General features: G+C 40.9%; 3 protein-coding genes across 4 annotated transcripts; 2 read left to right on the forward strand and 1 right to left on the reverse strand.

The window, feature by feature from the left end:
• Positions 1-6,779: 6,779 nt before the first annotated feature.
• LOC136886420 (uncharacterized protein CG3556) lies at positions 6,780-73,708 on the reverse strand. The gene is made up of 8 exons (XM_067159193.2): positions 73,606-73,708; positions 56,579-56,682; positions 45,104-45,247; positions 24,675-24,835; positions 22,656-22,851; positions 13,406-13,640; positions 11,749-11,903; positions 6,780-6,985 (listed from the first exon to the last, which is right to left on the reverse strand). The coding sequence occupies exons 1-8, from the start codon at positions 73,701-73,703 to the stop codon at positions 6,924-6,926; spliced, it is 1,155 nt and encodes a 384-aa protein (XP_067015294.1). The 5' UTR covers positions 73,704-73,708; the 3' UTR covers positions 6,780-6,923.
• LOC136886422 (uncharacterized) lies at positions 69,191-141,261 on the forward strand. Its single transcript, XM_067159195.2, has 4 exons — positions 69,191-69,289; positions 112,692-112,798; positions 122,288-122,458; positions 140,212-141,261. Exons 2-4 carry the CDS (start codon positions 112,739-112,741, stop codon positions 140,410-140,412), a joined length of 432 nt encoding a protein of 143 aa, XP_067015296.2. The 5' UTR covers positions 69,191-69,289; positions 112,692-112,738; the 3' UTR covers positions 140,413-141,261.
• A 2,900-nt stretch (positions 141,262-144,161) lies between these two features.
• Positions 144,162-222,060, forward strand: LOC136886423 (uncharacterized). 2 transcript variants are annotated; one of them, XM_067159197.2, is made up of 4 exons: positions 144,162-144,282; positions 202,456-202,552; positions 211,483-211,638; positions 220,460-222,060. In XM_067159197.2, the coding sequence occupies exons 2-4, from the start codon at positions 202,493-202,495 to the stop codon at positions 220,646-220,648; spliced, it is 405 nt and encodes a 134-aa protein (XP_067015298.1). In that variant the 5' UTR covers positions 144,162-144,282; positions 202,456-202,492; the 3' UTR covers positions 220,649-222,060. The 2 variants fall into 2 exon arrangements, with proteins under 2 accessions (XP_067015298.1, XP_067015297.1); XM_067159196.2 differs by lacking the exon at positions 144,162-144,282 and adding an exon at positions 194,677-194,734.
• The last annotated feature ends 32,281 nt before the right edge of the window (positions 222,061-254,341 follow it).

A 254,341-nucleotide genomic window follows, 5' to 3' on the forward strand; every position in this document is an offset into this window, starting at 1 on the left:
AGTACAAGATTTATTCCTAGGAGCAAAGGTGGCTAGGTAGAGAGCTAAACCTCTCTATTCCCACTTAGTGTTGAGGTTACGAAAAGTATTTCCGTCCTCCAAGAGTCTTCGTGCCTTCACTTTGCTTACTGATAGTGATAAATAATAAAGAAAAGGCAAAAAAATCATTAAACTTATCTGTGAATGTAACTTCCCCTGTAGTGGTGGACGAGCTCATTCCACCTACTGAAGGGTGGACTGATATTCCAAAAACATGGTTCTGTTGATTTTATTACAGACTGCAAAATAAAATTGACCTGCACTATTTATTTCTCTGCTGCATTAAACCAGAGTTCACTGTCTCTTGAGCAGACATATATATTATCAATAAAAATAAGATCATATTAATGTATTCTCTTGTAAATAACTTCAGAGGCCAAAAGATAAAGCATTGCAGCCTACAGGCCACCAGTTGTTGACCTCCATTGTATGTGAACTGAAGCATCACTTATCAATAGATAATAATAATTTCGTGTGGCTATTTCTAGCCGAGTGCAGCCCTTGTAAGGCAGACCCTCCGATGAGGGTGGGCGACATCTGCCATGTGTAGGTAACTGCGTGTTATGTGTGGTGTGTGAGTTGCAGGGATGTTGGGGACAGCACAAACACCCAGCCCCCGGGCCATTGGAATTAACCAATGAAGGTTAAAATCCCCGACCCGGCCGGGAATCGAACCCGGGACCCTCTGAACCGAAGGCCAGTACGCTGACCATTCAGCCAACGAGTCGGACACTTATCAACAGATAATGAACTCAGACAGATGCCTTTAAGTCACTTATATTTTTCGTAAAATAAATTTGATGCTAAAAGCCTCTGTGGCTCAGGCAGGAGCGCATCGGCCTGTCACTGCTAGGGGTTCCGTAGTTCAAATCCTGATCACTCCCTGCGAGATTTTTGTTGGACAAAGTGGAGGTGGGACAGATTTTTTTCCAGTAGTCTGGTTTTGCCTGTCATCTCTCATTCCAGCAACACTCTCTAATATAATCATTTCATCTGGCAGCCGGCACAATTCCTATCCTCGCCACTAGATGGGAGCCTCATTCATTCCATTCCTGACCCAGTCGAATGACTGGAAACAGGCTGTGGATTATCAAATCTGATGCTAATTTTGAAAATGAGCTTCCTGGTAGTCTTGACTACTGTAACATAGTCATTGGGTACTAACAAGCAGACCCTCAGCTGTTCAGATCACTGATATTTCTTTGAACTTCATGAGTCAGAAGAAGACTATACGTACATCACTGTTTTAAAGTAAAAAAAGGTGCACCTCTAAACCATTCACAAGAAAATAGTGATTCATATTCAAATAATACATGTTACTCTACCTAACATACAATTTATTCCTAGAGCTCACAGCTAGTGCATATTGGTGACATGGTTTGCAGTTCTGCCTGTGGGTCCTGGGGTGGCTGGTATTAATCACGTCTGTGGAGGTTTTTCAATTTCTACTTTATTAACACTTCATTTCTGTAAATGAATGTTTATTGTGTTAGTGTAAAAATAAAAATTCAGGTTACAATATACATTAAAAACATTTTTATTTACAAAAGTGTATTTTACGACTGGGAAGCAATTCCAGTGCAGCGACACTCCAGGTCAGTAGGCAAGAATGATACCAATAGGCTACTGCTGACGAGCTAGTTGTAGGAGTATAGTACGAATACAATTACCTCATGTAACATGACAAGTTGAAGTAAAACCCTAAAGTCAAGGGATATAAGCGCTACTTGTGTCAGCTGGTTTGAGAATGAAAGAGTAGATAGTGAATGTGCTGTTGCTATCTCTTCCTTTGGCTATGAACAACTTCACTTTTCAGCACCTGCAATTGCTTAACACATGGAGACAATATACAGTACTTCCAATAGGATAAAATATTCCAATAAAAAAGTCAGCAAAAATAATACGGTGTTATACTCAGTGTATGAGAGCCAGCAGCCCTGGCTATTTAGGTCTGGTTCCTGCCAGCTTACACCTCAGTGTTGCCAAACTGTGACCACTTCAGTGCTGGATTAATGGAAATACCTTGCATGAGGGCAAGGGGAGCACTGACTCACAGTCACTATTTGGCAGCTCTTCACTTTGATTGGGTCATGATGGGACACTCCCCTGTAGAGATCAGAAAGTTACTGGTCTTACACAACTAGGAACAGAAGGGAAGGAGGGAGTTGTCAAAGTTTGCATTTCTTGCAGGGTTTCACTTGGAGTTGCCAAGCCCTACCAATTACTTTGCCAGTTTTAATTTTTTCTTTTTCTTGTGACCAAGTTGCGCGGTTGAGGTCGTGTAGCTGTGAGTTAGCATTTGGGAGACTGAGGTTTCGAACCTCACTGTCAGTACTGCTGAAGATTGTTTTCTGTGGTTTCCCATTTTTATTCCAGACAAATGCTGGGGCTGAACCTTAATTAAATCATCATTGCAGAAAGGGCACAAGGCAACATTTTGTGCAAAAACATGTTCGAAATTTATCCTATTAGCCATTCATTGCAGAAAGGTCTCGAGTCATTGACCCTGGCTGCTTGCTCATAAATTTCAATGTTCCGTTTTGCTGTAGGCTGCAGAGGGCACAGTAAATCGAATCTCTGCTGGGCATCTAAGGCTGAGTTTTAATGAATTTTGTCAGATAAACACCGGATGTGTTACCAGAGATCTTTCACATGCTGACATAGTACAACATGGAGTGTTGAATGAACTCTTTTTTTTTTTTAAATACCTGTTCAAGTCAGTGCGATGTAACTAATAACAGAAAGTACAGTACCAGTATATATATTCTTGCAGATTGTACAAAGGTATGCTTTATTACTTCAACATTTAGTTGTACCTAATTAATTCATGAAGTATCAATAAGATCAGTGACCTGAACATCCAAGAATCTCCTTGTAAGTTAAACATTTGAATAATATGTAAAGAAGAAAGATAAAGATTAAACGGTATGTTTGACAACCCCAATTTTCACTGCTCTTTGAATTATTTTACAATACTTCACAAATGTTTTCTTATGATCTTAAATTACAAACTCAAAACATATTCCTTCCCATTCTAAGAAGTAAAATATATATCACTTTATGACCACCACTGAATGGATTACCTAGCTATCAAAAGTATATAAAAACTCAGCTTAATCTATCTAAATTATTGTTTCCATTGTTCAAAATATGTTTCTTATCTTCACACTTCAATGAAAGTTAAAACAAATGATGCACTAAGTCTGAACATTTTTAAAAACGAAGAGAACTGTCAACAGTACAGTTCCTTTCCACCGAACGAGCTTGATGGAACGTAAACATCATGGAATAAGCATCACATTATACATCATATTGTATTTCTTTACTTTGTCTTAAATCATAATTTTTGGTATGATAATACGTTGCTATATAATATGTTATATACCATGTAAAACATCGAGAGATTTATTTTTGTTTATTTTGAGGGAGGATATGACGGGGAACAGGACAAGGAAGTTAGGCTCATAGGTATGCCTTATTTATTAATGGCTGAATAATTGTTTGTCATTCTCAAGCACAAATATTGGGTAATTAAAATTTTTGGAGCTACTGTCAGGTTATGTTCTTTAATATCCAAATATTAGCACAACAATAGCTTAATGCCTTGAATATTCACACAAAAGCTGTTCTTTTATGAGTTGGATTCTAAGAATTCAAAATGGTTTCCAAAATTACATATTACAGTTACCAGTCTTCAAAATTATGAGTAATTTATATAAATATAGATAGATATCTGTACGTAGGGTATATTATGTCAACTTAGAAGTTATAACTTACTTACAGTCAGGGTTGCCAGACATCCAGATTTTACGGGACAGTACCATATTCGTGTTAAATGTCCGGTAAGGAACTGTCCGTACGTAGGGTATATTACGTCAACTTAGAAGTTATAACTTACTTACAGTCAGGGTTGCCAGACATCCAGATTTTACGGGACAGTACCATATTCGTGTTAAATGTCCGGTAAGGAACTGTCCGTGTTTCCACCTCTAAGTACCAAGAGGTTTTTCTTTCTTTCTTTCTTTCTTTCTGTCTTTCTTTCTTTCTTTCTTTCTTTCTTTCTTTCTTTCTTTCTTTCTTTCTTTCAAAGAGGATATATTTCTTCACTCCTTGATTTCTTTATTTGGTGCAAGTTCACAGATTTTAAAAACTGTTTTTTATTTTTATTTTTTGTGATTCTCGGGTTGTCCATCCTGGTGAATAAGACGTGTAATAGTGAACAGCTACCTGAGGTAGTCCGAGTCCATGGCATGTTCGTGTGAAATTGTCAGCTGTGAGAAATACTACGTTTTTTTTGACTTGATTAGGTCTGAGCTGATCATTTCTGTAAATTTTTCTTCAGTGTCATGCAGAGATTTTTATGAAATTGGTAAGAATGACAAAAATAACTGTTAACAGCACTTCAGAGAAATGAAAAAATATTGAAAATGGTAATAAGTGTACCATTTTGAAACAAAGTTTATAACTTGTAGAAAACGAGCCCATTGATTTTCTCGATCGCACATCTGTCCCATATTTTGATTTCATGTATCTCGCAATCCTGTTTACGGTATCCATTTATAATCATAGGCCTACTTCAATATTTTTTCAATAATCTCTATGTATGAATTTTGACCTTTTTCTGAGATATCAACACCAGCATTATTTTGTCTGATATGTTGCCATTACCTATCTCAGTAAAAGGTACCGTAATCCAAATCATATTGTTTGTGTACATTCAGGAGGAAAAGGATTTAATACGGTATAAGCTTTCTTGAAGACAAAATCAAAAAAGGAAAAAATCCACAGAGCATGAACTAGAAATGCATTCTAATTCAATCCTTGTTTAAAGAATATACAGTAGACATATGACATTTTATAACAAAATGAGTTTTTTTTCAATCATGAAAAAGCTTTTGTGTCAGCATTCAAGATTTGCACAGCATTCAGTCAATGTATTGTCAACATACTTTAGGCCTTTTCTTGCATTTCTGCTTTCTACTCAAATAAAACAAACATGCTTACAGACTTGTGGATAATGTGAAATCCATTCAACATAGTTTACAGACACTGTACCGGTACCATTACTTTGATTCTTATACATTCCAGTTTTCTTTAATAGTGTATGTAAAAGTTTCACTCTCATGTTTGATATACTGTTAGGAATTGTATATTAAACAGTTTTAATATCATATAGTACTGTTAAGAAAAGTAACTTTAGTTCATGGAACTAAACAATATTTTTGTCGCATTAATTTTTCTTTTAGGTTAAGGTTAAGCCTACCTGGTGAAATTCCCAAAGAATTTGTAAAGTGAGGGAAACATATTAATTGGAAAAACAACTTCATGATCAGATCATAACATCATTGTATTCCAAAGGCTAAGCCTTGTCGACGCAGCCATACATGTCTATCTTGAGCCTGTCTTTTCAACTCCGTGTACCGGTAAGTCTTGCAGTTCATCCTCAGGAGCAGGTTCTTGAAATAAGACACTCTGGGTCTTCCCAGCAATTATTCCTTCTGTGGTGGTACGAAGGAACTCTTCATGCCGCAGAATGTGACCAGTAAATTTTATTTTCCATTTTCCAATTTCAGTTACCAGACTCAGTTTTTCTCCTATCTCTCTATGGACTTTGGTATTGCTCTTGTTCCTTATCCTCTTGATAGTCTTCATTCTTTTTTCCTACTGGGCGCTTTTCGCGATTTTACCTCAGTGGATAGGTATTTCTGTAAATTTGGAAAAATTTGAGGCACCACTCCTGGTTTTAATTTCCACCTTACACAAGGAAGTTCAATGTTTTTATCATTCACAACAAAACAGTCCACCTTTATAAGTTAAATAAATCTGCCAAAAAATGCAGGTCACATATTCTGCTTTTGGCTGACAATTGCTTATCTTTCCGCAGAATAACTCTTGCCCACTTCGCAAACGTATTATTTTCTTTTGATGATGTAAAAGATAGTTTACCATCAGGCTTCCTTCTGTAACCTGATTTACAACCAGGAATGGAACAGTATGACTTCTCGAAATAATGGAAAACTAGTTGATTGCACACACAAAGCACTGCACAGATACTAACGCGGACTTTCGGAAAATATCAAAATAAATTCCCTCGATACGCGTTACAATTATTAGCATCACTTCATGCACGCACGCTATTACCTTAGTCAACAATTTGGCGCACGTGTTGTTGCAGCTGGTTCATTTCAACTGCAGCGCCACGATCCGGCAGGACCACTGAAGAGAGCGGAGTGATCACACTAGATATTCTATTCGTCATGGCACTACAGTAAAGTTGAACCTTACCACACATGAGTTTATAAATTTAAAACAAAACTAAATGAATGAATATCCACTCAGTTTGACGTATGGTAATTCACAAGAATAGTCTCTGCAAATTATTCAAGCAATGAAATTCTTGTGTTTTGATTTCTAAATTCCCCATGTTGGAATGTGTTATATCACTTATGAGCCCTGAAAATACGGGTTTGCTCTGCAATGGCACGACCTGGTGTAACAAAAATGAAGCATCACAACTGACTCACAAGTCATTCAAATGGATTTTATTTGAAAAAACTTGTATTTGGTAGCCAAGGCCATCAATTATTTAGATTATCATTATTAGGTTACATACAAAACATCTTCATAGCACACCCTGAAAACGTGAACATAACCTGACAATATGACACTCCTCACATTAATAGAGAGGATAATATCATTATCCTGAAGATTATGTATGATATTATTAATTGTTATTATGCATGATGTATGTTAATTAAAAAAGGAACACAAAACCAAATTTGTTGTTTGTTTTTCTCTTCTTTTTTCTTTCTTTAAAACTCATACTGCCTCCTCGTGGAGTAATGCTGATGTGGCGAGTAAAACGTGCTGCTGTTCTGGTTCTATTACAGCTTCTTGTACCAGAAGAGGTAGTGGTTACCCTCGTCAACGAGCAGACCATCGACTCCTGGAAGCACAAGATTAAAAAAATGGTTTCAGAATTCTTTTTTCCTTTAACCTAGATTTCTTTAACTTATTACTGACAAAAATGTGGGCTCAGTTTTAATCTATGTTAATGGAGTGGTAGTATCTTAATATTATAAGGAATGATCTTCACTGGGTCACGTTAATGAGGTTGTAAAAAAAAGAGGGGGGGGGGGGGAGTACAGATTTCTGCACATGGTTATGAGGGTATTTAACGTTGTTGTAGTGATGATGTAAAGGAAAGGGCATATAAGTCTCTGGTAAGACCCTAATTAGAGTATGATTCTGGTGTATGGGATCCACACCAGGAATATGATAAAATCTCAATTTATTGCCCCCAGGGTATTAACAATATTATCAGACAAGTAAACATTAACTGCAAAATTGTACTATTTTAGTGTTACTATCACGAACAAGACGTAACAGAGTAAGTTTGAACTTCTATTGTTCTACTGTTCATTCATAATCAAGTAACTCTGAGGCTTATCACTCTGTTGCTGTGGAAATGCCATACGAGTTTGTAACGTCATGCGAAATCGAGTGCTCGTATGAGATTCCGCCCTAATCCATATACCGCTCACACATGACACTATGAGATAGTTCTCATATTTTGGTCCGTATTGAATTGTACATTAAAGTCAAAGAAATATTAATATTTATTTTATTCCACCTATTCAATACATAAAGAGTGATTTTAATTAAGAATTAAATCTTATGAAGAAAATTATAGGGACATGTTTTGGCCTTTATTTAAGGACACCTTCAGCCTAAATCTCAAACCTGAAAGATAATAATTCAGGATCCTGATTGTTCTTAATTGTTGTTTTGTTAAGATAAATTACAAGTGATAAAAGTGAGGATGATGTAGGTATATGCTTCAAACGATGAGCAAGAGGGATGACAGTAGTCGAGATATTCTTATAATAAAGCTTTACAAACAGTCGTAATTTATATACTTTTCTGAATGTCCTTGTCTAAAAATGTGGTAACAACTTGCATATTACTAGTTCTACAAGGACACAAATTGCTGCATCGAATCTTGTAAAACAGCGCCCTATATTGGTTGTAGGCGTTAGAAATAATGACAAAGAAAAGTATTTCTGATCACTCCAAGTGGGGTTTATAATAAAATTTAAAGTTGTTAGTTTGTTGTTAATCTCATGTGAAGAGATAAGTCTGTAGTCTTCTTAAAGCACGTAGGAGTGAGGAAGAGTGTTCGATGGTAAGCGTTAATATTAGCTGGAAGGTGCGACTGTACAGTAGCTTCTTATATAGAGTCGAAAGGGAAATTTGATTTAAAGTCTCTTCATTAATTATGATGTTGAACGGGTTAATGTAAAGTTACGTTTTTTCTTTAACTTTTTCTTTGACTTTACTTTACTATGTTATAGGCCGATTGAATTGATGTGATTTTGCTAACAATAATGAAGGTTATTAAATAAACAGTTTTACTATATTTATGCTTTAATTTGGAGCACCCAAAGACTCAAATATGTATATATTTGTGTATTGAATAGGTGGAATAAAATAAACATTAATATTTCTTTGACTTTACTACGTGATAGGCCGATTGAATTGATGCGATTTTGCTAACAATAATGAAGGTTATTAAATAAACAGTTTTACAATATTTATGCTTTAATTTGGAGCACCCAATGACTCAAATATGTAGAAACTCTTGCTCACGTCCTCGGTTACTGCTTGCATGGAGAAGCTCTACGAAATACTAGGCACCATAAAATACGATCTGCCATTGTTCAATCGTTAAGGGATTCGGGCTTTGCAGTCTCGAGGAGGTGCACGATCTCTCTATTACAGTCAGCACCCGTCGAATTTACAAGATAGCCTTCAAAGACCACCGAAAGTGCTTTGTAATAGAATCGACGATCAGATTCGAGACATCCGAAACACAACCCAGTGAGGTGCATGAGGAAAAGAAAACAACATATGAACCAACCATCTCATTCTATCAATAAGAATACCAGCTGGGTGATATCGAAGTCATAGGATTAATGGTTGGCGCTAGAGGATCCATTCCTCTCTTTTTCGTCCAGTTCTGCAAATCATTTAACCTCAATCAGGCATTCATAAAAGAAGTTGCAGTGACAGTCTTGAAATACTCTGTCCAATCGTCACAAAAGGAAAGAAAAATTCCACCTAATCGATACATTTATTATCGATTAGGTGGAATTTGTAATATTGTAATATTGTAATATTTGTAATATTTTACATGTAAATGAATGTATCGATTAGGTGGAATTTGTAATATTGTAATATTTGTAATATTTTACATGTAAATAAATGTATCGATTAGGTGGAATTTGTAATATTGTAATATTTGTAATATTTGTAATATTTTACATGTAAATAAATGTATCGATTAGGTGGAATTTGTAATATTGTAATATTTGTAATATTTTACATGTAAATAAATGTATCGATTAGGTGGAATTTGTAATATTGTAATATTTGTAATATTTTACATGTACATAAATGTATCGATTAGGTGGAATTTGTAATATTGTAATATTGTAATATTTGTAATATTTTACATGTAAATAAATGTATCAATTAGGTGGAATTTGTAATATTGTAATATTTGTAATATTTTACATGTAAATAAATGTATCGATTAGGTGGAATTTGTAATATTGTAATATTGTACATGTAAATAAATGTATCGATTAGGTGGAATTTGTAATATTGTAATATTTGTAATATTTTACAGGTAAATAAATGTATCGATTAGGTGGAATTTGTAATATTGTAATATTTGTAATATTTTACATGTAAATAAATGTATTGATTAGGTGGAATTTGTAATATTGTAATATTTTACATGTAAATAAATGTATCGATTAGGTGGAATTTGTAATATTGTAATATTTGTAATATTTTACATGTAAATAAATGTATCGATTAGGTGGAATTTTTCTTTCCTTTTGTGACGATTGGTAAATACCAATACGGAAAAATGAAGTTCATAAATCAAGATGTTCGTAAATCAAGATACTCTGTCCAAATCCGGAAGAACCATATCTCCCAAACTTTTTAATGCAACAACATACAGCATGTCAAATGTGCCAACCAACTCATAATTACTTTTAATAATGTCCTCAGGGGCAATCTCCAGTTGGGGAAATTAAATTTAAAAAATAAGTAACTAGCATATATCTAGGTTATGCTAACCGGGCGGTCTCTAAAAACGACAGGGTAGTGCGCCCATTAAAAAGGGTCCTAGGGAGAACACTGTACTTGATATCAGAACTGGAAAAGATCCAAAGGAAAGCAACACCATTTGTTCTGGGTGATTTCCGACAAAGGAGTAGTGTATGTAGGATGCTAAAGGGCTTATTGTGTCACCTATTCAATACAGTTCGATAACATTATTAACAATATTTGCATAGTTCCCTAAATAAGGAGAAAAATAATGTAAACAAATTGTGTATACTGTTATTTGGATCAAGGACAATAAAATGCATGATACTAATGATACTAATGTATTGAACAGGTGACACAATAAACCCTTTAGCATCCTACATTCAGTATCTTCAATAGGGATTAACAATGATATTTATCACTTGCAAAGGAGTAGTGTTACAAAAATGCTGCAAACTTTTGGATGGGAAGAGTTTGGAGTAAAAATCAGATCAAAAATTAGATGTATGGAGTTTGGAGTAAGAAGATGAGCTGCTCAGCTAAGTGGTATGTTGTAATATGGATATAAACTTCCTTAGGGAACCTGAATTATTTGTCGTAAATGAGTAAATTTAGAATACCAATATAACGGGTCCATTATTGGACATTACAGGTGTTCACTGTGTCACTTCCTTAAGGATAAATTAACCTTTGTGATTTCCTTTCCAATGTCGAATGGGACAAAAGTTCAAACCTCTGTGACATGGAAACTAAGCAAACTTTAGAATTCTACAATAATTAGGAGAATGTAACAAATTACAAAGCATATCAAGAGAACTTCTTTAAAAGATGCCAAGTCTGGATAAATTAAAATGGAAATCATTTTTAAGTAGCTGTTATGACCTGAAGGTAAGAAAAGGAAAATCAAAGCCTGCTTTTCATCATGCATGTTATTGTCCTTGACCCAAATAACAGTATAAACAATTTGTTTACATTATTTTTCTCCTTATTTAGGGAACTATGCAAATATTGTTAATAATGTTATTGAATTGTTAGCTTGGCCTAGGAAGCATTTTAATTAAATGGGGTTCAATAATAATAATAATAATGTTATTTGCTTTACGTCCCACTAACTACTCTTTTACGGTTTTCGGAGACGCCGAGGTGCCGGAATTTAGTCCTACAGGAGTTCTTTTACTTGCCAGTAAATCTACCGACACGAGGCTGATGTATTTGAGCACCTTCAAATACCACCGGACTGAGCCAGGATCGAACCTGCCTTTAAATGGGGTTCATCCTTTTCCATTAGAGATTTTAATTTTTATCAAAATTATGTAAACAAATGATACTAATATGTTTAAATACAATATAAAATAATTGCTGTTCATTTTTATGCTGGGTCACTTCGTTATTGATAAATGACTTTTGTGATTTCCTATCCAATGTTATATGGTACAAAAGTTCAAACCTCTGAGACAAGGAAACTAAGCAACCTTTAAAATTCTCATATATACAGTTATGCTCTAATTATCTGCTGCAGAATCTTATGAAGGTATCCTAATTCTAGATTTGAATGTAAGCAAATGGTTTCATTTTAAATGAACTTACCAACAGGTGTAATAAGTTGGTTGCCAGGTGGATTGGATGGTTCAGGAAGCTCTGGTGTCTGATACAGGAGCCAGAAATAGTAGGCAGTTGGTTCTTCCTTGTAGCCTGCAAGAGTGTGGACATAGTGACCATTGGGCCACTCAGTAGCCTCAAACCTGTAAGATATAATGCATTTTTTTAAGTACAGTACCATATATTTGTTTATCCTGGCAAAGTGAGACAAAAAATATTCCCTTGTTACACCAAACTAGTCCCAATCTAATACTGTACACTATTACTTCTAACAATTATATTTACTAATTACTGAGCTAAAAACCTATCTGAGTCAACACCAGAAAGGATTTAAACTGATGCTTTCATGACCCATAATTGTAGACAAGAAAATAAGTTTATAATGTCTTCCATCTTAAAAAAAAAAAAAAAAAAGAAAAAAAAAAAAAAAAAAAAAAAAGATGAGGTTAACAAGGGAACGGTACGAAGTTGGACGATGAATTTCGATTTGATTTTTAAATATTTGTGAAAGTTCTTTTAAGCTGAAACAGGTAGTGGACGTCTAATTTTTCACTGGTTCTTTTTAGGGGGCATTTAGGAGCTCCAAGTTGGTGGTGTGCGCCCTGAATTGTACAGTACATACGGGCGGTGGCTGTCTTGCCTCGCCTTCCCTCTCCACTCGTTCGGTTCTCCACTATCCCCCACCACATACGGCTGCCAACAGTTGTGTTCACGGGATGTTAGTTGCAATATTTTATTTACGAAGATGAATTCATTATGGAATAAATAAACAATAAAACTAGTCTATAAATCACTACTTAACGTACAAATAATACATAATCAAATATCATCTCCATCATCATGACATTCAAGAAATGACTTTATTCTAACACAGTCTGACATTAGTTCATTGTTAATGGCATGATAGTGAAAATCTAACACAAAATATGGCTGTGAGCGCTGACGTGTGCCCGTATGTACAATTCAGGGCACACACCACCAAACTGGACCTCCTTGAAAACGACCAACAAAAAATTAGACCTCCGGTACCTATTTCAGCTTAAAAAGACTTTCAGAAATATGTAAAAATCAAATCGAAATTCGCCGTTTGACTTCGTACTGTTCCCTCGTAAGAATTTTTAGTTATTATGTAATGAAGTCAGAATAAAGTGACATGCGAATGGTGTAAGGTCTAATTAAACAACTCTAACAGCTCAGCTAGCCTAGCCTAGCCTTGCCTAAATGAACTATAAAAAAATGCTATTTGCTTTACGTCGCACCGACACAGATATGTCTTACGGCAACGATGGGATAGGAAAGGCCTAGGAATTGGAAGGAAGCGGCCGTGGCCTTAAGTAAGGTACAGCCCCGGCATTTGCCTGGTGTGAAAATGGGAAACCACGGAAAACCATCTTCAGGGCTGCCGACAGTGGGGCTCGAACCCACAATCTCCCGATTAGTGGATACTGGCCGCACTTAAGCGACTGCAGCTATCGAGCTCGGTGATAAAAAAAAAAAGTTAATGATTTAAATTAAGTATCCATGCTACTATGGTCATTCACGTTGTATAAGTCCGTATTATTAACAAATGTTTAGATAAAAACGTTTCGTTTCAGCCACTAGTTCATATTAAATTTTTTTATTTTGGTCTAGTTGAGGTACTCACTGGTAGTGCGGGTCTTGTTGGGCAGCAAGCAGCATCACATTGTAGAATGTAGTGTTTCTTTCGGCTCGGACACCCAGCGTGTACTGTTCCGATATGTTAGTATGAACCCAGATGGTGTATGTTACCGATACCAGGTCCTGTTTGACAGTACCGGCAAGGCTTTCCAAGGTCAAGTTGGTCCCCTCCAAGTTCGTCTGGGGCGCCTCCGTGGCGGCCACCGGAATGAAGTTCACCGCTGTGGACAAACCGATAAACTGTAGATGAGTTACAGGTAATATAACTAGCTGTCTACCAGTTGTTGAAGGGGTAACTCTTTTATAATTACAGTGGGGTGACTTGATTTTTTTTTAAAAAAAAAGAAACATTTCAAGGTTTTCTTGACTAAAAGAAGGGACAAAACAGGAAACGTGTCATTAAAATTCAGTAGTATTAGAATATAGCACATCTGAATAAGTTATTTCCCACTTGGAAGAATGAACTGAAGTGTATTATCGTCTTTTGAGATATTTTAAGGGTTTTAAGAATGTTTAAAATATTATTTGTACCAAAATATCTCACTCAGAGTATTACGAACTATAAAAAAGCAAAGCAAAGTCATCTCCGTACAGACCATGAAGGCCCTTGGAGGGGTGGAAGGTAAAGGCACTTAATGCGGTAGAGTCATTAGCTCTATGCCCGGCCGCTTTTACCCCAAGGAATTAACTTGGTACTCATTTTTGGTGTAGGCTGAGTGAACCTCAGAACCACATGCACCTCCGGAAGTGGAAATCTTTCTTCTTAAATTTTTCGACTTCCTGACAGGGAATTGAACCCATGTCCTTCCAGGTGAACTCAGCACGCCCTTACCGCTTCGTCCAGGCAGCCTTTGCAGTCATTCATATAATTTTCTGAAGAAACTATTTCCTACTGGGTGAGTTGGCCGTGCGGTTAGGGGCATGAAGCTGTGAGCTTGCATCCTAGAGATAGTGGGTTCGAGCCCCACTGTCGGCAGCCCTGAAGATGGTTTTCTGTGATTTCCCATTTTCACACCAGGCAAATGCTGGGGCTGTACCTTAATTAAGGCCACGACAAATTCCTTCCCACTCCTAGGCCTTTCCTATCCCATTGTCGCCATAAGACCTATCTGTGTCTGTGCAATGTAAAGCACGTTGTAAAAAAATCCACTATTTCCTCCAAAGGTTGTTGTTCTTCCAACGTGACATTTTTACTGTTTGTTGTTAGGACAGTTGCTGATACAGCTGTGCTTCCTCATATTGCAGCATCAAGTTTCGACTTATCGGAGGAAGAGAGAGAGAGAGCTTTTTTATTTTATCTTTTGGCTACATTGATAAATTTCATAAGCTCTGAGGCTTCGTGACTGTTCACAAATGTTTCATATACTGTACTGTACCTACTGTGTGTTTATTTATAAAAATTCAGAATTAGATTATTAGGATATTTGCTAATTTGGAAGCCCCCCAAATCCAGTTCCTACTGTAGTTGTCAATTGTGCAAGCTACAGATTTTGGTATATGATGATTACTTAATGTAACATTAGCAGAACCTTTCATATATTTTACATTCAAAGCTTCTACAACTACTGCGGTCATGCCATTATTAAAAAAAAGGGGGTCAAAATGGGACCGGAATTAATACAAAGGGACAATTAAGCATCACGTTTGAGTTTCATGGAGACAATGTGATGATAGTCAGGCAAAAGTGACAGGCCCCTTTCGTCTGGACACCCTAAATTACAACAGTAATGCCAGCTAGTGGAGATGTGTGACAACAGAAGAGACAAAGAACACTGCAACTAACAACAGTAGCCAGTCAGTGTAATATTGTTTTTTTTTTCTTTTTTTTGTCAATAGTTTAACGCCACATTAACACACAGAAAATGTTTGGCTATGCAAGGATGGGAAATGGCTAAGACTGGGAAGGTAGCAGCCAAATCCTTAAGTAAGGTACATTGCAGCATTTTCCTGGTGTCAAAATGGGAATCAACGGAAAGCCATTTTCAGGGCTGCTGGTGGTGGGATTTGAATCCATCTCCTCCCTGAATACAAGCTCACAATGTTATTGTTGATGAATTTTAGGTAGCCGACTACCAATTGCACGAGTCTCTGCCGGTTGGATTTGAGCAAACTAACAGTTGTGTGCAGTGTAGTAGGTTGAATCAGAGTGCACGGTACAATCTAGGCACATGTATCTTTGCGCCACAAACACTAAGCTGGTTGCAGTGTTGCTACTCCGTATTAGAGAGCTCGTACAAATTCGAGGAAATTATACAGCATCTGACTTGTCAGTGCATTATATTTAGAATGTAGAATAAAGGGACATTTCAAGATCTTCTTGACTAAAGGAAGGGACAAAACCGGAAACAACATGTCATTAAAATTGAACAGTATTAGAATATAGCACATCTGAATAAGTTATTTCCCACTTATATATTAATACTGATATAAGTAGGCATCCACTTTCTCTAGAGGTTGTCCCTGCACTTTATTATTGGTAAGAGTTGACTTGATACCTTCCTGTCTGTGTGTATGTCTATGTTTTCTATTAGCAATATCTCAGTTATTAGAAAAGTTTTGCCATCTGTTGAGTAAATTTAGAAGCTGGAGAAGGTCAGAGAATCAAAGAATATACAGCACAGAATAATATTCTTTCATGATCAGAGGAAGTGTATACTCTCTGGCTTAATGTAAGAGATACAATATACAAAGACAACTCGTAATTGTCTTCATCAGCTATAGATGTCCCTAACTAGGGGACAAAACCTGTACTGAAATGTTAAAGATTTTTTAATTCAGTATATTATTTTTGAATATTTAATATATTGAAAATGTGGACTCCTTCCCCTTTTAACAATATGTCAAGACAAGAGCATAAGTACTGCTAGTCTGCCTAACACTTTCTTGAAGCAGTTATTCCAAGGCTAGCAACATCAACAGAGAGAGAACAGATGGTTTTACTCCTGCATTATAGTGCCTGAATCTGAGGTTCTTGGAGAAGTACTTTGATGCATAGATGCTTCTTATAAGCCCTCTCAGACTTGGTGTACCTGGTGTATATGGCTAGGTTCTCATTCTACTTTGCAGAGATCCACTCTCCTAGGTACCGGTACTTGACCACTGGCACCTTTCTGATGGTGGAGTCTTCTAGTGGAATTGTGGAAGGAGCTCCTTTGATATTGGTCATGAATTCAGTCTTCCTGATATTGATCTTCAAGCCAGCCCTAACTGCTACAGTATGAAGGCTCTGTAGTTGGTGAGTAGCCTCTTCTATACTGTTAGTATTATGAGGTCATTGGCAAAGGCTAGGCATGAGACATTAAGGCCGTCTTTCATTATTAATTTATCTTTGGCATTTGTTTTTGATCAGGAATCCCCAGATCACTTTTATTACCATGGTTAGATTATTTTTTGTGTAGAAAATTCTCAATGAATATATAATTAAAATGTTGTATTTCTTCTTCTTCTTCTTGTTTTATGACCGTATAGGATCATTTTAGTCAGTCCATCGTTCAGGTCTCTTTGAAGGGATTGTTCAGGCTTTGCAGTCCTCCCAGTACTTCTGCAGACGCTCTTATCTTCGTGCCTTTTCCTCGGTTGAAAATATGCGCGTTGTTGGTTTGTTTCACATAAGGGTAAAGTGGAGGTTTGTATTCTTGAGTTTTATATTAAATTTTATCTTGTATTTAATGTGTTGTATTTAATATAAATGCATACTTTAAATTAATTGTTTAATTGTTAAAAATAAATAGGTAATGAAAACAGGAGTTATACTTAAATGGCAATAATACTGTATATATTATATAAACATTTATTGTTATATAAATTCATGTAAATGATTTAGCTCTCTTAACCCTTGATATGAAAGAAGCAGAATTACAAATATCCTATGAGAAAGCTGAGATCATGCCCTGCTCCAAATAATGTACATAGTTCTACAGTTTAAATATCTGGGAGAAATCATCACACACAACTTAAACAACAAAAGAACAAGGATAAATAGAACCAACCGGTTTAAAAAAGCCCAAGTTTTAACCTGGTCAATGTATAATAAGAAATGAATGTCAATAGATACTAAGATCGAATACTATAAAACATTAACTCTCCTGGAAGGCACTTAAGCTTGTGAAACCTGCTCGAAATGAGAAACGAAAGAAGAACTGATCATCTCCTCAAAACTGAAGGAAGAATTATCAGAACTTGCATAAATAAAAAATACCAGGTTGAAGCTGTGTGGAAAATTCTTCCCAATCTATTGAGAAATTGGCACGAAGGAGAAAAGAATCTCGTATCTCTTTCACATATTGCGACTGCCTGGAAACAGGATTTTACTAAATCTTATTATGAGAAATCTTGGAAAGAAGACAGGAGGACAAAGGATCCATGAAATTCAGCAAGATCTGAAAGCATTTAGACTAGAGATAGCAGATGCATAGAACAAAAGTAAAATTACCACCCTTCTTAAGACTGGCAAATTTTTGGCAGAAATGAAACATAGGAAGGCTATAGAGATTTCAGACAAATTGAGAAAATCACGAGCAGAACAATTGAAAAAGTACTGGGCAGACGGCAAGAACCCAAAAGTACAACCTTTAAAGAGAAAGTGAATGTGGAATGATAAGTAGTTCAGTGTGGCCAATGAAAGTAATAATACTATAATATACATGTAGTTAAATGCACTCTACAATGGTAGAAATATTTTTAAGATTCTCCAAATTCTACGTGTCCTGAGTTTGCATGTCATACTTCCATGTACACCTAACAGTTGATGTTGCACCACATTCTGATTTATCTTCTTAATGAGATTAATGTCTCAGTGCACGTCCTTCAGGAGCACCCAAAATACATCTGCCGCAAAACCTTTTTGAGGTGAGTATTTACTAACCAAGTTGGTGTGGAATTACCTCTTAAGTTTTACAATTAATTTACTCTGGTAAGTGAAGCTGCATCCCGGTATTTGCAATGAGATACTGTTTGTATTGGTGATGTTTGCTGATTTTCTATATTGGCTGTAAGGATTGGTACAGTATTTCTTAGGTTTGTCACAGTGGCATATGCTGTGATCAAGACATGGGCTATCCTTTTTTGGGTAGTTGGTTTAGTGAATGTCAAGCCTTAAGCATTTTGAGTCACTGGATTAGCCTGATGTGTTGTAAGAGCTGCTTCACAAGCTACTGCCCTGGCCTCTGCCACTGCTTATACTCAACACCTGATCAGTGGAAATGGTAGCCTCAGGTTTAGCAAATTAAAGTCCGGCTTTGTGGCTAAATGGGTAAAATGCTTACCTTTAGCCTGATGGCCCCGGTTCAATTCTTGGAATCAACCTCCTCTTACTCTTAATTCCCCTGACTTGGAAACTAGGTGTTTATGACGTCCTCACCATTCGTTTAATCCTCATTAGTTCATCATCAAGCCTTTCCAGAGGGTACACATCATTATTATTACTCATCATCATCATCATCATCATTTCCCTTTATCCAGCTGTAGCCGGGTAGGGGCAAATATGGTTCCCCTCCACTTTCTTCGGTCTCTCCACCACTCCTCCTCCAACACTGTGTCCCAGTCCAGGTTTCTTTCTATAATGCTGCGTTGGATTGTATCTTTCCATCTCAATTGTGGTCGTCCATGGCCTCTCCTTCCTTGGATTTGCATTTCCATCACCTTTTTTGGCATTCTTTTGTCGCTCATTCGCTTTATATGCCCAAACCATCTTAGTCAGCTCTTCTCTATTCTATCATTCATTTTTTCCACTCCAATTTCTTCCCAGATTTTCTCATTCCTTATTTTGTCTCCTCTACTCTTCTGTATCATACTCCTCAAGAACTTCATTTCGGCTGCCTGTATTTGACTCTCATCTTTCTTTGTCATTGTCCAAGTTTCTGCTTCGTAAGTTGTTAAGGGTACGTAATACATTTTGTACATAGTATCCTTTGCTTCCGCTGGCACATCTTTGTCCCATAACATGTTTCTTACACTATGATAGAAACAGCTTCCAGCTTGAATCCTTTTACTAATCTCAGCATCCAGTCGAGCATTCTCCACTAATTCACTCCCCAGGTATTTAAACGTTTCCACTACTTCCAGGGGCTTGTCTGCAAGTCTAATCTGACCTTTCCCTTCTTTCTCCCCTCTAGTCATAACAAGAGTTTTACTCTTTTCTACACTTATTTTCAATCCAAATTCTTCGATCTTCCCATTCGCCACATTCAACTGTTCTTGAACCTTCCTGTCGTCTTCTCCCCAAATCACAATATCATCTGCAAATAACATCATGTTCATTTCTCTTCCTCCATATGCTGCTTTTGCTGTTCTCATGATGTCATCCATTACTATTGTAAACAGGATTGGTGATAGAACACTTCCCTGTCTCAGCCCACTGGTTATTTTGAACCAACTTGTCCTGCCAACTTGTGTTTGCACGCAACTACAACATTCCTTATACAATGCCATGTTCATTTTTATTAATCCCAGTCCAATTCCTTTTTGCACCAGACTGTCCCAACTTTCGTCCTGGGGACACTGTCATATGCCTTTTCAATATCAATGAATGTCATCACCATATCATTCCCGTACTCCCAATGCTTTTCCATTAGTTGTCTCATAATGAAAATGGGCTCTATTGTTGACCTTCCACTTCTGAAACCAAACTGATTTTCCTGTATCTGATTCTCAACCCTCAACCTTATTCTACTTTCCAGTATCCTTTCCATTATCTATCCATTATTATTACTATTATTATCAAATTAACGTGTAGAATTTTACAGCGTTACAAACAATCGTACCTGCCATTCATTGGTTTATTAACGTCCTAGCTAGATAAGTGTTGGTGTCTGACCTATGATCACGGGTTTGATTCCGAACAACAAAAGAAAATACTAAACTTGAAAGATAGCATTTCATGTTAGCAGATCTACCTAAAAAAAAAAAAAAAAAAAAAAATTATCCTAGTGGACCCCTGCTGCTAAGCAGCATTTGTTATAAACAGGTCAGACAACTCGTCTTGATGTGCCTGTCGTAGTCATATTGTGTTGCCTGTCCTTTCCAATAGTTTTGTGAACATTTAATACTGATACATATCAAAGATTGAGGATCTCATAGGGAAAAAAAATCCCATATTGCAACTAGTAAAAAACATCCTGGCAAAGAATGAGGTGCAAATAGACGATTCGATCACAATATCCGATCCAATAGACCAGACTACAGGTGTACTACAGGGTGATCCTTTAAGCCCTCTCCTTTTTAATGTCGCAACACATTATGTCATTCACGCAATGAAGACAGAAGACACAAACATTTATATGAACGCAGATGACATGGTTTTAGTGTCCAGATCAATACCTGCTCTGCAGTTGGCATTTGATCGACTTGTAGAGTGGGCTAAAACAAATGACCTTCATGTTAACAGAAGTATGACCTTTAGGAAAGGAGTCAGACATGCAGCAAGTGATGTGATATATTTGGATGGAGAACCATTAACCAGTGTGAATAAATGTAAATACCTCGGAATAACACTGCATATACAGGAACCAATTTCACAGCGCATATCAATCAAAGATTAACAGCAGCAGTGATAGCTATTAATGACATAAATATTTGTATAAAATATCCCTTCAGACAGCGTTGAAGTTATTCAGAGTGAAAATAGCGCTTGTAATAACCTACGGCATCTCCAGTATCTGGCAGCATCTGTCGGTAAGTAACTTAAAGGATGAGGAGAAGATAAAAGCAACATTTTTAAAGAGAGCCCTATGTTTATCGAAATTCTCCTCTTCGAGACTGGTGTACGAGCTCACTAGGGAAATGACGTTTTTGGAGGAAATACGGGACAAATTCTCTCTCCCATCAACTCCAGCATACCAAAGTTTATTTCGCGAACATCAGAGAAAGAAATCGGATATCGGATTGGACCTCTACAGTACGGAAGTGATGATGAATGACAAATGGAAGGAAGCCAACTACGAGTTACGGCACGTATCAACAAGGCTTGCTGTGCATGGTTTTCACTTCAAACTATGCTCCACGACGAAGTATCACTCGCCAAATGAGGGATGCATGTGTGCTTTGTGCGGGAAGCAATGTGATCGCTATCATGTACTAAGTTGCGAAGGAAGGAAAATTCCTTTAATTAAGTTCTGCATTGAATGATTTTGTTTATTCTTTGTATATGGCAATTACCTGCAATAAATATATTATTAATCCTGATACATAATAGCTGATCCATTCGTAATGTAGTTTACAACACCTCTTTCGATACAGTATTCACTGTCTTCGACCATTCGGGCGTATCTGAACCTTGAAATTTTCAAACGAATTTGCCCGAGATAGTGCGACATACAATCGGCCTTGACTGAACACTGGTTCAGGTAAGTAGACACTCACTTTCTCAAGATGTTGTCACTGCGCTTCCTTACTGGTAATGGTACAGAAGGCTAGTCGACTAGTTCTGCCATCTGTTGAGTATATTTAGAAGCTGGGAAAGGACAGAGAATCAAAGAGTATTTAGCACAGAATAATATTCTTCCATGATGAGAGGAAGTGTATACTCTCTGACTTGACAGGTAATAATCAAACATGGCTGCATGCAATTATTGGAGTGATCATTTAATTATTATTATTATTATTATTATTATTATTATTATTATTATTATTATTATTATTATTATTATATTATTTAATTATTTGATTTTATGATTACTCAAATTTGGCTGAACTTAGAGACCTATCAATGTCCCATGATTTACTGGCAGGTAATTGCGGAGAGAATAAAACAAAAATTAAGCAATTTGGACCAGCAGAAAGAACGGATGGTTTGCCAAAGCTGTTTTAACTAAACTCTTTTAATATGTAGATTACTCCTACAACAGCAGACATTGCAGTGTCTTCCTACAAAGATGTAGAAAGAGAGGGGAGTGAAATACCACCACACTGTTATGTATATAATTCAGTCACAAGTACAAAGTGAAGAAGTATATACGATAAGGAACGCATGCTTGCTCTCTCTCTCCCTGGTTAGCAGCAGCGAACTGATGGAGCTCCTATCAGACATTCAGCAACTAGCCACTTGAGGTGATTCAGGTGAGAGGGATGCAATGCCTGGGCTGCAATGTCAGTCTCCGATGCCTTGCACTCAGAAATACGACCGACGTTTTTTCTCATTCCTTTCAAGTTTTGTAAATGGAACGATGTGTCAGATGCTTACAATATAATGTAAACATTCTCATTTGGATCTTCTTGTGTGATGTTGATGATAGCATTACCTGAGATAGGGGTAGTCATAGGACAACCCATGTCACGGACTCCACTCAGAGAACGAGGACCCAGAGCCAGAATCACTTCTGCGGTTGTAGATAGATCGGAAAAGGATCCATCGCTAGACTGGCGGTTCAGTAAGAAGTTGACAGCACTACTGCGGTTCCAGTGGGCTGATGCTTCCTCATCACCTGCCTCCAGAGCCTAAAGAGACATATAGGAAAACACCATAATTATTGCTGAACAAATAAAAACTTTGTAACTGGATATGTTAGGTTAGTGACCCTTCCCAACTTTGCATGGGAGCAGTTTTGAATTCAGGCGATTGACCTTCTAAGATTTCCTTGAAACAGCATTAATTGTTTTTGCTACTGCTGTATGTGTGAAGCTGAATGCAACGTTTTTCCAAGGTTCTTCCAACTGCCTGCATGTTAGTTGGTTCGTTTCTTCCCATGTGATATTTAAACCATTCTTGCACCTTAAGTCAACAATAACTCCTAAACCATATAAGCAGATTACATACTGCAAAGGGTATTTTTACCTTAAGTTTTGAATAAACAATTTATTTTAATAAGGATTAATAGATTAATCTCAAAATACAGTTTCCAATTTTAAGGTTAGTTTTTTTCACTGTAAAATATAACATGAAATTGCTTATTGAGAACTACATTTTATAATTATGTAAATACAGTCCTGTACATTTTTGTAGAGATTGCTAAACTCAACATTTCTTCCCCACATATTTCAAGTTTACCGTTGACAGTGAAAAAACAATTTATTTTTAATAAGGAAAGCCAGTTCTTGGATTGATATTTTTTCTTTGCCTTGAGCAGTTGTGGATCTAAGCTATTTCAGAACGTAGGGCCAAATAATAAAAAAATGAAGGCAATAGGACATCAGAAAATTCATGGTCCTACTATCACTGTTTCACACAAACTAAAACAACCATCGCATTGTTACCGACAAACATGCGACGGAAGTTCTAGAAGGTATCGCACCTTGTACCAAAATCTAGCATTACCGGTAGACTGCTACATTTCTTTTTCAACGATAGATGAGGAATTTTGTTGTTTCATAAACGAGATGAGTTCTTTAGTCTTCCAGTCGCTACTGATCTGCATTTAGGGCTGTCGCCCATGTGGCAGATTCCCTATCTGTTGTTTTCCTGGCCTTTTCTTAAATGATTGCAAAGAAATTGGAAATTTATGAAACATCTCCCTTGGCAAGTTATTTCAATCCCTAACTCCCCTTTCTATAAAGGAATATTTGCCTCAATTTGTCCTCTTGAATTCCAACTTTATCTTCATATTGTGATATTTTGTTTACATCCTTACTACAACCTCTAAATACCCTCATAACCATGTGTTGAGATCTGTACCCTTTATTTACAATCCTATTTATGTGATTACCGCAATGAAGATCTTTCATTATATTAACACCTAGGTACTACCAATGATCCCCAAAAGGAACTTTCACCCCATCAACGCAGTAATTAAAACTGATAGGACTTTTCCTATTTGTGAAACTCACAACCTGACTTTTACCCTGTTTACCAAAGTCTTTAACATTTGTCGCATAGAGTAGGAATTACTAGCATCGCTTATACCTCAGTCACTTTCGTATTGTCAAAGCCAAGGATAAGACAGAGACAGATCAATGAAAGTAACAAAATTGCTCTAGCCCATTTATGCCTAATTAAAAATATAAATTTAAGAAATATGATATTCACATTTACTTCATTGATGTTTCGAATATATCATATCCAAATAAATAAATTTACTATAAATTTGTATCTCAAAATAAGTATTAAAGAACCGAACATTACCATTTGCACGTCAAAAAGTCCCGTTTTACGCGAATTCCTTAAACATTATATCTTTCACGGAATGTCTCTCCCGCGTACAACGACATCGTCCTGTATCTATGGCCAAGGAATTGAAAACTTGCATCCCCACTGGGTTCTTTAATCCTGCGACCTGCACTCACTGTTGTCACCAAAGTTCATACACAGCAAACAGAATACTCACCTGGATGGCTAGTGCTGTACTGTGGATATTCCCAAAGCTACCATCTTCTAATTGCTGCTGTGCAAGGCCAACACTTGGTTTTCTCACGTACTGGTCCAGGTTCCGATTTCTGTGGTCGCGCACGATGCAACTCAACGCTAATAGCACCATAGAGAGAGTGTCTGAGAACAGAAATAGCACATACTAATTAGTAACATAACACCACATCGTAATTAGTGAAATCTATTTAAATATCCCATAAAATAGTGAAAGTTTCCTGAAGAATACACCGTAGCATGACTGACTAATTTCTACAGACATATCGTAGGAGGAGAACATAGCACCATATATCTGGAAGATCAGTATCACGTTTCCAATTTGGGAAGGAACACGGGAAATTATAGACCAATCCACTTCTTGTGAAATTCTTTGAACACATTCTCGATTACGAAACAAATCAGTGTAGCTGCATTCAAAACTGTAGAGCAACAGATGCGCTCCATGAATCCTGTTTACTGATGAAAATATTCCTTGAGAAAGGCAAGACAATCCACATCGCAATTTATGATTTAAAAAATGCACTCGACAGGGTATCAGTGGTTGGTTCCGAGGCAACAATATCCCGAAGGCTATGTCAAACGAATGAGTGAACCCTCTGTACCTTATGTCCACTAGTTCAGTACTTTGTGTAACAGAAACACTGGGTAGCTCTCGTATCAACGTTGGTATCCTTCAAGGATCAGCCTTGTCCCCATTCATCTTCATATTCTACATTGATGGCATCCTAACGTTTTCCGGCTCCTTGACTGAACGGTCAGCCTCGAGGTCTTCGGTTCGGAGGACCTGGGTTGGATTCCCTGCTGGATCACAGATTTAACCACGTCTGGTCAATTCCTCCGACTCTGGGACAAGGTATTTGTGTTTAACCCCAAACCCTTGTTCATATACAAACACACAGCATAGCACACAACGGGATCATGCAGTAGTAGGGTTGGTGTCAGGAAGGGCATCCAGCTGTGAAACAGGGTCAAGCGTAACAGTTCGCGTACGCGACCCCACGAGGGGAAAGTGATGGAAGAAGGAGCTGGGACCCTTAGCCCAGTCTTGGCATTGCTTCCAGTTCCTTGTGTCAGGCTCCTCACTTTGATCTATCCTATCCGACCTCTCTTGGTCACTTTGTTCTTTTCTGATCCCGACGCCCTTCGCGACCCTTCGTGCATCTGTTCGGTTGAGTCCATGTGTCAGTTAGGTGACAGCCGAATACTGAGTCATCGTAATGCAGACTAACTGTTATCATTGAATTACTTGTAAATTTGATTGTGAAGTGTGAATATAATTTTAAGCCATGATACAACTCGTCTGTGAAACTAAAAGGATACATCACCAAAGTAGGCTTGAGATACCTACAGCTGATACCAACTCAAAGGAATACATCGTAATAACACTCAAAGTGTTCGAAGTACAGTCAAGTGAACAGTGAGGGATAAATTTCTTGTACCGGTACAACTTTTAAATATCCGGCCAAGATGATTTCAAATTTTATGCCTACAGTTTCCTTCGTTTATAATATCAGATTTTTATATTATCTTTTGAATTATCGCAGTAAGTCTCACTCGTTAAAGTCAATTTTTAAAGAATAACTTATATTTTGTTCATTACCAAATATAATTGATTGTTTCATTTCTATAGTAGATCAGATAACCTCACATTTTAATGGGGAAACCGAACGTCAATCTCCTTTTCCCAGAACCTATATGTTATGTTGTCAAAGTTAGCTTATTACCGCACACCCTAGCGATATTCAAGACTCTCATTCTATTATCGTTACATCTATTTGTAGCTGGCGCCCATCAACAATTGTATGTGTAAGTAATCATGTAAGTACTAAGTGTGAGTATATAACTTAGTCCGACGATGGAGCATTTTATTTCACGAATATTTTAATATCGTTTCTATAAATTCAGTTTATTTTTTTAAATAGTACGTGGAGTCACAACAGGAAGAGTGAAATCTGGAATCAGCACACAATTAATGATCGGATTATATGAATTTTGTCTTGTAATGTACAAGGACAGGGAACTTATGAGACGTTGTTAATGTCTGCTTTAATAATCGTTTACACCGCTGTCATTCTCAAGGTGTCAATTACGTTTGAATTTTACTTCTGGTATTATTTAGCGATATTTTTTTTCATTAGGTTTACTGCCAATATCCATTCTTGTCTTATTTCTTTTTCGTATTCAACGCGAAAAAGTTTACAATTTACACTAGGATCGCTATAACGTTCTAAATTATAGCATTGTCGTTTAGCACGACGAGGACGTTCAAAATTGCTTCCACATGTAACATAACAAATCTTTCCGTGAATCAACGCCACAGTCGACTGCAGCATTGCCTACGAAATAAGTGAAGGCCTCTGCATGCACGGTATTTTCAAGTAGGCTACTAAATTGACAGAGTAGCAGCAGTTGAAATAGCGCCGCTAGATGTCAGGCTATCCCTCCATTCCTCAGCACGATTCCAATTGGCATTACGAGAATAACTTGCACAAAAAAGCACATTACAAAGATAAAACATTGCGTTTCGAGTAGAAGAAGTGATATTTCTATTACATTTAATGAAGAAAAAGTAAATGTATCACCCAATAATTGAAGAAGAGCTCTTAATAATAATGTTATTTGTTTTACGTCCCACTAACTACTCTTTTACGGTTTTCGGAGACGCCGAGGTGCCGGAATTTAGTCCCGCAGGAGTTCTTTTACGTGCCAGTAAATCTACCGACACGAGGCTGACGTATTTGAGCACCTTCAAATACCACCGGACTGAGCCAGGATCGAACCTGCCAAGTTGGGGTCAGAAGGCCAGCGCCTTAACCGTCTGAGCCACTCAGCCCGGCAGAAGAGCTCTTACAAGTCAGGTAGTATAAATGCAACCGGATAGTTAACGTCCTGGTAAAAGAAATTAAAATACTCCATAGTATATTTTAAAACAGTTTAGTATCCACATAGCGTACGGTCGGTGGATGCAGAGTGGGTTTCGGCCCTTGGGTTTTGTCCCTTAAGAGGCCACGGCTTGCCCGTGGTCCAACAGCTCTGTACTCTGACCGGCCAACCGAGCAGAGGAAAGTTGGCCACGGCTCCACCGTGGCTCTACGCCTCTGCATTCGGGAGAAGGGCCTGGGGCACAGTGCCGGACTTCACGCCTGACCCCACCCGTCGGCTGTCCTGAGAATGGTTTTCCGTGGTTTTCCATTCTCCTGCACTAAGGCGAATGCCGGGACAGTTCATAGTATAGGCCACGGTCGCCCACCCCCTCACCTTCTCCGCACATCTCCTTCAACGTAACAAATCTCCCGGCCTGAGAGACGGCGTTACCGTCTAAGAGGTCTGCCTCCCCCTTCAGGGGAGGAATGAAAACGTTTAGTAGTAGTAGTACATAGAGTACTCTTGCCATGCAAATACCATGGATACCCTGTAAAAAGTTCGTTTTCAGTAGTTTTCGTAGAAATGTTCACTACGTGCTACGTACGGTACTACAGACTTCGAGGAAGGCTGCCACATGCTATTTTTCTGTTCACCCCTACGTTATATAGTTTTGACCCATTTTATTCTCGCAATTCTGCATTTGCTCGTGGAAAGAAATTCCACCACCTTTCTGAAATTTACTTTTGCAGAATGGTTCGTTCGTTCCAGGGTCGGTTTTTCCCTCGGACTCAGCGAGGGATCCCACCTCTACCGCCTCAAGGGCAGTGTCCTGGAGATTCAGACTTTGGGTCGGGGATACAACTGGGGAGAATGACCAGTACCTCGCCCAGGCGGCCTCACCTGCTATGCTGAACAGGGGCCTTGTGGAGGGATGGGAAGATTGGATGGGACAGGCAAGGAAGAGGGAAGGAAGCGGCCGTGGCCTTAAGTTAGGTACCATCCCGGCATTTGCCTGGAGGAGAAGTGGGAAACCACGGAAAACCACTTCCAGGATGGCTGAGGTGGGAATCGAACCCACCTCTACTCAGTTGACCTCCCGAGGCTGAGTGGACCCCGTTCCAGCCCTCGTACCACTTTTCAAATTTCGTGGCAAAGCCGGGAATCGAACCCGGACTTCCGGGGGTGGCAGCTAATCACGCTAACCACTACACCACAGAGGCGGACTTGCAGATTGGTACGCAGCAATAAACATCCTGTGAATACAATGTTTACGATAAATACTCCCTTGGCGCTAAATCCAAAACCTTGTATATTTATCAATATGCACCAAAATTTGTCTTAATCTATCGTTTAATTAGAAACTATATACTCACTACAAACTGAATAAACAAATCGACGCCTTGTATAATTAATTTTAAGGCCTATGTCACCTAAATACCCACGAAGTTAACTTCTTGCTTCACAGTTTCCATATACGTGTGTGTTAAACAGAGGAGAGCATCCGGCTCCATGGCTAAATGGTTAGAGTACTGGTCATTGGTCACAGGAGCCCCGGGTTCAATTGCCGGCAGGGTCTGGAATTTTAACTTCGCTGGTACGGGGACTGGGTGTATGTGTCGTCCATTTTATCCTCATCACGACGCGCACCAAAAGCCATACACCATTTCATTTCTTTTTTCAGTGGAGGACTAACACGAATTCTAGCGGCGACTCTGGAACTAGAACGTATTTCGCACTGCCATGCGGAGGCCTTATTACTTATCACTGCATCCATTATATCAATTCTCAGCCATGGCTCAACTCCTATTACAATATCTGGTATGTATATATCTATTACCGAGCTCGATAGCTGCAGTCGCTTAAGTGCGGCCTGTATTCAGTATTCGGGAGATAGTAGGTTCGAACCCCACTGTCGGCAGCCATGAGAATGGTTTTCCGTGGTTTCCCATTTTCACACCAGGCAAATGCTGGGGCTGTACCTTAATTAAGGCCACGGCCGCTTTCTTCCCACTCCTAGCCCTTCCCTGTTCGATCGTCGCCATAAGACCTATCTGTGTCGGCGCGACGTAAAGCAACTAGCAAATAAATTACTTAATTCGTACGTTACAGTTGGGCCCACGAGAGTTGAAGTCTGATATTTCAGCGGCGAAAGCAGTAACTACGAAGTACGCTGCGTTGTCATAGTTACCTCAATCTGCGGTATATCATGGTGTGGGAAGCCACAGGATATACGTTCTGGGTTCCGTTCACAAAATACGACTCCGAGTAGAGTTGGAGTAGAGTAGAGTATCGCGGAGTAACTGGTAAAGTTAACTCTGAGTAACGCTATTTCGTGAACGCTTCGAGTGAATACAGAGTAACAGAATATGGCTAATCAATTAAGGAAGGTTATTTGTTTTACCATAACCTCATTTGCGAGGAATTTAATGTATAATTTCTAGGCGAGTTTCTTCATAACAGCGTGCTATATGAGTTATTACTACTTTCCTCACCAAGTTGTGCCTTAAAACAGTATCCGTTATTCTTTACCTCGTAGGAACAATCTGATTACATTGATGTTGAATACCAATACATCGGCTCCGCACTGATGCACGATAAGCCATTTAGGACAACTAACTGTAAAGATTATGTTGTTAACAACTACGACGAAACTGAATTTAAACAACATTTCCGATTGCCGGATCAGCATTCGAACATCTACTCAGAGTCATTGGCTCTAAACTTTTTAAATCCAAAATCGGGGAACGAGGAAGACGATTGCAAGACCCACGAAAAAAAATAATTCTGGTTGTAATTTGGCTCTTAGCACCTGATTCGTACATATCGGTTTCGTGAGAATTATAAATGCACTGTGTGGTATTTCTGATCGTATAATTAAATGGTCTCATTCAGAAGGTCATCTAAAATATTTAAAAGTTACGTTGCATTTTCCCAAGGAAATCTCATAAAGTTGAGGTTAAAAAATCAGCTGCTCATTCATAACATGGGTTTTCTTATAAAAATTCAATCATGTTATTTCCGCCGATTATTAAAATTGGCACGGTGCCTATTTTTCCTGTTTTAAACGAAAATATCCCCTTCTTTATTCAATACATAACGCCCTTCTTTGTCAACAACTGAAAATAATTTGAATTCATTGCCATGTCAATATAGCCGCAGTTAATATTTCTCACCGCCACCAATGAATGCATTACTACGCATGTCGAGTTAAATCTACCCACCTATTTACGCAGAGTAAAAGGAGTATACTCTAAGTTAACTCGAAAGCATTTTCTGAACGTCTTGTAGAGTTGACTCTTTACTTTTATGAACGGATAGAGTTAACTCCGAGTTTACTCGGAGTTGGAGAGTAGTATTTTGTGAACGCAACCCTGGTCACCTCCAATAGTGCTTCGGCAGACTGTGACGGCACAACGATACGCCACAGACATTCTGCGTCCGCACGTCTTATCTCTTACGGCACAACACACTGGGACAGTGTTCCAACAAGATAATGCACGGCCACACACAACACGTGTGTTTATGGACTGACTGGAGCATGTTGAGGTCTTCCCGTGGTCAGCAAGTTCGCCGGACCTCTCCATCATTGAACACGCGTAGGATGGATGACCTCCGTCCCAGTACCAACCTGCGGGATTTGGAGGGACACCTGCAACAACTGTGGACGAACTTGCCTCAGCAGAGGATCCAAAGGCTGTTCGACACCATTCCGAATCGCACTGCGGCCAGAAGGTGGGGCGGGGTGGCGTGCGACACGCTACTGACCTGGCGCCAACATTCCACCTGTAACTATCAACAGCCTTGTCTCTTTCATCCCAAATTGTAATCAGTTCAATCATGGTCTTACATTTAGCGTATGTCGTTTCATTTACTTTCAACCAATCCTGGGTGCTTAACTTTGTCATGCAGTGTAGAAAGACTATTTTCATTACCTGTCTGGCTCCAGCATGCTGGCCTTTGGTCACAGGGGTCCCGGGTTCGATTCCTGGCAGGGTCGAGAATTTTAACCTTAATTGGTTAATTTCGCTGGCACGGGGGCTGGGTATATGTGTCTTCATCATCATTTCATCCTCATAACGACGCGCAGGTCGCCTACGGATGTCAAATCAAAAGACCTGCGTTTGGCGAGCCGAACTTGTCCTCGGACACTCCCGGCACTAAAAGCCATACGCCATTTCATGTAATCATCATTAACTGATACTAGGAATCGTTTCAAAGTAGAATCTGTTGTAATCCTCTTAATGGTCCAATATAATCTACAGCAATTTACGTCTGTATTGTTTTATAAGTACAGTGCGGGACATAAGTATTCATACGGATGGGTCTATATAGAAACAACATTTTATCAGATTCAATTGAAAATGAAAACCTACAACCTGTTTTCCAGTCATTGACCGGGTCAGGGATGAATGAATGAAACATATATAGGCTATTATTACAATGGGGTCGCCACTCCCAAGGTGATTTATTAATGAGTGATAAATGCTATGAAATGATAATGGAGTGTGTTGCTGGAATGAAAGATGACAGGGAAAACCGGAGTACCCGGAGAAAAACCTGTCCCACCTCCGCTTTGTCCAGCACAAATCTCACATGGAGTCACCGGGATTTGTACCACGGTATCCAGCGGTGAGAGGCCGACGCGCTACCGTCTGAGCCACGGAGGCTCCCTTCAGATTCAATTATACAAGAGAAAGTATTTAAGTAATAAATATCTGTTTATTAACATCTCGACGTAAACATATACATACAGAAAATCAACACAAAGTGAATCCATTCCTTTCTTATGGATGACTTGTGTAAGCCGTTTTGGCGTGGAATATACACATTTCCTTGTTATTTCAGAACCAACTGCGTTCCGTTCCTGCAGTAATAGTTCCTTTAACCTTTGTTTGCTGTGAATGTCATGATTCCTTACTCTTTTCCCCAGCTCGTTCCGCAAATGCTCGATTGGCCTGAGGTCTGGGGACTGAGCTGGGGTTTTCAGTGTGTGTGTTGTGTATGATAGAGCAGCCAGAAACGGACAATTTCCGCAGTATGTTTGTGGTCATTTGTCTTGCTGGAAATAGGAATTGTTCCCCAATGCCCAGTTTGTTGACACTAGTCTACAAATTTTCTTTCAGTACATTCAGGTAACGAAATCTGTCCCTGAAGCTGCCATGCAGCCACATACCATTACTACACCTCCCCCATGCTTCATAGTAGACTGGATAGTTTTGATGTCCATTTCAGTATTAGGTTTTCTCCAGACCAACACTCGTCCATCGTTGTGAAATATATTAAATCTACATTCGTCAGTAAACAAAACTCGGTCCCAAAGCCCATTATCTTTTCCTACATACTCACCGGCAAACTGCAAGCTGAATACTTGATTTTTCTTACTAAAGTAGGGTTTCTTCCTGGGGACCCTAGCTTTATACTCCGCGCGCGAAGAAGGATTCTTCTGATGGTTCTACTTGTGACTTATTCACCATAATATTCTTCTACATGGGCTTTTATTTCTGTCGCACTTATCTTCGGATTCTTCGTGACTGTTTTCATTACCATCCTCCTTTCTCGAGTCGTCAGTTTGTATGGTTGTGCTGATCTTTTGATGTTTACAAGGGATCTGTTTGTTTTAACTTGGTCTCTGACATTTTGGAGAGCAGCACGGCTTCTACTTACTACATTTTCGATTTAAGAATACGATTTATTTTCATTATGACGCCGTACCATGATTTCTCTCTTTTAGCAACGGTAGTTTTCTTGCTCTTGCGCTCATTCGGATAACAATACCAGCTTGTACTCTGTACCGGTGCTGTGCACTGCTCATTGACGCCTAGTCAACTACTGCTGGGCATTGAATGGGGGAGTGGGGGGGACGGACGTATCAACTGCCTGAAAGACAAACCAGGTGTATGAATACTTATGTCGCTCAGTTAATCCGGACTAATGACGTACTTCGTTATTATTTATAAACTTTTTCCGTCTATTCACGTTGTTTCGTTTACGATGTTTAGTGATGAAGCATCTCCGTTTATGTTTTAGTGATCTGAACTGTGTACATAAGACTAGTAATTTTGTGTCGATATCAAGGCTGTCTGAATACATGTCCACCACTGTATATTTAAACACCCCAGAACTCCTGAAGGCAGCTAAATCTTCAGAAAAGTACCAGCAAGGCGCGTAAATTAGTTTGGTTACGTGAACGCTACTGATCCACGAAATATCATTGTAATATTTGTCACATATGAAAGGTAATCATTGATTTACTCAAATAAAGTCTAAAATCCCAGGTAGATTAAGAAATAATGGAAATATTTAATTTTACAGAATACATACTTTACTGCCTTACAGCTATATACAATTTTTTCTGCGTCGCAGGGCTTCCGTGTTTTGTTTGTTTGTTTGTTTGTTTGTGTGTAACACAACACTTTCGTGTGTCATGTCTTTGCTCACGGTAATGCTTTGGTCTCGTGTCACTTCAACTGTCAATTGTCTAATAATGCTGTTCCTTTAATAAAGTAATATATCTATTGGTCCAGGGATCATGCTATTTTCCGGTTGCTTCGGCACGAGATTTAGGTCTTGTAATTTCCTTATTACATGGTGATTTTCGTCGTCAAAAAAAAGCGATAACATCCTTAATGTTGTTCACCTCCATTTTGCTTTTTGAACTGTCCGCGCTAGACAAATGCACAAAGATAATAAGAATTCACAGACATGGCACTCCCATTCATCGGTGCCAGCCCTGGACCTCAAGAAACAAAAGACGGCGCGAGCAGCGGAATGCAACATGATGGACTCTGTTTACAGCTCATAAGTACGTATTCATATTTCTTGCTAGTAACGACGGTATTTCTAAATATACCTGGGATTCGAGACTTTATTTGAGTAAATCAATGATTACCTTTCACATGTGACAAATATTACAGTGATATTTCGTGGATCAGTAGCGTTCATATAACCAATTAGTTTCATTGTTTACATTTTGTAAGAATTTGCTGTGCAGTGGCGTATGCTGGGATCAAGACGTGGGCTACCACTAGACTTAGGTTACCCCATTTCGATGGTTGATTTAGTGAACGTCAAGCCTTAAGCGTTTTGAGCTGCTACTAATAGCCAACGGAGAAGCCTGTTAAGTTGTCAAGGCTGCTTCACAAGTTACTGCCTTGGCCTCTGCTACTACAAATACTCAACCCCTGATCAGTGGAGATGGTAACCTGAGGTTTAGCAAATTAAAGCCCGGCTTTGTGGCTAAATAGATATAATGCGTGCCTTTTGTCCGATGGCCCCGGTTCACTTTTCCGATCCAACCCCCTCATACTGTTAATTCTCCTGGCTTGGGGACGGGGAGTTTATGACGTCTTCGCTATTTATCCTCATTAGGACACCACCAAGCCTATACAGATGCCATGAACTATTATTATTGTTATTACCATTATTATTATTATTATTATTATTATTATTATTATTATTATTATTATTATTATTATTATTATTATTATTATTGTACCGGGCGGTACACCTCTACACCGTTTATTTAAAAGTTGCGCCAGTTGAAACTCCTCTTCTGGAGGAAGGTTGAACTTTATCTATTCTATTAATTCTCTACTTTCTCAGAAGATGTCACCACGTGGAAAATTTTGAGTTTTTGAACTGTGTCACTTTTGATGTGTTTTTGTTTCGCTTGAAGTAAGAAGTGTGAACTTTCTCTTCTAGAGGACACTACTGAAGATCAACAATAGCGCACCCTAGTGCGGAGTCAAAGAACTATTTTGTTGGAGAAATTTTTTTTTCAAAAATTTGTTTCTTGTTAAATTTCTTTCTGTTATTGTTTAAGGTGGCTGTATACCCCTCTTTTTCCCCTTGTTTTAGATTTATCCAATCCCGAATTTCTTTTAGTAATTTCTGACCAATCTGGTGTATCTTCCCCCAACTTGTATCTGTTGCGGGGTCCTATCCAATAAAAACATTGTGGGCGGGTGTTTTCATTCCCCTAACGCCTAGAAACTTCCGCGAGAGTATATAAACTGCTGATTTTGGGGTCTCCGGGCCACTTCTGTTCCATCTTTCAGTGTATTAAGTACATAGCAGGAGGCGGGAAGCGCCTCTTTCTTCTTCAGCCGTTCAACACCAGGTAATGGCCTATTAATAACTTCTTTTCTTGCTAGGTCGGCAGTTTAACACTCGCGGCGGGTTCGAAGCATTTCCATCATGTAACCTTTTCCTAAAATGTAATTACTCTTTTCATCTTTTTCTTGTAAAGCTACATATTGGGATAGAGAGTGCTAACCCTCTCGAGCTCCCACTCACATTTGTTTTGAGGTGAACTTATTTTCTCAAACTATTCTTCTTTTATGTAATGTAAAGTGTTCTTCTCTAAGTCACCTCTGTAGTATGGGATTAGCCCTTGCGTTAGCGGCCCAGAGCCAGATTAGGTTTTAAAAAAACAAAGTGTATTAGGAGTGCAAGTTCGCCTCCTCTCAAATTGTTATTTTAGAGGTCATGTAATCAACCTTCTTTTCATGTAATAGACCTCCGTAGGTTGGGTATTTTACCCCTGTGAATACGTCCTTAGAGGACAGCTTGAAGGTAGAGTTTGGTGTGGCCTTGTGATAGGCTTACAATTTTGAGAGCGGATCGCTCTTTGAAATTTGTTTCTGTATGCCTCGTGCAGGCTTTATGTGTAATGTTTGGAGCCAGTGCTCCTGGGCATGAATGGGGTTTTCTGCCCCTTGGCTAAAATTTTTTTTTGGAGTAAGGCGGGGCTGATTGCCCAAGAGTTATGAAGTAAGGGCACTGAGCCCGAATCCAGTAATATTGTACTTACATTTTTGCTACTCTGTACCTGTTATGATTGTTATCTCTTGTTTTTGAAAAGAAAATATAACCTTGTTAACTTTTAAATTAATTTTACATTGCACTATAATTTCGTAGCTTGAAACCCATTCACACCCGCACCTTCTTTCACCTCTACCTACCACGGAAAAGTCCGTAACAAGTGGTTGCAGAGCGTGGTTGAATGGGTCTCAATTTAGCCCCTTTTGACGGCTAAACATTGCTTTAATTCGAACTCTAACAATTTTCTCAGTTGCTGGAATTTTTTGAGTTTTTTTTAATTGTTCTGTCATCATGTCCGGCCCTCGCGATGTTCTCCTCCTTAACTATTTGCGCAAAGAGGAGTTGATATACGAGTTAACTATCAGAAACGTTCAATCTGGAGGCACGGTTGCAATAGACACTAACAAGCTTAGAGAGTCCCTTGATTTGCCCATTTCCATCCCCAATTTGGGAGAGAAAGAAATTGACGACTCTCTTTCCACGATCACGGAGAATATTACTGGGCTAGCTTCCGTAGTTAGTTTTTTTGATGAAAATGATCCTTCTCCTAACCAAATTAAGCGTGTGCAAGGCAGATTATATCACTTTTCAAATAGAGTTAATGATCTGTTGTCTCTGAAGGTGAATGACGTTCAGAGGAAGCAAGCTAATACGCTCCTTGAAACTATCTCTGAATTGTCTAGTAAAGTCACTCAATTGTTAACTGGGGAAGTTCCTCCCAAATCTGATCAGCCCACCATAGTGAATGTAAGTAGTGAGGAAGAACCTGCTAAGGGAGAAGGCAATAGGATAACCGTTGCTGCTCAAACTATCTCTGCCCCATTGGACAACGAGTCTGAACGCCGCACATCGTTGAACCATGTACGTGCTGAATTAACTTCCTTGCCATTGAAACCTTTACCTACTATGTCGCCCGGGTTTAGCAGCTTGCCTCATCCATTGGCAATGTTGCTCAGAGGTATATCCAAGTTTTCCGTTAATACCACCAGTGACGTAATTTCATTTTTAAGATTTCTAGTGGAATTTCAGGATCATGCCCTTGTGTTTTCTCTTTCCCCATGTCAAATTTTGCAAATTATCTATCCTTATGCTATTGGGGTTCTCTCAGATAAAATAGTAAGAGCCATAGCTGAACAGTCATCTATCGAAGATTTCCATGCACATCTGCTTGCAAATTTTATTCCTGCCCGCGCGAGGTCATCTCTTATTCAGAAATACTATTATCGGGTACAGCGCTTGGATGAAAACCTGGCAGACTTCATCCAAGATATTAAGTTTTATACTAGGGTGTTTGCTCTCCACTTCCCTGAGGATCAGATCGTGCAAGCTATTGTCGAAGGGATTTCACCACCCTACAGGTCATATTTGTGTTTCGCGGCGTGCCCGCAAACCTTCTCTGAACTGGAAGCATTAGCCGTCTCTGCGGAAGGAGTTAGGTATGCCGATTCCTTGCGTGTGGCAAAAGAACCCCCGCCTTCTTTTAGTAATACTCGGCTTCCACCTCGCCGATCAGTCACCCCTCGTAAATGTTATGCTTGCGGGTCGCCTGACCATCTGCGCAATAAGTGTCCTCTGATCAAAACTAGTAGGGCAAATAATGGAGCTGGTTCATCACAAGGCTGTTTTAAATGTGGGGCTTTCTCACATATCGCAAAGAATTGTCCCAATTCGAATAGCACCCCCTCCTGCTCAACTTCTGGTGTAACTTCCAACAACAATCAAAAGTGACTGGTGGCTGCGGCTGAGTCAACTAATTCTGCTTCCCAAGGCTCAGCCCCTGGCAAAAAGGTCGAGAATTCAGGGAACGATAAGTCTTCGAATACATCTTTTGAATGCCCCAAAGAGTGCCTTAGGATTGCGGCGGATACCCCCGCACCTGTTCCTTTTCTTAAGATTGAGTTAAATAACGAGCCTATAACAGCTCTCTTAGATTCAGGCAGTGTTTGTTCGATTATTTCGGCTGAATGGTATTCTAAATTGAAATCTGTTTGTAAACTACCTGACCATGTCTCAGCTCTTATTCAATATGTTTCGGCTAATTCATCGCCATTAGAAATTCTAGGTTCCGTACTGGTCAAAATTCGTATTTTTAAATTTACATGGAAAATCAAACTGTTTGTGGCTAAGCACTTGTCTTGCCCCATCATATTGGGAGCGGACTTCATTTCTCACACTGGTCTTGTGCTCGATCTCCAGAGTAGGTCGTGCACATTCAAATTTGCGTCCAATTGTAGAATTCCCTTGTTAAAGTGTAATTCTGTATCATGTTCATCTATTTCGCCTACCCAGGATGAGATGTTGTTAGACCTTAGACATCTACCTGAGGAGCAGGCTGATAGTATTCGGAAACTGTGTCAGTCGTTTCCCGAGGTGTTCTCTGATACTCTTGGTGTTACTGACCTTATTGAATACAAAATTGAGGTCACGGATTCGATTCCTGTCCGTTTTCCACCGTATAGGCTATCTCCACCCAAAATGAAGGCTCTGAGAGAAATCATCGATCAGATGTTGAAGGATGGTATTATTAGGCCCTCTAAGTCGGCGTATTCATCGCCTATTTTTCTAGTCCCGAAACCCCAAGGAGGCTTCAGGCCTGTCATTGATTACAGGGCTCTCAATCGGAAGGTGGTGTTGCAATCTGTGCCCCTTCCTGACCTTCATTCTTGCTTTTCATGGTTTCGTAAGGCCAAGTTCTTCACTATCTTGGACTTGAATCAGGCCTATAATCAAATTCCCCTTGCCGAAGAGTCTAAACATCTTACAGCGTTTGCCACGGACTGGAACTTATACGAATACAACCGCGTGCCTTTCGGGCTCCCCACGGGGGCAGCTGTGCTCACTAGGCTACTAGATAGGGTCTTCTCCGACATCAAATTCGAGTACTTATATCACTACTTAGATGATGTCGTCGTATTTTCAGAGACTTTTGAAGAACATCTAGATCATTTGCGAGAAGTTCTCGATCGCCTTCGTAAGGCTGGGTTAACTGTTAAGTTGTCCAAGGTTGCCTTTGCTAAGCCCTCTATGTCATTCCTAGGGCATATTGTGTCGCCCGATGGTGTAGCAGTCGATCATTCTAGAACACAGGCCATCCGTGATTTTAAACCTCCCAAGGACATTAAAGGTATCGCCAGGTTCATTGGTATGGTGAATTTCTTCAGGAAGTTCATTCCTAACTTTGCTAATAGAGCGGCGCCCTTAAACCTTCTTCGTAGGAAAGGCATCAAATTCGAGTGGGGACCTTCTCAACAAGCCGCTTTTGAAGACCTTAAATTAGCACTTTGTAATGCCCCTGTGCTTGCTATGCCTGATTTCTCGAAGAAATTCATCGTCCAAACCGACGCGTCGTCGTCAGCAGTAGCTGCAGTCCTTCTTCAAGAGACTGAACTAGGGAGGCGACCTATCGCCTATGCCTCTAGGACCTTGTCGGCTCAAGAAGCCAAGTATTCCATCTATGAGCTCGAAGGTTTGGCAGTCTTATTCGCCTTAGAAAAGTTCCGTCTCTATCTGGAACACGTCAAATTCGACCTGGAGACAGATAATCAAGCATTAAGCTGGGTCTTAGGTAGGCCGCGTCGTACTGGTCGTATAGCCCGCTGGGCTATTCGTATTTCCGCCTTCCAGTTTGATGTTAGACATATCAGAGGTACCGAAAATGTTATTGCTGATGGACTCAGCCGTATGTTTCATAACGACGTCGAGACCCACGAACCGGTCGACAGTTCATCACCTCCCGAGTCCATACTATCTGGTGTTAATGCCATCTTAACAGATGCTCCCATGCTTTTTAGGGATATTGAGAAATACCAACGTGAAGATCCGACGCTGGCTCCGATAATGGAAACCCTTTCTTCTGGGGTACATGTTGTCCCTTATGTTCTGAGGAATGGTGTTCTATGTTGCCCTTCGAGGCATGATAAGTTGATGAAAGTTGTTGTTCCAGCGGTTCTTGTACCTATGATCTTCAAATACTATCATGAGACCCCATTGGGGGGGCATCTTGGAATCTTTAAAACTCGTGAAAAGATTCGTGAAATGTTCATATGGAAAGGTATGGACGGTGAAATTCGGGAACTCGTAAAAGCTTGCAAATCTTGTTTGATAAGTAAACCCACCATGTCCACTAAAGTAGGCCTTTTGTCTTCTCATCAAGCGTCGCGCCCCATGGAACGCCTGTATATTGATTATGTGGGACCCTTCCCCCAGTCAAAGGGCAATGCCAACAAGTTCATCTTTGTGTGTGTAGATGGTTTTACAAGATTTTCCTGGTTATTTCCGACTAAGCTGGCTACCGCTCAGTCAACCATTACTTGCTTAAATTCTATTTTTGCTTCTTTTGGTCCGTGTCAATATATTGTATCTGATAATGCTAAGGCGTTCACATCAAATTTATTTCGTAAATTCTGTTTTGACTTGTCCATCTCTCATGTAACTACTTCTGCTTATTACCCTCAACCATCTCTGGCTGAACGGGTTAACCGTAATCTCAGGTCCGCACTCATTGCCTATCATCATGAAGATCCTTCCAGGTGGGACACGTCCCTGCATTGGATAGCTTTTGCTTTGAATTCGGCGGTTCATGAATCTCACAAGTTTACTCCAGCTTCTTTGATGTTCAAGTTTGTTCCCAACTCGCCGCTCTCTAACCTCTGGTCTTTGAATGACATTCTACCCGAGACAATAGATCCGGATAACATTAAAGATCTTTGGAAGAAGGCTAAAGCCAATCTTAAAGTGTCTCATGAAAAGGTTAGGGAAAGGTATGATCGTGGACGGAGACCCACCACTTTGAAGGTAGGTGACCAGGTTATGGTCAAAAATTTTGTTCCCGCGGGCAAGCTTGCCCCCAGATTTCATGGGCCTTGTATCATTCTCGATTTTCTTACGCCGGTTACCTTATTGCTAAGTAATCCAGCCACCGAGAGGATATTTAGAGTTCACCTGTCCCAGGTGAAACCGGTGTAATTTCTGTGTTAACTTGCTTCATATTATTTTGAAAGGATATGAAGGTTATATTTTTTTTGAGTTTCACCTTTAAGGCATTCTTCCCCTTCTGTAATATTTTGGTTTTAGATGTAAGCCTTGTGTAAAACCTGCCCCGACCCGTTAAACTGCCATCCTGTTCTTGCCACGGCCATTACCACGCTCCCGTCTCCTGCTCCACCTTACACTGTGGCTTCATAATAGTAAATGCCATGGATATCTACACGCCGCTGGCCCCTCAACCTCTCCACAAGCCTGTACCCTCAAAGAAGATGATAGTCCAACACAATTCTGCCGCCTAGCTTTAATGTTTCAGCGCCCCCGCAGCCGCGCAGCGCCGTGCAGCGACTGGGGAGGGGGATGGGCCCCCTCCTCTCCAGCGAGGACGACATGTGCACGGCGAGCCGGAGCTCTCCTCCCGGCCAAGGCTGATGTGCGGCGCACGACCTGCTACATGCCCGCAGCCTGTATCTGTTCACCGCGGGCGCGGCGTACTTCAACACCTCTGCTCCCCTCATAGTGCGGGCGAGCGGTATCTCAGGGTACTTGAGGGGTCCGAGCGGCCTCCGTTGGACGCAAGCTGCAACGGCCGGTCTGGCCATCCGACTCAATCTACATCAACTACATGGACAGTCACCATAAGCAATAACTACACTTGGGAATTCAACAACAATATTTGGTGGACAATGCAAAATTTTTCTTCACCTTTAAGTATTAAAAGTTTATCTTCAGAAATTCAAATTCTACAAACATAAAGACTTTCATTCACCTGCAACAACAACATTTTGAAACTGAATTAAGAAATCTTGTAAATGCTTCTGCTATCTATCTTCGTATCAACATCATTACTTGGACTTTGTTTCAAACTGATTTCATGTGTCACCCCTGGAGGAACTTTTGGGGGGGGGGGGGAGGTCTGTACCGGGCGGTACACCTCTACACCGTTTATTTAAAAGTTGCGCCAGTTGAAACTCCTCTTCTGGAGGAAGGTTGAACTTTATCTATTCTATTAATTCTCTACTTTCTCAGAAGATGTCACCACGTGGAAAATTTTGAGTTTTTGAACTGTGTCACTTTTGATGTGTTTTTGTTTCGCTTGAAGTAAGAAGTGTGAACTTTCTCTTCTAGAGGACACTACTGAAGATCAACAATAGCGCACCCTAGTGCGGAGTCAAAGAACTATTTTGTTGGAGAAATTTTTTTTTCAAAAATTTGTTTCTTGTTAAATTTCTTTCTGTTATTGTTTAAGGTGGCTGTATACCCCTCTTTTTCCCCTTGTTTTAGATTTATCCAATCCCGAATTTCTTTTAGTAATTTCTGACCAATCTGGTGTATCTTCCCCCAACTTGTATCTGTTGCGGGGTCCTATCCAATAAAAACATTGTGGGCGGGTGTTTTCATTCCCCTAACGCCTAGAAACTTCCGCGAGAGTATATAAACTGCTGATTTTGGGGTCTCCGGGCCACTTCTGTTCCATCTTTCAGTGTATTAAGTACATAGCAGGAGGCGGGAAGCGCCTCTTTCTTCTTCAGCCGTTCAACACCAGGTAATGGCCTATTAATAACTTCTTTTCTTGCTAGGTCGGCAGTTTAACACTCGCGGCGGGTTCGAAGCATTTCCATCATGTAACCTTTTCCTAAAATGTAATTACTCTTTTCATCTTTTTCTTGTAAAGCTACATATTGGGATAGAGAGTGCTAACCCTCTCGAGCTCCCACTCACATTTGTTTTGAGGTGAACTTATTTTCTCAAACTATTCTTCTTTTATGTAATGTAAAGTGTTCTTCTCTAAGTCACCTCTGTAGTATGGGATTAGCCCTTGCGTTAGCGGCCCAGAGCCAGATTAGGTTTTAAAAAAACAAAGTGTATTAGGAGTGCAAGTTCGCCTCCTCTCAAATTGTTATTTTAGAGGTCATGTAATCAACCTTCTTTTCATGTAATAGACCTCCGTAGGTTGGGTATTTTACCCCTGTGAATACGTCCTTAGAGGACAGCTTGAAGGTAGAGTTTGGTGTGGCCTTGTGATAGGCTTACAATTTTGAGAGCGGATCGCTCTTTGAAATTTGTTTCTGTATGCCTCGTGCAGGCTTTATGTGTAATGTTTGGAGCCAGTGCTCCTGGGCATGAATGGGGTTTTCTGCCCCTTGGCTAAAATTTTTTTTTGGAGTAAGGCGGGGCTGATTGCCCAAGAGTTATGAAGTAAGGGCACTGAGCCCGAATCCAGTAATATTGTACTTACATTTTTGCTACTCTGTACCTGTTATGATTGTTATCTCTTGTTTTTGAAAAGAAAATATAACCTTGTTAACTTTTAAATTAATTTTACATTGCACTATAATTTCGTAGCTTGAAACCCATTCACACCCGCACCTTCTTTCACCTCTACCTACCACGGAAAAGTCCGTAACAATTATTATTATTATTATTATTATTATTTTACAGCGGTCGTACCTATCGTTCACTGGTTAATTAGCTTCCACGGAAGATCAGTGGTGGTGTCCGATCCATGATCACGGGTTCGATTCCAACCAACAAAAGAGAACACTAAACCTGAAAGGTTGTATTTCATTTTAGCAGATCTACTAATAAAAAAGAAAACTATATTGCTCCTATAACAGCCCTGCAGTGTCTTCATACAAGGATGTACAAGTAAACGGGAGTTAAATACCAGCACGATGTTATCTATATAATTAAGTGAGACGAATGAAGTGAGGGGAGCCTCCGTGGCTCAGACGGCAGCGCGTCGGCCTCTCACCGCTGGATACCGTCGTTCAAATCCCGGTCATTCCATGTGAGATTTGTGCTGGACAAAGCGGAGGAGGGACATGTTTTTCTCCGGGTACTCCGGTTTTCCCTGTCATCTTTCCTTCCAGCAACACTCTCCATTCTCATTTCGTAGCGTCTATCATTCATTAATATATCATTTTGGGAGTGGCGACCCCATCGTAATAACAGCCTATATATGATTCATTCATTACATCTCTGACCCGGTCACTGACTGGAAAACAGGTTGTAGGTTTTCATTTTTATTAAGTGAGGAAGTATATACGATGAGTAACGCATGGTTGATACGTTAGCAGGGGGCGATCTGACGGACCGAAGCCTAGCACACCTAAATAATCCCCGGTCCCCGCTCCTGACCGATATACAGCAGCAAGCCGCGCGGGGCGAGTCGAGGGGAGAAGGACGAGAGTCTGAACTGCAATATCAGTCTCCGATGCCTTCCTGTCAGAAATACCTATGTGCGACGTTTCTTGTCACCGCTTTCAAGTTTTGTAATTGAACAATGTGTCAGATGCTTAACTATAATGTGCTGTAGACTTGCATCATTCTCAATTTAGGTTTGAGCTTCACTGATAGCCTTGGTAGCCCTGAGTGTACGCCACTGTTACTGTATAATATGGAAATGGATAATTTTTGTTTATGTGTGTGAACATTAAAATATATGTCTAAATTCCGACTCTGATTGGAGGAATTTTGTGTCCTCTTTTTTTCCGGCACTATCCTCTTTTTTAAATAGTTTTGTCCTCCTTGTTATCTATTTACATCTGGTCATCCTACCTGTGACGCACTACTGTAAGACTGTTTGTTACGTGATAAGAAAATTCCATTACGATAATTACCGCCATGTAATATCTCGCCTCCAACTTACGGATCAGTTAATCACTACATGATCCAATAATGGTTTAGCTTTTCTAGCATTAAGGTTGATAAACTTACCGACATTATGGTCATTAATCTTCTCAGTGATATCCAACAGTCGCCTTATCTGCCTCTTCCTCACGTGCGCGCCAGAACTGCACACAGCGAGAGTGGAGAAGGCGAACTCGTAGTCAAGTTCGGCCTCGTGATGCTGCAGCATGTCTGTGGAGAGAAGAAAGAGACAACACTCCAGAGATCACTAGGTCATACATTCATGGAATTATTAATTTAGTAAAACATTCTTTAGGTCAAGGTTTGCTGAGTATCGCTGAATAGAGGGGAAAAACAATAGATGCCAATTTTTCTACTTTGTGTAAATTGAATTCTAAACTTTGAAACCACGCTGTATTAAATTTTACTGGCTCATGTATACTTCCATTTCGAAGTAGTAAATGGTACCTACATATTTCAAGCAGACAATGTAACTGGCAGGCTATATCTCATTGAAAATGAAAAATGAAAACCTACAACCTGTTTTCCAGTCTTTGACCGGGTCAGGGATGAAATGAATGAACCATATATAGGCTATTATTACAATGGGCTATTATTACCGGGATTTGAACCACGGTATCCAGCGGTGAGAGGCCGACGCGCTGCCGTCTGAGCCACAGAGGCTCTCTACATCTCATTATAAGGTATTAATTAATTTTTTTCTAGCCCGCTTGGTGGCCATATCGTTAAGGCGCTCATATGGAGTGAGGGCATATGACGCTGTTGACGGTGATTCGTCCGTCGGATGGGGACGTTAAGCCTTGAGCAGACCCCTTGGTGCTATTCGACAGGAGTAGGCTATGTGCCGGCACCGGGTTTCACCCTCTCCCTACTATCATATATCACGTAATTCATTTCATCTCATTAACTCCTCTAATGAGGTTGACGTCAGGAAGGACCTCCGGTCATAAAAACCCGCCAAGACAGATTCATCTTACCACATACCTGACCCCATAGGAAAGCGGGACAAGGGTTGGACAAACAATTTTTCCATTATAACAGCGGATCGTAAAGATGACGAACGATTTATGTCACATTAAACTAAACAACACTAGCACAATGATAAATGACACTGCTAATGCATTTAAACTTCGGAACGTTGGAACTGGATCTTCGTAAGTTATTTCACATGTCCACAATGAGGTAATTATAAAAAAAAAGCTTTAGCATCATTGTCACATAAGTTTTTCAACTGCATAAGGTGTTTGTACCGGTTCTCCACAATTTAAGTTATGGTATTCAGCACGGGCTGTAATGATCGTACGAGTCTGAAATTTCGTAGATATGCTCATTTAGCAATGCGCTCGCGAACTATGCTACAAAAATAATTATTTCCAAGTTTTGCCACCAGGCGAAAATATGGCGCCGTAAGCAATGGTAGGAGTCACCAGAAAAAGGAAGGGGATGTCAATCACATGATAACGGTTGTTCTGGGAGATTTATTAGTATTTATGGTTACAAACACTGTTCAGTATGGCCTCCGAACTCAGCAACATGCTGCATCCGTAATTAACACAGCATGGTCGACAGTTGCCCGCAGCATATCGGGTGAAATCAGAGCAAGCCTTTAGATAGAGCCCTGCGCGGATACACAAAATAATATGCGCACCGCATCCGCAAATGGTTATACGCTGATAGTTTAAATATTTAACTGCAGTACATTACACCCAAGATATTGAAACGGATAGATCTGTTAACATTTTTCTTTTCATTACGGGGGGCCCTCGTAGCCCGCTCCCCCGCCGTGACCATCGACTCAATCTACATGGCCTCCGACATGCTATTAATTTCTAGGTAGAAAGAGATAGCTGAGTAGAGTGGAAAGTGATACAAGGAGTATCTGCCTGTTTCCATGTCAGACATGTTACCAGGCTAGATTGTGTTAGGTATATGGTGTTGAAGTATGGTATTAAAGGGTGAGGGAAAAACCACATAGGCAGAAAGAAGAAAGAGCCTACATGTAAAACCTAACACCACAGTCTAATATACAGTCGCGAAGCTCTGATGATATTTTTCATCCGATGCGACTACAGCGCTCCAAGCGGCGAGGTAGAGGGAACTTGCTAGCAGACAACAGGGAACGAATTACCACCACAGTCTAAAATGGTCATAACTTCTGAACCATCCATGCAAATAATATCCTGACAAGGTTATTGTAATCCTTATGAAATAGTGGAGGAGGTCAAACAATTTATTTCGATGAGGAGTTCGAGGATAATATCGAAATATTTATTTAATCTTAAGGAGTCATGTTTTTTTTACCGCGGACTAGAACATAAAATCGCTTCTAGAGGGCAGCCGGTTCGAAATAGGTATATACCATCGCGGACTTTTTCGTAGAGGTTTTTATGCTCTACAATTCGAACGCTTACACTTGGGATCTGTCGTTGACGGTTCAGGTAGCGTAAGCCAAGAAAGCAAGCGACCGACCGACATCGAACCTGCCAAGTTCGTCTAAGAAGGCCAGCGCAGCGCTCTACCATGGTCGGTCGCTTCCTTTCTTGGCTTACGCTACCTGAACCGTCAACGACAGATCCCAAGTGTAAGCGTTCGAATTGTAGAGCATAAAAACCTCTACGAAAAAGTCCGCGATGGTATATACCTATTTCGAACCGGCTGCCCTCTAGAAGCGATTTTATGTTCTAGTCCGCGGTAAAAAAAACATGACTCCTTAAGATTAAATAAATATTTCGATATTATCCTCGAACTCCTCATCGAAATAAATTGTTCGACCCCCTCCACTATTTCATAAGGATTACAATAACCTTATTTTCATGAATGGTTCAGAAGTTATGACCATTTTAGACTGTAGTGGTGATTCGTTCCCTGTTGTCTGTTAGCAAGTTGCCTCTACCTCGCCGCTAGAGGTGCTAGTGTCGTTCCAGCTATCAAGTGGATGAACCGGATGAGAGTTTCCCGACTTGGACTGTGATAATACGATTGGCTTGACACCTAGCACCACAACCCCTACAGTCACAGGTTTATGAGGGATTTTCTCTTGCGACAACTACCGACGTAATGATCTTTGTTTCTTCCTTCCACTAATTGCGGGCAGGAGCCAGTTAGACTTGGGTCAGATTCAGTGGCGGTTTCTGGTATAGCGCAATGGAGCAATGAACCTCCAGTTGTACTCAATTGTACTCAACTACGTAATTTTCATAACTCCCTTGTCAATCTCGAAGCTCTTGCTAAGTCCCTCTATCCGTAATATACTCGTACTGGCTTTCAATTCATGTGAGCTGCGCAAGGTCTGTGGCTGGATACTTGTCTGGAATGAACCCCCTTGCAAAGGCGATCTCTCCGTTCGTACATAGGCGAAGGGAGTGGCGAGGTGCGGGGGGACGAAAGCCAGCATTAAGGTAAGACCAGGATATCGCAGAAACGGATCTCTGTTCTTTACGCATGCGCAATAGGCCACTGTCTCAAGACTAGCTAGTCGTGTTGTTGGGGTTGGGGTATGTGCCTGTCATCTATTGGCCTTACGGGAATTTGACTAGGCAACAGAGAATAGAACACGTAACTAGCGCTAGTGTTGAAAAGCATCGTTACTACCAAAAGTCACATTAAACTGTCAAATTCCAATTAATATCTTGTCCCAAATATATCATTACTTACTAAACACCTATTAATTTGCCTTCTTTGGAATAATTACCTTTTGGAGAGAAACTTAATTCAAAAATCATTGAGGCAAAGAATAGCGGCAAGGTAATACCAATGAAAACTTTTAAATATAGTTGTTACTATTCCCATGACATCGGAAGCAGAAAGGTGCTTCTCTACCCTGAAGAGAATAAAGACTTTCTAGCGCAGCACAATGACCGAGGATAGACTTATTGCTCTTGCTATGTTGTCAATTGAAAGGAACTTTGTTCGAGACTCTGCGGACTTCATTGAAGCAGTTATTTCTTATTTTGCATGTAGTAAAACTCGGCATGTAGGCCTACCGTATTTTCTGCTCCTCTCGTATTTGATCACATTTCTGGAACTTAGGTTTAGGAGGTTACGGCCCACGATGGAAGAGAAGCTGGCGGAGATGGGGAGAGGAGAGGTTGGGGGGGGGGGGGGAGGCAATTTTTTCTTCTTTTGAACCCCCAGTGATGAAAGTCACGCGCCGCCACTGGTCAGATTTACGGCTTTATGTTCTCAAGGCTCTTTATATCACCATTCTCCCATTCCAATATCAAGGGTCACCTAACCACAAGCAAAAGTAGGAGTTTATCTGAGTGAAAATCAATAAACATTATTATTTAGAAATGATCAGCAAGGTTTCTTGAAGCAATTCTTTCACCTGGCGAGCTAATTGCTGTACGTCGCACCGACACAGATAGGTCTTATGGCGACGATGGGACAGGGAAGGGCTAGGAGTGGGAAGGAAGCGGCCGTGGCCTTAATTAAGGTACAGCACCAGCATTTGTCTGGTGTGAAACCATCTTTAGGGCTGCCGACAGTGGAGTTCGAACCCACTATCTCCCGGATGCAAGCTCGCAGCTGCGCGTCCCTAACCGCACGGCCAACTTGCCCGGTAAACACGACCTGGCGAGCGATATGTGCTGTTGCCCCATCTTGCATGAAAATAACGGTGTGGCTGCAGTTGCGTTCCTGCAAATATGGAATCACGTGTTGCATAAGGAGGTCTCCATAACGTGCAGATGTCACTGTACACCTAAAAGGCCCACGAGAGGACATCTCCTGAAAGACACACGGACCGAGAATGAAGGAGCTTGTAGAACCACACCAAACAGTCACGTAAGCTGAATGCAATGGTTGTTCCTACACAACTTTTGGACGAGTCGAACCCCATAGCCTATGCGGCAGTTCTGTGCATTCTTTCTAGCCTCCAGAGTAAAATGCGTCTCATCAGTCCACAGGCCACACATTCCACACTTCCACGCGCGCAAGAAACGCAAGCGCAAAGCCACGGCGTTGTGCAACATCTTGGGGTTTCAATTTGGGAACAGTATGAAGTTTGTAGGGATACCATTGAAAAAGGCACCGCAAAATCTAGTGAACTGTTGACCGGGGTAGCGACAATTCACGTGACACAGCTCGAGTACTGGTTACAGAATTGGGAGAATGTGCTGCAAGGTCTCCTACAGCTACAGCAACTTCATTAACAGCATCCATGGGGATGGGCCGCTGTCCTCTCCCTGGTGATTCTTCTTAATAATTTCCTTCAGGCCAATACCTGTCATTGGACCTCTTCTCTGCTGTTTCCGTCGGCGATATTACCGCAATGCAGCGTTACTATTGCTGCCATTCTGATAAAACAACTTCACTAGTAGTGCACTTTCTCTCTTCCCAATAGGCATTACGTTTCACACTGAAAAGTTCAACTTTCTTACGTTACAATGAAGATTCACTTCACAAAAGGAATCAACATGCGTCATCAAGGAACTGACACAATGCAATTCTACTGGAAGAACAGTTTGATGTCAGAGTTACGGAATATTTCACATTTCGACCGCTTACGGCGTAATATTTTCCTGTGCTGGCAAAGCTTGGAACTAATAATTTTTGTGGCATAATTCACTAGCGCATTGCTTGGTTTAGCATACCTACGAAATTTCAGACTCCTTTAATTGTGGACACTCGGTACTTAGCATTTCTAATGGGTAAGAGTTCATCATGCAGAGGATCCGGCAGTCTGAATTCATGACGAAGACACAGAGCTTCCTTTGGAGCAATTGCTGCAGCCAGACGTGCACCATTATGACTCAGTTGGTAATGCACAAGGCGTGGACGTTCCTATTCTATGACCAAACGTCTTATTGGTCTTGTTCGGAAAGGACATTTTTTTACCTACAACGATGTCAGCAATAATATTGAGCTCGAAATATTATTATTATTATTATTATTATTAATATTATTTTTATTATTATTATTATTATTATTATTATTATTAACGTCGAATGATCGTATTGTGTGTGAGGTTATGTCATGAAACTTGTGTTGTACATAGACATTTATACCAGTGCCGTTAATGTAAATACCTGTACATTAATATTATAATTTATTCTTACCTGTATAGGCCTATGTAATTTGTAATTCATGATTGTGAAACACACTGTAACTTCCAGAATATTAATAGGCACTAGAACGATTGAGAATATTCTACACATTATATTCTATGTATTGGGCACTCTAGAATTTTCGCTATGATTTTTTTTTGTAACGTATCTTTCTGGAAGCCTCGCCAGGATACCTATGTAAAGGGACGATATGGACGGCGAAGTTAGTTGTGATTTGGAAGTCAGTTATTGAAAGTTAGTTACTGTTAAGAGAGTTATTGTTTAAAAGAACACGTGTTGTTGTTAGGCTGACATGCCGATGTACGCAGTCGGTAGTCATCTGTTCCAACTGTGGTTCAAGGTTGTAACCTCTATGTGCTGCGTTGTTCAGGTTTTTTAAACGGCGGATTGTGATGTGAGTTTTGTTTTGACGACAGTGATTAAGGTTATGTGTGTGTTTAATTTGTAGATACATTATTATTATTATTATTATTATTATTATTATTATTATTATTATTATTATTATTATTGATTTAAGCCCACTAAGGAGCGCTGATGACTAGTTCTTCCTCGATGCTCTTCTTTGTTCCCAATATCTCTTGAGCCCTGCTGATAATTTCTCCTTTCTCTCCTGTGAAAGGGGCTTCCGACTTCTAGGAACTCTAGGTGGTGGGGTCCAAGACTGTACCATAGCACAAAATTTGGAACGATCTTCTATATCAATATCTGAAATCCCAGCCGAATCCAAGTCCTTCTGTACTTCATTAAGCCACAAGCTTCCAGTCTTGTAGCTTTTAACCAAAGAAAAGATCTTCTTGGTAAGCCTGTTGCTGTCCATTCGTTGTAGGTGTCCGTAGAACTTAAGCCTCCTACGTCGCATGCTGGTATTGGCTGATTCTAACTGTCGATACAGCTCAGAGTTCGATTTAAGTATGCAGGTTCCATCTGGGAGCAATCTCGGTCCATGAATTTTCCTGAGGATACGTTTTTCGGCTTTCTCTAGATCATCCATGGTGCCTTTTTCTGTTCATCAGGAGGGTCTCTGAGGCGTACAAAAACTGTGGTCTGACAACAGTTTTGTAATGACAGATCTTAGCATTTTTCGAAATGCACCTCTTATTATAATGGTTGTGGGATAGTTGGTACGCTGCATTGAGTTTGTTACACCTTTCTAGGTTGGATGTACCGTCTCTACCATTGGGGTGGACCCATTCACCAAGATAGCGGAAGCGATTGACTTTCCCAATCGTTCCATGTATGGTCGTCAAAGGGGGGTTTCCGGGATGCCGAGTCTCAAAGTACTTAGTTTTGTCATACGATATGTGTAATCCAGCCTTCACCGCTATCTCGTGCAATGCTTCAATAGCAATGACAGCTTCCTTAGAGTTGTTGGTTAGGATTGCAATGTCATCTGCGAATGCTAGGCACCTGATCTCAATCTTTCGGGTCCCGGCTCCAATGGCAACTGGTTTGATTTCTAGATTCCTCAGTGTACATTCCCAGTTCTTGATGACTTTATCAAGCACTAGATTAAACAGAATGGGTGAGAGGCCATCACCCTGTCGTACTCCAGTTTTTATCTTGAAACTCCGAGATAGTTCTCCCCTGAACTTCACCTTAGATGTTGTATCCGTAAGAGTCTGTTGGATGAGGGTGCGTGTGTTGTAATCAACATCTCGTTCTTGCAGTACGGAGAAGAATGTCTGGCGGTCGATGGAATCATAAGCTTTTTTAAAGTCGACGAAAACCACAGCGATGTTCATACTCCTTACTTGTTTTAGTTGGAGAATGGTTTTTAGGTTGAAGATCTGCTCGGTACAAGACCGTCCCCGCCGAAATCCTCCTTGATATTCACCAATTGTTCGATCACATTGGCTTTCTACATTGTCCAGTAAAATCCTTGACAGCACTTTGTATGCTACTGACAGCAGAGATATCCCTCGGTAGTTGTTGACATCACTGCGGTCACCTTTTTTATGTAAAGGGTGCATGATAGCTGATTTCCAGTCATCAGGGATCCTGCCAGTCTCCCAGCAGTCGATCAAGATCTGGTGTATGGCCTCTGTGATCGTATTTCCACCTGCTTTTAGAGCTTCCGCAATGATGCCATCTTCCCCGGGTGCCTTGCAGTTCTTAAGATGTTCGATGGCATTAGCAACTTGCTGCATTGTTGGTGGGTTAGATGGGAGGTGTATCTCTGGAGGATCTTCAACAGGTAATCTTTCCGTGGGCTCTTCGCAATTGAGCAGCTGCTCAAAGTAGTTTGCCAAAAGTTCCACGTTCTGGCTGTTACAGGTGACCAACTCCCCGTCTGTATTCTTAAAGTGAAGAGATTGTGGTTTATAACCCGAAAGTTCCTCTTTGAAGGCCCGATAAAAGTTTCTGGTGTTGTACATTTTGAATTCTTCATCTAACTTCTCCAGTCTTGACCGATCGTAAGATCTTTTCACACGTCTGATGGTCTTACTCGACAGTTTCCGCATCATTCTGAAATTCTCCCAGTCTTCCTTTCGTTTAGTCGAGTACCACTTCGTCCACGCTGCGGCGCACTCATCAACTGCAAGATCGCATTCAGTATTCCACCATCTATGTCGTCTCTTCCTTCGAGGTTGTCCGAGGTTATTGGTCGTTTCGCATATGGTGGACTTCAGTTGGTTCCAGTCTTTCATATCTTTTTGCAAGATGTCGGTTGCAAAACGTTCTTTATTCTCCGACAGGAATTGGGGATCAATCCTTGGTGGAACTGTGGTAGAAGGTATATTTCGTTAGGAAGTAATCTGGTCTTTATTTGTGTGAAGAAATGGTCAGAATCAACATTCCGTCCTTTACGAACTCTGACATTCATGATCTCTTTCCTGCATTTTACACTGATTGCAACATGATCGATTTGAAATGATCCTATAGCTGCGTTCGGTGATTGCCAGGTGGTCTGGTATTTTGGCTTTCTGGGGAAAACTGTGGACATGATCTTCAACTGATGTAATCTACACAGTTCAATTAAGCGCTTGCCGTTGGTGTTTGTTCGTCTATGTGCTGTGTAAGGCCCCAGTATATCTTGGTACTGTCGTTCTTTTCCCAGTTGAGCGTTGAAGTCACCTACGAGTATTTTGACATGGTGACCGGGGATCTTACCGATCACGTCTTCTAGCATCTGCCAGAAACTTTCGACCTTTTCTTCTTATTGTCATCATTAACTGGAGCATGTGCATTTACAATAGAGTATCCCTTGTTGCCACATCTTAGAGATAACACAGAGATGCGTTCGCTAGCTGATGTAAATCCGATGACAGAATCCATTATATCACATCGTACTAAAAAAGCTGTACCAAAAATGCTGGAGCCATGTGTGTTCTTAGATGCTGGTTTCCCCTTGATTACTCTATAACCTTCTGACTCAAAAGCCACATCATCAGTAAATCGGGTTTCTTGGACTGCTGTTATTGCAATTTTTGCGCTTATGCAGGATGTCCGTCAATTGCTTGAGTTTTCCGGTCTTACAGAGGGTTTGAATATTGATGGTTCCAAAGTGTGTGACAGTTTTGGGTCTCAATAGGTTGGTGATATTGGGGAACTCCGACTTTCCCCGCACGATGAGGTCAGGCTCCCCAGAATCCGAAGGCCTGAATGCGCCACCATTGGTGACGGGAGATTGGATACTCCCTGGGGTAGTGACATTTGCGTCGTTGTTTATCATCGTATGCGAACTAGTAAAGAAATTTACTAGGGGTGAAGACTAAACGCCTTCAGGGTTGGCCACTCCGAATCTTATTCAGGAGCGTTGATTACAATGTGGTCGCCACTCCCAAAGGCATTTTAGAGCTACTGCCAGCAATTATTTAGGCCGCCCCTTACATGGGGAACAGACGCCCTTGCAGCCGCCCCTGACATGGGAAACAGACGCTGCTGATGCCAAGTGTACTTATATTATTCCCTAAGCACTGGGCTGCCTCTTCCGCAATCTCCACCATTCAGAAGTCCATCTTCTCTGCTGTAGATTCCGTACTGTAAATAAAATAATTGTACCAACTGACAGCACCTCGTGCGCGTCTTTGTGGATACATTAAAATATATTTTGGCTTTCACAAGAAACTATCCTAAAAGGGTGCGGTTTCGTGGGTACTTTGAAAAATTCGTCATTCCACCCTGATGGAGTCTCAATAATAGCCTTCTGAGGAACTAATTAATCTAAGAAGCAAAGAATTGTTTAACCACGTAATCGATACCTTTATTTGCCGCTAACAATTTTATAAAATCATTCGTAGTACCATGTTTCGTGTGCCTCTAGTTCTAGTCTGCTTTTAGTTAAGGATAACTTTTTAATTACACATTTTAAGCATTCGTCCCCTCGTTAGACAAAGTCATAATTTTCCCATGAGAAGAGACAAGGCTGTTATGAGAACAATATATTGTGTACACTTTCATCTTGTTATAGCTAAGCATAAATGAATGTAGCTGATGATGTCTGTGAAGCAGACGAAACATGTACTGCGAATGATTTTATAACATTACCAAAGGCAAATAAAGGTGTCGATTAGGTGGTTAAACAGTTCTCTGATTCTTACATTGTCATACCGATACGGACATGAAGTGGATAGTTTGTAATAGAACTAATTAATGACATAACAAACCATTACAGAAAATGCTGCTAACTGTTGCATTATTTTACAATGAAGAAAGAAAATGTCTCTGGAACGTGAGGGCATTCAATGTTATTCCCCACCGGGACAGTGACATTCATGGTTCATCCTCCAGCATACTGATTCTTTCGTCCTCATTTTCGAGACTGCCACCATCGATTTACCTCTGTTCATCATGCCAACATAAAATTTCGCTCCTTTATTCATCGACTGCTTACTCACCTCATTTTCTCCCATTTCTTAGCACGCGAAACGTAATATTAAGCAATGTCCTCAAATATGCCAAACGTTGAAGGGCTAAAAGGCCCAGAAAGGTTTCAAACTGTAAATCTTGGATAGCTCTATCTTAAAAAAAGAAGAAATTTCGAAAATCACTTCCGGCCTAAATACAGTTTTGGAAAACAGCCTAAAATCGCTTGTTTTTTTACTCGGTTTTCTTTTCGTTTCAAATGTCAGCCAAATTAAATTATTTACATAATTCTTTCTGTAATGTGTTCCTTGGTTCAATACTTTTATGTTTTTTTTTTAAAATGACTACACCGAACGTAGTTATAAAGTTTTAAATGAAACTCACATTAGCGCTCGTAGTGGTAGAAAAAGGCAAACTGCTAACCTAATCGACCGGATAACGATGGTTGAGATAATGATTGTCATTTTTTGGAATAAATACAGAATATATTCTCATACTTTATTTTATTTTATTTACCTAAAATTCGTAGCTCATATCCCTAGGATATTTTCAACACTGAGTTGCTTGCCTGAAGGGCGTTTTATTTTGGATTTTTATTTGTATATTTTTATGCTTTAACATGCAGCTTTTAAGTTAAGGAAGCATTTCAAATATTAAGAATACTTACTAATGAGGTCATGACCATAAAACTTCTTCGGATCTCGACAGATGGCGTTGAGTGCAAGTGTATATTGCGCCAGACGACCAGCACTTAGAGGTGACTCGTGATGTCTGTGGACAGAATAATAATGGCTGCATTTAATTATCAACAATTTTGTCAAATTAAAAATAAAACATAAATGAGAAATATTTTGTTGATTATTGACGCACTATCATAAATATATAGAGTATTGTTAGGGCTAGGATTTGGTAAGTGTGTGGAGTGATGTTACCTAGCAACAGTACCTTGAGAGCTGCATAGGCCATGGATCTGTATGTCATGGCCATCCATCAATTTCTCACATCACAGCCTGCACGATTGCTATGTAACGTCGCGTCAAACATATTATTGAGAAACATGTTTATGATCATTTCATTTTTCCCGAAGAAATTTAAGGGATTTTTTTACAATCACAATAATACTCATAATAATCATAATACATCTTCATTACTGAATATTATAATTTTCAGTGCAGTAGCGGTGATGGGGAATTAGAAGTAGGGTGGGGGGGGGCAAAAGTGCAGAAGGAGGGGAGGGAGGCTATGTATCTACATCAAAACTGAAAAAAAAAAAAGCTACAAAACTGTAAGGGTAAAAGTTGACAGTTTACCAAGTTAAGTGCGGTAATAATAGTTTTCTTTAGATTTTGATTCAATAAAACGTTCACCAAAGGAACAATATTACATGCGTATTACAATTAAATAGAAGTGTGGCGTGATTATACAATCACAAATCATTTAGTATTTGACTAAACACTAAGAAACTGGCAGACTTCCAGAAGAATGTCCATGACCTTGGCAAAACAAACAAACAAAAAACGAACAATCAAACCTTGCTACCCTTCCTCACAGCACATGCAAAATCTCCACTACTTGCTGCGGTGCTATACACATTGGTTAACCGCGACGAACGACATTTTGTGAGAATTTCCGGTAATAATTATGTTGATAATAAAATAAATAAAGGAAAGAAGTAGCTGATAAGACAACAGGTCGTGCACAAATGGCTTTTTTTAAAATAATTCCTGTAATTCCCAGTTTCACTCTGCTAAAATAATAAAAATGTCATGTTTTCTCCATAAAGTGGGGTAAGTCGTCACCCCCCCCGATCACCGCTACTGTTTCAGTGTTCAGTCTGCAAGCCTCTGTGGATTTTTACTAATCACCGAAACAATCCTATATTTGTAACTAGTTCTGTGGCCTCATTTAGTTCTATACCTCTTATGTTTAAATCTTTAGAAACCGAGTCTAACCATCTTCGTCTTGGTCTCCTATTTCTTTCACCCTCAATAAGAATTCATTCTTCTCCTACGAAACCTATACTCCTCCATTCGCCTCACATAACCCCACCAACGAAGCCGGTTTATGCGTAGAGCTTCATCCATCGAGTTCATTCCTAACTTAGCCTTTATCTCATTCCGAGTACCCTCTTGTCATTGTTCCCACCTGCTTGTTACAACAATCATTCTCGCTGCTTTCATGTCTGTTACTTCTAACTTATGAATAAGATATCCTGACTCCACCCAGCTTTCACTCCCGTAAAGCAAAGTTGGTTTGAAAACAGACCGATGTAAAGATAGTTTCGTCCGGAAGATGACTTCCTTCTTACAGCAGGGGCGGCTTTTCAGGTGAAGTAAGTGAAGTGCCACTTCACCACTTATTTTTACTAATATGATTATTTTAAAATTTACTTTTCTTATGACATTTGTTGGTTTTACGGAAAGAAAATGTTTTTTGTACGGCGTTTGGAGCAGCAAGATTTCGCATTACTTGATGAGAACCAGGGGAACTCACGAAAGCGCCGGCTGTTGGCCACCCACAGTACGGCGCGTGAGCTTGAGTGAAGACGAGAGATTCAGCAGCTGGCTCTACCTCCCAAGTGCCGCTTGGCCTTGGCCGTTGCCATGACAACCGTGACGTCACCCGCGTACTTAACTCAGTGCGAAATGTACAAGTGAAGTTGCGGGAAGATCGGAATGTTTTGTCTTCCCTACGTCATCCTGTGTGAAGTACGAGTTCATTCGTAGTGTTGTGCTGTTTTATTTAAACATGTATCCTGTTTATGACATAGTGTGTATTTTATTAGAAACACCATTTTCACGTTGGAAAAACGAAGATCAGAATGAAGTTCTACGTTTTGGTCGCCCTACTGAATCACTGCGAATTTGTGCTACAAAAGAAGTGAAACATTCTGGTAAATCTTAAAATCTTAGTTTCAAACAATCGTGGTTTAAGCAATTTCCATGGTTGTGCTCCTCTCCAGCTCTACAGAAGTTGTTTTGTTGGCCCTGCTTGCTTTTTAGCAATAAAAATAACGTTTGGAATAAAGAAGGATTTTCAGCCCTTTTGAACATAACGTGTTCTTTACATAAGCACTCAGACTCTGCTGAACATATAAAATGCCAGCTAGATTTGAGGACTTTGGAAAGAAACCAAAATACGATCTCTGATGCTCTGAAGGAAAATGCTAGACTGTATATTGTACACTTCAATGAAAATGTGCGTTTAAATAGGCTTTTCCTTCAGTTGGTAATTGATGCAGTGCTCTATTTAAGTAAGCTAGAACTAGCTTTTCGTGGTCATGACGAAACATTAAATTCAATAAATTGTGGTAATTTTAAGGAATTGTTAACATTGCTGGTATCAAGGAGCCCTGCAGAAATACAAAACCAGTATTCTAAGATAAAAAGTGTGTTTAGTGGCGAATCAAAGAGTATTCAAAATGAGTTAATCGAGTGCATTTCAGAATACATCGATGACTTCGTAAAAACAGAATTGATGAGTGCTGATTTTTTCTGTTCAGGTGGACGATACGACAAATATCACACAGGTGTCTCTGTGAGGTTTGTTAATGCTGACGGGGCTATAGTGGAACGTTTCTTAGGTTTCCATGATGTAAGTGCTGACAGATCCTCAGATGCTTTGTTTGCTTTATTGTACAAAATTTTGGGACCATTCGATTACGAGCACAAATTAGTAGGACAGTGTTACGATGGTGCTAGCGTGATGTCTGGCCATTTAAATGGACTCCAGAGAAAGATGAAAGAGAAAGCTCTTATTGCAGTATTTCTACACTGTTTGGCGCACCGATTAAATTTTGTCTTACAACAGAGTTGTAAAACAGTACGGAAGTGTCGTATATTTTTTTCATCAATTTCTGGAATACCATCCTTTGTACATCACTCGGCGAAGAGAACTTACGTCATTTCTGCTGTATCGGGGCCACTCCTGTCCGCTGGAGCTCGAACTCAGAATTATTGAGTGTATTTGTGGATGACAGGGAAAAGCTGAAAGAAGTTTTCGAAAATATAGTTACCAGTGAAGAGTCCGGTGACAAATGTATTCTACTTGCCAGAGGCTTTCTTCACGACATGAACAGTTTTGAATTCACTTTTCTGGCAGAAGGGTTTCATGATATTTTTTGTTTAACTGATATTCTTTATGATATTTTTCAAAAGAAGTCATTGGATGTGAACTATTGTATATCAAAAATAAGAACAACATGTGATCTTCTAAGAAACAAGAGAACTGATGAACATTTTCTAATTATATTTGAAAAGGCCAGCAAAATGACGGATATGCGCCAAACCCGAGAGTATAGCACCCTTACTCAGGACGAATGTGTTCAGATGTATCGAGTTTTATATTTTGAAATTTTGGATAACATTTTGATGGAAATTGATGAGAGATTTCGCGATTGTGATTAAGTTTGTTTGCTTAGCCGATAACACAAAATTTGAAGAATACAACACGTGCTTTCCTTCTGGCGCTCTTGAAAACGTGCAAAATTTCTTTGGATCTGTGTTTCCCAAGATGCATTGCTTAAGAAGAAACGAACTCTCTATTTTGTATGCCGATGAAGCGTACAGACATGTTTCTACTGAAAACATGTTCCAAATGCTTCACGAAGATAAATAAATTTTTACGGACGCTTAAAAATTGTTCTCCCTTATTCTGTCCATCTCATTTACTACTGCGTCAGTGGAAAGAAGCTTTTCTTGCCTAAAACGTATAAAAACATACCTTAGAAATGCAATTTCAGAAGAGAGACTTTCTTATTTGGGAAATATTGCTATTCACATAGAACTACTTCTGCAGTTAATGAACAAACAACCATTCTATGAAGACATTACCAACAAGTCTGCAGCTTTAAAGGACCGGAGGATCGACTTGATGTACAAAAAATAGGTGAGTTCAATTATTAAGAAAACAATTAATGTAAATATATATATTTTCTTTACTACTATAATTTTTTCTGTTTCTAGCGTCAGTAAACAGCTATGCGTCGTAAATGAAAACACGACAAAATGTCCAACTCTTCCTGAGGATGCCGCGCTTCTATAATTGTTAGCCTCCCGGTCAGATCTTATCTCTACTTTGCATTGTAGAGCAAAGGCAGCTACATGGTTGCCGCGCTGTGACGTTACACAGCGCTCCGGTCTGTATACGTTTTTGGTCACGTGCTGATCCCTCCGCCAGTCACAGGTACGAGGTACGAGTGCAAAACAACCAAAAACAACACGTAGTTCCTAAATCTGTCGCTCGAAACCGCCACTGTCTTACAGAACTCTGTCGATCGCAACTGCGAGCCCACTGCATTAGCTTTACTGCACCTTGATTCGACCCCACTATACTACCATCTCGGGAGAACACACATTCTAAATACTTGAAATTATCTACCTGTTCCAGCTTTGTATCCCCAATCTGAAATTCATTACCTACTGACATCAATTTACTCTTGGAAAGGGTAATTTTCTTACGATACTCATTGCAGCTATTTTCAAGTTCCAAGATATTAGACTGTAGGTTTTCGGCACAGTCTGCCATTAAGACCAAGTCGTCAGCATAGGCCAAACTGCTTACTACATTTCCACCTAAGTGAATCCCTCCCTTCCACTTTATACTTTTCATCAGATGATCCATGTAAACTCTGAACAACAAAGGTGAAAAATTACAGCCTTTTCTAACCCCTGTAAGTACCTTGAAGCAAGAACTCATTCTACTATTAATTCTCACTTCAGCCCAATTGTCAACATAATTGCGTTTTATTGATTTCAGTATTCTGCCTTAACTTCCATAATCCCCCAGTACGACGACGTATTTTACTTATTGTAGAAAAGGTTCCGTCCGCATTTTGATCTGAAACATTTAAATGTAGCTGTAATTTTCCAAATAAGTATTATGCAGAAATCAGAACCCTTTCCTCTCCATGTCACTCATCCCCAATTGTTTTTAGAAAAAATATTTCAGACCCTGTCTCGCTGAACACATGTACTCTCTCGGTTGTGGAAGATGTGTCCGTTTCTTTAGAATTAAATGACCGAATAAAACGTGAACAATAAATTTTCAAACTCAGTACGTACAGGAATTTTACGACAATATTTGCAGAAGTGGCCTTGACATAGTCCCATTCGATTTTCTTTTAAGTTTTTGAATTCAACAGTATTGAAAGAAAGTGTGCTGATATGAAAAGAGGCATATTGAGGCCTATAAAAATTGCGTATCCACCTTACAAACCGAACGAATTGCCGCGCGGTTAGGGGCGCGCATCTGTGAGCTTTCATTCGGAAGAAAATGAGTTCGAACCCCACTGTCGCTAGCCATGACAATGGTTTTCCGTGTTTTCCCATTTTCACACCAGAAAAAATGCTGGGGCTGTACCTTAACACACCGCTTTCTTCGCATTCTTAGCCTTTTCAGATCCCATCGTCGCCGTAAGACCTACCCGTGTCGGTGCGACGTAAAGCAAATTGTAATATATATATATATATACCTTAAAAGATAGAATGGGGTTAGATGCATGCCCGTTTTCCGATAATCCGCAGCAATAAATCTCATAAAATTATAGCGTGGTATTATACATTTTCTGTTCTTTCTGATGATGTAAAATGTAAAGTCATGAATAATTAATAGAGACCGGACGTCTAGGCATTTCTAGATTAGAAATATATTTTCTAAAGCGAGTAACAGGAATATACTAAGCCGGACAACAGTGCTGCTATGAGATTTGTATGAACATTAAGGGCTCGGCCTTTCAGAACCCTAAAAGTTATGTTACTCTCGTTACAATACGGAAGAGCGGGCTAGCCGATATTTCTGCTAGCCAAATGGCTATGACAACAGTGCTGCTGTGAGATTTTCGGCCTTTCAGAACCCCTAAAAGTTATGTTACTCTCGTTACAATACGGAAGAGCGGGCTAGCCGATATTTCTACTAGCCAAATGGCTATGACAACAGTCCGGCTGTGAGATTTTCGGCCTTTCAGAACCCCTAACAGTTATGTTACTCTCGTTACAATACGGAAGAGCGGGCTAGCCGATATTTCTACTAGCCAAATGGCTATGACAACAGTCCTGCTGTGAGATTTTCGGCCTTTCAGAACCCCTAAAAGTTATGTTACTCCCGTTACAATACGGAAGAGCGGGCTAGCCGATACTTTTACTTGACAAATCAGTTTGCTTTCTAACCTATTACTGTCGAACTCTAATAATTAATACCGGGCCTGTTTTTCACATTTCCGTTATTTTGGTGCCAATCTAAATTTTAACGTAGACTTATGTCCCTCGACAACGGGTACATGGAAATAACATCTTTAAGACGCTTTTAGTGTTCGGATAGAATTCGTATAAGTTTAAGGTCTCAATTGGCAGATAAAAGGGTAGTAGTTTTCATGATATAGCGCTCCAAAATAAGGAAACGTTTGTGCTAAATATGTGACGTCACACGCATACTCTGTTATTAGATGGCGCTGTGTTAACTCGCGCTCAGGTGGAGGTTATTATTATTAATTTTTTTGCTAGTGGCTTTACGTCTCACCGACACAGATAGGTCCTATGGCGACGATGGGATAGGAAAAGCCTAGGATTTGGAAGGAAGCGGCCGTGGCCTTAATTAAAGTACAGCCCCAGCATTTACCTGGTGTAAAAATGGGAAACCACGGAAAACCATATTCGTGGCTGCCGACTGTGGGATTCGAACCCACTAACTCCCGGATGCAAGCTCACAGCCGCGCGCCCCTAACCGCACGGCAAACTCGCCTGGTCAGGTGGAGGTTAGCTGTCGTTGTGAATACATCGTGGACAGTTGTATAGAAAGGTAATTCATTTATTGATCCTACTTTAACTCGTAGTTATTAACCACATTTCAAGTGTACCACAATCTACTGAATAAAAAATAATGAAATGCTGCGTATGTCTTTTAGTGCCGGAAGTGTCCGAGTACAAGTTCGGCTCGCCAGCTGCAGATCTTTGGATTTGATTCCCGAAGGCGACCTGCGCGATGAGGATGAAATGCTGATGAAGACGACACATACACTCAGCCCCCGTGGCAGCGAAATTAACCAATGATGGTTAAAATTCCTGAACTTGCCGAGAATGGAACCAAAGGCCAGCAAGCTAACCATTTAGCCATGGAACCGGATTCTATAGAATAAAATTTATTATCCATATAACATTTGTAGTCTGGATGGTACCCAACTTAAGGCCACGGCCGCGCCCTTCCGTCTTTCTTGTTTATCCCTTCCAATCTTACCATCTCCCACATCGTCTCTTTTGAGCATAGCAGGTGAGGTCACTTGGGTGAGCTACTGGTCCTCCTTCCCAGTTTGATCCCCAAAGTCTTACGCTCCAGGACACTGCTCTTGAGGCGGTAGAGGTGGAATCGCTTGCTGTGTCCGAGGAAGAAACCAACCCTGAGCGGTAAACGGATTAAGAAGAAGAAGAAGAAACATATTTGTCTTTTATTTCTATTAAATAAGTTTATGAAACCCTCAAAACAGTGCAGCCGTTACAATTCTTTTAGGTAAATAACTTATCACGTGATAGATCATTTTTGTTTGTATTGCCTGATATTGATAGAAAATACTTCTTTTCTATGGGCAATGCATTTTACATAAGAAAGTTATATTTTAAAAAAATTAAATACTAGGCCTACTTGGACATTCTCGGATTGTAACACAAAAGTTAGGTAGCGTGTAACATATTTTGTTACATACTGTACGTTGGCTACTAAGCGGAAAGAAATGTTTATAAATGCCTGAAATAGTTTTTAAAACTTAACAGAACTTTGTATCAGATAGCATTCATAAGTTATCGCACTAACGCCGAACGCTGCTTATCTCAGCATTACCAGCTGATTCCGATTCGGTTCAACCTGGACCGTCCAGAAACACGGAGGAATTTATAGAAGGAATACCACCAATTGAGGACAGTAGACATAAAGGCATGTAATGTATTCTGACTTTTGCCCACATAACCGTCTAGATCATTTCCGTGCAGGGACATTCAGCTAGGTAGGCATATACTGTATTGTCTATTTATTTTTTTCGCGAGGAGACCGCGGGGCCCTTTGAAGTTCTGGGCCCCCCTGCATTGCAGGCCCTAGCGTTACGCCCCTGATTACGCTATAAAGCATTCGCTGCCTGACTGTAGTTTGACGAGTTCGCTATGCATTATTATTATTATTATTATTATTATTATTATTATTATTATTATTATTATTATTCCGTAATTGGTACTCCTAAGTCCTAGGGAAATTAATTTTTTGTCGGTGCCAGAATGTGTGTGATAGCGCACCTTACGGTAAACTCTTACCTTTCACTTGTCTTCCAGCCTAAACCATTGTTGATCGCGCGTCTCTCTTACGTTTTCTTTTATAATGGTGTTTGAGCGCCGAGGACCCACGTGTACCTTTAGTGATATTTTGTATTCACACCACTTTTATTACTTTCGTTTTTTCCACTAGTTTGCCGAAAAGTCAATAAGGAAGACATTGCAGACGCTCTAAAGGAACCACTAGACAGTAAAGCCCCATTCACAATGCAAACGTAATGTAACGTACACTTAAATGCGGCCATGTTATTTGATGGAACCATTCACAACGGACCTATGTAAACTTAACTGCGAATCTGTGAAATTAAGGGCTTGCAGACTCCAAGCTCTTGTGATTAATTTTACGTTAAGTCTAAGAACCAGCCAATCAGAGCAGACTAAACATTGTATTTTGTGCGCGATATAATGACAAATCTAACGGTAAATGGCGGGAGAGAAGATCGCAGCGCTGGTGACAGGGCGAATGACAATCCCCATCATAAATTAAAAAAAAGGTCTCTATATATTTGTTTACATTATGCCCAGGATTTTGATGACATGTCATCTTTTAACTGGTTTACAACAGACATTGCTAAATTGTACAGAAACCCTGATCATACTTCTTACATAGTAGAAATGCGAATGTATTAGATCTTTTTTGCCATTTTGTATTTTAGGTAATTTTCTAAAATTATACGACATTATTTGGTAATTTTATGGAATTTATTAGGCTATTTTATACTTTTTAACTCACTTTCTTACATGCTTGAGAATTTTGAAGCATTTACACATATTATCGCAACTTTAAGTGAGGATCAATACGAGGACTTGAGAATCTTCGCGAAGCTTTGACAATCTGGGGAGTAAAGAAATTTTGTTCACCCCTTACTTCTTGGAAATGTCCACATTTTCCTTGAAATGGGAAAAGGGCAAAAGCTTATTGTAATATCTATAACATAAATATAGGCTGTACCAACTCGATTAGTAAATTGATTGTAACATTTTAGTTTTAAATTTGTCATTTTTTAAAGTTTTTGGATCATTTTATTGGATTTTTGCTGTCATTTTATTGATCTTTTTTAAACATTTTTAGATCATCAAAATCCTGGCGCTGATTACGACAGACTAAACGATATCATACAAAAACATCTCATCGGAGTTTGATAGCTAGGCACATAGATGTTGGCGAAGGAGACCTAATGCCCGTTGCTCACGGTAAAATTTTCTGTCAAATTTATTGTACAATAATTTAATTTTATAAAATTTCTGTTGCTCACGGTCAAATTCAAGTTTTATAAAACCTTTGATAAAACTTTTCATAAAATAGAACATGTTCTATTCCGTAAAATTAATTTTACGAAACGAACCAATCAGCGAAGCTGACATAACGACGATGCTGGCGCTACGTCGTGAGAAGATTGTAAAGCTCGATTGTAAACAAACACTTCTTTCTAAAACGGCAGGATCCGGGTGGACTAAGGAAGCTGTTAGTGTTTTACTGGACGAACACCAGAAATACCCTTGTTTGTACAAAGTTAAAACGCCACTTTACCACAGCAGAAATGCAAGAAGAGAGGCAGAAAATACAAGCGCCGAATTCCTATATGAATGCTGGTCTTCTAACCTCAACTAATTTTCGACCAAGGACAGCAATCCTCTACCTTCCTCTCTTCTTTTGATCCAATCCTGAGTCCAGCATTTCCTGGCATTTCTTTTCTTCCTTTTTACCACTGTACAACATAAAAAGCAGCAAGTTTTGCTTTGTTTGTTGGAGCCATACTCTCAACACACTGTAAGTTGTGCCTTGATTTAAAAGTTTATCGAAATTTATCGATAGATGGCAGCACATACACATCTTAGTTCACAAGTGACTTCATAGATGGCCATCGTGATGCTTCCACAGATTTTATAAAATAATTTTACCGTGAGCAACACAACTTGTTTTCACCAAATTTTTATAAAATTAATTGTACAACAAATTTTACGAAACATTTTACCGTGAGCTATAGACATTACACTTTAGAAATGGGGACACAAATGGTAAGATAATGTCAAAACAGTTCAGGTTTCATCCGCATGTACAAAACGAAATGATGAGCGTCATTTCTTGCAGTAGATTACCGAAATCGTCCTCAGATAGTCTTCTTTGATTCAAGGGATGAACCCATCTTCTGCGCCGTGGTTTAACTTCGCCTTTCCAGTACACAGCTCTCAGAAACAAAGCAAGAGATGTTTGAAGTAACACGAATTCCTAGTTAGCACGTTGTTTGATTCCATCGTGGCATTAACATATTAAAATGCGAGATAGCCTCAAACCCGACTTCCGTGCTAAATAGCATGACAGTGTTTTTTGATTGGCTGCTGTGTTCAAGTTACGTCCCTCTATTGTGGATACCACGTATTTTAACGGTAATTTTACGGTTGCGTTACGTCGTTAATTTTACGGTTACGTCTGCATTGTGAATGGAGTTTGATATGGATGACGTAACTGGCAGTGGCTGAGACTGTTTTTGGTTAACTGCCTTGGCTCCCTAGCCTTTCATACTACTATCATCATCAGCACTCATTATTTTGAGTATAAACTTCGCTAAAGACAATCTTTCGTAAGAAATGCTCGTAGAAATGTTCATACTGAAGTTTAACAGTAGCCTACATTTGATGTATATCTTTGAAGAACTACCTATTTTGTGTTTAAATGAACATTTTCAATTGTATGACTAAATATGTACAGTTGGTAGTCTAAATATTATGTTGTGTATGTATGCATATCACATTTTAAGTTTTCCGTTCTCCATTATCTTTCCCTATAACTTCTGCAGAAGATAACCGGAAGTAATGGCATATATTCTGCAAACTTATAATAAACCCTCATTAAATGTAAAATTTTAAAATCTCACCAAGTGGTTTCCTTTTATACTAAATAAAATAAAAAGTTATTTGGAACCAGTTGACCCAAGTGTACCTTGCGTGTTACATAATTTAGGTGTACCAGCTGGATATTATTATTATTATTATTATTATTATTATTATTATTATTATTATTATTATTATTATTATTATTAAGAGCCTCCATGGCTTAGGCGGTAGCGGGCCGACCTGTCACCGCTGGATTCCGTGGTTCAAATCCCGGTCAATCCATGTGAGATTTGTGCTGGACAAAGCGAAGACGGTACAGGTTTTTCTCCGGCTACTCCAAGTTTCCCTGTCATCTTCCATTCCAGCAATACTCTCCAATATAATCTCATTTCAGCTGTCATTTATTAATCATTGTCCCAGAGGAGTGCAACAGACTTCGGCAGCCGGCACAATTCCTATCCTCACCGCTAGATGGAGGACTTCATTCATTCCATTTTAAAAAATTTGCTTGACGTCGCACCGACACAGATAGGTCTTATGGCGACGATGCGAGAGGAAAGGTATAGGAGTGGGAAGGAAGAGGCCGTGGCCTTAAAGGTACAGCCATTTGCCTGGTGTGAAAATGGAAAACTACGGAAAACCATCTTCAGGCTGCCGTCAGTGGGGTTCGAACCCACTCTCTCTCGAATGCAAACTCACAGCTGCGCGCCCCTAACCGCACGGCCATTTTATTATTATTATTAACCTACGTGTAGATGTAAATTACCTGGCGGCTCTTATATGTTGAAATAAAGGCGAAAACATTTTTCTCCGTCTAAGGGCCCCAAGTAGCTACTGTAAATTCACCCCTGGATGAGAGTACCGGTAATGGGAATCGAACCTGCAATCTAGACTACCAGAAACAAAGTTTGCTTCTCAGCTAGTTCTGATCGAAATACACACACCTGGCTCCTTCCCTTGAACCAGGAGAGTACTGTAACATCGTTCACGTAATCCTTCCTTTTTTCCCTGACTGACTCAACAGCATGATGCAGTGGTGTAGTCTATTCACAATGTGAAGAGAATGAATGAGCCTGACAGTTGTGCAATCGGAAGCGGCGACGTGTCTTCAGCTGCCATCTACAGTGTTCCTCGGTAAACATAAACAACGTAGCATCGTGTGTAGGCGCGCGCAGGGGGGCAGTGTGTGAACGTTGAGAAGAAAGTGTTTCCTTGTTACCTCCTGTCATAGCAAGGTGAGTGGAATTTTCTGATGTTAACTTCATTCTCTATAACTAGAGTTGTTATTTTTCAAGCAGCTGTTTAAGGAAGACAAGTTAGATTTCTATTCTGTTAAGAGACGATTGCTGTATCACGCCCAACAAGCAGTAGCACCAACGTGTGTTATCGAAAATTACTAGGTTATGTTGATGATATAAAAAGCTTTAAAGCTACCCAGTTCTTTCTTTTAAACCATTCTTGAATTTATCGGTGTTTTGGGAGAGAAGTATACTGCTGCGGGATGTTACATACAGTGAGATTTTGTATCCTACAGTGAATGTAACGTACTTCCTTTAGTAGCGGCAGATGTAACGGAATGCTGCTAAAAACACAGCGGGAGGCAGCAAAGGTGATGGGAGGCTTAGTTCATTTAAACAAATAAGTAAATGTTCTCCAGATTAGCTCAGTCAGTTGAACTGTTCACAAAAAATTCAGTACGTTTTAAATACTTTTAGTCGTTAATTTAATTTGGTGGCGCATCCCTTGTAAGGCAGACCTTCTGCCTAGAGTGGGTGGTATCTGCCGTGTGTGGGAAAACGGCATGCCAGTTAACAGTGGCGTGGATAAGGGGAATATACATTAATAATTTTATTATTTTCCGCCTCTGTGGTGTAGTGGTTAGTGTGATTAGTTGCCACTCTCGGAGGCCCAAGTTTGATTCCCATCTCTGCCATCATCTGTGTGTGCCACCTATCTCCCGCAGTAGCGCCGTCTTTGGAAGGGGGTAAGGAGTTCTTTGTCCCCCCAAAAATGATCTTAGGGGGCAGAGAGTAATTTTGCCCCCCCCCCTCCGCCCCCCAAAAAACATTAAAACGTAGAGTTAGGTAATCTTCGAAGGCCGCTAAGCCCCTTAGCTGAGTCTTGAGAAGGTGGTAGATGGTTTTATATCAAGGAAATAGATTAGAAAGCAGGCATTCCTTCAGAGAACTACACTTCCCAATGGAGACTGTTCAGGCGGTACAACTGCTTTTCACATTTCGTATCATGAAATGGAAAATGTACAATAACAGGACATTTATTTTAAAAATGCATTTATGAAGCAAGTTCTAAGTTTTTTAGTCGTGATTATTTTTGATAGCTTCGTACATAAAACATTCCTTCAAAATATTTACTTACGAATCAGATTCTGTTTTTCTGTTTAATTGCGAATATTATTGAAAACTCCGTTCATCAGGTCCGTTCAAAACTACATTTGAGAAACAAGCTTTATTACTGTTCTGTTTTTCCTGTTTGTGAATGCTGTTATTACATAGGAGGGGCTGGCTGGCCGAGGCGGTAAAGGCGTGCTCGGTTCGCCCGGAAGGACGTGGGTTCGAATCCCCAAAACGAGATTTCCACTTCCGGAGGTGCATATGACCTTGAGGTTCACTCAGCCTACACCAAAAATGAGTACCAGGTTAATTCCTGGGGGGCAAAGGCGGCCGTGCGTAGAGCTAACCACTCTACCCCGTCACGTGCCGCGGTTAACAATGGTGGAAGCCTTTACCTTCCACTCCTCCGAGGGCCTTCATGGCCTGTACGGAGGTGACTTTGTCTTTGTTTGTTATTACTAGAGCCCGGATTTTTATGCATTAATAGGTTAGAATGCAAATTTACTGAAGCGAGTAGCAAGTATAATCTACCTTCACAACAATTATGCTATGGGGTTTTCATAAACAGGAGGGGTACGGCCCATCAGAACCCCTATAATTTATGTTACTCTTGCTACATTATGGAAGAGCGGGTGGCCGACACTTTCTACCAACTGAATTAGTTTGCAATCTAACCTGTTACTGCATAAAAATCCGGGCTTTAGTTATTACATAGGAATGTTTACATTAATAGTTGCTCCTCATGTGTTCATGTTAATCGTGCCCCCCTTCCCAATAATTACCCTAAGTCCTTGCGCTTGATCTCCGAAGAGATAGTTGGTTTGTGAATTACCGATACCGGTGCGCCTTTGCGCTCCTCACTTGGTCTGTGTGTGTGAAATGTTTTTTTTTTAGTAATAGTTGACGAGACTGGCACAGCAAACAATGCGGTTCAGTATGTGGCACAGTGGCGCAAGGCTTTCAGTTTCGGGAGTGTCCGAGGACAAGTACGGCTCGCCAGATGAAGGTCTTTAGATTTGACGCCAATAGGCGACCTGCGCGTCGTGATGAGGGTGAAATGGTGATTAAGACGACCCATACACCCAGCCCTTGTGCCAGTGAAATTAACCAATTTAGGTTAAAATTCCCGACCCTGCCGGGAATCGAACCCGGGGCCCCTGTGACCAAAGGCCAGCACGCTAACCATTTAGCCATGGAACCGGACACCGTAAACATTTATCCTTCTTTTCCGCATAGTATCTGAGAGTTTTTCAATTTCCTTGTAGTGTGTTTCATTCTTGATGCACCGAGCTCGATAGCTCCAGTCGCTTAAGTGCGGCCAGCACCCGGTATTCTGAAGTTAGTGGGTTCGAATCCCACTGTTGGCAGCCCTGAAGATTGTTTTCCGTGGTTTCCCATTTTACACCAGGCAAATGCTGGGGCTGTACATTAATTAAGGCCACGGCCGTTTCCTTTCCACTCATAGCTTTTTCCTGTCCCATCGTCGCCGTAAGATCTATCTGTGTCGGTGCGACGTAAAGCAACTTGTAAAATAAACAATTAAAAAGCCATTCTTGATGTATATTATATTATCCTGAAATTTTGGTCCTTTGGTCTTTCTTAAAAGGGGCTGCCTGGCCGAGGCGGTAAAGGCGTGCTCGGTTCGCCCGGAAGGACGTGGGTTCGAATCCCCGTCAGAAAGTCGTAAAATTTAAGAAATGAGATTTCCACTTCCGGAGGTGCATATGGCCCTGAGGTTCACTCAGCCTACACCAAAAATGAGTACCAGGTTAATTCCTGGGGGCAAAGGCGGCCGGGCGTAAAGCTAACCACTCTACCCCATCACGTGCCGAGGTTAACAATGGTGGAAGCCTTTACCTTCCACTCCTCCAAGGGCTTCATGGCCTGTACGGAGATGACTTTGCTTTGCTTTGGTCTTTCATAAAACGTTCCTTTGTTTTAGGTCCAGTTTCTCCATCTGGCCTTTGAAATTCGTGTTTAGTGTTTCTGCTGCGCATAGTGCTTCTGGTTTAATCACTGTTTTGTAATGTTGAATTTTGGGCCCCCATGAAAGGGATTTCTTGTTGTATCTATCTTTAGTTAGTTGGAAGTCCAGTTCAAGTTTATTTTTCCTGGATTCCATTGCTTTACAATTCACAGCATTCCAACTAATCCATTCTCCGAGATATTTGAATTCTTTTACTATTTCGATCTTTTGTTCTTGGACTTCGAGGTATTTATATGGGTGTTTGTTATTTTACCAATATAGTTGGTCCGTTATTGGACATTATAAATTTTCCAGCTCACTCATTCCTGGTTGCCAGCGTTTCGCCCCAGTGTCCTAAGCTGGGCTCATCAGTTGGTAAATAGCACACCCACCAAGACGCATGGCTAGTGCATACCGTGGAGGCCACTGCGTAGGCTACTTGGAGCCACCGGCGGTGCCAATGCACTATGAGAGACTTTGTCTCATTTTCAAAATTTGATGTTTGCCTGGCCATCAGGAATGAGTTAGGTGGAAAATTTATAATGTCCAATAACGGACCAACTATATTGGTATTATAAATTTAGTCATTCGGAACAAATATTGCAGGTTCCCTATGGGAATCAACATCCTTATCATTGTTTGTTGTCATGATTTATTTGTTTCGAAAGAGATGTGGAGATCTTGTTTCTCTTGTTCAAGGATTTGTTTGTTGCTTTGTACCTTCATTGTTTAAGGAAACAAGGCCGTATCATCTGCAAAAGCAATAAAATTGATTTTAAGGTTCTTCTTTTTGCAAACCAGTCTAATTCCACTGTTTATATTTTTGTTCCATTCTCTTGCTACTTTCTCAAGCGTACAGTTGAACAACAACGGTGCGAGCCCATCCCCCTGTGGTACTCCCGATCTTATTTCGAACGAATCTGATAGTTCACCCATGAATTTAACTTTCGAAAACCTACTTGTGATCGTCGCTTTTATGATATTAGTTGTTTTTAATCCGGCTGCTTAGTTGAATGGAGAGCGTACTGGTCTTCGGTTCAGATGGCCCCGGCTTCGAATCCCGGCCGGGCTGCGGATTTTAACTGCATGTGGTTAATTTCTCTAGGATAAACACTGGATGCCTTAGCGATTCGTCAATGGCAATTATTATTGTGAAAATGTACTGATGAAACTTAATACCGTACTAAAAATAAACAAATCTTTATGAAAGAATAAAGAAAAAGCCTAATCATACCTCCAGAGATGGATGACAACCTCGAGTTCCACCTGTTTGGCCACCAAGAGGCTCTCCTTATTGGCCGGCGAGTACCACGTTCCATTCGCTAAAGTCATGGCGAGCAGGGATGTCGCTGTGTGGTTCCCCCAGCCCCAGTCGGATTCGCGTCTGTGCCACAACCAGTCCAAGGCGCGGTGTGTGCCGACATCGGTAGCCACAAGGTGCGCAGGGGGCCGTGAATCTGGAAACAAAATACATCCGTCCATTACGCTATTATCGGTCAAGGCCAAACAATACATCAGGAGATATTAAAAAAAATGTCGTATTGCTGGGAATCATCTGAAAGTTTGCGTAATTTCGTTTAGGGCCATTAGAGACCACGTCAAGTAACTATAAGGCATTTCTGGAAGCCTTTTTTGCAGCCCAAAAACGTTGCATTCTTTCTCTGACCACTTGTCTTCTCTTTTCTGTCCAGCCGTGTTCTGCTAATAATAATAATAATAATAATAATAATAATAATAATAATAATAATAATAATAATAATAATAATAATAATAATAATAATAATAGAAATAAATGATATAAGAGAAGAAACTATGTGGAGAGAAATTTTTAGAACGAGGATAGTAAGTATGGAAGGATTCCAAGGAAGATTGAACAAGAAGTCTGGTGCGAAGTGGTCCGAGGACAGAAGGAAACAGCATAGTGAAAGGATGAAAGAATACTGGAAGGAGCGGAAGAGGAAACAACAAAGTATGAAGAACTTGATTGAAATTGGCACGAAAGAATGGAGGCCAGCTTTCTCTGCCTGTTCTTTCAGCATCTTTATTTTTTCCACAGATGTATCTAAGTCTTTTTTATTTATTTATTTATTTATTTATTTATTTATTTATTTATTTATTTATTTATTTATTTATTTATTTATTTGTTTGTTTGTTTGTTTGTTTGTTTGTTTGTTCATTTAGTTATACCTTCAACAGAGTTTAAGCTCTAATCACAGAAGGCGTATATTTCATTGTATTAAATTATTACAGATTTAACAAAAGAAAGAAACGAAAAACATACACACTATAACACAAACAACAAAACAATCAGATTGTTCCATATACACTGAATGCCTTTATTGAACATACTGTACTTAAGTCACACTATAGCTCAGATATAACTATACATATTCACACATACGGACAAGATAACGTTCTGTAGTTGATAACATATCTTGTAATCAGATGTGAACTTTATTTAGAGTTTTACAATGGTAACTCTTGAAACCTTAATATAATTATGTCGATAAAGCAGAGTTGAAGTCTAAACTGGTTTTTTTTTTTTTTTTGCTAGTTGCTTTACGTCGCACCGACACAGATAGGTCTTGTGGCGACGATGGGACAGGAGTGGGAAGGAAGCGGCCGTGGCCTTAATTAAGGTACAGCCTCAGCATTTGCCTGGTGTGAAAATGGGAAACCACGGAAAACCATCTTCAGGGCTGCCGACAGTGGGGTTCGAACCTCTAAACCTCTAAACTGTTGTTGGCTTTGTCGAGTTTATTATACATAGACACATTCTTGCTAATGGTAAATGTATATAATATACTGTTTTTGACAGTTTGCAGACTAACAGATCTCGATTTCGTAAGTTTCCTGCTCAGGCGTTAAAATTAATCTGTTGCAAGAAGCCCCTGTTGTCCAGCATTCCATTAAACTATTTTATACAAAAACATCTGGTGTACGGTTCGAACCCCACTGTCGGCAGCCCTGAAAATGGTTTTCCGTGGTTTCCCATTTTCACACCAGGCAAATGATGGGGCTGTATTTTAATTAAGGCCACGGCAGCTTCCTTCCCACTCCTAGTCTTTCCCTGTCCCATCGTCGCCGTAAGACCTATCTGTGTCGGTGCGACGTAAAGCAACTAGAAAACAAAAAACGGTTTCGCGCTTCGCTGCCAAGCTAACGTAATTGAATTCATCCAGTAGTTGACTGCGTCCGCCTCTGTGGTGTAGTGGTTAGCGTGATTAGCTGCCACCCCCGGAGGTCCGGGTTCGATTCCCGGCTCTGCCACGAAATTTGAAAAGTGGTACGAGGGTTGGAACGGGGTCCGCTCAGCCTCGTGAGGTCAACTGAGTAGAGGTGGGTTCGATTCCCACCTCAGCCATCCTGGAAGTGGTTTTCCGTGGTTTCCCACTTCTCCTCCAGGTAAATGCCGGGATGGTACCTAACTTAAGGCCACGGCCGCTTCCTTCCCTCTCCCTTGCCTGTCCCATCCAATCGCCCCATCCCTCCACAAGGCCCCTGTTCAGCATAGCAGGTGAGGCCGCCTGGGCGAGGTACTGGTCATTCTCCCCAGTTGTATCCCCCGACCCAAAGTCTGAAACTCCAGGACACTGCCCTTGAGGCGGTAGAGGTGGGATCCCTCGCTTAGTCCGAGGGAAAAACCAATCCTGGAGGATAAACAGATTAAGAAGAAGAAGAAGAAGAAGAAGAAGAAGAAGAAGAAGAAGAAGAAGAAGAAGAAGAAGAAGTTGACTGCAAAGCTCAACCTACTGTAAATTGTAGTATTAAGCATCTCAATTATTTAAAGTACAGTACGTGTGACTTTTTATATGACAGCGTTGTATTGTTAAGCTAGTAGTAAGCTCAATCCATAGTATTGTACCCTCCCACCTGGGCGACTGCCTTAAATGTACATCACTGGTGGATTGATTGATTGATTGATTAGTAAGGAATGATTTACGAGAAAATTCAGTTGTGGTCGCCTTCATTAACATATTAATGGGCTACACCTTTCACGCGTAAGTTGGCGTCTAGGGAAGTTATGTTCGTCAGGAATTTGAATTGAATTTCGTATGGCCTCAGCTACCGTGTGCAGACATTTCGATTTGACGCCATCTGGCTGTCTGCTCGTCAATTTCGACGTTCCGTTTTACTCTAGGCCCACTAGATGGCAGACAGAGTAAACCGGATCTCTTTTGGGCGTCTATGGCTGAGATTTAATTAATTTTGTCGGGTAAATACCAAATGTATCACCAGAGATCTTTTACATGCCGACATCGTACGACATGGAGTGTCGAGTGGCCTTTTTTTCGCCCTTCAAAAATCCGACTACCTCTGCCGGGTTTGAACCCGCTGTCTTGGGATGCGGAGGCCGACACTCTACCACGGATCCACAGAGACAGCTATGTTCGTCATCATTTGTGCCAAGTCGTTGCTCGTTTGTTAACAGTCCAGCTGAAGAATAAGCGCGCGCGCCATTCTACGAGAAAGCGTTTGGAGACTACAGTTGTATTGTTGAGGGTGCTAAGCGTGCCCAGCCATATTTGAGAACAGCTGTGAGCTGTAGTTTATTTATTCGGCCATTTCCTTTATCATCGTCATCGTATTTTATTTATGTTCCGTGCTTCTATCTTTTTAATTTGCCGGGCTGAGTGGCTCAGACGGTTGAGGCGTTGGCCTTCTGGCCCCATCTTAGCAGGTTCGCTCCAGGCTCAGTCCGGTGGTAATGTCGGTAAATTTACGGGCACGTAAAAGAACTCCTGCGGGACAAAATTCCGGCACCTCAGCGTATCCGATAACCGGCAAAAGTAGTTAGTGGGAAGTAAACTGCTTGCTGCTCGATGGTGCTTGTTGTCTAAAGGGTCCTAACATCTACTGTAGGTCATCAGCCCAATTTATATATTAGGAGAGTTTTCTAAAAACAGATTTGGCAAATCCGACCGTCCAGTCTATTGGACCCATTTGCTTCTTTTTTTTCTTTTATTCCCTCCGGAATTACCTGCCGGTGAATCATGAGACATTGGTAGGTTTCTCCTAAGTTCAGCCAACTTTGAGTAATCATAAAATCAGATCATAATGATCACTCCAATAATTGCGGGCAATACATTCCTTGCAGGTTGCTAAGCAACCAGCACTTCTATGTATTAATATTCGATATACTGTATGTCAGGGCCTCTCAGGGTGAATGCGCTTGGTGCATGCACTGTGCACGGTGGGAAAACACGACTTCCCTTGGTTGACCAGAGTACAGACCCCCCACTCCTCGATTTGGAGCAATAGCGCTTAAGGCCACCACACACAGAAAGCTAGGCTTAGCTAAGCTAAGCTACGCGGTGTTGTAAAAAATATCGCTCCCAATGCATTTAAGTACGATGACACACACAGGCCGCTATGCTAAGCTATACTAAGCGAAGCTAAGCTAGGCTAAGCTAGACAGATCGCTAGGCAGGCGATTTTCTTGGCTGTAGCTGGCCTGGCGCATGCGCTTTTCATTTCTGAGCAGTTGGTCTGGCGGGCTGACGTGTGAGTCTCTTCCGGTAGTACTTCGATGTTTTAACCCTCAAGCACACGCGCCAAATCTTAGGACATAGACACACGCGCGGGGGTGTTTTCCACCCCACATATCATTGTATTGTAAAATATGAATTACTGTATTAATTGGAGATTTTAAGATAGATTATGTAAGAATGAATCTTTCTGCGGGGATCCAGCCAGAAAGATATAAGAGCGGGGAGAGCACAGGAAAGTTATTTGTACATTTCACTAGTAAATAAAATGACCTGGGGTGGATTCCACCCCATACGCGTGTGTTTGAGGGTTAATACAATGGATAACAGACCAAAAGAAGAACGACTGAATGAGGAGGTGAAAAGATATCCCTGCCTTTATGATACGTCATCAAATTACTACAGACTTGATAAGAAAGGAAAACTGTTGGCAGGAAATAAGTTCAGTACTTCAAATTGATTGTAAGTAGGCTACCATTTATAAATTAGCTATATAATCACAATTTTGACAGTTCTAGTTCTTTGAAAAAAATACATTTTTCACATGGCTTGACGCACATTATTTACAATTTAGCAGATACAGTTGAAGCGCTGGTCTGCAACTGTATGCCATATTCTTAAATATATCAACAGTTACTAAGAACGTGAAGGGTAAAATAATAGCATATATTGTTTTAGGCAGAGAACTTTAAAAGTTATGAAAAACTGAGAGGCTGTTTTAGGGAGGCACTAAAGAGACAAAACGAGAGTAAAAGTGGACAAGAAGGGAAACAATGAAGAGATTCCACAAACAAATGGAATTCCTTCTGCCTTATATTTCTACAAGAAGGTGGCTGTCATTTTAACGCAGTATGACTAATATTTAAACTATTTTTAAATATTAAAAATCGATAAAGTTATAAGTGAATTTATATGTTGAGTATATTATATTTTAAAACGCATGTAATTCAGTCTAGGTTATAAGTTATAAGAAAATAGAAACGTCTAGATTTATGTTTTGCAACTAAGACAACATTTCACTTATAAAATGAACAACAAGCACCAGGACAGTTCAATATGCTCATAAACAGATCTCCATGTGTCATTTGTTAATATACGTTTGGATGTGTATTAATAGCTTAATTTTCCTAACAGCACACATTCAGACATTGACAGACAGGAAACATATCGACGTCAAGAGATAATTGAAGTAGCCACCCAGATTACTGAGAGTGCGGAATGTGACGACCTACACTCCTTATCACTAGGGCCCGGATGTTTATGCAGTAATAGGTTCGAATGAAAACTTACTGAAGCGAGTGACAAGTAGAGTCTACCTGCACGACGGTAATGCTATGAGGCTTGCATAACCACCATTAGGGGTTGTAATGGGCCGAATCCCTAATGTTTATGCAAACCTCATAGGATTACCGTCGTGCAGGTAGACTCTACTTGTCACTCGCTTCAGGAAGTTTGCATTCTAAGGGTACGAACATGCCAAGTGGATTACTCCTCACTCAGTGCTCATAGCAGTGCTCTTCACTCATCACTCATCATTCAAAGGCGTACATACCGGGTAGGAGACCCTCGCTCTTTCTTCATTAATGAGGAAAAGTTTTCCATCCAGTTATGATTGTGCAGCATTCACGAGAAGATAGGGTTGTGTTCTTTAAATGTAATTTTGTTTCGTGAAAATGTTCATACTCCTCTGTATACATAATAGTACAGGGCGAGTTGACCGTGCGTTTAGGAGTGCGCAGCTGTGAGCTTGCATCCGGGAGATAGTGGGTTCGAATCCCACTGTCGGCAGCCCTGAAGATGGTTTTTCGCGGTTTCCCATTTTCACACCAGGCAAATGCTGGGGCTGTACCTTAATTAAGGCCACGGACGCTTCCTTCCCATTCCTAGGCCTCTCCTATCCCATCGTCGCCATAAAACCTATCTGTGTCGGTGCGACGTAAAGCAAAATAGCATACATAATAGTTAAGTATAGTAGCAGAAGTGATGATGAACATATGATAGCAAGCAAACTGTACTTGATTTCAAGTTCTGACAGAAGATACAGCGCACATCCAATTAATAAGAGAAGGCAGAGATTGGGTGAAATCCATCATTTATGCCAAGAAGTGAAGAAAGACGCACAGAAATGTCACGACTAATGAATAATGTCAATGCAGACATTTCAGTATACGACTCCTTGGCTGAAGGGCCAACGTTGATCCCTTCGGTTCAGTGAATCCCGGGTTCGATGTCCGGCCCGGTCGGAGAATTTATTGGCGACATTAATTCTTCTGGCTCCGGGACTGGTTATTTGCGTTTGTTCCAACACTCTCCTCTTCATACTCAGACAACACACCATACTACAAACTACCACTGAAACACGCAATAGTATTTACATCCCTCCACATAAGGTTGACGTCAGGAAAGGCATCCATCCGTAAAACAGCGTCAGTCAACATGTGTGATATGGTTCGCATCCGCGGCGCCACAACGTGTGGCAAAAGGCGTTAGAAAAAGAAGAAGAAGAATAATGCAGACATTTCAATATTTGCTGAAAGGAATTGAAGGCAATATGAAATCACGGAAGTACAGCAGCTATCATGTCAGTCATATTTGCATTGAAGAAAAACTGGTCATTACAATAACGTAAGCAGTAGTAATATAATATTATTCTCCATTTCAATAAAGCAATCTGTACTTCATCGAAAGATTAAATTTACCGAGTATAAAGATAATATTCAACATGGATATTTTACCTTCAGTGAACGCAGGCCGATAATATTATGAGTAGGCGGCCGTGGTCTTGAGCCAACCAATCACAGAACAGCGCTCAAGAAGAACATCGCTCCAGAATCAAACCGATTTGAGTGAAGTGCCGGCATGAACGCTACTATTGAAATGTATGGGTTTGTTTTGCATCTCTCAGTTTCATGTGTGAAGACACAGGAGTGATGAGCGAGGAGTAATCCACTCGGCATGTTCGTACCCTTCAGACATTGACAGACAGGAAACATATTGACGTCAAGAGATAATTGAAGTAGCCACCCAGATTACTGAGAGTGCGGAATGTGACGACCTACACTCCTTATCACTAGGGCCCGGATGTTTATGCAGTAATAGGTTAGAATGAAAACTTACTGAAGCGAGTGACAAGTAGAGTCTACCTGCACGACGGTAATGCTATGAGGCTTGCATAACCACCATTAGGGGTTGTAATGGGCCGAATCCCTAATGTTTATGCAAACCTCATAGGATTACCGTCGTGCAGGTAGACTCTACTTGTCACTCGCTTCAGGAAGTTTGCATTCTAACCTATTGCTGCATAAACATCCGGGCCCTAGTTATCACATATCTGATTCATCATCTGTTCCGTCCGCCCTCACACCTACACAATCTCAGCCAGTCGATACCCTTTGGAAAAAAAAATCATGCCACCGAGCAGTAGTGCAGAGATTATTTACAACAGCGAGACAATACAAAGTGCTGCCTAGCGTAGTTTAGCTTAGCTTTTTATTCGTGTCATAGCACACCATAGCTTGGCATTGCTTAGCGTAGCATATTGTAGCGTGTCTTAGCTTAGCTTTCTGTGTGTGGTCGCCTTGACGCCTGTCTCGCTCGCTCCCCCTCTCTCCCTCTGCCACACTTGCTCCGTGACTCTGTAGCGCTCTAAATCCGAGCTGACTTGAGCCGAGTAGAGCCGAGCTTAGCCGAGTAGCCTAGAGACAAAGCGTTGGTCCGAGCTGATCCGAGCGGGACCGATGCACAAAGCACGGAGCTCTTGCGCCTCGATTTGCACGCGTGAGATTTTGGGCGTTTGAGAGGCTCTGCTGAATGTGATTTTCATCCTTAGTAATGTCATTGTGTAGTCGCTTAAGTGCGGCCAGTATCCAGTATTCGGGAGATAGTAGGTTCGAACCCCACTGTCGGCAGCCCTGAAAATGGTTTTCCGTGGTTTCCCATTTTCACACCAGGCAAATGCTGGGGCTGTACCTTAATTAAGGCCACGGCCGCTTCCTTCCCACTCCTAGCCCTTTCCTGTGCCATCGTCGCCGTAAGATCTGTGTCGGTGCGACGTAAAGCAACTAGCAAAAAAAAAAAAAAAAGTAATGTCATTGTATGCAGCCATGTTTGATTACCACCTGTCAAGCCAGAGAGTATAAACTTCCTCTGATCACGGAAGAATAGTATTCTCTGCTAGATACTCTTTGATTCTCGAACCTTTCCCAGCTTCTAGATATATCCAACAGATGGCAGAGCGTTCCTAGTAATTTACGTGCTGCTAAGAGAAAAAGTCTACGAACAGACCCCATCATCACAGGCGCCTTCGACATTATCTCGGAACACGTATCGCAGGATAACCTAGCTACACTAAGGAGAGTGAAAGCCATGTATAGTGTCGCCAAAAAGTTTACGGACATCCGTATATTTCAGACTTGAACAGAGTGTCCCTATACTTTTGTACTTATTTTAAGTGCAACTGATATAAAGTACTCTAATATCATGTTTGGTTGAAAATTTGAAGACTGTAACTCAAATAGTGCATGAGTTATGAATTTTTTGTTTTTCATGGCCACCCAAAATTGACCTTGATACTGAAGAAACAAATAGTACAATTAAAAAGTTATCCAACAATGCATACTGATTGTTACGTGGTTACTAGGCGATAACAACACCTTTAAAACGACCCCTGTTAGAAGGTGTTAAAGGAGTTCTTACTCTTTTTGCCATCATTTTAGTAAAATTTCAAATGGGAAATAGCTGAGCAAACAGTTATGTTCCAAACTTCACAAAGGTATGAACACCTGTGAGCTGGTGATTGCGCGCGCAGTTAGCTCCCTCATCCACTCCAACACAAGGAACCCATCCCTGAAAACGTCATCGCGCTAACTGCCTCCGTTCAAAAGTTGCAGCAATTAAAAAGCCAGTGCTGTAGGCCTAAAATTTACAGAATTTGAAATTTTATTAAAATGATGGCAAAATAAGTAAGAACTCCTTTAATACCTTCTAACAGAGGTCATTTTCAAGGCGTTGTTATCGCCTAGCAACCGCGTAACAATCAGTATGCATTGTTGGATAGATTTTTAATTGTATTATTTTGTTTCTTCAAAATCAAGGTCAATTTTGGGTGGTCATAAAAGACAAACAAAGTTCATAACTCATGAACTATTTGAGTTACTGTCTTCAAATTTTAAACCAAGCATGATATTACAGTACTTTATATCAGTTGTACTTAAAATAAATCATAAGTTTAAAAGTTTAGGGACACTGTTCAAGTCTGAAATATATGGGTGTCCCTAAACTTTTTGGCAACACTGTATCTTAGAAAAGTTTTTTGTCTGATGTATGAGCTCACAAGATAACCGTTCTATATATAAGACCTGCGATTTAAAATACTAGTGCCGTCTACGATGCAATACCAATCTTTACACCAAGAACTGCAGGGTATAAAAAAAAGCGAATATATGGATAGATTTTTACTAAACAGACGACATGATGACGTCAGAACGGACGAATTCTAACTACGAACGGCGCAGATTTATTTTTAGAAGTTGCTTTACGTCGCACCGACACAGAAAGGTTTTAATGACGACGATGGGACGGGAAAAGGCTAGGATTGGGAAGAAAGCGGCCGTGGCCTTAATTAATGTACAGCCTGGTGTGAAAATGGGACATGGAAAACCATCTTCAGGGCTGCCGACAGTAGGGTTCGAACCCAATATCTCCCCGAATACTGGATACTGGCCGCACTAAGTGACTGTAGCTATCGGGCTTGGTTTGTGCAGATTTAGGATTTATATTTAGCGAGTTTAGGGGCTGCCTGGCCGAGGCGGTAAAGGCGTGCTCGGTTTGCCCGAAAGGACGTGGGTTCGAATCCCCGTCAGGAAGTCGTAAAATTTAAGAAACGAGATTTCCACTTCCGGAGGTGCATATGGCCCTGAGGTTCACTCAGCCGACACCAAAAATGAGTACCAGGTTAATTCCTTGGGGCAAAGGTGGCCGGGCGTAGAGCTAAAACCACTCTACCCCATCACGTGCCGCGGTTAACAATGGTGGAAGCCTTTACCTTCCACTCCTCCAAGGGCCTTCATGGCCTGTACGGAGAAGACTTTGTCTTTGTTTATTTAGTTTTTTTCGTGTGGCTATTTCTAGCCGAGTGCAGCCCTTGTAAGGCAGACCCTCCGATGAAGGTGGGCGGCATCTGCCATGTGTAGCGTATTGTGGTTGTGGTGGAGGACAGTGTTATGTGTGAGTTGCAGGGATGTTGGGGACAGCCCCGGGCTATTGGAATTAACCAATGAATATTAAAATCCCCGACCCGGCCGGGAATCGAACCCGGGACCCTCTGAACCGAAGGCCAGTACGCTGACCGTTCAGCCAACGAGTCGGACGTTTATTTAGTGAGTTTATAATTCACATTAACCACATGAATCATTGCTCATTAATCTGAACGAAGAACGGGTACTTTAGTTAGTCACCGATAAAGTAGGCCATCTCATGCCATCTGTGGCTATGACACACACACACACCACACATACACAGTAAATGCTTGTGGGTGTAAAGGTCGTCTTACAACCTCACTAGGTCGTTGAAAATCCGGAATCTTATTGCTCGCTTATTTTCTAAATGCTTCTTGCCAACAAGCAGTTCATTGTCTGTAGACGAACGCTTTCGCGCGTGCGCCGACTTAGTTATGGCTAACTGGCCGTGGACTGATACACGAATGGGCTATTTAGGAATGCTATTTCGTATCATTTTATGAACTGCCATGGAGGAAAAGTCTTCTTCCTCCTCTATGGAACTGAAGTAACACAATAAATAAATTAGTTAATTCAATTTTTGTTTTTGTTTGTTCATATCGGCCTACTAAGGACTGTGGTATTTCAGTTATCTTCTCTGGGCTTTGATCTTTGTCCAGTGCTCCTTCATTCATGACGGTGTTACTCTTATCTTTCCGCCTTTCTTGAAAACTCTAGTGGTCTTTTAGTTTCCTCCTGAGCGGGTTGCGTTCTTGTATATCTTCATAAGTAATCCCCATCTCCTGTAGGTCCCTTTAAACCTCCTTGACCGGGCGAGTTGGGCTCAAATCTCACTGTCGGCAGCCCTGAAGATGGTTTTCCGTGGTTTCCCATTTTCGCACCAGTCAAATGCTGGAGCTGTACCTTAATTAAAGCCACGGCCGCTTCCTTCCAACTCCTAGGCCTTTCCTATCCTATCGTCGCTATAAGATCTATCTGTGTGGGTGCGACGAAAAGCCATTAGACAAAAAAAGACCTCCTTGAACCAAGTTGGCTGGGTCTTCTTATCTTTAACCCTGACAATTACACCATACGACTTTCTGACCTGTCGTGCGAGTGAATGCCATCTAGTCCTCATAAGGACGGGAAAGTTATTCTCTCCACCACCCCTACTCCTTGTTCATTCCGTATGGTAACTTTGACGTAACTTTAAATAATACGCTTTGAGCGGCACGTCTTCGAGACGTGTGGTGTAACTAAAGCGATATTTATAGACGTGTTACTGTCAGGGTTAAAATAGGTGAAGAGATCCGGTTTGATAAACGTGTTGATTTCATTCTTAACAAGTGGCAATGAGATGCAATTTTTCGTCTCCACATGACATCAGAGATACACTACTCATGGTTATACCGACGTCTATATTTATCTCTGTCTTGAATTGGTCCAAGAATTTTCCGTAAGATCTTTCTTTCTTTCTTTCTTTCTTTCTTTAATTCCAATTTTTCTATCAGGCCTTCTTTAATAATATTAATTTACATGGCCATTTGGCTGCAATAAAACTATTATTTTAATAATAATAATAATAATAGCCGCCTCTGTGGTGTAGTGGTTAGCGTGATTAGCTGCCACCCCCGGAGGTCCGGGTTCGATTCCCGGCTCTGCCACGAAATTTGAAAAGTGGTACGAGGGCTGGAACGGGGTCCACTCAGCCTCGGGAGGTCAACTGAGTAGAGGTGGGTTCGATTCCCACCTCAGCCATCCTGGAAGTGGTTTTCCGTGGTTTCCCACTTCTCCTCCAGGCGAATGCCGGGATGGTACCTAACTTAAGGCCACGGCCGCTTCCTTCCCTCTTCCTTGCCTATCCCTTCCAATCTTCCCATCCCTCCACAAGGCCCCTGTTCAGCATAGCAGGTGAGGCCGCCTGGGCGAGGCACTGGTCATACTCCCCAGTTGTATCCCCCGACCAAGAGTCTGAAGCTCCAGGACACTGCCCTTGAGGCGGTAGAGGTGGGATCCCTCGCTAAGTCCGAGGGAAAAGCCGAACCTGGTGGGTAAACAGATGATGATGATGATGATGGATTCTATAAAAAAAGGCGACACAGACAGACTTGTTACATTGTATGGGGATATCCAGCGTGTGCAAAAATTTAAATACCTGGGAGAAATACTCACCCCCAATGGAGATGAAAAGGAGGGATTAAAGGAGAGGGTGAGAAGGATGGAGCTGGCATTCAGACTATGTCATGACACCTATAAGTCCAAGTCTCTCTCAATTCAGGCCAAGTTAAAACATTACTGCACAGTGGTTAGAACAGAGTGCCTTTATGGAGCAGAAACCTTGACGAGGATGGCTGACCCAGTCCTTGAAAAAAGAGAAAGAAGATTCTTGCGAAAAATCTTAGGCCCTAGAAAGTCGACGAGTGACCCAAACACATTCCGGTTAAGATCGAATTTGGAGCTCTACAAGACAGTAGAAAGCATCACGACTGTGATGAGAAAAAGGAGACTGACGTTTTATGGACATATCAAAAGAATGAACCCTGAGAGATTGACCAACAGGATACTTCTTCTGCAGGAAAGGTGGAAAAAACAACCGGGATGGCTTACACACGTGCACAATGACTTGGCAGAAATAGGTATCAAGGAGGAGGATATAAAAGAAAGGACATCATTTAGGAAGAAGGTTGCGGGATTGAGGGATGCGTCTGAAGAGCAACATGCGAAGCCACGGAACATCTCGGTGGAAGAACGAGCAAGAAGAAGTCAAAGACTCAAGAATCTTTGGCGAGAGTGTAAAGAGAAGGGTATCAGTCTGCGTGACAGAAGGAAGATTGTGTAAACGTGGCCCACAGGTGGCCGTATCGATTAATAATAATAATAATAATAATAATAATAATAATAATAATAATAATAATATTTGCTTTACTAGCACTGAACTACAAGCTTGATAAATTAGAAATATTAGAAAGAAGAATTATAAGGAAAATATTAGGTCCTCTAAGAATTGCAGAGTTTTGGAAATTAAGAAGTAACAATGAAATTTACCAGAACGTAGACAACATATCAGAAACAATAAGAAAAAGGAGATTGCTATTTCTTGGACACATTTACAGAATGGATGACAATAGACTAACTAAACGAATCTTCAAGTACCTTTGGGAAAAGAAATCACTACCACCTGGATTCAAGAAGTCAAGAAAGACCTGGAAATGAACAACATACGAGAAGAAGAATTATTGGAAAGAAAGATTTTTAGGAAGAAAGTCTTACAAATGGAAGGATTCCAAGGGAGGAAGGAAAAGAAAACAGACACAAAGCGGACTGAAGACAGGAAAAAGAAACACAATGAAACAATGAAAGAATACTGGAAGAAAAGGAAAGAACAACTAAGGAGCAACAATTGAAATTGTAACGTGGTCCTTAGAAGGCCGGAACGCAAGAAGAAGAAGAAGAAGAAGAAGAAGAAGAATATTTGCTTTACGTCCCTTACGTCCCACTAACTACATTTTTACAGTTTTCGGAGCCGGCGAGGTCCTGGAAGTTTGCCCCGCAGGAGTTCTTTTACGTGCCAGTAAATTTTTCGACACGGGGCTGACGCATTTGAACACATTCAAATACCACCGAACTGAGCCATGATCGACCCTGCGAAGTTGGGGTCTGAAGGCCAGCGCTTCAACCGTCTGAGCCCCTCAGCCCGGCTCTTCTTAATCTGTTTACCCTCCAGGGTTGTTTTTTCCCTCGGACTCACCTCTACCGCCTCAAGCGCAGTGTCCTGGAGCGTGAGACTTTGGGTCGGGGAATGTCACTAGAGAGGAAGACCAGTATACCTTCGCCCTGGCGGCCTCACCTGCTATGCTAAACAGGGGCCTTGCGGGGAGGGGGAATATTGGAAGGGATAGACATGGAAGAGGGAAGGAAGCGACCGTGGCCTTAAGTTTGCCTGGAGAAAGGAGGTGCAGGTTGGAAAGAAATAGAGTTAGAAATGGCTGTGGAAGTAAGGGGAAATTGAAGGAACTTAAGTAGGAAATTGAATCTAGCAAAGAAGTCAGCTAAGGATAACATGATGGCAAGCATAATTGGTGGCCACACTAATTTTAGTGAAAAATGGAAGGGTATGTATAGGTACTTTAAGGCAGAAACAGGTTCCAAGAAGGACGTTCCAGCAATCATTAATGAACAAGGGGAGTGTGTATGCGAGGATCTTAAAAAGGCAGAAGTATTCAGCCAGCAGTATGTAAAGATTGTTGGTTACAAGGATAATGTCCAGATACAGGAGGTGACTAATACTAAAGAAGTATTAAAATTTACCTATGACAGCAATGACATTTACAGTAAGATACAAAAGTTGAAAACTAGAAAAGCGGCTGGAATTGATAAGATTTCTGGGGATATACTAAAGACAATGGGTTGGGATATAGTACCATATCTGAATTACTTGTTTAATTATTGTTTGCATGAAAGAACTTTACCAAATGAATGGAGCCCCTGTATATAAAGGAAAGGATGATAGACATAAAGCTGAAAATTACAGGCCGGTCAGTTTGACATGCATTGTATGTAAGCTTTGGGAAAGCATTCTTTCTGATTATATAAGACATGTTTAAAAAATTAATAACTGGTTTGATAGAAGGCAAACTGGGTTTAGGAAAGGTTATTCCACTGAAGCCCAACTTGTAGGATTCCAGCAAGATATAGCAGATATCCTGGATTCAGGAGGTCAATTGGACTGTATCGCGATTGACCTGTCTAAGGCATTTGATAGGGTAGATCATGGGAGACTACTGGCAAAAATGAGTGCAGTTGGACTTGACAAAAGAGTGACTGAATGGGTGGCTATGTTTCTAGAAAATAGAACTCAGAGAATCAGAGTAGGTGAAGCTTTATCTGTCCCTGTAAAAATTAAGAGGGGAATTCCTCAAGGCAGTATTATTGGACCTTTATGTTTTCTTATGTATATCAATGATATGTGTAAAGAAGTAGAATCAGAGATAAGTTGTGAGCAACTGCAAAATGACCTCGATAATGTTGTGAGATGGACAGAAAGCAATGGTATGATGATAAACGGGGATAAAAGCAGGTTGTGAGTTTCACAAATAGGAAAAGTCCTCTCAGTTTTAATTACTGCGTTGATGGGGTGAAAGTTCCTTTTGGGGATCATTGTAAATACCTAGGTATTAATATAAGGAAAGATCTTCATTGGGGTAATCACATAAATATGATTGTAAATAAAGGGCACAGATCTCTGCACATGGTTATGAGAGTATTTGGGGGTTGTAGTAAGGATGTAAAGAAGAGAGCATATTTGTCTCTGGTGAGACCCCAAGTAGAGTATGGTTCCAGTGTATGGGACCCTTACCAGGATTACTTGATTCAGGAACTGGAAAAAATCCAAAGAAAAGCAGCTCGATTTGTTCTGGGCGATTTCCGACAAAAGAGTAGCGTTACAAAAATATTGCAAAGTTTGGGCTGGGAAGACTTGGGAGAAAGGAGACGAGCTGCTCGACTAAGTGGTATGTTCCGAGCTGTCAGTTGAGAGATGGCGTGGGAGGACATCAGTAGACGAATAAGTTTGGGTGGTGTCTTTAAAAGTAGGAAAGATCACAATAAGAAGATAAAGTTGGAATTCAAGAGGACAAATTGGGGCAAATATTCGTTTATAGGAAGGGGAGTTAGGGATTGGAATAACTTACCAAGGGAGATGTTCAATAAATTTCCGATTTCTTTGCAATCATTTAAGAAAAGGCTAGGAAAACAACAGATAGGGAATCTGCCACCTGGGCGACTGTTCTAAATGCAGATCAGTAGTGATTGATTGATTGATTGATTGATTGATTGATTGATTGATTGATTGATTGATTGATTGGGAATTTGGAAACCACGGAAAAGCACTTCGAGGATGGCAGAGGCTGGAATCGAGCCGGGCCTCCAGTGGTGACAGCTAATGACACTAACCACTACACCAGAGAGGTGGATTATTATTATTATTATTATTATTATTATTATTATTTCATTTTTAAATTACTACTACATCCTAGAGCCTCCGTGGCTCAGATGGCAGCACGTCGGCCTCTCACCGCTGGATACCGTGGTTCAAATCCCGGTCACTCCATGTGAGATTTGTGCTGGACAAAGCGGAGGCAGAACAGCTTTTTCTCCGGGTACTCCGGTTTTCTGTCATCTTTCATTCCAGCAACACTCTCCATTTTCATTTCATAGCATCTATCAGTCATTAGTAAATCACTTTGGGAGTGGCGACCCCATCGTACTAATAGCCTATATCTGATTCATTCATTACATCCCTGGCCCGGTCAATGACTGGAAAGCAGGTTGTAGAGTTTTCACTACATCCTACATCTCCTCTAACGTGGACTACCTCGACCGTTCTTATGGGCTGCACTTTCCTCGAGAACTAAGCGAGCAAGTCCTGGGTGTCTTTTAAGATGTGTTCGATCATTCTATGTCTTCTTCTGGTGACATCGGTGCCACTTGCCTTATTACAAGGTGTAACAATAAGTTATGACCAAACTTTCAGGAGATATTCACCGCATGTAGAAGAAGAAAATATGTTATATAAACATGGGTCCAGAAACGATTTATTTCCATGTTATATCTCATTTTCTACTTAGTACACACAGGAGCTGAACGTACCAGCATACCACATAAAATGTTCAAAATGCCCGCCGTAGCAATGATACATATACAAGGCAGCTCGCGAGCGCCGTACTTCCTACTAACAATTGTCCTGCATGCACCAGTGATGCATTGGATGCCTGATCACTTGTTTTCGAAGGAGCACTACAACGTGCTGCATTTTGAATGTTGTGAAACAAATAGCAGTCATTTTACTGCACACGTTCCATAACAGGGTGCATTTGTAAAAACGCCAAAGATTCAGATTCACGTGTAGACATTCCACTCTTTAAAAGAGTTGTTTGTATGAAACAAAAACGAATACTGTTCGGCGAAATACGTGTGTAGATGGCAGACGTCTGTTTGGAGTTTCGTCTGCATTCTCACCAGATTCTCCACCGATTAAAATGATGTCTGTGTATCCATTGTTGCTGAACACACTAGCCATTGCCGATATGCAGACAGCAAATGTAGTGCTACTGTACCATACTCCAGCCTAGTACTATGCGGTCGAAAACGAGGTTTTCTAATGGAAGGGGTTGCATTAGACGGGTAACGCTGAGGAACATGCTGCGACCGACCGTCCGGTTATTATCTCTTCAAATTCTGCTGGCAGTAGTGCCCCTGTGAAAATCAGTCAGTAGACATCCCGTTCATCATTTGTGCATGCGGGACATTTATATGCAGAAAGTACGGCGCTCCCGAGCCGTCTGGTATGACATATTTATTACATAGCAACACTGCCTCAATTTAGAGCTTGCCTAAATGTCGAAGTATATTTTGTACCAGCTAAACGTGTGTAATGGACAGAAATTAAAACCGAACTATTAAATTTAAAAGACATTCCCCGAAGAGTATTCTGAAGATCAGTAGAAGTAACCTTCATCGACCTGAAGAAAGCGTATGGCTTTATGGACTGACAGACCGACCAGAAAACTGATTCGTCAGACCCTCACAAACACAAAATCTAAGGTGATTTTTTTTGTGTGTGTTTGGGGGGGGGATGTCTGACCCTTTTGAAGTACACTCGGGTGTTCGGCAAGGAGATAGACTCTCTCCTTTTCTGTTTAACTTTGTTTTAGATCAAGTTATCAGAGAGTGGGAAAAAGGATATCACAGGCATAAACATGGGGACTGGTGGGGACAATATGAAAGTGAAATACTTGGCTTTCGGTGATGACCTAAGAACAAGGAGGAAACTAGGTATGCTGTCGGACATTACACAGCATAGCATTACAGGCAAGCCTTCAGATATCATTGGAGAAAACCAAGTATACGCAGAAGTGAAAGAAAGATAAAACTGAAATGGCATACCGGACAACTTCACACGTACCTTGTTTTAAATACCTTGGAGAAATAATTCTGCCTTCGGGATTAGACAGTTTGACCAATACAGAAAGGGCCTCAAAACTTCAGACAGCATTTAGACTAACATGGGATCACTACAATAAACGAGTAATGCTCACTGTAAACATTTTCGGCCCCACACAAGAAAATGGAATTCGGATCAAAAGGCGAGCTACAGACCTGTATAGCCACACAAATAGTTTCATCAATACTGTACGCAGGAGACGTTTGACATTTTCGACACATTCTTAGACTGGTTTGATGCAGTTCTCCATGCCACCCTGTCCTCTGATAACCTTTTTATATTTCAGCGTAGCTGCTCTAATCTGTTTGTCTTATTCGTATCTTGGTCTACCTTTACAATTCTTATCACCCACACTTCCCTCAAAAAACAACTGAACAAGTCCTGGGTGTCTTGTGTTGTGTTCTATCATTCTGTCTCCTTCTTCTGGTCAAATTTCACCAAATCGTTCTTTTCTCACAACTTTCATTCAGCATGTCTTCATTCTACTGTAACGTCACATTTCAAAAGTATTCTATTCTCTTTCTTTCTGAGCTAGTTATTCTCCATGTTTCGCTTTCAAACAGTGCCACGCTCCACACGAAAGTCTTCAAAAACATATTTCTAATTCCTATATCAATGTTCGAAGTGAGATTTCTTTTTAAAAGAAAAATTACCTTGCTTATGTTAGTCTCCATTTTATGTCCTCCTTACTTCTGCCCATAATAATAATAATAATAATAATAATAATAATAATAATAATAATAATAATAATAATAATAATAATAATAATAATACCGAAACCTCATGGTACTACAGCCCTGATGGATCATGGCCTATCAAGCGACCGGTGCTCACCCTCGAAGTCGTGCAGATTGCGAGGTGATGCATGATCAGGACGACGAAACCTTCTCGGGGGTTATTCTTTTGCTCTCTAGACCGGTGTCGCTGTCTTACCGTCAGATAACTCAATTGTTATCACGTAGGCTGAGTGGGCCTCGAATCAGCCCTCAGATCCAGGGGGGGGGGACTACTGTTCCTTTTGCGGAAATCAAATTGTCATAAATATTCATTTCAGACGAGAACCAGCCATAAGACATGGCCTGCATTGTCTGAGACCATTCATCCTTACCTTACATCACTGCCTGCACGGTTGCTAGGTAACATTGACTGGCCATCCATCCGTACCTTACATCACTGCCTGCACGGTTGCTAGGTAACATTGACTGGCTATCCATCCGTACCTTACATCACTGCCTGCACGGTTGCTAGGTAACACTGTCTGGCTATCCATCCATACCTTACATCACTGCCTGCACGGTTGCTAGGTAACACTGTCTGGCTATCCATCCATACCTTACATCACTGCCTGCACGGTTGCTAGGTAACATTGACTGGCCATCCATCCACACCTTATATCACACACCCTGCACGGTTGCTAGGTAACATTGTCTGGCCATCCATCCACACCTTATATCACACACCCTGCACGGTTGCTAGGTAACATTGTCTGGCCATCCATCCACACCTTATATCACACACCCTGCACGGTTGCTAGGTAACATTGTCTGGCCATCCATCCACACCTTATATCACACACCCTGCACAGTTGCTAGGTAACATTAACTGGCCATCCATCCGTACCTTACATCACAGCCTGCACGGTTGCTAGGTAACATTGTCTGGCCATCCATCCATACCTTACATCACAGCCTGCACGGTTGCTATGGTTACACTTCCGTCACACAATTTCTCGCGTCACGTAGTCCAAATTTTCGGATGTCCCCCAGCCATAAAACATATTTATATCAACATCGCTGACTTGGCCGAGAATCGAATACGGGTCTTCCGGCTAATGGGTATTAATGAAAGCTATCTTCGATTCGAGAGACACTTTGGTCCGACACCTCCCATTCTCGGGATGGTTTTCCGTAATACCTCATGCCACCTCTAGGCAAATGCCAAGACAATAGGTATTTTTCTAAAGTCTGGCCATGTTACCTATAGAGATCAGTGACCGTATAGCGATACGGAATCGAAGTTCGCCTCATGTCATCGGGTCCCAAGTAAACGTATACAACTCGTACGGTTTAATAATTTTGGCATCCGGTACGACAAAAGTTTTAACAAGTTGTTTCTTGTTGATATTCCAGAATAATGTGATTTCATTCCTTCATGTTCTGTTGTTACACGTAATTCTGCGTGATGTTGAGAGATGTCGAGACGCGTTCTTACGGATTCTATTGCGGGCTCGAGTATCAATCAGTCATCAGTTGCAGTATCTGCATATAGGGCCATGTGGCAGATTCCGTATCAAATGTTTACCTAGACTTTTCTAGAATGTTTTCAAAGAACTTGGACATTTCTCGAAGATTTCCCTTGGTAAATTATTCCACTCCCTGCGATTGAAAGCTCCACTTAGGTGGTATACCACGAACTGCGCTGGCGTAGCAGGGGGAGAGGTAATACTCCCACGTGGCGCGTCCCAGATTGCGGACAGGGGACTCCTAACCGGCTTGCCGCCGGACTTGAGGGAAATAAAATACCTCTCGCGGACCAAACACACAACCCCTTGTGGGTGGGGGACGCAGACGAAAAATACACCCACGGTATCTCCTGATTATCGTAGGAGGCCACTAAAAGGGGCGACCAAGGGAAGATTGAATTAGAACCATGAAACTATTTGTGAATTGTGCTACCACGCGGGGAACACCATGGGTTGCTTTTACTTGCGCGTAGTACCACTATGTTAGGTACAAAATAGGTTTGTGATTAGTAGCAACAGAGTGCGTTGCTGGCTTTTACAGTACCTGTATCACTTTAGGAGCGACACCATAGTTGTGGCTTGCCTATGTTTAGTACCCAACCCACTGTATGAGGAACACCACGGAATAGTGCGAGTCCCTGTGGTTAGTACACGTGTGTGATGAACACCATAGGTTTGCGTTGCCTGTAAATGGCGTCGCAATGTGCGAAACACCATACGTCTCCATTACATGTGCGAATTTCAATACCTGTGAGTAGTATCATGATGTGTGGAATACCACGTTACTCTTGATTAGTACCGCAACATGGCAAATACCATGGTTCTAGTTTCCTAGCGATAAATACCATTATGAGGGGCCGATGACTTGGATTTTGGACTCCTTTAGACTACAAGCATCACCGATTCAGTATTATGCTATAGAAGCAGTCCCTTGGTCCGTAATACTATTGTTTTACGTCAGTTTCTGGGAATGTGGGGCGGGTCCTCTGATTGTTTTAACTTCATATCCATCCATTCATTCTTCGTCCTCACGTTTTGAATTCTGGTCAGTGGAGGATTTTGGACTTTTAATTTGTCATTTCATTTCTTCTCGTTTCGTACCATCAGGGGCCGATGACCTAAATGTTAGGCCCCTTTAAACAGCAAGCATCATTATCACGAGCTGTCAGTAGAGAGATGGCGTGGAATGGTATTAGAATAACTTTGAGCGGTGTTTTTTAAAGTAGGAAAGGTCATAATATGAAGATAAAGTTGGACTTCAAGAGGACAAATTCGGGCACATATTTGTTTATAGGAAGAGGAGTTAGGTATTGGAATACTTTCTTCTTCTTCTTAATCTGTTTACCCTCCAGGGTTGGTTTTTCCCTCGGACTCAGCGAGGGATCCCACCTCTACCGCCGCAAGGGCAGTATCCTGCAGCGTAAGACATTGGGTCGGTGGATACAACTGGGTAGAATAACCAGTACCTAGCCCAGGCGGCCTCACCTGTTATACCGAGCAGGGGCTTTGTGGGGGGATGGGAAGATTGGGAAGGATAGACAAGGAAGAGAGAAGGAATGGGCCATGGCCTTAAGTTAAGTACCATCCCGGCATTTGCCTTGAGGAGAAGTGGGAGACTACCCACGGAAAATCACTTCCAGGATGGCTGAGGTGGAAATCGAACCCATCTCTACTCATTTGACCTCCAGTGGCTGAGTGGACCCCGTTCCAGCCCTCGTACCACTTTTCACATTTCGTGGCAGAGCCGGGAATCGAACTCAGGTCTCCGGGGGTGGCAGCTAATCACACTAACCACTACACCATAGAGAAGGACATTGGAATAATTTACCAAGAGAAATATTCAATAAATTTCCAAATTCTTTGCAATAATTTAATAAAAGGCTAGGTAAACACCAGATAGGGAATCTAACGCCTGGGCGACTGGCCTAAATGCAGATCAGTGGTGAGTGATTGAAACAGACCGTGTGCTGGTTACAAGGACTATGTTGGAAAGAACCTAAAACTTCATTCATTCATTCATTTGGAAACCAGATATTGACCAGACAGTGTACACGTAGGACAATAAACTCTTATCGCTCTTGTTCCATTCCCGTAACTGATAACACACACGTGCACGAAAAAGTTCTGAGCATGTAAACAATAGTACAGTTTATGCGACAAAACGTTCTTCAGTTAATTCCAAACATTCCTAGCGTTGCTAAAGCCTCCAAGGCTTATTTTGATTATGGCCGGAAGTCCCCTCTGACTCTACGTGCAATATTTTAGATGAAACTTCTAACCCCAGATCGTCCATGATTCAAATTTTGGCCGTCCGATTGGCAGGTTCGATCGTCAGTCCGGTGGTATTTGAATGTGCTCAAATACGTCCGCCTCATGTCGTTAGATTTATAGGGTCGTAAAAGAGCTCATGCTGGACAAAATTCCGGCACATTGGCGTTTCCGAAATTCGTAAAAGTAGTTAGGACGTAAAATCGATTACATTTATTATTATTATTATTATTATTATTATTATTATTATTATTATTATTATTATTATTATTATTGGTGATGATGATGCTTGTTGTTTAAAGAGGCCTAACATCTAGGTCATCGGCCGCTAATGCTGCGAGGAGGAGCGAAATGTAATGATAGTTGAAATGTTAAAATGTATCCACTGACTAGAACAGGGATGGCGAACCTTTTTCAACTAGTGTGCCATTTTAAGTCTGGTTTATTATTCTCAACTGTTGACCGTGCCACTTGTTATTTTCCTTTAAGGAAAATCTACAGCCTACAACCCCCCCCCTCCCCCACATTGTAGTTCGTATGCTGAACAATTTAACTAATTTCTACCTCATCACATTTCCGCAAGGAAATCAGAAAAAACAGCTATCGTTGCCTGTAAGGTGACAGTCATGCTTTCATCAAAACATACTGCATACATGTGGGAGTTATAAAAATTAGTTTTCAATTGCTCCGAAACTTCTTCGCTCGTTTTTATTATTATATCCTTGACAGCAGTTCAGCTGACTGGCATTCCATTAATTATCTTAAATATTAGTTGTTAGGGAAGTTTTCAAATAATGTGTTGGACGTCAATAAGAAAGTTTCTTTCAAGAGCTCACAATCAGAAATCAGTTTCCCATGCATGCAGTGAGACAGATGGAAACAGCCGCACTGATACTATTTCTTGGCCGGAAAGATGAAACGAACTCTCTTCTTACTTCGTTTGAAATGGAACAAACATTTGAATGATTAGTCTCCAAAATTGCGCTTTACATTAAATGTGGGGGATACAATTGTTTTCGAAGACAGGCAACACATCTTTCTGTCAGTCCGAATTCCCTTGTCTACAGTTCTTGAAATATACGGTCACCACCTATGTTTAGTTAATGTTCTTTTCGGCACCGAAAACATGTTTGCGATGTCCGTATACAAAACCAAAATAAAACGACACTATTTCACTTGACTTTCGGACGTATCAGTGAAGCAGTGTTGCCGTATTGCATGTCCGAATGAAACTAGTATTTAGATTTTCGATATCTATTTCTTACACTTGAAACACTATAAGGTATGTATTGTCTTGTACTACAAGAAGTATATAAAAACGTTATTATGTTCATGTGGTGTGCCACTGGAGTCGTGTTCACGTGTCGCCCAGTGACACGCGTGGCATAGGTTCGCCATCCCTGGACTAGAATTTAAAACAAGGTAAGGTAAGGGTGTATTCTGCCCGAAGGCAGGTCCGAACCTCCGCAGAGGTGTTCCTGAGCCGGAGTTTACGAGCGGTAGAGTGGCTCCTCTAGTAATGGGAAGAAGCAGTTCACCTCTGGGAACTAGTTCATTCACTCTCGCTCCCAACCAAGAACTACTTCACGAACTACTTCGCGAACTAGTTCAAAATGTGTAATTTTCCCGCCAGAGCACTCTGCAACCGCTGAAGTAGTTCGCGAACAAGTTCTTTCTCATTCCCTTCATACAAGGCTTCATCGCTTCGCGAGCTTTCCAGAACGAGGAAGTACACAAAGTGGACAACAGGTAGCACGCAGGTGCACTTCTCTGTAACATTCATAAATGCTATAGAGGTGAACGTTCCTATTACCGGTAATGTCAGTTCACATTCCCCCCGCCCTCAAACCCTCAGAAATGTAAGTGTAGGAAAAATCTGTTTCTCTTCAAAGATAATCAAACTTTCTGTTAAATATTGTCGACTTGAAAATGAGATGTTTTAAACGTGGATTTGCTATCACAGGAGAACCCTTTTCTTGGTGGTGATTTCATCCCCTGACTGAAACATAAATTTATAACATCTGAGCGTTGGTCAACCTTTTCCTCGCCGGTGGCGCTAAACGCCAGACTCCAACACTCTCGCTCCCAAGAAAGAACTACTTCACGAACTACTTCAAAATGTGTAATTTTCCCACCAGAGCACTCTGCAAACGCTGAAGTACGGTAGTTCGTCCGCGAACAAGTTCCTTCCCAATCCTTCACACTCGTGAAGTCCTACAGTTCGCGAAGTAGTTCTCGAGAGATGAGTAAACACTTCACAGTTCGTGGGAGTGAAGTAGTTCCCGAGAACTAGTTCGTTCGCGAACTACCCATCACTACGCTCCTCCATTCCCTTACCCGCCCCCCACCAACAGCACGTGGCAACCCATCCAACAATTTAAAACAAAGTGTGATTAAAATCGAGTATGAATTGAAAATAATCAGTGGATCTGATTCGCAATGCCTTGTTTTCTTATAAAACGATGGAGAAAATAAATTGAAGTAAAATAAGGCACTGTCTTTAAGTGCAATCATATACAGGGATTCGTTATCCGATTTCGCATATACTCGATTTTTGTTTTAAGTCTAGTGCTGCAATCTGTTAACAGAATGTAGAAGCTGTAGTGCCGTGGGGGGGGGGGGGGGGTACACACATGCATGCCGAACTCTGTAACGTATACTATGTCGCGCGCCAAGTACACTGACTTAGCAAATGTCATGGGATGGTCACCTAATAGCGTGTGGGGCCTCCTCTGGCCCTGCGAACTGCAGTGAGATGCCGTGGAAGTGAGTCGACAAGTCCCTGGTAGTCCTCTGGACGCAGCTGACATCAAATCGTTCGCAGAGCGGCCGCCAATGCTGGTTTGTTCGTGGGTGCAGGATCCATGGCACGGAACCTGCGTTCCAGGACATCCCAGATATGCTCGAAAGGGTTCATACCGGGGCTCCTGGGTGGCCATGGCAATCGTTGGACCTCCGCTGCATGTTCCTGGAACCATTCCCGGGCGACGTGGGAGCGATGTGGCGGCGCGTTATCATGTTGAAACACCGCAGAACCGTCTGGGCGCTGGAAGGCCAAAAATGGGTGGAGATGGTCTCCGAGCAGCTGGACATACCGCGTACCATTCAAAGTCTCTTCCAGAACAACTAGGGGGCCCATTCCATACCAGGAAAATGCACCCGAGACCATAACAAAGACACCAACGCCCTGGACCACACCTTCGAGGCAGGCGGGATCTATCGCTTCATGTGGTCTGCGCCATACACGGTCCCTCATGGTGCAGTTGAAATCGTGATTCGTCCGACCATTTCAAGTTACGCCATTGTTCCAGTGTCCATCCCTGGTGACTGGCGACAAATGCGCATCGTTGTGCCCGATGACGTTGGGTTAACAGTGGCATCCGTGTGCGGCGCCGGCTCCCATACCCCATACAACCCATGTTCTTACGGATTGTCCACTGGGAGACGTGTCTAGCACGGCCTGTGTTGAATTGAGCCCTGAATTGTTGCACGGTTGCCCGTCTGTCACTATTGACAATCCGTCTCACATGTCACCGCTCACGGTCATCGAGGGTGGCTGGACGGCCGGTCGATCGTCAGTTGTGGACGGTGAAACCCGCATTCAACCATTCACGATACACCCTGGACACTGTTGATCGTGTGAAGCCGAATTCCCGCACCACTTCCGAAATCGCACTTCCCATCCGTTGGGAACCGACCACCATACCCCGTTCGAACTGTGTCAGCTCACGACGACGTTCCATGTTACACCTGTCACATGCACAGCCACTGCCTACAAGGTCTTCTATACAACTGCCGCTGGCACAGGAGGCGTGTGGTGCGCAGACAACACACCTGCGCATCAGTGCTCCGCTATCCCATGGCAATTGCTCAGTCAGTGTAAACGGGGCAAGCACATCTATCTCTACGCGCATCTTCTGTCGTGTTTGTCGAGACGTGAATCGTCAGTTCCGGTCAGTAGAGATGTGGAGATGCACTGGACAGGTTTCATATTTAAAATGCCGGTTAAAAGGAAAGAAAGTGTGCCTGTCGAAGGGAAGAAGCATGTAACAAAGTCGTATTCGTTAGAAACAAAATTAGAAGTGTTGGTTCGCCATGAGAAAGGTGAGCGTATTGTTGACATTCAGCGTGCTTTGGGACTCAGTTAATCCACTGTGGCCTGGTTGTATAAAACATTTGATCTGAGTTTAACGAGGAAAAATGGCTGACAGTCAAGTTGAACTTCGATTTTCCGTTGTATAAACGCTAATCTAAGATCATCTCGTCTCGATCTAAATTCAGATTTGACTGGCGAATATTCGTCGGTTAATCTCCTTGAACCTAGATCATTATCGTTCATATTAAACATTGAACTAGCCCTGAAGACTTGAGAAGTGTTTCCTTGTATCGTATCTGCGTAAGAATAAATATCTTGAATGCTAGTAGTTAAATAATATTGCTAAAGATCGCTAGATTTTTTCAGAAGTGAGGTTATGTGAATAGTCTACTGCCAAACCAACACGTTGTTACTAAGTTTTATGATACTGCTTCAATAATGAATTATTTTAAATTATGTTTCAAGTTTACAAAACAAAGCAACTGTGCAATATATATATATATATATATATATATTTTTTTTTTTCTTTAGCAGGGATGTCAGATTATTCCGACTTTTCGTCTGATGAAGAAGAGTTGATTTTACGATGAGCCCCTCGCGTCTTTCGGTACAGACGGAATCCGATGATTGAAATGAGTGATCAGATGTTCAAAATGAGATTTTGTTTCTAGAAAGCTGTTGAGGAACGACTGGAACTGAAGTTAAGGGACACACTACAAAAACCTACTCAAAGAAATTATCCCCTGTCACCCATGTCTATGTTTTATGCTACAAGAAGTTTTCAAATGGTTGTTGGAGATCTCTTTAAATTGACAAGTCAACGGCTTTCTCTTTCAACTTTGATGTCACCATATCGGTTCTTTTATTTTCTATTATATGTTTGTACCTCGATAGTACAATATCCACCAGATCGTCCTCTTATTTCGGTGTGAAATTCGCAGAACGCTCCTTTGAATTTCCTTCTATGTTTACTTCGCGAGATGTCAATATTTCTTCTCCTTCTTCGGCAGTCACGGCAGTTTCGTATTTCATTTGTTTACAGTCACGGCCAGGTCAATCCCGCCATTTATGTATTATCCAAACGGCCGAGCTATTTCGTATTTCATTTGTTTTGCGGTGTTGCCACGTCCACTTTTTTGAACTCCGATTACATTTGAACTACACATGTGTAAACCAAGTTCAGTTTTATACAACGCGATGAATTCGTAATCTCAGTTCATTTTCAGAACTAAGTTCTTAATTGATCTCCAGTCAGATGTCTTTATACAACCGGGCCTGTGAGAACTATGCGTGACAATGTGGAATTAATTCGAAAAACTGTTCAATCTTCTACTAACTTAAGTGTGACTAGAATGACCAAATCTCATTCGGAAGCGATGGAAAGAATGGATTGGATTGAGCATCACAACCAGCAACACATGCCTCTTTCTGAATCTGCTATTCAAGCTAAAGCCAAAAGCTTATACGCAGAGTTTTGCTTATCATTTTGTGTTTCAGTGTTGCATTGTTAAGTGTATAAATTTTGCATTAAAACACGTTTCAGAAACATGATAATAGTTACTTTTTGTAAAAATACTAAGAATCTCTGCTATTTTAGACTAAATATGTGAGTAAACGGAAACCTAACCCTATATTTTACATATATACAATGACTCTGGATTTACGCGAACTCGGTGTGCGCGGCAATTCCGCGGAACGTAACAATCGCGTATAACGAAGTCTACTTGTATATCATAAAAGTTAAGGTAAGGTAAGGGTTATTCTGCCCGAAGGCAGGTCCGAACCTCCGCAGAGGTGTTCCTGAGCCGGAGTTTACGTGCGGTAGGGTGGCCAGTTCCTTTCCGCTCCTCCATTCCCTTACCCCCAACCAACAGCGCGTGGCAACCCATCCAACTCCTGACCACACCCAATGTTGCTTAACTTCGGAGATCTCACGGAATCCGGTGTTTCAACACGGCTACGGCCGTTGGCATAAAAGTTAAAAGTGGAAGAAAACTACATTACAATTAAAAAAAACTAAAACAGTCAACAGAATAACACATAGTTGATACAATAAAATTAAAAGCAGATGAATTTTATTGTATCAACTTGTATTGACGACGAAACAGGCCTCTATCTTCATAAAACGGATGACGAGGTCTGCTGACTGCTCGTCATATCGTAGGGTGAGGGAGATGGTACTCGGAAGTTTTAGACTACGGCGCAGATCTGCGCAGTCCGTAAGGATGTCCACCACGGTTAAGATGACCGCCGCAAGTACAGTACACACCGCGTTGGAAAAGGTGGGGGGGTGTTCACCCTTCAGTAAGTAGGAATGCGTTGCTATACCGTGGTCGATCCGAAGACGACATATTAGTACTGCTTCTCTCCGAAAAACCCGAAGGGAAGTCTTCCATATCGTAGTTCATTTTATCGTTCACGGCTTATTTGGAAGAGGAGTGGCTTATCTGTCCATCCCAATGGGACAAATGTCTCACTGTCAGCTGAGAACGAATATCTCTGGCTGGAATCTTGTAAGGCAACAGGGCAATGTGACCGCCTCCCCGGCAGCCCTGCCTTCATCAGCGTCTTAGCTCAGTCTGCTAATCTTCCAGACAAGAAATGGAAAACAAACTTCTATTGTGTTTTCCCTTCATGTGTGTAGCAATTACAGTTTAAATATTTTTTTTGTTAAATATATAAATGATTGCACTGAAGCCAGAAATAATACTACAGTTTATTTCTGAGACTTAATCTACGTACATATTCATCATCATCATCATCATCAGTTTACCCTCCAGGTTCGGTTTTTCCCTCGGACTTAGCGAGGGATCCCACCTCTACCGCCTCAAGGGCAGTGTCCTGGAGCTTCAGACTCTAGGTCGGGGGATACAACTGGGGAGTATGACCAGTACCTCGCCCAGGCGGCCTCACCTGCTATGCTGAACAGGGGCCTTGTGGAGGGATGGGAAGATTGGAAGGGATAGGCAAGGAAGAGGGAAGGAAGCGGCCGTGGCCTTAAGTTAGGTACCATCCCGGCATTCGCCTGGAGGAGAAGTGGGAAACCACGGAAAACCACTTCCAGGATGGCTGAGGTGGGAATCGAACCCACCTCTACTCAGTTGACCTCCCGAGGCTGAGTGGACCCCGTTCCAGCCCTCGTACCACTTTTCAAATTTCGTGGCAGAGCCGGGAATCGAACCCGGACCTCCGGGGGTGGCAGCTAATCACGCTAACCACTACACCACAGAGGCGGACTACGTACATATTGCAAAGTAATAAAGCGAAAAAATATTATGTCTTAGACATGTTGAAAAGGTATCAGTTCTTAAAAAAATATGGCACGATTTCTGAAATATTTGCTCTATGTAGACAACACTTTAACGCGATAACAATTCATTATTAACATTTTTATATGTATATGAATAATGTTATTGGTTTTACGTCCACCGAGCTCGATAGTTGCAGTTGCTTAAGTGCGGCCAGTATCCAGTATTCGGGAGATAGTAGGTTCGAACCCCACTGTCGGCAGCCCTGAAGATGGTTTTCCGTGGTTTCCCATTTTCACACCAGACACATGCTGGGGCTGTACCTTACTTAAGGCCACGGCCGCTTCCTTCCCACTCCTAGTCCTTTCCTGTCCCATCGTCGCCATAAGAACTATCTGTGTCGGTGCGACGTAAAGCAACTAGCATTCATTCGGTTTTACGTCCCCTAACTACGTTTTTACTGTTTTCGGAGACGCCGGAATTTAGTCCCGCAGGAGTTCTTTAACGTGCCAGTTAATCTACCGACACGAGGCTTACGTGTTTAATAATAATGAGGATATCGCACAATGTGCATTAATTGTTACAGAATGTCGTTATAGACGTCTTACGTTCACTGCAGATCTTTCACAAAGCTTCTCACACAGTATTCTATACACACGCAGTTTAAGTTCCGCTGGTGGTACGTCTTCTCCTTGCAGACTTTAAAATGAATGCCGTGCACCGCCATTCGTTTAATCATGTGGCGGAGTTCATAATTAAGAGTTCATCCACTCGCGGCGTCTGTACAGAAAAAGTCACTCCAGATATCCTTCTTCTTGTCGTGAAGTTTGCACAGTACTTCATCGTATGCTCCAGTGGTAGGCTTCTCAAATCTTCAATGTAAAATGGTTGATTGGCTAACACATATACCGGACGGGAGGGTGCATATTTTGAAAGGTTGAGTAACTTCTTTAAAAAACATCGCCTTCACAGGCTGACGTATTTGAGCGCCTTCAAATACCACCGGAATGAGCCAGGATTCGAACCTGCCAAGTTGGAGTCAGAAGGCCTTAACCGTCTGAGCTACTCAACCCGGCACGAACATTACATTTCAGGGGGAGAGGGAGTCTTCCCTTAAGAAGGGCAAAGAGAGAAAGAAGAAGAAGAAGAAGAAGAAGAAGAAGAAGAAGAAGAACCGTAACAAATGTTTCATACTTTCTCAAACGCAATGTACATTTTCTGTGGAACATTTTGCTATATTTACTTTTTTTAAAAAAAATATTGAACAAGTACTTACAAACAATCTGATTCATTTAGACTGTCAAGAAAATGTTAACTGGCCAATAAAATGATTTAGAATTTTAATTCAAAAGTTGACAATGAAAAATTTAGGTAATTTAAGAAATAATTGCTTCTGATTGTTAAAGCGAGACTATAAATACAAAAGCTCACGTCACTGGGTTTGTTCATTGTTTTGAAAGAGGTAAGTTATTTTCAGTAAAGTGATACAATATTTATAACGTAATGTATTAACAACTGCCTGGTGTACCCGTGGTTCGCTAATTAATTCTACATTGTATACTGTTGAGGTCCGCCTCTGTGGTGTAGTGGTTAGCGTGATTAGCTGCCACCCCCGGAGGCCCGGGTTCGATTTCCGGCTCTGCCACGAAATTTTGAAAAGTGGTATGAGGGCTGGAACGGGGTCCACTCAGCCTCGGGAGGTCAACTGAGTAGAGGTGGGTTCGATTCCCACCTCAGCCATCCTGGAAGTGGTTTTCCGTGGTTTCCCACTTCTCCTCCAGGCGAATGCCGGGATGGTACCTAACTTAAGGCCACGGCCGCTTCCTTCCCTCTTCCTTGCCTGTCCCTTCCAATCTTCCCATCCCTCCACAAGGCCCCTGTTCAGCATAGCAGGTGAGGCCGCCTGGGCGAGGTACTGGTCATTCTCCCCAGTTGTATCCCCGACCAAGAGTCTGAAGCTCCAGGACACTGCCCTTGAGGCGGTAGAGGTGGGATCCCTCGCTGTGTCCGAGGGAAAAGCCGACCCTGGAGGGTAAACAGATGATGATTATGATGATACTGTTGAGGATTGTAAGTAGACAGTGCCCCGCCATCTACCAGGGACTTTAAACACTATTCATGAACATACAGAACATATCTGTATCGATTGTGTGTATCGATTGTGTGTATCGAGTGTTGTGCTTGGTGTTTCCTGTTTTATCCCCCAATATAATATACAGAATTCTAGATGAAGTCGTGTACACGCCGTGAATAAGATTTTATTAAATTGTGTAGTAAAATAGTTATTTAAAAACTAAATTTGAGCTGCCTTCCCCTAAAGTACATTTCATCCAGCGTGAATACATTTATGTATAGCCTAGACCAGGGATAATAAACCCGTACCAACTCGCATGAAACCCCACATTTACTTCAACTGGGCGAGTTGGTCGTGCGGTTAGAGGCGCGCAGCTGTGAGCTTGCATCTGGGCGATAGTGGGGTTTCCGTGGTTTCCCCATTTTCATACCAGGCAAATGCTGGGACTGCACCTTAATTATTAAGGCCATGGACGCTTCCTTCCCACTCCCAGGTCTTTCCAATCGCATCGCCGCTATAAGACCTATCTGTGTGGTGCGACGTAAACCCAATTGTACACACACAAAAAAATCATTATAAATCCATTCGACTGAGTGTATAATTATTTAATTTAAATTAAATAATTCTTCACACTGGAGAAGCTTCACTTCTAAGAGTGTTTAATTATTTTATTTTGCAAACATCTGTGAAAATTACAGTTTAAAAAACTTGTAAATTTTAACCTAATAACACTTGTAAAAATATAGCCAAGCGTAATGTTCAAATATGCTATGCTGCTAGAAAATCGACCTATTTGTTACATGTTAAAACATTAAGATAATTATGTCAGTACGTTGTCTCATGTGCTACGGCAGTCATGTTTGCATGTCACAGGTTCGCCATCCCTGGCCTAGACTGTAGTTCCTTATTCCCCCTACTTTACATACCAATTTTCATTAAATTATATTTACCCCATTTTCTCGTGGCTCCGCATTGATATGGACTTAACAACAAAGATCAAAATTCATAAATATCTGTGTTATCATACCCGGTACGGTAAAAATGTATAAGACATAAATTATCGGAAATCTAATTACTGTACATATATCTTTAGTTGTGAAGTATTTATGGATAGGACCACTAATAACAGATTTTTTGAGAATTTAAATTTAGACCTACTCCTTAACTGCCATTTCACTCATCGCGAATAAAATTATTTATAGCCCATATTGCAGTGCCTTATTCTCCAACTTTACATGCCGATTTTCATTAAATTCTCTTCAGCCATTTTCTTGTGATACCCAAACAAACAAACATAGATATAGAAATTATGGAAAATTTAAAAGTGCATTTCCTTGTTACTTTGGACACGACCGATACAGAAATGCATCCCTCTTTAATTCTGAGCAGTGTACAGACAAAACTCTTATTTTAATATAGATAATTAGCAACATAGCTTATGATCTAAAAGACACAGTTTTAAAGTCCGTCGTTTGCTTAAACTGTGTGCAATTTTTGTTGGATTGAATGACAACTTAAGAGGAGTCATGACTGAAACTTTGAACCTCTACAATCTACAGCTTATCAAAACCAAATTTAAAATGCGATTTAGCCCCACACAAAATTTGGAGTCCATTAGGTAAATGGTTGCAAAGTTGTTGGCAAGTAATTTTTATTTTTGTATTTTGCATTGAAAAATGCTTTTATCGACCCATTTTTCTGTTCTTTTTTCTTTTTTGCTATAATTTGGCAGGCTTATGATAAATACTGATATATTTGAAAGCAACTCCGGGTTTTGCAGTCAGGTATAAACTACTGGAGATATTTTGTTTTCAATTTTTCATTATTCACTCAATAGGCAAAAATCTAGTTTCGCGCTGTTTCAGGAGTAAAAATATGACTGTAATATTCAGCTAAAAATAAAATGCGGAACTACTTTCTATTCCTGTACATATTCACACATTCTCTGAAAATTTCAGGTGAATCCAATGAGAACTCTGTTGCAAGGAGCATTTTATTCATGGCAAAGAGCTAAATAATAAATTAAGGTATCTAAAAGGAATTCAAAGTTTTAAGAAACAAATTTGCATTAAAACTGCCCCGAACTGTAAATTACTCCCTCAGATCTCTTCCTCATCTTACGCACAGTGTAGGCCTACTGCAAGGTAAATATATTCCAGCGGTATTATTAAAATCGTAGTCCGAAATAACTTTGAAGCTAATTTTGTCTGACAGGGTGAGAGGAAGGGGCGAACGTAGGCTTGCTCTACACGGTGTATCATAACTATCATCATCATCATCATCATCTGTTTACCCTCCAGGTTCGGTTTTTCCCGCGGACTGAGCGAGGGATCCCACCTCTACCGCCTCAAGGGCAGTGTCCTGGAGCTTCAGACTCTTGGTCGGGGGATACAACTGGGGAGTATGACCAGTACCTCGCCCAGGCGGCCTCACCTGCTATGCTGAACAGGGGCCTTGTTGGGGGATGGGAAGATTGGAAGGGATAGGCAAGGAAGAGGGAAGGAAGCGGCCGTGGCCTTAAGTTAGGTACCATCCCGGCATTTGCCTGGAGGAGAAGTGGGAAACCACGGAAAACCACTTCCAGGATGGCTGAGGTATCATAACTATACCGACAAAAAATCAGGGATGCTCTTCGTGTTATGTTAAGAAAGATGGTGCAATCGGATAGGCGAAGAACATTTCTCTTTTCGAGAAAATACGGTTAGCCTACTTTGTTGCTTCCGGGCGCGCGATTCAAATTGACGAACTCGCCGTATTTGCTATGCCAGAGAGAGAACCGCTGCCTGTTGCTATGGGTCAGAGCAGGGAGGGGAAGTGGGAAGTGGGAGACGGAGGTAATGCTCGGTGCGAATGTACAAGTTTCTCGTTCGTCTCGCATGGTCGCTTCCGAGCCCCGGTAGACAGTGTCCAGTTTGTTCTGCACAAACTGATTACTATCTGAATCCCGTAGAAAGAAAAGATAAACTTGTACCAAGAACACAGGCAGGTTTCCAGGTCGTTCGCGACACAGGTTATGTAGACGAAAGGTATCTACGAAATGTCACTGTAATATTTGACCTGAATGGAATATAATAATTCATTTTACTCAAATAAAGTGTAAGAAACAGTGTTGCGAACTTAACGGATTTTCCACTAAATTTGGCGGAATTAGAAGTCTGTCGGCGGAGAAATATAACATTTAGCGGACAGCGGATTTTTTTGCGGAATTCTAGATTTATTATAGCGGAATTTAGTGTTTTATCGATTTTAGGTTTTTAAAAAATTTGTACTCCAGTCTGTCTCCAAGCCATTCCGTATTTCTTATCAGAAGCTAGCAGTCACTTGAGGAAAACATGTTACTTGGATTTGATGTTACGAGATCATGGTATCATAAATTTGTAATGCGTGGGGAAAGGGTACTTTTCTCTTAGTTGACGAATGCCGACAGATAATGAAACTGTGAGAGAATAGCATTTATATTTATGCTATGAAGGAAGACCGTTTAATGAACTGGCCTGTTCTGTGTGTGGCCCTTGAGGTAGGGGATTCACCTAGTTTGCACCCGGCCCTAAAATGCCTACAAGTTTTAGCTCGCCGGCTCGCAGGCAGGGGGTGAATCCCAGTGAAACTCACAGATCAGGTGAGTGCAGACATTTATTATTATTATTGCTAATTTTTATTGCTCATTATTTGAGATCTTATTTCTTGGCGGAATTTTAGCGTATTTTTAGTAGTATTTAGCGGATCTTTAAAATATAAGTTGGCAACACTGTTAATAAATAGTATGAAATATTTTACTTGCAGAGAACAATATGGATACACACTTTACTACCTTACAACTATGTTTTTCTGCAACGTCGCAGCGTCTTTTGTTTGTCTTAACACTTTCGTGTGTGATGTCTTTGCTCACTGAAGTTGTTTGAATTAATTAGGTGTCGTTTCCTTCATGTTGCTCATTTGTTTTGTGTCCTAACTAATTCATTAAATGATATACAGTATTTATTGGTCCAGGCATCATGCAATTTTGCTGTTTGAACTGCCCGTGCTTGTAGTCCGTTGTCTACGAGATACACACGTAGGCAACGGCTAGTCATATGGACGAAGATAATGAGAATTCACAGACAGTACGTATATATATTTCTCTAGTAACGAAGGTATTTCTTAATTTCATCATCATCATCAGCTGTTTACCCTCCAGGTTCGGTTTTTCCCTCGTACTCAGCGAGGGATCCCACCTCTACCGCCTCAAGGGCAGTGTCCTGGAGCTTCAGACTCTTGGTCGGGGGATACAACTGGGGAGAATGACCAGTACCTCGCCCAGGCGGCCTCACCTGCTATGCTGAACAGGGGCCTTGTGGAGGGATGGGAAGATCGGATGGGATAGGCAAGGAAGAGGGAAGGAAGCGGCCGTGGCCTTAAGTTAGGTACCATCCCGGCATTCGCCTGGAGGAGAAGTGGGAAACCACGGAAAACCACTTCGAGGATGGCTGAGATGGGAATTGAACCCACCTCTACTCAGTTAACCTCCCGAGGCTGAGTGGACCCCGTTCCAGCCCTCGTACCACTTTTCAAATTTCGTGGCAGAGCCGGGAATCGAACCTGGATCTCCGGGGGTGGCAGCTAATCACGCCAACCACTACACCACAGAGGCGGACATTTCTTAATTTACAGCAGATTTTTCACTTTATTTGTGCAAAAGTACTGATTATGTTCCATCTGGGACAAATATTACAGTGACATTTCGTAGGTACCTTTCGTCTACATAACCCGCGACACACTACACATCCTGAACCGCTACACCGTAAACTGTACATTGAAGTGGAAGAGGGCATATTGAACATCTACTGTAATCAAACCATTGGGCTTATCGTTTCCTTCGTTCAGTATTTCATTCCATTTACAATGTTGTGAGTGAAAAAATACACAGTCGTCGAGCGGCAGCGTTGCGTCTTCGAGCGTACCTTATGTGCTGAAGTGCTGCAGCACATTGCCTATTGGGAAAATAAATTAGTTTAAAAATATTATCTACAATCAAATAAAAGTGCATTGAAAAAGATGTCAGCCAAAGAATAGGACATTATTCAACTCCCCTCACAACCAGGTAAATACTGGTGCGCTCCACGCCGGGTGCTGTGCGATCACAGCTCAGCGAGCTTTTCGCCAGAAACCAGGAACTCTGCCTTTTGCGCATGCGTGCCGAACTTTTCCGATACAAAGAGAATGTGTTCCGATAGGCTGTGGAAACAACAGCCAAGACATTCTACATCCCCCATATACGTTGCTCAGATATTTCTTTCCATCTGTCCAAAGTCCTACACTCTCACATATATCCACCCCTCCGTCGTTCCCCTGCCCTCTCCTGCTTGTTCCTTATATGTTGGCCCGGTGTGTATATTTTGTAGAAGTCGCTGAGACGGCCACTCTAGCGTGAAGATTAGTATACCTTGTGTCCCTGTGCTTTTCCTATATCTCCTAGTCTTGTATACGTATTTCTTCACTCTCAATTGTCTAGGTGATACGTCTTTTCCTGAACTACTTCAAGTGCTTTGAACCCATTTTGTGAGTCTGCTGCATGGTCTACTTCCCTCAATCTTCAAGTACTTCGTACTCAGAAAACATTGTCAACTGCATTGGTGTACTACTTTATTGAAATTGTGTGCGTGTGTAGAACTAGTACAAATATAATACAGTATTGTGTCTGGGTGAAATAACGAGCCCAAATCAACTTCACGAACAGAACAGAACAGCCAAGACATCACTTCACAGCGATTCTTCGTTCGACCACAGAGAGGCAGCACTTGCACTAGTCACACTTGCATTACGACCGATATGAGAACGCGGCATCTGGCAGCCTCTTGACTCAGCGGTAGTATTTAAGAGGGGATCGCTCAAAGCAAACGGGAAAACAAAATACTATAGAGCTGTTCGCGCCAGGTCTTTTAATACCAAAGAGGATAGAATACTACCAACTTGCCTATTCCATAGCCAAATCGATGAACTATAAAAATTGAACTTTTTGTGTTGTCAAAATAAGGACATGATATTATGATTTTCTTGAATTAAAAATGTCTAGTTTATAAAGGACACTATTAAAACATAACATATAATTTTGCATTACGACGTTGCTGGTTTTATTTCAATGATGTTGGTAGCACTGGGGAGTTCTGTTTTTGCGCGCTCACACCAAGTGTTTGAGATCGTGAATATTTTGCCATTGCAGGTGTTACTGTGTGTTTAATTATATAGTTTTATAGTTTTGTTTTTTTGAGGAATGTGTATATGTGTTGGGGTTGATTGCGTGTTTGTTCAGTGTGGAAAACTAAGTGGAGAGCCTCTTGAAAACCACATACCGGTATGTTTCTAATTATTTTTAATTTTTTGGACTGGAGATGGGTTACAGCACACAACTGATTTTCTGCACCAGCCGCCACTGGTTAAGAGCATTAAGAGCTTTAAAAATGGCCTTAGGGAAAACACATTTCAGTCATGACTCACCCAAAGGTGTCATAAACTGGGGGAAGTATTAACATTTTTGGTTAAATTATGGGATTCCTTCGATGTTTTTTGTTTTGTTTTTTGTTAATGTTTTTGTATATTGTATGTACTGTTTGTTTGTTTGTTTGTTTGTTTGTTTGTTTGTTTCAGGCGATGTATTCTGTTTTTTTTAATGATTGCATGGAGATTGATTTTTTTTCTTTCTTCTTCAGATTGTATTTTACGACTGCTTGGAGAAAACTCCATTCACCGTTCCATCATGGTTATGAGTTGTGCCTCTCTGAAAAGCCCGCTGTTCCTTATAAAAGTCGTGGAACTAGTAAGTATCCTTTACCCTTATACTAAGCGAGATCATTCATGCACAGTGGAACATGTCTTAACACTCTCGCAGCATACAGCACGTGCTATAATCAGTAATGGGAAAAGTACAAGAAAAAAAAATCAGTTGATCTGAATTGCATTTAGGGGAAGTTCATGTAATTTAAACGTCCATAACTCAAGTGATTGGATAAAAATCAATTTTAATATTGTCATTAGGATTTGTTTAAAAGTAATATTTATTCTAAAATTTGTTATCCTAGAATTTGAACTGATAAATATAGCAGGTGTATGCATAAGTTTTTACCGATTTTTGTGGTAAGGAAAACGCGTAATTTTCAAGGGAAATTCACTTGTTGTTTATTCAAAATATTGGCCGTCGGCTTCTACACACTTCACCCATATTTCAGGTAAGTTATGAATACCATGCCAGAAAAACTGCTTGTCTTTTGCGGCATTGAGCCATTTTCCAACTTCCTGGAAATTGCAGAAGTGCTGCTCTGCCAGCGCGTGCCCCATTGATGCGAAGAGGTGATAGTCAGATGGCGCCAGGTCGGGTGAGTACGGCGGGTGCGGAAGGATGTCCCATCTAAGCGATTTCAAGGTGTCTTTCACTGGTTTTGCTGTGTGAGATGGAGCATTGTTGTGTAACAAAATCACTTTGGCATGTCTTCTGGCCTATTCCGGTAGTCTTTCGATCAGTGCATGATTTAAATGGCGATAGCGTTGTGCATTAACGGTTTCGCCGGGCTTCAAGACTTGATTGTCTGTCTGTTAGGTCATCAGCCCAGAGGCTGGTTGGTTCCTCAATTAGCACCACGAAAGGTTATGCGGTTATAAGGAAACCACAAAAACCAATGGCAGCACCAAAATGAGGCGTACTAGGCAAGACGAGGAGTGAGGTAGTTTGCCATTGCTTTCCTCACTAGGTCAGAAAGTGCTATTGCAGCACGACTGACCCTATGAGCAACACCTTTTATAACACTCAGATGCACTAGTCGTGCTCTGAATGTCATTACTCAGCACCACCCATACCCCAGCAGCTTCCGTATTGTCACAGCCACGGATGAGACTGGGAATTCGGTGAAAGCTACACTTTACTCTGGCTTGTGCCGAGAGATGGATACAAAAGTACTGTACCCATCAAGAAGACTTGATAATACACAATATCGCTCAGGTCCGACCAGACACATTGAAAATACCACGTTTACGAAACCCTGTCTCACATGTTCTAATCGATGGAGTGTGTTCACCAAATGTTTCTACCAGCAAACGATGACTTTCTATATCCTTTTGATTCAATAAGAAAAAAACAGTTCGTGCCGCAATTGTTCTTTACAAACGTCGACATGATCACTGAACGATACAACACAGACGCTAGTGTTTGGCGGACGCAACTTGTCTGTGTGTTGGTAGACTAATGTCAGACGAACAAACTGACGTATGTGTCAAATTCATACGCTGCGTACTGTTCGCTGGCGCCATCTCTTGATGAAACCCGAAGAGACTTATGCATACACCTCGTAAACTCATGTAAGTTATTTAATGAATTTATAAAGAAATCCTAGCCAATAAAATACGGCACTATGATTTGAGGTCGTCACTATTGGCAGGTAGGACAACGATAAAAAAATTTATCCTGAATTTTGGCGCAGTTTTCATGAGCGCACTTTTTGCAACTATTGGACAGAATCAAATCATCATAATACCAGTACATACAATGCCGTCAGATAGATCCTCAATTATAATCACGCAGGCTGAATGGACCTCGAACCAGCCCTCAGATCCGGGTAAATGTCCCTGACTTGGTCGGGAATCGAACCAGAGCCTCCGCTTAAGAGGCACACACGCTACCCCTATACCTCGGGCCGGCCTCAAATTATAAAACAAGTTGTTTTAGAATCACCAGTAAAACTACGAAGAAATGTAATTATTACAATTGTTTCAGCGGTCCAAATTACACGACTTGAACAGATTTAATAAAATAAAACTAAATCATATTCCAGGTATTTAAAATTTATTAACGAAACTATGTTAAAACTTATCTAGATATTTCATTATACTGCTAATAATAAGAGTTGGTGTCTGACATTTCTTAGAGGGAGGTCCGTTTACTGCCTGCCTAGGCGGGATAAAGGGAGTGGCTGTATGGTTGCCATGGAAACGAGGGTAGGGCGACTGCGGTTGCCATGGAGATAAAACTTCAGGGCAGCTCGTTTTGCTGGGAGTTACCAAACCTGTCACTGTCACTGATAAGAACCTGATTGTTTGTATAAGAGTGATCGCAAATGGGACGACACCGCCTGGCCAGGTAGTCTACAACAGATCACAGCGGTCAGAATGAAGGAGGGAACAAGTGAGCCGGAAGCGAGGGGTAAGAGTATGTAGAAAGGAATGCTGGAATGTGGCAACATCGTGAAATGGCACGTGCAGTGCTCCTCCCTCCAACCTTACCTGTCAGACGCCAACTTTAGTTAAGTCTAGTATAGTACTTGTAAAAGCTGAACACCCTCTTCGCTGAAATAACTACTTCATAGTACACTTGTCGCCGTATAAGCTTACAAGGAATGTGAGTATTAAAACTGCTTTCCTCTTAACCCTTCAACCGTAACTTCATTAAATCATTAGCAAACCAACTTCCGGGAAGAAAGCTACCCTCGACTGTCTTGACTGACCTTGAGTCAGACAGGGGTTGACCAAACTTGCAAGTACAGTACAGTCAATATTATCGGTCCAAATTACACGGACTTTCCCTACCTGAATTAGAGAATCAGGGTGCGAAATCCCCCCCACCGACGATTTTATCTCAAAAGTTTCCCTCCACTATAATTCCCCGGGAGGCGGGGGGATTCTTTCATTATAAAATAATGGGGAAAATGTAGAACATTTATTTCTTAAATAAATGTTTTTTACTGTGCATATTTTCATAGAAAAACATCAGCAATAATACACACAATGCAGAAATAATAGAATGACAGCCAACGTAGCGGTGGCAGCTCTGCACCTGCAGCCTCTTGTTCATGTTTCAATGTGGCAAGTCCGTCTGAAATCCGGGCAAAAATATAACTTATTTCAAACTCTCCTGCCTTGTCATTGCTCGAGTTTACATCACTCCTGTACTTCTTGGAGAGGGCAGTATTCACTGAAGGAGTGTACAAACTGACAAATTTGTTCAGTCAGCACTTAGCCCTGGTAGAGGAAGGTTCCACTAATAAAACAATACATCAGGACCAACCGAGCCTCGTCTGGCCTTTCTAGAGAAAGGGACAGTCTCTTATAAACTTCTCAGCTGTGTAACCATTTGATGACTACCAATAAATAAATATATCGTAAATAAAAATATCTGAATAACTTCATAAAATCATAGGAATAATTAAATTAATAAACATAATTTATCGAAATGTCCGTAGTATGGGCGCCAGAGTTCACCAGAATGGATCCCTCGAATTTATTTAGAGCATGATAATTCTTTATATCCCAGGGCGTGTACATAATGCTGCGTACTGGTACATCTGCTACAGGCCTTACCTAACCTTCTGAAAACGACTAAATAGGTAGGAACTGCACCTAGGTTCATCAGTAACTCCACTATTTCTAAAATATCTAACTATATTCTTAATAAAATCCGTGCATGATCACACCAAAATACACTTATAATACACAAACAAAAGATTGCTGGAAGACTCCATATTTACAACAACAACAACAACAATGAAAACAGTGGGAAAACGAAAGCGAGAACTAAACCACCATTTGTAGTTAGTTCGTTGAACAATGTACATATATGTATATAAGTACCCTTCACTGTCTCTGTATCAACACGACTTGCCAATTCTCATAATCGGCATTTATAACATCACACAGATACTGTACCTTGTAATACTGTGTTCACGGACTTTAACACTTGTTGTACGGATATATACATTTGAGCAACACACGCTTGTCGATCCTGAACACAAATTATGTAAAGTCTGAGATACCTTTCACCAACATATAATGCCAAACCGCCACAAGTGCTACAATACTTAATGCGTAAGCACTCCACAATTTGTCGATCAGCCACTTTCCACGAACATAACAAGACTACGTTCCACGAACGGTTGAAGTCCAGTCCATTGTAGCTGTGTCACTCGAATACCGTATATCCAGTTTCACTCCCGTGTGTTAGCACCACTTCCTTCCCGTACAGTGTCAGCACTCCTTCTTGTTCGTACCGAGTGTCAGTTGTGGTTCTCTTCCGCTGTGATGTCGAACTATATAAAGACCTCATCTCTCACATGATTCGCCGAGATTGATCCTTGCCAGCCAATCATGAGTGATCCTCTTGTCAAGACCATGCCCTGAACTTCTTCTTGCTCCCAAGACATAAACAAACTCTCGGGTGTTTCACATGAGTCATAGAACTTTCCTAGTACAACAAGCTCATTTCATCAGACACTGGGATGCCCGCATGAGTCATACAAATTACCAGAGTCCAATATAGCAATGCTTTCCCACCCGTTGTTCAAAACAGCTTACAAATATAAATAACAAAATATACAAAGGAAATACTGACGATAATAATAATAATAATAATAATAATAATAATAATAATAATAATAATAATAATAATAATAATAAATATAATAATAAATCGAATAGTGACAATAATATCTCACACTTCTACATGTAGTGTGAGGGTGTGATATATGTACTATCACAGCTGATTGGAATATCTGTTGTTTATCATTCTTGTTATACTAACAGAATTCAAACAAAAAGATTTAAAATTTACATTTTTCTGTGGGAGGGAGTAATTTACTTACAGGGGAATGATATACCCCTCCCCAGGCGGATACTGCGTGAAATAAACGCTAGTAGTTAAACCGTGTGATCCTTCTCCCCCCCCCATCATTTCTCACTGATTTCGCAACCTAATTACAGTTCCGTCAAGCAGTAAAATAACAAATTCAGTTAATTCACAGAACGCCAGTCTTAAGGAAATACGTCTGGAATTATACCAAGGTTTGCAAGGGAAAATTATATTGCTTTAGGCTGGGGGTCTACCTGAAATTAGGGTCGTATTGAAGAACAAAACTTTCAGCGGATACCTTGATAGGAAAGTGTAACTTTGCTTTAACAGCCAAGTGTAACAACCAGGGGCGCACCATTCTTAACCAGTGACTACTTAAACACGTTCAGTTGACTGCGGAATTAAAACACTATCGTGAAGTTTTGCTTGCGAACGGAGAATTATGAACGCGCTACAGTGATTTAGCGTTTCCTTAGGAATAATATTCAATTCCTTATTGCTGAAAGCAACATGGAAGAACAAAAGAGAAAATAGGTCGTCTAATTTTTCCTATTTTTAAACCGATAACTTAACAGAATTAGTTAACAATAGGACTCCCAAGTTGAAGACTCATAAATTGCCTAAAAAGACCTATAAATCCAAAAACAACGTAGAAACTGGCGAAAAGGATGTAACAGTGTGATCCAAATTCATTCATAATTTTGGTTTTAATGTCATATTGAAATAAATAATATAATGTTTAAAAATGCAAACTTCTGGTGGTATGCAACATACAGTGCAAAATACACTGACTGACAGAGCAAATGCAACACCAAGAAGGAGTGGTTCGAAAGGGATGAAAGTTGGGAAAAAAACAGAGACGGCACGGACGAATAATTGATGTTTATTTCAAACCGATATGCAGGTTACACAATGCGCACGGCATCGACTCAGTAGGATGTAGGACCACCGCGAGCGGCGATGCACGCAGAAACACGTCGAGGTACAGAGTCAATAAGAGTGCGGATGGTGTCCTGAGGGATGGTTCTCCATTCTCTGTCAACCATTTGCCACAGTTGGTCGTCCGTACGAGGCTGGGGCAGAGTTTGCAAACGGCGTTCAATGAGATCCCACACGTGTTCGATTGGTGAGAGATCCGGAGAGTACGCTGGCCACGGAAGCATCTGTACACCTCGTAGAGCCTGTTGGGAGATGCGAGCAGTGTGTGGGCGGGCATTATCCTGCTGAAACAGAGCATTGGGCAGCCCCTGAAGGTACGGGAGTGCCACCGGCCGCAGCACGTGCTGCACGTAGCGGTGGGCATTTAACGTGCCTTGAATACGCACTAGAGGTGACGTGGAATCATACGCAATAGCGCCCCAAACCATGATGCCGCGTTGTCTAGCGGTAGGGCACTCCACAGTTACTGCCGGATTTGACCTTTCTCCACGCCGACGCCACACTCGTCTGCGGTGACTATCACTGACAGAACAGAAGCGTGACTCATCGGAGAACACGACGTTCCGCCATTCCCTCATCCAAGTCGCTCTAGCCCGGCACCATGCCAGGCGTGCACGTCTATGCTGTGGAGTCAATGGTAGTCTTCTGAGCGGACGCCGGGAGTGCAGGCCTCCTTCAACCAATCGACGGGAAATTGTTCTGGTCGATATTGGAACAGCCAGGGTGTCTTGCACATGCTGAAGAATGGCGGTTGACGTGGCGTGCGGGGCTGCCACCGCTTGGCGGCGGATGCGCCGATCCTCGCGTGCTGACGTCACTCGGGCTGCGCCTGGACCCCTCGCACGTGCCACATGTCCCAGCGCCAACCATCTTCGCCACAGGCGCTGCACCGTGGACACATCCCTATGGGTATCGGCTGCGATTTGACGAAGCGACCAACCTGCCCTTCTCAGCCCGATCACCATACCCCTCGTAAAGTCGTCTGTCTGCTGGAAATGCCTCCGTTGACGGCGGCCTGGCATTCTTAGCTATACACGTGTGGCACACGACAACACGTTCTACAATGACTGTCGGCTGAGAAATCACGGTACGAAGTGGGCCATTCGCCAACGCCGTGTCCCATTTATCGTTCGCTACGTGCGCAGCACAACGGCGCATTTCACATCATGAGCATACCTCAGTGACGTCAGTCTACCCTGCAATTGGCATAAAGTTCTGACCACTCCTTCTTGGTGTTGCATTTGCTCTGTCAGTCAGTGTATATCAGTGAAATTTTTCGTCTTTCAGACATATATTTTTAGATTAACATAACTTAAAAAAGGAATTTCGTGTTTGTTAAAAAAAGTACTTGCAGAACTTACAATGATATTTTTTCAACCTAGAATGAATTCAGCGAACCCGCAATGGACATCCTGGAGAAATAAATTTAAATGAGTATAACTGGACTTATATTTGGCTTAAGCACGTTAGGATTGCAGGGACTGGAATTCGGAAACCTTGCCTTAGTTGGCTTTTCAGTTTATCCGGCCCTCATTAATCCGGATCTCCGGTTTATCTTTTACGGCGCCGACTCTTCTTGAAGATCTTTTCTGCCAAGGATAGTTAAGGACAGGAATTGGAAGTAATTCGACCACGGTCTGTCAGAGGTACCGTCCCGGCGTTCGCCTGGAATTGAGAATGGGAAGCGGTGGAAAACCATTCCCAGGACGGCCGAGGTGGGATTCGAACCCACGCTCTTCTGAATTCGACGCACTATTAATTCACTGATGGTGAATTCGAAAACGAAACCGGCCCTCCATCAGATGAAACAATGACTCGTGGAGAGGCAACAACGCAGCTGGACAAACTGATGGCCTACTTAGAATCCTTGACCGAAACCACACCAGCAGAACTGTTGTTAGTAAAACGTTTTCGTGATCGTGCTGCGCGAAAACGCTATACAAATAATGTAAAATTTAAAAAACTCACACATTATTTTGGTGCATAAAACAGAGTCGTAAATGTACGAAAAGTGTTCTTATATATTTTTTGTACAATTGAAAAAGTCGTTACTAGAGCCCGGATTTTTATGCATTGATAAGTTAGGATGCAAACTTACTGAAGCGAGTACCAAGTATAGTCTACCTTCACAACGACTATGCTATGGAGTTTGCATAAACATTAGGGGTACGGCCCATCAGAACCCCTATAATTTATGTTATTCTTGCTACATTATGGAAGAGCGGGTAGCCGACACTTCCTACTAACCAAATTATTTTGCAATCTAACCTGTTACTGCATAAAAATCCGGGCTTTAGTTATTACTGTACAAATTATGTTAATAGATTATATAACATGCACTGTATTTCTTTTTTAGTTTAACCGGATTATCCGGATTTTCGATAATCCGGATCAGTTATGGTCCCACTTAATCCGGATAAACGAGGTTCTTGTGTGTATCACAATAGTCACTTCCAGGTTCTTAAGTGTATAACATCGTCTGTTTTTAGACAGCACGTTGCGAAACGTCGAAAAACTTCTCTCCACATAAACGAATGATAAGAGTTCATACTTGAACCAAGTGAGATCTTCCCCTTCCAAAACACTCACATCAACTTTTCCCCTTTCAATATTTCACTTATCTTGCACATAATTTGAAACTCCTGTTTTTTTTCAAACACTAGTTTCATTTTTTCATTTCCACCTTTTCACATATGGTTCAAATATACTGAGCCTCTGTGGCTCAGGCGGCAGCGCCCCGGCCTCTCACCGCTGGGTCCCGAGGTTCAAATCCCGGTCACTCCATGTGAGATTTGTGCTGGACAAAGTGGAGGCGTGACAGGGTTTAATCCGGGTATTTCCTGCCATCTTTCATTCCAGCAACACTCTCCACTATCATTTCATCTGTCATTCATTAATCATTGCCCCAGAGGAGTGCAACAGGCTTCGGCAGCCGGCACAGTTCCTATCCTCACCACTAGATGGGGACTTCATTCATTCCATCCCGGACCCGGTTTCTGACTGGAAAAGAGGTTGTAGGTTTTTATTTTACCAAGCTCGATAGCTACAGTCGCTTACGTGCGGCCAGTATCCAGTATTCGGGAGATAGTGGGTTCGAACCCCACTGTCGGCAGCCCTGAAGATGGTTTTCCGTGGTTTCCCATTTTCACACCAGCAGATGCTGGGGCTGTACCTTAATTAAGGCCACGGCCGCTTCCTTCTCACTCCTAGCCCTTTCCTCTCCCATCGTCGCCATAAGACTTGTCTGTGTCGGTGCGATGTAAAGCAAAAAGAAACAAAGAAAAAAGTTTTCATTTTCACCCGGTCACTGACTGGAAAACAGGTTCTAGGTTTACATTTTCATTTTTTTTTTCATTTTCAAATATACTAAGTAAGACTGCTTTCTTGTTCATTAAAAACAACTGCACTTTTACCAAAGTATCTAATAACTTTTCCTAACTACGATGACGTTAATCAAGTCAGTGGTAACCACAAATTCTAAATTATCTCGCAATCCGTTCTTTTGTGGACCCATGTTTACTAAGACTTTTTTTTTCTTCTAGTACCGTGTACCTACAGCTGTTTCAATTTTCGCTATTAATTATGGTACACTTGGTATAAATATCGAAAAGTAAAGGGGAACTGCACCCTTGCCTCACTGGATAACTGCTTCTTTTTTCATAGTCCTAGATTCTTATCACTGCATTTAGTATAAAATGTTAATCAGATTCTTGATGGCCTGAGGTAGGTAAGGGTTAAGTCATTCGGCATTTTCCACAGGTTATGGCTGTCATCTGCACAGTGTTGAGCTCCGTACATCCGACGTCGATAGTATATTACGAGTACTTCTACAAGATGGAAGTGGTCCACGGCACGTTCATAGGGTTCTCTCTTGTCGCCTCTGTCATCATCTTGGGATACGTCACGGGGAACGCTCTCAAAACTCCACTGGTAAGTGAACTTTTATATAATCCTAATCATAACATATGCATGTCACTGGCTTTGTTCATTTCTCGATGCGAATCTTGTTCCTACTCCTAGCATGAATTCTATAGTTTGTGTAAACAACAACAGTACTAGTACGTAAAGTGTACGCCAGATGTCTCACGGCGATGCATAATCGATTCGTACTTCGTGTTCAAAGGTTGCCAGTACGAATCTCGAAGATTGCCGAGGTCTACCGATTCAGCACTAGGGTGTCCATCTACCACTAAAAGTTGAGCGAGTAGTGCTGTGCCATGACCAGGGCCCGGATATTTTAAAAATGCATATGCGCATATGCAAATGCATATTTTGAACGTTATCGCATATTTTGAGCGTTAGTGCATATACGGACATATTTTTCTCTTATGTGTGCTCGATTATCTAAGATTTCTGAACGAAATGAAAAAAAATAATGAACTCTGTATGTTGTACATCCTTTGGCAACATGAAAAGCCTTCCCTGATCAAGGAAAAAGCTTTCAGTGTCGCAATATAAGCAGGTAGACGAATAATGACACTTTTCATAATAGCTGTTTCCTTCTTTCTGAGATTACTCTTTCCTTCTCCTTACAGTAGCCTCCCGCGACTTGCTTAAACAAGTGCGTTCATCTGTTAACTTGCTCTTCGTCTGCTGCAGCGTTTCACCTGATAAAACTGTAAAAATGCCTACATTTGTGCCAGAAGAATTTTCCGAGCTGTCAGAGCCAGTGTTCAAGTATTACCCATTTACGTCCGTTGACGTAGAACGATCATTTTCAGAGTATAAATTAATTCTGGCCGACAACAGAAAGTTATTGACTCCTGAAAACATTGAAAAACTGTTGGAACTTACTGACATGCATCATTTTGCAAGGAATTAAACATGTTTATCAATTTGACACTGAGTTAAAATTAAATAATGCATTTGGTAATTGTATTTTATTTTATTTTTAGTGCATATTTTCGAGCATATTTAGAACATTTTTAGTGCATATGAGCATGCATATTTTCGGAGTTTTTATTGCATATGAATCCGGGCCCTAGCCATGACCTATCCGAAGACGACGTAATACCGCTGCTTCCCTCAGTGACCTGCCACTCCATCTCCCAATAGGACAGAAATAAATGTCTCAGCTGAGAACGAATATCACTGGCTGGAACCTTTTAAGGCAACGGGGGCAATGTACTTCTACAAAGATCAGTTCAGTTGAAATGGAAGGAAATTCCTTATCAGTCTAACCTTACTTAACCTTGCCTTGTTACGACTTTGGTATGGTTTGCAGACTTATCCTTTATGTAGTCTTATTGACTTACGGCATTTGTACATGTGATATACACGGTGTCCCAATAAAACACCGACAACGCTTAGTATGTTGTGCAGGAAGGCAACCCATACCCAGAAAAGCACGCTGTAGCGCTTCGAAGTGTGAGATGGGTGTGCGTTCCACATGTCGTCAATAAGCCCAACGTGAGTAGCACATTACAAACGGCGCTCGAACTGTGTACCTCCTACCCAATACGTGCGGTTTTCTTCGAAGAATTTCAATCGCTCCGTGGACTCGAGCAATAAGGTCCTCCGCTGACGTTACAGGAGTGTCATAGACCATTCTTTTCATACTACCTACGAGGAACTGTCCAACTTCTCTTAGTCGTCTGTCGATGGTTACGAACGTGGAATGATGTGGGTACGTCTGTTTGGAAAACGTTCCGCATACAATCTTGCAGCAGCTCTACCATTGCAATCCGCTTTGCCGCACGGAAGCACCATGTCGGTCATTTCCACAGCTGTCAACTGATACATGTCGCACTGCTGTTAACCCTCGAAGTGGCGGTCATTTATCCTGTAATGGCAGCGATATTTTACCGGTGTTGCAGACTCTTAGTATAATTTGTGTTAAAAATAGTTGACTTGTTATACATACATAAACAGCACACCCTTTTATCCTCAAAAGTACAAGGAATAATATGATGATGATACTAAAGCTGTTATTTATCATCCACAAATTGTAAGACCAAAAATATGTTGAATTTGTTTATATTATTTATTTTTGCAAAAGTTTTGCTATATATAAAATGTTTATATTTAGGTAAATTTAAAAAATGACATATACAAAAGAAGCACCAGTTCTTAGTAAATAGGTGCGTACCAGTATATAGTTTATAATACTGTTCTTAGCTGGAAAAATTATACAACAATGTATACAACGATTGTATGCTACCACTTGTACATTTCACTCACAGTCACTTGGGTGGGTCTTTCTTTTTACTCCATGATTGTAAGGCCTCCAGAAATGCACTAGTTTATAACACCCCTGGTGAATACCACCATTACATCCTCGACACCAGAATGTAGACTACTTCTTCTTCTTCTTTACTTTCAAGCACACAACAGATAGGCGATTGTTATTCTGTGGCAATATTTCGAGAGCATGAGAGAGGCCTCCTGCATGACCTGTTGGCCTCTCAACTGGAATTGGGGACTATTCATTTAGCAATCCCCTAACTATAGTGATTATGAAGTCTCATCTTGCTAAAGGCTTATCCGTGTTCTTTATGTACAGGACGTATGTGTCAAATAATCTCATATCTAGAAGATTTGAAAAAACTGCTTCCAGTACCTTCTAGTGGATCTGGAACAAGTGGCATGGAAAATGCACTTACCTTTATTATCTACACCTCCCATGAAGTTATTGTACTTATGAATCAGTAGTGTTTTCAACCCCTCATTTCCCTCAGTGTAACATCCCGTTGTGAGACAATAGACTGGTTTCCTTGTTTTCGTCTCTTAATAAGCAACCAGTAGAACGTCACCGTGCCTAAAGTAAACGATTTGCATAGGTTCAAGTTTTGTACCTAAAACAATCTGAGACAGTCCCTTTGAAGATTTATTCACTGTTCCTGTGAGGAAATGATTCAGTATTGCTGAGATGAATGCATATCAACACTTCAGATTGATATCAGAAGGAAAACTGGCGACTAAATATAGCTGGCTCAGCTGAGACATTCGTGTGGCCGGCCGCTGAGTATGTAGCAGCTAGCAAAAGACAGCGGAATTATGACGCTACTTTGGCAACGATTTACACTAGATTAGTGCAAGATGCTATTATACAAACTATTTCATGATTATGGCCGAACATTTATCCTTCAATTGATTCGTAATTAGCACATTTCGATGAATAATAATAAGATTATCGAAATAAAATAAAGAGCATGTCAAAACGCCTGATATCAGGCATTTGCCACTTGGAGGGTTAACAACGGTACTGCACTGGCAGACTACAGTACAGAAGTAACGCAGTAGGGTGCGCATCACGGGCTGTGTGGAGGATTGTATCGCATATTCAGGAATGTTATCAGGCTGAAGTCGTCCATCCGCAGTACGCAGATGGCTAAAGGGTTGTATACCTTCCGTATTAAGACACCAAATCGGAACGTCCTCAGACTTCAACACTTTCCAGCGCCCAAACCGTGCATTACCGGAAAACCGATCAGACCGCCATCCCACACAACATACTAAGCCTTGTCGGTGTTTTTTTGGGCACATCCTGTATTTGCTTTTGTGAAATTATTAGAGCGTAATAACAGATTTCAAGAAGGGAGCTGAATTACAGTCGGAAGAGTTTATTGCAACATCGCTTTTAACGACGTACTGGATATGATGGCAAAATATAACGTTCCTGTCCAAATCCTATATAAACAGTGTGTTTAAAAATCGCTTAATACGACATACCGTATAAAACGGCGTATTTTGATCACATTTTCGGAGATGTGTATCGGCTATAACGTCCAATGTTGATTTTTATTTGTTACGTTAGCTTGGCAGACTGATATGTAATAGTAACTTCTGGCTCGGTGAGGAAAGCAACGGGATACTAACTCACTCCTCATTTCCCTAGTACACCTCTTCAGTGATGCCTAGGCCATCTATGACAGCTGATGCCAGGGCTGTTGAGGATCCAACCAGCCTTAGGGCCGAAGATGATGATGCCTAACATCGAGGTCATCGGCCCCTAATAGTACGAAATGCAATGACAAAGTAAAAGTTCAAAATCATCCACTGACCAAAATAAAAAAATGCCATGAAGAATGAATGAATGGATATTAATTTAAAACAATCCGTGGATCCGATTCAAAAAACTATCATGAATGGTAGTATTACTGACCAAGGAACCACTTCTAAAGCAATGTCCTGAATGGAGGATGCTTGGTATCTAAAGGGGTACAAAATACAGGTCAACGGCTCCTCATAATAGTAGGCTACTTATCGCTAGTAAAGTAGAACCATGGCATTTGTCATGTTGGGGTACTAATCAAAAGTAGCGTACAATAGACTCACGGTGTTCCACATATGATGGTACTACTCACAAGTATTGGACGTCGTACAGGTAACGCAGACCTATGGTGTTTCCCACATAATGGCGCCACTCATAGGCAACGCAAACCGATGGTGTTCCTCTTCTAGGTGTACTAATCACGGGCGAGGGTATTTCCGTGGTGTTCCTCACATAGTGGGTACTAAGCGCAGGCAACGCAGACCCACGGTGCCGCTCACAAGGGTACGACTCACGGGTACTGGAAACCCACAATGACACACTCTCTGCTGCTGCTAATCACAAACCTATTTCGTACCTAATATAGTGGTACTACTCGCAAGTACAGGCAACCCATGGTGTTCCCCGCGTGATGCTACTAATCAAAAGTAGTTTCATGGTTCTCTAATTCTATCATCCCTTGGTCGCCCCTTTAGTCGCCTCTTACGACAGGCAGGAGATACCGTGGGTGTATAGGGCTGAAGACTGAACATACATACACGTAAAGCTCATTTTCAAACTCTTTGTTTTCAGTAGATAGTAGATTTCCAAATCAGTCTATTGAATAGTCAAGGCAAGCATCGCTGTGAAGATGTCTCACAAATTATTGTGTATTTTCCTGGCATATTATTGCTGTACGTACTGTGTAAATATTATGAGGGGCGTTCAATATAATGCAACACATTTTAAGTTCTCAGCCAAGTTCTGCTTTTAAAAAATGGAATTTTGTTTGAAACATCTTTGAATATTCCCGCTTCGTCTCGTAGATTTTCATTAATTTCCGATAAGTGCAAGCGCCAGTGGCGTATATTGTGGGCTACCAAGGCTGTCGGTGAAGCCCAAACCTCAGTTGAGAATGATGGAAATCTAAAGCACATTATAATGTAAGCATCTAATGTAAGCATCTAACACATTGTTCCATTTAAAAAACTTGAAAGCAGTGAGAAAAAACATCGCACGTATTTCTGAGAGCAAGGCATCGGAGACTGATATTGCAGCCCAGACTCTCGTCCCTCTCCCCTCTACTCGCCCCACGCGGCTTGCTGACGTATGCCGATAGGTGCTGGGACCAGGGAGGTAGCTGTGCTAGGCTTCGGTCTAGTGATGAGCGATACCGTGATTTGTGAGTCACAGCGTGATTTGATATCGTGATTTTCTGATATCAGTGATTTTTAGTCGTGACGTGATCACAATCACCGCATCGTCCGTGCTGCTTGGTGCTTGTTATTTGTAGCTTGTGATCAAGAGAATGCTTTGTTATTGTGACTAGGCTATCTCTGTGTAAACATTTATAAGAAAATCAGCCACCTAAGGGTTTGCATTTAATAAACAGCCTACATTTTGGTTGCATTACAGACACGGTCGTTGCCAATTTACTTCTAGGCGTACAAACATAATCATTTTATTATTTACATTCGTTTTTTGTAGACATGCCGAAGTTCAACCAATATGTCAAGGAAAAAAAAAGGATCAACATTGGTAACAGTCGTGTTTTATATTGTAACCGATTATTTGGTATGTGCTAGGAAATGAAATTCTACACATTTATCTGGCACAAGTGAAAAATATAATGATGAATGACTATTCCCAGCCACCTAATGTAAGGTTAACGATACCAGTGCACCTTTCCCTAGATACCAGTACCGGCAGTAATTTAGAAAAATATGTGGTATGGAAAGGCGTTGACCCAGCTGCGTGAGGGCAGTTGGGAAGCTACAATGAGGAGCGGACTAAGAGGCACGGCAATACACTTGAGGGATGTGACGTGCTGACCACACGGCTATCTAATATCTGCAAGCCTAGAGCTGCGCAGCAGCTGTAAATGAAAGCCAAGATCTTTCGAGGCCTGGAGTGTTCTTGTTCTTAATTAACTTTAGAGTAGTAGTGGTTTAAATGAAATAATTCAAAATTACAAATTTTATTCATTAGCTATTCCTTATCTTAGTCTAATTTTCATCACATTATTGTGTTTTAGATTTCACAAGAGCATGCTGATAGTGCTAGTCACAAAGCAAAATCAACCATGAAAAGTAACACTGGACAGACTCTGCTCACACAAAGTATACCTCCCACAATCCACAGTACCGTAGTTTCTATGCTCATATGTTTAGAGCCCTAGTTGCTGAAAACATCCCCTGGAATTCTGTGCATAGTCATGTTTTCAGAGATTTGTTTACAGAAATACACCAACAACACATACTTTCAACACCTACAAATAAGAAAAACTACTTAGATATAGGAGGTAATTTTGCCAGGACAGAGGATATTTGGGAGTCCTTACATAGGGTTGTATGTGGACAAAACCAGCAACTCTGTGGGCAGGTACATTGCTAATCTTGTAGTAGGAAAACTGGAACCCAGTTGGCATTTACTGCTCTCCTTTGTTCTAAGCAGCTTCAGAAAATAGAGCAAAGCATTGTGTACATCATCAACAAGGGGTTCCAGTTGTTGTATCCTGGGAGTGTTGATTATAAAGACCTTCTCCATGTCTCCAATGCTGCTTCCTACATGATTGCTACTCTACCTCTCGTTAAAACTTTCTACCCTTCTTTAATGTCCATGTTACTTGCATGGCCCATGCCTTGCACAGACTCACAGAAATAGTTAGGGCCAAGTTGCCTGCAGTAAATAATCTGATTTCAACAACGAAGAGAGTGTTCTGTAAGCTTCCATCAAGAATAGCCATCTTCTGAGAGAAATTCCCCTCTATTCTTTTCCACCACAGCCAATCATCAGCCGTTGGGGTTCCTCAATGGAAGCTGCCCTGTATTATATCGAACATCTGTGATAGACAATATGCCTTTAACAGACAACTTTGCATGTGTGTCGTATGGGCAAAGATCTGCTAAAGGATTATTCCAGTGTTCAGAGAGACATTGCATATATTCAGGCAAATTTTTCATTTCTTCCAGTCAATCATTACAAAAATAGGAAAAAAGTAGAGCCTCAAACATATATTTTGTAATTGAGGAAGCTGAGAATATTATACAAAGTACTAGGGGTAAAGTAAGGGATAAAATAAAAGACAGGTGGGCTAGTGTATTGCAGAAGAATCTAGGTAATTCAGTGCAGGAAAGAATATATCAGGTAATGGATGGGGAAAAGTAGACTTACCTAGTGAAATTGAACTGAAAAATGTAGGTAAATTTTGCTATGCCCCTCCAACATCTGTGAGTGTAGAGCGCATTTTTTCTGCTTTAAAATTGTTTTAACAGACAAAAGACGCAGCCTGACTGTGTAAAATTTGGAGAAAATTATTGTTATGTGCTGCAAAGCAAACTACGACTGAAAAGTGCAGTAGGAATGTTCCTCTCAAATAAATATGCATACCAGTACTACGCATTTAATTTAATTTTAGTACAGTGCTCATGTAAATTTTTTGTTTCCTAATCCATAGCTGTTTGTAATAAACGCCTGTTTAATTATGCCTTCATTTTGCAACTATTCCTATTTAGAAAGGGTAGCCTATACCACATTACTGTACTTAACGTAAAAAAAAAAAAAATATCACATTACAGTGTAGGTCTATATTGTCATATTTTAAAGTCGATTTTCTGCCTATTTTTAAAGCATATTTGAAGTGCCTATATTCTCTTTTAAAAACCTATTTACTTGTTTAAAAGGCCATTTTAGGTGCCTAAAACATTTTTTTAGAGTCTAAAATCCCAGGTCTGTATCATCAGATACATGCCGATTGTTGACTACTGCTTTCTGGCAAAGCAAGTGAGAGGTGCTTGTATTCCAAATGATTATTCAGATTTGAAGTACTTCTTTTTAAGACAATTTCTGTTTGCTCATATTACATATTGTGAAATTTTCATCCACTTCTTTAAAGGACTGCCACAGGTCACTGTTCTTCCTTTTTCTAGAAAACGCCATTTCAGTCAACTTGCCTCCTAATACTGAGCTTCAGTGACAATATGCCCCCGGGCATTCCAAAATACAGGAGAAATACATGTTTGTTACTATTCTAGGAGAGTCCCGTGTACCACGATTTTTCCTTTTTCTAGAAAACGCCATTTCAGTCAACTTGCCTCCTAATACTGAGCTTCAGTGACAATATGCCCCCGGGCATTCCAAAATACAGGAGAAATACATGTTTGTTACTATTCTAGGAGAGTCCCGTGTACCACGATTTGTTTGAACGCGCGCTTAAAAATAATACCACACTGCGAGTCAACTAACAATTTCCTGAAACTGATATTGCAAGCGATGCCGAGGATTATAAGTGTTTCAGTTGTTAATATATTCGGGAGGAATGTGCTCAATTCCTACAAATACATTATATACTGAACGATATGTTGACGTCCTTAAAAAATTAAATCAACAAATGTCCATACTGTTGGTAATCATGGCGATGCTGCTTCCTTGAACGCATCGCTTCGCATGGATACCGTTGCGGCAGCACATGTCGTGATATCACGACTGATCACAACATCGATCACAGTCACAGTTTAGGTAGCAACATTCTAGTTCTGTATATGGAGTTAAGAGGGCGCACGATGATCACTTGAGGTGAAATCACGACTGATCGCAGTGATAGCGTAGACAGTAACAGTCGTTACTCGTGATTTCTTGATATCAGTGAAAAAATCACAGTTCGTGAAATATCGCCCATCACTACTTCGGTCCGTCAGATCGCCACTGCTATCAACCATGCGTTACTCATCGTGTATACTTCCTGACCTCATCCTTCTGACTTGTTTATATAGATAACAGAGCGCTAGTATTTCACTCCCGTTTACTTCTACAACCTTCTAGGAAGACACTGCAGGGCTGCTGTTATAGGAGTAATATAGTTTTCTTTTGATAGGTAGATCTGCTAAAATGAAATACATTCCTTCAGGTTTAGTGTTCTCTTTTGTTGGTTGGAATCGAACCCACGATCATCTGTTGGACACCACCACTGATCTCCCGAAGAAGCTAATTAATCAGTGAACGATGGGTACCGCTGTAAAATTCAACATGTTTATTTATACTACTATAATAATAATAATAATAATAATAATAATAATAATAATAATAATAATAATAATAATAATAAATAATAATAATAATAATAATAATAATAATAATAATAATAATAATAATAATAATAATAATAATGCATGACACTGTATAGGCTTGGTGGTGATCTAATGAGGATAACATGAATGGTGAAGACATCATAAGGACCCAGTCCCCAAGGCAGGGGAATTAACTGTGTGAGAGGGTTGATTCTGAAAATTTAATCGGGGCTATCGGACCAAAATACCTTTGCTGGCAGGACCTAGTGTTTACAGTGCACTATGTCTTCTGGTATAGGCTAGAGCAATTTTGTTACTTTCATAGATCTGTCTCTGTCTTATCCTTGGCTTTGACAATATGAAAGTGACTGAGGTATGAGCGGTGCTAGTAATGCCAATCCTTATGCAGTCAGTCCCTGCTATGAATTGCGTGAAAATGTTGCTCATAGGGTCGGTTGGTGCATGCATTTCAGTGGGCTTGGCAGACTGATATGTAATAGCAACTTCTGGCTCGGTGAGGAAAGCAACGGGAAACTACCTCTCTCCTCATTTCCCTAATACGCCTCTTCAGTGATTCCTAGGCCATCTATGACAGCTGATGGCAGAGCTGTTGAGTATCCCACCAGCGTTATCGCTGACGGACTGAACATACATACATCGGACCAAAGGCAAGCATTCTATCGATTTAGCAACAAAGCTGGACTTTAATTTGCTAAACCTTAGGCTACCATCTCCACTGATCAGGGGTTGAGTATTGGTGGTGGCAGAGGCCAGGGCAGTAGCTTGTGAAGCAGGCTTGACAACACAGCAGACTTCTCCGTTGGCTGCAGCTCAAGTGCTGAAGGCTTCACGTTCACTAAACCAACTTTCGAAAAGGGGTAACCTAAGTCTAGTGGTAGCCCACGTGTTGATCCCAGCATACGCCACTGGGCAGCGAGATAACTAGCCTTCAATATGGCGTCTATAACGCAGGTGCGTACCAGACAGAGAGCAATTATTGAGTTTCTTTTGGCAGAAAACCAGGGCATCACAGATATTCATAAGCTTGCAGAATGTCTACGGAGACCTGGCAGTGTGTGTCATCATTACTCTGAGGGGGTTATTCTGTTTGATTACCTCCCTCATGGTGAAGCGATCAACTCTGAAGTGTATTGTGCCACTCTAAGGAAATTGAAGAAACGACTCCAGCGTGTTCGTAACTACACAAATGCAAACGAATTACTTCTCCACGACAACGGAAGACCTCACACAAGTCTGTGCACTCGACAGGAGCTCACAAAACTTCAATGGACTATTCTTCCTCATTGCAAGTAATCAGCTTCATTTTCCGTATCAAATTCTAATCACAGAGACTTACAGTAATTGAAAATCTTCCACCTTTTTGATCAGTTGATAATTTTCAATTATTGTAAGTCTTTGTGTTCTTCCTCATCCATCCTACAGCCCGAATCTCACGCCTTCTGACTTTCATCTGTTTGGCTCGATGAAGGATGGACTCGGCGGGAAGCAAGGTAGTTAAGAGTAAGGCCGCGTGCACACCGAGCGCGCTTCGCATAGTGCGTCGCGTGTTGCTCAACGCTAAGCGTCACGCTAAGTATAACCAGTGCTTTGTTCCTAAGCCAGGTGTTCACACCGTCCGCGCTCTGCTGCGCTGAACGCCTACCTTACAGCTAAGCGAAGCGCCAGACAACGCGCAGTGTTGGTTAATTGCTTAGCGTTACCTAGCTGGTTCTCAAGCTATGCAAAAAGAAATTATTCATGCAGTGTTTTAGATGAAATATGGAACCCAAGACACGAAAACTATAAAAATGTAACTGTTTTGCAAAATAAATGGACTTACGTATCTACAACAGTTTTATCGCATTCCAATAGTAAACATATACAGTAATATTACTTCTACTGTTACACTTTACTGCGCTTAACATTGTGACAGAATGAAATTGCGTCGGAAGTGTCCGAGGAGAAGTTCGGCTTGCTAGGTGCAGGTCTTTTGATTTGACCCCCGTAGGTGACCTGCGTCGTGATGCGGATGAAATGATTATGAATACACACATACATCCAGCCCCCGTGCCAATGGAATTTACTAATTATGATTACAATTCCCGACTCTGCCGGGAATCAAACCCGGGACTCCTGTGACCAAAGGCCAGTACGGTAACCATTTAGCCATGTAGCCGGACACTTTGTGACAATGTGCATAGAATTTATAATTTTGCAAATGGAGGGTGGTAACATGAAGAATATCACTCTGGAGTCTAGGAGTGGGTTTGGAAGTAAATATAATATTTGTCACACATTTACTTCACTTTTGTTACGATGATAAATTGTGTATGCTAATTGTAACGGTATTCTAAAATACTATTTATAATTATTATATAAAGAGCGTGATTTAGCCGGAAATTTAATTTCCACGTGTTTGCTGCACGGTGCTCCTGGACAATTGGGAAAATTGAATTTCTCCCAGTACTTCTCTGCTACTTGTCGCCATATTTCAGTTGTAGGGTTTGGAAGGTCAAAGCTATTTTTTGTCATTCTTAAGTAATCACAAAATTGAACGCGATAAAGTCTTGTATCTCTGTACAAACGATGAAATTCTCCGAAAGTAATTCGTTCTTCATTAAATTCATGAATTCACTTTCGATTCGTCTTTCTAATTTTAAATTTTAGGTAACTGTTATCCATCAGTAAACTGTTTCTAGTGTACTTGGATAACGGCATTAGTTTGTGACGACCCTAAAACGCCTCGCGCTAAACTAAGCTGAGAGCACGGCGTAGAGTTTTCGGTGTGAACAGCAAGCACGCCTTGCGCTATGCATAGCATTTCACGCTACACGCGACACACTATGCGAAGCGCGCTCGGTGTGCACGCGGCCTAACAGGTAGGGATCACGCGCAGGTCTCCCCACCACGCTTGGCCGTCGATGACGTCAGCGTGAACCCTCAGCGCCTTGTCATCTGTATGAGGTAGGCTAATACACTGCTGTAAGCTGTTCTGTTTTAGCCACATGTTAGAGATAAGAGAACTTCATTGATATTTTAACATCACCTCACAAAAGGCATTCCACTTCACTATTACAGTAGAGTAATAATAGGAGATCAAATACAGTGTGAATCCAGCAGCGTTTCTGAAGTACTTCGATCTGTATAAAAGGTTGTAACAATGCTGAGACTGTTATCGCAGTGGAATGACCATTCCATACAGGGTTGCCAACTCCTAGATACTCATTATCACCAGATATGGATTTGAAAAACACCAGAAATCACCAGATCTGGATTTGAAAACTCTATAAATTCTCCAGATTTAGTAAGATAAGGCATTAAAATTACACTTAACCTTCCTTCAATTGTGCTGTTCTACCTCTGAAGTTTAGTAACTCTAATGGTGTCCTCTTGTGAAGATAGGTCTAGCGTATAGTCCTCTCCGTGTAAGGACGTACCCTAAGGGTGCAACCTTACCCTTTCTCCCCTGTAATATTAAGATATTGATTTATGGTTACTTTTCTTGCTGTTGGGTCTTTTTCAGTGTCGGTAACCATACAGTTTAGGGACCCTACTTGCCGATACGACGTCTTACATTTACCGTTAATCTGGCACGTTGGCAACGTTCAATCACTGCTCTAGCGTGAAGTGCGTGTTGCCATCGCATCGCCGTTAAAGTCACTAGTGATACATTTGCGAGAATATTTAAAGCATATTTTCTTTTTCTGTGGGATTGTAAATCTATTTGGCTAATACCAGGTAAGTAGGATTGTGGCATGTTCGGATAATGCATTTAATAACATAGTTTGTGTGAAATGATGAAAGTGCTCAAATACGTCAGTCTCATGTCTAGATTTACCGGTACATGAAATAACTCTTGCGGGACGAAATTTTGGCAGTAGAACTTATAACATTATTATTTTCAAATCCGCAGTGAACTTGGAAGCTGACCTAAATTCCGTTCACGGAGCTTGGCACATTAGTATTCCTATATGTTTCCTGATAAGCTTGAAGATATAACCAGCCTGCAGGCTGAAAATATGCCCAATAATCTCTCTCCTTACTGGTTACCGGTATTGAAGAGAGAAGGAAATATTCGCGCAAAAGAAAGGGAAGTCATTGGATGTCTGGAATTTTCGAAAATCACACTGCAAAGACTTATTAAATAAATTGCATCGTTTAACACGCCCCTCTTTTCAAGAATGTGGTTATAGTACGTCTACTGTATATCAAAATAAAGACAGATAATTTAAGTGAGAAAGTGTGTTTATTTCCTTAATTCCTCATTGAGGAGATATTCATAATTATCTTGATTTATTTCATCTTATCTTTTATCATTTACTAGGGTAGGGAAACATTCATTATCGGTGTTTACATTGAGGTTAGTTTGTTATGGTTATGTCTGGTGATTTTAATATGTAACCAGGCAGGTTGGCAGCAGTGATCAGCCATTACAAAAAAGAGAAAAGAAGAGCATCGGGCGGCGATATTTACTTTCTGGGGTATTTCCTTACGTGGCAATTACTATATATTATACCCATATGATCAATTGAATACAAGTCACAGTATAACACTAGCACTATTATAATATTACAATGTTCACTGCTTTTTATCAATTATCGTAATTCTAACATAAGTCTATTTAATTGCGAACTACATACATTTAAAAAAAAAACTGTACTATATTTGTTTATTTATGGCCGACGTTGGCACCGGCAGCTGGGCTCCTCGCATGAATCATTCTAACTTTTCCAGTTACAAGTAGAATGATGTCGACCGCGCTATCATTCACCTTAATAATAAGGTCAATAATGCTTGGAAATACATCATTCATGCTGCTAAAAATCCCGCGCTCTTGCTCACGCGCGACAATGGCGCTGGTTTTATTGTCAAGCGAGTCGCTTACGTAAACATGTTAATATCATATTTTATATATATATATATAATGTCATAATATTTTACTAAGTTATACGTCTTATGACCGTATTTCTTTTTAAAATTGAAATTTTGTTATAAAATCACCAAATATGTCACCAGATTTTAAAGAAAAACACCGTATTTTCGACATGTCGCAAAATTCAAATTTTGTCAGCATACCACTTTCTGAAAACAGCATATCTGGTGACAAAATCACCATATTGGCAACCTTGATTCCATATGTTCATGTTCTCAATACCTATGATAACAATAACAAGGGGCTCTAATTGTTACAGACACGAACATTAAAGCTTCATGACTGCAAGAAGTATGTCCATTGTTACAAGCAATATTGGGAAACTATACACACTGTCCACAAAACAAACAGTACAGTCAATGTTCTCCTCCAAGTGCCAGGAACTGACAAATTCCACGTTAACATTAGATAGGCTGCATAAATTAATGGCCTGTATATTAACATTCTTAGCACTGGTTTCATATGTTTAGTCCTCAGCCCGAAGGCTGGTTGGATCCTCAGCTCCGCCATCAGCTGTCATAAATGGCCTAGGCATCACTGAAGATGCATACTAGGGAAATTAGGAGTGAGGTAGTTTCCCGTTGCTTTCCTCACCGAGCCAGAAGTTGCTATTACATATCAGTCTGCCAAGCCCACTGAAATGCATGCACCAACTGACCCTATGAGCAACATTTTCACACCATTCATAGCAGGGACTGGCTGCATAAGAATTGGCATTACTAGCATCACTCATACCTCAGTCACTTTCATATTGTCAAAGCCAAGGACGAAGCTGAGACAGATCAATGAAAGTAACAATATTGCTCTAGCCTATACCAGAAGACACTAGGTCCTGCCAGCAAAGGCATTGGTTTCATATACCTACAATATAATAAATTGCCTTTCACAAAACAATAACAGGTATATGTATATGTTATACACAAACTATAATGTTGATATTTTTAAAATAAGAATATCAAACACACTTATCCCTAGCATCAGTGGAATTTCTTTGCTTTTCTTCTTACCGAGCTCGATAGCTGCAGTCGCTTAAGTGCGGCCCGTATCCAGTATTCGGGAGATAGTAGGTTCGAACCCCACTGTCGGCAGCTCTGAAAATGGTTTTCCGTGGTTTCCCATTTTCACACCAGGCAAATGCTGGGGCTGTACCTTAATTAAGGCCACGGCCACTTCCTTCCCACTCCTAGCCCTTCCCTGTCCAATCGTCGCCGTAAGACCTATCTGTGTCGGTGCGACGTAAAGCAACTAGCTTTTCTTCTTTATCGATATTATATTAACTGAAACCCGGTCCCTTGGGCGGGAAGCACTACGTGGATGATCGGGAAGTTATCGATGCAGCACGCCGCTGGCTCCGACATCGACCAGTCGAATGGTACCATGCAGGCATGCAGGCCCTCACATTACGGTGGCGTAAGACCGTAGCATTGAACGGAGATTATATTGAAAAATAGGGTATTGTAACAAAAGGTTTGGAGATTAGCATGGTGTATTTGAATCCTTAATAAAACCAACCTGTCTTTAGGAAAAAAAAATGTGTTCCAGTATATATTGAACTCCCTCTCAGCCCCAGTCCACAAATACTGTATTGCAAATACAGCACTTATTTCACCTATGTTTTTTGAAGTTTTAACTTCATTATTTTAAGTAACCATGTAAGTATGCAGCGTAGAACTGAGATATGACATTTTTAGCAACAACAAAAAAGACCAGTTTGCGCGACTATCGGCTATAACGGGCGTTAATTGGCTGTCGCTTAGGAGTCGCTGTAACCGGTTTCGGCTGTATTTACATCAGGCAAACATCGAAGAATTCGGTGATAATAATACGTATATAAAAATAAAGGTAGAAGCATACACCGTTGAATTGAGTGAGGCTAAGAGAGAGTGTTTATTTCCTTAATTCCTCAACGAGCTAGAAAAGAGAATTATGAATAACTTGATTTATCATTTACTTAGGTAAGCTACGCTATTGGCTTTACGTCGCACCGACACAGATAGGTCTTATAGCGACGATCGGACAGGAAAGGGCTAGGAGTGGGAAGGAAGAGGCGGTGGCCCTGCTTAAGGTACAGCCCCAGCATTTGCCTGGTGTGAAAATGGGAAACCACGGAAAACGATCTTCAGGGCTGCCGACAGTGGGGTTCGAACCCACAATCTCTCGAGTACTACTTGGGTAAGGGAAGCTCCATTGTTGATATTTACACTGAGGTTAGTTTACTGATGGTAATATCTCGTGATTTCAATATGTGCTAACCTTTTCATTTCTTTGTAACTGCAGCATCCTGCATCTGCTTGTCATATTTATACCTTGGTGTACCTCTACCGTTCTTACCACCTACCACTTCCCTCAAAAACAAACTGAACAAGTCCTTGGTGTCTTAAGATGTGTCCTATCATTCTAACTCTTCTTCTCGTCAAGTTTAGCCAAATTCGATCTCCTTTCACCAATTCGATTTAGTATCTCTTCATTCGTGATTCGATCTATCCATCTCACCTTCAGCATTCTTCTGTAACACCACATTTCAAAAGCTTCTATTCTCTTTCTTTCTGAGCTAGTTTTTCATCTTTGTTTCACTTCAATACAATGCCACGCTCCAGACTAAAATCTTCAAAAACATATTTCTAATTTCTATATCAATGTTGGAAGCGAGCAAATTTCTTTTCTTACGAAAGGCCTTCTTGCTTGTGCTAGTCTGCATTTTATGTCCTCCTTACTTCTGCAATCGTTAGTTATTTGACTACTAAAGTAGCAATATTCTTCTACTTCCTTTAAGTACTAAAGTAACAATATTCTACTACTAAAATGTTTAACATTCTTTCCCTGAAGGGGGAGGCGGGCCTCTTCGACGGTGACGGAAAACCACGGAAAACCATTGTCAGAACAGCCGACGGTTGTGATCAAGCCATGATGTCCAGCCCTTTCTCGTCTCCCGAAAACAGAAGCGTAGAGCCACTGTAGAGCCGTGGCTACCCTTCCTCTGTTCGGTTGGTCGGTCGGAGTGCAGAGTTGTTGGACCACGGACCAGCCGGTGGGTACTTGTGAGCCGAGACCCACCCTGCATCCAGCGACCCTTCAGGACTTCATTTCCTAATCTAATATTACCTGTATCACGTGACATCGTTCGGGTGCACTCGATTCCTTTTTTTTTTTTTGGACTTGTTTATTTTCATCTTGAACACCTTCCCCAATACTTCGTCCGTACTATTCAACAATTTCTCCAGACCTTCTACAGTTTCAGATAAAGTAACAGTATTTTCGGCAAATCTCAGTGTTTTGATTTCCTCTCCTTGGATTGTGATTCTCTTTCCAAATTACTGCCTGTTCTATATATAAGGAGGGGGGACATACTGCAGCCTTGCCTCACACCTTTTTGGATTGTTGAATTTTTCAAAGCCCTCGTTTCTTGCACTAAGAGAAATATTCATTTGACTTGTCTTTTTTTATTAAACAGTGCGAGAAGCAATTTTATTATTTTCACTTTGTCTTGTTTCAGATCATGATAATCAGTGCTACGGCGGCAATAATGTTCTTGACGTCAGGGATTTTCGTTTTTCAAGCGCACATCAATTACTCATCGGGAGTAACTGGTACCGGAAATCTAATTGCGGCAGGTATCTTCGCCATAATCACCTGTATGCTGTACCTCGTAGATCTTGGACTGACGTACAAGAACGCTGGTGTTGTAGCCATCTAAACTAAGGAGTGTGTGTGTGTTTGTGTGACTGTTTTTTCTGTGCTGGTTCGACACGCACAACTAAGTGAGCGAGCAGTGCCTGCCATCTCTCGATGAAGTGGGTGAACTCAGTGTTACATTCAAGGACATGTAGACGTCGTGGATGCTAGTCCTATCTACCGGCGGAAGAGTAAACGAGAAGATCCCTCTCGGAACAAACCAAGGCCAGTTGTTTAGTAACTGAAACGCCAGAGAGCGTTCAAAGGAAGTTGAACTTTTTTCTGCAGTATTTAAAAAAAATATTAAAACACTGAGAAAAAGTGAAAATATATTTTCTATACTTTCTTTCTGTAAACTAAAAAATATTGTAATATGTGTATGCTGAGTAATCTTTCATATCTAACAAGATTATAGTGTGGTTTGGGTCACATAGCTATCAGCTTGCATTCGGGAGATAGTGGGTTCGAACCCCATTGTCGGCAGCCCTGAAGAGTTTTCCGTGGTTTCTCATTTTCACACCAGGTAAATGCCGGGACTGTACCTTAATTAACGCCACGGTCGCTTCCTTCCCCCTCCTAGCCCCTTTTTAACCCATCGTCGTCATAAGCAGTGTTGCCAACTTAGCGCATTTTCCGCTAAATTTGACGGAATTAAAAGACTGTTGGCGAAGAAATATACCATTTAGCGGACAGCGGATTTTTGGCGGAATTCTAGATTTATTATAGCGGAATTTAGCGTTTTATCCATTTTACTTTAAAAAAAATTGTACTCCAGTCTGTCTCCGAGCTATTCCGTATTTCTTGTCAGAAGCTAGCAGTCACATGAGGGAAACGTGTTATTTGGATTTGATGTTATGAGATCACGGTATCATAAATTTGTAATGCGTGGGGAAAGGTTACTTATCTCTTAGTTGACGAATGACGTCAGATAATGAAACTGTGAGAGAGTAGCATTTATATTTATGCTATGAAGGAAGACCGTTTAATAGAGGTGTGACGGTCCAGAGAAAATGTGTCACTGCTCCAACTGCTCCAGTGACACGACTGGAGCAGTGACACGTTGCCGGTCCAGTGACAAACCGGTCCAACCACAGATGGAGCTGAGGAGCATGGGATAGCATGCAGAGCGCGGTGACACGTTGCCGGTCCAGTGACAAACCGGTCCAACCACAGATGGAGCTGAGGAGCATGGGATAGCATGCAGAGCGCGGTGACACGCTGCCGGTCCAGTGACAAACCGGTCCAGCAACAGATGGAGCTGAGGATCATGGCTCCGCGGTGACACGCTACCGGTCCAGTGACAACCGGTACAAGCACAAATGGAGCTGAGGAACACTGTTGCCAGCCCATAAATATTTTCTCCACGAATTTTTAGTTCAAAATCTGCTAAATTTCGAACTGAAATAAAAGAGCATATATCAACTGTGTTAATAGAGGGGATTAACTCAACACTCACCGCACTATATGCTCTGAAACAGATCTGCAGATCTGACGTCCTGTGGTTGCATATAAAGCCACATGGTACTACTCTCTTTCAAAATATATGCTGGCAGTTCAAAGTGCAAAGCACATCCGGAAATTCTCAAATCTGTTTCGAAAGTTACTTTCACTTTCATAACTGTTTTCATTGGTTTTGATAAGTACGGAAAAAAATAATGTCTAACACTTTCGCATTTATATTGCACTACCAATAGGTGCACCGTCCGTGTTTGGGATTACTAGGATGCTTAACCAACTAGTCTTTTAAAGTTTAATTCTTTAACCACTTTTTACGAAATATCTGACTGTACATTTAACCTTTTCTTTTGACATATTGACATACCAAACATAACCTGACGTCAAAAGAAACACGATATCAAACACGACACTACCCGTCTCCTCTCATCAAGAGCACAGTAACGATTGCAACCAATTCTGGCTAAGGTTGTGGGCCAGAGCTGCTCTCATTGTGTTATACGGGCCCGCCTGAAAAAATTACAACTCGGACCCTGTCAAATAAAATGTAAAATATATTAATAAAACCAAACTCCATTGCGCAACAGCGCCGAAGGCTCATGACCTACCAAGCGAAAGCAAACCTATGAATAACTACTGCAAATTAAATCACCGAGCTTGATAGCTGCAGTTGCTTAAGTGCGGCCAGTATCCAGTATTCGGGAGATAGTGGGTTCGAACCCCACTGTCGGCAGCCCTGAAGATGGTCTTCCGTGGTTTCCCATTTTCACAGCAGGCAAATTTAATTAATTAAGACCACGGCCGCTTCCTTCCCACTCCTAGCCCTTTCCTGTCCCATCGTCGCCGTAAGACCTATCTGTGTCGGTGCGACGTAAAGCAACTTGCAAATGAAATCACAACAGGAAGATGTAATGCAATACATTGTCAATTTATGTAAGCAAATGAATTATTCATTACTGTAAGATTTCGAACAAAATATTTAAAGGTTCTTTAAGTTGATGCCATCCTGGTGGGAACATCCAAATGTTGTCCATCGATAACATCACAGGGAAATTAAATTAAAATTACCAATCTCTATTCCCTGACAGGTTTACAGGACGCGTGTGCGTCTCCGATAACCCTTCCAAAAATATGAATTCATGCTCCGCACGTGTGAATGAGTCATGCACTCAAATGCTATTACTTAGGAAATGTATACATGGCATCACGCACCCACACGATTACGCGAAGCGCTGTGCTAGTATTTACTTGACTCACCTAATTTACCAAATGATAAATTAAAGTATACATGGCATCACGCACCCACACGATTACGCGAAGCGCTGTGCTAGTATTTACTTGACTCACATAATTTACCAAATGATAAATTAAAATCCACCAGAATGATATTATTATTATTATTATTATTATTATTATTATTGCTGGCCCCGTGATGTAGGGTTAGCGTGCCTGCCTCTTACCCGGAGGCCCCGGGTTCGATTCCCGGCCAGGTCAGGATTTTTACCTGAACCTGAGGGCTGATTCGAGGTCCACTCAGCCTACGTGATTAGAATTGAGGAGCTATATGACGGTGAGATAGCGGCCCGGTCTAGAAAGCCAAGAATAACGGCCGAGGGGAATCGTCGTGCTGACCACACGACACCTCGTAATCTGCATGCCTTCGGGCTGAGCAGCAGTCACTTGGTAGGCCAAGGCCCTTCGAGGGCTGTAGTGCCATGGAGTTTGGTTTGGTTTATTATTATTATTATTATTATTATTATTATTATTATTATTATTATTATTATTATTTGTAGAAATGTTTTGGTGATGAAGTAGATTACTGTGGATTTCTTTCGTTCACATTAAATAATGAACACCGTACCGGTATGTCTCCGTCCTGTTCTTGTCACATCCTCCCTAACGGTACGGGACGACGACGGCTGTGTCGCTGGACCGTTTGCGGATAGCAGTAGCAACACTGTCACAGCAGTGGACCGGTACAGGACGCTGTGAGTCGCAGCGCAAGACCGTCACAGTTTGGTCACAGTAGCAGACAGCAGTGGACCGGTAGCAGCAAACTGCGAGTCGCAGCGCAAGACTGTCACAGTAGCAGTGGACCGGTAGCAGCCAACTGCGAGTCGCAGCGCAAGACTGTCACAGTAGCAGTGGACCGGTAGCAGCCAACTGCGAGTCGCAGCGCAAGACTGTCACAGTAGCAGTGGACCGGTAGAGAAGAGGCTCCTGGAGCAGGTTGTCACTGCTCCATTCGGAGAATAGGTGACGCGTACCGGTACAGCAGTACCGACTCACCTCTACCGTTTAATGAACTCTGCCTGTTCTGTGAGTGGCCCTTGAGGTAGGGGATTCACCTAGTTTGCACCCGGCAGTAAAACGCCTACAAGTTTTAACTCTCCGGCTCGCAGGCAGGGGCTTAATCCCAGTGGAACTCACAGATCAGGTGAGTACAGACATTTTTTATTATTATTATTATTATTATTATTATTATTATTATTATTATTATTATTATTATTATTATTATTATTTTTATTATTATTATTATTATTATTATTATTATTATTATTATTATTATTATTATTATTATTATTATTATTATTATGTGCGTATGGACCCAATGGATCACGCAAAGCTCTAACCATTCTGTTTTCTGAGTTGCCAAACAGCTCTCATCCTTTCTCCGTGGATCCTTTTTCGTTCTTCTGTCCACTTTGCTCCAGTCTTCATTTTTCACTTCGTTCTCTGGTTGCACTTTCCATCCATTAATTTTTTTCCTATCGAGGTTTCTGTCCGCGGTGTCATAAGAGTTCATCTGGGCTTTTTCCAGATCCTTCTTCACTTCCAGTACCCATGGAATATTTTTTAGATGTTCTATGTAGGTGAGAATCTTGTGTGTCAGTCTACTTGCCGGCAGTTTGCGGACGTGCCCATAAAATTTCAGATGTCTGCTGCAATGTTGGAAAGCTCTTCTGTCACTTTGTGTGACCTCAGTCTATATCCATCTTCTGTTTATCGGGGGCTGAGAATTTTCCTCAGATTATTATATATATATATATATATATATATATATATATATATATATGTGTGTGTGTGTGTGTGTGTCGAACCCTTGTCCCGTTCCTCTACGGGGTCGGGTATGAAGTAAGATGTATCTTCGTAGCGAGTTTTTACGGCCGGATGCCCTTCCTGACGTCAACCTCATTAGAGGAGTTAATGAGATGAAATGAATGACGTGATATATGATAGTAGGAAGGGGAAGGCTGACACTCGGTGCCGGCACATAGCCTACTCCTGCTCAAGGCTTAACGTCTCCATCCGACGGACGAATCACCATCAACAGTGTCATATGGCTTCACTCCACATGAGCACTGCGGAGAGGTTTGTAATTGGTTTGAGGTTATATGTACTACTTTCTTTCTTTCTTTCTTAATCTGTTTACCCTCTACCACCTCAAGGGCAGTGTGGTGGTGGTGGTGGTGATTATTGTTTTAAGAGGAAGTACAACTAGGCAACCATCCTCTATATAACACTAATCAGAGGGAAAAATGGAAGGGGTCCGACATTTCGAAAAATGAAGGTATCGGCCGAAGGAAGACAAGGGCCACGAAGGGCGTGAAAATGAAAGACTCCCTAGCCCTCGCTAACCTAATAGCGTCGGGGTCGGAAAAGAACAAGAGTTGACCAAGAGAGGTCGGATAGGATAGATGAAAGTGAGGAGTCTGGCACAAGTAAGTGGAGGCAATGCCAGGACTCAGGTGGTCGCCAACTCACGCTCCAAAGTTCAGAGCCCCTGAGGCCCGTTTTAGTCGCCTCTTACAAGGGCAGTGTCCTGGAGCGTGAGACTTCGAGTCGGAAAGATACAACAGGAGAGGAGTACCAGTACCTCGCCCAGGCGGGAAGGAAGAGGCTTTGGCTTTTTTTTTGTTAGGTACCATCCCGGCATGTGCAAATCACGGAAAACGACTTAGACTGAGGTGAGAATCGAACCTCTCTCCCTCTTCTCAGTTGACCTCCGGTGGCTGAGGGGACCCCTTTCCAGCCCTCGTACGACTTTTCAAATTTTGTGGCAGAGCCGGGAATCGACTCCGAGCTTCCGGGGGTAGCACCTAATCACACTAACCAGTACACTACAGAGGTGGACTATTTATTTATTTATTTATTTATAAAGGAGTGAGTGGACTCAGAATACCTTATTCATAAGTTGTAAGTAACAGTGTCAGCGGTTGCAGAGAAGACTTTCGCGTATAAGTGGCCACGGCTGGTCGTGGTCCGACAGCTCTGCAGTCCGAGCGGAGGATGGGTGGAAATGGAGAGGGGCATGTCCCAAGCGTCGGCTGTCCTGAGAATGGTCTTCCATTCTCCTTCCCTAAGATGAATACCAGGATGGTTCATAGTATAGGCCGCATCCACCAAGTAGTAGTAGTAGTAGTAGTTAGTAGTGATAGTAGCAGCAATAGTAGTAGTAGAAAAACTTATCATAAACCAGCTCCACTGGTGGGATCATGTGAGATGGTGGTAGTGATTATTGTTTTAAGAGGAAGTACAACTAGGCAGCCATCCTTTATACCAGAAGTTCTCAAACTTTGTAGGCCTGTGCCCCCGTAATGATTAACAAGACTACTTTTCTGATAGGGTTAATAACTCAAAAATGTTCAAAAATGAATTTATTAAACATTATTAATAACCGTATGAGTGCCTAATACATAATATTACATATTTTTAAGTATTAATATTATAATGCAACCACTTTACAAAGAAAGTCATGAATAACAAAAATATTAATACAACAAAAGAATAAAACAAATTACAGTAAATGTATTATGGAGGATTCTACACTCACTGCAATTAACATCTCAAAGTACATCATTTTATTTGTTTTTATAAAAACAGAAATAATGATTAACTAGAGGGCTGGCACAAGTTCACACTTACAGATCACTTTTAACAGCTCGGTATTTCGATTTGACGTAAGCCAAGGTAGAAAACTCCCATTGATAGAAATTGCACAATGCAATTTGAAAATTCTTCTTTCTTCTTTTCCTTCCGCGTTTTCCCACACCTGTGGGTGTCGCGGGTGCGAACTGGGTCGCACATGTGGATTTGGCCCTGTTTTACGGCCGGATGCCCTTCCTGACGCCAACCCTATATGGAGGGATGTAATCACTATTGCGTGTTTCTGTGGTGGTTTGTAGTGTGGTGTGTTGTCTGAATATGAAGAGGAGAGTGTTGGGACGGACACAAACACCAAGTCCCCGAATCAGAAGAATTAATCAGAAGCGATTAAAATCCCCGACCCGGCAGGGAATCGAACCCGGGACCCCCTGAACCGAAGGCCAGTACGCTGACCATTCAGCCAACGAGTCGGACACAATGCAATTTGAAAATAAACATGTTAAAATTATTTCCTCGAAATTTGTCATACATTCATATTTATCAGTTGATTTATTGATTTATTTTCATTTTTTGCCATTTTGTTACATTTCTTTAAAATGTAGGAAAAAGTTTGTGTAGAAATTTATAAGAAATGCAATAATTTTTATTATAGTACATGATAAGAATTCTTCTATTTTTTATTATTGTTTTTAAGCATTTCATAACATAATTAATAAAAACGCATTGTCGTAGCTTTACTATGAAGTAAAATAATTTTAAAATAAACTTTTCCTATGTGTACAATTTAGCGCTGACAAAAATAAGTCTTTGTAGTAAATTATTTTCTTTGTCACAACTTTTTACTGTTTAGCAAGTTCGTCTGTGTTTTTCCTTGCTCACCACGCCTTCCCTGAAATTCTCAAATGGCCCCCCAGGTTGAGAATAGTTGCTCTAGGCATATAGAACACTGACTAGCGAGAAAAAAATAGAAGGGATCTGCTACTTAAAAAAATGACGGTATCGGCCAAGTGAAGGGCCACAAAGGGCGTCAAAATGCTAAGACTCCCTTGGCACTGAATGCTCTAAATCCATCGTGGTTGGAAACGAACAAGAGTTGACACTAAGGGAGGTTGGATAGGACAGATGAAAGTGAAGAACATGGCACAAGTAAGTGGAAGCAATGCCAGGACAGCTTAGGGCGCCGTGGTTGTAAACCCATGCTCCGAAATTAACAGCCCCTCGGGCCCCTTTTAGTCGCCTTTTACGACAGGCAGGGATACCGTGGATATTATTTTACTGCCCCATCAACGGGCGGCGGAGGGTCATGTGAGGCAATTGAATAATAATAATAATAATAATAATAGAGTCTGAATATTTAGGCAGTAATAGGGTAGACTGCAAACTTACCGAAGCGAGTAAGAAGTCCCCCCTGTGGGTGGGGGCGGTAGAATAACACCCACGGTATCCTCTGCCTGTCGTACGAGGCGACTAAAAGGGGCCTCAGGGGCTCTGAACTTTGGAGCGTGGATTGGCGACCACGGGGCACTCAGCTGAGTCCTGGTATTGCTTCCACTTACTTGTGCCAAGCTCCTCACTTTCATCTGTCCTATTCGACCTCCCTTGGTCAACTCTTGTTCTTTTCCGACCCCGACGCTATTAGGTTTGTGAGGGCTAGGGAGTCTTTCATTTTCACGCCCTTCGTGGCCCTTGTCTTTCTTTGGCAAATATCTTCATTTTTCGAAGTGTCGGATCCCTTCCTCTTTTCCCTGTGATTAGTGTTATATAGAGGATGGTTACCTAGTTGTACTTCCTCTTAAAACAATAATCACCACCACCACCGAGTAAGAAGTATACCCCCCTCCCACACCTCCCAGAGTTTTGAATCTGATAGTAGAGTGGTAAAGCGCTGAACTAAAAAAAAAAAAAAAAAACCACCAAACAATGTTGCCAAGATATCAAATACAGTAGAGACAATACGCAACCCTTCCGGATTTAGCCTCGTTAAAATGGGAGACAATTCGCAAGTGGCGGTCCTAGGGGCGTGACCTGGAAATTCGCGCTAAATATCAGTGAAAATGTATATACGGAAATGGATAGTTAAATTACGTCTAGAAAGAAAGTGTTACTAAAATATTAACTTCAAAGTTGCTAAAGCAATTCTGGATTAATGAATGAAGAATTATTTAACAGGTTATCATTTAAAGACTGAAATTAGACATATAGACAAGATATGAAATGGATTGCTTTCATTTATGCATTACTCTTTTAACTTTAGCATACCTGCCTGAACTTTCACGGGTAGATTTATCTTTTTTCTCATTTAAAAGCATTGTATCATCACATTAGGACACTTGTCAGTAAAAATATCGGCACATTCCTTACACACATGATTCAATGAATTAACATTTAAGAGCTGGACAATTTTTCTTTTACCTTGAAGCCTACTAACAGAAAGAAAATCTATAAATTTAGCCGCAAAAACATTCAAAATTTCCCTGATAAGCAATACTTGTCATTACATTAGGGTAAAGCAAATTTGCATCATCATATTATTTCAACAAAATCGGTACCTACACTTCTTAAATCACCCATATTTTCTTCAGTGCTTGACAACGCATTACGGCATTCCAAATGGGGTAACTTGGAACACAACCAGCCACACACATATGCATATGCATTTTCCTGAATTAAATCAAAACCCACAGATCACACCTACAACCACACATCGGTACTGAAGGTTAACTGCTGCACTATTTTTTAAATTTCGTGTGGCTATTTCTAGCCGAGTGCAGCCCTTGTAAGGCAGACCCTCCGATGAGGGTGGGCGGCATCTGCCAGGTGGAGGTAACTGCGTGTTAATGTGGTGGAGCATAGTGTTATGTGTGGTGTGTGAAATGCAGGGATGTTGGGGACAGCACAAACACCTAGCCCCCGGGCCATTGGAATTAACCAATGAAGGTTAAAATCCCCGACCCGGCCGGGAATCGAACCCGGGACCCTCTGAACCGAAGGCCAGTACGCTGACCATTCAGCCAACGAGTCGGACAACTGCTGCACTAATACAATAAAATAAGCTTATTATATGTTAAGCCAGTTAAAATATGGGTCTGCAGGTCAGAACTTTAGGAAATACTATAAAAATGTCTTTGTAACGGGAAGAATATATATGCAAACACAGTATTTAGTTACATTTTCTTGTCACGGGGGAAACGGAAGAAAGACCGCGAATACTTCTGCACTTGCAGCCAAACGCAGCACATATCTTTCCACTCATGTTGGCTGGAGATATAAAGGAATGACACTCGCTACTATTTACTTATCTCAACTTAATGCAAACGCATAAATAACGCCAAAAACTTCACAAACAAATACACGTGCTCTTATGACAGAATCAGTAACTCCAGGTCACTCCGCTAGACAGAGCTGTAATCGCTGTCCCTCGATATCTCGCAGTCTCGTGTATTGTCTGTACTGTATTTGGTGACAATGCCCCTCTCACGGCAACCTTCATATTTAACGGTAAAATGTTTCAGTGGTATTTCACAGGCTGGGGCGAGGCATATACTCTGTTACAGATGCGGTAGGAAGAGGAGTTCCAAATTCTTTGTTTTTATTTAAGAAAAGGCTGGGTAAACAACAGATAGGGTATCTGTCACCTGGGCGACTGTAATAAATTCAGACGAGTGGTGATTGATTGACTGATTCTCGTTGTTTTAAAAAACCATGATTTATTCGCGAAAGTTTTGTTATATTTTTATAATACTGGAGCGCATACTATGACATAAATAATAAAGATGAAAGCCAGAACGTCATCTCGGTTATAAGAAAATAAATATGCTTAATAGATGAAAGCCACATATATTTTTAACACAGCCGAGCTTTCCGCCAAATTGCATTGGCCTTCATCAGGGCATGCGAAGCTCTGCTTCCCACAGTGAGCAAAGAAATTCTTGAAGGTTCATGGAAGTCACGACCATACTATCCACGGCCCCCCACTGACTGGACTTAGGGATCGTCGCTCTTATTTTAATACAATGAGCCACGAAAACCTACGTTCATTAATCTCGGCTGTAAGTTGAAATATTTCGCATTACCTTTCATCAAAAGCTTCCTGCGATCAACATATTACTTAGATGTACTCGTAAATCATAATGGGAATATGCGACGTGCAACAGAAGGTTAGGAACCACAAAACATATAAAAAACCAACCAAAATAACCATTTCGTAACTCAATGACAACTTTCAACTAATAACTAGTAAGCTAATTATGAATAGTAAAAAGAATTATTACACACGTGGAATGAAATAAAAAAATGCAAATACGGGTACAGTGATAAATTTGATCACCTTCCAAAATCCGTTTTAACAAAATATTACATTATTTAAACATACATTTAATTAGGTATTACCGCGCGATTTGGCCGTGCGGTTAGGGGCGCACCGCAGTGAGCTTGCATCCTGGAGATAGTGGGTTCGAAACCTACTGTCGGCAGCCCTGAAGATGGTTTTCCCTCGTTTCCCATTTTCACACCAGGCAAAAGCTGGTGCTGTACCTTAATTAAGGCCACGACCGCTTCCTTCCCATTCCTAGGCCTTTCCTGTCCCATCGTCGCCGTAAGACCTATCTGTGTCGGTGCGACGTAAAGCAACTAGAAAAAAAAGTTACAATTTACAATAGTGAAAACAGTTACAAAATCGTAGTCACCTCAAGATTAATTGAAGGGGAATTCGAGAGGGTAACGCACTTTCTATCCCCGGTTTTCTGTTAAGTACTCTTGACTTACTTGAACTTTTACATGAGAAGGAAGAAAAGTTTACATTTTAGGAAATTGACGGTTACATAGTTACATATGGGAACCTTCCCGTCTAGTCAGCTTGCGGAGATAATTACTGAGATAGAAAAATGGTGGCCAATACCTTAGCTGATGTTCTGCCTGCCGATGGATGAGGCCTCCGCCTCCTCTCTTAACACACACACACTCAATAACGCGACGATCAATAAGACAAGTTAGCTTGAAAAGGCGTCAGCTTTTATACCCGCGAGGAAGGTTCGAGAAAGCTCTGGACTAAAATCAGACACACCCTGTCATTTTATTGGTAGATAAATAGGTACAAGATAACTATAATTGGCTGAAAAATAAATACATAACATTTCTGATTGGCCAAAATCCAAAGTTTGTGGGATAAATAAGAAGTGATGCAAACCTTGAAGTATCAAAAACAAAGAAAGTCAATTCAGTTCAGAAAACTATAAACACAAAATTTCTTTACATTTCTAGTTGTTCCACTTTGCACTAGAGTGCATGACATCCGTTTTTTAATGGGGACATCTATGGAGGAAAGTCCCAACTTCTTGAAGTAGCTATTATAAACGTTATGTATTAGATAGCGTTCTTCCAGGCGCTTCATTCAAATGCACGGGGTTGAGGTGTACCTCCCGGAATAATAATAATAATAATAATAATAATAATAATAATAATAATAATAATAATAATAATAATAATAATAATAATAATAATAATAATAATAATAATAATAATAATAATAATTGCTTTACGTCCCACTGCGTTTCTACGGTTTTTGGAGACACCGAGGTGCAGGATTTTGGTCCCGCAGGAGTTCTTTTACGTGCCACTAAATCTACCGACACGAGGCTGACGTATTTGAGCACCTTCAAACATTAACCGGACTGAGCCAGGATCGAACCTGCCAAGTTGGGGTTTGAGGCAATGAGCCAATCAGCCGGGCGGTTTAGAAACATCTAACGCGGTTGAATTAATAACCGCGGGCAAAGCTAGTGTCTAATATGACAATATTGTGCGGTAGATTTGAAGCTCATCCTTTTATTAGAACATGGCAACTCATCCTTGTGTGAAGTAAGTTGAGTAGTTTTGAAAGTTTTGAGAATCTCCCACGCACATCGCAAGACCTAGTTGCATGGTCTCGCCGCTACGTGTTATCAACAAATGAAAATAGACTTTGATAGCAAGCACTTTAAAGTTAAGTGACTAAGGAGTCAAGTGATTTATCTATCGTGACGCAAATCCCTCGTACTCAACCGTGTTGTGAAGACCTAGAAACTCATTATCAATGTTGCCAACATCGTCGTGTTCCCACTAAATCTAGGTTTATGTATCCTTTGTAGGTGGACATATTTTAACACACGGTGGGCAGTGGGAAATCTAGACCTATTCGTGCTTATGTCAGTAGATATTTTGGTGTTCTTTCAAGTGAAGTTTTGTACAATGTAATAGAGAGTATAAAAATATAACATTTCAAATTTAAGTTCCTGACGTTGACAGTATTGGTATCATGACAAGGCGAGCTGGGGGAGACGTGAACTGTATGGGATTCCCTTAAAAACAGGAAAGCAAGGAAGGCTTCAGAGTGTCTTTCCTTCATAGTGAAGAGTCACTCCTTCAAGTGTCAAATGTATTTATAGTTTTTCAGAGTCGTTGATTCCCTTTCTTGAACCACGTAATTTGGACGCCGGCGAAAAGAATATATAGTAAATTAGAAGAATGCGTCCTTTGTAAAACTGTCTCAAAACACGGTCACAGTTAATTTCTAGTGAAAGGAGGTGAACTAAGTGGCGTATTCTGGGATCAATACGTGGGCTACCACTAGACTTAGATTATCCCTTTTCGATGGTTGGTTTAGTGAACGTCACGCCTTCAGCGTTTTGAGCTGCAGCCAATAGCGAAGGGAGAAGCCTGCTGTGTTGTCAAGGCTGCTTTACAAGCTACTGCCCTAGCCTCTGCTACTGTCAATACTCAACCCCTGATCAGTGGAGATGGTGGCCTAAGGTTTAGCAAATTAAAGTCCGGCTTTGTGGCTGAATGTATAGAATGCTTGCCTTTGGTCCGATGGCCGCGGTTCAAGTTTCAGAATCAACCCCATCATACTGTTAATTCCCGTGGCTTGGGGACTGGGTATTTATGACGTCTTCGCAGATCTACCAATAAAAAGAAAACTATATTGGTCCTATAATAGTAGCCCTGCAGTGTCTTCCTACAAGGATGTAGAAGTAAACGGGAGTGAAATACCAGCGCTCTGTTATCTACATAATTAAGTCAGAAGTATGAGGTGAGGAAGTATATGTGATGAGTAACGCATGATTGATAGTTAGCAGCGACGATCTGACGGACCGAAGTCTAACAGACCTATCTCTCCCGGTCTCCGCTCCCGCCGCGTTGAGGGCAGTGTTGCCAACTTATGTTTTCAAGATCCGCTAAATACTACTAAAAATCCGCTAAAATTCCACCAGGTAATCCGATCTCAAACAATGAGCAATAATAATAAGAGTAATAACAATAATAATAATAAAAGTAAATGTCTGCACTCACCTGATCTGTGAGTTTCACCCACCCCCCTCCTGCCTGCGAGCCGGCAAGCTAAAACTTGTAGGCGTTTTACTGCCGGGGGGCAAACTAGGTGAACCCACTACCTCAAAGGCCACACACAGTCCAGGTCAGTTCATTAAACGGTCTTCCTTCATAGCATAAATATAAATGTTACTCTCTTATGCCTATTGCTCACGGTAAAATGTTTCGTAAAATTTGTTGTACAATTAATTTTATAAAAATTTGGTGAAAACTAGTTGTGTTGCTCACGGTAAAATTATTTTATAAAATCCGTGGAAGCATCAGGATGACCATCTATGAACTCACTTCTGAACTAAGATGTACATGTGCTGCCATCTATCGATAAGCTTACAAACCAAGAATCAGCTGTTCAACTTACAGTGTGTTTGAGAGTATGGCTCCAATAAACAAAGCAAAACTTGATGCTTTAGCTGCAATTATATGTTGTACAGTGGTAAAAATGAAGAAAAGAAATGCCAGGAAATCCTGGACTCGGGGTTGGATCAAAAGAAGAGAAGAAGGTAGAGGATTGCTGTCCTTGGTCGAAAATTAGTTGAGGTTAGAAGACCAGCATTCATATAGGGATTCGGCGATTGTGTTTTCTGCCTCTTTTCTTGCACTTCTGTTGTGGTAAAGTGGCGTTTTAACCTCGTACAAACAAAGATATTTCTGGTATTCGTCAGTAAAACACTAACAGCTTCCTTAGTCCACCTGGGTCCTGCCGTTTTACAAAGAAGTGTTTGTTTACTATCGAGCTTCACAATCTTCTCACGACGTAGCGCCAGCATCATCGTGATGTCAGCTTCGCTGATTGGTTAGTTTCGTAAAATTAATTTTACGGAATAGAACATGACCTATTTTATGAAGCGTTTTATCAAAAGTTTTGTAAAACTTGAATTTGACCGTGAGCAACAGAAATTTTATTAAATTATTGTACAATAAATTTGACAGAAAATTTTACCGTGAGCAGCAGGCATAGAGTTTAATTATCTGTCGTCATTCGTCAACTAAGAGATAAGTAACCTTTCCCCACGCATTACAAATTTATAATACCACGATCTCATTACATCAAATCCAAATAACATGTTTTCCTCATGTGACTGCTAGCTCCTGACAAGAAATACGGAATAGCCCGGAGACAGACTGGAGTGCAAATTTTGAAAGAACGTAAAGTGGATAAAACACTAAATTCCGCCAGAAAAATCCGCTCTCCGCTAAATGATATATTTCTCCGCCGACAGTCTTCTAATTCCGCCAAATTTAGCGGAAAACCCGCTAAGTTGGCAACACTGGTCGAGGGGAGAGGAACGAGGGTCTGGGCTCCAATATCAGTCTCCGATGCCTTGATCTCGGAAATACTTGCAACGTTTTTTCTAACTACTTTCAAGTTGTGTAAATGGAACAATGTGTCAGATGCTTACATTATAATGTGCTTTAGATTTCCATCATTCTCAATTGAGGTTTGGGCTTCACTGATAGCCTTGGTAGCCCTCAGTGTACGCAACTGGGCGAAATACTGCGATTTAAATAACACCAATCCATTTCATATCCTGGCAACATTTGCGGGACAATGCGGGATTGGAGGGAATTTCTAGCGAGTAGAACATTATTAAAACTAAAGCAAAAAATAGAATAATAAATTCGCTTTCATCGACTCTGACAGAAGTAACAAACATATAAGCTACCAAACGAATAATTACGGCAAGTAGGGACCGTGAAAATATAATATACGTACATCTGCTCTTACTCCTGATTCTTTCTCTGTGCCTTCTATCGAAGTGTTAGAAAAAGATGTCAGTTATCCCGGACTATTGGATATGTTCACCTTGAGATACATTTCGAATACTTTTGAACTTTGAATTTAATGTTCGTGTTGATATTGTAAGTTAATGAGCGGAGTGCGGCTGTGAGGGTCTAGTGGTTTATTGTGGTTTTAGAGCGGCCGTTTAGTGGAATATCCTGCCCTACTTTTGGCAACATTGCCCATTATGCATGCCCGAAATTGCAGCAGTGAGATGTGAATAATATGCTTGAAAAATATAGTAAGGAGGTTTAATATTTAGAGATGGTGTTGTTCAAAATTTTGAAATTCGACATGTATGTTCGACCATAGCATTTGCTAACTGTGTATGACGAAACGCGTCTTAGTGACGTATATTAAAGTCCTGCCATTCGTTATTCCAACTATCGATTTCCGACTAAAGAAGTGTCAGGTAGAATGATATGGATTAATTAGTTCGTTCACACTAGGGTACGTTGCCCCAACAACGGACGCACCACAGTAACAGACATTAGATGTTTACACTTTCCCTCGCTAGACTGAAGCACTTGGCACACAATCAGGTGTTAAGGAGACACGAAGAAATAACGCGACTTACTATTGGATTTGCCAGTGTTGACATATTCGTTGTGAAGTGCGCGTCACGCATTAATTGTGCTGCGCAGTTAACTTTTACACCTCTCTTTAGGTGAGTTAAAGGAATTCTTTATATATATTAGTAAATATTCAGTGAATGAATGAATGAATGAATGAATGAATGAATGAATGAATGAATGAATGAATCAATCAATCAATCAATCAATCAATCAATCAATCGTCTGCAATTATGGATGTCCCCCAGGGGTTAAAGTTCAGTAACTGCAACACTTTTTCAGCGCAGATATCTATGCGCGATTTCACTGTCATTTGTTTCTTTCTCGCCGACTTCTCACAATTGTCGTGATCGTGCGGGGCACAGGCCTACCAACTCTTGACCTTAAGAACTAGTCGTACATTGTTAGTTGCGGCGGTGCTAGTTTTCAACTTACGAACTAGCGGATTGGTTTGGGCTGTGACCAAGCAAAGGGAGTCTGGGGGCGTAAGCACCAAGGTTAGGGCCGTGAAGCGGCTGTTAGGTCACGTACTGTGAGAGCAGCGCGTTCAAAAAGCTGAAGTAATTTATCATGCCTGCTAGTGACAAAGCTATTGGTCTGGATACATACAGTCTTCTACAAATAAACAAATCAGTCTTTGGAATCTATCAAGTATGCAACCTTACCAAATCCCAGTTCCATGACCATACAATACAAGCATTACATTTATAATTAAGCATGAACACATTGCTTACAAAAATAATTGTATTTAAATTCTCACATGATACATCTAAATAATCAACCTCAACAGATGGAAGAACTAAGAATAATCCAGTCTAAATGCTGCGGTCGACATGCGCGCATCCTACAATCTCCCACGCTTATTTTGAAGACGAGAATTAGGTGAACATTTAAGTACCGGTAACATAATCCTTTGAAATGTGGATCCACCGTAGGATGCTCAGGATTTCATGGATTGCACGACTAACGAACCAAGAAGTACTCAGAAGGGCAAGAGCAAGTCGGGAACTCGTTCAACATTAGAACACCGGAAGACCTCTTACCTTGGCCAGATCCTTAGAAATTACCGTTACCTCATCTTACAGAGGATTGCACAAGGCAAAATACAGGGTCGAAGAGGTGTCGGGAGGAGCCGAACATCATGGCTTGGAAATATCAAAGAATTTACTGGATTTCACAGTGTTGAAAGACTTTTCCATCTAGCAAGAGATCGTACTGCATTCGCCACAGTGATCGCCAACGTCAGGGGGACCTGATATGGTACTGTAAAGAAGAAGAAGAAGAAGAAGAAGAAGAAGAAGGGTCCTTAATGTACTGCGGTGGAAGGCGTTTCCTGTCTGGTCGGCAGGTTAGGTTTGGGGGTGGAGGTCCGTTTTCTGCCTCAAGTCCTTGATATCTCCCAGGGATTTGTTCATTCATCCGATCAGTGAAGACGAAAGGTGGTTTATATTCAGGATGTTCCTCTTGTTGACTTGGGGCTAGTTTATGATCAGTGAATGTTTCCGTCTTCTTGGGAACCTCTATCCTAAGTATATGGTCAATATGTCTTTTGAGGTTACCCCCATACTTCCATGACATTTTATTCCCTTCATAGTATTTCACTTGGACTCTGTATCCCACGCTTAGATTGCGATGTCCATGAGTCTCCTCTTGATTTCTTTCCTGTTTGATTGGTCGAATAATGTCTAGTTTGATCCGTAATGGTCTATTCAGGTACAATTCAGCTGGTGATTTTCCACAAGCTAGAGGGGAGGCACGATATTTCAGAAAGATCTCTTGCACTTTTCTGGATATAGACAAGGGCCCATTCGACATAGCTTTTAGTCGACATTTCAGCGTCTGAACGTTTCGTTCAGCCATTCTGTTAGTTGCTGGATGTCCAGGAGCTGTGAATTTTCAGAATATACCGTGTTCCCTACAGAAGGATTTGAATAGATCACTTACTAATATTGTGGCGTTATCAGAGACTATCGCTATTGGGAACCTATGAAATGAAAAAAACCTCTTAATAGCTCAATTGTCTTAGCAGATGTCAAAGCTTCTCGAATTACTTTGATTTGTGCCCACCTGGATTTTGCATCAACAATTAGAAGTAGAAATCTTGAAATGGACCTGCATAATCCATGTGGACGCGGCTCCAGTTTTCTATAACGACGTCCCAATGGTGAATCGGTGCCTTCGCTGGAGAGGATCGAAAGTCAGCACAGGCCTGATAAGATATTACCATTTTCTCAATATCCTTATCGATATTCTTTCAGTAGCAATACCGCCTTTCTAATTGTTTCATTTTTATAATTCCTATGTTTGTGCTACCATGTAATTCCTTTACGACTAATGGCTGGAGCTTTGAAGGAATGACGACTTTTGACCCGTGAATAAGATTCCATCATCTAGTGTGAATCCATTGTCTATGGATTCAGATGACATGACCTCCGCTTGGATTTTTTAATAACAATTCATCATTATATGTTGAAATTCGAATACTGTCAGGATTTAATTCCGTGGTTGATATTTCAGCGATAGTTGAATAACAGAGTTTATGAACTTCTTCATTAAAGACTATATCTTTTGAAATGTGTGACTGATTGATCGCAGTCAACATTGGAATGTTCTGAAACTTTATTATACTCAACTTCATAATCAAACCCCGAAAGGAATGATGCATAATCTTAGCAATCTAGCACCATAGCTGGTAATCTTGAATTCTGATGGAAGATTCTGGTAAGTGGGCTATTGTCTGTAATCAACTTAAACTTAAGTCCAAATAGATACATACAAAAATGGTTGATAGCGAACATAATTGCTAGAGCTTCACGATCCAGCTGGCTGTAGTTACGCTCGGCTGAAGACAATGATGCGATAGGCTTCTCAACATCATCATGAACAATGCGTGACAGGACTCCAGCAATACCCGTTGGACTGGCGTCACAAACTAGAACCAGTGGTAGACCTGCATTATAAGCTGTCAGCACTCGATCACTTGCAACCTCCTCCTTTAATCTGGCAACTGCTGATTCGCATGAACAGTCCAACGAAACTTCTCATTCTTGCGGAGAAGCAGACTCAAAGTATGGGTCATAGTTGAAGTATTTGGAATGAATCTTGAATACTATGTTATCATTCCAAAAAATCTCCGAACATCGTCTGTATTGATCAGACGAGGCATTTCAAGTAGTTTTGCTTTTGCTGGTGACTTCATGATTTTGTTATATTCAATAACACGGCCAACATATTCGATGCTGGTTTCAAAGAAAGCACACTTCTTTTGATTTAGATGTAAGTCGAACTCTTTGAGCCGTTGAAGGCAGGCAAATAGGTTTTGTTGACATTCTGTTTCTTTAGAGCCATGAATAATAATGTCATAAAAATATGAATGAGTTTTTGATAGTCCAGATAGAACTTTATGATTCTATTAAATTCGGACGGAGCTATTTTTATCCCAAAAGAAAGACGATGCATGCGCTACGTATCTCGTAGTGTTGATATGGTTTGGATCTTGCTGCTCTCTTCATCAACCTGGAGATGAAGATGTCCTGGCGGCAAAAGTACCTCGAGTTTTTCAAGCTATAAATACTAATTTACTAATTTATCTTTAACGCCTATCTTGTAATCAACGCAAAGTCGAACTCCGCCATCGGACTTTGGAATCACTACTAGTGGCGAACCCCAATCACTGTATTGATTTTTGTGATTATTCCACCTGCTTCTAAATCATCTAATTCCTTTTCTACTTTCTTCCTTAATGCATACAGAACGTCGCGTTCTTTATGAAATACTGGCTTGGCATCCTTACGGAGGTGAAGAGACACAATTGGGCACGCACCCTACCTTTTTTTCGAATATTTCTTGAAATCTCTTGATTATCTCAGTAATACTACTGACTGACTCGATATCGATATGACTAGTATTTGATTCCGTTTCACGGTCAATTTCTGGAAGATTAATACCAAGGTGACGAATCCATACACGCCTCAGAAGTGGCTCGAAGTCGTCTGGTACTTCATATAACTCTTCAGATGAAGTTCTATTCTGGTAAGAAACAGTAACGTTAACCTTGCCATCAGGTAGAAACACATTCTTAGTATAAGAAAGAAATGCAACCTCTGATTTCTGGAGTTGTACACGTAAGTCAAGAGATTTGAAACTAGAACGTGATAGCAGAATCTACTTCAGATCTCTGGGGCATTTCTTCTATAAGAACTGTAGCATAAAATTTCTTCGCCTGTGGATATTCGTGATATTGAAAAATGTCTATTATATGGCTAACGCCAGATGTTTGAGTAATATCTTCTTACTGAAGGAAATGAGAGTCGACTTTGAAATTCCTTCTCGTTGCTAACAAGGTACGTACGCACACTTTCTTAATATGGCCGTATTTTTCATATGGACTGCATTTCAAATTGTTAAAATCAGTCCTACAGTCCTTCACTAGATAATTATCGTGTCTATCACAACGTAAACACATATCTTGAATTCCCAATTCTTTGTACTCAATTTTTGATATGGACTTGTTTGCTGGTGTTGGTTGGCTTTGATCATCGTGAGATGCGTCCTGCCTTGATTTGGGATTGATTTTGAACAGAATCATTATAAGTACCCTTGTATACAGCTAGGGTTGCCATAATTGTCTGCCACAAAACCGGGACAAATACATATTAGCAAGTAATTCTGTGCTTCACTGTACCTACGTGATCTTTGATGTCAGTTTTCCCCCCATGTGCAATCGAAAAATAGCAACTGTAAAGAAAAATATTATTTTAAATTACCAAGTCTGACTTCAGGTAAACGGTAAACCGTAAACGAAATTCTTTCACAAATCATTTGTTCTATTTCTTATATAAAAATAAAAGAAACTTACTTCCGCCTCATGTTCACTTCTACCTCGTTTTATTGAAGGAAAATATTTAGCGTATTCATCTTTAAATTTCGTTTTCCGTTTCGATGCCATGCTTTAAAATGTTAAAAATTCACTCCCTCAGAATATCAAACTGAATTTAATCGATTCCTACAGATTCTTCTTCTTCGAACATAGAATAAAACACGATTCTTTCCAGTATTCTAATTGAAAACAATCTGTAACACCGGAAGTACGTAGAAAGAAGCGATAATTCGATAGTTTACTTTGACTACTTCATGGATAAGATCGTTAAGGTAAAATTTAATGGATACTTCTTGAGTCTCGACCATTCAATTAAATCGAAGTTTTAAGGGATTGGGCGGGCGTTTAAATTGTATTTCACCGAGCTCGATAGCTGCAGTCGCTTAAGTGCGGCCAGTATCCAGTATTCGGGAGATTGTAGGTTCGAACCCCACTGTCGGCAACCCTGAAGGTGGTTTCCCGTGGTTTCCCATTTTCACACCAGGCAAATGCTGGGGCTGTACCTTAATTAAGGCCACGGACGCTTCCTTCCCACTCCTAGCCCTTCCCTGTCCCATCGTCGCCATAAGACGTATCTGTGTCGGTGCGACTAGCAACTAGCAAAAAAAAAAAAAAAAAGTATTTCCTTTAGGAGTAAAGGTATTACTTTTTAAAAGTCCGGGATTTTTAGTCAGCCTGACGGGACATTATTTATACCACTCTAATCCGGGACGTATGGCAATCCTATATACAGCTGATGGTGATAGTTCCTTGCTGTCTAACTTACATGCTTCAAGAGCGATAGATTTTGGTACAATTTCGTTAAATTCTTGAACCTTTGTCTGGAGTAATTGTTCACGAATTGAGGTGTCATAACTTCCCCTGATGAACTGTGCTCTTAGCAATATATCAGCACCGGGCGAGTTGGCCGTGTGGTTAGGGCCGTGGCCTTAATTAAGGTACAGCCCCAGCATTTGCCTGGTGTGAAAATGGGAAACCACAGAAAACCATCTTCAGAGCTGCCGACAGTGGGATTCGAACCCACTATCACCCGGATGCGAGCTCACAGCTGCGCGGTCCTAACCACACGGCCAACTCGCCCGGTACTTCTAGATTTCAAGCTATTGTAATGAAATTTCTGCCACATACGTAGACCCTCAATAGAAAACTGTTTATTAAATTTCATTTATTTAGGTCATTTGGTTTTGAAGTTATTCTTCTTCTTATACCATTTTTGACGCGCAATATAAAACGCCCCTTGTGACATCCTTTTTTGAGAAATAAACCAAATTTAGTAAATAAAGTACAAATAAAGTTTGCTATACATTTTCATGTAAAGATGAATGCAGTCAATAGATTATTTAATTCTTAATATCTGAATTTTATCATTTTGAAGAACATGGCCCTAATTAAATGTGAAAAATAACGCTGCTTTATATACTGGATATAAAAAAAATCATTACCAACTGTAAACCCTTTACTGCACGAATTATTTTTCTTTTCCATTTGGTTACGAAAATGTCAAGTTTCAAATTGCGTTCAATGTCTTTTCAAATTACCACCAATTCTTAACACTAGTATGTGATTTGCCTGAATGGAATATGTATACGATATTTCGCCATCCTGGTCAGCGTGATTTGAAATTTCAAGGTCCACAACCATACCAACAAAAATGCAGTTTTTAGCTAGTATTCTATTAAGAAATAGTACTCAAGGCCCAGAGGGGCTAGAATTACTCACTGGTACCGGAGCTTCCCGACACCGATGAGAATTGTGGCTGCTAAGCTTTTAACAGTGAAAGACCAATCATTACTTGGGCCCGGATTCATATGCACTAAAAATGTTGTAAATATGCACGAAAAATAAAATACAATTAACGGACGCATTGTTTAATTTTAACTCATTCACTACTAATAAAATAATAATAATAATAATAATAATAATAATAATAATAATAATAATAATAATAATAATAATAATAATCGTATGGCCTCAGCTACCGTGTGCAGACATTTCGATTTGACGCCATCTGGCTGTCTGCTCGTCAATTTCGACGTTTCGTTTTACTCTAGGCCCACTAGACGGCAGACCGAGTAAACCGGATCTCTCTTGGGCGTCTGTGGCTGAGATTTAATGAATTTTGTCGGGTAAATACCGAGTGTATCACCAGAGGTCTTTTACATGCCGACATCGTACGACATGGAGTATCGAATGGACTTTTTTCCGCCCTTCAAAAATCCGACTTCCTCTGCCGGGTTTGAACCCGCTATCTTTGGATCCGGAGGCCGACACCCTACCACGGATACAAAGAGGCAGGTATCAATCACTACTGATCTGCATTTAGGGCAGTCGCCCAGGCGGCAGATTCCCTATCTGTTGTTTTCCTAGCCTTTTCCTAAATGATTGCAAAGAAATTGAAAATTTATTGAACATCTCCCTTGTTAAGTTATTCCAATCCCTAGCTCCCCTTCCTAAAAATAAATATTTGCCCCAATTCGTCCTCTTGAATTCCAGCTTTATCTTCATATTGTCTTTCCTACTTTTAAAGACACCACTCAAACTTATTCGTCTACTAATGTCATTCTACGCCATCTCTCCGCTGACAGCTCGGAACATACCACTTAGTCGAGCAGCTCTCCTTCTTTCTCTCAGTTCTACCCAGCCCAAACTTTGCAACATTTTTGTAACGCTACTCTTTTGTCGGAAATCACCCAGAACAAATCGAGCTGCTTTTCTTTGGATTTTTTCCAGTTCTTGAATCAGGTAATTTCTGGTGAGGGTCCCATACACTGGAACCATACTCTAGTTGGGGTCTTACCAGATACTTATATGCCCTCTCCTTTACATCCTTACTACAACCCCTAAACACCCTCATAACCATGTGCAGAGATCTGTACCCTTTATTAACAATCCCATTTATGTGATTATCCCAATGAAGATCTTTCCTTATATTAACACCTAGATACTTACAGTGATCCCCAAAAGGAACTTTCACCCCATCAACGCAGTAATTAAAACTGAGAGGACATTTCCTACTTGTAAAACTCACAACCTGACTTTTAACCCCGTATATCAACATACCATTGCCTGCTGTCCATCTCACAACATTTTCGAGGTCACGTTGCAGTTGCTCACAATCTTGTAACTTATTTATCACTCTACAGAGAATAACATCATCCGCAAAAAGCCTTACCTCCGATTCCACTCCTTTACTCATATCATTTATATATATAAGAAAACATAAAGGTCCAATAATACTGCCTTGAGGAATTCCCCTCTTAATTATTACAGGGTCAGATAAATCTTCAACTACTCTAATTCTCTGAGATCTATTTTCTAGAAATATAGCAACCCATTCAGTCACTCTTTTGTCTAGTCCAATTGCACTCATTTTTGCCAGTATTTTCCCATGATCCATTGATAAACATGTTTAATTCCTTGCAAAATGATGCATGTCAGTAGGTTTCAATGTTTTCAGGAGTCAGTAACTTTCTGTTGTCGGCCAGAATTAATTTATACTCTGAAAATGATCGTTCTACGTCGACGGACGAACATTGGCACTGACTGCTCGAAACATTCTTCTGGCAAAAATGTAGGCATTTTTAGAGTTTAATCAGGTGAAACACTGCAGCAGACGAAGATCAGGTTAACAGGTGAACGCACTTGTTTAAGCAAATCTCGGGAGGCTACTAAGCCGGGTATCGACTGCGCGCGGCTGCCGCGCGTATCTGTTCGAGCGCGGCAAACTCTTTCGTTTGTGTTACGCGTAACACCAGGTTTGTGATGCCCGAGTCGAGCGCGGCAGGTGATCCTCACTGGTTCCTCAGTTCGCGCGCGAACACTATGAGTACTGCACGTGCAGACTTATTGTAATGAAACAGATACGTACATCATACGAAGTATCCACGGTATCGTTGGGTGTATTTTTGTCGGCCATGAGGTAGAATTCCTTGAAAGCAAACCACTTGGATACGTAAACAGTAACTGCATCTGTAAATAATGAGAGACTTCTTAATCCGAGACTTTTCTGTATGACGCCAATAACGTTGAAATTTTCTTCTTTAACTCTCGAACTGGCATTTTCTTTTTCTCACACGTTTCCATAATATGTTGACAGCATTTTAATCAGTACAGTGGTTCTACTTCAGATACTGACAACACGAACACTGTTCTCGTACTGAACCACTATAAAATTATTATGTATCCGTGATCCGATATTCAGTAAATACGTAAAAAGAGACAAAAATGTTGGTCGGTCGGTCACTTGCTTTCTTGGCTTACGCTGCGTGAACCATCAACGATAGACCCCAAGTGTAAGCATACCAAATGTAGAGCATAGAATCCTCTACAAAAAAAAAAAAAAAGTCCGCTATGGCACATACCTATTTCCAACCGGCTGCCCTCTAGAAGCGATTTTATGCTACAGTCCACGCTAAAAAGTATAACTCCTTAAAATTAAATAAATAAATTGTTTGACATCCTCCAGTATATTATAGGGATTACAATAACCTTGTCAGGACGTTATTTGCATGAATGGTTCATAAGTTATGACCATTTTAGACTGTAGTGGTAATACGTGTCAGCAGGACGGAAGAGCGCTGTCTCATATCACATGATGTCACGCAGAAGGCGGACAGGGAGAGAAACAAGTGCGCGCTATGCGGGAAGAGACCCCTCTGTCAACACCCGTCTCAATTGAACGAACACAGCGCACTGAAATCCCGCAATGAACACTGCTGCGCGCAGTCGATACCCGGCTTTAAGGAAAGAGTAATGTCAGAAAGAAGGAAATGGCTATTGTGAAACGCGTCATTTATCCGTCTTCCTGCTTGTATTGCGAAATTGAAAGCTTTTTTCCTTGATCAGGGAAGGCTTCTCATGTTGCCAAGGGATGTATAACATACAAAGTTCATTAAAATGTTCATTTCGTTCAGAAATCTTAGATAATCGAGCACATATAAGATTTAAAAAAATGTCCGTATATGCACTAACGCTCAAAATATGCATTTGCATATGCACATATGCATTTTTTTTAAATCCGGGCCCTAATCATTACTGGCCATGGGTACGTATTGCAAGGCGCAAGTGTACTTGCACGACCGTAGGTCGGTAATTCTTACAAGGGAACATCCACAATGGTGAAGTCGCCGATCGCGATGAAACTTAGCAAACACATTGAGGTACATGTAAAAACAATGCCAGCATCAATTTTAGGCGCCAACATTCATTAGCGCGTTAACTAAGGGGCCTAAAAGTTGCGACATTTCAAGTTCCGCGCGAACAGCGATGAATTCCTCCTGACCAATGCTTAGCCGGAACACTGCTTTGTGCCACACCTCTGCTCCTCCTCCCCTCCACCCCGCCTGGTTCAGCACCACTCGTTTCCCTCTCCCCGCGCTGTGTTGTGCCTTTCACTGCAAAACATAAATACATCGTTCAATACGAGCACAAATAAAAACATTCTATCTAGATTCCTTATACCATACGTAATACGGGAAATACCAGCAGTTTCTAACTCGGCGTTTATAATTGCTGTTGTTCGCGATTTCGTTTCGTTATGACACAACTGATAGCGACAAAATGGGGGTAGGGGAGTGGACATGAAAAGAAGGTCTGGACCTGTAACCATATTTTGATATCCCGAGGTACAACATCTCATTACATTCATTGTAATCCTCTACCCGGGCACGTAATTTCTTTAAATAAAAGGTTATTTAACGTTGTTTCAAGGTGGGTAATTTATTTTAACAAATTTCAAATGTATGTCCACTCTAAATGACACTACCGACAGCTTCAAGGTGTTTCAGACGTAAATAATAATTTAAGCCTAGGTCGGACGCGGTACCTTATACCACGTTTGTCCACGCCCGATGGTGCTTAACTCGGGGTTGTACCCACGAATTGACAACCCACCGGAATTAGCAGGAATGCAAATATAACATTTGCATAAAACATGAGTAAATACGTTTAGGTTATTTATTATCATTATGTGTGAAAAGGAACGTGATTTAAAGGATTTCAATAATTATAGTACGTAAAGAAGCAAAATATAGCGCCGGTCTCGTTCCACAGCCAAGCAGCCAACAAGCGCGAGGAGAAGGAAGGGGAACGTGCCGGGGAGAACCACTTGGAGGGTAAAAGGCGGTGCAGAGGGTGTGTCTCCAGACGGGAAGTGTGTGTGCCGGCTTAGCATTGGCCAGCAGGTATTCATCGCTGATCGCGCGGAACTAGAAATGTCGCAACTTTTAGGCCCCTTAGTTAACGCGCTAATGAATGTTGGCGCCTAAAATTGATGCTGGCATTGTTTTTACATGTACCTCAATGTGTTTGCTAAGTTTCATCGCGATCGGCGACTTCACCATTGTGGATGTTCCCTTGTTAGAGGTTGAGCCAGAGGTAGTCCTGAAGCCTGTGGTAATGTGATGGGGAGGGCCCACGTAAAATAAACGGTGGTTGCTACGGGTGGATGTTGACGGGGTGGAAGGACTACCTTTGGTTGTAGGGCTGTTTTGTCGTTTGATATGTAAACAAAAAGGCGACACTGGCATATGTGTTGTATGGCTGTACAGTTGGGTACGGTATTGTATTATTACAGTAATAGGTTAAAGCAGCAAGCTAGAAAATCGTGCGATGTGTTAATGTGAAACTGAGAAAACTACAAGACAACCATTTCCTCACCTCAGAACTGTCCTGTTACGGCCTGTTGTTAGCATTATCGATGTCGGACTGGATACTAATTTATAATTTTCTGGTACAGCATGGATTGGACTATTTTATTATGAAAAAAGGAAAACAATGATATTTTTCGCCAAAATCCTTTAAATTTCAGTCATATCTCCCCTTATTATCACTAAGTTTGGTTATTTTATTGATACTATTACTGTTATCATTGCTAATTATTTTCACATCTTATTGCCATTATTATTTTTTGCATCAATTAAAAGTAGTAATTATTAATAGTATTCTAGGTTAAGGCTAAGTAAGTGTAAAAAAGTGAGTACCCCGAACTTTGCCAGAATATATAAAATATTTATTTATTTATTTATTTATTTATTTATTTATTTATTTATTTATTTATTTATTTATTTATTTATTTATTTATTCGCTTATCGGCCAACTAAGGACCACAATAAGTTTCATTATACATGCTGGTGTTTGTTCACTTTTCTTTTGATCTAGTAGGTTTTCATTAGCTCGCTGTATCATCCGACCCCTAGGCCGTCTCCGTAAGTGTTATGTCTCCCCTAAGCCAGCTCTCTCCGTAAGAGCCTATGTATAGCCGCCAACTTGCGCAGTAGCCTCTGGGTCAGCTTTCTCCATAAGAGCCCGTGTATAGTCGCCATCTTGCGCAATTGCCCTTAGGCCGTCTCCTTAAGTCCTATGTCTCCCCTGAGAAAAAGACAGAGCTGGGCCAGGGGCTAATGCGCAAGATGGCGGCTATACATAGGCTCTTATGGAGAAAGCTAGCCCAGGGGCTACTGAGCAAGATGGCGGCTATACATAAGCTCTTATGGAGAAAGCTATATGCGGGCTCTCATGGGACTAACTCCTGGGACCTGGGCCACGTACAACTTCCTAGTGCTAGACCCCCCCACCCTAGGCACCACTTTGCACCAGTTCCCAGTTCTCATCTCGGAAAGTCACGAAGCTTCTCGTTTGTGCGCGTGTTCTGGTCGTAGACTCATTCCTTCGAGCTCTCCCTTGACGTTAGAGTACCAGGAAATAGTTGTCTTTGGTTCTGAGTCACAATTGTTAGCCAGTATCCAGTATTCGGGAGATAGTGGGTTCGAACCCCACTGTCGGCAGCCCTGAAGATGGTTTTCCGTGGTTTCCCATTTTCACACCAGGCAAATGCTGGGGCTGTACCTTAATTAAGGCTACGGCCGCTTCCTTGCCATTCCTGGCCCTTTCCTATCCCATCGTCGCCATAAGACCTATCTGTGTCGGTGCGACGTAAAGCAATTTGCAAAATTGTTAAACATTTGTTTTGTCCATCGACAGTCGTCCGTCCGTCGTAGGTGACAGTAGAAGCGTGCCCTGCTTTTGTGCATTGTGTCCGTGATCTTCTCTATCTCAGAGTAGATTTTTTGTCTGGATTTTCGTACATACATTCCGTTTTTGTAGTTTGAGCCAAGAATGTTGTGGGGAATCTTTCTCTCCTTTTAGCGAGCGCACAATTCTAACAGAGGATAAGGCATTCTGACGCATAGAGATATACCGGTTTGACGACAGTGTTGTAATGGTGGATTTTTGTATTTATAGAAAAGCACCATTTTGTGATATATATTCCCGGTGGTTTGGAAAGCTGTCTATTTCAGTTTGCTCTGGCCGCTAAGACCTCTGTATTACACCCTACCGGGCTTCGAATGGATGACCCACGCATAAGAATGCCTCCACGTAACGGGGTAAACACCCACGGATGAGATTGGATTGAAGAGCGGGTCGAATTGCTTAACGAGCTTCGAACCGCTCCCCTTCCTACTTTCTGTGCCGGCCCGGCAGCCTGAGCAATTGGGGAAGTGGTACGTTCGAAAGAAAAAAAAACTAATACTTAAGATGGAGCCGTATGTCTATAATGTGAAAGTAGGATCTCTGGGTTCAAATGCCTAGTGGATACTGCTTAGCACTGCTACAAATGACAAGAATCATAAAGTAGGGGTTACGAATACAAATTTATTCAAAATATGACAATTTAAAGAAGTCGACACAGCTCTATACAATGACTCTCCACATATGGGAGGAAAAGAAAATAATAATCACTTTAAAATACGAATCGCCCATGGGCGTCGTCTGCGTAACGGTATGATTGAGGTTTTGCGACTTGCTATCGTTCATTTTTCCTCATTAATTCATACCGTTCATGAAATTTGTACATTATTCTGTCGATCACACCGTGAGATGACCTGATGTCCCTATACACAAATATTACTAGCTGTTCTAAGCACGAACATAACCGGGGCCTACACTACATAATATCATATTAAAAGACACATTTGCATAATCCACAAACAAACACAAATACCATTTTTGCTAAACCCCGGACTCCTCATCTGTCACCAAGACCACACAACGTGCACATAGGTTCTGTTTGAACTCAAAAATATGTGCACATAATTACGAAACATACACAGATATATGGATATATACACTTCATGCACACAGGAGAACCATTCCTAGAAAAGAAACAGCACGGTTATCACTGTCTCCGGCCCAAAGCGCAAGCTTGGAGCAGCTCGCTCAAGGGCGCCGTCATAATCCGGAGTCGAACTGGCAGACTCCCGACCGAGAGGTACTGTGGGTTTCTGTAGATCCCGAGAATAGCTACAATCTCATATCGCCGGATATCGGGGGGATCCCTACTCATTTATTAAATACCTTTAAAAGAAGTTACCGTGATATTATCATTATACAAGTATTCTTAGCTAAGCCATTTAACCCACACAAAAGAACGCGGGCAGACCAGGCTCCAAGCCCTAACACAATGGGATACGGGACCCTTTTGTCACGAGGGCGAGAGCTAGACATTCACAAAAAGGAAGGCCGGCCATTCACTTCGCACGGCCATTCAGATTCTTCTCTCCCTCAAACGTTCACCCTCTCGTCTCGGGGACACATCCTTGGCCCATTTCATTTGCTTATTTATATTATCGTGGAATTCCCATAAAATACTCTTTTATTCTCTCTCATTATTATCGCGGAGCGCCGACTATGGGCACAATCACTTCTAACTCATTTCATCGTAAATTACTCGGGCATTCGGCCCTCTCACTATGTCTCATATCGCGTGTCTTCTTCCCTTGGGCATCTGGCTCTCATGGCTCCTCGTTCATACCACATAAATACACTTATATTTAGACCTTCTGACCAAAGATTAGGGACTCCCGCCTCTGGGCCTCACCCCGGCTATAGATTAAAAGGAAACACTCCAAACCATAATGGCCAATTAATCAAAAATCACGGGAGACTTGCACATGGTCCCTCACACTTATCTAAATCACACAATATGTACCTCTCCCGGTCGGGATTTCTTCTTTCTTGCAGTCCATGCACTGATTATATCTGTAAGCTAGGCATGCATTGTCTGACTGACCCATGAGTTTCCCTGGCATATTTGACAACCTCGTGGGACAGTGACTACCAGCATCTCGACATGTTTCCTTGCTCGCCAAATTCCATTTTTCCAACCGCCCCTACGGGAAACTCAAATATTCTCCTAACCTTGTTCCCATATTTGCTAGGACATTCTACATTTCACTAAAAATATAACCCTCACGATAAGCTAATCATTAAGAAAGAAATATGAGTCGTCCGGGAATTTAGCTCCCTTGAATTTACTTCAACATTATAAAAATCAATAAAATTTCCATATAGGACATGCATTAACTTACAACATTTTGATATTTACAAAAGAACGCTAATCCTATCCCCGGGTTATGTCATGCTTAGAAATTAAATTTGGACATCACTCATCTGTTTGGTGGCCGTTGTTTCTCCATCCACGGGAGACCCATGGTGAAGTTCTTAGTACTCCATGACCACTCGGTAGGTGGCGAGCGTGCAGTCCTTCATCCCTGGTCCATACAAGTCCGACATCCTGGGGAACTCGTCACAGCTGAAATCTTACAGTAATCCAAGTGGGTAACACTTTTACACTCGTCACACGTCCTCTATTTCAGAGTTACACCCACGAATAAGACGGTCTTTCAAACCACGGCGGGCGCGTTCACAGTAAGAATCGGGTGGCTCACGAGACTCGAGCCCCTGATTCAAAGTAACACTTTGGGTGATACCTAATTATGAATTTCACTGACTCATTAAACCGGCAGTTTCTCAGCCGAATTCTAATACTTGTTCGTAAATTATGCTCGCGGTTTTTACTAGTTTGACACGCAGCACAGAAACAATTCACCTAGGCTCGTTTGGCCTCCCGTTCACTACACAAAGGCTTTTGGACACAATAACACTTCTTTGTACGCGGTCAGGGGTTTCTGACTGTAACTGGAGCACCGCGGGACACAGTGTCCGTCTCACGACCCGTGAAAGAACAACTGTCTCCGCAATGGCCTGCCCGGCCTATATTATCTTGCCCGCCGGAAGCTTGGGGGCGTCAACGTTCACGGTTCATTAAGAACAAGAGCTCCTTTCACACCAAGAATTGACGATATTTAAATATTGCATCTTGTAGCCCTCTGTCTCCTCTTTCATTTGAGCCAGGCGTGCTGGACCTACGATCAGCAGTTTTTATGTAATTTGCTTCCCGCCTTTGATTAATTCATAGCGTCCTTTGGAGGGTGGAGTTATCTTTTAAGCGCGACTCTTGGCTTGGGTGACGCCGCTGTATCCACATGTGTTAGCGATATATTACATCTGGACAGCTGGTGACCTCATTTCTTCCCCTGCATAAGTTATTACATATTTTTAGTCCGGGGAACGCAGAAAATTCCGCTCTATTCAATGGTGTGTCTCACATAATTTTCCTATGTCCGGATTAAAATATCATCCCATTGTTTACGCGCCAAAATCCGACGTTGGCACCCGTGACACGTGCATAAAAAACCGGAAGTTCCTTATGTTCGTTTGGAACTCTGGGAAGCTAGGCCACACCTCGGGGCGTATCTGACTACTCCAGCATCGCGTCCCCTTCTATCTCTCTCTGCAAGTTGAGAGCGTATTTCCGCGGGGGCTTGGCTGTTGCTTTGTCTTTCCTTTGTCTGGCAAGTGCTCTTTTCGCGGGTTCCATTCTGGCATGACGCCGCTCGATCCCCTTCGCCCATACTGCTACCAATGACGCGACCTTTAGGAGTAATTTTAATGGAGTATAAAGGCCCATATCATTCCCATGAGCTGTACAGGACACTGTACGGTTTCAGTATCTAGTCCGCTTGATCGGATCTACTCACGAAGGTATTTACACGTTTGCACATGGTTTATTATTCCATATTTGGTGTTCAATTGGGGCGTGTCCGACTCGTTGGCTGAACGGTCAGCGTACTGGCCTTCGGTTCAGAGGGTCCCAGGTTCGATTCCCGGCCGGGTCGGGGATTTTAACCTTAATTGATTAATTCCTACGGCACGGGGGCTGGGTGTATGTGTTTTCTTCATCATCATTTCATCCTCATCATGACGAGCAGGTCGCCTACGGGCGTCAAATAGAAAGACCAGCGTCGCCTACGGGCGTCAAATAGAAAGACCAACACCTGGCGAGTCGAACCCGTCCTGGGATATCCCGGCACTACAAGCCATACGACATTTTTTTTTTTTTTTGCTATTTGCTTTACGTCGCACCGACACAGATAGGTCTTATGGCGACGATGGGATGGGAACTGCCTAGGAAGTGGAAGGATGCGGCCGTGGCCTTAATTAAGGTACAGCCCCGGCATTTGCCTGGTGTGAAAATGGGAAACCACGGAAAACCATCTTCAGGGCTGCCGACAGTGGGGCTCGAACCCACGATCTCCCGATTACTGGATACTGGCCGCACTTAAGCGACATTTCAGTTGGGTCGTGTTGTCTTTCATGCTTGACATTACTTCCGTCTTTTCAAACTATATCTGCGAGCCTGTTTATTCCGCTACCTCTTTCAGCACATTAATTTCTTCTGTTGCAGTTTCAAAATTATTATTATTATTATTATTATTATTATTATTATTATTATTATTATTATTATTATTATTATTACTACTTCTAAACAGCTGGGCAGTTGATTTGGACAAACATTCTCAGAGGGATCTGTGATAATTTATTTCAAATTATAGATCTAAAAGTATATTATTTGCCCTGACCAGTGGGCATTCATGGTTACCTGAACATAGCAATGACGTTGATAATTATGAAGGCGCTAGCCGACATATTGATCGTCTGTGAGCGTGGTTTGCCGAACGAGGTGAAATTACGTCATCCTATGTAGAGGTTTCCTGCACCGAATATATTTCTTAGTAAATTATTGTTCCTAATTGATATCAGATTTCTAACACAGCACTAAAACTCCGAAATTACCTACTAAACATTCCGGGAGAAATGAAATTACAAATCACAACTTTTTATACTTTTAATTTATCATTTCAAATTGGTGTCCGCCTCTGTGGTGTGGTGGTTAGTGTGATTAGCTGCCACCCCCGGAGGCCCGGGATTCGATTCCCGGCTATGCCACGAAATTTGAAAAGTGGTACGAGGGCTGGGACGGGGTCCACTCAGCCTCGGGAGGTCAACTGAGTAGACGGGGTTCAATTCCCACCTCAGCCATCCCAGAAGTGGTTTTCCATGGTTTCCCACTTCTCCTCCAGGCAAATGTCGGGATGGTACCTAACATAAGGCCACGGCCGCTTCCTTCCCTCTTCCTTGTCTATCCCTTCCAATCCTCCCATCCCCGCAGGTGAAGCAGGCTGGGCGAGGTACTGGTCCTCCTCCCCACTTGTATCTCTCGACCCAAAGTGTCAAGTGCGAGTACACTGCCCTTGAGGCGGCAGAGGTGGGATGCCTCGCGAAGTCCGAGGGAAAAACCGAACCTGGAGGGTAAACAGATGATGATGATGATGATGATGATGATAATAACTGTTGCTTGTATAATTTTGAAGATAATTTCGTGATAATTGGTGCTTGTTAATTAAGAGAGTAAAAATATGGAATAAGGTAGTCTAATTTGATTTTCCATTCTCTGTCTTTACCAGGTGTATGCATAACTTAAGTCTTTTCCGGTTTCACTAAGAGATGGCGCCAGCGAACAGTACGCAGCGTATGAATTTGACACATACGTCAGTTATTTCGTCTAACATTAGCCTACCAACACACACAAGTTGAGTCCGCCAAACACCAGCCATGTGCCGCAGTAAACTTAATGTCATGTGGCTATTTCTAGCCGAGTGCAGCCCTTGTAAGGCAGACCCTCTGATGAGGGCGGGCGGCATCTGCCATGTGTAGGTAACTGCGTGTTATTGTGGTGGGGGATAGTGTTATGTGTGGTGTGTGAGTTGCAGGGATGTTGGGGACAGCACAAACACCAGCCCCCGGGCCATTGGAATTAACCAATGAAGGTTAAAATCCCCGACCCGGCCGGAATCGAACCCGGGACCCTCTGAACCGAAGGCCAGTACGCTGACCATCCAGCCAACGAGTCGGACAGCGTCTGTTCTGTGTGGTACCGTTCAGTGATCAAGTCGACGTTTGTGCCTGAAAAAGAACATTTGAAGCACGCATTGCATTTCTTATTTAATCAAGAGAAAAAGGCTGTGCAAAGACATCGTTTGCTACTAGAAACCAGTGTTGCCAACTTATATTTTCAAGTTCCGCTAAATACTACTAAAAATCCGCTAAAATTCCGCCAAGAAATCCGATCTCAAATAATGAGCAATAAAAATGAGCAATAATAATAATAATAATAATAATAATAATAATAATAATAATAATAATAATAATAATAATAATATAAAAGTGCCGTGCGCGTAGAGGCGCGCGGCTGTGAGCTTGCATCCGGGAGATAGTGGGTTCGAATCCCACTGTCGGCAGCCCTGAAGATGGTTTTCCGTGGTTTTCCATTTTCACACCAGGCAAATGTTGGGGGCTGTATCTTAATTAAGGCTACGGCCGCTTCCTTCCAACTCCTAGGCCTTTCCTATCCGATCGTCGCCATAAAATCTATCCGTGTCGGTGCGACGTAAAGCTCCTAGCAAAATAATAATAATAATCATAATAATAATAATAATAATAATAATAATAATAATAATAATAATAATAATAATAATAATAATAATAATAAAAGTAAATGTCTGCACTCATCTGTTCTGAGTTTCACTGGGATTAACCCCCTGCCGGCGAGCTAAAACTTGTAGGCGTTTTACTGCCGGGTGCAAACTAGGTGAATTCCCTACCTCAAGGACCACACAGAGAACAGGCCAGTTCATTAAACGGTCTTCCTTGTTCATACATAAATATAAATGCTACTCTCTGAGTTTCATTATCTGTCGTCATTCGTCAACTAAAAGATAAGTACGCGTTCCAAATTATGATACCATGAATCATAACATCAAATCCAAATAACATGTTTTCCTCATATGACTGCTAGCTCCTGACAAGAAATACGGAATAGCTTGGAGACAGACTGAAGTACAATTTTTTTAAAAAACGTAAAATGGATAAAACACTAAATTCCGCTATAATAAATCTAGAATTCCGCCAAAAAATCCGCTGTCCGCTAAATGATATATTTCTCCGCCGACAGACTTCTAATTCCGCCAAATTTAGCGGAAAATCCGCTGAGTTGGCAACACTGCTATAAACATATGGTGAACACGTTCCATCGATTAGAACACGTGAGACAATTTAAACGTGGTCATTTCAATGTGAAAGACGAGAGCGGTATTGTGTATTATGAACTCTTGAAGCCCGGCGCTATCGCTAACGAATGATTAATTTAAATCACGAAAGACGACCGGAATGGGCCAGTAGACATGGCAAAGTGATTTTGTTTCACAACAATGCACCGCCTCACATAGCAAAACCACGTTGAAATCGTTCGGATGGGACATCCTTCCGCACACCCGCCGTACTCACCCGACCTGGCACCATCTGATTATCACTTCTTCGCATCAATGGGGTACGCGTTCGCAGAGCAGCAGCACTTCAGCAATTTCAAGGAAGTTGGAAAATGGCTCCACGAATGGTTTGCCGCAAAAGACAAGCAGTTTTTCTGGCATGGTATTCATAACTTACCTGAAAATAAATAAATCAGCATTAAACACAAACACAGGGCGGGTTTCAGGCAGTGTCGCCGCAGCGTACTTGTTATGGTGCGATCTTGTCAGTTCGGAGTTCCGTGTTAATATTGCAACCTTGGCGAAGTTCTTTCTCTTCGAAAGGCGATCTTCAGCCACGGGTAGATTTAGCAACGCTCACCACCCTGTATATGTTATTTCATCAGTTAAACAGAGGATAAAAGGTCAATTCTCAGGACATGAGTTCTATTTTTTTGGTACATATTTCTTTTGCATCTTGATGTACAGCTTTACAAAAAAGGAACAAACCCCAACGGTTACGTGCCAGATGCGACCGTGCCGGATGCGACCCGGTCATTATCGTGTCAATAGCGATCGAGCGGATAAGCACCGTGCCGCATGCGACCCGTCAATCATTTACAATTGATATGCATTAAGGGCTGTCACCAAGTGGCAGATTGCTTATACGTAGCTAACTTGGTATTTTCTAAAATAAAGGTCTGACACCGTTGTTAGCAGGTTCGAGTGCCATTGGTCGAAAGAAAAATATAATAATGTTGCTGGCTTTACGTCCCAGTAACTATTTTTATGGTTTAAGGAGACGCCGAGGTGCCAGAATTTAGTCCCGCAGGACTTATTTTTCGTGCCAGTAAATCCACCGTCACAAAGCTGACGTATTTGAGCACGTTCAAATACCACCGGACTGAGCCAGGATCGAACCTGCCAAGTTGGAGTCGGAAGACCAGCATCTCAACCGTCTGAGGCACTTAGCCTGGATGAAAAAAGCCGACTCGTTGACTGAATGGTCAGCGTACTGGCCTTCGGTTCAGAGGGTCCCGGGTTCGATTCCCGGCAGGGTCGCGGACTTTAACCTTCATTGGTTAATTCCAATTGCCCTGGGGCTGGGTGTTTGTGCTGTCCCCAACATCCCTGCAACTCACACACCACACATAACACTACCCTACACCACATTAACACGCAGTTACTTACACATGGCAGATGCCGCCCACCTTCATCGGAGGGTCTGCATAACAAGGGCTGCACTCGGCTAGAAATAGCCACACGAAATTATTATTATTATTATTATTATTATTATTATTATTATTATTATTATTATTATTATTATTATTATTATTACTATCAGAATGTTGGCCAGCAGGGTAGGAAAGTTGGTGGTAGATAGTTTCTAATCACTAGATTGCATGCCAAAATACGGGATTCAAATCCAAACCTTTTCGCAGTGTTCAAATGGAGTGAGGGGATATGATGCTGTTGATGGTGATTCGGTCGTCGGATGGCGACGTAAAGCATTGAGCAGACCCCTTAGTATTATTCGAGAGGAGTAGGCTACGTGCCGAAACCGGATTTCATCTCTCCCTACTTCATTATCATAATCCCACATCCAGACGCAGGTCGCCCAAGGGAGTCAGGTAGAAAGACCTGCACCAGGCAAGCCGAACACGTCCTCGGACACTCCTGGTACTAATAGGACACGGTAAGTAAGTAGGCCTAAGCCGTAAATAATTTCAGAGAATTAGGATCTTTTTTATTGCTAGTGGCGTTACGTCGCACCGACACAGACAGGTCTTAAGGCGACGATGGGATAGGAAAGGCCTATGAGTCGGAAGGAAGCGGCGGTGGCCCTAATTAAGGTACAGCCCCAGCATTTGCCTGGTGTGAAAATGGGAAACCACGGAAAACCATCTTCAAGGCTGCCGACAGTGGGATTGGAACCCACTGTCTCCCGGATGCAAGCTCAGGACCGCGCGCCTCTAACCGCATGGCCAACTCGCCCGGTGGGAAAAGACGTAAACGCATCACCATGTTTCGTATTGTAAAACGAGTTTCCCCCAGAAGTGTAAATGTAAAGTAGGGGCAGTAGCTGCTTATAGGACTTACTGAAATGGCATTGCACTTCGTTTAGTTTACCTTATCTTGGGTGATGACACAATTTATCAAAGGACAATTTGCTTGTCAACGCCGGTCGCATCCGGCACGGTTACAGATTGTGCGGTCGCTAGTGGCACGGGTCGCATGCGGCACGGTCGCATCTGGCACGCCACCGGCGCAACAGCCCTTGAAGGGCATTGGCGAACCAAGCGACCGCTGCACATACAGCAGGCCTGCAGATTGCGAGGTGACGTGTGGTCAGCACGAAGAATCCTCTCGGCCGTTATTCTTGGCTCTCGAGAGCCCGCGCTATCTCACCTCAATTACAATCACGTGGGCTGAGTGGACCTGGAATCAGTCCTCAGATCCAGGTAAAAATCCCTGGCCTGGCCAGGATTAGCTAATGCATAACATTAGCACACGATTTCAGAGAGACTGTAATCAAATATACCGTGGTACTCAATTTCTTGCAGAGTCGGAAGCTAATGATGTGGAGTTGCCACTTGTAAATATAAAATTGCACTCACTTTAGCTGGGATCAAGCCCGCTTCAATAGCGGCTATAAAGGGGGGCGATGGAGGGCACTCGCCCCCCACTTTGTGGAGAAGACATTGCATTTTTTTTCCATTTTAGCTAGCTGAAATTAGGAATTACAGGAATTATTAAAAAGAAAGCAATTTGTACAAGCCCTGTTGTCTAATTTGTATAGCGCCACGGCAAGTAGTGGACACTTTGCATGTGCTGTGAGGAACGGTATTTACGTCTTCTTCTTATTTTCCTACCGCTTTTCCCACACGTGTGGGGTCGCGGATGCGAACTGCGTAGCACATGTGGATTTGGCCCTGTTTTACGGCCGGATACTCTTCCTGACGCCAACCTTATATGGGGTGATGTAATCACTATTGTGTGTTTCTGTGGTGGTTGGTAGTGTAGTGTGTTGTGTGAATATGAAGCGGAGAGTGTTGGGACGGACACAAACACCCAGTCCCCGAGCCAGAAGAATTAATCAGAAGCGATTAAAATCACCGACCCGGCCGAGAATCGAACCCGGGATCCTCTGAACCGAAGGCCAGTACGCTGACCATTCAGCCAACGAGTCGGACTGTGCTGTGAGGAAGGGTATAAGGGTCATGGACACTGAGGTATGATTCACCGGTGGCGTGCCAGATGCGACCGCATAATCTGTAACCGTGCCGGATGCGACCGGCGTTGACAAACAAATTGTCATTTGATAAGTTGTGTCATCACCCAAGATAAGGTAATCTAAATGAAGTGCAATGCCATTTCAATACGTCCTATAAGCAGCTACTACCCCTACTTTACATAAAACTTCTGGGGGAAACTCGTTTTACAACACGAAACATGGTGATGGGTTTACGTCTTTTCCCACCGGGCGAGTTGGCCATGCCGTTAGAGGCGCGCGGCCCTGAGCTTGCATCCGGGAGATAGTGGGTTCGAATCCCACTGTCGGCAGCCCTGAAGGTGGTTTTCCGTGGTTTCCTATTTTCACACCAGGCAAATGTTGGGGCTGTACTTTAATTAAGACCAGGGCCGCTTCCTTCACATTCCCATTCCTTGCTTGGTGCAGGTCTTTCCACCTGACTCCCTTGGGCGGCCTGCGCGTATGGATGTGGGATTATGATAATGAAGTAGGGAGAGATGAAAGCCGGTTTTCGGCACGTAGCCTACTCCTCTCGAATAATATCAAGGGGTCTGCTCAATGCTTTACGTCGCCATCCGACGGCCGAGTCACCATCAACAGCATCATATCCCCTCACTCCATTTGAAAACTGTGAAAAGCTTTGGATTTGAATCCCGGCTTTTGGCATGCAATCTAGTGATTAGAAACTATCTACCACCAACTTTCCTACCCTGCCGGCCAACATTCTGATGGTGATTTTTTTTTCATCCAGGCTAAGTGGCTCAGACGGTTGTGATGCTGGTCTTCCGACTCCAACTTGGCAGGTTCGATCCTGGCTCAGTCCAGTGGTATTTGAACGTGCTCAAATACGTCATGTTTGTGTCGGTGGATTTACTGGCACGAAAAATAAGTCCTGCGGGACTAAATTCCGGCACCTCGGCGTCTCCTTAAACCATAAAAGTAGTTACTGGGACGTAAAGCCAGCAACATTTTTATATTTTTCTTTCGACCAACGGCACTCGAACCTGCTAACAACGGTGTCAGACCTTTATTTTAGAAAAGACCAAGTTAGCAACTTATAAGCAATCTGCCACTTGGTGACAGCCCTTAATGCAGATCAATTGTAAGTGACTGATGGGTCGCATGCGGCACGATGCTTATACGCTCGGTCGCTATTGGCACGATAATGGCCGGGTCGCATCCGGCACGGTCGCATCTGGCACGTAACCGATTCACCCGCTTGCCGCGTGCATTCGGCAGTCTGGCAGTCTCTTTAGTGTCTCTTCTTAGTGTGAGTCAGTTACCAATTGATTTTTAATTATATAATTATGCCATACTTCTATTTAATTGTAATACATGTGTAATATCCATCTTTTGGTGAAAGATTTATTGTATAGTATGGAATCAAAGTACAGTCTCCGTCGATCAGGCGGCAGCGTGCCGACCTCTCACCGCTGGGTTCCGTGGTTCAAATCCCGGTCATTCCAAGTGAGATTTGTGCTGGACAAAGCGGAGGCGGAACAGGTTTTTCTCCGGGTACTCCAGTTTTCCCTGTCATCTTTCATTCCAACAACACTCTCCACTATCATTTAATTTCATCTGTCAGTCATTCATCATTGCCCCAGAGGAGCGCGACAGGCCTCGGCAGCCGGTACAATTCCTATCCTCGCCGCTAGATGGGGGCTTCATTTACTCCATTTCTAACCCGGTCGAATGACTGGAAACAGGCTGTGGATCTCCACTGAATCAAAATCTCGAAACTATTATTACTGCACTTAAGTTGGCAAACTGTCAACCTTTATCTTCCTCCCTGTCGAAATTTTATAGGTTTTTAGATTTGATGTACCCCGCGCTCGCTATATCTAACAAACCCAGGTACTGGTTGTTGTTTCTTCATGGTTTTGCCCCCCCGCACTTTTAATTCCCAATCTCCACTATTACCTACTATTAACGGAATAGCAGGAAGTGTGGCCTTTTTCTCACCAGGGGTGATAGTGCGGCCGGACAGTAGTAGTAGGTAGCTAGCTTATACAGTTGAACCTGCTTTATACGTAACTCTGTTCTACGTAATTCGTATTTGTACGTAATTTCCTTTAGGTCCCGGCAAAATATAACATGAAAGCGTGTTAATTAAACCTTATTTATACGTAATCCGTTTTATACGTAATTCGCTGTTATACGTAATAAGTGCCAATGAAATATAACTGAGTTTTGCGTAATTGCAATGAGAATGTACTTCTTAAAATGAAACTACTGTACTTACGAAGTTTCCTCTTTGCCGGCGTAGGTAGAAGTAGAGCGATCGGGTTTCGGTGCTGAAACAGAACACAAAGAGTTTCGCCGAGTGACATTGTTGACCCTTACTTACTGGCGGCTTAACAAAGGCGAGTCCCATTCGCTCCCCCACTACCTTCATCGTTTTTGACACGCCGCCAAAGCAAAGTGGGCGGTTTTGGTGCGGAACCAACATAAAATACAGTAAATTTGTTTGAATATGAGAATTTCTTTCGTGGGAACAACAGCAAATTTCAAAGTATCGTCGCCATAAGACCTATCATTGTCGGTGCGACGTAAAGCAACTTGCAAAAAAAATTCAAAGAGCATTATAGAAAAATGCTGGTTCAACATTTAGTAACACTGAGAGATGCAATAAATGAACCTCTCTCCATTAATTTGCTAAAATCCATGGATTTTATTTCGGCTGCCTGGAAGCAGGTCTCATCCTCCACAACCAGCAAGTGTTTCCGCAAACCTGGTGTCTTACCAGAAGAGGCTGCCTCTAATGATGATTATGGGGACGAAGTTTTGTCTAACAATGAGCTAACGCTACCGGAGGGTATAGAATTCGATACTTTTGTGCATTTCGATGATAATCTGGCTGTACGTGGAGAACTACCGGATGAAGAGATTATTGCTGATCTATGCCAACAACGCGGCGCTTGAATCTTGACACCTAAACTGAGTGAAGTGTTAAGTGCATTCGAAGTGTGTAGGCGTTACATCAGTGCGAAGAGTTGTAGTGAAAATGCTTTGAATTCATTACTAAGTTTGCTAAAGGAGATTTATATTCTTAATGCAAGAAAAGTGAAACAAGCCGAACTATCTGATTTCTTTAAGGCTGGACCAAGTTCAAAATAATATTTTCTGTCTTAATTTATTTATTATTTGCAAGGATTTACACATGTAGGTCTATTCCATTGTTTTTTTCAGTAAATATGTGATGTATTGCATAAGTCTGATTTCTAAGTAATTCTGAGTTAAAAGTAGTTTCTTCTCTTCCCCTCGATATACGTATATGTCAGGTTCAACTGTATTATCAATATTATTATATTTTTTATGTATTTCCAGTGTATCTGACGGGCCTCACGGCATGCCCAAGGAGTCTCGTGTTTCTTTTCTTATCTTTTGTTGTTAGTTGTCTGTGCATGGAGAGGGGCTTTGTAAACTTGTATCGGGGCTAATCGCCTATTATGTTTACATAAATACTATACTATACTATACTATACTATTAACGGAACAGAAAGACAACTACAGTACTATAATGGCCTCTACAGTTATCTTTAAAGTTCTCAAAGGCGTACTCGTGTTTGAGAAATTCTTATGAATGTCATCATTTCTGGGTATTCCTTCGTGCAATAAAAGATAACGTACGTCACTGATTAGTATCATATGATGTTTACTCGTCTACGATTAACAGTGATAAAGGCACTTATCTTGAGCTCCATTCCTGCGCACAGACTCTTGTCAACTTGTGAGGTACAAAGTTGAAAATAGACATGAATTAATAATCATGCGCTTACAGCCTCTCTAGAAACTTATCACTAGACACCATGAATGAGTTAATAGAATATTCGTCTTTCCCAGTGAGGATGACCAACTGGGGGAGGGCAAGGGATTCATTTATTGTAATCATAATATATGTACTTAGGTTTTATAATACAAAATATTAAAGATAATTCAAGTAAGAAAAGTTACAAAAATATATTAAAGTACAAGAAGAGAGGTAAAATAATTACAGTCGAACTTCGATATCTCGAACCTCCATTACTTGAATTTACAGTATCTCCAAATAACTTAATTTTCCTGGCCGTTTGTCGTATTCTTCACGTGTGTTTATTTGTCTGTTACTCAAAATTCGTACTATTGAAAGTAATGAAAAAGTAAGCAAGGTGAGGATCAGGAAAGGAGTAAGAAAGGGGTGTTCCTTATCGCCACTTCTATTTAATCTGTACATTAAAGAGGCCATAACAATTTTTTAAATCAAAAACATCTGGCATTAAAATGAATGGAACAACTGTACATTGTATTAGATTTGCTGATGACATTGCAGTTCTGGCTGACAATGAGAAGAACATGCAGATTATGCTCAACAAATTAACATCCATCTTAAAAGATTTCCAACTTAATAATGGTTGTAAGAAAATCTAAAATGAAGCACGAGGCACATCTCAGAATGAGAAATATTTTAATAAACCCGATGATAACAGATGCACTGCGGAAATATAAAGAAGAATTTCCCTGCGTAAGAAAGCCTTTGAGGAGAAGAAGCAGCTCTTAATTAATAAATCCTTAGGTACTGAACAAAAGAAATTGTTTATCAAAACATTAATTTGGAGTGTGCTGCTATATGGCTGTGAAGGAGGACGTGAAACGACTAGAGGCAGTGGAAATATGCCTGTGGAGGAAGATGACAAGAACTAGCTGGATTGAGAAGAAAACTAATGAAGCAGTGCTTAGAGAAATAAACACCCAGAGACATTTAATAACAACGGGTAAAACGGAGAAAAGCATCAGTTTTTGGTCACATTCTCAGGCATAATGACTTCATAAAAAAACGTTTCCAAAGGCGAAGTGATGGGAAAGAAAGGCAGAGGGAAACCACGGAAGAAAATCATTGAAGAGGTAGTTGAGATGATGGGATGCCAATGTTATAGAGAGATGAAAAGGATTGCAGATAGAAGAGATCAATGGTTGCAGCGACAAGGCAAAGCCTTCAGATAATGATGATGATGATGACTCGAAATTCGTTTACACGAATTTCTCGAAGAAAACATTTCCTGTCTTGAAGCAAAAAAAAAAAAAAAAAAAAAAAAAAAAAAAAAACTCTGTAATTCGAATTTTGTGCAACATTAACTGTGCAATACGGCATTTGTGTTTTGTGAGGAACAGTTAACAAGTAAAGAAAGAGTTACAGTGATGCTGGGAGCTAATATATGACAGGAACTGAAATACTAAAACTTCTAATGATCGGAGAATCGATGAAGCCTCGTTTTTTCTCGCGTGTGAATTAATTACCGGTCACGTACGAAAGCAACCCCGAAGTTGCGGATGGCAAGCTCCATTTACGAATCTCGGCTGCGTGGTATTGACGAGAAGTTTCAACATGAAGGGAGGAAAGGTTAACACTAACAAACGGAAGACACTGAAGGATTTTTTTTTCCAAATGTGTTAATCGAGGTATGTCTGTTGTTTCACTACTGTCGAATACAGTAGAGGTAATACGCGACACTTACGGATTTCGCCTTGCTAAAATGGGAGACAATTCGACGGTGGCGCTCCTAGTGACTTGACCTGAACAAATCGCGCTAAATTCAAATATCAATGGAAATGTATATACGGAAATGGATAAATAGATTACGTCTAGAAAGGAAGTGTTATTGAGATATTAACTTCGAAGTTGCTAAAGCAATTCTGTATAAATGAATGAAAAATTATTTAAAAGGTTATTATTCAAAGACTGAAATTAGACACATAAAGAAGTGAAATGGACTGGTGTGAAATGGCTTGATCTTTCATTTATGCATTACTTTTATAGCTTTAGCATTCCTGCCTGAACTCTTACGGTTGGATTTGTCTTTTTTCTCATTTAAAAACATTGTATCATCACATTAAGACACTTGTCAATAAAAATATCGGCACATTCCTTACACATATGATGCAATGAATTAATATTTAATAGCTGGACAATTTTCCTCCTAACATGAAGCCAACTAACAGAAAGATAATCTATAAAATCCCGGCTTTAATCTGAGAAGAGGGATAAAGAAAGAAAAGTATGAAAATGTTGTCGATAGTGATGCTTGAAGGAATATTTACGTACAATCAGAGCAAAAATATAACATATCCTTGGCTGTATTGTCGAGGATTTCTAAAGTCGCTGGCCTGGAAATGATCTGAACAGATCTTATAATTCTTATATAAGCGTAACGTCCCTTCTTTCTTGTACACCTTATCCAAATCGCTTCTGTGACATTTCAAAACCCACAGATCACACCTACAACAACACATCGGTATTGAAGGTTAACTGCTACACTATACAATAAAATATGCGTATTACATTTTAAGCCAGTTAAAATATGGGTCGAGCAGGTCAGAAGATTATGAAGTACTATAAAAATCTCTGTCACTGGAAGAATATATATGCAAACACAATATTACTTACATGTTCTTGTCACGAGGGAACCTGAAGAACGACCGCGCATTCTTCTCTACTTCGTAATTACTGAAGCCAAACACAGCACATACTTTTCCCCCTCATGTTGAGAGGAGATATCAAGGAATGACACACACTACTATTTATTTATGTCAATTCATTGAAAACGCATAAATAACACCAAAAACTTCACACAAAAATACACGTGCTCTTATGAGAGAATCAGTACCGTTCAAGTCTATCCGCTAGAGTGTGCTCTAATAGCTGTCCCTCGATATCTCGCTCAGTGTCGCGTATTATCTCTACTGTATTTGCTACTGTATGTACTGTATCCTGTCTTCTAAAAAGTTACTATAGTAAGGGTTTTAATTAAAGTGATGCCGTAAAATAAAGTTTGTATGTATATGTTTAAATGCTGTCAAAATAATGTATTCAGTGTAAGTCCATATATACACATATGTGTTATACATGCTCAAAAACGGTATTCTCTATATCTCAAAATTCCGATACTCGAAATAAAATTTAGCTCTCGAGATGATTCGAGATGTCGAAGTTCCACTGTATATTCGTCTAACACACATTTGCACCTCGCCAAAAGTAATTAAATATGATCAACTAAAGTTGGTTGATGCAGGAAATGGCAAAGTAGTAGGGAATGTAACATTAAAAGAACTGTGTCACAGAAGAATGTTGAAGGTGAGTTGAATAGATCTGATCACACATTCGCATGAAGAGGTATTAAATCACATTTGTCAGAGGGGGAGGGGGGTTGGGGGGGGCAGACTGGGGTTAGAACCCCTTACCCTTAGATAAAATAAACAGAAAATAACAATAAACTAAACAAATATTCACGGAGACATAACTGAAATATCAATAGATCCGCTGAATCTGTTTTCTAAGAAGCCTCAAAAGTTGGAGGATTTTAGACTGTAAACTCAACATAACATTCGCTGTGAAACTATTGACCTTGATCACATTGTTATTGTTCTGTATTTTAATGTAAGATTTTGTCCTGTATTGCAATCTGAATATCAGTATAATTCACTTGCATCAGCGCACTTATGCCCGCTAAATTTGGCGGAATTAGAACACTGTCGGCGGAGAAATATATCATTTAGCGGACAGCTGATTTTTTTGGCGGAATTCTAGATTTATTATAGTGGAATTTAGCGTTTGATCCGTTTTAAGATTTTTTTTTTCAGTTTTTTACTCCAGTCTGTCCCCTAGCTATTCCGTATTTCTTGTCAGGAGCTAGTAGCCTGGGGGAATGGTTACTTATCTCTTAGTTGACGAATGACGACAGATAATAAAACTGTGAGAAAGTAGCATATATATATATATATATATATATATATTATTTTATGCTATGAAGGAAGACCGTTTAATGAACTGGCCATTTCTGTGTGTGGGCCTAGTTTGCACCCGGGCACTAAAACGCCTACAAGTTTTAGCTCGCCGGGTCGCAGGCAGGGGATTAATCCCAGTGAAACTCACACATCAGGTGAGTGCAGACATTTACTTTATTATTATTATTATTATTATTATTATTATTATTATTATTATTATTATTATTATTATTATTATTATTATTATTATTATTGCTCATTTTTTGCTCATCATTTGAGATCGGATTTCTTGGTGGAATTTTAGCGGATTTTTAGTAGTATTTAGCGGATCTTGAAAATATAAGTTGGCAACACTGATCCGCCCACCACACACGCACAACCACCTTCATTATGTTCTATGATAATTTTGTAACTATAACCTCCCCCCCCCCCTCTTCATCGGGCAATCCTGGCTACGCTACTGAATTTGACGCATCTTAAGACGCCGAAGATTTATTCAGTCAGGTTTTTAGGAAGTGTAGATAAGAACGACAAATATGACAAACAGATTAGGGTAGATGTAGGATGCAGTACTTAGGAGGAGATGATGATGATGATGATGATGCTTGTTGTTTAAAGGGGCCTAACATCTAAGGTCATCGGCCCCTAGGAGGAAATGAAAAGGTTAGCACAAAGGGGTATGGACAGCTACATGAAACTAGTCTATGTACTGATGACCTAAACAACAACAACAACAACAACAACAACAAAAACCTTGCCTATAAAAGCTTATTGACACATTTTGAAACTTTGGTAGCTCGATTGAAATTTATTTATTTATTTATTATGGCTTCTTTCATGTGGCGAAGTTAGGGCACACGGCCCTCTCTTACACTTAACCACAATACAATAAATAATATTAAGGTTGCTTATTACTAATTATACTAATTACACTACTTATACTATTTCCTAAAATTAAGCTTAAGTTACACATCCACACAATATGCAGCTTATTAGCTCGTTACTTCAGTCCTCTTTTCTATCTCACACAGACACTTGCACATACACTTACAATGTACACACTTATCAACTACCCTTACGTTTATATTATATAAAACTAACAGAAACAATTTTTAATTTTACAATTACCAATCACACGCACACAATACACACCAATACACACTTCAATCGGTATCTCTCAACAGGAGGTCTCGGCAAGATATTTTAAATTTGAGGAAGGAGTCAATGCCCCTGACACTTACTGGCAGGGAATTCCAAAGCCTGGATCCGGTTACAATGAAAGATTTATTATACACAGAAGAGTGGTGAAGAGGAATAGCTAAAGTGGAGCCCGAGCGAGTGTTACGATTATGGTAGGAAGAGAGGAAGTGAAGTTTAGATGAAATATACCGGGGGGAGTTACTATGTAGGAGTTTGTGTATTAAGACAAGTATATGATATTCACGTCTCTTATCAGGTTTTAACCAGTGCAGTGCCTGATAATAACGAGTAATATGCACATCGTACCTTAGGTTAAAAATGAATCTAAGGCAGCAATTCATAATACGCTGCAGTTTCCTAGTTTGTTCTTTAGTAGCGTCTACCAAGATAACATCACAGTAGTCAAGGATAGGAAGAATTAGGGTCTGTGTTAATCTTTGCCGCATGTTTAGTGGTATAATATCTTTGTTTAATTTCAGTGGGTGTAGAGTAGCAAACACCGTATGACTTATGTTTTTGATATGTTCTGTCCAATTTAGAGTTTCAGTCTGTGGGATGTACGAGTAGGATGGCCATTCCAGGGGTTAGTTCTTCTTCTTCTTCTTCTTCTTCTTCTTAGCACGCCATCTCCCTACGAAGATTGGCTATCCAATTGGTCACAGTTATTCGCGAAACAGCGGCTGAAAAGGTTTCAATAGGAATTCGTCCATACCAGCGGCTCAGGTCTTTAAGCCAGGACAATTTCTCCGTCTCCCCACATATTTTCCCCCTGAGGTTTCACTCGTTGATGGTTGTTAGAAGCTCTTTTCCTTTTCCTTATTTAGCCCTGGAACCGGCAATCGTCGCGATCGCGACTCATTTCCCTGTTACTCAACCGGCAGAGCCGCTATCGCTGACTAATTTCGAGATAGCGCCTTGACATTCAACATCTTATGACATATCTTGCATCATGTTGAAAAGGAAACTCTAGTGTATAATACAGCACAATTCTGAAGTAGTTTAGTATGACAGAGTGTGCGGTATACACATGGAAAAACGAGATCGCTTTGCAGACGGTCATTCTGTTGTGCTTGCTGTGGTTGTGCGATGTGCATTAGCTTTCGTGGCGCAAAATTATTGAATTGTCAGGAAGCAGTTAATGTTTGTTTGATCTGGACGTCGAAGGTGATAGTGACGTATTTTTAGAAGATATTGACGATGATGTGGAACACCATGAACCAGCCACTGATGATGATAATGACGGTAATGCAGTTGACCAAACAGAACCGAAGTGGACAAGAGTTTATCCTCCAGAGCCAAAAAGATGAGTTCAAAGTTCGAAACGCGAGTGTACGAAATTGCCCTCCGGGAAACAGTCCTCCTCTAACATATTTATATTTGTTTTTCTCTAATGCTACGCCACGCATGACTGAAACTAATAAATACGCACAGGAAATTATTCGAAATAAAACGAATTCCGGAAATATGGGTCCGTATTCTCGTCTGCAAAGATGGGTTGACGTTACACTATCAAAAATCAAGAAAATTATTGATCTAAACCCTAATAACAATATTTAAAAATAGTGGTGCACTTCAAAATAGCAAATATTTCCATATTTTTCTAAAGTCATGTCACTAAAACGTTTCGACTGGAAAGCAATATTATACAACCTGTTGGTAATGGTAATTTTTGATGCCTACATACTCTATAGTTTGAACACCAACAAACCCCTTGAACACGAGGAATTTATGGTTAGTATTGTTGAAGGTCTTGTAGATGAAGAAACTCTTCAAAAAATTCCACCTGGACCTTCAGGAGAAGTGGGGCATCAGCTGGTACGCCTCCCAGGAAAGAAACTGCGGTTGTACCCTGTCTGTTCGACTGCAGAGAAGAGTCACGTACCCACTTCTGGTGCCTAGGATGTAATTGTGGTGTCCATAAACAGATTTACCATAAATTAAAGAACATGTTTGGAGGCCTATGAAAGCAGGAAGAAGGTAGCGAGGATGAATCTGACTAAATAGACTCACGTTTTGGTGCGATGTGCTTGTGTTATTTCAGTTCTATTTGACTTTACAATACTTCAATGTAGTGAAACCTTTCTATATTTTTTTAATCAGCATAAAATTGTGTAAATTTTGTATATAGTAAAATCTTCATACAATGTTACTTTTTACGTACACGTTGCCCAGAACTTTCGTATTATTTTGGAATACTTAGTGTGTGTTGAATACTTCGCCCCTACTGCTTCAGGATACTAAATTAGTAAGTTTAATTTCCTACTATAGTAATCTTCGTCCTTTTCTGAATAAAATGACATGTTATACATGAAAATAAATTGAAAAACAACATTTTTATGAATTTTTTAAAAGTTGCTTGCAAAACTCGCATAATGCTTGCCGCTTAAAGGTAAACCGCTTGCCGGTTCCAGGGTTAACAAATAGAGGCTGTTCTTACTGATCTTCCTTTTTACCCAGAGTACTCGAAGCATTCTTATGTACAATTCCACTGCTGAGCAGAGTCTTGGAGGGGCGTGCCAATCCAAATGGTGAGCCAAATGGCACGTCTGGGCGAAACTCTGCAAACACACACGGCCTAACAACCCAAAAGCTGGGGTTGTATTCCCGTGATTTTAAAATTATGTACATTTCGAAAGCTTCGATCCGCCAGTCTTGCCAAGGCCTAAGCGTCCAGCCTTCGGAACCATCCAGAAACAGCATCGCAACATCCGAACTCTGAGATGAAAGTGAATAGTGCCCTCATATTTTGAACAGATTCTTGGCTGGCCCGATCCTGGATAAGATTTCACGGTCTAGCAGAATGATTACGAAACACAGAGATACCCAGTTGAACAGACGAAGTTTGGAAGGGAAGACGACGACAATGATTACTCCCGAGTCTTGACGGGCATGAAAATCGACAAATGGGAGGGATTTGGAGAGTGTCAATGTAGAATTTTACTGCAGAATGATATTTCCTTTGCTCCTAACACATTATTATGAACGAAATTCTTATCGACACTCTGGAAATGATAAGGGAAGGTTGTGATCCAAATATGGGAGATAACAGTGAAGGACGTGATTTGCTGACGATATGATTCTTGTAGCCGGTAACACCCAGTAACTACGAAGTTGATGAAAATAGGAAATAAATATGGTCTGAACAATACGAATTAAGAATGAAGGGATGAAGATTATCTCCGTTTTGTGTACATGTCTGATTTCATTCTTCTAGTTGTTTATTTCTTTCTTTCTTATCTTTGCATTCTACTCTTAAATTCTACTTCCATTTTAATCCACAGCTTTTAAATTGCCTATATGGTTAACATTCTATTTCTCTTCTCAGAATATTCGTTTCCATACTGTGTCATGTTTATTCCGCACTCTCTCTTCTAAGACTGTTCGTGTAATTTAACTCATAACTAAATGTGTTGTCCGCCTCTGTGGTGTAGTGGTTAGCGTGATTAGCTGCCACCCCCGGAGGCCCGGGTTCGATTCCAGGCTCTGCCACGAAATTTGAAAAGTGGTACGAGGGCTGGAACGGGGTCCACTCAGCCTCGGGAGGTCAACTGAGTAGAGGTGGGTTCGATTCCCACCTCAGCCATCCTGGAAGTGGTTTTCCGTGGTTTCCCACTTCTCCTCCAGGCGAATGCCGGGATGGTTCCTAACTTAAGGCCACGGCCGCTTCCTTCCCTTTTCCTTGCCTATCCCTTCCAATCTTCCCATCCCTCCACAAGGCCCCTGTTCAGCATAGCAGGTGAGGCTATGAAGCTCCAGGACACTGCCCTTGAGGCGGTAGAGGTGGGATCCCTCGCTAAGTCCGAGGGAAAAACCGAACCTGGAGGGTAAACAGATGATGATGATGATGATGATGATGACTAAATGTGTTACTTTGTGTTGTGCACCGCTGTAAAAATAATTTATTGCTACAATATGTTTCTTGAATGTATTACCAACTTAGTCTTGTTTGGCATACTCAAATTTTAGTTGGGTGGTTCATTGTATTATTATATTTGTATTTTGGTCTGTATTCAGTTAATGTTTAGTAGTGTAATTCTTATTTGTATATTGTGAACGTTGTAAATGGGCGAAAGCCTGTAAAGTTCATCATTAAATAAATAAATAAATATTTTTTTTTTTGCAAGCTGCTTTACGTAGCACCGACACAGATTGGTTTTATGGCGACGATGGAATAGAGAAAGGCTAGGGGTGGGAAGGAAGCGTTCGTGGCCTTAATTAAGGTACAGCCCCAGCATTTGCCTGGTGTGAAAATGGGAAACCACGGAAAACCATCTTTAGGGCTGCCGACAGTCGGGTTCGAACCCACTATCTCCCGAATACTGAATACTGGCCGCACTTAAGCGACTGCAGCTATCGAGCTCGGTAAATAAATAAATAAATAAATAAATAAATAAATAAATAAATAAATAAATAAATAAATAAATAAATAAATAAATAAATAAATAAATAAATAAATAAATAAATAAATGTTTCCTAATATATTTAATGATATGAGTGAAGAACTGGAATCAGAGACAAGGCTTTTTGCAGATGTTATTCTGTATGGAGTAATAAATAATTTACAAGATTGTTAGGAACTGAAAAATGACCTCGATTATGTTGTGAGATTGACAGCAGCCAATGGTATGTGAGGTTGTGAGTTACACTAATAGGAAAAAACCTCTCAGGTTTAATTACTGTCTTAATGGGGTGAAAGTTCCTTATGGGGATTATTGTAAGTGCCTAGGTGTTAATATAAGGAAACGTCTTAATTGGGGCAATCACATAAACGGTATTGTAAATAAAGGGGGTACAGATCTCTGCACATGGTTATGAGGATATTTAGGGGTTGTAGTAAGGATGTAAAGGAGAGGTCATACAAGTCTCTGGCAAGACCCCAACTAGAGCATGTTTCCAATATATGGGACCCTCACCAGGATTACTTAATTCAAGAACTGGAAAAAATCTAAAGAAAAGCAGCTCGATTTGTTCTGGGTGATTTCCGACAAAAGAGTAGCGTTACAAAAATGTTACAAAGTTTGGGCTGGGAAGAATTGAGAAAAAGGAGGCGAGCTGCTCCGCTAAGTGATATGTTCCGAGCTGTCAGTGAAGAGATGATGTGGAATGATATTATTAGACGAAAAAGTTTGAGTGGTGTTTTTAAAAGTAGGAACGATCACAATATGAAGATGAAATCTGAATTCAAGAGGACAAATTGGGGCAAATATTCGTTTACAGGAAGAGGAGTTAGGCTGGAATAATTTAGCAAGGGAGATGTTGAATAAATTTCCAAATCTTTGCAGTTTAAAAAAAAAAGTCTAGGTAAAAACGGATAGAGAATCTGCCACCTGTGCGACTGCTCTAAATGCAGATCAGTGGTGATTGGGTTTCTTATAATCATTCTGTAATCACATTACATGTCCTCAGATGTACATGCATGCATGTTTATGACTTGTCTCCAATTGAAACGATTCAGTGTTGCCAGTTCTAAGAAATTTACGACTTGGTAATTCCCGACAGCGTTGTAGTTATTTCTTGCTGCGCTGCGCAACTTGTCAATTTTGTCACCAAAGATATCAAGGGAGTGAGAGATTTGGAACTTCCTGTTCCCGGTATCAGCAGACCTACGTAATAGTTTATCAGTGGAGTGAGACTTGATATAGGCTGATTAAGTTGTCGCTTTGATCAGTCGTTCACGAGCTTAACCGGTGTGCAGAAGTGTGCGATAGAGGTAAGACTTAACAGGAATTTTATTTGCTTTTATGGTAGCATTTTTTACGAAGACGTTGCAAGGATTGCGTTCTCTCAAAGTGACAGTGTACTGGAATGCATAGTTTCTATAGTTTTAGTGCGTACGGGCCGTATTTCAATATCTTGGAGCTTGAAAAAGAGTCTCAGCGAGTGTTCTTGTTCGAGCTGCTTTGATGCAGCTCTCCATCCCGGGCTAACCTTTTCATATCTACATATCTGCTGCATCTTACATCTGCTCTAATCCGTTTGTCATATTCATACCTTGGTCTACCGCTACCGCTCTTACCACCTACACTTCCCTCAAAAACCAACTGAACAAGTCCTGGGTGTTTTAAGATGTGTCTTATCACTATATCTCTTCTTCTCGTCAAATTTATCCAAATCGATCTTCCCTGTCCACTTCGATTCAGTATCTCTTCATTCGTGATTCGATCTATCCATCTCACCTTCAGCACTCTTCTGTAACACCACATTTCAAAAGCTCCAGACGAAAGTCTTCAAAAACTTATAATTCCTATATCGCTGTTCGCAATGAGCAAATTTCTTAAGAATGGCCTACCTTGCTTGTGCTAGTTTGCATTTTATGCCCTTACTTCTGTCATAGTTAGTTATTTTACTACCCAAGTAACAATATTCATCTACTTCCTTTAAGACTTCATTTCCTAATCTAATATTTCCTGTATCACCCATCTTCGTACGACTGTACTCCATTACTTTTGTGTTTTGGACTTAACAATAATTTCATCTTGTACTTCTTATCCAACATTCTGTCCATAGCATTGAGCAATTTCTCTAGATCTTCTGCAGTTATAACAATATCGAGTATCATATGAAAATTAGTCCTGTATTTTAAGACTGATGTGATGTCAGCTGGAAAGAAATTCAAGAGGATCGAATGCCAGGTAGGGAATGCGAAACTAGAACTTGCCGATCATTTCAAGTGTAGGACGCGTATTCTCCCAGGATGATTTTCTTCTTCTTCTTCTTTTTTTCTTCTTACCATGCGCTATCTCACGGACGTTGGTGATCACCACATGTAATATTTTCGGTTTTTTGCAACACGGCTCAGTTGTTCAATGGTCTGTATAAGGCAAGGGGCCCATATATTGTCCCAGAATATTATGGACAAGGCTAGAAATTGGTGTATATATTACTGAATATATTCTCTATTCACGGGCAAGTTACAATGGAACTTTTATAATGTAAGGTAGACAATATTTGACATAAAAACTAACCAAAATAAAGTACCAAAAATGTGTTCGTAATTTCGTCCCCCACCAAATTTATGAAAAGTACAATTAATTTTAATATATATTTCCTTTCTGACCTTACCAAAAAACTTTCCCTATAATGAATTAGTTGAAGGCCATTTATGAAAAATGTTTTCTTGGTATTCCTTTTTACATAGTCTTCCAGCGTTGCTTGTGGGATGTTCAACGCTTTCCTTGCACGTTTGTAAACGTCCCTCACTGCCTTAATAGATTTTTTCTAGCCTCCTTATCTTACTGCTTGAGTTTTCCTATCCGAAAACGATAATAAACTTTATAAATAACAAATAAAATGAAGGGGACGAAATTACGGACATTCCCTGATTTTTTCTATTTGCTTTACGTCGCACCGGTGTTATGGCAACGATGGGATAGGAAAGGCCTAGGAATGGGAAGGAAGCGGCCATTACGTTAATTAAGGTACAGCCCCAGCGTTTACCTGCTGTGAAAATGGGAAAGCAAGGAAAACCATCTTTAGGGCTCGAACCCACTATCTCCCGGATGTAAGCTCATAGCTGTGCGCTGCTAACCCACGGCCAACTCGCCCGGTCTCTGATTTATTATAATAGCCGCTACACTAAGTTACACTAACCATGCCAACACACCAGGAACTACACCACACGACTAAAATACAGTCCAGTATTTCACACACATATCAGTGCTAACTCTAGGAATAACAGGCTCTTAATTTGATTGCTGCACTAACTCAGCTGAACATGAACAGTGAATCCTCCTTGTACACGGAAACTAAACGTGATGCACACAACCAACTCTCGCAACAAAACAACGGGATGAGACTAGTGTTGGCTACTGAATGTATGATTCGAAGCAGTGTATCGATTCATTCAAGTGTCCGAGTGAATCGATTCACAGGAACGGCGAGCTCACGGCACACGATTCAGCTTACTCCCAGCGGACAGTGCTGAGTGACGCACTCGCTGGACGTTGACGGGGAGCCGAGCTTCCGCTGCAGCGAGCCAGTGAATCATGGCACATCGAAAGAATCGTGAACGAGCGCGGTTCAGTGAGACACATGATACACACGGCTCCTTATCGGCTCACTGGACACGCGGAGAGCCGAGCTTCCGCTGCAGCGAGACAGTGAATCATGGCACATCGAAAGAATCGCGAACGAGCGCGGCTCAGTGAGACACATGATACACACGGCTCCTTATCGGCTCACTGGACACGCGGAGAGCCGAGCTTCCGTTGCAGCGAGACATACAGTGAGCCATGGCACATCGAAAGAATCGTGAACGAGCGCGGCTCAGTGAGACACAAGATACACACGGCTCCTTATCGGCTCACTGCAGCGAGACATACAGTGAGCCATGCTACACTGAAAGAATCGTATGCTATAATGGACTCTCGAGCTCAGCTCATTTGAAAATAATACCCATTTGCATTCACTGTCCTCTTCTTACAGGGAGGTTTAAATAATAGATGGATTTATTTGCAGTGTTAAAAAGGTAGTCAGAACATAATTCTGAAGTAGCTAGTAAGTAGGTAGGCTATTAGGTTATACTATTTATTAGTTTAATGAATCTTTGTATTATAACTCAAAGGTACCTGTTTTATATTGGGAAGAACGGCTCAGTATTTCTCAATTCATATGTCACATCGTTGCACAAGACTTCAATCATATGTGGACAGACGCAATAACAGTATGTTGAATCAGAAAACCAGCGGGCTACTGTACATCTCGGGTAGCCTATACAAAATATGACTATTAAAAAAAATCCTCAGCTGATAGAAAAATACTTTTTTTAAATGACTGAGCGAGTTGTCGTGCGGTTAATATCGCGTGGCTATGCGCTTGCATTCGGGGGATGGTGGGTTCGAATCCCACCGTCGGCAGCCGTTAAGATGGTTTTTCCGTAGTTTCCCCATTTTCACACCAGGAAATGCTGGGACTGTACCTTAATTCAGGTCATGGCTGCTACCTTCCTAATCCTAACCTTTCCCACCCTGCGTCGCCGGAAACCTTCGATGTATTAGAGTAACTAGCATTTTTTCTAAGAAAGGAGTTCATAGTATGAAGACCAGATGGCAGCTGCGAGCACTGAATGCTGTTGCTGCTGTCTTACCAGCACATACTACACAGATGCAGTAGGAGCGGTGACCAATGAGCCGTGAATCGGATCACTGTATCGATTCAGTAACGTGAACGGAATCAAATGAATCGATTCAGTAAAATGAATCGAATGTCCCATCACTAGATGAGACTACGCGTGTGCGCGCGGCTAAACATTAGGTACCAACCGTGCAAACTGGAAATCCCTAGGGGGCAAAATTAGGTGCGGGGACGGAATTTGGCCCCCCTACCTTACTCGAGGTCTGCTTACGACCCAGTTCCTTCACTCACGCTCATTCGAACCTCATACGGGCGACCGAAGCAGTGTTGCCAACTTAGCGGGTTTTCCGCTAAATTTGGCGGAATTAGAAGACTGTCGGCGGAGAAATATATCATATAGCGGACAGCGGAATTTTTGGCGGAATTCTAGATTTATTATAGCGGAATTTAGTGTTTTATCCATTTTACGTTCTTTCAAAATTTGCACTCCAGTCTGTCTCCGAGCTATTCCGTATTTATTGTCAGGAGCTAGCAGTCACATGAGGAAAACATGTTATTTGGATTTGTTGTTATGAGATCATGGTGTCATATATTTGTAATGCGTGGGGAAAGGTTACTTATCACTTAGTTGACGAATGACGACAGATAATTAAACTCTGAGAGATTTATATTTATGTTATGAAGGAAGACCGTTTAATGAACTGGCCTGGTCTGTGTGTGGCTCTTGAGGTAGGGGATTCACCTAGTTTGCCCTCGGCAGTAAAACGCCTACAAGTTTTAGCTTGCCGGCTCGCAGGCAGGGGAGAGGGTTGGGTGAAACTAGCAGATCAGATGAGTGCAGACATTTACTTTTATTATTATTGCTTATTTTTATTGCTCATTATTTGACATCGGATTTCCTGGCGGAATTTTAGCGGATTTTTAGTAGTATTTAGCGGATCTTGAAAACATATGTTGGCAACACTGGACGGAAGTCGACCTTGCGTGGGTTGGCTAGGTGCGTGCAGTCTGAGGTAAGGCGGCTGGTGCACTTACGGACAGTATCAACGAAGTTACGGCCAACAAACTTAAAGAGAGCAAGGACAGGAGAGTGTCTGACTATAAAATGTTGGACACCATGCAAATATTATTATTATTATTATTATTATTATTATTATTATTATTATTATTATTATTATTATTATTATTATTATTATTATTATTATTATTATTATTATTATTATTATTATTATTATTATTATTATTATTATTATTATTATGATTATTATTATTATTATTTAATAATAATAATAATAATTTTTACGTTCCACTAACTACTTTGAAGGTTTGCGGAGACGCCGAGGTGCCAGGATTTAGTCCCGCAGGAGTTCTTTTACGTACCAGCAAATTTACCTACATGAGGCTGACGTATTTGAGCACCTTCAAATACCACCGGACTGAGCCAGAATCGAACCTGCCAAGTTGGGGTCAGAAGGCCAGCGCGTCAACCGTCTGAGCCACTCAGCTCGGTGCATTGGAGTACTCTAATGCAATTACACACTTACTGTAAACGCTGCGAGATCAAGTTTTCATTCGTTAGTAGTGGCGGAACATGAACTTGTATTGTCTTTCACGCCACAAACATTCATCATTATTGTGTTGTTTGTTTTAATACAGCGTCATTTACTATATCTTGGTTAAACGAGCTCCGTTTCTCACTGATGACGTTACCAGATGAACTGAAATTTCTTTCCCTTGCCCCATTGGAGACTGGTATAGACAGCATTTTCTTCGCTAGCAGAACAAGTCTTGGATATTCTGTGCTGTTATTTTTCCACTATGCAAGGGGATCGTCATCACAAAGGCAATCTTTCTAATAAATGAATTATTGTAGTAAGAATAGACATAGTTCGCGCCAACATTAACTCGTTTTTGATATAGATCTGCGAACCTATTTCCGAAAGAACGGTAAAGGGGCCCATAGACGTACAATATTATTGCACAAAAATCGAGTTTGTGCAATAAATAGAATCGTGTGGAGATAATATTGATACTTGTGCAATATATTGTGCAAAGCGGTCGTAGACGTACAATATCATCATCATCATCATCATCATCTGTTTACCCTCCAGGGTCGGCTTTTCCCTCGGACACAGCGAGGGATCCCACCTCTACCGCCTCAAGGGCAGTGTCCTGGAGCTTCAGACTCTTGGTCGGGGATACAACTGGGGAGAATGACCAGTACCTCGCCCAGGCGGCCTCACCTGCTATGCTGAACAGGGGCCTTGGGGAGGGATGGGAAGATTGGAAGGGATAGGCAAGGAAGAGGGAAGGAAGCGGCCGTGGCCTTAAGTTAGGTACCATCCCGGCATTCGCCTGGAGGAGAAGTGGGAAACCACGGAAAACCACTTCCAGGATGGCTGAGGTGGGAATCGAACCCACCTCTACTCAGTTGACCTCCCGAGGCTGAGTAGACCCCGTTCCAGCCCTCGTACCACTTTCCGAATTTCGTGGCAGAGCCGGGAATCGAACCCGGACCTCCGGGGGTGGCAGCTAATCACGCTAACCACTACACCACATAGGCGGACCCGGTATTTTATTTGGTGATTATATTGAGTGCGTTTTGCTGCGTTTTGATCACCGTGGGCGTAAGTGCCAAAAAGAAGCAGAAACGGAAAAGAAGCACAAGGGCCAAACAGTGGTTTCTAGACAGAGAAAAGTACACTCATGAAAATTTACTCAGTGAACTGAGAAAATGGGAACCAAATGATTTTCGAAACTTTCTGCGCATGGATGGTGAATTGTATGATGAACTCCTCGCTTTGCTCTTAACGTCCCACAGAGCCGGAAGGCCATGGTACACTTTTTCTCCTCCTCTTTGCCTGCCATCACGATACCTTCTCCAACGCTTGTTGATACCAACTGGCGGGAGGACGGGATATTGCTCAATATTGCCAACACACAGCACAGTATTTTGCGATTTGCGCAATATATTTCAAACTTTCTTGATTTCGTACAATATATTGCACAACCCTTCAATATTAAATACACACTATCAATTTTATTGCACAAACCCCGATATTGCGCAATAATATTGCACGTCTATGGGCCCCTTAAAGGGATACACATTTTGAAGCACTTCTGTATAATGTTTCGTTTGATATAATGTGATACTGCATGAGGCCGCACTTTACACACATGTGAGATAGTAGATTCCAGGAAGAAAGCTCAACATGTACTGTACATGGCACTACAGCCCTAGAAGGGTCTACCAAGAGACCGCTGCTCCGCCCCAAGGCCTGCAGCTTACGAGGTGTCGTGTGGTCAGCACGACAAATCTCCTCGGTCTTTTTTCTTGCCTTTCTAGACCGGGGCCGCTATCTCACCGTCGCATAGCACTCGGACCGAATGTGGTGCGTTCGCTCGGACTGTGTAGCGTCAAGCGGTCGGGCAGGTCACGCTTAGTAGCGGAGCAGGACTTAACTTTAACGATTTGCTTTACGTCGCACCGACGCAGGTAGGTCTTATGGCAACGATGGGATAGGAAAGGGCTAGCAGTTGGAAGGAAGCAACCGTGGCCTTAATTAAGGTACAGTCCCAGCATTCATCTGGTGTGAGAATGGGAAACCACGGAAAACAATTTCAGGGCTGCCGATAGTAGGGTTCAAACTCAAATCTCCCGAATACTGGATACTGGCCGCACTTAAACGACTGCAGCTATCGAGCTCGGTAAAGATGTAAAGAAAAGGGCATATAAGTCTTTGATAAGACCCCAACTTGAGTATGGTTCCAGTGTATGGGACCCTCACCAGGATTACTTGATTCAAGAACTGGAAAAAATCCAAAGAAAAGCAGCTCGATTTGTTCTGGGTGATTTCCGAGAAAAGAGTAGGGTTAAAAAAATGTTACAAAGTTTGGGTTGGGAAGACTTGGGAGAAAGAAGACGAGCTGTTCGACTAAGTGGTATGTTCCGAGCTGTCCGTGGAGAGATGACGTGGAATGACATTAGTAGACGAATAAGTTTTAGTGGTGTCTTTAAAAGTAGGAAAGCTCACAATATGAAGACAAAGTTGGAATTCAAGAGGACAAATTGGGACAAATATTCGTTTATAGGAAGGGGAGTTAGGGATTGGAATGACTTACCAAGGGAGATGTTCAATCTTTGAAATCATTTAAGAAAAGGCTAGGAAAACAACAGATGGGGAATCTGCCACCTGGGCGACTGTCCTAAATGCAGATCAGAATTGATTGATTGATTGATTGATTGATTGATTGATTGATTGAGCATGTATTTGGACGCAGTCTACAATGAAGCATGTCTGAGAGACTGTTCTCTCCACAACAACATTGTATCTCATATTTTTCTTCCTCTAATTGCAGATCATCCTGCTGTAGAGAAATTACACACGACAGAACCATGCCGCTAAACCTGCAGACTCTTAAGAAGCCAACATTCGTCCTCAAGTTGGTCGAATTGGTAAGTTATAATTCACGATTACGCTATGGAATAAAATAGGTAGTGTGCACCATTCATTGTTGGAATGACCTGTTGTTAGCCTGCGTAAATTGTACATAGACCAGCAACTGAGTTGAAATTTCTATAAAACATTACATCTTGGTGCACTTCCGGTAGACTATAGACTATTGTTTCCTGTTACAATGTTTTCTTGTTGATTTTAGTATTACAGACTTGATGTTAGTTAAACGTTTGTGAATTGTTTGGTGTTATTTCGGTCATGAGTCCATTTACCGGTTTGATGCCACCCTATCTTGTGCTAACCTTTCCATTACTATGTAACTGCTACAATAACATCCTACATCTACTCGAATATGTTTGTCATATTCATACTGCCTACACTTCCCTCCAAAATCAACCGAACAAGATCTGGGTGTCTAAAGATTTGTCCTATCATTCTGACTCTTCTTCTGGTCAAATTTCGCCAAATCGTCCCTCTTCTCACCAATTCGATTAAGTATCTCTTCATTTGTGATTCGATCTACCCGCCTCACCTTCAATATTCTCCTGTAACACCACATTTCAAAAGCTTCTATTCTCTTTCTTTCTTAGTTCGTTATCGTCCATGTTTCACTTCCATACTATGCCACGCTCCAGACAAAAGTCTTCAAAACGTCTTGCTAATTCCTATTATCAATGTTCGAGGTGAGCTAATTTCTTTTCTTAAGAAAGGCCTTCCTGGCTTGTGCTAGTCTACATTTTATGTCCTCCTTACTTCTGCCATATTTAACCACGTAACGAGATTCATCTACATCCTTTAAGACTTCATTTCCTAATCTAATATTTGAAGACTTCATTCGACTGGATGAATTTATTTTCATCTTGTATTCCTTCCTCAAGACTGTGTCCATTACCATCCAGATCTTCTGCAGTCTCAGATAAAATAACAATATCATCGGCAAATCTCAGAGTTTTGATTTCCTCTCCGTGGATTGCGATTCCTTTTCCAAATTGCTCTTTGATTTCATTTATCGTCTATTCTGTGTAAAAATTGCAATAGAAAGGGCACAACCTGCTGCCTTGCCTCACTCCTTTCTGAATTGCTGCTACTTTTTCATAGCCTTCTATTCTTATCACAGCAGACTGATTTTTATACATGGTAAATAATTCTTCTTTTCTCGGTATCTAATCCCGATTATCTGTATAATTAATTAGAATTTATTTGAATTATTCTTTCAATCAATCCCACGCTTGATGTTCATATGGAGTCGCAAGTGTATAAAACACAAGTTAAACGGTTTCTAACTAGAACATTCCTGAACAGTGGCTATTCAAGGAAACAGATTGACGAAGCGGTAGAACCTAAGCCGAAAGAGAGATTGTCACGTGTTTTTCGTCCTTTGAGTCTGGTCTTCTTGCCATACGTACAATCTTTCCCTGATAGGATTGACATTATTCTCAGTAGGCACAATATATACAGTTGAACCTGACTTATACGTATATCGAGGGGAAGAGAAGAAACTACTTTAAACTCAGAATTACTTAGAAATCAGACTTATGCAATACATCACATATTTACTGAAAAAACAATGGAATAGACCTACATGTGTAAATCCTTGCAAATAATAAATAAATTAAGACAGAAAATATTATTTTGAACTTGGTCCAGCCTTAAAGAAATCAGATAGTTCGGCTTGTTTCACTTTTCTTGCATTAAGAATATAAATCTCCTTTAGCAAACTTAGTAATGAATTCAAAGCATTTTCACTACAACTCTTCGCACTGATGTAACGCCTACACACTTCGAATGCACTTAACACTTCACTCAGTTTAGGTGTCAAGATTCAAGCGCCGCGTTGTTGGCATAGATCAGCAATAATCTCTTCATCCGGTAGTTCTCCACGTACAGCTAGATTATCATCGAAAAGCACAAAAGAATCGAATTCTATACCCTCCGGTAGCGTTAGCTCATTGTTAGACAAAACTTCGTCCCCATAATCATCATTAGAGGCAGCCTCTTCTGGTAAGACACCAGGTTTGCGGAAACAGTTGCTGGTTGTGGAGGATGAGACCTGCTTCCAGGCAGCCGAAATAAAATCCATGGATTTTAGCAAATTAATGGAGAGAGGTTCATTTATTGCATCTCTCAGTGTTACTAAATGTTGAACCAGCATTTTTCTATAATGCTCTTTGAATTTTTTTTGCAAGTTGCTTTACGTCGCACCGACAATGATAGGTCTTATGGCGACGATACTTTGAAATTTGCTGTTGTTCCCACGAAAGAAATTCTCATATTCAAACAAATTTACTGTATTTTATGTTGGTTCCGCACCAAACCCGCCCACTTTGCTTTGGCGGCGTGTCAAAAACGATGAAGGTAGTGGGGGAGCGAATGGGACTCGCCTTTGTTAAGCCGCCAGTAAGTAAGGGTCAACAATGTCACTCGGCGAAACTCTTTGTGTTCTGTTTCAGCACCGAAACCCGATCGCTCTACTTCTACCTACGCCGGCAAAGAGGAAACTTCGTAAGTACAGTAGTTTCATTTTAAGAAGTACATTCTCATTGCAATTACGCAAAACTCAGTTATATTTCATTGGCACTTATTACGTATAACAGCGAATTACGTATAAGACGGATTACGTATAAATAAGGTTTAATTAACACGCTTTTATGTTATATTTTGCCGGGACCTAAAGGAAATTATGTACAAATACGAATTACGTAGAACAGAGTTACGTATAAAGCAGGTTCAACGGTATATATTTACAATTGGTTTAACGTCGCACCGACACAGATAACTCTTATGGCGACGATGGGATAGGAAATGGCTAGGAGTGGGGAGGAAGCAGACGTGGCCTTAATTAATGTACAGCCCCAGCATTTACCCGGTGTGAAAAATGGGAAACCTCGAAAAAACTTCTTTAGGGCTGCATTCTCCAGAATGCAAGCTCACAGCTGCGCGCCCCTAACCTTACGGCCAACTCGCCCTGTAGGCACAATATCAAGACCATCTTTAAGACTAATACCATGTTAGGCAATTGCTTGAGATCTGTTAAAGATCTTATTGATTTAAAATGTTTGGTATATGAATGATTCCTTGCTCCTGTGGATCGGCTGATATTGGCCAAACATGAAGGAAGATAGCAACGAAGTGAAGTCTTCGCCAGCCAGAGAAGCCTGCTGTGGCAGAACATGCCATTCATAATGATTAAACAATTTTTTGTTGCAACTTCTGTCATACCTAGAATCATTCGTGAGGTGATAGAAATTGCTGACACCTGAATAATTTCAACAAAGGGGACGGCTATATACTGAGTAGATCATGGTTACCCTTCATGGTTAACTCTTCAACATCTTTCTCATTGATTCTGCAGGCCCTGACTCTTCTTCTGGTCAAATTTCGCCAAATCGTCCCTCCTCTCACCAATTCGATTAAGTATCTCTTCATTTGTGATTCGATCTACCCGCCTCACCTTCAATATTCTCCTGTAACACCACATTTCAAAAGTTTCTATTCTCTTTCTTTCTTAGTTCGTTATCGTCCATGTTTCACTTTCATACTATGTCACGAGACAAAAGTCTATATTTCTAACAGGGTCTGTCAGTTAGGAACAGTAACCCACGAGACAACGCTTCTGAAGAATTTTGATGATGATGATGGTGCTTGTTGTTTAAAGGGGCCTAACATCTAGGTCATCAGCCCCTACTGGTACGAAATGTTATGACAATTTAAAAATCCATAATCCTCCACTGACCAGAATTCGAGAACATGAGGAGGAAGAATGAATGGATGGAGATAAAGTTAAAAGAATCAGTGGATCCGACCCGCAATGCCCCACATTCCCAGAAACTAGCGGTAAACAATAGTATTACTGACCAAGGGACTGCTTCTAAAGCACAATACTGAATCGATGAGGCTTGTAGTCAAAAGGGTCCAAAATCCTGGTCGTCGGCCCCTCATAATGGTACTTATCGCTAGGAAAATAGAACCATGCTATTTGTCATGTTGCGGTACTAATCAAACGTAGCGTAGACTCGCGGTATTCCACACATTATGGTACTACTCGCAGGTAATGCAATTCGCACATGTAACACAGACCTATTGTATTCCACACATTATGTCGCTATTTAAAGGCAATGCAAACCTATGGCGTTCCTCACATAAGTGAACTAACCTGAGGGACCCGCACTATCCCGTGGTGTTCCTCACACAGAGGGTACTAAGCATAGGCAAGGCAGAACCATGGTGTTGCTCATATAGGGGTACGAATCACAGGGACTGTAAAATGCATCCTGAACCACACACTGTCGCTACTAATCACAAACCTATTTCGTACCTATCATAGGGGTACTACGCGCAAGTAAAAGCGACCCATGGTGTTCCCTGCGTGATGGTACTAATTACAAGTAGTCTCATGGTTCTAATTTGATCATCCCTTGGTCGCCCCTTACAACAGTCGGGGGATACCGTGGGTGTATTCTTCGTCTGGGTCCCCCACCCACAGAGGGTTGAAGAATGTTGAGGGACCTTAATCTTGGAACTCATGTCCAGCAAAACTATCCCAGCATACTCAGCCGGTATTTGTTCTCCGGAAACCGTAAACTTGTTTCCTTACAAAGTATTTGTGGAACAGTTATGTACTCCAAGTGATGCTGTTATCTTTCATTTGCTCGTTCCACTGGATCCAGTAAAAGGAATGTAATCTTCTGCTTTGGTACAAAAAGAGAGAGATAAAACTGGGTCTGATAATTATTAGATAAAGGTCGCTTTGATAACGAAATAATTCCTGTAAACGTTAAGCTTGAGAGATTTATAAGGAATGGAGGATATATGATGAAGCCCTACCTTTTCTCAAAACAGATCATAAATCATTTTTGAGTTTCGTAGAAGTTAATCGGTTCGTATTACGAAACATCTCCTTCTTAAATTTCTTCTCCACGTGCTATGCCAGATTTTCAGGTCATCAATTTATTACTCTGGAGAATGCTGGCCAGTCTGAAGCGATTGTCATTTGTTGTCTGGATAACCGCCCAGTCCTTGACGTTCTGAAGTCCTGCTGTTTGTATCTTCGAACTCCGAAACCTAAGATTTCTAATGAGGAATGATAAATATTTCACTTAAGTTTACTCGAAAATACAACCCCCTATTTTAACCGAATTTTTAGTCCCACACTGGGGGTCTTAAGGGCCTTGCATAGGGTTTTTTCGAAAAATAAGTATACAAAATAATACGGTATATTCAAACTAATATTTAGTTAATTAATTATTATTATTAATAATATCTGGCAGTTTAAAATCCAGACATCCAGCAATAAAATCTGCTGTTGAACGTTTCAATACGGGCTTCAATATAAATTATCATTGGGAATATCAAAATACACAAAATCAAGGCTTGCATATGAGCTTGCAAAGGAAACCTTCATCGAGGACCTCCGAATGAAGCAGGGTTTCCATCCACAGATGCTTGGGAAAAATTAATGCAGGACAGAGTGAAGAAGAGGGAAGAAATCTGGCTCGATTTCTACTCAACGGAGGCGATGATGAATAGAACATGGACAAAGACCAATCAAGACATGCGACATTTCGTTAACTCGATGGCGGTCCACGGGTATCACCATAAACTGTGCAACACCGAGTACTTTCATGACCCCGACGAAACCTGTGTTTGCAAGCTGTGCAATGAGCATTGCAGTCGATATCACGTAATCTCATGCAAAAACCGGGGATTACCTATTGTGAACTTTTGTAATAGTGAGAAGTGACAGTACATATGACAAACTTTGTTTATACAATGCACATTTTGTGCGCTGTATCTTTATTAAGTATGATGATTAATAAAGTGTTTATTATTATTGGGAAGAAAAATGGATCCAACATGCACCACCAGACATTATAACTGTTTTAAATACCCAAACTAAACCAGCTGGTTTTGATCTGCCTCGACGTACATAAAAAACTGCCAACAGGATTCGTACAAATCATAGAGTATATATAATGTCTTACTCTACAAATGGAACAAAATTTCTGATCCATCTTGTGTTTGTGGAGCGACTCCCCAGACCATCCAACACATTGTGCAGCAGTGAAATACCTCGGGAGATCTGAAGGACTTTCTAACGCTGACTCCAGATGTTATTAAACTGGATAGACAAATTAACTCTCACTATATAAGTGCATTCATCGTCATTGTATACTCTGTTGTATGTCTAATAGTAATATCATTTATATATTGTTGTATATTCCAATGTGTTGCCATACGCTAAATAAATAAATACATAGTAAATTAACATAAAATTACATTTCACAAGTACTTCTCATTTGAACATTTGAACAATATCTTGTCTAACAAAACGTTTTTGGGGGTGAATTCAGTAGAATCCTCATCGTAGTTGAAGTACACAAACAATTCATTTTTGATTAAATCTTCGCAAGTATTTTATCCATTTTATCACCATTACTGAAAATAGGTAATATCTTCGTATGTACATTAGATGGAATTATACTTAACATTCTTAACAGAAACTTAAGTATTATTAAAATGTTCAGTTTCTCTGGGCTAATGAGATCCTCTGATATTGTTTTATTTTGGAGAGCTACTTTTAGTTTCTTTTTACCACTAACACTATTTCAACAACTTCTGATGGCATTAAATCAATAATAGCCTTTCCTCTAAGCCTAGTGATTGCACTAACATTAAAATATTTTGTAGTTTTTTTAATCAAAATCGTGCACTTTGAACAACTGTGCTATGTTCTTAAGTGCGAGGTTTTAAAATAGAGAATTTGTTTTTAGAAAAAAAAAAGGCTTCACCGTAAGCAGAACAAAATGAGAAGAAAACCGTATTGTTTCGGGTACAACCGTACATATGGCAGCCCTACAAAACAAGTATATGAGCAAAATCTTGGTTTAGGAAGATTCTCTTTTTGGTAATTCTTTTGCCAGTAGTCTCTTGTTGTGAATTTTGTCAAAGCACACTATTTCCAACCTTCATCGATTAGATTACATTTTCTTCGGGCGTTACCTAGTCTAGACGTAAATAGTCCGAAAACATTCTAGGGTTGTTCGATTTTCCTGGATTCATTATTCTTTTATTTTTTGTTATTTCTGAAAATTTCCCAAAATTCTCAAATTATTTCACAATTTTTTTAACGCGTCAAGTCAAGTTCTTTAACACGTATTAAACACATCGATGGATCTCGCGTAGACGAAAGGAACGAAACCTCGTGTTATGTGCTATCATATTTTTATTGCCCACAGCAAGCTCCAATTTCGAAACAAAATGGCGCATGCACGCGCCGCTCACTATTGCGCCATCTCTTGGATTTCTGAAAAATATTTGGATAGACTATTTGAATCTTCATATGTTCAAGTCAGTTATTATACTTTTGCCATTCTTTCATGTAGGGTGATTAGTAAGCACTATGCGAACGTTGTCGGTATAATGCAGAGTTAAAACTAAGTCTAAAATATTATATACAACATTTTCTGAAATGGCTTTATTTCAGAGTTACGTAAGGCAAACAATATACAGGGCGGTTCGTAAGTCATTGTACAAACTTTATGGATGTGATATAGAGGTGAAAATAAGACTAAAATGTTATATACAACATTTTCTGAAATGGCTTTATTTCAGAGCTACGTAAGGCAAACAATATACAGGGCGGTTCGTAAGTCATTGTACAAACTTTATGGATGTGATATAGAGGTGAAAATAAGACTAAAATATTATATACAACATTTTCTGAAATGGCTTTATTTCAGAGTTACGTAAGGCAAACAATATACAGGGCGGTTCGTAAGTCATTGTACAAACTTTATGGATGTGATATACAGGTAAAAATAAGACTAAGTTCTGTGGTTAAAGGGTCCTCGGACATTCAAGTAACATGCTCAGGGGGTCTCAGAAACAAAAAAGTTTGGGAAACCCTGTTCTAACTTCTTCTGTGTGAGAGCTGTTCTTCTTCGCTGTTTCTTTTTATTAGTTACGGAACCAGTACTAATGCCACTTGTGAACGAGTTTTGATGGTACTATAGAACTGGAAAACTGTTTACGGACTTTTCGAAGGCACAATTTAACTGGTTTTTCTTGTGCAAATTACTTCTTCTTCTTATTCTTCTTCTTCTTCATGTTCCTCGAAGAACGTTGGCGATTAGTAGTATGATCTGCTGTTTGTTCATAGCTGTTCTGAACAGACTAAGCTTTGTCACCCCAAACCACTGGCTCAAGTTGCCGAGCCACATTGTCATACTCCATTAATTTTCCCTTGGAGTATTACTTGCAGAAGATGGTATTTACTGTTCCGCATCATATGACCAAAGTATTCTAGCTTCGTTCTCTTGATGCTAGTGAGAATTTCTGCTTCTTTGTTCATACGGTGTAAAACACCTATATTGGTCATTTCAGCTGTCCAAGGTATCTTCAGCATCCTTGGGTACGTCCACATTTCAAATGCTTGCAACTTCTTGCACATTGTCTCAGTTAGGGTAGCGTCCACGCCTCAACGCCGTATAGCAGAATGCTGAGAACGTTGCACCGGAGTAGTCGTGTCCGTAGTGTAATTGAATGGTCACGGCTTGTCAAAAGATTTCTAAATCTCTGAAAAGAAGTTCTGGCCTGCTCAATTCTGCAAATTACACTCTACTAAAAATAATCTATGCCCTGTCCTCACAACACACCTTAAAAGTCCATTAGTTGTTAGTGAATAGCTATATCAGCTACCAAGACTTCTTATCACGCCAAGCCATATGGCGCTCACTTGGGGATTCCAACGGTCTGTGAGCAAAAGTGCGAAGTCTTAAATTATATCTCTGCAGTTTCCTGTCTATAGTGGGTTAAGTATGGAAAGTTTAATTGTAACCACCCAATATATGACCTCCAGTGTTTATTAAATTAAATATCAGAAGCTAAACTAATAATATATAATAGGGATTATTTTGTCATACTCTTACAGGTACTGGCTGTTATCGCCATAGCTCTTGTAGCGGACTCTTTCATTGGCATTGGAGGGAAGCTGTCTACAATATATGGTACCTACATTGGCTTCCTCATTCTGAGCTGTGTGATGGTCGCAGCCCTCTTCATGGAAACATCTCCTCACCCGATGCTGGTAAGACTTGTTATGTTATTGCTATTACCTACAAATTATGTCACAGTTACAATTCAGCAAACATACATAATCCTGTATTTAGGAAACTGGCCCTCAACGGGTTTGCCTTAAGATACAGTATTATACAAGAGCTCAGCAATAGCCCTATCGTCGGGTCATGATGTCGTGTTCCAAGATGCTCGACCTCTTACAGACACTAGAGGTCCAGGATTATACGGGAAGCTGTGGAAATACTTAGAAATCCTAACAGTTTCAACAAGGACACTGACTATAAATTAAGTAATGCATGGTTTGTCAGCCAAGAAGGATTTACGTAGCTAGTTCCCTTCCTTGTCCCTTCACTACTGCTATTCCAAATTCGTGCGTTCCTCGTAACCAGATGTTTCATTCCAGGCTAGTGTCAGTGTCATACTTTCATATGTGTGTACACCTGTTATGTTATGTGACTCCCTCTCAGACTGATTCTGATGGTGCCGTCAGCTTCCGCTTCGAATGCTAGCGCTGTACCGCGTACGGTGAGCCATCTGGTGACGAATGAACGTACCACTTCCACTTCTATTATTAACGTCTAAATTCAAACTTCATTCTTGGAGAAGTCTTCTTCGTGAACAGTCGAGATTTTATTCTGAAGGCGTACAGCAAAGTTCTCTGCGAAACGTAAAGAATTCCACCTTATTTTCTTGACACGGCATACTGTAAGCCCAAAAGCCTGTATCATGTCTATAGTATTATACAATTTTTATGTTTTGGAATATAAATGGTTTCTTGAAAGAAGCACGGACCCAAGCAAAACCATCTCGGCAATCGTGGCTTGGTAGCTTTCCTTGAGGGCAAACCTCTTCCACAACTCGGCCATCATACCTGGTATTGTACTTCTTGCACCCGATATATGACCTCCAGAGTTTACATGATACTTCTCCATGATGTAATTGGATACTGGAACGTAGTGTTGTCGGCTTCTCAGAGTGCAAATCGTTGGCCTGATTTTAGACGTGTTATTGGGTTCAATATTACAGAATGATCTCTCTGTTTATCGATGGCTAGAATATCTAATCTTCTCGTGCTACCATTTTCAGATAAGCAGTTCACTTCCCACCAGTTACCGTGAAAGGCTTTTGCAATAAGACTGCGAATTGTGTGGTAGCGAGTCGTATTCTTCTCCTACGGATTTTCACACATCTGTGGGGTTGCGGATGCGAACTGTGTCGCACAGGTGGATTTGGCCCTGTTTCACGGCCGGATGCCCTTCCTGACGCCAACCCTATATTGCGTGTTTCTGTGGTGGTTGATAGTGTAGTGTGTTGTCAGAGTATGAAGAGGAAAGTGTTGGGATAAACACAAACACTCAAGTCTCCAGTTGACCAGAATGCAGATTCTCACTCCTCACTTTTAAGCAATAGCTCTGTCTCTCTTTTTCCCTATGCCTGTTTCCCCCTTCCTCACTGGCTCTGCAGCGCTCCACCATCCGAGCTGAATCGAGCCGAGCTTAGCCGAGTCGGACCGAAGCACTGTGCACAGAACCTCTGCGCCTCGGTTTGCAAGCGTGACATTTTGGGCGTTTGAGAGGCCCTGGTCTGATGTAAGGCGCCTGATGCGCTTACGAACAATATCAACGAAGTTATGCCGAGCAAACCTAAGAGGTGCGAGAAAAAGAGAGACTGACTCTACAATATTGAACACCATGCAAATATTTTAATGAAATATGCACTCAAGTAATATCATTACATACTTACAGTGTTGCCAAAAAGTTATGATTTATTTTAAGTACAACTGATATAAAGTACTCTAATATCATGTTTGGTTGAAAATTTGAAGACTGTAACTCAAATAGTTCATGCGTTATGAATTTTTGTCTTTTATGGCCACCCAAAATTGACCTTGATACTGAAGAAACAAATAATACAATTAAACAGCTATCCAACAATGCATACTGATTCTTACGTGGTTGCTAGGCGATAACAACACCTTTAAAATTACCCCTGCTGAAGGTGCTAAAGGAGTTCTTACTCATTTTGCCATCATTTTAGTAAAATTTCAAATCGGAAATAGCTGAGCAAACAGTTAGGCTCCAAACTCCACAAAGGTATGAACACCTGTGAGCTGGTGACTGGGCGCACAGTTAGCTCCCCCATCCACTTCAACACAAGGAACCCATCCGTGAAAACGTCATCGCGCTAACTGCCTCCGTTCAAAAGTTGCTGCAATTCAAAAGTCAGTGATATTAGGCCTAAAATTTATAGGAAGGGGTAGCGTGCCTACCTCTTACCTGGAGACCCCGGGTTCGATTCCCGGTCAGGTCAGGGATTTTTACCTGGATCTGAGGGCTGGTTCGAGGTCGACTCAGTCTATGTGATTAGAATTGAGGAGCTATCTGACGGTGAGATAGCGACTCCGGTCTCGAAAGCCAAGAATAACGGCCGAGAGGATTCGTTGTGCTGACCACACAATACCTCGTAAATGCAGGCCTTCGGGCCATAGGGTTTGGTTTGGTTTGATTTATAAATTGTATAATATTATTCCTCGTGGCAGCGATATTTTACCGGTGTTGCAGACTCTTAGTATAAATTGTGTTAAAAATTGTTGACATGTTATACGTACAAGGAATAATATTATGATGACACTAAAGCTGTTATTTATCATCCACAAAGTGTAAGACCAAAAATATATTGAACTTGTTTATATTATTTATTTTTGCAATTTTTTTCTATATATAATATGTTTATATTTAGGTAGCCTAAAAAAAATGACGTATACAAAACGAGCCAGTTCATAGTAAACAGTTGTGTACCGGTATATAGTTTATAATACTGTTCTTAGCTGGAAAAATTATACAACAATGTATACAACAATTGTACGCTACCACTTGTACATTTCAATCAGAGTCACTTGGGTGGGTCTTTCTTTTTACTCCACGATTGTCAGGCCTCCAGAAGTGCACTAGTTTATGGTAACCCCCCTGGTGAATACCACCATTACATACTGGACACCAGAATGTAGATTTCTTCTTCTTTTCTTGCAAGCACACAACACATAGGCAATTTTTATTCTGTGGCAACTTTTCGCGAGCATGAGAGGGGCCTCCTGCATGACCTGTTGGCCTCACAACTGGAATTGGGAACTGTTCACTTAGCAATCCCCTAACTACACTGACCATGACGTCTCATCTTGCTAAAGGCTTATCAGTGTTCTTTATGTACAGGATGTATGCGTCAAATAATGTCATATCTAAAAGATTTGAAAAAAAATTGCTTCCAGTACCTTCTGGTGGGTCTGGAACAAGTGGCATGGAAAATGCACTGATCTTTATTATCTACACCTCCCATGAAGATATTGTACTTATGGTTTCAATCCTTCATTTCCCTTTCGACTCCTCACAACTTTGTCCTCAGCGTGACGTCCAGTTGTGAGACAAACTGGTTTCCGTGTTTTTTTTCTCTTTATAAGCAACCAGTAGAACGTCACCTTGCCCAAAGTAAACGGTTTGCCTAGGTTCAAGTTATGCACCTAATACAATCTGAGACAGTCCCTTTGAAGATTTATTCATTGTTCCTGTAAGGAAATGATTCAGTATTGCTGACAGGAGTGCATATCAACACTTCAGATTGATATCAGAAGGAAAACTGGCGACTAAATATAGCTGGCTCCGCTGAGACATACGTGTGGGCGGCAGTGTTGCCAACTTATATTTTCAAGATCCGCAAAATACTACTAAAAATCCGCTAAAATTCCGCCAAGAAATTCGATCTCAAATAATGAGCAATAATAATAATAATAATAATAATAATAATAATAATAATAATAATAATAATAATAATAATAAATGTCTGTACTAATCTGATCTGTGAGTTTCACTGGGATTAACCCCCTGCCTGCGAGCCGGCGAGCTAAAACTTGTAGGCGTTGCCGGGTGCAAACTAGGTGAATCCCCTACCTGAAGGGCCACAGACAGATCAGGCCAGTTCATTAAACTGTCTTCCATCATAGCATAAATATAAATGCTACTCTCTCACAGTTTCATTATCTGTCGTCATTCGTCAACTAAGAGATAAGTACCCTTTCCCCACGCATTACAAATTTATGATACCATGATCTCATAACATTAAATCCAAATAACATGTTTTCCTCATGTGACTGCTAGCTCCTGACAAGAAATACGGAATAGCTCCGAGACAGACTGGAGTGCAAATATTTAAAAACGTAAAATGGATAAAACACTAAATTCCGCTATAATATATCTAGAATTCTGCCAAAAAATCCGCTGTCCGCTAAATTATATATTTCTCCGCCGACAGTCTTCTAATTCCGCCAAATTTAGCGGAAAATCCGCTAAGTTGGCAACACTGGTGGCCGGCCGCTGAGTATGTAGCAGCTAGCAGAAGACAGCGGGATTATGACGCTACTTTGGCAACGATTTACACTAGATTAGTGCAAGATGCTATTATACAAACTATTTCATAATTATGACCGAACATTTCTCCTTCAATTGATTCGTAATTAGCACATTTCGATAAATAATAATTAGATTATCGAAATAAAATGAAGAGCATGTCAAAACGCCTGATATCAGGCATTTGCCACTTGGAGGGTTAACGCACTCTGTCAACAGTTTAGTCGCCATTACTACTGTCACAATGAATGCGGGACGCGGGAAAACGCTGCATGCTGCGAACTGCAAATGGTTCGTTAATCCCGCCATGTAGGCGGGAGAGTGACGCGCCGGTGTGAATGGATACATATCCCGCTGTACTCATAATAGTTCGCGACGGTATCGTTCCCGCGTCCCGCGTTGGTGTGTGCAGACCTTAAAGCTTAAATCTGACCTAAGCCTAACTAGTTCCTGCCAGGAAGGAACAAAGGTCAATACGTCGGTAGCAGTGTTGCCAACTTAGCGGATTTTCCGCTAAATTTGGCGGAATTAGAAGACTGTCGGCGGAGAAATATATCATTTTCGCGGACAGCGGATTTTTTGGAGGAATTCTAGATATATTATAGCGGAATTTATTGTTTTATCCATTCTAGTTTTTTAAAAATTTGTACTCCAGTCTGTCTCCGAGCTATTCCGTATTTCTTGTCAGGAGCTAGCAGTCATATGAGGAAAACATGTTATTTGGATATGATGTTATGAGATCATGTTATCATAAATTTGTAATGCGTGGGGAAAGGGTACTTATCTCTTAGTTGACGAATGACGACAGATCATGAAACTGTGAGAGAATAACATTTATGTTTATGCTATGATGGAAGACCGTTTAATGAACTGACCTGTTCTGTGTGTGGCCCTTGAGGTAGGGATTCACCAATTTGCACCTGACACTAAAACGCCTACAACTTTTAGCTCGCCGGCTCGGAGGCAGGGGATTAATCCCAGTGAAACTCACAGATCAGGTGAGTGCAGACATTTATTTTATTGTTATTATTATCAGTGGTAGAGTGTCGGCCTCCGGATCCCAAGATAGCGGGTTCAAACCCGCCAGAGGTAGTCGGATTTTTGAAGGGCGGAGAAAAGTCCATTCGACACTCCATGCCGTACGATGTCGGCATGTAAAAGATCTCTGGTCTGGTGACACATCTGGTGTTTACCCGACAAAATTCTTTACATCTTAACCATCAAGAGAGTTTCGGTTTACTCGGTCTGCCATCTAGTGGGCCTAGCGTAAAACGGAACGTCGAAATTGACGAGCAGACAGCGTCAATTGAAATGTCTGCACACGATAGCTGAGGCCATACGATTATTATTATTATTATTATTGATCGGATTTCTTGGCGGAATTTTGGCGGATTTTTAGTAGTAATTAGCGGATGTTGAAAATATAAGTTGGCAACACTGGTATCTGGAAGTTCACGAACGGAGAAATGTGTGCAAAACGAAGTCACAAACAAACCTCGAAAATGTTGTGAGATGGACAGCAGGCAATGGTATGTTGATAAACGGGGCTAAAAGTCAGGTTGTGAGTTTCACAAATAGGAAAAGTCCTCTCAGTTTTAATTACTGCGTTGATGGGGTGGAAGTTCCTTTTGGTGATCATTGTAAGTATCTAGGTGTTAATATAAGGAAAGATCTTCACTGGGGTAATCACATAAATGGGATTGTAAATAAAGGGTACCGATCTCTGCACATGGTTATGAGGGTGTTTAGGGGTTGTAGTAAGGATGTAAAGGAGAGTGCATATAAGTCTCTGGTAAGACCCCAACTAGAGTATGGTTCCAGTGTATGGGACCCTCACCAGGATTACCTGATTCAAGAACTGGAAAAAATCCAAAGAAAAGCAGCTCGATTTGTTCTGGGTGATTTCCGACAAGAGAGTAGCGTTACAAAAATGTTGCAATGTTTGGGTTGGGAAGAATTGAGAGAAAGAAGAAGAGCTGCTCGACTAAGTGGTATGTTCCGAGCTGTCAGCGGAGAGATGGCGTGGAATGACATTAGTAGACGAATAGGTTTGAATGGCGTCTATAAAAGTAGGAAAGATCACAATATGAAGATAAAGTTGGAATTCAAGAGGACAAACTGGGGCAAATATTCATTTATAGGAAGGGGAGTCAGGGATTGGAATAACTTACCAAGGGAGATGTTCAATAAATTTCCAATTTCTTTGAAATCATTTCGGAAAAGGCTAGGAAAGCAACAGATAGGGAATCTGCCACCTGGGCGACTGCCCTAAATGCAGATCAGTATTGATTGATTGTATTGATTGATAACAGTGATAATTAAAGAATTGATACTTACCAGGTATACGCAGTTCTTTTCCTATATCATCCCACAACATATCTTTCTTCCTTACATTCTTGTAATCTTCATTACTCATGTCGTAAAGCATTGGATGTTCCTTAACGCACTCTGTCAACAGTTCTGTCGCCTGTCACAATGAATGCGGGACGCGGGAAAACGCTGCATGCTGCGAACTGCAAATGGTTCGCAGCAATCCCGCCATGTAGGCGGGAGAGTGACGCACCGGGGTGAATGGATCAATATCCCGCTGTACTCATAATAGTTCGCGACGGTATCGTTCCCGCGTCCCGCGTTGGTGTGTGCAGACCTTAAAGCTTAAATCTGACCTAAGCCTAACTGGTTCCTGCCAGGAAGGAATAAAGGTCAATACGTCGGTAGTCGTCGCTAGAGGAAATCCTTCATAAACCTGTGACTGTGGGAGGGGGTCTGGTGCCAGGTGTCAGGCCTGTTGTGTTATGTTAACAGATCTATCCGTTTCAATACTTGGGTGTAACATACTGTACTTAAATATTTACAATACTCACGGATGCAAATACTATTTGTTTGTTGTTGCTATTTTGCTTTACGTCGCACCGACACAGATAGGTCTTATGGTGACGATGGGATAGGAAAGGCCTAGGAATTGGAAGGAAGCGACCGTGGCCTTAATTAAGGTGCAGCCCCGGCATTTGCCTGGTGTGAAAATGGGAAACCATCTTCAGGGCTGCCGACAGTGGGGCTCGAACCCACTATCTCCTGATTACTGGATACTGGTCGCACTTAGCAACTGCAGCTATCGAGCTCGGTGTGGATACTATTTTGTATATCCGCGGAGAGCTCTACTTATAGTCTAGGAAAGAGCTAGGAGTGGGAAGGAAGCGGCCGTGGCCTTAATTAAAGTACTGCCCCAGCGGGGTTCGAACCCACTACCTCCCGAATGCAAGCTGGTAGCTAAGTCCCAAACCGCGCGACCACTTTCAATACAGACTCTAGACTTATGAAATACGAGTACTAAAGCATGGATTGAAGAACATCTATATCTTGCAGGGATGTCTGTCTTTTCAATTATATCTTTACAGTCCTAACTTGAAGTGTGAAAAATGGATTGAAAAACCAAAATTTAGATTTTGTATAGGTGTGTTTTAATTTTCAATAAATTATAGCTTATTCCTAAGTTGAAAGATTCAAGACTCACCAAATCTCAAAACACTCATGGAAAATAACCAGCACTTAGATTTTGAACAGAAGTTCTTTGCTTTTCTATGATTACCTTCACATACCTAAGTTGAAAATTTCCAGACTTATCAAATTTTATACGAATTCAAAAAGAAAAATCTGATTCTGAATCTTTCACGCGTGCCTTTCTATTTTTGGGATCACCTGTACATTCATAAGTTGAAAAATAACGGATTGAAAAGAATCCCAAATCAAAGTCTGGAGTATTGTAAAGATGGCATTTTTCCAGGTTATCTTTCGATTCCTAAGTAGAAAGCTTCAAATTCTATTAAATCTCAAACCACCGAGTGAATTGGCCGTGGGGTTAGGGTCGCACAGCTGGGAGCTTGCATTCGGGAGATAGCAGGTTCGAACCCCACTGTCGACAGCCCTGAAGATGGGTTTCCGTGGTTTCCCATTTTCACGCCAGACAAATGCTGGGGCTGTACCTTGATTAAGGCTCCGGCTGCTTCCTTCCCACTCCTAGCCTTCTACTATCCCATAGTCACCATGAGACCTATCTGTGCAAAATGATAAATAAATATCCTCAAATCACGGATTGAGAGAACGCCAACTGATCTCTAGTTGTTGTAAGGGTGTCTGTCTTTTGTAATATATCTTTACATTTCTACGTTGAAAGACTCAAGACTTATCAAATCTCAAATTATGGATTGAAATATAGATTTTGTATGTGTGTGTGACTTGAATGACAGTTTGTGCATTCCTCAGTTGAAAACATCGATTGAAGAATTTGATCTAGAATTTTAAAGGATGTATTTCTAATTTACTAAATATATTGATATTCATATCTTGAAGGTTTAAAAAATTGATCGAAAAATAAAAAACCTAAATCCAGTTTTTGCACATATTAAATTGTTGATGGTGTTGCATATGTTTCAGATGTTGGTTGTGTCAGCGGTTGCAGGAATCATGTTCATTGTTGCTGGCGCCTTGTGTTTTGATCTTTATGGAACCTTTGAACATTTTCCAAACACTACAGGTGTGCTGGTAGCGGGAATAATTGGCATTATCGGTGGCATAGTGTATGCTCTCGATGCTTTCTTAACTTTTAAGTATAACGTATCGTAAAGCGATATCTTTAATCATCGACCACACTCTGTTAAGAGTCCCTACAATCATGAAAACATAGCTCAGATTACCCGCAACTTCCACAACCAAGGAAGAAGCCACTGTGGGGACAGCCAGAGACTTAAATATTCATTTGTCCCATCTGCACGTAGGATTGATGATATAAATGATCTATCATATCATCATCATCATCATCATCATCACCATCATCATCATAATCGTAACAGTGTTGCAAACCACAAACTGAATATCTGTTGGGAAGTAAGACAGCTTGAGTTCACATCAGCCATCAAATGCCTCGGAGTTTTCGGCTTGAGCGTTCGCTCACACATAAAGAAGGTAGAGATTCCCTTAGCATGAAGGTTAGAGCTAAGGACAAATCTACTTGAGGAGCACTTTCCAGCAACTGTGCGAACTACAGGCTTGAAACTCCCTTTCTCCGCACCTGAGATTTGGACCAGCTCTGGTGCATTCCAAGAAATTATACACTGTCTTGCATGGGACGTGCGATGTTGTTTCTGGATGCTCAGACCATCTAATGTAAGAAAAGATAAAGCACCCCCTACTGTTCTGCTACGACAAGTAGCAGCTGAACATGAGAACTAACAACAGTCATCATCTGCTCGACCACGAAGCGGTAACAATGTTTGAAGTTACGTGAGAGTTTCGTGAATAGCGTCAAGCCTGCAAGAGCTAAACCAAGCATTCTCAGGAACGACTACTGGCAGAAACAGCCAACACTAGCTGATTGGAATAAGCCAACGGACCGACTTCTGACTTACCTCACAACCAGAATGGGGAAATCTCAACAGGATAACAAATGGAATGGCAACAGCTAGAGTCTTCCAAAAAAATTGGGGCTATGCAGAAAATGGTAACTGTGATTATGATGCTTTTCAAGACTCTGTTCTGACCTAAACTGCCGTGTGGAAACTTACCATGAAGATTTCGACGCAGTCTGTGACGGATGATTCATTACTGGTGCAACTGCAACACTTGTGGAGGATCGGAAATCATCATCATCATCCAACATTTTATATGCTTCGTTCAAATGGGGTATTACAAGATTTCATAACAGTTCCAGTGAATCTCCTATCTAACCCTTGTTGTTTTCCTATTAGTGGCTCGGGTCGACATCACACCATTGCCCCATTTGAACGAAACGAAAAAAGTATTTCGATAGCATGCGTGTCTTCCAATTTCTTCCAGTTGTGTTCTTTTTGAAACAGTCTTCCACTTCGTGGCGAGTTGTCACTCAGTCCATTTTACACCCCCCCCCCCCCCTGTCTACTTCCTCTGCTCTTCAGATATGAAAATTGTATATAACTTGTATGCATGACTTACGGAACACACTGTATTATAAACTACTCGAACTAGTTTTTTGTACAAAAAGTAAATTAATTTTTGTAAAACTCTTTTTTATTTCTTTTTTCCTCCATATCCTTTTCCTAAAGAGTACTCAGTTATATTATTGTTCAGTGTTGGCGGGGTAGATAAATGAACTGGTAATAATACTTTACATGTCAGTTTTTGACATGCTGTCAGTATCTAATTCTTCTGGCAGTGCCCCTCTACCTTTGTACGTTACCTTTTTACCTTCCATCAAACTTCATTTTGGCCATTGAGTTCTTCATGTAATAGGATTTTTTCACAAATTATTTCTTGTTGCTGAGGGAGGTACTTGAAGATTGATCGTCATGTGGGGTTCTGATGGATCAAATATACTCAAAATGTGTAGGCCTAATAGGTGTTACATTTCCTCGCAACTAGACGCTTTAAGGAACCGGATACAGTGTAAGTAAGAGGACATTTTTTTGGCAGATATTAGGTTAAATTTTCTGTGACTGTTTTTTATGCCGTCTGGTAGATCGGATGGTAACTGAAGAATCCAATTAAGTTGGGCATAATCATCTATCATTATAATAATGTCCGGCTCCATGGCTAAATGGTTAGCGTGCCGGCCTTTGGTCGCAGAGGTCCCGGGTTCGATTCCCGGCAGGGTCGGGAACTTTAACCATCATTGGTTAATTTCCCTGGCACGGGGGCTGGGTGTATGTGTTGTCTTCATCATCATTTCATCCTCATCACGACGCGCAGGTTGCCTACAGGAGTCAAATCAAAAGACCTGCACCTGGCGAGCCGAACCCGTCCTGGGATCTCCCGGCACTAAAAGCCATCCGCCATTTCATTATAATAATAAAAGGAAGTGTGTGTGTGCGCGCGCGCGCGCGCGCGCGCTATGACCACCAAAATCTACGGCACGCAGAAATCTGAAATTTTGAACATAGGTACTATAGATGGAAGCGGGTCCGAATGCACCCCCAAGCCGGATTTTTCATTGTCGCTAGCGTAGGTGAGTTATGAACAAAACATCGTCGGAAAACGTGTGTTGGGATATGACAATCAAACGTGCTGTCACCGCTGTCATTAAGACTGTATGTACAAATTCACTGTCGCTAGGCAACGTACATAAGATAGGCAGTACAAATCAAGGAGCCATTTTAAATCCATGGTGTAGGAAGCCATTTGGTCCCAGACACGAAGAGCCACATTCAGTCCGTAATATCCGGAAGTGTGTGTCTGTGTGTATATATGTGCGATGCCCAGCGAAATCTATGGCAAGCAGACATGTGGAACTTTTAACCTAGGCGTATTGTTCGATAAATATTTATACAGAAAGACCTGTTTTCATGAAGTACTTATATTACTTTTAATCGTTTGTTATTTATTTATTTATTTATTTATTTCTTATTTACCAGATACTCGTTTCATTTACTAAAATGTTAGGGAATACGATGCATTTCGCTACACCAGCAATAAGATGCGAACCGTATTTTCCTTGAACTAACTCAGTCATATATATATTTTCTTACTTGCTATTTGCTTTACGTCGCACCGACACAGATAGGTTTTATGGCGACGATAGGATAGGAAAGGGCTAGGAATTGGAAGGAAGCGGCCGTGGCCTTAATTAAGGTACAGCCCCGGCATTTGCCTGGTGTGAAAATGGGAAACCACGGAAAACCATTCACAGGGCTGCCGACAATGGGGCTCGAACCCACTATCTCCCGATTACTGGATACTGGCCGCACTTAAGCGACTGCAGCTATCGAGCTCGGTCATATATATATATTAGAAAAATCTAATGCGGTTTCAAAAATAATGCCTCCAAGGCAGTGCATTTTGGTAAGTAGTAAATACGCTTCTTTGCGGACTTCCTTGATCCGAATGACACCTGGACGGAGTTATCAACAGCTGTAGAACGTATGCGTGTATTCTGCCGTTATCAAAGTTACCATAAACAATCGTATATTACATTGTGTATTATACTGTAAACACTCAAGGTAAATAATAATTGAATGTTAAAAACGTAATAGTTAAAACAATAAACACTAGCAGAGAAACCCATTCTTTGTACAGATTTATGCGCAAGGATAAATAAAGTTAACGACACAAAATTCAATGTGAATTACGAACTCGTTAAATATGAATCCTAAACCTACGCAGTATCAAGAAGGTAGAAACACAGGATATAAATATAATACAATCACGATGATAGATCAGATCTAATCTTCTTTGCAAGGCAACTTCAAGAAAAATTCATAGTACTTTATGACCTGGAAAAGGCATTTGACTCTGTTCCAAGACCTGAAGCACTTAGGCTGTCCTCAGCGTTTTGTTGATCTGGTTCAAGCCCTCCATGATGGCATGAACGGACAGGTTTGCCATCAGAATAGGATCTCGGATGAATTTCCTTTTAATTACTCATGGACTGAAACAGGTGTGTGTGCTTGCTCCAACAGTTTTTATATTATATTTGGCTGCTATGCTACAATGAATCTTCTACAAACAACCCAGGTGTGGAGGTTAGATATCGTTTCGATGGAGGGCTTTTCAACCTAGCAAGACTTCCCTCCAGGAGGCTCACCCAGGTTACAAAGGTAAACAAGATGCTGCGTCACCTACACTCACACAAGAGAAATAGCAACAGTCAGTTGACTGCTACAAGTGTGCGCGTGATCGTTTTGGCCTCACCATTAACGTTCAAAAGACTAAGGACCTAGCACAACCCTTCTACATTTCAACACCCCCATCTCAGATACTCCACTGGAGCAGGTAAACCACTTTTCATACTTGGATAGTATCCTGTCTGTGCACTGTAACTGTGATCAAGATATGGAGGAACATCTGGACGACTATCACACCGGGTGTTCATGAAGAAAGACCTGACCATGAAGACGAAACTCATGGTGTACCACGCTGCTGTCATCACAACGTTGCTGTATGGTTGTGAAACTTGGAACCTTTACCGACGTGACTTGAAAAAGCTTGAGCGCTTTCATCAAAGAAAACCTTCGATGCATCCTTAGGATCAAAAGGGAAGACCATGTCACCAACATTGCTGTTCTTGAGAAAGCGCATGCCAAGAGCATAGAATCATCCATATTTGATCATCAGCTTAGATGGATTGGCCATGTCCATCAAATGAGTGATACCAGATTTCCACGCCAAATCCTGTATGATGAACTTTGTTCCGGGACCAGACCTCGTGGAGCCCCCATGAGGCACTACAAGGACCAGCTTAAGCACACTATGAAAAAGACAGGTCTCAGTCCACAAACCTGAGACACGCTTGATCAAGACCGTACACTTTGGTGCCGGACCATCCCTGTTGCTATCAATCTGAAGGGGAACGACGCAGATGTGAAGAGGCCAGGAGAGAAGCTCGCCTTTCAACAATTCTGTGCAAGATGTGTGGACGCTTATTCCAGGCTAAAATTGGTCTGTTCAGCCATCAAAAGTACATCCACAGACAGAAGTGAATTATTGGAAGAATTACGTCGACAATCACGATGATAACGAAAATGGCTGAATAATTAAAGTACACCTCACAACAGATCTCAAATATGGATGACTACTACACATTAGCGAAGTAGTTCTTTTTGTGGAACAGTTCCGGTTGTTCCTGTTCCGGCAAATACTATGTTCCGAATAACAGTTCCAAAATAACAGTCAAAAGTTTAGGCAATGGAGAATTAGAAAATATCAACGAACTACATAAATGCTAATTCGAAAATTGTTTGCTCACTGCTGGTTTCATGCTTTACTTTTAATGCCTTCAGAAAACGCTAAAACGTGGGTTTGCCACAACAAATTGGGTATTAATGAAACCTGAAAAAAAAGAATCACGTTAATTAAATAAATTTTCGGGTTTAATGTGATGTTAAATGTTTTATTTTTGAGGTGGTTTATAACCTAAATGTTATCTAATTATAAATTAGTGTGGACGGACGGAAAACCTAACAGTTATACACTAGCTAAGGTTTTTTTTCTGGCAAAAGAAGACGGATATTGGAAAGTATGAAACTTGTAGGTCTAGTTCAATAACATTTGGAATATTGACATTGGCATGTTTTATATAACGGTATGTATATAATCTATTTCTAACACTTATAATGAACAAATTGCAGTGGAAAGCACAATACAAACAGCCGCAATTCGCGGTAAAAGAATGCTTTGAGGATGCACGTGGTTTAACGCAGCGAGAATTAATACGAACAAAGATTAAAAATCAGTGTCATGCATACTTACCGTGGATTCGCTGTCTGTCAAAATGCTGACTAAGATAAGCGCCCCTTACAATTTCACATTTCGTGACATCTCTTCCCGCCTTCCCCTTGATGCTCCACTGGCATACATTGTTGTTCATTGCAACCAATGATTAGTTTCAAAGAACATCGAAACCGGTAAAGAGAACTAGCACTCACGTTTGGCCGGAGTCGGAACAATCAGCCAACCAACGAAACATGTGCGGTTCTCAAACGCCTAGACCAATTTAAGACCGTTGGAGTCGGTCTTGGACCAATGCAGCCGAGTGCAGGTGACACGGAACATTGTTCTTTCGGAACAAGATGTTGCTAGACCAATCTCGCTCGAGTACACACACGAAACACTTATTTCGGAACAGGATGTTGATAGAGCAATCTCGCTCGAGTACAATCACGGAACACTTATTTCGGAACAGGATGTTGCTAGAGCAATCTCGCTGGAGTGCAGTCGATACGGAACACTTATTTCGGAACAGGATGTTGCTAGACCAATCCCGCTGGAGTGCGGGCAACACGAAACACTTATTTTGGAACAGGATGTTGATAGAGCAATCTCGCTGGAGTGCAGGCGATACGGAACAGGATGTTGCTAGACCAATCTCGCTGGAGTGCAGGCGATACGGAACAGGATGTTGCTAGAGCAATCTCACTGGAGTGCAGGCGATACGGAACAGGATGTTGCTAGACCAATCTTGCTGGAGTGCAGTTGACACGGAACACTTATTTCGGGACAGGATGTTGCTAAACCAATCTCGCTGGAGTGCAGGCGGTACGGAACACTGTTCTTTCGGAACAGGTTGTTGCTAGACCAATCTCGCTGGAGTGCAGTTGACACGGAACACTTATTTCGGGACAGGATGTTGCTAAACCCATCTCGCTGGAGTGCAGGCGGTATGGAACACTGTTCTTTCGGAACAGGTTGTTGCTAGACCAATCTCGCTGGAGTGCAGGTGACACGGAACACTTATTTCGGAACAGGATGTTGCTAGAGCAATCTCACTGGAGTGCAGGTGGTATGGAACACTGTTCTTTCGGAACAGGATGTTGCTAGACCAGTCTCGCTGGAGTGCAGGTGACACGGAACACTTATTTCGGAACAGGATGTTGCTAGAGCAATCTCACTGGAGAGCATGCGGTATGGAACACTGTTCTTTCGGAACAGGTCGTTGCTAGACCAATCTCGCCGGAGTGCAGGTGACACGGAACACTTATTTCGGAACAGGATGTTGTTAGAGCAATCTCACTGGAGTGCAGGCGGTATGGAACACTGTTCTTTCGAAACAGGATGTTGCTAGAGCAATCTCACTGGAGAGCAGGCGATATGGAACACTGTTCTTTTGGAACAGGATGCTGCTAGACCAGTCTCACTGGAGAGCAGGCGGTATGGAACACTGTTCTTTCGGAACAGGATGTTGCTAGACCAGTCTCACTGGAGTGCAGGTGACACGCAACACTTATTTCGGAACAGTGTTGCTAGACCAATCTCACTGGAGTGCTGGCGCTATGGAACACTGTTCTTTCGGAACAGGATGTTGCTAGACCAATCTCGCTGGAGTGCAGGTGGTACGGAACACTGTTCTTTCGGAACAGGATATTCTGGCATACTGTTCATTTAAAGATCAGTTCCGAGTCCGAAACAATTCAAAAAATAACTGTTGTGTTATTTTCCTGCCCATTTCTAATAATCACGCTTAGCATTCTCAACAATACAACTATAGCCTCCTCCGCGGGTTGGCGCGCTCTTTCTTCAGCAGGCCTGTTAACGAACGAGAAACGACTTTACACAAATTATGACGAACATCGCTTCACGTCCTTACACGTGAATGGGTAACCCATTAATTAACGAAGGCGACCGCAGCCAAAAATTATAAAAAAAGGTTTGTTTTCTCGAAAACCGTTAGGGTTACTAAGAAAATTCATATGACGTTTCTTGGTGCACTTCATTTTTCGATAGGGGCAACCACTTACCCATTATTTTAATGTAGAGCAAAAATTGCCGAAATTTTGGACATACCCCTGTAAAATACCCTACTAGCTCGAAACGGTGAAATATATAAAAATCAAACGATCAAAATCAAGTTTTTTACATTGAAAATATTTCTTAGATCACACAGTATAGGGCCTCACATTAGCAAAAAAGTGAAGTTAAGCTATTTCGCTCAATTGTGACTAAAGTATTGAGGGTAGAGATATGGTGAAGGTGTTAAAACGCGTGTTTTGGAGAGCTCTATCATATGGAGGAGTGCTTTTTTTAAATTATATCCGGTCCAAATGTTATTCACGGAAAAAACTGTAAAAGAGTAAATTTTAAAAATGAACTTGTTCCACAATTATCCGGTATTCATTTTAAACATTTCAATAAATAGATTGATCCTCTGTTAAAAAAAATTGTGTGATTTATTTTTGAATTTCGCGAAACTAAGGTGTCCGGTTTGATTTGAAAGGGGTCATGGATGATGTGACAGTAGCGTTACTAGTGGTAGAGTTAGTCAACCAATGAGTTTCCGGTTTGAGGTTATGTTATCTAAAAATGAATCACGTGAGTATGTCGTGCGATATTATGCCGCCAACGCGTAAACATCGTTTGGTTGCAGATCATACGTTAGAAAATTGGAATATTGTGATAGTTTCCAGCAGATGACACCACTCGAAAGGATGTATTATACTCTATAACTCACAGAGTGATACTTGTATCGGCACTAAAACAAAAGGAATCATACGTTGAGGATGTATGAATCACAAGTCCGGTAGCTGACGACACCTTCGACATTCGAGAAGCAAGCTAAATCGTTTGAAAAGAAAGAAACTCAAATACATCAGACAAAGAAATGAAAATCCACAGCCTGTTTCCAGTCATTCGACCGGATCAGCAATAGAATGAATGTAGCCCCATCTAGCGGTGAGGATAGGAACTGTGCCGGCTACCGAAGCCTGTCGCACTCCTCTGGGGCAAATTAATGACTAACAGATGAAATGAAATGATATTGAAGAGTGTTGCTGGAATGATATATGACAGCGAAAACCGGAGTACCCGGAGAAAAACCTTCCCCGCCTCCGCTTTTTCCAGCACAAATCTCACATGGAGTGACCGGGATTTGAACCACGGAACCCAGTGGTGGGAGGCCGGCGAGCTGCCGTCTGAGCCCCGGAGGCTCTCAAAGGATGTATTTATTTGTATACAATTATAGTAATAAATATTACGTATATTGTGAGCAATCTTTAGTTCTCCTTCACGTCCGAAAAGTTCCCCTTTCCACATTTCGTGAACGAACGTTTTCAGTGTTCGGTTGCTTGTCCATAGAACTAGAACTGTGGATTCTTGACACAATATTACACGGAGTACTCTCTAATTAGGATCACTTCATTATGAAAATCATTTGTGAGCGTTGTTTGTCAACAAGCGTTTGCAGCTTAGACAGCTAAATAAATAAATAAATAAATAAATAAATAAATAAATAAATAAATAAATAAATAAATAAATAAATAAATAAATAAATAAATAAATAAATAAATAAATAAATAAATAAATAAATAAATAAATAAATAAATAAATAAATAAATAAATAAATAAATAAATAAATAAATAAATAAATAAATAAATAAATAAATAAATAAATAAATAAATAAATAAATAAATAAATAAATAAATAAATAAATAAATAAATAAATAAATAAATAAATAAATAAATAAATAAATAAATAAATAAATAAATAAATAAATAAATAAATAAATAAATAAATAAATAAATAAATAAATAAATAAATAAATAAATAAATAAATAAATAAATAAATAAATAAATAAATAAATAAATAAATAAATAAATAAATAAATAAATAAATAAATAAATAAATAAATAAATAAATAAATAAATAAATAAATAAATAAATAAATAAATAAATAAATAAATAAATAAATAAATAAATAAATAAATAAATAAATAAATAAATAAATAAATAAATAAATAAATAAATAAATAAATAAATAAATAAATAAATAAATAAATAAATAAATAAATAAATAAATAAATAAATAAATAAATAAATAAATAAATAAATAAATAAATAAATAAATAAATAAATAAATAAATAAATAAATAAATAAATAAATAAATAAATAAATAAATAAATAAATAAATAAATAAATAAATAAATAAATAAATAAATAAATAAATAAATAAATAAATAAATAAATAAATAAATAAATAAATAAATAAATAAATAAATAAATAAATAAATAAATAAATAAATAAATAAATAAATAAATAAATAAATAAATAAATAAATAAATAAATAAATAAATAAATAAATAAATAAATAAATAAATAAATAAATAAATAAATAAATAAATAAATAAATAAATAAATAAATAAATAAATAAATAAATAATGACCCATCTTAAGTCAATATGCTGTGTCCGATTAATACATCTATTAAGGTGTCTTAGATTTCAGTTCAATAAAGCATTCTCGTATAATCCTTACCGCATTATATAAGTCGTCCTTTGATTCCTTCTTGAGATATCTACCGAAATCCGCAATATTTTCAATACTTTTGAGAGCTGAATCTACACGATTTTCCTGGAAAATGTTATGTTCAAAACCTTCTCTAAACTACTCCTAATACGTATGGAACAAAGTTTACGTGCTAACATACCATCGAATCAATACGACTTTACCCCGGGGAAATCAACTCTACAGGCTATGCAGGATCTTGTGCAAGAAATAATAACGACCTTAGTGCAACCTGGTAGACCGCTGTATGCATTCTATATAGACTATTCTAAGACATTTGACAGTATTAACAGAAGGATACTTATCCATAAGTTGGAAAACATGTTAGGCACTTCAAATAGTAAGTTAGAAACATCACCACGTTGAGGAGTATCACGCAAACCAAGGGTGTTCTATAAAGGGGATCCGACGAGTCCAGTTCTCTTTAACGTAATGACATCGGATACTGGGTAATCTATAGACTCAAGATCAGTCAAACTGCTTATGTATGCGGTTGACATGGTCATCCTCTCAAGATACCGCGAGGACTTACAAACTGCCATGGCCGAAAGATAATTCTATGCAAACAAACAGATCCAAAACAAAGGCTATGAAATTTAGAAGGTCAGGAAGGAGGTCTAACATGGATCAACTAAAATGCGGAGAAAAACTTTTAGAATTTGTATCCAACTTCAAATACCTGGGTGTCGTATTACAAACTACTGGAACTGCTTTGTCGCTACATGTAGTATACAGGAGCGAGCCACGGCAGTAACGAAAGTCTCATACGACACCCCCAAACTCCAAAACCTATCCCTATCAACAGCGATGAAACTATTCAAAATTAAAGTTATGCTGACTGCCACATATGGTATTCAATTAATTTGGCCTTACTTGTCGGCGAACGACCTTACGAAGCTCGAAAGCGTCAAAGCGAGATTTATTAAGACAGTTCTCTCAATATCAAAATTCCAAGACATAGCTACGCCTATAAAATAGCGCAGGAAACCTTCTTCATGGAAGACATAAAGCACATTCTTGATCTACCAGAAACGCACGCATTTAAGACTATCATCGAAGAGAGACGGAAAAAAAGCCGACGAGATACCCCAAGTAATAATGAAGACTGATGCAATGAAGTCAGATATTTTGAAGGGACCGAATTTCAAACTTCGACATCTATATACACGATTCGCTGTCCACGGGTTTCATGGAAGGATCTATCAGAATGAGGCATTCCATGAACCCAAGGAGGATTGCGTCTGCAAGAAATGCAATAATCCATGTTCTAAATACCATTTAGTGGAATGTGTAAACAGACCTCAATCTCTTAATCACAGAAATGACAGAGTGGTAAAAAATTTGATTGTAGTACACATTGTGTTTAATAAATTAATTAATATTAAGGTGTCTTAATTTTGAATTACCGAACTCGATAGCTGCAGTCGGTTAAGTGTGGCCAGTATTCAGTATTCGGGAGACAGTGGGTTCGAACCGCACCGTAGGCAGCCCTGAAGATGGTTTTATGTGGTTTTCCATCTTCACAACAGGTAAATGCTGGGGCTGTACCTCAGTTAAGACCACGGCCGCTTCCTTTCCACTCCTAGGCCTTTCCCATCCCATTGTCGCCATAAGACCTATCCGTATCAATGCAACGTAAAACAGCTTGTTAAAAATAGTCAATTACAAGGTGGATCTCAGAACTATACAGACAAAAAAAGATCAGGTATGCTCTTCGTGTTATGTTAAGAACAATGGTACAATCGGATTGGCGGAGAATATTTTTCTTTTCCAGAAAATGAGGTTACTTAGTTATTACCAGACGCGCAATTCAAATTGACGAACTTTCCGTATTTGCTATGCCAGAGGAGGGAGGGGAAGTGGGAGAGGCTCGCTGCGAATGTACAAGTTCCTTGTTCGTTTCACATAGTCGCTTCCCAGCCCCAGTAGATAGTGCACAGTTTGTGCTCCACAAATTGAATACTATGTAAACCCCGTAGAAAGAGAAGATGAACTTGTACCACGAATGCAGGCAGCTTTCCAGGTTGTTCGCGACATACTTCTATCCTGAACAGAGTCGAAAGGTCACTACTACACCGCTGTAAACTGTCCATCGAAGTAGGAGAGTTGGGGTTGGAGGGACATACTGAATATCTACTGTAATCAAACCATTGGACGTATTGTTTTCTTCATTCAGTATTTAATTTACAATGGTGTAAGTGAAGGAATACACATTCGTGGGGCGGCATTGTTGCATGTTCGAGCGTTTAAACAATAAAGAACATTGTTTATCAAATCATTCATTTGGAGTGTGCTGCTATATGGCTGTGAAGGATGGACTCTTTTGAAGGGGGACGTGAAACGACTAGAGGCAGTGGCAATGTGCCTATGGAGGAAGATGACAAGAACTAGCTGGACTGAGAAGAGAACTAATGAAGCAGTGCTTAGAGAAATAAACACACAGATACATTTAATAACAACAATAAAAAGGAGAAAAGCATCAGTTTTTCGTCACATTCTCAGACATAATGACTTCATAAAGAACTTGCTCGAAAGCAAGTTGATGGGAAAGAAAGGCAGAAGGAAACCACGGAAGAAGATCATTGAAGAGGTAGTTGAGATGATGGGACGGCAAGGTTATGGAGAGATGAAAAGGATCGCAGAGAGAAGAGATCAGTGGTTCCAGCGACAAGGCAAAGCCTTTAGATCAGGGCCTCTCAAACGTCCAAAATTTCACGCGTGCAAATCGAGGCGCAAGAGCTCCGTGCACTGTGCATCGGTGCCGCTCGGCTCTGCTCGGACCAACGCTTCGTCTCTGGGCTACTCGGCTAAGCTCGGCTCTACTCGGCTCAACTCAGCTCGGATTTGGAGCGCTATGGAGCAAGTGGGGAAGAGGGAGACAGGGAAAGCGAGCGAGACAGGCGTGAGAAAACAGGGAGTAAGCGCTATTGCTCCAAATCGAGGAGTGGGGGTCTGCACTCTGGTCAACCAAGCGAAGTCGTCTTTTGCACCGTGCACAGTGCATGCACCACGCGCATGCACCCTGAGAGGCCCTGCTTTAGATAATGATGATGATGACACGAGAGGATAAAAGAATCAGGGATATTCCTTGATTGAGAAATGTGTTTTAATTACAGTGTGTTCTTGTAGTACTGTATGTGCAGTTACGGTTGTTTAATAAATGAACTGTGGATAATACCTGTAGGAGATAAGGACAATCCTGTGCGAGTCTAACAAGGAAACTTGTACAAACGCGTGGAGCATTATCTCTGTCTTCACCCCATTTCCCCTTCCTCCAGGTCTCTTCCCTGAAGCACGGCGATGGCTTGTGTTCTGGCATAGTAAATAGAGGTAGGTCTGCATTTCCCGTTTACGGTAGTCGTGTAGTTAAATTCCACTCCGCTAGTGATCGTGACCTGTCGGACCGCTTGGCGCTCGACAGTCATAGCGAACATTCGGTCCGACTGCTTCACATTCGCTGCGAACATGGAACGAGAGTCCAAAGATAGGGTGAAAAGCAAAACCTGAGAGGAAGCAATATGGATTACTAAATTAAGAAATATTGGAAAGCGAAATGTGGGAATACTTCTTACGAGTAATAACTGCGAATGGTTGAAATGCAGGATACGTGCAAATACCGTAGAGAAAATACGTGACAGTCTGCGAGATATCGAGGGACAACGATTAGAGCTCTGTCTAGCGGAGTGACCTGGAGTTGCTGATTCTGTCATAAGAGTACGTGTATTTGTTTGTGAAATTTTTGGCGTTATTTATGCGTTTGCAGTAAGTTGACATAAGTAAATAGTAGCGTGTGTCATTCCTTTATATCTCCTCTCAACATGAGTGGAAAGATATGTGACGTGTTTGGCTGCAATATATATGAAGTGCAGAAGGATTCGCGGACTTTCTTCCGTTTCCCTCGTGACAAGAAAATGTAAGAAAATATTGTGTTTGAATATATATTCTTCCAGTGAGTGAAATGTTTATAGTACTCCCTAAACTTCTGACCTGCGTGGCCATATTTTAACCGCCTTAAAATAGAATAAGCTTATTTTATTGTATAGTGCATCAGTTAACCTTCAGTACCGATGTGTTATTGTAGGTGTGATGTGGGGGTTTATGAAATGTCAGAGAAGTGATTTGGATATGGTGTACAAGAAAGAAGGGACGGTACGCTCGAATAAGAATTATAAGATCTGTTCAGACCAATTTCAGGCCAGCGACTTTAGAAATCCCCGACTGTACAGCCAAGGGTATGTGTCTTAATGTGATTATACAATGTTTTTAATGAGAAAGTGAGAAAAAAGACAAGTCTAGCCGTAAAACATCATGCAGGAATGCTAAGGCAAAGAAAGTAATGCAGTCCATTTCACATCTTGATTACTGATGTCTCTAATTTCAGTCTCCAAATTATAACCTCTTAAATAATTCTTCATTCATTTATCCAGAATTGCTTTAGCAACTTTGAAGTTAATATCTTAATAACAGTTTCTTTCTAGACGTAATTTATTTATCCATTCCCCTATGTGAATTTCTATTGATATTTGTATTTAGCGCGAATTTTCAGGTCACGCCACTAGGATCGCCACTTGCGAATTGTCTCCCATTTTAACAAGGCTAAATCTGGAAGTGTCGCGCATTGTCTCTGCTGTATTTGATATATGGAATGTAAATGTTGTGCCTCCTTATTGACCTTTGTATCTATTTCCTCACATATTAAAACATGTGTGTAAAGTGAAGCCTCATAGAGTATCACATGATATCAAAGAAAACATTACGCGGAAATGCGTCAAAATATATGCAACAGATCTTTGCCCCTTTATGCTTGTTTCCGGAATAGGTCCTTACATCTATGTTAAAAAATCCCGAGTTAATGTTTACACAGACTATAAACGAATAAACGATGCCAATATTCTTACTACAACAACTTATTTTTTCAAGGATTGCCTTTCTGATGACGATCCTCTTGCATAGTGGAGAAATAACAGCGCAGAATTACCTGATTCAAAAACTGGAGAAAAAAATCCAAAGAAAAGCAGATCGATTTGTTCTGGGTGATTTCCGACAAAAGAGTAGCGTTACAAATATGCTGCAAAGTTTGGGCTAGGAAGAATTGAGAGAAAGAAGAAGAGCTGCTCGACTAAGTGGTATGTTCCGAGCTGTCACCGGAGAGATGGCGTGGAATGACGTTAGTAGACGAATAAGTTTGAGTGGCGTCTTTAAAAGTAGGAAAGATCACAATATGAAGATAAAGTTGGAATTCAAGAGGACAAATTGGGGCAAATATTTATTTATAGGAAGGGGAGTTAGGGATTGGAATAACTTACCAAGGGAGATGTTAAATATTTTTGCAATTTCTTTGAAATCATTTAGGAAAAGGCTAGGAAAACAACAGATTGGGAATCTGCCACCTGGGCGACTGCCCTAAATGCAGATCAGTATTGATTGATTGATCCAAGACTTGCTCTGTTAGCGAAGAAAATATTGTCTATTCCACCCTCCAATAAAGCACGTGAAAAAAAATTCTGTTCAGCTGGTAGCTTTATTAGTGAGAAACGGAGATCGCTAAACCGAGATATAATAAATGTTCCTATCTTGATTTACTCTATACTAAAAGGGAGAACGCAATAATGATGAATGTTTGCGACCATACAAGTTAATGTTTCGTGTCTAATGACGAATGACAATTTGATCTCTCATTGTTTATAGTAAGTTTGTAATTACATTACTTCAGTGCATATTTCGTTAAAATATTTGCATGGTGCCCAACATTTTATAGTCACTCACTCTCCTTTCCTCTCTGTATTTAAGTTTGTTCGTCGTAACTTCGTTGATACTATCCGTAGACGCATCAGCCGGCTTACCTTAGACTACATGCTGCTAGGCAACGCGCCCAAGGTGCGTATGGGGTTCGAAAATTTGCAGACCTCTAATAGCAAATACAGCATTTTCGTCAATTTGAATCGCACGCCCGACGGTAATAAAGTTACCTCGTTTTCTTGACAATAAAAAAAATGTCTCCGCCAAATCGATTGCATCATCGTTTTTAGAGCATTCCTGACGTTTTTTTTGTTGGTATCGTACTGATACACCCTGTGTACCTTTATATTCCTAAGTTGACAGATTCAAAACTTCATAATCATTTCCCCTTATCCAGCTCCTACCGGGCCACTTCTCCATCTTTCTCTTTCCTTCCACTATTCCTCCTCCACGATCTTGTCCCAGTCTAATGCCCGGTCGCAGAAAAGTTAATCAAATCAGTCCTTAATGGCTGATCAGATGATTGCCAATCAACTTTAATTCCAGAGTGCGTTGCAGGAAACCTAAACCCGCATCAAATTTCTCCAATTTACTGATTGAAGATCCGAGAAGGAAATAAATCTGGCAACAGCGCAATTAGTGACCACTGCCGTGTTGATTTGTTAAGTCCCGTGTCTATTTTGTGCTCTTTGGTGTCTAGCAAAGACATCAAAGTGGCAATGAATCAGGGAACAGCTGATCCTGATCGTGTTTGAGAAAAGTGGAAAAAATTAGCGGATTTTGAGGCTTTCGTTTGATTCAATTAACTTTCAACAATATCAGTGATATCCCCAGTAAGAAATTGAGAGGGACAAAATTTTCATTGAGTGATAAAGCCCTCTTACTTAATATAGTTGAGGGATACTTGCATATAATTGAAAATTTAAAAAAAAACCGGATGCTGTATGGGCAAAATTACAAAAGAGTAAACAACCATGCTGCGCATAGGTTGAAGTTTTGTCACGTTGGCTTATTAATTCTAAAACGTCTGGGTTTACATGGATATGAATATGCCAGAGATAAGTATTTATTTCAAGATTTGACTGATATAAATTAACTAGTTCATTGTTCAAGATTGAGGTTATATGTGAGAATAATGACTACGGAAAACACCCCCCTGTGGGTGGGGGCGGTAGAATAACACCCACGGTATCCCCTGCCTGTCATAAGAGGCGACTAAAAGGGGCTCCAGGGGCTCTGAAATTTGGAGCGTGGGTTGGCGACCACGAGGCCCTTACCTGAGTCCTTGCATTGCTTCCACTTACTTGTGCCAGGCTCCTCACTTTCATCTATCCTATCCGACCTCTCTTGGTCAACTCTTGTTCTTTTCCGACCCCTACGCTATTAGGTTTGCGAGGGCTAGGGAGTCTTTCATTTTCATGCCCTTCGTGGCCCTTGTCTTCCTTTGGCCGATATCTTCATTTTTCGAAGTGTCAGGCCCCTTCCATTTTTTCTCTCTGATTAGTGTTATGTAAAGGATGGTTGCCTAGTTGTACTTCCTCTTAAAACAATAATCACCACCAGCACTACGGAAAACAGATCGCACTTTCTATATGAACTTCAATTTATTTATCATTGAAATTTTGAATAAGTTGTATTTAATGAAAGAAAAGCATTCTTGAGTTTAAAGACTGCAAGCACTGATCGGAGAATCAGTGCTTGATCAGCATGAATTTGCTGGTCAAATCTGATGGGAGATTGATTGTTGTTTCTGCAACTCACATTGATTGATTGCCAATCAAACCCACACTGATTGCCAATCAAACTCCATTCAAACTTTGATTTTCTTTTCTGCAACCGGTCATAAGTTTCGTCTTCTTATGCCGCTCTTCACTGATTCAATCCACCTTCTCCTTGGACTTCCTCTTGCTCTCTTGCCTCCAGCATCTGTCTTGGAATTCTATTCTGCTCCATCCTCTTTACATATCTAAACCACCTTAGTTTATTCTTTTCAATTCTCTCATTTAGCTCTCTTATCCCAACTTCCTTCCAAACATCTTCAGTCCTCACTCTGTCTTTCCTATCATACTTCTTAGGAATTTCAATCTCACTGGCTTGCATGCTAATCAAGGTCCAAGTCTCAGCTTCATAAGTCAGTATGGGTACATAGCACATTTTGTACATTATCTCTTTACTTTTCATTGGTACTTCTTTGCTCCAAACAAGTTTTCTTACACTTTGGTAGAATGCATTGCCCTGCTGTACCCTCCTGCTAACCTCCTCGTTCACCCTAGCATTTGCATTAATTCACTTCCTAGGTATTTAAAGATGTCCACATTTCTAGACCATGACTTCCAATTTTCGCAGTGCCCTTTCATTGGCTTTCTCCTCTCGACATCACCATAGTTTTGGTTTTCTCTGTACTGATTTTCATGCCATACTTCTCATTTTTTTGTTCAGTTCATCTCTTTATCTCCATAGGTTTACTTCGTCTCCTTTACAATTTCGTCCATGACCATAATAAACAAAAGAGGCGACAACACATTCCCCTGTCTTAGTCCAGTCTTATTCCTAAACCATTCTGTCTTTCCAACTGGGGTCAGTACCGTGCTAACACAATTGTTGTACACTGCTTGCACCATTTCTAATATTTCCCTTGCAAGTCTCTTTTAACCAGATCAAGACTTATCAAATCCTAAATAAGGGATTGAAAAGAATCTCAAATCAAAATCTACATATTCTAAGGGTGTCACTTTTCAGGATAACTTTGCATTCCTAAGCTGAAAGCTTCATATTCGACTAGATCTCAAAACACGATTGCGAGAAATCAAATCGACATATATTTGTTGTAAGGGTGTCTGTCTTGTGTGTGGAATGTTTATATTCCTAAGGTAAAACTTCTAATCTTATCAAATCTCGAAAAAATCTAACCGAAAATTTGATTTTGTACGGATGTCCGTTTTCCTCTCTATATCTTGACTTATAAAATCTCAAATCATGAATTGAAGAAAAAACTCAAATCTAGATTTGTGTGTGTGTGTATGTTTTTGTATGATTGTTTTTACATTCCTCTGATGTTGAAAACTGAATATCTTACCAAATCTCAAACCATCGATTGAAGAATCTGATCTAGATTTGTCAAGGATGTACTTGTCACTTGTATGATATCTTATCCACCTTGAAGGTTTCAAATCTCTTTAAAATTCTCTCCCTCAATATATGGATTGAAAAATACAAAATCTGAATTCAGTTTTAGCACTTATTAAATTGCTGATTTTGTTGTATATGTTTCAGATGATGGTTGTGTTAGCGGTTGCTGGAATCATGTTCATCGCTGCTGGCGCCGTGTGTATTGACATTTATATAAGAATTGGACAAAATGCTCCGAACATGACAGGTGTGCTGGTAGGGGGAATAATGGGCTTCATCGGGGCAATAGTGTACGCTGTCGATGCTTTCTTAACGTATAAGTCTAACGCATCGTAAGGAGATAACTTAAATCATCGACCACACTCTGTTAAGAGATGCAGGCTATCTCTGGAGTTCCTACAAGCATATAGCTCAGACTACCCACAATTTCCACAACCAAAGAAGTAGCCACTGTGATGACAGCTAGAGATTTAAATATTCATTTGTCTCACCTGCACGTAAGGAGTGATGATATACATGATCTAGCACCACCACCACCACCACCACCATCTTCGTCAGAGCCTCTTAAAAAATCTCACGCATGCAAATAGAGGCGCAGAGGTTCTGTGCACCGTGAATCGGTCCGACTCGGCTCGGTTCGGACCAGCGTTCTGTCCCGGGGTGACTCGGCTAAGCTCGGCTCAACTCGGCTCTGATATGGGGTGCTGCGGAGTGAGTGAGGAAGGGGGAAAGAGGCGAAGTGAGAGAGACAGAGCCCTTGTTCAAAATCGAAGAGTGGGGGGGGGGGGATCTGCCAACTCGTCAAACTAGATAAATGCACCTTGCGCCGCGCAATGCACCCTGAGAGGTCCTGATCTTCTTCTTCTTCTTCATCATCATCATCATCATCACAATTGTAACCGTGTTGCAAACCACAAACTGAATGTCTATTGGGAAGTAAGACAGCTTGAGTTCAGCTTGAGCGTTCGCTCACACATGAAGGAGAGAGGAATTCCATTAGCATGGATGCAGGGCTAAGGACAGATTGCTTAGAGTGTTGACAGAATATTCTCGAGGAGCTCATCCAGCAAATGTGCCTTGGCTCTGTCTCTCTCTGAAGCTGAGTATGTCCTATGAGGACCAACTCTGGTTCATGCCTTGAATGAAATATGCCGTGTCGTTTCTGGATGCTTCAGACCATCTAACGTAAAACAAGATAAAAGCACCACCCCTTTGTTCGACAGCAAGTGGCAGCTGAAGATAAGAACTGGAACAAGATACGCACGATATTCATCCTCTGCACGACCACGAAGCAGTAGCAACGTGAGAGTTTCGTGAACAGCGTCAAGCCTGCAAGTGCTAAACCAAGCGTTCTCAGGAACGAGTACTGACAGAAATAGTAAACTCTAGCTGACTGGAACAAGCCAACGGAGGGACTCAAACACATGCAGTACCCAACAAAAGTTTAAGACCCCCAGTGAATATAATGAAGATTATGGTACGAATTGGTCTGCAAATATTTTTTGGATTATTCGTGTTCATATCCAACTGACAATACCGGTAAAAAGTTTAGGATCACATAAAGAAATATGGAAACGCCATCTAGAAACTAAAATTTTGCTACTAGACCTCTGTAATTTTCTTTCTGAGCTCTTACATCTAACAGGATACATGTCGCCTGATTTTGTTGAGTTAGGTCAGGCTCGGCCAACTGGCTGGCGTGTGACGTCGGAAAGACCATGTGACGTAAGAGCGCAGAAGGTGGGGAGCCGCTGTCGTAGACTGGAGACGAAGAGACAGCCTCGCTTTGTAGTAAACACGTGAAGTGCCATACATGCTGGTGGCTACGGCTTTTATAGACACTTTTCACAACAAGCCACACAAATCCTTCTTATTTAAAAATTTATCTCTTAGTTCTCTATCACACTGTAAATCTAATAACTCTAACTGTAAGTCTAGATCAACGTTATCTACAACTGAAAATGGCGTGGTTAAAAGTTTGTATCACGCTGCGAGGAAAGGGTACGTGTAATTACAGAACTAAAAGGTAAAATAAATAACCATGTCGAGCATTCGATTAGTATGTCAGCAGTTCGAATGAGTTATAAAATTTCATATTTAATTACAAAGAAACTTAAATCGTTCAGTGGTGGTGAATTCGTAAAGGAATGTTTAATTATAGCAGGTGAGGAGTTTTGTCTAAATATCATTCATGAGTTCGAAGCTACCAGCTTGTCCGTGCACACAGTGTCGACAAAAATTCAAGACCTATCTGATGATGTCCACCTACAATTATCAGAACTGACAAAAAGCTTCCGGGCATACTCCTTAGCAATTGACGAGGGCACAGATATTTCTGACACGGCCCAGCTAGCCGTTTTCATACGAGGGGTTGACAAAAACTTAACAATTTGGGAGGAAATACTGGATTTAGTGCCTATGAAGAATACCACGAAAGGCATGGACATTTTCAACTGCATTGTAAGTGTTGTTGAAAATGCTTCTTTGCCATGGAACAAACTAGTTTCAATAGCAACAGATGGTGCACCTTCTATGGTAGGGCGCAATTCTGGAGTAGTTGGGCTTATAATATTAAAAAGAAAGGTTTCCCCGATTGCATAGGTTTGCAGCGGGGATGTTGAGTATATTAGGTTCCACGTATGCCTGTGAACGAATCTTTTCTATTTTAAATCAACAAAACCAAAATATTGAAGCCAGTTGTCAGATCACGATTTGAAGAGTGCTCTTAAACTTAGTGTTTCCTCAAACATTAACTCCAAGTATTGCAAAACTAATAAACGAAACAAGACTACAAAAATCAAAGAAACCCACGAGTGGCAACTGAGTATCGATATCATGAGATAAAACGTATGTTTCGAGTTTACAGTACTACTTTTGTTGTAAAACTGTGCTGTTTGTTACTATTAGCACTATTTTTTACAGTGGGTGATATTGTAAAACACTGCAATTTTGTGTTCAATACCAGTTCCGAAGATTCACCGGAAAAAGTTAGTTTAGTTTGTATATGTAGAAATAAAGTTGCTTTATAACCTTTATACTACTTCATAACAAAGTTACGTTACAATAAATTATGTGGAGAGAAATATGTACTACACATACCGCATTGTACTACCTGCAACCCTTGGGCCTCCCTCTACGAATGAAGTTGCATTTCCCCTCGCCCCTCTAGCCTTCACTTCTCAGTTACAGTACTAAGTACTTCGTTTCGCTGCCCGAGCAGAGTGTGTGACGTGTTACCTGACATCACACGTACTCGCAGTTGGCTGACCCTGAGTTAGGTCAAGTATTGTAGAAGTTATACGTTTCTAAGTGTTAGAAGAACACACGAAGAACACACTTCCTCACCTCATACTTCTGACTTGTTTATATAGATAGCAGAGTGCTGGTATTTCACTCCCGTTTACTTCTACATCTTTATGAAGACACTGCAGGGCTGCTGTTACAGGAGTAATATAGTTCTCTTTTTATAGGTAGATTTGCTAAAATGAAATGCAATATTTCAGGTTTAATGTTCTCTTATGTTGCTTGGAATCGAACCCGTGATCATGGGTCGGACACCACCACTGATCTACCGAAGAAGCTAATAAACCAGTGAACGATAGGTACGACCGCTGGTAATACTGTAAAATTCAAAAACATTTTATAATGATGATAATAATAATAATAATAGTGCATAGCATCTGTATAGGCTTGGTGGTGACCTAATGAGGATGAAATTAATGGCGAAGACGTCATAAAAACCCAGTCCCCAAGCCAGGGTAATTAAGAGTACGAGGGGGTTAATTCTCAGAACTGAACCGGGGCCATCGGACCAAAGGCAAGCATTCTATCCATTAGCCACAAAGCCGGAATTTAATTTGCTAATGACTTTAATTTGCTAATCCTTAGGCTACTATCTCCACTATCTCCACTGATCTCCACTGACAGTAACAGAGACCAGGGCAGTAGCTTGTGAAGGAGCCTTGACAACACAGCAGGCTACTCCGTTGGCTATTGGCTGCAGCTCAAAACGCTTAAGGATTGACGTTCACTAAACCAACCAGGGACGACCGAATCTTGTGTGCTGAAGTGCTGTAGCACATTGTCTGTTTGAAAAATAACTTACTTTAATAATATTATCTACAATCAAATACAGTGCATTGAAAAAGACGTCAGCCAAAGAATAAGAATTCATTCAACTCCCTTCACAACCAGGTAACTAGTCGTGCGTACCATGCCGGGTGCTGTGCGGATCACAGCTCAGCGATAATTTTAAAGCTTTTTGCCAAAAAGCAGGAACTCTCCCTTTTGCGCATGCGTGCCCAAAATTTTCCGATGTGATGCGGAAACAACAGCCACGACATCACTTTCAGAGCAATTCGTTCGACCACAGAGTGACTCGGCGATAGTATTTAAGAGGGGATCGCTCAAAACAAACGGGGAAACAAAATACTGTAGAGGAAGCCGTCAGCTGTTCCCGCCAGGTCCTTCAATACTCCCAACTTGCGCTATTCCATAGCCACTTTTGTAAATCGATGAAGTATAAAAACTGTACTTTTCATGTTGTCAATATAATGACATGATATTGTGATTTTCTTTAATTACAAATAGTCTTCTTTATAATTTTCACTTTAACAACATAGCATGTAATTTTGCAATACGACGTTGCTGGTTTTATTTCAATGGTTTTGATAACATTGAGAAGTTCTGTTTTTGCGCGCTCATACCAATTGTTTCTGAGTTCGTGAATGTTTTGTCATTGCAGGTGTTATTGCGTGTTTAATTAGTTTTGGATGAGGAATGTGTATACGTGTTGGGGTTGTTTGCGTGTTTGTTCAGTATTGAAAACTGAGTGGAGAGCCTCTTGAAAACCGCATATATTTCTAAATATATTTTAGAGGGGGCAATGGGTTACAGCACACAACTGATTTTCTGCACCAGCCACTACTGAAACCAAAAATCGAAAAGGGTAAACTAAGTCTGGTGGTAGCCCACGTTTTGATTCAACAAAAAAAGTGGGATATTTGTATAGGTTGTCAAAATGTCTGAGAAATTATATCTCTTAAAATTCATTCGATATTTCAACAATTGTTTTTCATAATGTATATGTTAACAAGAATAAGCCACAAACTATTTCGCAAACCAATTCATACAATAAATGTAGGATTAGGAGTTCACTAACCTGATTTTCGTTGATGATCCTGAACTTTTGTTAGGTACCATACGTCACAACCATGACCACAATGGAGAACGCTTAATAGGATAGCAACTAGGGTCATCCTAAAAAATAATAATAATAATTTCGTGTGGCTATTTCTAGCCGAGTGCAGCCCTTGTAAGGCAGACCCTCCGATGAGGGTGGGCGGCATCTGCCATGTGTAAGTAACTGCGTGTTATTGTGATGGAGGATAGTGTTATGTGTGGTGTGTGAGTATCCTAAAAAATGAGGCCATGCAGAAAATGATAACTGTGATTACGATGCTTTTCAAGACCGAGAGTGTCTTTATCCTTTTCAAAACTGCCCTGTGAAAACTCAACATAAAGATTTCAACGCAGTCAGTTAAAGTAAATGATTCATACTGGTGCAACTGCAACACTTAAGGATGTGACCATCATTCAGAATTTTATACGCTTCGCTCAAATGGGGTATTGCAAGATTTTTAACAGTTCCTGCGAATCTCTTATCTATACCTCGTGTTGTTCCTATTCGTGGCTATTTCAAACTCTGATCAACATCACACAGCGTTGCCCCATTTGAACGAAAGGAAAATAAAAGAGAAGGTATTTACATAGCGTGTGTATCTTCCTGTTTCTGTCAGTTGTCAGGCTTTCACTTCATGGAAAGCTGTCACTCAGTTCATTCTCACCACCGTGTGCAGCTCTTCCGCACTTCAGATATGAAAAATTGTGTATTATATACAACTTGTATGCATGACTTATGGAACACACTGCATTATAAACTACTCGAACTAGTTTTGTGTGCAAAAAAATAAATTCATCTTCTTAAAAATAGTTTTATATTTTTTTTTGTTTTTGCCTCCATATCCTTTTCCTAAAAGTGCTCAGTTATAGTCAGAGTTGAGAAGTAGTAGTATACCAGTCTCCATGCAGGGCAGCACCCCTAGACTAAATCTACTAAGTTGCCACTACATGAAACAGAAAGAACCATTAAAACAAACGAAACTAAACAATTATAAACAGATCTATAAACACACCAACTAAATGTACTAAGCGGCCTCTTACATGGGCGGATGACCAGTCCACATGTAAGGGCCAACCCTGCAACCCTATAATCTAATCTTAATGTAAAAACAAGAACTAAAATTAAGAACATCTACCGCTACTGCCCGGCCGTGTCATCACCCCTGGTGATAAGAAGCCGCCCTCCCGATGATGACACGACCCGCTGTCGGCAGCGCTGAAGATTGTTTTTCGTGGTTTCCCCATTTTCACACCAGGCAAATGCAGAAGCTGTGCCTTAATTAAGGCCACGGCCGCTTCCTTGACACTTCTAGACCTTTCCTATCCGTTCGTCCCCATAAGACCTATCTGTGTCGGTGCGACATACAACAAATTGAAAAAGAAGATGCTGGAAGTGTCGTCTTTCTTTGGTTATACAGGCACTGTGTCTGGTAACCTCTGAATTCATTCGTAATGTTTTCTTTCACTTCCTCCAATGTGTGAGGATTTGTTCTATACACTTTCTTTCAGTTTACCCCCACAAGTAAAAATCACACAACACTGTTAGATCTGGAGAACGAGGGGGAAATAGACCAGTACTGATCACTCTGTCTGCAAAGGGAAGGGAAAGTTCTGCTGTATGCGCAGTGGCTGAATCTTGTTGACACCACCCACGCGATTTTTCTTCTTCCGTTAACTGATAGAAGGATGGCGTCAAAATGTCATCTTGGTACACCTCTACATTTCCTGTCGTCTAGGAAAAAATAGGCCCAATTATTCGTCTTGCAGCAAAAGTACACCAAGCCCCAATCATAAAGACGGACTTCATAAATACCCGTAGGATTTTCTGCACACCAATAACGAGAGTTAATACTGTTCACACGACCATTAAGGCGGGTACAGACATGCGCTCCTAACTCTGTAACGTAACCACGTCGCGCGCCAAGGTTAAACGGGGCAATGTTACGCACCGCGGTTGCGAGGTAAACTTTTCTATCCCGCGCCGCAGGTCGTAACACGTAACCTACCAGCGTTCCGCCAGTTGAGACAGTTCAGCTTTGAAAGATGGACACAGCTGCAGCAACCTATATTTATTTGCATAATGCAGCCAAACAGAAACGGGAACATAGGCGATGGTGGCAAACTCAGCTATATTCACGTAGACCGAGCTCGATAGCTGCAGTCGCTTAAGTGCGGCCGGTATCCAGTATTCGGGAGATAGTAGGTTCGAACCCCACTGTCGGCAGCCCTGAAAATGGTTTTCCGTGGTTTCCCATTTTCACACCAGGCAAATGCTGGGGCTGTACCTTAATTAAGGCCACGGCCGCTTCCTTCCCACTCCTCGCCCTTTCCTGTCCCATCGTCGCCGTAAGACCTATCTGTGTCGGTGCGACGTAAAACAACTAGCAAAATATATATATATATATTCACGTAGAACTACACATGGTGGTTCGAATTTGCTGGCCGACATGAAGTTTCACAGTTAGTGGGCATTATAAAAATTTTACTGGAATGTCACCTACAGACTTTGAATACCTCATCAATTTGATAGGGCCTAAAGTTGCTAAGAAGGATACCACATTCAGAGAGGCTATCTCGCTGCAAGAGAGACTGGCAGTGACAGTACGATTTCTAGTAACCGGTGATTCATACACTAGTCTGCAGTATCTTTTCAAAATATCCAAACAGTCGATTATTGTTATCGTACCGGTGTCAAGCTCTGAAAGAAAATAGGAATTTAAGTACGGAATTTATTGCTGGGATATTCTATGTTACATACATCAAACATTATCTATTTTAATTGTTTATTCAACACAGAAACACTACTTTGTAAGTCAAATCAAGTTCTGTCGCCAGCTCCTGCCATGCATCATTCCTTAAAATTTTGTTGAAATGCCTGGGGGTAGCTAGCTAGCCACAAAATGTCCTTAGCTCTGTACATTTCAATAAAATGCAGTGTGTTTTGCTCGGTCCACTCCATGTTTACTGATCAAGCAGACAGAGGCGAATGCGTGTTACGCGCCGAGGTCCTGTGTACGTCCAAGCTTGCTGTAACTTCCGCGCGCGCAGCTCTTTGATGTGACGCGGGAAAACCGACAAGCAGTGGAACGTAGCGAACCTCGTTCGGTATCGTTCATGTTGCGGGCTAAGGTTGCGCGACGAGGTTACGCAGTACCATCCAGACAGGAGCGCGACGCGGTTACGTTACGATGTTCTGTTACAAGTCTGGACGCGCCTTTAGGATGAAAGGAAACTACGGTGTTGCAATGATAACTGTCTCACCATGTTAACAGTTAGGATTCAGAGTGGCGACTCATGCTTGCCAGGTCGAACATGTGTTGGTTGCTTGTAAGATCAAGAACTATGCGCGCGCCTCGCATACTGCAGCTGCCGCAGCGCAGAGTACAATCACTGTGCGTTCGGTCTGGGGTTTTAACAGACACCCTGCAAAATGGCGATGTAGAAAACTTTTACAGTACTACTACAGCAGAACCAGTAGCTACACCAGTTCCGGGTGAGGTACTTTCTTAATTCTCCAGTACTTCCACGACATTTCAACGATATTCTTAAAGACTTTTTGGCTTATGCCGTGTCAAGAAAATAAGGTGAAATTCTTTACGTTTCCCAGAGAACTTTGCTCTGCATCTTCAGAAGAAAATCAGGACTGTCCACGAGGAAGACTTCTCCGAGAATGAAGTTTGAATTTAGACTAGAGATGGCTGAAAAATAACGTAGCAGTTACTTTGCCACAGTTACAAATGTAACGAGGACAAAAATAACAGGTTACCAAGTAACGACAACAGAATAACGCACTAGTGAAAACAGTAATTGGGAAGTGGGAACTGTTTCTAGTAGAATGTAACCTTTAGAGTTCATATAGTCTTCCAAGTGAGAGCGCTTTCGTAGGAGATAGCTTTAAGTCAAATACTGCTGTCATCTGGTAACTAAAGTGTAAACTGTTATGACATATTCAACTGCTTAGGGGTAATCGTTGACTCAGACATCGCACAGGGGGCCCTACATTATAATATTATTATAAGAATCACCCGTATAATTTTTCTTGTACTATAAATAAATTAGTACGCTAACTTTCCATATTGATATTATAGATAACATAACATTACTTCATTTTACTTAATCGATCCTCTTGTACCTGTTTGTGTCGAGCTTTGGCGGACAGATCATCACGTTTTCTTGTCTTCTATCCTTGATCGGGGTATTGCCGAACTCACTCCACTAGATTTCAGAAAAGACGCTATGTTGTCTTCTCATTTCATCGGTTGTCTGCCTCTCCTTAACTTTATAGCAAATAGGAATGCGTGTTTTCCTGCACCGACTTTCAACAGTGTAGTGAAGCGTGCGCACATGTGCGAGTGAATGAATGGGACTGCGCAACACAGCTGTAAGAAGACAAGCTTGAAGTCGTGACCAATAAAAGGTGAGTAACGTTGGACGTTATTTTTTACTGTTACTTTTCACAGTTAATTTCTTGTAGCAGTGACAAGTGTAGCAGTTACAAAAAATAACCGTTTGTCACACCTCTAATTTAGACGTTACCCAATAAAAGTGGAAATGGTACGTTCATTCGTCACCAGATGGCTCCCCGGACGCGGTACAGCGCTAGCGTTCGAAGCGGAAGCTGACGGAACCATCAGAATCAGTCTGAGAGGGTCACATAACAGATGTACGTACTTATGAAGGTATGACAGTGGCACAAGCCCGGAATGATTGGTGATGAGGAACGTACGAATTTGGAAAACACCAAAACGAAATAACAATAGTGAAGGGACAGGGAAGGGAACTACGTACGTACATTCTTAATGGCTGACAAGCAGGTATTACATAATTGATAGCCAGTGTCCCTGTTGAAATTGTTAGGATTTGTACGTATTTCCACAGCTTCCCGTATAATCCTGGACCTGTAGTGTCTAGTGTGGGTAAGAGCTCGAGCATCTTGGAACATGACATCATGACCCGACGATAGAGGGTGCCCAGCCATTGCTGATTTGTCTGGCTGGTTGAGACGAATATTACGTTCATGTTTCTTGATACGAGTACCAATGGACCGGCATGTTTGACCGATGTATACCTTACCGCAAGTACAGGGAATTTCGTATACCCCAGGATGTAAAAGTGGAGACAGTTTTTCCTTGGTTTTACCCAGACTGTGAGCAATTTTAGTGACGGTGCTAAACATGGTTTTTATACTGTGTTTGCGGAGGACCTTGGCAATTCGATCTGTGGTGTTGTGAATCTTACAGGTAGGCAGTTCCCTTCGCTTCTTCCTTCTGTGAGATTTGCTTGGTCGTTCCTCTGGGATGCAGGGCTCTGTCAATCTGCAGCCATTACCCTTGAACGTGACTTTGAGTGTGTCCATCTTCACCTGGATATTTGATGGTTCACAAATTCGTCTCGCCCTCTTGGGGAGTGTCGTGAAAATGCCTTGTTTTTGTGCTGGATGGTGGTGAGACTCTGCATGGAGATAGCGATTTGTGCGGGTAGGCTTACGATGGACGGTATGTCCTAAGGAGCCGTCCGGTTTCTTTCTTACTAGAACATCCAAGAATGGAAGGCATCCGTCTGACTCCATCTCCATAGTGAATTTAATTAAAGAATGTTGCTGATTTAGGTGGTTTAGAAATAGATGAAGTTTCTCAGAATCTTCTGTCCAGACCACAAATTTCGCCTTCTTTTCTTGACCGGGCATAAGCCCAAAAGCCTATATCGTGTCTGTAAGTACGGGCCGTGAAAGCATCAATGGCGATATTCTTAAAATTAAACATGGGTATTTCTTCCAGTGCGCCGGTACGGCACCTTTTCATTAAAAATGCAAAGATATACGTACCCTATTAAAATGTCGAAGCAATTTTGCGCTAATTGTCTTTAGGTTGGCTCAATGGCGTTGTGTGCTCATCAGCTGCTAGATGGCACCATGTTCTACGTCTGTGGTAGGTTTCAGCGTTATCAGATCAGTACAGCTGGGGCTCTTGCGACGGAAAGATGGCCGCACCACTCTCTGTTTGCACCAAGGAGAAAAGCGTTCCATAATCCGTTTTTTTTGGTGGTCTGAGGGTGTACCAGGAGCGGACATTTATAGAGGACTTTCAGCACAATACTCCCTCCACACGATTCAGCAATTTCTCCAGATCTTCAGCAATATCATTAGCAAATCTCAGAGTTTTTCTTTGGATTGTGATTCCCTTTCCAAATTCCTCTTTGATTCCTCTCCAGACCTACGAAATATCAACATAACTGCCTATTCCTTTCGTAGCATTTTTGAGCTATCTATAGTTCATTCCATGTTAAGAAAACAATATTGCTCTAATGATAATAGGGCTGCCATATGGAACGGCTTTGCTTAATACCATCACGCGAAAACGGCGGTACATAAAATTGTGAAATTATGTATTTAAGATAAAAAGGGGAAGAAACTAAGCTGCAAATTACTTTTATGAACTAAAGGGGACGGGGGTTCATTTTGGCCATTTTTGCTTTTTACGGAATCAGAGGTACACTATGATACATAGAAAACCTCAGCATTGAAATGTAAGGCAAACTGGGGGAGGAATGAGAAAAATAATATATTTTATGGACTCGAGCGGTGAGGGATGCATTCAATTGCATTTAATAAATTTTCCCAGGCAAGGCGGGGCACTATTGTGCTGTCGTACGCTCACAAAATCAACAGTAAAAATGAAACGCAATGATATAAAAAAAGGTAAAATTAAAATGCGGTTAAGAAAGAACAGATAAATAACAAAATCAAGCACAAACAAAACACAGGATTTTTTTATCAGTACTAGTTATGCCATGACGTATCGCTGCTCACCACAACACCGAATTTTTCAGTAACAACTTCTGTATAGTACGAAGATAATAAAACACACACAAATACTGTGCAATATACAGCCAACTTCCACTCAACACAAAACAAGTACGCACTAATCTAAAGCCTAAAAACACACACGCAACAAATAAATACTGTAGATGACTTCACTACAGAAGTGAGTTGACAGCGGTTCACAGACTGAGGACTACACGAGGCTTGCACCAGAGCAACACAGAAGAAGGAAGGCAACGAAGCGATGGCTGTTCCTGCCATCGTGCTTCCTCCTTACAAATATATTTATGAAAATGTTGTGTGGTAGTTATTTTAATAACTAGCGGGCAAAAATGCCTCATCTCTTTTATCTATCTTTCATAATACATTACGAAGTACATTATAATATCCCTTAATCATGAGGAATTATGGGTGTCTCAGAGGAGGGGGTTTCACTCCTTGTAGGTCCATAGGGGCGATACTGTTTTCTTAACGTGGAATGAACGATAGAGCAGGGGATACTGTGGGTATATTCTTCCTTTGCGTCCCCCACCCACAGCTGGTTCCTGTATTTTGATCTATCCGGTGAAGTGAAATTCAAGGGAAGATGTTATTCGAGTATGTCCAGACCTTCCCCTTCTCCCGTTTCTCTACGGAGTTGGGTGGGAAGTGAGATGAACATTCGAAGTGAGTTTTTACGTCCGGATGCCCTTCCTGACGTCAACCTCATCAGATGTAGTAAGTAAACTCGTCTCCTCATCCCAAGGCGGTGCAGCTCTTTTCAGGCACACTCCCATTGGAGGTGAGCTGCATGTACCATTTCAATCACATACCAGCCCTCCTGCCATTCTTAAATTTCTGGCAATACCGGGAATCGAACCCGGGCCTCCGAGGACGGCAGCTAATCACACTAACCGTTACGCTACAGAGGCGGACACCTCATCAGATGAAATGAATGACGTGATATTTGATGGTAGGAAAAGAGAGGGCGAAACCCGGTGCCGGCACATATCCTAATTCTGCTCAAGGCTTAAAGTCTCCATCGGACCTACGAATCACCATCAAGAGTCTTATATTCCCTCACTCAATACGAGCACTGCGGAGAGGTTTGGAATTAAATCCACGATTTTAGTACGCAATCTGGTGATTAGAAATTGTATACTACCACCTCTCCTACCCTGCTGGCCAACATTCTGGTGGTGAACTCTTTGTCGACCAACGGGATTCGAACCGGCTAACTAGGGTGTCAGACAATATAGATGCCTTAACGATCATGGTCAACAGGCGGGCTGTTATTTGACAAAATTAAATTTCTAAATAATCAGCTTGCTGTCCTCTTTTACCATGGGTCTGTCGGTCTCTTCTAGTAGAATATGTGATTCTGGTTTATTATACGTTAGGGGTATTTTTTGGAGAAGCCTTTTCATACGTGCAACAGTGATTTGCCTCATGATGTAACATTCATCATGTTAAATTACCGCCGTTGGTATAACATATCCGTGATATTTCCATGTCCACCAATATAAGCAATCCGACTACTTCGGCCGCCATGTTTTTTATGTTACGGTCTGAGTAGTGCAGTCGGTCCCTGACCAACTACAACATAGCAGACCTTAATGCAGCTATCGATGCCAGCTAAAATGGCGCCGCGATTGGTTTGTTCAAATGTAAACATGAGCATGTGTGAAGTATCAGTTTAGTTCTTTCTGTTGGTTTGGTTTGATTAGGAAACTTCAGTGTAGTGACGTTTTTATTCAAATTTTGATTTAAAACTAACATGAAAAATGAAATGGCGTATGGCTTTTAGTGCCGGGAGTGTCCGAGGACATGTTCGGATCGCCAGATGCAGGTCTTTTGATTTGATACCCGTAGGTGACCTGCGCGTCGTGATGAGGATGAAATGATGATGAAGACGACACATACACCCAGCCCCAGTGCCAGCGAAATTAACCAATTAAGGTTAAAATTCCCGACCCTGCCGGGAATCGAACCCGGGACCCCTGTGACCAAAGGCCAGCACGCTAACCATTTAGCCATGGAGCCAGACAAAAAACTAACATGATATATTAGGACGTGTCGATCATATTATGTGCTTGAATGTAGTTCATATTACAGCATATGCACTCACATTCAAATCAAGTGTACTTAACGCATCGTGATTATTTCATAATTACAAATAATTTATTAGGGTGGATTAAAACATTCGAGGTTTAATTTGTATACAGAGCGGATGTTTTGCGTGTACTTGATGAGCTATTTTTTTTCCAGACAAGGCTAAAACTCTGTGGTGGTGCCTATCCTAGTACATTTCTCAATTACTATATCTTTTGAGGATTTTAAGAGTGAGATTATAAACAGTGATAAAGCTATTTATTTTATCAGTGAATGAAGATTATATTGTACGTGTTTACGTTGGCAACGATTTGGGTGTTAAGGTGCTTTCAACGACATTAAAGATATATAGACTGCTAAACATACTCGTTACAGCGCCCCTGGTTGAAGCACAGCGAACTAACTTTTGCCTACAACTGTCATGGCGGCTGCCATTTCTTGGTCTTGACAGTTAGCCCTTATCAGTTCAATGAATTGATGAGATTATACGTTATTGCAAATTAAGGATGTATTTAAGAATAAACACGACATTTTCAAACATGCTTAATGTTGCATTGACCTTATAATGAAATAAACGCAGTGAATATGGTGAACATTTGCTTGGTTAAAACG

This window comes from Anabrus simplex, chromosome X (genome assembly GCF_040414725.1).
Source record: "Anabrus simplex isolate iqAnaSimp1 chromosome X, ASM4041472v1, whole genome shotgun sequence".
NCBI lineage: Eukaryota > Metazoa > Arthropoda > Insecta > Orthoptera > Tettigoniidae > Anabrus > Anabrus simplex.

Excerpts from the sequence above, each read along its gene's own strand:
- LOC136886420 (XM_067159193.2), bottom strand. The coding sequence starts at position 73,703 with ATGACTTTAGCGAATGGAACGTGGTACTCGCCGGCCAATAAGGAGAGC. Across the intron at positions 45,248-56,578 it reads TTATGGTCATGACCTCATTA|ACATGCTGCAGCATCACGAG; the intron begins GTAAGTATTCTT and ends TTCTCTCCACAG. Across the intron at positions 13,641-22,655 it reads TATGACTACCCCTATCTCAG|CGGTGAACTTCATTCCGGTG; the intron begins GTAATGCTATCA and ends GTTTGTCCACAG.
- LOC136886422 (XM_067159195.2), top strand. The coding sequence starts at position 112,739 with ATGGTTATGAGTTGTGCCTCTCTGAAAAGCCCGCTGTTCCTTATAAAA. Across the intron at positions 112,799-122,287 it reads TTATAAAAGTCGTGGAACTA|GTTATGGCTGTCATCTGCAC; the intron begins GTAAGTATCCTT and ends CATTTTCCACAG. Across the intron at positions 122,459-140,211 it reads ACGCTCTCAAAACTCCACTG|ATCATGATAATCAGTGCTAC; the intron begins GTAAGTGAACTT and ends GTCTTGTTTCAG.
- LOC136886423 (XM_067159197.2), top strand. The coding sequence starts at position 202,493 with ATGCCGCTAAACCTGCAGACTCTTAAGAAGCCAACATTCGTCCTCAAG. Across the intron at positions 202,553-211,482 it reads TCCTCAAGTTGGTCGAATTG|GTACTGGCTGTTATCGCCAT; the intron begins GTAAGTTATAAT and ends ATACTCTTACAG. Across the intron at positions 211,639-220,459 it reads CATCTCCTCACCCGATGCTG|ATGTTGGTTGTGTCAGCGGT; the intron begins GTAAGACTTGTT and ends CATATGTTTCAG.